Consider the following 276,198-nt stretch of genomic DNA (forward strand, 5'->3'; position numbering starts at 1 on the left):
TATGGCCTCTGTCATCACTATCAAGGTCTGCCAGGCTTCGGTGGTTAGTGACATGGCTCAAGAAGCAGAGAAGATAGCAATCAGGAGTGATGGTTGAGCCAGAAATTGTTTAGGAGCACTTTAGTTACACATGTCTCTGGGACTTGTGTGAGTGGACGCCCTTGTATTGCTACCCTCCATGAGCTCTGCAATGCTGTGGCGTTCAGGGGAGGTCCACAATAGCTGGAGAATGGTAAATGTCCCACCTGCCTTCAGAAACAAGGTAAAGCCAACGTGGGGAACCACAGCCCAGACAGCCTCCCTTCAGTCCCAGTTCAAGGAGCCCACGTGCACAGAAGGGAGCAGACAGCGACTGGGAACAATCAGCACAAGTTAACAAGAGTAAATCATACCTGTCCCACCTTACCGCCTTCTACAGTGAAATCCTGGGGATAAGAGGAGACCTCGAGATGCTTTTCTGCTGCTCCAGCCAGGAACCAGTCATGGCTCCCCAGAGCTTGTATCAGAGCTGGGACACTGCAGACTGTGGGGGAGGATACCTCCAAACTGGTAGGAGGGGAGAGGAGGTCCCGAGGCAGTGGGGCTGGAGGCTGTGCTGTGTGAGGTGAGGTTGCAGAGTGGGACCTGTTCATCTGGGAAATGGCTGCAGGTGTGGCCTTGGGGGCACCCAGCAACAGTCCCAGCATCATCAGGAGGGGATGGAGGAGAGGCAGTGAGCTCTGCATGTAGTGTGGGGTAGGAGGGTGAGAGGCAGCAGCCAGAGACATGAGACTCAAGCTAAACACAAAATTACCCTATCCCGAAAGAAAGACTTGTCTATTTTTTTCACAGTGCTTTCATATGACTTCTCTCTCACAATGCTTTCAGTTTGTTCAGTTTCAAATGATTAATAAAGCAGTTAAAAAATACCTGTAAAGAAACATGGATGTAGATGTTCAAGCAGGACCTTGCAAGTATCTGGTTAACTCCTGGATGTGGAATAACTACTGGAGGGGACTTGTTGGGATGTCCTTCTCTTAAGAGATGGTACAGGGTTGAGGAAAATTCCAGCATAGAGTATAGCGAGTGTGCAAAGAATCTGTTTTATGATGGTTCCCTAGGCAACACAACCTGCAGCCTTGGAGTTGGCAACACCAGAGTGTTACACCAATGTTACTGTGGTAACCTTGAAGGGATGGGAACTAGGTGGTACCACAAAACTGATAAACTGCGTAGTTTTACCCGAAGCCAATAATTTTCTTTCTTTCTTTCTTTCTTCCTTTTCTTTCTTTCTTTCTTTCTTTCTTTTCTTTCTTTCTTTCTTTCTTTCTTTCTTTCTTTCTTTCTTTCTTTCTTTCTTTCTTTCTTTCTTTCTTTCTTTCTTTCTTTCTTTCTTTCTTTCTTTCTTTCTTTCTTTCTTTCTTTCTTTCTTTCTTCCTTTCTTTCTTCCTTTCTTTCTTCCTCTCTTTCTTCCTTTCTTTCTTCCTTTCTTTCTTTCTTCCTTTCTTTCTTCCTTTCTTTCTTCCTTTCTTTCTTCCTTTCTTTCTTCCTTTCTTTCTTCCTTTCTTTCTTCCTTCCTTTCTTCCTTCCTTTCTTCCTTCCTTTCTTCCTTCCTTCTTTCTTCCTTTCTTTCTTCCTTCCTTTCTTCCTTCCTTTCTTCCTTCCTTTCTTCCTTCCTTTCTTTCTTCCTTTCTTTCTTCCTTTCTTTCTTCCTTTCTTTCTTCCTTTCTTCCTTTCTTTCTTCCTTTCTTTCTTTCTTCCTTTCTTTCTTTCTTCCTTTCTCCCTTTCTCCCTTTCTCCCTTTCTCCCTTTCTCCCTTTCTCCCTTTCTCCCTTTCTCTCTTTCTCTCTTTCTCCCTTTCTCCCTTTCTCTCTCTTCTCTCTCTCTCTCTCTCTCTCTCTCTCTCTCTCTCTTTCCTCTCTCTCTCTCTTTCTTTCCTTCTTTCTTTCTTTCTTTTCTTTCTTTCTTTCTTTCTTTCTTTCTTTCTTTCTCTTTCTTTCTTTCTTTCTTTCTTTCTTTCTTTCTTTCTCTTCTTTCTTTCTTTCTTTCTTTCTTTTCCTTTCTTTCTTTCTTTCTTTCTTTCTTTCTTTCTTTCTTTCTTTCTTTCTTTCTTTCTTTCTTTCTTTCTTTCTTTCTTTCTTCCTGTCTTCCTGTCTTCCTTTCTTTCCTTTTCTTTCCTTTCTTTCCTTTCCTTCCTTTCTTTCCTTTCTTTCTTTCTTCCTTTCTTTCTTCCTTTCTTTCTATTATCAGAAACATGTCCCTGGGTGAACTTTGCTCATTGTAACGTCATTATGATACCTCCATTCCAAAGGCTACCAACCTTCAAGGTGCAACCCTGCAACTTCCCCACACTGAGCACGTGCTCTGAACTTTGAAACTTAGGGTCTTTAAAAGCAAAGCAAGAAGATTTTACACCAAGGACAAAAAGTGCATGTATGACTAGAGTCACTCAAGTTCTGCCTGAAAGTAAGAAAATTGCATAAAGAATGCTTAAAAGAGGAGGCATTTTAGGGAAGATACCATTGCAGATGAGGGACACACCACTGGAATCACTTTATGGGTTGAGCCTCTCTTCTCTACTCCATAAGAATACCTACTGGATAAATTCTCACACTTCGTTACAATGAGTGCTTCCCTGGGAAAGTTAGAAAGCTCTATAGAGTTATTTCATAATTTAATATGTTTGTTGTTGAGTGCATATTCATATTCTTGGTACCTACACATGCAGTATATACATATATAGCACCAGCAATTCAGAAGAATCAGCTCTTCTAATAAGCAACACCATTTATTCATCTAGCTGTGAACCTTCTCATTGAACATGACCAAAGCCCTTGGGGATGTATGTTAGTTTAGTCAAATGTAACTAGGTCGAGGGTGCATTGCATTATTTGCAGGTCTGTAATTGGGATAGTTCAACTCATGGAACCAGACTTACTGCACCAAACTGAGTATCACTCAGAATTCCAGCCCAGTCACTCACAGTCTTCCTGATACCTGAAAATAAACAGGAACACAATGGGATTTATTTTCTGACAAACTTTTTTGCCATTTGAGACAACACTGCATCAAAATGAGCACTGACATGGGTCATCCAAAGCAGACAACAGTGCTAAAAGGCCTCACGTAGAATAATGCTGGCAGAATCATAAAGGCAGTACTGCAGGCTGAACTGGTTATTTCAGGAAAGGCTAGATTGCATGCTGGGCATTTACAAAACTAGGCTATCACTGGAGTGACAGCAGGGTCAGATTTTGACATTAAGCTGACACTGCAGATGGCTCACATTATGTATAATTGTTGTCCGGAATGTACAAGACTCCAACTGCTGTTGGAGTTGGAAATTCTGGTAGCTGGGGCATGATGGAAGTTTCCCCAGCAGAAGAAGCATGGAAGAAAACTGTCTGTACTGTTAACATGAGCACAGCCACTTAGAAATATTATTTCAATTCAATTCTGTCCATCATCTCCTTTCTCCACCCCTTTCCCAATTCTTCTCATTCAAGCAACCTATTAACGCAATCAATAAATAAGAAGAATAAGCCATGGAAAAGTTTGTCGTGAGCTGATAAGCACTGTTACATTTCATCAACAGAGCATTGCTGCTACGAACCTGAATGTCATGAAGTATCTGGCCAGATCTGGGTTTGAATTTTTGTACATATAGACAAATTAAATCTTTTGGGGACACCGTTACGTTTTCCGTAGATGGCTATTTAAATATGTCTTTATGAAAACAATTTATTTAAATCTGACTAGTTAACCTTTTTTTGTTTGTTGTTGTCATGGAAACTCACACTACTGACCAAACAAAATGGCTCTGAGTCCAGCTCCTATGTTTATTATGTTAGCAGTTGCAACTATTTATCCTTCTGGCAGTTAAACAAATAAAAAAAGGACCTGTTTCTGTCTCTTTGGCCTCTGCACGAGGCAGAAGATAAAACAGATGGAGAGCCTGACGCACGTCTGTAGCCACAGCACTGCAAGTCTGAGGGCAGCAGCACAAAACAGGATTAGTGCAGTCTCTGAAAGATGTGGTCAGCTAGTATGCATTTTCATGCTTATAGGCCTTATCCATTTTCATCTAGCCTCTGAGTGCTTTGGTATTAAGAAACTGGAAAAAAAAAAAAGGTGAAATGTTTTTCTTCACCTTCTTTCAAACAAACGGAAGTAATTTACTCCATAAAATTTGAAGATAATATGTATGGCCTACTAAAAAGTGTAAGATGAATAAAGGCATTGTAGATGTCATACACTGTACATACACACGATACCAAATTCATTCACAATTCACAAATGTGTTGTCTCTTGAGCAGTAGCAATGACAGCTTGCCTGCTCTGCCCTTTACCATAGCCTTTTGAATGCTGGCAGACTATCCCATCTCTAACAATGGAGACTGAGCACAAAAATTTCCATCCCACCCTCTGTCATGCTTCCTTCTGGAAGTATACATGCTGTTAGGAGCCTAGTACTGAGTTACAGAGGCCTTGCATCCAGACAAAATGTTTTGGGAACATTCAGATCTCTATTGATTGCCATTCTCCTTGTAGTAACTGAAGCAAATACAAGTGGGTGAGTATTGATGAAAAAAAGACAAAAACCTGGGACTGTTTAGCCTGAAAAAGAAAAAAGGTTCAAGCAGTATCTCATTAAAGTCTATAAATAACTGAAGTGAGGCTGTAGAAAAGACAAGGGCTCTTTCTAATAGTGCACAGTGCCAGGATGAGAGGCAGTGGGCACAAACAGGACATGGGCCTGGTCACCCCGCTCTGGACGACCCTGTTTGAGCAGAGAGATTGGATCAGATGACATTCAAAGATCCCTTCCAATCTCAACCATTGTGTGATTCTGTGTCTCCATGATTCTGTAAAAGGATAGTAGCTTTCACATACTGAGTCCTGGTAGTTTGAACATTTAGTAAAATATGACTAAGCTAGTCATGTAAACACACAGTATAGGTCAGCTGTAACTTTCAAAGGAGATCAGCAGTCAGACATGTCAAAAGCAGTCATGTAGAAACTTTGTGAAGAAATAAATAAGGTATTTTACTTAATTGAGCACATATTGAGCTATATAACCTTTATTTCTATTGTAATTTTTTTTTATTTCTTATACAAAGAGATTGGATGGCTGGAAATTACAAGAAAAAGCCAATTTCTTTTAACTCTCAAGACTAGATGGAAGACCAACTATTTTTTATTCAACAAAAAAAAGATTTTTTCAATTTATTTTTGCTGCTTATTCTTTTTTATAGAGACAGTGCTATATGGATTACTGAAATACTAGCATAAGTATGAATACTTAGGGTTTATATTATGCAGAATGTCTCTTTTGCTACTTCCTACTGAGATTTCCTGTATACAGTGGATGATCATGGAATGTAATAGTCAATATGTAACATCCCAGCAGCATTAATGACTCTGATTTTCATCTAGTTAAAGACAGTAAAAAAGCAAAGTGCTTTTCCATTCTCTTCATATTGAATAAGAAGAGCAAGTTCATGACTCAATAAAAAATATGGATTTGAGAAGGAAGGCAAGGTTCTAAATATATATATATATAATATATATATATATATATATAAAGATGTTTTAGATTCTTGAATATACATGCAACATTTAGTGTTTAATAAATCTTCAGGAGGACTGACTGGATATACAAGGCCTTGGTTTCAACTAGTGGCAGTCAGCTTGGCTCCATTAAACACCAACCTACAGAGTGAAATGGCCTGTGAGTGTCAGTATCTAGTACATATGCAATGTTGAGGGCCTCTTGAAGTTCAGCATAGCTTTTTTATGACCTGATGTAAGACATGAGGACTAACCTTCCCTATTACCAAGAGCTGAATTAAAATCCACTAATGCTTCTCAAACTGTTAGCTAAATTAAACAAACACAAAAACAAAACAAAACAAAACAAAAAAACCCAAAAAACACACTTAAAATGATGGTACTGTGAAATAGAAGAATGACTTGGAAACATACATTGTGCATTCAGTAATTAGAGGGTGATTTGTTACTGCAGAAAGCATTCCCTAACCTATCAAAGACTGTATTTCAAATATAAAATACTTCCTCAAATATCTTCGTCTTCCTATATAGATGTTAACTGGGGAAGAAAGAAGAAGCAGTTATATCTAGAGTTCTGAGGGAGAAAGAAAGTACATTAAGGAGGAAAACTTTCTTTCCATTTCTTCAAGGATGCAGGGTTGATTTTTTCAGAAAAAAAAAAAAAAATTGCAAGCTTGTTTATTTGGTCCTTCTTCATTGTACTATTCATACCATCCATAAATCCAATAATTTCAATCTTTTTCTGTGGTTGCTAAAGGTGCATAGCAGTTGAAAGAATTGCATTGCAAGAGCTGCATTCATTTTTAGAACTTCTAATAAGAAAAAGAGATTTTATTTCCCATGTGAAAGACATGGTTAGTTTTTTCTCTTCTTCCTTCTCCTCTTCTTTTCAAGTTAGTGAAAAAACTTCTATATCTTAATCTAAAGTTCATCTAACCACAGGCTGATGTAATGAGAGGCTTGAAATGGCTCAGGGAACAAACATGTGATTTGAAGCCAGATTCTGACAGGACAGAAATTGCTGTAGCTTTTGAGTCCAAGGCAACATATTGATCATAAAAGAACAACTTATTAACTGATGAAAGAGCTACTAATTCGAGAGACCACTCCATCATACAGGGCACAGTGACCTCAATTTTGTCTTAATACACAGTCCTTGAACCCCCCTAGTTGATGCAAAATGAAAACTTTCCAGTTTTTAGCCAGTACCTTCATAAATCACTTAAAATGCTCTACCGGTAGAAGCCATAGGGCTAGCATAGCTGTTTTAATTCTCCTTATAGGAACCTTCTCCATATAACTTCTACACATTTACCAGCAATCTGATAAGCAAATTTTATTAAAACTTTTTTTTTTTTTTTTTTTTTTTTTTTTTTTTTTTTTTTTTTTTTCCTACAGAGTTGCTGCTAAGAGAAACATGTAATTTTTGGAGTTCAAATCAGAAAACACAAAAAAGAACAGCTCAGAAAGCACTAATTAAGTGCAATGTGCAACCTTAGCTATGCCATTTGTGAAATTAGGTATTTTATTAGCAGGCAGACTTAAATTGTAAAAGTGTGTAACTCATTATCACTCTGAAAAAAAAATATCTCAAGACTATTTAAGCTGGTGCATCTGAGCATGATTTAAAGAAATGAGTTCTGAACAGAGCAGGTGGCTGCATGTGGGAAGTGAATGAAAGTTAGGGGGTTAGGAGTTACTTAGTGTATATCTGTGTGTGTTATTTTTGTTTAAGGCATGGGAACTGAAATTGCTGTTAAGTGTTAATACAATCTTCAGCTGGTCAGTTGTTTAACTTTCAGCCACTATCTGTATCTGCTCAATCTCAAAACTATTTCTAGTTGCCTAGAACATGAAATACGAGTTGGCTTTTCTGGTTATGTCTGGTTATGTCTGTCTATGTTCACAGTACAAACTTGTTTAACAATATAAATATTCTTTATGAGTCTTCTCCCTGGAGAAATAAATTGGTCTCTTTCAATAATAAAATAACCAATACACACAAAATCTTGTGTCTCTCTTCTCCTATCATCCTGCCCAAAGCACAGATGCCTGTAACTACCCGCAGTTTCATTTTGTGATTAAAAAATTTCTCACTTGACCATTTCCTCTACTGCTGGCATGGCAGTGTGAGGAGCTGAACCATCCTTGGCTCTGTGCAGCATTGCTTAGCCACAGCCAAAACACAGGTGTGTTATCAGTGTTATGCTCATCCATTACACAGCACCATAGCAGCTACTGGGAAGAAAACTAACTCTATCCAGTTGAAACCAGGACAGCAGTGACTGATGCTGGCCCTGTGGAAGTCAGCCTTCATTATAAAGCACTATTTTTGTTAAATATGCTTTTGCAGTTACAGCTGTGGGAAAGTCAGAAGATATAATAACCATAATTATTTCAAAGTCAGTGTGAATTAATTAGTTCAGTCATCTTCTGCATGCGTCTGTACTTTCAAATGTACACAGGATTTCTACTTTGCAGCAACTGGGCATGCTTTTAGGTTGGAGTTTGGAGAGGACCACCACTCACCCCATGTCGTTAGTAAAAGCACCTTGAAAGGCTCATGAACCTCTCACTCAGAAACTTTGCTTGGATGTTTTACTTGTCTGTACTGTTCTTTTGGTGTGATACTCCAGGTCTGTCTTTACTAGAATGTAGCAACTCCCCTGTTTAAACCCCTCTAATGTTGGCAAGCACATATCTCTGGAACTGCCCAGATCCCAGATAAGCAATCATTTGGTCAGTAATTACTTGAGATAGTTGTTTTCCACTGGATATCAGCAACCCAATTCCACATGCTGTAGTGGATAAACCACTGCTGCAGTGCTGGAGTCCAAGCATATTACAACTTGTAAATCTTTCATACTTTATCCTAGAGTCCATCCATCCAGGAACTCCACTGAAGGCTGAGGAATGTATGTGATGCTGGCCAAGCATTGAGGTCCTCTGGTTGGCACACGGCTGCTGTTAAAACAGCTACAAGCTACTTGCCTCACTCCAGCTTTTTAGCAAGTAAAAAGCTTTACTTAAATCTCTTGAAAATAGAACAGTCAAAAAGCAAAAGGCAAAAAAAAGTCCATGTTGAGAAGAAAAGTAGAAATAAGCACTGATGTGAGAGATAAAGAACTCCTCCTAGAAATGTAGGGGAGCTTCTTTTCTTCTCAACTCAGCAGGTGTTCTGCCTTGGGAGGTGAGGGATAGAGACACATTAAAAGTGATGTGGCTGTAGAGTCAAAGAAATGTCCTCCTCAAACAGCAGAGGTGGAGGAGACACAGTTCTTTTGCTTACTAGCTGCCTGTTACTCTAGTGATCCATTTCTCTTGCTCTGACAAGACAGCTGGTTAAATTCCTCCCCTGAGAAATGAAGCATTCACAGACAATCCACGTAGGTGACTGTGCTGTTTTTCTCCATTGCTGACTGCGTGGAGGACAGAGGAAAGCAGACCATTTGAAGGCTTAGATTTTTTTCTCTGTTACATCTAATCCAAAACCCACAAAAAATACAGCACTTTAGCACTTGCTGTGCGTGAACAACTAACCAGGAATCAAGATTCTCAAAGGAAACAAGCCACTTTGCCTGCTTTGCCTTTCTGTCACAGCTTACTATTTCAGGAGCCACACTTACATCTCAAAAGGGCCTATGAGTCACGAAAATCATTCTGAATCACAAAAAACAATCTTGCTTGTGCCATGTGTGAAAAAAACATCTTAGCTGTAAGTGCTGTCAGGCAGAATATAATCAAGTAGAAATGTGCATGTGAGATTTCCAAAGCTGAATTTCTGCACTTCCAATCAGAAGCCTGTTGTTTGCTAATTGCAGCTGGTAGAGAAGACATTTGTATATGTTGGTAACACCTAACCTACAATAAAAAATGTACCTACTGAATCCTTCCACTGGTAAAGAGACACACGAAAGTCCATTAAGAGTTTGGTCATATGTCCTCCCTCTTGCATACAGACCACTGAACCCTGGAAATGAGTGGCTGAGGATCCGGGATGAAGGAAACATCCTAGAAGTGGGGGAAGATCCTGGCGGTCAGAGAGCCTTGCAGAGGCAAGCCCCAGGCATGCCCTGCACCATTAGCCAGCAGCAATCGAGGTGGGCAGCTTCCAGTTGGTGTTGGCAAGAGACTCTGCCCAACCATCCTGGGTCAGTGGTGTTCTCCCAGCTGGAGCAATTTGGACTTTGGGAATGTAGTGCTGGGAAGTGAGGGAGTGAGTGTGTGAGAAGCCTTACTTCCACGGGGTTTGAAACTGGCACTCAGACTCACAAAGAGCTGTCACTTAACTTGCTTCTTCTGTAATAGCTTGGCACGTTACTCCATAGATATTTTGGTGGATACCAAAAGCATTTCTGAGCTGACATTTAATAGTATGTGCCAGCTGATGCACACAAATTCTCTGTAGTAGAGATCCCACTGCTCTTCTATACAAGATTCAAGAAGTGATGAAACAAAAACAGCAGCAGCATCAAACCCAACCAATAACCCCAATGTTTTTATTGCTTTTGTAATAAGAATTTTCTGCTGCAGTGAAACGACAAAATGCAAAAATAAAAAGAAAAATCTGTTTTCAGAATATTGAAAATTCAGAAAAAAATCCTGAGGTTGAATGTTTAGCAAATGCGCTTTATCAGATAAAACGCAGTATGGCATATCATACACAGCCTGCTGTTGAACACCAGCTCGTATTACAAACCAGACAGATATCTAAGCATTCTATAAATGCACAAGTACATTGTGGTTTGTGCCTCCTGCAATTCTTCAGATCCTTCTGGTTTGTTTAATGCTATTATTATCAGCCGTTTGGAAGAAAATGCAAAATCATCATTGATACAAATCGTAAAAGAGAGGAAGGATGGGAGTGTAGTAAATGACAGAGTACAGTTCTCTGATTTGAACAGCTTAACTACCTTGTCTCAAAGAAATAGGTTGTGCTTCAACATAAACAAACGCACAGTGTTTGCTAAGGAATAAGGAACACAGAGTGTACTTACTCACTTGCTAATCATACCATAGGCTTGACTGTGATCAATATTTGAGTGAATCTGACTTCCCAGTGCAGTAGCAGGAGCAAAATCACAAATATGCTAGTTTCAGATGTATAAATAGGAACATTACATAACCTCTGCATTTAGTATTAGCACGATCGCTTCTGGCATACTGTGTCCAGTTCTCAATGTCCATGAAAGACATTGAAATCAGAGATGATCCAGAAAAGAGCCATGAGAACTGGACTGGAAAACAAGCTAAAAGTAAAAAGACAACAAGTACTATTTGGCTTGTCAAGGGAAAGTAAATGGATCTGCTTGGTCAGAGTCTAAAAGCACAGCATTCATAGAGGATTCTTCTAATAAGCATAGAATTATTGCTTGTCTGGGAATCCAAGGTACAAAAACTCAAACTACAAATAACATGCTTTTATTTATTTATTTTTTACTTGAAATGTAATAATATTTGTAGTAATAATATTTTGGAATAACTTATTAAGGATCATAATGAATTCTCCATTATTGGCAAATCATATATCAAAATCTTCCTAGAGATATACACAAACATGCATAAGCTCATGGCACAGACTATGTAGGCTGCTCTGAAAGTAATGCCTCCTATTTATTTCCATGGAAATGACAAAACATACACTAACACTTTTTGATATATTAAATTCTGAGCTACAAAACACGATTTTTCAACCTTGTCACCACCATATGCATTTTTGCCAGCAATGAACAAGGGTTCACATGCTGTGCTCATAAAAATCAGCACAAGTGGAGGTGACACACTGTCACTGTTGTCACTGCTCAAACACACCCTGCTGCCTCACTGTGCTCACATCCACTGGTTGTCTCCATGAACGTTTAGCAAGTGTTGATGAATGTCAATGATTGTCATTTTTTATGCATGGAGGAATTCAGTGACACCTCTTTGCTTCATATGCACTTCCACATCAGACGCCATTGTGTCAAAGTGCCCCTCTGCTGCCATCTGTCACATGGCAACAGAATGCAATGGAATATTGTTGGGAAGGTTCAACCTCTATTGCCATTCCACCAACATCCACCCCTGGTGTTGTGGGCCAACATAATAAAATAGGATGCATTGTTTTAAGAGGAGCCTTTATGCACAGATGGTCAGAGAGCATTAGAATCATACCTTCTTTCTACAGTCCTATAAATTTAGCTGCACGTAATATATGTACAGTGTGAAAGTATATTATAATGCACAATACTGCAAGAACCTTAAGTTTAGTGTTTCATTTTAAGTTTCAACTTAAAATTTGAAATAAAAAAGGGAATCTCTTAGTATTGCTAACACTAAAAGCTAAAAACCATTCTTTTGAAGAAAAATCAGAATTTTACTTCATGTTTTAAGGAAGCCTAAGAAAATATTACATAAATCATACAAATCCTTTAATGCTGCATGCCAGCAAGCAACTCTGAAGACGAATCCCTAAGCAATAGAAAGACTCTATGGTAAAGAGATGTCATGGAAAAACAGTATTATAAAGATGTTTTTTACCATGCAGGTCTATAAAACACAATGAAAATATAAAGAATGGCAGGAGTAGCAGAACAATGTTTTGCTTAAAAGGAATACTGATGCAGTGGTTCTTATCGCAGAGACACGGCTGCCATGACAGGTCTCCACATCGTGTCATTCTGTTTTGCAGCAGTATGCTGTGTGCATCTTCATAATGCTGCAGTCAGTACGGCTCCTCCACAGCTTTTGTGTTTCTAGCAGTACTGTTTTGCCTTGGCACAGGTTTCAGGAGAAACCTTCTGATACTTCTGTGAATTCTGTCAGAATTCCTTTCTGGAGGTGTCAACAAGAGCGTGGGGCATGAGAGTGTGCTTCTCAGATAACAACTTGAGATTCGTGAGAAATGGCAATATAAAAATTTGAACACCACACTGAGTAGTGAAATAAATAAATAAATAAATAAATAAATAAATAAATAAATAAATAAAAATTATCTCCAGAAGTAGGCAGATTCTCAAAGTCTTTATGACCCCACCTGACAAGTGTGCCTTACAGGGACAGAAAATTCATGTGATGCTTTGTTGCATTCCCAGGATTGCAAGACCATATTCTGATTATCAGCTACACAGTTCATGCTATTTGCTACCCCTAGGTGCACGCAATGTGCCCACACCTAGCAGCTGATTGCCAGCTGAGTATGTCTATGCTGGATAAGTAAGATCAGATTTCTGCACTGCATATTTCCTGGTCATTAGTAACAGAATCCTGCTGGACATATTTAGAAATAAAGTGTCTGGAGGATCTTGCAGACACATTGCAAGTGAGGAACAATGGGTGCTTTTCCTCATAGAATGTTGTCATGGATTCTCTGACACCAAGAGGGAAACCACACTAACACACAAGCAGTGCACAGAATGGATACTGCGTGACTGCTAAGTTTAGACATAAGACAAATACGCATTAAAAAGACAGCCTTAAGAAATGTGCATTTTCAGTACAGTGAATAACTAATGTGAACAGACTGACTAAGTCCCAGTATGGCATACACTTATAGTAGTTCTGCTTCATACCACTGAGTCAGTGAGCATGGTAAAATAGGAGTACTTCACACCAGTGAAAACCCAGAAGAAAACATGGGCAAAATGCATACATGCAACACACACACAAAATAAAGGACTAGAAAAGTGGATACAGAAAAGATTAATGATCTATTGGCACCTGTTCTTTTGTAGCCTTTGTAAACCATGCTTTCTAACACATCATGATCCCAACAGATGCTCCTGACCACTACTTGAGGCTATAGGTCTTCTTGGTACACAGTATTCTGAAAAAGCCTACAAGGGAAGATGTGAGATTGTGAAACACTTGGCCGACAGTAATACATTTTGGCCAACCTCTAAGTGATGAAAATTCCATCTTTTCCTACTCACTGCATATAATTGCCTTTTGGGAGGCAAAAGGGATCTCATCAACTTCTCAGATTGAATGTGGATAAACAGCACAGACATACTCACCCATGTAATACTTATCATCAGTAAATTCCTTTCTTTCTCCTCCCTTCCTCCTTCCCTCCCTTCTCTCTCCCTCTGCCTCTCTAAGAGGAACTGTTAGGAAATTGGAGATGCAGTATAATTCAAATAAGAACATGTCACTTTAGAAATCCCCTTCTCTGGATGAACAAAAAAAAACCCAAAAACAATTTCAGACAACTGAACACAAAAGTAAAATCCCTTAATTTCCAAAGCTAGTAATCCATGAACCTATGCACCTGTGAGTGAATACATTTGTGTTTTCAGCTACCCACTCCACTATTACTACTGGAATTCAGTGACTGAAATTTTAGCTTTTATTTTTATATTCCCACAGCATATCTATGTTTGTTTTAATTTTGGGGGTAGACAAACTTATGAAATAAAAGCACGGCAGCATCATTTTCATATTTCCAGTAGACTTCCTCTAACTTGATCAGAAAATCTTTTTGGAGTGATTTTACTACTTAACTAGTACTCATGAGGAGATCTTTCGTACAGCTTAGGAATGCAACTGCTGGTCAACATATTGCAATAATTCAGCAATTTTACAGTATACTTGGATGCATATATTATTATTTATATTTCTAAGTCAGATTCGTCATTTTTGTTCACAGATCACAAAACACTTCAGAAGTAAATTACTTCCATCATTAACTGGAATTGGAGAACTAAGCTCCTCAGGATTATCAGTCACCATTCATTATCAGTCAGGCAAGGTTAGAGACAGAAGAAGTCATTTGCTCTTTTCTTGAGCAGGAGAGATGTTCTTGTGTGGGTAGCATAAAGAGAATGCCAGTAAGAATTGCTGATTTCAATTCCTTATGACAATTTATTTTTGTCTATGCCTTAAGGGTTTTATCTTTGCTAGTAATGTGAAGTCAGGTAAAAGTCGTATCACTGATATAACCTTGAAGTATATTATTCAGCTCTTTGGGTTTTGAGCATGAAAATGAGCCTAGCAAGTAAAACAGTTAACTATGGTGGTTTATAATGATGTCTATAAATTAACTGATTCTGTTCTCTCAATTATATTTGCTGCATTTACCAGATAATGGTATTCTAAGGCAGAATTTTCCAGGTGAAAGGCTCAGTCAACTGCACCTAGTCTTGGTCCAGTTTGTTCCCAATAAGCCTCCATTACAATAGCAGATATCCAAGTTCTGCTCAATTCCTTCTTAGCACAATCAGAAGTAAAGTCTAGCAAGGCTATTGATGCATGCTGTCCATGTTGTACAAATGGAAGGCATATTTGTCAACTAAATCTTTTGGCACAGTTCACTTACCGATGCTTTTAATTCTAGTACATGTTGATACTCTACTGATACACAAGAATTTTACTGACAGTCATGTAGTATTTCTGGCTTTCTCATTAATGCCTTTCACTTAATTATTACAAATCTTTGTAGGAACAAGCCCTGGTAAAAAATCAGAAAATCCTTACTAGTGTTAAGATAAATATAGTCAATCTGAACTTCACATAAATAGACATAGATAACTTCAAAAGTAATGCCTCCTATTTATTTCCATGGAAACTACAACAGACATAAAGAACACAACAATATTTGATAGAGCATACTCTCAGCCACAAAACATTGTATTTCACAGTCACCATATGCATTCCATAGCCAGCAATGAACAAGAGCCAGTATGCTGTGTTCATAAAAATCAGTGTGGCCGTACAAACAATATCTGCCTCTGATGTCAAGGGCCAGCATAATAAGATAGGAGACTTTACTTTCAGAGCAACCCTCGTGTATCAAAAGACAAGGCAAGACAAGTATGATCTTTAAATTCTAGTCATGGGATGCATTGTGGCAGCATTATGCCAGCACCGGACTCTTTTGGGGGTGTAAGACATCAGAAAGTAGATACAGCTTCCTTGCAGATGTCTGAGGACGGCCCTCCCAAGCCCATGCAGTCTTGAAGACATAAGGCTGAGAGCTCTGCCCAGGACTCACAAGAAGCAACATCCCTGTAGGTGGGCAATGGAAGGGACCTCATCCCTAAGATCACCTGTTCTTACCCTTCTTGAGTGATTTTCAGTTTTAGACAGGTTTGGAAAAGTAGAAGTATTGTAAATGGATGTTGATTATACAAATGTTTCAGGGAACACAAAGTGTTTGAGTTGGTCAATACTAGGTTAACCTCAGCTCCCATCTTTAATACTGCACATATCTGAGAGCAGATGTTTGTCATGCTTACTTTTTTCTTTTTCTGAACAGCTCTAAGTATTTGTTGCACACTCAGCACTTTAATTTTTGGAGAAAAATCAGTCAGTAGCAGATAAATCAATTATATTTTGTTTTGCCATTGACTTAGTTGCTATGTTACAAATTATACACGAGGTACATTTTGACAATCTATGAAAGAGAAAACTGTTTTTCCTTTTGTCTCAAAGCTTGCTTCGTGAGGCCTTTCTGGTGATTAGACTCGAAGTGACAACTGCAAATTATCCAGAGGGACAATGGTGGGTGTCACTGTGCCACAGTACCTCTGCTCACGGTTGTAAAGATAAGCGGAAGCGGGACAAGCAGTCTTTTTTCAAGGGTGCAGCTTGAAGGACTGACCTCTGCAAAAGGCAGTAATGCTTGTGCATGGCAACGAAGACACCACTTCCTGCTGGCTTATCTGTTGGGCCACGTATGTCACGCTAACAGAGAAAAAAGAAGAAAAAAAGACAGAGAAATGGGGGAAAAAAAGGCTCTCAGTAAACTAAGGACTTTGGAGAAGAACTCCCAAAGAAATCTTCGAGGAATGTTCCCAGAGGAGAAAACCTCTTTGGAAAATCTGCCCTCCAGGGCCAGCTTGCTGCAAAGCTTCCTGGCTTCCTCACATCCCCCCAGTAACCAGACGAGTTCCTGAGAACAACAGTCCTGCTATGAACCTCTCAGTAGTGACAATCTCTCTCTTGCTTTCTATAAAGACTCCTTGCTTTTTATTTCCTATCTCTTGTCTATCGCCCATCACTCCTTCCCCATATCCCTAAGCAACTAGGATTTGTAATAAACTGGTCGGGCTAACATTTGACCCATTTGTGTCTTAATCTCACCATCAGGAATACATATAGTAAAAGAACCTCTTCTCCCTCGTATAAATTGGAGTGAGACACAATCACATGAAATAAGAACAAGCATACCAGAACAATAATTATTATCTCCTTAATGCTCATGCTTTGCAAGCACTTATTGCAGCAGCAGAGTCCTGAAAACAGAAGCTTTTGTTTGGTGACACGTACCCAATTGATGATTTTCTGAAAGCAGAAAGAAAAACAACTTGCATTTGCTTGCATTTCTCAGATATTTAGGATCATTTTATGTGCCCCAAAACTTGGAAACAAGCTGCTGAAATCTAGTTTTGCACAGTTTACTAAGTGAAACAAAAGTTCAGAAAGTGTAAATGTTAGTGGGAATAAAGAATTTAATCCCTGAATGTACAAAAGGAATGAACTGTTTCCTGATATCTTCTCCTCATTAACCATAGGATGGATTAAATCTCTCTGAAGCTGCTTTGTGTACCCTTTGTGTCATGTAGCTGGGGGTAACCCTTGAGGTATTGAACAGGAGACCATGGCTGAAGCAGTCTCATACTCAGGAAGAGCACACATCCCCATCAGAGGCAAGTGAGGGCTTCCCAGGAGCACTGAGTACAGCTGAGTATTGCTTTGGACAGCAGCATGCCCATGTCTGCCAGCCTGAGAGCTCAGGTTGTGGAGCCAAGATCCATATATAGCTCAATGCAGGTCAAATAAAGCACATGAGTACCAAGGGCAGCATAAGGAGAGCGTGCAGCTTGGCCTCAATAGGCCTTGGCAAACAGGGCAAGCTGCTGCCACAAAAAAAGGCAGGTTGTATCAAGTAGTAGCCATTGCTGGTAAAAGTTTTCACTCACCTCTGCAGGGCTCAGTCTCTGTTTAACCCATTTATCAGCTCTTATCTCTTTGCCTTTTGGCATCCAGTGGCAAGAATAGTCTACTGCTCACTTACTGTCCTTCATTAAAAAAAAAAGGCAGTTTTTTCCACTTGGGGGCTCAGCTTGGAACACAGACAGGTTCAGCCACAGTCTCAATGGATCCAGGAGTATCATCCCAAGAAACACCTTTGCAAGACAGCTTTTGCAAGTTCTAATTTAAAAGAGTTCTCATGTTTTTCCTTTTTTCTTTTCTTTTCCATTTATTACTCCACTGCTAAAGGAAGCATGAAGTATTTATAGTCTTGAAAGCAAACAGAATTGCATGAAAGATTATCGTGACAATTTCCTTTGCAAACTAACTAGTCTTGTTCTGTTTTGCAAGCTTACTAGGTCAAAGAGCTTAGAAATACAGTGAAAAGCTGCCTTGTGTCTTAACAATCCATTTTCTCTCATTGGCATCTTCTGTAAATGCAAGACCCCTCACAAGAAATTAACAATGTCAGAATGTAAGTCCATTTTATTTAGGACAATTCTTGTGGCTTGCTGACAGTAAAGTCAAGGTATGATCTTCATCTGACTTCAGTATACTCAAGTGGTTTTTAACTTGCTCAACGGTAGGCTAAAATATTCTTGCTCAAAAGAAGGCAAGAAAAATGCTGATGATGTGCCCACAGCAGATCAAAATTAAATTAATCCTGGGCTTTTCCACTGTGGCTTTTTCTCCTTCCACCATTGATCTAGAAAGCTTGCAGAAAAGATAACCTTTGCATTGTCAGCAAAGAGGAAAGGGTAAAGGTCTTTAATGGCAAACTTAGCATTGCAGCTTTGACACGAGTTGTGCCAGCGCCTGGGTGCCAAGTTCATTCATCACCTGGATGCCTGACGGAGCTTCTGACAGGAGTGCAGAGAACACTCATTGCCTTAACGCTGCATGCAACAACCCGGCCCTGTGAAGCCTTATTCTAGTATTCTCACTAGTGATGCTCTTAGCAAATAGCATCATAGAATCATAACACCGAGGGAGGGGAAGGGACCCTTAAAGACTATCCAGTCCAACTGCCCCGCAACAAGCAGGAATACCTACAGTTCAATCAGGTCCCTCAGAGCCTTATTCAGCCTGACCTTCAAACTCCAGAGACAGGGCAGCCACCACACCTCTGAACAGTCTGTTCCAGTGCTTTACCATCCTTATTCTGAAAAACGTTATCGTTATATCCAGTTTAAATCTCCCCTCTTTTAGTTTGACATAAACATATGTTTGCATTGTTTTTCAACTTAAGTTATGGTCCTGAAAGTGCTGTTCTCTGGGTTCACAACATCAACTCATCTCTGACTTTTCCTTCTCTGTAGCCTTTTTCACACACCCTGAAGGCCACCTCCATTGAACAAGGCAGTTGGCTGCTGCTTGGCAGCTCAGGTACCTGGACTGGCAACTATTTCCTGCTCCTGTACCTATCGACAAGCAGCACAGGAGCTGAGGACACGAGATACAATCAGTGAGAGATTTACCTTTGATAACTGAGTACAGAATGAAGCGGTAAGCGCCGTTTAGTGATAGACAAGACACACATCTAACGACCGTCGCAGTTAAAATCAGTTCCTTCGAAAACGTCCAACAGATTTGCTAGCGCCCCGGGCTCAGTGCAACAGGTGCCAGCTGGACCGCGAGGCGCTGCCCATGAAATTTCGGGAAGCGACCGCCGCCTCCCCCGCACTCGCGGCGGCGGGGTCGGACGCGGGCTCGGCGCGGGGCGGGGGCCGCCGAAACCCCTCCCCGAGGGGCAAGTCACCAGGGGGTGGGGAGATGGTGACAGTACCAGGAAGCCGCGCTCGGCAGCGGCAGACGGTAGCGAGCAGCTGGCCGGAGCGGCAGTGGTACCAGTGTAGCCGTCCCCGCTATGGGCTCCCCGCAGCGCCCACCTCTCGCCCATGTCTTCAGGGGCACATTCGTGCACTCCCGCCCCGACGCGCCCATGGAGATCCTGCACGGCCGCCTGCTGGGGGTTGACGACGGCGGCACGGTGAGAGGCGCGGAGCCGCGGGGCGGTGCGGGCACCTCTCACCCGCCGTCCGGGAGCGGTCAGCAAACGGGAACCGGTCCGATCGGGGCGCGGGGAGGGGGACGGGACCTCGGGGAATGGAACGGTGTGTGGTGGGAGCCGGAGGGGACGGGGACGGAGCAGTGTGTCCGCGGGGAGCCCCAACGTGTTGCGGGGCGCCGTGTGTTCCCAGAGTACCCGCAGCGGAGCTGTGCTCGGCTGGTCTCCGTTTTCCTCCAGTCTTACAGGTAAGTTTGTCATTCTCTGTGACAGAACAGTAAGAGTGATTGTAAGTAATTGCCGAATCCCCCCCTGTACAGAGATGTCTTTTTCTTCTTGTTACAAGAAAAAAACATGGAACGTGCCCGTAAAAAGTTAGGGGAACGGTACCGCTAGGCACATTAACGGCACAAACTGCGTCTAAAACGAGTATAAACTTACTGAAAGCGCAGGGCCGGTCCCGGAAGGGAACTGTGTTGCCCTCAGCCGTGTCACCGGTGTGGCAGCTTCACGTTGCCTAGACAGAGCAGCAATTTCGCTTAGACGTAGCAGTGCATGTAGCAACCCTAGGTATAAGGAAAAAAGTCATTTTCTTTCCTTCTGATGACTGTACAGTTGCATCAGGCTTTGGTAACATTTGAAATACATTGAAAATACACACTGTTAGCTCATGCAGCTTTCCTTCACCATCCACACAGGTCCATGAAGACCTCTTTCAAGACAGTTCCCCTACAGCTATTCCGAGTCTGGCACAGGGTATAGCAAAGTCCCTGAGAAGCTGGATAGGAGGTGAATAAAAACACAGAAAACTTTGGGAGATGTCAACTAAAACCAATAGAGCTGAATGAATAAAGGTTTTGGTTTGTGTAAATTGGGTGCAGGAACCAGAAACTTGCTCTGTTAGTGCCAATTCTTGATAAAAGGTCACTATATCATGTGCTTAGCAAGTTACTGCTTTTAAAGGATTTTCTTGAAAAACACACATGGTATCAGTGTACCAGGCTCTATAGATTTCTGCCTCAAGAGAGTCGTTCTCCTTCTCTGAGATACTCAAGACCTGCCTGGACACCTACCTGTGCAGCTTGCTGTAGGGGGCTGCTTTGTAGGGGGTTGGACTTGATCTCTGGAGGTCCCTTCCAATCCCTACAGTTCTGTTCTGTACAGTTCTGTGATTCTGAGTCCCTCTCTCCCCTTCTCTTGGTGAACAAGGATGCACTGGATGTGTTTGCTGAGCATAAGTTGATGCATTCCCACACCGTTGTTTAAGAAAAAATCTAGTGAAACACTATTGTCCAAAAGGAAAACTTTCACCAGAATAGATTGATAAGGACTTTCATAGTCTTCTCTTTTTGACAACTCGTACATTTTACTATTCCAGGGTCTGACAGTGCAATTTGTTACCATTTAGCCTGTTATCATAATTCTGCCACATGCAGAACTTCCACTGTAATCACTGAAGATGTGGTTTATGACAAGAACACCGTGATTCAAAGTTTTTTACCTCTATTGTCCAGATACACATCAATACTATTTTGCTGTTGCTTCCAAAGAATTAAGTTTAACTAGGTTTAAATGAGCTTAACGTTTGCCTCATGTTGCTGATTCCATCATGCAGAAACTTTGCATGATCTCAGAAGAGGTGAACAGCTTTTGTGAACAGCCAGGTGCTGTTCTCACAGCAGCAGGAGTGCACTACAAGTGCACAGAGTGCTGCCTGGTCCCCTGCTGCGCACAGGGACACGGCTGTGGAGCCACAGGTGGGTGTCAGTTGTCTTTGCTTTGCCTGCAGATGAAAAGGGAGCTTTGGCAAAGAAAGCACTGCCGTCAGGATTGCACACCCAAGTTATCATAAGTTAACAAAATAAGCCTGTGTTTAGTTAAGTGGTTTGCGGAGCAGCACAATAGAAAGAGTAACATTCATCAAGGTAAGGAAAATAAAGCAGACTGAGTTATCATTGAAATGTTGGTGTGAATAACATAGCTGAGTAAAATATTAAGAAAGTAGAACAAGTGTCAAGATAAAAGCTCCCTTTGGATGCCTAGAAGGAGCAAATGTTGTGGAATAAGTGCTGCTATTGTCAAGTAATTACAATTTGGCTTACGGCATAGCAAATGTTGTGTGTTTGGCTGCCAGGGGAGGAAGGTATCAAGTCAAAAACATAGATTTGGAGTTCATTGCTTCATCCTTCTCGGCATTTTGGGCTGTTGAGTTTTTGAGTAGCAGGGTCTGATAAGTGCTGCTGTCTCTTATCTACCCTTGTATTTCAGTTTTGAGAACTAGATAAGCAATAGGCATCATATCTGTAATCATCAAACTGCTGAAGACGGTAGCCTCGTTAAACAGTGCTGGCAGCAGCTCAGTGAGGCCAAGAATAGGACAACAGGATGGTTGTAGGCAGGAAACAGCTGTGTGTTAGTGCCAGCAGCTGACCACAGAGAGAGATGTGAAGGATGTGGGAGGGAGAAAAGAAGGGACTTGTTGCCTGTTGCTCGTGTTCAACTCAGTGTCATAGTCAAAACAAATATAGATACTGCCGGATTAAAAAAAAAAAAAGTTTCCTAGGGCAGTTTAACTCAGTTTCCACTCTTTTGGTAGCAAACTTACTCACACTGTGACACTTGGAGGCACTCAGGGTTTTTTATATCGGGGTTAATACATATTTAACTGTGCCATCTATGTGCTGTTTTTGTGTGGGGCTTTGAACATCTCCTGAAATTAAGAGGACGGACTGAACTGGTTGCCAGGACGAGGACCGCTCAGCTCATCATCTTCCGATCTTTTAGATGCATCACAGGGATGGCACATCACAATTGATTAGCAGCTGTTGGCAGCTGTTGGCAGCTGTTGATCTATCTGATCTACCTGACTTTTTTTGGTGATAATACCTTTCCAAACTGCTGGTTACTGTGCTTGTCTTCCTTATTCACAAGAGGAAATTTATAGTCTTATCAGTGTACTTTTCTGATTCTGTAGTGATTTTGGCACAGAATTTCTTCTTGACTTTACAATGATAGGGTGTAGAACTAGTTAAAAGGTTTGGTTCCCAGTGAATCATAACAGCTGTATTGAATGTACAAGCAAATACTCAGGAGAATGTGCAAGTCTGGGATCTCAAAGACTTTAAGCAACTCACTGTTAGAAAAATGGCCAAAACAAAGGCCTCAGAAAGCAGTGGAGAATGTCTCATGAAAAAACTAAGCAGTTCTATTGGGAAGTTTGTTTAAAAGAGTACAGATGTCTTGGTTATCCATCCACAGCTGTATTTGGCAGTAATGGACTGACTGCCAGGTTTAGTGCTGATTTCACTCATCCAGTCCCTTGACATTTTTTTTTTTTCTTTCATAATTTGTGTGTTTTATGTATTTGCCCTTTAAAAGTATGTAATAGTCACTTTTCCATGGCAACACCCATTTCCAGCATTTGCCATTTCTTTTTTTTTCTTTCTTTTTTTTCTTCTTCTTCTTCTTTTTTTTTTTTTTGGTTTAGCAGCTCTATCATTAGTCATTCTGAATCCATTTTTACTTTGGCATCTGAGTGACATTTTCTTTATGGCTCATCGGAAATTTCAGTAGGTCTGTATTCTGATCCCTCAGCAGATAGAGCTGTTGAACTGGCTGAAGGGTCTGAACATCTTTTTTGGGAAGGAAAGAAACGCTGCTTCTTGTGAACCTGTAATGGACCACAGTCTTGCAATTATTTCTGGTGTGATATTTACTGATATGATACTCATAGCTTCATTTCTGACTAAAAGAGTAAAACCTGCTCTTCAGACGAAGTAAAAAAAAACACAAAAAACTTATATCTGTCCTAGATCAGTCTCGAGTTTCAAGAAAAAAGCTGTTACTTACACCATGGGACCCAGAAAACCATGTGTTATTTTTAGGCAGAAATTGTGGTTTGGCAAGAATTTATAGGCTCTGAAAGCCCAGAATATACTGTCTTTGGTTGGAGGAGGCAATGGGGTCCTCTGCTCATCCAGCACCATGGAAACCTGGATCCTGTTGGGAGCTTGTTGCAGCAATCCCAGTGCCTGGGCTCTTGATCCTTGTTTCTTGCAAAGTTGTTGAGCCTAGCGTTGTCATATGAGAGAACTGAAAAGCTGAGTATTCAGCCTGCAAGAATCATGTTTTAGATTAAAATACCATGGGATCTGAAAATAGAACTAAAGTGTGCTAAATCTCTTAGTTGGCAACAGAAATGCACCAGCAGTGGAGCTAATGTCCTCTGGGAGCAAAATGGGAATGAGTTACCTGAGACTGTAGGGTTGGTTTTTGGTGTGGTTATTTGTTTGTTTGTTTGTTTTAAAGAATAAAGACCCTAGGCATGTTTTTAATCTGTTCTGTACAATTAATAGATTATATGATTTTTTTTTCCTTTAGCTTTTTTCACCTTCCCCGCTCTTAAAAAATAAACAACCTTGAAGGTATGAGCAGAAAGTTAGGAAATACTTAACTCAGTGCTAGGCAGTCATGGACAAAGTAATTAAATACTACTGGCATCATGGTAGGTTGTAATACATGGAGTATTACATGGGAGCAATATGGATTACAGGTATAGGTGCAGTTCATGTATTGCTTCATTCTTCTCTTACACGTTAGAAACAACTGGAGAGGGTTGTTCGTTAGGCTGTGAGTAGGTAGCTGAAAATCATAACTGGCAGGCAAATATTTCAACACAAACATCACTTTGTATTAAATGTATAAAATCCATTGTAAGATACGACTTCCTTTACCATCGTTTAAAGATAATGTGGGATTTCTATTTATATGACTATTTTTGCCTTCCTTTCAGATTGTGTTTCTGGAGCAAGCGGATCAGCAGGAGAGACTGGCCAAGAAGTGGGGATTCAAAACGTCTGACATAAGAGAACTGACTCATTAGTATGTGTTTTGTTTAGATCAACTGCACCAAATACATTTCTCTCTCTGAGCAAAGTAGTGTGGGTTCATGTGAATAACGTTAGGCAAGGAACATGTTAAATCTTGTCTCAAGGGCAAAACTGCCTTTTAGTTCTGTAGAACTTTGTAGTTGAAGGGCTGCCTACATCCTGCATGAGGTCTGGAGTGCGAGCCTCTGTTTGTTTTTTGCATTTTCCAGTTCGAGACTGCAGCCATGGCTGAATTCTGCTGGCAAACTTGTACTGCACAGACCAAAATGCCATATTTAGTTCTGATGCATGGTCTCTTTGGCTCATACAGCACAATCAGACAACAATCATCCTTCAGCTGGTTGTCTTTTTTTTTTCACATCCATTTTCTGAGAAAGGGGCTGTGCCTCAGCTTGAAACTCTGAACTTAATAAATGTAGATAGCTGTGACATTTCAAATACAAAATTAAAGTGCTTGAGCTTTGACACACTTCCTTATAAAAACTAATAAAACTGGAGGATTAAAACCTTGTAAAAAGAGATCCTCATATTTCTCACTGTATTGCAGTGTGAGTTTTTTTGTTTTGTTCATCCAATAAAGTTCCTCTCCTTCCTGGTAAGTTTTGGATTGTAACCACCATGCTTTACAGTAGCATAGCTGTAAACAAGGCATGGTTTAGGACTAGAACGGCAGGGTAGCTTTAGAATTCAGTTGTTGAAAAATCTGTATGCTTTGTTGGAACGCTAATCATACAGAATATATGAGTCATCAGATGTTTTCTTCACTTGAAATAGCCTGGGGAAAATGGAAGGTGCTGGGAATATGGATCAGACTGAGAAAGATCTTTCAGCATTTCTAACATACAGTGAAACAGAAAGAAGGGAAATTATGAAGAGATGAAATCACAGATCATTCAGTAGCCAGGGAGAAGGAGGCAAGGCTGGGAGAAAATTTATCCTCTATGGAGTTCCAGCACAAAACAAAATTATAGCAACCTCCTACTTATATTGCTATACTCATCCGTGTTATCGTGTGAGTATTGCATGGCAACAAACTTTTTACACTTTCATTGTTAAAGATGCCTTTCCTGTCAAGATACTGAAGAGTGATTTTTTTCAGATACATCTGCATCTGTGTTTGTAGATACACTGTCTGTTCTTCAGTTGAACCTTGACATTTCTTGACTGAGTACATATATAGATTCATAGATACAGATACATATAGTGGAGGAAGACTGGGATGCATGCAGTTAACATGTTAGTAAATGAGTCTTTACAAATATATCCATGTTAGGAAGCAAGAGTGAATTTTTTTCAAGTGGAATAATGTTGGTTATCATGAAGCCAGTTAGGTTTTACTTCTTAATATTCAGTCTGAGTAAATATTAAACACAAATAGATTTGTCATGCTCTTACACTAATATCTAACCCCAGATTGCTTTCCTGTCAGGTAGCTGTCTGTTATTCTGCATAAAAGTCAGCTACTTTGTACAGAAAAAAGAGCTTGGATAGAGCTGTAGCAGGAGTGGATATGCTGATGCTGAAAGAGTAAGGTTAATTTCTACTTGTGTCTTGCTTCTGTGGCTTTTGATTAAACATGCTGCTTAAAGCAGAACTACTTACCTTGAAAAAAGAACTGTGACCCTTTTGTTACTATTACAGTTTTCTTTTCTATCCACAGTGAATTCTTCATGCCCGGATTGGTTGATACCCACATTCATGCCCCTCAGTACTTATTTGCTGGTACAAGAGTAGATCTACCTCTTTTGCAGTGGTTGACTACTTACACATTCCCAACAGAGGCAAAATACAAAGACAGTAATTTTGCAGAAGAAGTGTACACCAGAGTTGTTGTAAGTATTGCAAATTGTTGTATGTATTGACCACATTCATATTTTAAAATACAAGTAAGTGTCAGAAGGTCAGCAGACATAGGATAGCACTTCTTAATGTCATGAAAATGAGATAAAACTGACAACACACACACTGTTCTAATTGCCAGCCAAGGTTGTTTCCTACTACTTTCAGTTTTGTTCTGGCAGTTCATTTAGTCACACGATGGATTAACAAACATCTTTTCTCATATCTGAGTATAGTGACACTGATGAGTACTTTGAGTGTACTTTCAGAAATAGTCAAACATAGTAGAAGCAAAAAAAACAAACGAAAATTCAGAGATTATTTCTTTTTATGCATAAATCCTCTGTTTAATGAACATATCTTCTGCAAAGTCTTGGGAAGGAGGAGACAGTATTCATTGTCAGCAATACTGGGGTGATTTGGAGCAACTGGGGAAGAGAGTACTACAGCTTAAATCACTGCAGCAGGAACACCTTTTACTACTGATGAAATCTGTTGATGGTATTGTGGCACAAAGAAATAGACTGTGTTTGAGCTGTGCTCGTTCTCAGCAGTAAAGAAGCTTTCAGGTCAAATTCCACTCACTGAACAATAAACGGAAATGTCATATTGCAGAGTATTGATTCTCTGATATAACTGAAAAGTGTCCTTTAATATGTGGGCTGAAATATCTTCACAAGATTAAATGAGTTGACCGGTATAAGCTGCCTTGCCTTTATCTAATTGTATGAAACCGTGTTGTCAAAATAATAACACAGTGAATCTGAAATACACAGATTTCTAAAAACGACTTTGTGTCATCTTACCCTAATAAAAGCATGTTGATCATAAAATCTAGAAGCAAGCACAGATGCCTTCAGCAACATAAAACATAGAGGTGATCTCACCTTCCAGCTGTGTACATCAGCATAGTGTTACAGTCTGCATCAGTTCAGATGGAGTGATGTCAGTGTAGATCAAGTGCTTACTGTGCAGCATATTTAATAACCTTTTTTTTTTTTCCACATGGAAAAGAATTGCCAGTGAGTGCTCAAAGTTAGCTGAAGAGGCATTAACGCAACGCTTGGGCTTGTCTTTTTTGTATCAAGTAGGTAGGGCAGTGTCATAAAAGTGTTTTTGTGCCCAAATTCTGTAGAATACTTGCAGGTTTGCAGAGTGTCATGGGCAAGTGCGTCAGAAAGGTATCCAGCTATATATATAGCTAATATTTTCAGAATTGTATTTCGAGTTTCTTTGTTGCCGAAACAATCTGAGTTATGGAACCAATAGTTTCCTGTCCAAACTGGAGAGTATAAAAAGGCTCAAGGTATAAAGGTACTCTGAGAGCCATCTTCTGAGAGGTTCTCTGCAGTCTCAATCAAGTTGGAAGACAGAATGAATATACTACTTTGCACATAACTTTGACATAATTGCCACAGGTTAGTAAAACGCCCTCAGCTGTGGTCCTGGAAAAGACATGAATGAGTGAAGTTTTATTACAAATTGGTGGCACGGCATTATTTTGAGTTCTTCATGCGGGGCTCAAAGTGGCAGGAGGAGGGCAGAATACAATGAAGGTGGAAAAGCATGAAGGTCAGAGACGGGAAAATAGGAAGAGAGGCTAAAAATAGTTGGTCTGTTTAGCTTATAAAGGCAGCAAATAAAGAATAAGATAAAAGTACATAAAAAGTAACTGGCCTAAATAAGATATACCAGAAGTTGCACTGCCTGAGTGCTAAATTTAAAAATGCAAATTTTTTTTACAATTTGTAATGTTGTGGAACTTCCTCATGAGTTGAGATCAAAAGTTAACAAGAGTTAAGGGTGACTAAACTAATGAATAGGTTTGAAAATTATCCCTGCTTGTTATAGTGTAAAGATCGCGATCTTTTTCTAAAGGACTCTAATCATGCTGTGGGGATTAGAGTAATATTCAATTGCTAGAAATAGCCCTAAATCTGCAGGAATCAGATACGACTCTTTGTGCCTTTGGAGTTGTAGTTAAAACATAGTGAAAATTTTAAAAAACAATATTCTGTTTATAATAATCACTATACTCTGATGGATTATAGCTGGAACATCCTCTGATGCCTCAAATTTGGGAAAAGCCAATCTTCCTGCTGATATTTTCAGGAAAAAAAAAAAAAAAAAGGTTTTAGTCTTTACTTGACAATGATTTTAGGAATCCACAAACACAGGACTTTGGATTTCAAAAGCTGAGAAAGTAACTAATTAACTATAGCCATTCTTAAAATACACATTACACTGAGTGTCTCACCTTCTATCCTGTGAAAGAAAGAATTCTCAAATTACATTCTAGCCAGAATCCAATTTAATCCTTTACTGTGGATAGGAAGTCAATACACCATGCATTAGACCCCAAATCAAAAGACGTTATAAATGACCCCATGACTTAACGTAACTTTAAATGAGTCTTCATCTGCTATTATGTCTTCCAAAAGTAATATGAGCAGGAATACCCTCTACTTTCAAATCGTGTGATTACATAAATAATTAAATTCCTCTCTAAGCAGTTCTCAGCTTACTTTTACCCTGGAGTTTGTTACTTTGGATTCAGGGATAATGAGGGATTTGAGTAATTGACTATTTTTTCAAGCCATACAAAGTGCCAAAATAAAAACTGCTACTTTCTTCCCAGAATCTTGCTTTGCTAACCTTAGAAAATTTTTCCTTTACTTTAAGAAATGCAGAGCCTTTCCAAATGAGGAAATAGCACAGATAACTGGCTGTTTGTGTTACTCCATACAGTTCAAGCTAGACATAAATCAGAATTCAATTTTCTGTTTGAATGAAGAAAGACTGGTTTCTGTGGGTTTAGCAATTGTTGAAGACCTGCATCACTTTGGAAGAGGAGTTTTTCTATTTCTTAACGTTCAGACTCTAAAAATGTGATTATGGAATTAAAAAGCTATATTTTACCTTCCTTTTTTACTTGAGTGTAATTTCTGTGGAATTTCACAATAACCAAATGTTCTTGCAGTTTGAAATCAGACTGGCAGTTCTGCATTTTGACAGCTAGACTATTTTTTTCCAAATTGTTGAAACTGATTTCTTTTTATAGAGACGAACTCTGAAGAATGGCACCACTACAGCTTGCTACTTTGCAACAATTTACACAGATACTTCTCTTCTTCTGGCTGACATCATAGGTAAGACTGCAGGAGTGAATTTGGAAGGATTTGCTGACTGCTAAAGGAAACTGAACTTGGCAGTTTCAAACTAGCAAGGGATGTGTCCTTCAACAAAATTGATTTTTTTCATTTTTTTTCTGTCATCCTATGTCTCCAAATCCAGCCCAGTTACCTTTCACTTAATCATCTCTCTCCTACTGTTTGCTCCCTCTCTCTCTGCTTTTCATTCTGTTCTTCATTCCTAAATCAGCTGCTGACTGAGCATGAGTAATGTATGCTGGAGTTTTTCTTCAGCTGCAGTCCTCTGCTGTTTCCAGCCTTTTTGCTGTTTGAGGATTAAAGGGCTGAATGACAACAGGTGCAGTCAGTGCTTTAACTTTCCGATACGCGGAAGTTTCATTTAGAAATCAGCATCAAAAAACCCTACACACCCTTCATCTCTTCCCTCTTTGTGTTCACGGGCACAGATGGCTGCTGTTTCTGTGGAAGTTCTGTTTGTTGCAGGATTTCTCGAAGGACATCTCCTGTAGGAAAGTGATTTAATCAGAATCTCACCAAATATTTCCCAGTCTTCTTGATTTTGTAGGAAACCTAGGAATTTGAAGGAATTTGTACAATGCGTTCTACAGCTCAGACATTAAAGATAAGCAAGAGAAATCCAATTTAGAAATGTGTTTACAAGCTTATGCATTTTGGTTGTGTTACATCTGACTTCTCAATCCTAGTATTGATGAATCTCAATAAAGAGGCTAGAAGTAGCTCCAGCTGCAACTGGGAGGCATGTTAGGACCCTCAGTTCTTTTTCTTATGGAGAGAAGATTTGTTGAGCTTTTTGTGGCCTTTTCAGCTCAACGTGCTCATCTGCTGGAGCAGATGATCCATGAGTACCTTGATGCATGAGTTTCTCATCCTCTGCTTTGTGGCAGTCATCTTCTCTCACTGCTGTGAGGAATTCTGGTTGTGTTCCTCTGTTGCATTGCATTGCATGTCAGTTGCTGACAACATCCTCAATTATAACTCAAAGTGGGATATTAACATGAAAAGGGAGAACTCCTATTTATCTCATTTTGGGTTTAGCCCCACCTTATAGATAAGAAAATACCGTGAATTCTCTTCATTGAAAAGAAATTCCACACAAATGTGCGCAAGAACTTCTTTACAGTGAGGTGACGGAGCACTGGAACAGGCTGCCCAGGGAGGTTGTGGAGTCTCCTTCTCTGGAGATGTTCAAGACCTGCCTGGATGCCTACCTGTGCGACCCGCTGTAGGGAACCTGCTTTGGCAGGGGGGTTGGACTCGATGATCTCTAGAGGTCCCTTCCAACCCCTACAGTTCTGTGATTCTGTGAAATGAAGCTCTCAGGAGTAGAATTTACTGTTTTGATTTCAATGTGGACTTTGGTAGCAGTTTCTGTAGAGAAGCAGTAGTTTTGAATTTTATTTTCTTATGCATCTCAACAGATAAGTTTGGGCAAAGAGCATTTGTTGGCAAGGTCTGTATGGATATAAATGACGCTGTACCACATTACAAAGAGACTACAGCTGATTCTGTCCAAGAGATGGAAAGGTAAGATGATTAAATGGATGGCACAGCCTTTAGAAATAAGACTTTTTATACATCTGAGAAGTGAGCATGGAGCTGATCAGGGATTTACAGATGTAGGAACTGTTACTAGGAACTGATCTTCCTGCAGTATTGTTTTCTACAGTTCTGGTGATTCAATACTTACCCAGCTGCTGCACCGCGCATTCAGTTTCTCTGTGGCTCTTCCAAAGGGAGAAGCTGCAGCAGCATGGTTTGGAAAGGACATATTTATACTGTGGCTTGCCTTCTGCATCCTTTTCACAGCTCTGTGGAGAGAAGTTATGTGACCTGACAGGAGTGCTGGGTTAAGGAATTGGTTCCTTTGCCCCCATTAACTTCTAATATATCTACTTCTTTCATTTAGAATGAAGTTTGATTGCTAAAGTGGTAGGAATCAGCTTTCGTATACCAAATTTTAGATATTCTGCATTCCTCTTTTCTTATAGTGTGACACCATTGAAACCACCCTAACTTGCAGCTGAGTGAATGCAGGAGAATCAAGTCAAAACAGTGTGCATGGTGGATTTACTGTAGCTCAGAGGGGAATCCGAGGGGAGTCAGAGGACTGAAGCATGGGTGCCTGCTGACTCAGGTTTCCCCTGTGTTTTGTGTCCACCCTGTGAAAATGTTTAAATGTCTTTGCTGGACCTAGATTTATAACACTGAAATATGATTTTGCTCATGCTACTGTTTATGCACCCTTGTAAATGTTTCAAATACCATGCTGTATGAGAAAATACCAAACATTATTTTAAATCTCTTACAGCGCTTCAGTAAAATTGCTAGCTTGTTTTTGCAAATCATGTTAGAACAGTGTTATTAAAAGTTAGAAACAGTAATAGGTTTCTAATGGTGTTTATATTTGAAGACATTTTAAAATTTATAATATTAGTCATGTTTGCTTTTGTTTACCTAAATCCCTCTTTTTTTTTTTTTTTTTTTTTTAAATACTGTGAGTATTGATGAATGGGCCAAAGAGTGGCAGAACAATTTGTGCCATTTTTAAAGCTTCAGAATGAGCAGTACAGCTCTCCTTTAAGTACATGTCTCATGTCTCCGCTCCATTCTTGTGTGGTTTTGTTAATAACTCACGTCCTTCAGCGCTGGATGGGAGTGTGGCACAGGTACTCCACAGAGGTACTCTGGAGAAGAAGTCTGCCTGTTGGCATATGTCAGTACTCACCTAATCAGGCCTGAACCTAACCAGTGCAAGTTTAGAAGGAGGAGAAAGCTCTTTCCTGAAGAGGGAGAAATGTGATCTATCACACTGTCAGAAAACTTTCAGTTCTTTGCAGTTAACCTCTGGAAATATTTGTGTTGTATGCATGGAGGCAATGTGCAACTGCAAGTGTTTCATTTCACTCTGCCCTTCTGCTTTGAAGAGTTTGAATAAAAAAGTTGATGAAAGAAAGTGGCACTGCATGTCTATTTTGAAGAGGAGGACTCCTGTCCATACCCGTTTTACAGTAGATGCATGCTTATTATGTATGAGCTTATTTCTTTGTAGAAAAGTGTGTATACGAACAAAGTATAAATTACTTATGGCTGGGATTTTCATTTTCAAAATAATGCTGCTGACATTTAATGGATGTGAAGAAGAATGAAAATAACCATCCTGAGGTGATGGATGATGTTGCAGTTTCTGGTACAGGAATATTTAGGTGACATATCAGGTGAATCAATAAGAAGAAAGACAAGCATCCATTCATGTAGTGAAGTCTGGCAATGGTGTGAAAGCTCCTTTGCTCATTAGAGAAATTGAGCATAGGTCTCTCACTTCCATCTGGTGATATGACATCAGTATCAGTGTTGTGAATCTAGCCTCTTTCATCATTTTCTTTTCTATCTGAAGAGAAATGTGATCCAACGTTTGTTGTGACTAAATTGATGGGGTTTTTGGACTAAAATCTGTGATGTAAAAATTCACAGAGGCCCTGTCCACTTTGGGGATTTTTTTCTCTTCAAAACCAGGGAAGATTTCATTTGCCCCATATTGCTCCATGAAAAGCCTTAACTATCCTTACTGGCAGTTTGTAGCTTTCTGTAGATGTCCCTGAAGTGGCTTCTTTTATGTAATGAAGTAAATCTACAGTGTATTTTCTTTGATGTACAAACATTTCCAGAAAATCAAGGGTCCTGTAAGTGAATGAGTATATTTATAATTACTGTAAGCAACATATGAAATATGTCAGCATCTGTTAAAAAGGGTATTTGAAATCAGACCGTATTTAATTCTAGGATTGAAATTTGTGGATAGATAAGATTTCTTTTTCTTCAAATTTGCAGCAGCACTGTATAGATATGTTTACAATGCATGTATTGCAATGTATTTTGTTTCCAGTGAGAACTCAAAGTAATTACCACTTGTCTAATATTATTGTGAATGAAGAAGATTTTGCATATTCAGGATCAAATTCCCAACTAGAATACTGTCTTGTGACTGTCCTGACTTGGTTGTGCTGCACCTTTTTTTGTCATCTGAGATTCTGGTCCAAATGTTAATCTGTGTCTGAAGTGTTCAAAAGAACATTTAAGTAAATATTTCCTGTATTTTTTATAAATTATAATACAGATTACAGGTGATATTTATAACAGTTTTTTTTTTTTTCCAATCCTTTTTCAGGTTTGTTAGAGAACTACTGGAAAGGCAAGTAAGTATAGTTACCCTTCCTTTTCATTTCTGTATTCAGAAAATGTTGTGTGAGAACAGGAAATAGTTAATCCGTTGATGAATTCTGCTGACTTCATGACAAATCAATAAATATGCAGACATTTCTGAGTAGCAGAGAAGTCATCGCTCTGCAAAATGTTCTGCTAGTTGCGATGCTGTGAAATTGACTTACAGCAAGCACAGATTCAGGTTTGTATGGTCAGAGCACAAAAAAGTAATGTTCTGTGAATGTTCTTTATTCACTTTGAAGTGTTAAGCGTCTGGCAGAAAACAGTTTTCTGTTAAAGAAGGGTGAAAGTCAGTTCCCGAGTCTCTGTCAGATAACTAGATGAGTAATAGAAGTTTTCAGTAGCAGAAAGCAATGTCTTTTCAGCACAGTTACTAATCCATTATCAAATTAGTATTTTGTGTCACCACATGTCTTCCAGCGTGTGCATAGGAGATAGACGCAGGCTGATACTTCAGTATTACAAGCAGGAATACTACTTTTTTTATCAGTCTGTTGTTTTTGATGGTTTAATTTGTTGCCATTTATATTTGCACGTTTGAGGATAGATGTATCAGGCTTAATGCCTAGATCATTTGTATTGATGAGTAGACTGATGTTCAGATGCCTTGAGCTTCTTGTGTCTGAGAGATGTAATAAGAAACTGCAAGTCAAGTTACTACATGCTTTCCTCTGCTGGTTCCACGTGCACAAGAAGGGGAGGTACTGACAGTTTCTGAAGACAGAATTATAAAACCACTGTCTAACTCTTCATTAAAATTTTAATCCAGGAGAGCAAAGTAGTCCAGGTACCCACTATTTCCTACGCTACTAATCATCCTATCTGTTCAGCACAGGGACTTTAGGGGCAGTTTGGTCCACTGCAAGGTGAGAGGAGAGGACTAGGCAATAAAAGGCTTTGGCTTTACATAACTGCAGTTTTGCTTTACTACCTCTTTGGTGCTCACAAATGAAGGACTCAAAAACAGGTCTGGTTATTCATCTGGCTCATTTCTCATAACGAATACAGGATTGTAGACTGTGAGCAAATATGAAAAAACATCCAGTGTTTCTGCTGAAGCCTGGTAAAATCACATGAGGAGAGAATTCTAATGAAAAGAACTTCAGTTCATTAAAACTGTTTTCAGAGAAACCTTGATTCTCTTCCTGTGCTGAAGTTTCAGATAAAAATAAGAAAATGACTATAATTTTATTCATATTGGCAGGGATAAAGTAAGGAATGAGCAGCAGAATTGTCTTAATTACGGTTGCTGATATGTATGTAGGATCACAGTCATGTCTTTTTAATATTTTCAGTATCCAAGGGTACTGCCCATAGTAACCCCCCGCTTTGGCCCTTCCTGCACAGAAGATTTGCTGTGTGCACTTGGTGATTTAGCACAAACTCATGATCTCCATGTGCAGGTAAGTCGTGAACTCTGCTTACAGTATAAACATTGTGGGTAGAAACCATGAAGACCAGTCAGTTTTAAATGTTTCCACAAGACAATTGAATTACATCCTTAACTTGAAGTCCATCTTCTACATGCTTCTAAAATTAAAATTGTCATAGTACTGTACAAGAGCACTACGACCTTCACAACAAGTTAGAATGCTCATAGCTTGAAGGATGCACAGTTCATCCATCCCTCACAGTGTATTAACTGGCAGACTGACACGAAGTATTGTGAATTAGAGCAACCCTTGTGTTGGTAAAGGTCGCTGACTCTTGCCCACGGTTGCAATGTCTGCTTCTCTGCCATCTGCTGTTTCTGCACAGGGCAGATGTACAGAAGAGAATTGCTGATCTTTCTGTCTCAATAACTCATCTTTTTTACCTTAAGTTGTTAATGTTCCAGGATATCCTGTGTTAGCCTGATCCCAAGATCCAGTCTGTGGTACACTGCTATTCTTCTTTTACTTCATGGTCTTAACTATCATTTTATTTACTACTTTAACATCTGCCAAACACCTGATGGTTTGCTATGTTACCACTCTACCAGGATGGATTATCCAGCTATATGTTCTCAGATGGGTTTTAAAGGAACAAATGGAACTTGGATCTCTTCAATGAAAATAGAAACCTAAGAGCTATATCTAACAATAGGCTTTACAAAGATTATTTTCTATCTATAATGCGCTTAGCAGCAGCAGGTTTCTCAGAAATCTGAAATGTCAGGCTTAATGCTATTTAAAGAACTCACTGTTATTTATTTTCTTATTGCAGAGTCACATAAGCGAGACTGAAGAAGAACTCAAAGTTGTGGAGAACATGTTTCCTGCCTATCAGAATTACACTGATTTATATGATAAAAACAAGCTGCTTACCAGCAAGGTAGCTGCATATAAGCTTCCAGAACCTAGATTAGACTAATCCACGTAAAATGTATATGCAGGTTAATTGTGGTTACTGGAAAGTTTGTATTGTTCTGTCAAGATCAGTGGCATCTGGGAGAAAGTAAACTGTTTCTGTTTTCAGGGTTGCACAAGTGTTAATGAAGGTACTGAAAATTTAGGCAAACACACACTTTGTCTTAAATGAGGGGAGAGAAGCATCAATGTTTACTTATGCGAATTTCATGACTGTGAAGAGGAAAGGGACCTGGGGGTGTTGGTTGATGCTCAGCTGAACATGACCGATTGTGCCCAGGTGGCCAAGAGGGCCAACGGCATCCTGGCCTGCATTAGAAATAGTGTGGCCAGCAGGAGCAGGGAGGTGATCATCCCTCTGTAGTCAACTCTGGTGAGGCCGCACCTCGAGTATTGTGTTCAGTTTTGGGCCCCTCACTACAAGAAAGACACTGAGGCCCTGGAACGTGTCCAGAGAAGGGCAGCAAAACTGGTGAGGGATGTGGAGCACAAATCTTATGAGGAGCGGCTGAGGGAGCTGGGATTGTTCAGTCTGGAGAAGAGGAGGCTCAGGGGAGACCTCATTGCACTGTACAACTTCCTGAAGGGAGGCTGTGGTGAGGAGGGGTTTGGCCTTTTCTCTCAGGCAACAAACAGGACCTGAGGAAATGACCACAATTTGTACCAGAGGAGATTTAGATTAGACATAAGGAAGAACTATTTCTCTCAGAGAGTGGTCAGGCACTGGAATGGCTGCGCAAGGAGGTGGTGGAGTCGCCGTCCCTGGCAGTGTTCAAGAGGCGTCTGGATGACGTGCTGCATGATATGGTTTAGTGCTTGTGGTAGCAATGGTGATGGGAGGACGGTTGGATTAGATGATCTTGCAGATGCTTTCCAACCTTGTGATTCTATGATTCTATGCTCCCTGAGCCTGTTTTCAAGGATCTTAAGAGGACTGACAGCAGTAGGATTGGAAGGAGACTAGGAAGTATTGATAATACAGGACTGGTAGTTCTTTGGCAGTACTCTGTTTTCCTCATATTTAAAATTTAAAATTTTCAAAGGCTCAAAGGAAAGCTGGAAACTTGATAGGGATTAATTATTGAACTTCCCTTTACTGTCTTTGAAAATTTCCACAAGTAAATTAGGTATTTACTGTCTTTTTTACCTGAGAAATCAATACAAGCTACTTAAATACTAAACCAGTATTAATTTTGTTCTGTTGCAATGCACTGTCCACGATTTTTTTTTGTTTGTTTGTTTTTTCAGTGTAGTAGAGCCAATACTTGTGCCAGAAAAAAACAAGACTCAATTCTGTCAAATGTTTATATCTACAGCACTGACAGTGGATACTGAAATTTGGGGTTGCCAGTGCCTTTTGATGCTAGGCTCCTTGTTCTTTGAGGAAGCATCCTATTAAATATAAGCATAAAAAACAGCACTCACTTCTCCCCAGACATCAGTACTAAGATAGCAAATTATTATTATTTTTTAAATTATCTTTTTCAGGGCTGTGGCTCAAATATTTTGTGTAATCGTAGCATCATTTAGGTTAAAAAAGACCTTCTGGGTCATTAAGTTCAGCCATCAACCTGATCTACCAATTCCCATCACTAAAGCGTTAGTGTCATGTCCACATGTCTCTTAAATACTCTAGGGAGGGGGCCTTCACAACTTCCCTGGACAGCTTGTTCTAGTGCTTGACCATGCCCTCTGTGAAGAAATTCTTATCAGTGTTGAATCAAAACCTCCCCTGGTGCAATGTGTGGCTGTTTCCTTGCATCCTGTCATTTGTTATCAGGGGAAAGAGACCAGTATCTTCACTGCAGCCTCCTTTCAGATAGTTACAGAGGATGATGAGGTCTCTCTCACCTTCCTTTTCTCTAGACTATATATATATATATATATATATATATATATATATATATATATATATATATATATATATATATATATATATAAAAGTATATATATATATATATAAAAATTACCTCAATTAAATATATATATATAAATTAATATATATATATAAATTATATATTTATATATTAAAAATTAATTTATATATTAAATTTATATTTATATTTATATTTATATTAATTTATATATTAAAAATTAATTATATATATATATAAAAAATTAAATATATATATATATATATAAATTACCTCAATTAAAATAAAATGACAGCATTTTGACATAGCTACCAAATCTCTGTCCTTAACTTAAGATGTGACTATTCACCCTGCTATCTGAGTTTCATTTGAGCTTAATGAGTAAGGAAGGAAAAGATACAGTGCCATTAGGAGATGCTCAGTGAAAATAGCCCCAGTGCACTTGTCATTTGTATCATTAGATTGGAAGGCCCAACACCTCTTGCCATATTTTATTCTTTTCTTTGAGTGGGTTTTTGGCATTTGAGGTAATCTGAGGTAGGCTGATCTAGTCATTGTTTTATGTCCTGTTAAATGATACTGTCTCATATTTCTCTGTTCAACGTATACAAAATATACTTATTTCTAAAATCAGAAATGTAGGGCAAGAAAACTAACATAGACACGTAGCAAATGAGTTAGTTTGATTAAAAGAATATTTCAGATGTAGTCTACTTCTTCAAAACTTTACAGACAATGGGACACACATTAGGAGTTCAGCATACACAGTCTTCCACTTCTATCATTGCAATTCTGATCCCAATACTTCATCTCTCTGGTAGCTATGAATACAAATAATAAAGTTGCAACAGCGTTATGCTGAGTATGGTGTTCTTGTTTTTGTTTTATGCAGCTACTGTGTGACAATCACAGCTACCACAAAACACCTAGCATCTTATTTTTTTTGTGTAAGTAAATGAATAAAACCTGAGGAAGCAATATGTCATGCCTACTAGTGAAAATTGCTCCCCTCTTGATTTCAAGAGCTTCATACAAAATGTGCATTTATTTCCCTTGCTGGTAACAGATGGCCTATGGGCTACTGAAAGCAGTGCAGCAAAAACTTGTGGGCACTGAAGTAAATGCTTCTTTGAATAAAATTGGTGATTCTCTTTCTCTTTAGACAGTGATGGCTCATGCCTGTCATCTTTCTGAAGAAGAGCTGGGTCTTTTTAATCTTCGTGGAGCTGCAGTTGCACATTGCCCCAGTTCTAACTTTTCGTAAGTTAATAAAAGAAGATAATGGTTTACATTTAAATAGAGCTGATTTTCACATAGTATCCTCAATCCAACAGTAAGAAGTTTACTCTGGACTGACTTGTGATCTTTGAGTGTAATCACATACATATGAATATTTCTTGTTTAAAACTTTTTATTAATGGCAGATTCAGGCCAGCTCCCCTCTCTCCAAAAATATTTACATATTTTTGCAAAATGGGAAGGTGCTGCATAGTCTTAGTTATTTTAACAGAAATGAGATACTGAATAGTATATGACAGGGGAACTGTACTAATTGTTAAAATGTCATTTTGCTTTTAATATAATCAGTATTATCTTGTTTGCCATGACTTACTGGCACTTGTGAAAAGACCTCCCATCTTCTTGGGGTATATTTTACTCCATATTTGGACTTTCCACACAGATGTGCTGTGAGCTCATTTTCAGCAGATAACACTAAAACTATTTTATTTGGAAACTAAAACATTCTGTTAGGAAAATTTGCTTTTACTTTTAGTGGTTAAAATCTGTCATCCAGATTTATGAGTGTAAATGCTCTATCCCCATCTAGAAAACTTGATCTGTCACGTGTGCTCTGAGAAGCCTTTTCATGAAATTGCCCTAAATCTTACCCCTTACTAAATTGCAGAAACCAACTTTATAATGTATGTTTCTCACAGAAAACATTTCTTGTTCCAATCTAGGTTGCACAGTGGCATCCTAAATGTAAAAAATGTTTTGAAGCACAATGTGAAGGTTGGCCTTGGCACAGGTTGGTAGTTTGCTTTAAGAAGGATCTCTTGTAGAAATCATTTAAAACACAAAAAACAGAATCACAGAATCACAGAATGGCCCGAGTTAGAAGGGACATCAAGGATTCTGAATCTCCAACTGCCCTGCCATATGCAAGGCCACCAACCTCCCCATTTAATGCTAGGCTGGGCTGCCCAGGACCCCATTCAACTGGCCCTTGAACACCTTCAGGGATGGGGCATCCACAACCTCACCACTTCCATAGTAAAGGACTTCCCCCTGACATCCAAACTAAACTTCTCTCCCTCAACTTAAAACCATTTCCCCTTGTCCTGCTAAAACATACAAAAACATAAAAACATACCCTCATACTTATATTGAAAGCCAGCATGCCTCCAACTTGTGGACCTACTTTTTTATCACTATCTGGAAGTGGTTAAAAAAAAGAAATAAGAGACAAGTTTTGTTCCTTTCACAAGAGTGAGCAATGCCTGAGTAGCAGCTTTTCTGATTTTGGTTTCTGTTCTGCATTGTGCTTTATTTATTTGACCTTGTATGTAAGAGCACGTATTAGGAATCACACAATTAAAGACAGTGCATAGCATTACACTTTTTTCATTTAACACCTCCTACACTTCGTAGCACTTAAGTAAAACTCATAATAATTTACCAAAGTTATTCCCATAGCTTGTTTCTAAATTTCTGATCCTTTCTAGATGTTGCTGGTGGATATTCAGCTTCTATGCTTGATGCTATCAGAAAAACAGTGATAGCATCTAACACCCTTAAAATTAATAAAGTGAGTGAAGCAGGACTAACTCTTAAAGAAGCTTTTCGACTAGCAACTCTAGGAGGAAGCCAAGGTAAGAAGAAATTTCTTGATAATATGTACAGAAAACCACCCCTGTTTTCGATATGATGTCTCTGTGTATAAAAGATGGCTGAAACTCACAGATTCTCTAATTCCAGAGTGAAGTTCAAAACTATATTTGCTTTGAGATATTCTTCCATCTCATAACAATACCACCATCGTGACATAATGTGTTTCTGTTAATACCGACAGTTTAATAAAAGCATCTTAATGATTTTCAAGGGCAGTATATTTTCTTTGAAAGATCCTTAGCCCTTAATCATTGGTAACTTTGTCATGCCAATTAGAAAGAGTGACAGATGGCTTCCCCTCCTATTTACTCTCATATTTTTTTTTGTCTGGGTTCTTCAGATTACAAGAAAAATTGTTTTATTTATTGGTTTTGAACTATTCTGTCACTTGCAAGGGTAGAATATAAATTATTCATACAAGCTTCCAGTAGCATGGATAAGTACAATTTGGGGAAATTTAAATGAGATTTTTTTTCTTTATTACTGAAAGTCTAAATGCTTGTCACCCTCTTGTGTTTATTTGAAAAATTGCATTCCGCACACAAACATAAAGAGAATACATCACTACAGTAGAAACTACAGAATATTTCACCATTTTGAGGAGTTTAAACATTTTTGATATATTGTGAAGCTCTTGCATGCACTACTTATAACTGAATTTCCTCTGTCAGACAGGAGCTAGCTGAAAACAAGCGGACAAATTCTGTGCAGATATTACCCTTTTTTGATAACTTGGTTTAACTTCTGAATATTGGAAAAGTGGATTGAATATGCAGATGATTTAACATCTTCAGGCTATCCTGAATTATTTCCAAGAAGCCTCAAATGTCTATATTTGGGTACTCTGTACCCCCTTTCACTCTTGGTGAAACTGTAGATTTTCAGTGCTTGTGCAACCAAGAAGCAGAGGCTGCAGTGATGCTTGTATTAACAAAGCTGGATAACAGACTATAAGACAAGCCTGACAGCTGGGCACGGGACCAGCATATCTGGATGTGACATTTCTCTCACCATACTTGGTTACTAATTACCCATAGTCATCCTCTCAACACAACTTGTTTTTATCTACTGTTGTAACTATATGTCTGTACAACCTGCTAAAGATACTTAAGCTGTTTTGTAAACATAAACAATTAGATCTTAGGCTTCTTTAGCAAGTGAATGTTATTATGTATCATTATTTCTCTTACTTCCTCTCACTGCCTCTTTTAGAACTTTGATATTTTTGCATTGTTAGTAATTATTATTCTGCTTTTAACAGCTAGTGGTCTATATGTAGGATCTGCAATGACACAAAATCAGAGGAGAATATTCAAAAAAAACAAAAATTAAAAGAAAGGTTTCAGTTGTTTCCCAGATTTCTTTTACAGATACTTTTCACAGGTTCACCAAAATACATGCAATTTTAAGGAAAAGTTGCTTAAAAGCATTGCTGACCTGCTTATTTACTTACTTCCATGTTTTTCCATGCATTCATCTAAATTCTTATACTCTTTGTTTACTCACAAACACCTGAGATAAGTTCTCAGATGCTTTCATGTGACAGAAAGAGACTTGCACTGAGGATCTGTGTATAAGCGTGCTTTCCCTCTCAGCTCTAGGACTGGATGATGTGATTGGGAACTTTGAGGTTGGCAAAGAATTTGATGCACTGCTGATCAACACTAAGGCCTCAGACAGCCCTTTCGACTTGTTCTCTGCTGATACTTTCGAGGTAATCTGATCAAGATTAATGATCCAGAAAATAACCGGAAATAATATGACAAAGGTCTGTGATACAGCCAGTATGAAAGTCTCTTTGTGGCTGTTCCAGTAACAAGAATTGTGCGAACTGCCCTGCTGCTGTCTGTAGCTCAGCCCAAGAGGTGCAGAGGTGTTTTTAGAAGGTTACTGTCCTCAGTGGGAGGCATAGGTGTGTCAGTGGGAGAGGAAATGCATGTAGCATGTTGATGCACAGACTATTAGAGCTGGCTGATCATGAGAGCTCACTATTTGCAGTGCCAAAGCACTGCCATCAAGAAAAAGCAACTTAGTTAACGTTTTTAATTCACACTCAAGAAAGGCAGTCTGTTCCCAGATAAAGGCTGAATTACCATGGCTTCACTAGGACTGTATACTTAAGGAAGAGCTAAAGATAGCTAATCTGAGTTCAAAGCACAGCTTTTGTGCAACATGAGAACCTTTTGTTTTATGCAATGGGGACACTTTCTCAAACAAATTTTTTTATGATTAAAAAAATTCAGTGAACAGCAGAAACTTGCATTTACTGATGAGGCCAGAAGGCTATCACTGTCCCTGTTAACTTAGAAATGTGTGCATAAATGGATGAGGTAACTTTTTTTTAACTTTGTTTCAGCTACAAGAATTCAGATTAAATTCTGTAATTTGAAATCTTGTTCCTAATTCAAATAGGTCTAGAATGAGTGTTTTTTAATGTCAGCCTAAACCTTTTTAGCTATGTTATCAGTTCCTAGGACTATAAAAATGCTTAGAATTTTGCCTTATTTTTCAATAAATAAATGCATTGGAGAGCTCTAAAATATTGTTTTATTTATATTTTTGTCTATATTGTCAGAATTCTGCAATATTTTCTTCCTAACAAATACAGCTTCTTTAATGAAAATTATTTATGAGAAAACATGTAGACTAAGTTGTAATTTCATCAGCATATTTAGGAAAACTATTGTTATCAGCTGTTTCCAGTTTCAAATAATTTTGATTTGGGACTGTAAATATGGTTTGCTGAATGTTTTTCTCCTGTTCCTCACAGGACTATCTCCAGAAGTTCCTCTACCTAGGTATGTTCAAAATACTCCTGTGTTATTGCGTGTGTCTCTGATCTTCTGACACAGAGGTTGCTTTACATTCATTTATAACAGCTTAGTAAAAAATGAAATGGTATCATTTTTATTCTTTCTGACATAGCAAAGTATGCAATTTGGCATGGGCAGATACACAAGCTTAGCTGCCAGACTTGTAGCCACAGTTATCTTCATCTGTGGCATGAATTAAATTGTGACTCGCAGTAAAGTAGCCTTGGTTTTCTTTATGCACTGCCAATCACCAGTTCAGAACAAATAACTTATGCAAGCCACTTGCTCTTGTAGTAGGTGACTGGTACTGCCACCTGATATCTGTGTTAGTTGAGATAATCTGCAACAACTGTCTCTGTATGGATGTGCATTTGCAGGTTTTGTGTCTACTAAATTGCAGTAGAAAGGCCTGAACCTTAGACCTTGAATCAAAGGTTACCTCTGGATGAATCTCATAACACAGCATTTTATGCCATCCTTGTCTGATCATTAGCAAGACATTTATGATCATTAGCAAAGTATGTATCTTGAACAAAACATCTCCCTGCAAGTGATGTAGCTTAGATAAAGCATTGTGAGGATGTGTTAACTTTCCTTGTTTAGAAGCAGAGTGACAAGGCCTAATTGTACACAGACTTCTTTGGTTCATCTTTGAGCTCTGGCCAGGTTTGAGGTGGAATCCAGAGGGAGAATGAAACCAGATGTTTCCACCTAATCCTCATTGAACTTGGTTATTCAACTATCTAAAAGCTGGACCCTCTTGTAGCGAAGTTGGAGACCTCACCTATGCATGGATGCACTGCATAGGTGCTCCCAGTTGCTGGGAAAGGCTCTCCAAATCCTTGCTGCAACCGGGGCTCCCCAGCACCTGCAGATCTGGATGATGGTAAAGTATTAAGGCAATTGGTGATGTGTCTTAATCACTGTCGCTATCCTCATGTAGCAGTGGTTAGGTGCGTTTGTTTTTCTTGCTGTATCATTTCACTTATTATCTCATTGCTTTAAACTTAAGAAAAGATAAAGGCGTTTCTTTAACTTGTCTGTGACCTTTGTGCTGACCCTATCCTCTGGCAAAACATAAACACGTACAAAATACACGACAAAACTGCAGCAGCTGGATGCTATGTTTATGTTTTAAAAGAAACAATGGCAGTCCATTGATCTTTATGGTGTTTACGGTGAAATATCGTTAGGGAAATACAGTTTCTCAGTTTTAAGAAATGAATTTAGGTAACTGAAAATTATATATTCCAAAGCTGAACCTAGGGACTGCAGCATTTTAATTAATTAAATCAGTGCAGAGATTTATGTGCAAATCTCTCTTCTGACTGTTATTTCAGGTGATGACCGGAATATTTCTGAAGTGTACGTGGCTGGGAAGCAAGTGGTTCCTTTTTCAAGTTCAGTCTAAATCCATTTCCCTTCTGCAAAATGTTCTGCTGATTACTTGGTATCTGATTTCGAAAATATTTGTTTAAAACAGTGCCTGATCATTTGGAATGACACCTCATTTCTGTTTTAAATCTTGCAAATTTGAAAAATTCTGTTAGACCTTTCAGGAATTACGTGACAAACATTGTCACAGTTCTAAGAGGAAACAAACTTCTAAATTTACTTGCAAAAATAACATGTGCGTTGACTAAGAATTTGGTAAGTTTCTTAAATAAACAATTGGTGTTTCTTTCAGTAATACCATAGAAAGTGTTAAGAAGAGCAAGGAAGCTCTCACTGTTGTATGTTATTTCAGTTGAAAAAAAAATGGCCAGTAAATCATTTTTGCAAATAATGAATGTCACAGAAGGATGTAATTTCCTTTATATTATTGCTAAGTATGGAAAAAATAGTGGCATTTGGGGGCATTTAATGATGTTTTTCATTTTTGTTTATGTGGTTAATTTTAAAATACTCATTTATTTTAAAACATAACAAGTATCTGTCTATACATAATGGAGAGTTCTAATTATCATTAAACTCAGATTTGTCATTAGTAGTCAGACATAATAGAACTGGTGGAAGAAGCAAGTGAAAAATACACAACTGGTCGAAGAGTTGCGAGTGCAGAAAGACTGCACAGTTCTGTGATGCTGTAAGCTGGAGTAGCATTTCCTAAATGTTGCTCTGGCATCTGGAAGCAGTCAGCCCAATCTTCCACCACTTCTCTATCCACTTGACTGAATCTGCTTCAGGTAAGCAACCACTGAATGAAACATGTAATAACCCAAAAACAGGTACAGAGATGCCTGAGTGGGCTTCTCTGTGGCAGAAAATGAATAGGTTCTTCAGGACTGGAGGGGGTGCTTCCTCTGGTTCAGCCTCTTGTAGAACCTTACCAAATTCATTTCTTCCTGACTGTTGAGACTGTGGGTGATAACAATTTCTCTTCTCCTTTCTGTAGCAGAAGTGGGCAGGTTTAAAACAAAACCCGCCAGAAACAAGCTGTCTCTGGCTGTTACCGCCTTTCACTTGAGGTGTAATTCCTTACTGAAAAAAGCTGTTCAGCTTGAATGTGCTCTTTTTCTTTCAACACTGGAACAGTAACTACAGCCCTGTACAATGCTAGGTAAAAAAATGTACCCTTTTAATTTTGGTAGTCTGTGTTCTTAAAAAGTCTATTTTCCTACTTGTTATTACAGCCTTTTTTATTGCAAGATTAGTTTGAGAATGGGGATACTTCTTGTTTCTTTATTACAATTGTTTTTATTATTATTATTATTGTTATTATTTTATTTTGTTTTGTTTGTTCTGCAGTGCAAAGGATAAAAGCTTTAATTTTAGTGGATGCAGTATTGCACTACCTGCTATACATACTTGTTGAGTATGGCCTGCTTCAAACACCTTTGATTTTGCTGAGCTTTATTTCACACATTTATCTTCTAAAGATATAAAGGCACAGCCCTTCGCTGTGCTCTTAAAACGAGAGAGGTAACCGCATGAACATCTAAATTTCTGTCTGTTTAAGGGAACGTTTGGTCTGATATCTTTAACAACTTGCTCTGACTTAAAGCTTTGCCGGAGCTTACGCACTGTTCAGGTTATGACTACGTGAGACAGTACAGTGGAACCATAACCTGGATAAGGCACTTAAAGTACCTGGAATCTTTTTCAGTGTTTTGTGTTATTTGTTGGTTGTTGTTGTTGTTGTTGTTGTTTGGTTGTTTGTTTTTGCTGTCATGGAGTAGCCCTACTGCACAGCATGGTATTTTGGCTTGCATATGCCACCTGAAAGCAGCTGCACTGCTTGCTCATTTAGAGCTAGCTCAGGTAACTTCACACGGCATCACACTGTGCCATATATTACACGAGTTACACTCTTTGTTTCCATTGTGTTCAATCACTGCTAAGGCTTTTGGATTAGAGATTTAAGGATTGAGATTTCATATTCCATCAGGATGTCACAACAGTTTTGTTTTTTACATGTCCCTATAACCTACATAGTAGCACACCTTCTTTGCAAATACAGCCTGCAGTTCTTTAACTCGGATTCCTGATTCAGGGAACATTTTTCCTCATGAATTTTGACATGAATTTAATTAATTGACCAAATTTTACATTCCAAAACCAAAGATCTGTGAGAGACATGTTTTAATCCTTCAGTTACTGTCTGAAACTATTCTTAAGGAGTTGCACTGTTTGCAGCTTTGGCTTTCCTGAGGAATGTATTCTGGGACAGAGAAAGATGATGCAGGCTTGTGTACTATGTATGTTCATGCTATAGTAGTTTGCTTCCAGAGTTATGAATTATATCAACACTTTTATTTTAGTGATAGTCTAAGATGTGCCTGACTTTATTGCTATTTTGTGGTAGTGTTAAGAATGTGATTCAGTGTTTGTTTCAAAATTTGGAGAGAGGGAGGGGATGATTATTTGCAAATTAGGAGTACAGAAAAAAAGCTTTGTCTCACCAAACTGCTGGTGGCCCAATTACAAAGGGACTGTCTAGAATATCTGCTGGGAATAACTTTTGGATTTGAATATTGGCATGTCGTGAGAGTTTGGCTCTTGCTAAATTCCAGCACAAGTCAGGAATTCAGCTTCTTGATTGTAGCTTATCTGATGTCTGGTAGTCAGACACTACGCAGACTTAGAGAATTGATGTTCCAGAATTGCAGCTTGGGGAGGAGCTCTGCCCACAAGTAGCAGTGCCATGGGCTTTCTGCAGCACCATACATTGCTGGTGACAAACCTGAATTTGGTTAGAGGGACCAGTGGAAGAATTGATACAGCCATGTAACAAACAAACTGGAAAGTAGTTTCAAAAGTAGCATCTAAATAGAATTGAATGTAAAAATTCTGTAATGCCAGAAAAAAGTTCCTTTGAGATAGACCCAGAACGTTCCATGGGAGGTAGGTTACGGAAGAAGTCTGGTTTTAGGAGATACAGAGGATGCAGTAGTCAGACTTCTCTGAAGCAATTTTGGGGAAGGATCCTGCTGCAAAGTATTTATTAGCCTCCAGGATTCTTTGACTATGTGCAGATTGTAGAGATGCTTGGTGCAGTAGGAGAATATCAGTAGGTGACAGCAGTTACTGCTGAGACTTGTAGCTCTGAACAAATGCGTGCATATAGTCTGATTCCTTGTACTCCACTGCATACATGGAGACATGTATGGAGACAGCAGTCTCTCTGCTAGAGACTGTATTTGGTGTGTGTGACCGCACCTCCAGCATAGTTTACACCAAGGAAGAGAAACTTCCTTGTTGTACACCAAAACCATACTGCAAGCAGAAGCAGTGTTCAATTTGTGGTGTGTAAACATCACTACTGTCTTAAAAAAAACAAACCCTGATGGAAGATATGATTTACACTACTCCCCCTCCATACTCACTGGCATAGAAGACAAATCAAAGCAACTTCTTTTCTCCTCCTTCTTTCAAAAAAAAAAAAAAAATAAACAAATTAAATAAATAAAAATGAAAAATAAAAATAAGGCAACCACACACTATGGGGGCAAGACTAAGTAGAAGAAAACATCAGGATAATTTTCAGTCAGCATAAATTGACGTTGTGCTACTGACATAAGATAGAGCCTCTGGAAAAATGTACACACAGCTGTACCAGATGCCAGTCCCCATTAGTTCTCTCGACAGATTGTGGATGGGATCTTTATTTTTGATGTGTCTTTGTGTTCCATGTCAGCACACCATTCAGACAGAAAAAAATAAGGGTAATTTGTGAAAAGCTTGCTTGCTGGGGCAATATGCTTAACGTGTTCTATGTTCAGATGAGCACTAACTAATTATAAATGGAGTGTATTTGAACTACTCTTATATGTTGATCTCATTGTGTCACTAAAGGTTTCGATTATTAATGAAATGCGAGTAACTATCGCTTGTGCATTATGCAGTGTTATTTGAATTATTCATGTGTGGCAAGTGGAGTTGTGCACTTTAAAATGTTGGCTAGACCTAGTGTTTATATTTCTTCTGTGCTTTTATGCAGTCAGAAAGCTTTATGGGGAAAAAAGTATATTTGTTCTTTGTACTGAGCATTTCCATTATTGTAATTGCAGTTTATTTCAAAAGGAAATGTTAAAATGATGCTGTTTTGATTATACACTCATGAATGAAACAACTATAATGGTTTTATAAAATCAGACATGAATAATAATATTATGCTTAAAAAAAATATTCACAGAGAAATAATTTTTAATTCAAATTATGATTATGCAATGCAGATTAGCAAAAATTAATCAGTCTTGCTATATATCTGCAAGTCTACTGAGCAAAGACATTACTCTTCCTGATTATACATTTAAGAAGAGTATGCATGCTTTGAAAAACAAAATATCTAAATCCTTTCAGAGAATATCTCAGTTTTAATATGAAATTATATTAGCAGTAGTTCTCAGAGAAATCTTTAAATTTTTTCCAGCATTTCCATAAACAATCTGTAACAGATAATAGGTTGGGCAGCTTTTAAAATAATACTGGATTGATATAAATAAGTAGTCTTGCATTATGTGCAGTCCTGTGTTTAGCACTGAGCAATTTATCTCTAAGGAGATGGTGCACAAGTGGAAGGAATTCAGGAAAACTCAAGGCACATGAGAAATTTGAGAAGTGACCGGGAAAAAATGTAACTTGAAAAGGCAACAGAATGCAAAATAATGCAAAATAGAAAGAAGCTAGATCAGAGAAGACACAATGAGACACAATGACATGTTAACGAAGTTTTAGGTGGGAAGTGCTAAGGAAAGAAGAAAATTTTTCAGGCACAGTTCTGTTAAATCACAGAGTTCATTTCTTCAGAAAGTCATCAAGGCCCAGGAACAGATCAGATTTCCAAAGGGAGCCAGTTATTTATATGCTAAAATATTAAGAGCCCAAATTACCATGGCTAATTGTTACACTGTTCCTCTCTACTTCAAGATTTAAACTAAACCTACTTGCAACAACTCCAGAAGAAACCTAATACAATATTATGTTTATCTTCATGTTTCCTATGAAACATGAAGACATCTGGCATTCGGCAGGTCAGATACTAAAGCAGTCTGACCTTAAGGGGAGCACCTGTACTGCCTCATGCAGCATCCCGTCATGGTGCAGTGATGACAAGAGTTCAACATCACAGGAATACAAGCCTCTGTTATGACTGGAGTCCCTGCAAGTAAGCTGATTCAATTATCAGATTGTTTTGAAGTTCAGATCACACAGAGAGCGCAATGCATTTTAAACTGCACTATCAGCTTGAGGTGTTAGTTCACTACCTAACAGTGATCTCACATGTACTAGGAACTTTGTCCTAAAGTTTAGTCTTGAACCCTGTTAATATGTGTAAAACAACTCCTGCTTATTTCAACAGAGAAGCCAGCAAATGACATCTGCTGGACTCTCTTTACAAAATAAAAAACAGCAACAAAAACAATTCTTGGGGGACCAAAAGGGTATCAGCAACAATCTGTTGTGTAAGGTTAATAAAACAGTTACTTTTCCTTGAAAGTCTGAGAAGTTTTTTTGGAGGATATTTTCCAGGAAATTTCAATAAGAAACTTTATTTCTTGGAAAGTGTCCTAAGCTGGAGTGATGTGTTTCAATCCCTGTGACTTCTGCAGTGACAGTGATCTGTGCAGAAGTGAATGCAACAGTTATGCCTAGGCTTGTCCTTTCTTCCTGCTCAAGACTTAGACTTTCTATTTGGTCTGTGATTTCTCACAGACTTCATTTTAATTTGAAAATAGCTAGGATGAATGAGTGCAGTTGGGCTTGAAAAGCAATCCCATAGCCACCCACCTAATACTTAACTCAAAAGATCTGTCCCATAAGAAGAGTATTATTTATTGCTCTTACGCAATTTGTGGGCTCAGTGTTTGGCTTAATGACCTGAGTCAGCTGGTAACAAGCACAGCCAAGACCAGAATGTAAACTGTGAGCAGCTGACATAAACAGAAATATATTTTACCTTGGTCTGCACTTGAGCCACTGAAAGCCTTGCTTAGCCACAAGCCCCTAGGCACCTTCAAATACAAAACTGAGCCTTCCGTAGAAGGGACCAATGTTTCTGTTAACTAAACTTTCCATTTCTGTGTCTGGCTGATCTCTGGCTTTGGAGCTGGGCTGTGTGTCCATTAAAAGCTTTTGCTGATAGAGGTTTTAAAAAGTGGTTACATGTTCTGCTTAGCTGTTGAAGATAGCAGCACGGGGACTGTCAACCATTGCTTCAATATGAGCCTTCTTTCCTCAGAGGAGAGATGGGCATGTCAGCAGAGTAAGGTTTTCTGATTCTGGTTGTTGATTTGTCAGCTTGTCACCTGTTTGTAGGTCCTGGTTGGTTCTTTTCTGAAAAATGCCTATTTGGAGTTATGCTGTTGAATTCCTCCTACCTGTTGTGCTCACGCATAATTTCAAGAAAGAGCAGTGTGTTTGGAAAAATGGTGTACGTTATTTCCTTTGTTCTGCTTGTTTTTGATTGTGCTAAATGGGAATTTATGTACTGTTGAAACAAAATAAAGTGGCCTTGTGTTTACACCAGCCTTCATCTGTTTCTGAGTTTGACTTCGGAGGACAGAAAGGGAAGGTGACAAGGTAAAAATTTACAATGAAGACAGTAATACATGGCAAAGTGTAAGAGAAGCACAGAATGTACCTGCTTCCTGGGGAACTCAGACACACCCATTGTAGAGGTTTGTAAACACGTTTTGTATATGTGACATAATTTTAAGGGACTTTTTTCAGACTCAGAACTCTTCGAGCATTTATTGTAGTTTTATTACCACACTTTCTGGCTTGATACATCACAGCAAGTGCTTCTGCAACATTTTTATTATTTTGTGTACAAGCAGACTATACTGGAATACTTTCTTCTTGCGCTTACCAGCAAGCACAAGGTCACATCTACTTTCATGTATTTTTCCTCACTTCCCTACTTTTCAAGGCATAAAAATGTCTACAATAGAATAGTGTGTCTGAAACATACCAGGGGCATATTTCCTTAAAACAAAAATTCCCATAGGAAAACTACTAATTACACACTGAGGGATTGTATGCTACACTTTTGAAAATTATGTGCAAGTTATTATCAACAAAATGCAACATCATGTGCAAAAGAAATAAAGTCGTTCTCTATTTTCTTCAACCAACTTACCAGCACAAGTCATTCAAATTACAGAGGAAAGGCAAAATGAAACTGCTTTGTAGATTAGTGTTCTTAATAGAAGAGTCCATTTAGGCTTTCAGCATAGGAATTCTGGTTCTTAACATTTCAGTTTGGACAATAGCAGTTTTTTCTTAGAATACTCTGTTATGATTTTAGCTGACCCATCTATTTAAAGCAGTGTAAACTTCAGATGTGAGCACAGCACATGTAAACCTGCTTGAAAATGTGAGGTTTTGGGTATATTCGTAAATCTTAGGCCGCAATTACCTGTTTCACTTTAGTGACTGTGGTGTCAGACACAGTGTGTATTTGTGAACACAGAATTTGCAAGTTTAAAGAAATGGTCATTGAATAATCATGAACATATTACTAGTGTAATTTTCATGTCTGCTCCCATGGCTATCCTGTTTGGGATCTGGTACTGAATCATTTATAACCAAGCTCAATAGGTTTATAATTCATGAGCTAAGAGAATAGTTAAAGTGCAAAAAGAAGGTTGCTTTCCCTATGCTAATATCCCATAATTGGCTGTCATCCTTCCAAACTAATCAACTTGTGACTATATTCTTGCTTTGGTTCTGATTAAAACTGTTCATTAGGAATTAGCCTAAAAATATGTCCAGAATTGCCATGAAATGCAGATTAGAATTGAGCAATGCCTCTTCCTTCCCTATTTTGTTTTCAAGATACAATTGTGAAATAGCTATCTGGCTTCCAAGAACTTGGAAGTACTGCTACAATGCTCTAATCTCAGGCCAAAGTTAAATCACAACCTCCCACCACTGTAGGCTCCTCTGTTACTTCTTAAAGAACATCAATTGCAGCTAGCTGTGGGCAGTATTAACATTTACTATATTTATGGTGCTGGATAAACTGTTCCCTAAGCTTCTATTTTTGAGGAGAAGAGATGAAAGTAACTTGGGACAAAGGAGGATTATAAGGACAGAACTTTGCCAAGTTTTGGCTATTAGACTTCCTGTTGCTTGTTTACTACACGTTCCACTTAGTGATACTGTTCTTCTGGTCAGCATACGTGAACATTCGTGCATTCAAGTTTTGGCTAAATACACTTCAGCTTTATGCTGTACAACACCTTTAGATAAATGGCTATGTAAAAATGTAATGAGTTGCTTAGGTCCTCAAATTTATCACTTATTAAGAAAACACACAGGTATTTGCATGAGCAGGCTTGTGATGTACTGTGACATTATTCATGACTTTTCCTGTAGTTCACAAAAAAGATTAATACAGAACTCTCTAAACAGATCCATTTGTTTACATGTGGAACTGTCTTCGAAAGTCAGTGGGTGCATCTACATTAGCATTTTAGTTCAGAGAAGGAGTGAGCATTCGGAGTCTTTGTGCCATCTAGATTTCTGTGTTTGCTTTGCATCACTTTTAAAATAAGGAGAAGATGTATCTGGAAAAAGAGAAACATTACCCCCATTTTTTAAAAGACCAGACAGGAAGATCTAGGAAACTATGGACTGTTGGGGCAATCATGGAAGACATGTTAAGGCACATACAAGATGAGGAGGTGATCTGAAACAACCATCATGGCTTCACCAAGGGCAGATCATGCCTGACTAATTTGGTGGTGTTCTTCTGTGATGGAGGTGCAGCATCAGTGGACAAGGGAAAGTGTCAGCCTTCTTGTGACCGACCAATCTGGAATTCTGCAAGCCTTTTGACATAGTCACATATAACATCCTTATCTCTGAATTGGAGAGAAAGGAATTTGAACAATGTCTATTACATGGATAAGGAGTTGGTTGGATAGGCACAGCCAGAGGGTTATGGCCAACAACTCCTAAGTCCAGGTGGAGGCCAGTGACATGTGATATCTGTCATGACCCATTGGATCAAAGTCACTGAGGTTTCCAAATTCCTTTGGGCTCAATTAAGGTGAAATAACACTGAACAATTGGTTAACGGTTTATTTATATCCCAGTATGATACTTAGCACACCTACAGTATATTTACACATGTATAAATATACATATATAAAAATATACATATATATAATTATACATATATATAAATACAGATAAATAAATATACATATATGTGTATTTGTCTATCTATACATTCTTGGTGACAAACGATGGTAATATGCCTTGCATTACATTCTAAAATAACTGGAAAAGAGACAGAGCAAAAGAGAGAGTGAGCTTTAGGGAGAGAGAAAAGAGGGACTGAATAGACATGGAACAAAAATCCAGATCATTACCTTTGGTTCCAGCATAGTCTCTGGTTTGGTGATGTTCAAGCAACAGGTGCGCACCTGACCATTGATTTGTAGTGCTCTTATTTATTGTAAAAAATGGGATGTTTCAGTACTTGCATGCAAGATGGGAGTAAGTGAGATTCAGTATTTGTGTATGTATGGAAGGGGAAAGGGTAGTTTCAACCCTTCCCTTCAGTTGAGTCAGGAGGTCAGAGTCTGTTCCTTATCATGTTGGTCACATTGGCATCATCTTGCAAGAGTGGAACTTGCATAGAGAGCATCAGAACTTTCCATCCTCCGATGCATCATACATCCTTTTGAGGAAATACATTTTCCTTGTTCTGACTGCAAACTAAGCACATTATTTCCACTCATTCTTCATCACTATGCAATGCCTCAGTGGTTGACACATGGAAACCATTTTGGAAATTTTTCACAGGACTTTATACCACATTGTGGCTCAGACATTTGGTACATTGTTTATTCTCATGGGTATCTATGTCTTCTACACTGGTGATCCAGATGTAGTGAACAAAAGGAGAAAGGGAAAAAAGAATAAAAGACAATATACCTTTTACAATTAAAATCCTCATCATCAGAAACACAAATCCACACAGTTCAGCACCTGAGGAAACACAATAATATGCATGATGGTAATAGCAGCAGTAAATTAAAAAGAGATACATTCCAATGAATATGAATTAATTTTTTTTTTTCCCCCATGGCCATCATTTTCTACCCACACATAAGAACTAAGAACTAACAGGACTTTTAAGGGTTAGAGGGACCATTCCAGCAGTAGGTAATTCTACCAGAACTGGCTGTCCAGGGTACTGGAATTGATTTGTTGAGTGTTTATTCTCTCTATTTTCCCAGGAGTATCAACAGGAGGATTTAAGTAAAACAATGAGTTGTGGACAACCACGGATTCCCCAGTGGCTAGTCACTCTTCTGTCTGTGTCTGATACCCACTGTGCTCATCCTGGTTCATGGGGTTTCAGAGCTCATTTCAAGAGCCCATTAGTACATTCCACAATACCATTGACTTGGGGGGTAATACAGGGTGTGGAATACTAACTGAATCCATTTGCCTCAGGCCACTCTTGAACAACCTTATTAGTAAAAACCATTATCTGATTGTGATGTTTTGGATATGGGTAAACAGCTAAACCACATATCCAGACTTCTCCTGCTGTCACCTCCTGTGGTCCATGAGACTGTTGTGGCCTGGGTCAACCCTGACACTATCTTGACTCCTAATAATAAGGATTGCTTCTCTTCAGAAAACTGAAATGGAGTGATACAATCTACTTGCAAGTTTCCCACAGCCCTTTGTTATCTATCAAAGGCAGTGGTCAGTCCTTAAGAGGGTTGTATTCTCCCAGTCGGATGTGACATACAGCACATGCTGAAATAATGGCATCGCATAACTTTCTGGTTACAGACCATCCTCTACTGTCTGTATCTTTGAATAAATCCATAATTCCTGAGTTGCCTCATTTTACGTGCAATTATTCCAGTACATGCTCCCACTTTTCTTATTTGCTCTCCACTGATACCATTGCTAAGTGGGTTAGATAGTCTACCTGATTATTCAGAAAATGTGCTGGGTGGTCTCCTGGCTGGTATGCAGCAACTTATCCTATCAAAAGGGTATTTTCTTTCACAAAATGGAAAGTTTATTTATTTTCCTTCTCTCATAAGGTTCCCCATTAACTTCCCAGAAAAGTCTCCACTGAGAACACTCTTTAAACACAGTATACAAGTCAATGTAAATAAACACCAGTTCTTCAGTTTCAGCTTCCCTAATGACTACAGTCCATACAGATATTAATTCTCTTACTTAGTCACATCCTTCTTCTTCTGTTAATATGTCATCCCCTGTATCAACATGCGGGGTCACTGCTTGGTATTTCCATACTTTTTCTTCCCTTTTGGAGGATGCATCGGTAAATAACCAAATTTTAGGCGGGCCTCATGAGAAGGGGTAGGTTTCATAAAAGAGTGGGGGAAGTAGCTGTTCTGCTTGATCACTGGAGGCTCCTGTATTTTTAATATCTTGGGTGTTCCCGCCTCTATCTGGTGAGTGTGGCAGTAATAGTCCAATTGTGCACACCATTTCTTCATAGCCTCAGACTGCACTACTCCCAGTTGGGGGCTATGGCTCACACTGGCTTTAAGACCTTAAAGAACCGCATTAATTTGGTTGGCTGTTGCTGTACATTTTCAGCTTCCTGTATTGCTAGGTTAACCACAAAGAGGCCATTCTGCTAGACTGAACAGCGTTTCTCCACATCAGTAGGATGGGCTCGACCTTTAGGTCCATGTAGCCACATATGTACTGATGATCCATGGATTGCAAAATCACATTCAGTGTGAAGTGAACAAGTTGAGTGTGTTGTTCCCAAAGCCCACTACACTTTGGCTTCAAAAGTGAGCAGCTTCTAGGCTTTCTCATGAATCAGGGCCCATTCCCAGCTAGTTCTTTTGTGTGTTAAATCAGGCTATGATGGAGAAATTTGGGATGTGCTTCTTCTGAAATAGCAATAAGCCTAGAGCTTAACTGTAACTTTTTCTTCTTTTCAGGGATTGTCATCTGTTCATGTGTGGTTAGGGTTTTGGAGGGAATACACTCTGTTTTCCCCCTTCACCAGATACCTGGCATTTTTACTTCCAAAAACAGCTGTACTTTCTCTGCTGGAATGTGGAGCCCCAGCTTTTCTTAATGTATAATTATGTCTCCTTGGGTCTGTTACACCACTGCAATGTTAGAAACTCCAATCAACACATCATCAGTGTACTCGTATACTCTACTCCACACTTACGAGTGACACATGCAAGCTCTTGTGGGAATGCACAGTGGGCAATAGTCAGTGAACAGTGATGCATTTCCAAACATGTCTGTTACCCAGTTTCTTGTCAGCAGCTATACAGTTTTGTGTATGCTATCTATGCTCTGGTGTCTACTAAAAAGGTACCAAGAATTCTAAAAGATCCCAGGGGAAAGATAATTAACACATATCTACTATTTTCCTATGAGTCTTGTCAAGAATATCCACTGGCTGTCCCCTACTTACTTACTGGAAACAGCGAGACGGGTTTCCTGACTCAAGTGCACCCAGAATAATCAAGTCTGCCTCCTGAGAAGCACATTTCCGTGCTTATAAGATAGTGGAGGACAACCTTTAGGATTTGGGGGAAACTTAGTTTCTTCTGCTTTGCTTCTGACTTCTACCAGCTTCTCCAGTTTGGAGGTGAGTAAACTGTCCATAATCTCCCTGGGAATTCCTTTTGATATGCCATCCATCCATAATATGTACCTCTTGTTATAGGGAGGAGGGATTGGTTTCATCAGTCAGTGATGAGGAATCGCATGGGGGCCTAGTTCTCATGTCACTGCTCTTCTCCATTCTCCTAAGGTCTGCTTCAGGCTTTGTCTCTCCCTGGCTAGTGAATCCCATTTTCTCCTATAGTTAAAAAGTTCCTGTTCTACCTCCTCCCATGTAATATCAGGGGATCCTTCCCATCTCCATGGCTATGCTGTCCTCACATGATCTTGTAATTGCACCAGGAAAGATTTTAAAGTATTGAGTAATTCCCTTGTACAAAGATGCATTATCTACTATGTGTTGCATGGGAGAGGGCTACTGAGGAAACCCCAGACGATCACACATTAATTGGAGGCATGGGATTTTATTCTTACTCTCTAAAATATGACCAGCAGTAGGTGTTTTAATTGTGAATGGACCTCCTCTTTCCACCAGGACAAGGCCATCTGCTCAATATGTTGTTCTCTGAATCAGAAATCAGGGCTGCCTATTACTGTTTGTGGTTAGGAAATCTGTTCCAAATACTCTTTAGCTTTGTCTTCTCTCATCAGGATACAATATCCCCTGCTAAAAAATACTCTCCTTACAAACTCAGTTTCCAAAGAGTAAGGGGAGAAGCTCATCACTTTTAATCGGGAGCTGTAGAGAGCCTCTTCCTTATCATGTTGGTCACATAGGCATCTCTTGTGACAGGGGAACTTCCTCAGATTTGCACAGGAAGTTAGGGCAGCTCATTCTCAAACGTACTCCACATCCTTTTCAGCAAGCACTTGTGGATCTCTGTTCTCATCGCAAACTAAAGACAAAATTTCTGTTCATTCTTCACTAAGCAAGGCCCAGTAGTCGAGACACTGAAATAGTTTTGGACATTTTTCACTTTACAGAACTTTACAGTGTCCCTCAGGGATCTGTCTTGGGACTAGTGCTTTTCAATGTCTGTATCAATGACATGAACAGTGAGAGTAAGAACACTCAGCAAGTTTGAAGATGACACCAAGCTTCTTGGAACAGTTGGTAAAACAGGAAGAAAGGATGCCATCCAATGTGACCTGAACAGGCTTGAGAAGTGAGGCCACATAAACATGATGTGGTTCAACAAGACTAAGTGCAAAGTGCTGCACTTGGTTTGGGGCAATCCCAGACGTGTACGGACTCAGAAAACAACACACTGAGAGCAGCCCCACAGAGAATGAGTTGGGGGTCATTTAAAGTTGGACATGAGCCAGCAGTGTGTACTTGCAGCCTGGAAGACCAACTGTAATCCAAAGAGAGGCTGGCAGAGAGAGGCAGGTGATTGTCCCCTTCTACTCTGTCCTTTTAAGGCCCCATCTGGAGTACTGTATTCAGGCCTGGGGCCCTCAACACAGGTAGGATGTGGGTATGTTGCGGGTTCAGAGGAACCCTCCACAAAGAGGGCTGGAGTGCCTCTCCTACAATCAAAGGCTGAGGGACCTGAGCTTGTGCAGCCTGAAGAACAGAAGGCTCCAGAGAGACCTCATTGTAGACTTTCAGTATTTGAAGGGAACTTATAAGCAAGATGGAGACCATCTTTTTACATAAACAGTTAGTGATAGGACAAGAGGTAATGATTTGACACTAAAAAGAGGATAGGTTGAGATTAGATATTACAAAGAAAATTTTCACTCTACGGGCTGATAAGTACTGGAAGAGGTCGCCCAGAAAGGCTGTGGATAACCCATCCCTGGGGCTGGATAAGGCCGTGGGCAGCCCAATCTAGTGGTTAGCAACCCTGCCCATAGCAGATTGTGGAACTGGGTGATTTTCAAAGTCCCTTCCAACCCAAGTCATTCTATGATGCTATGTAAGAATTGCACCTATTATACTCGATGGACATTGAATCCACGAGGCTGGACCAAAGCTAGTCGATAATAAAATGCTCAAAATGCATAGTGCAGAAGTCAGCTCCCCAGCAATATCTGCTCTGCAGTACAGAGCTGCTGAAATAGCACAATATTTCTTGCTAGTTTCAGCATGGCTAATATTGACTTGAAGCAGACTGTAAAATAAACTTCTGTTACAAAATTTTAAGATAGAATAAATGCTGAGGTATAAAGCTCATCCCTTGAATCAATTCTGTTGTTAATTTATTGATACATATCAATTTATGTTATTTTCTATCTTAAAGATATGTTTGTTCTTCCCTCACATTATTCTAACCAGAATGTTCTTCACGATCTTAACAAGTGAGAAAATACTGGCAGAACATTATGAAAGACTGGAGTAAAATCATAACATAAATGGAAAGAAAAGGAATAGTAATGAGAATATATTTCCAATCATCACAGACTAAATATCTGAGCCCAGAATATATCATCATCCCATGAAGAGAAAAGAAGCCAATGTTGTTTACTGGTCCTTAGCACAGCATAGTTGTGCAAGACTCACAGACTCTTCACCTCATATGCTAATTAGACTAGATATCCCAGTAAATCTGAAATTAACTAATGCCAAAAAATGTTTAAAAACATAATTTATTCTCCTAAAAAGACATGGCTGTGCCTGCTCTTACTTCAGATTAGTTCATAGAGGAGATAGTGCTTTGCTTTCACATTCAGAGTCATGCAACTATCATGCTGGTGATGAAGTTGCATAGCAGAAATCACACAGTTGGAGTTTATTAAATTTACCTTAACAGACCTTTAGTTTGAATAGACTTTTTTTTTTTTTTTTTTTTTTTTTCCCCCATTGGCTGCTTTTCTTTCCAAACTTTCCAAACACTAGTTTGGAAATTTGGTGCTTTCCAAACTCTAGTGGTGCAATTACAGAGATGTACAGGCCTTGGTCTTTCCAATAAGCCTGCTGACTGTGTACAACCCTCTTGTCCCTCATTTTCCAGTCCTGTCGGGTAGACCTTTGGCACTCCCATCACCACATTCCTATGTCATTGCCTATTAACTTTTTACCATTAAATACACTAAGATTATGAAAGCAATATTATATTTTCATGGCTTTTCTTTGAAAGGGTGGAGAACAAGAAACAACTTTTTTAAAAATATATTATTTATTTATTTATTAATTTTTAGCTTAGGCAGATTGGCTTCTCTTACATATTTTCCTCTAGTGATCCTAGCAGTTCTTGATTATATGGGACCAACAAGGAGAGAAGTGGGAGTACTTCCTCTCAGGAAAATTTCCTGTTTGAGTCATAATCTAAGGCAGAGTAGAAAGTTTAGACAGTACCAACTTTTTGTGTTTCATTACGGTACATATCATGAGTATTTCATACGTTCAATGTAGGTTAACAGAGATTTTTAGAGAGCGAAAAAATATAAACCTTCCCATGAGCTCTGGTACAAAGTCTGTAGTTTTGTAAGGACAGCACTAAGTCCTTCTTCAATGTCATGTGAGGTTTCAGATTGTTTTCCCACATGAGCCAGGCACAGAGCTGCTGAATAAATCTGAGTTTTGCGCTTGAGTAAAAACTAGCAAACAGATGAAAATTTAATTTCAGTATTTCAGGTTTGCTCTGACATTTTGGGTGTTCCCCCCCCCTTTCGGATGTTTTTTTTTTTTTTTTTTTTTTTTTTTTTTTTTTTTTTTTTTTTTGTGCAGAGTAAACAGCGAGAAGTCCCTCCCCTTCAAAACGCAAGAAGGAAATGGCCGGTGGAGGCGAACTGAGCGAGATGCGCAGCAGAGGACGCTGCCCGGCAGAGGGCGAGGCAGCTCTGCGCCGGCAGCAGCGGGGAGCTGAAGGAGAGCCGGCAGGAGACGGGGCGAGGAAGGAAGGGGGATGCATGGTTCGGTGCCGTGTGTTTTGACCAAGCTGCTCCTCAGGACGCTGCTCAGCAGAGTCAGGTGCCGGTTTGCTTGGCGCTGGTGCTCATCGTGATTTCTTGTGTCTTGTGGACAGAGGGGCAGACAGTAAGGAGGGGGAGAAGCGGTGGTAAAGCCCTTCTGCCTTTCTGCCCCACTCTTTCCTCATCGTCACACATCACAAGCACAGTGCCAAGACATATATTATTTTTGCCTTGAAAGACTGCTTAATTGCAGCCTGTGAATGCAGGGAAGTTCTTTGCAGAGTCACAGCTGAGATAACTCACTCCCGAATTAGTCTCTGTCAGAAGAATTAATGCTGTGTATTTCTAAGAGGAAAAATTCTGACTTGAGCTACTAATACTGTGGAAATATGACGAGGTAAAAATCTCCTTTGAAGTGTTCTATGGATTAATGACTGCTGTAAATGAAGTCAAACAGTGGCTGGTGGCAGCAGATAATAAATCACAAGTGATTGGTGCCCACCAACAGGCAGGAGCTGTGCATGCAGGGCTGTGGCCGTGGGGCCTGGGGAAGCCCATGTCCTCTCCCACTTCACCCCTGGGTGCAGTGCCTGTAGGAGCTGATTGTATCCTTTCACCTCTGCCTTAGGGAGCATGGTGGACACCTTCTGTCACTGGAGTGACAGCAGCATTGCTGTCCCTTGCTGTATATGGACATCTACCTCTGTAATAGGGAAGTGTAAAATCCAAAACCTAATCCAGTAAAAGCATGAGTTTTCCACCAGGGAAAGTCAGCTATTGTAGTCCCCCTTATCTGGTGAGATTGTGTTCTTCAAGGAGGGATTTTTTTGATACTAATATTCTGCATTTAGACTTCAAAGAAGAAAGATGAAGTCCAACAGGAAGAATGGGTTACAATGGAATTTATTCTAAATATGCTTTTAGAAGCATTATTAATCCCTGCTTAACTAAAGAGCATCTGCTGTTAAAGCTGGCAGGGGCAGTCTTTGTTTCTACCCATGATAGTAAACAGCAATGGGAGATGCATGTATCCAGGCAAAGCTGAGGGAGAAAGGTGATGGGTCCAGTAAAAACTGAAACTTTGCAAAATTCAGGAATAAGAAAAGAAATGACACTGCCTCATTGTCACGTCCCCTCATTAGGCTAATGGGTGATTTCAGGCACAGGGGCTGTAAAGGCGGTATGCAAACTGTGGGGTGTGGAGCAGCCTGGCCTTCCAGGGTAATGGACTGGTGGAGGGGATTTGCGGAGGGAGAGGATGCCAGGGAAAGGCATAGACAAAATTGCTCAGCTCTCCATCACCACACAGTGCACATCTCCGGCTGCTGCAAGTACAAGCAGTGAAAGTGGGAAGTGATGCTGCCACACAACCAACATCAGCCACGCTTTTCTTTGAAGAAGGAGACAAGTGATTGCCCTGCTTGTGATATGTTGCATAGAGCTGCTTGTAGACTTCAATACGAAGCATTTGCTGGTGGAAAAATGTCTTCTGATAGACATGCTTTTTTCCAGCATTTCCTCCTCTGCAGTTCACAGAATCACAGAATCACAGAATCACCCGGGTTGGAAGGGACCCCAAGGATCATGTAGTTCCAACCCCCCTGCCTAGCAGGGCCACCAAACATACACATTCAGATCAGGTTGCCCAGGACCCCGTCCAGCCTGGCCTTAAACACGTCCAAGGACGGGGCATCCACAACCTCCCTGGGCAGCCCGTTCCAGGGCCTAACCACTCTCCTTGTAAAGAACTTCCCCCTAACATCCAACCTAAATCTTCCCTCCTTCAACTTAAAACCATTTCCCCTAGTCCTGCTGTCGTCAGCCCTTTTGAAGAGTTTACTCCCCTCCTGGGTGTAGGTTCCCTTCAGGTATTGATAGGCTGCAATGAGGTCACCCTGCAGCCTTCTTTGCTCCAGGCTGAACAAGCCCAGCTCCCTCAGCCTGTCCTCATAGGGGAGGTGCTCCAGCCCCCTGATCATCTTAGTCGCCCTCCTCTGGACCCTTTCCAAAATCTCAATGTCTTTCAGTTCTAGAAAAACAAGGAACTACTGGAAAGAGTTCAGCAGAGGGCTACAAAAATGGAGCATTTTCCTTATAAGGAAAGGCCAAGAGACCTGGGACTGTTTAGCCCAGCCATTCTATCACATAACATCTACCCAGTCACAGCATCACTTACAGTTGGCCCTGGTAGTGCCTGGAACATGGAAGCTCTTGGCATGCACCAAAGCCCGCCCCACACTGCTGCTGCTGCTGCTGAGCTCTACTTGTGGTGATGTAACAACAAAGCGAGTGAGGAAAAGCCAAAACAAGCTGTTAATGCAATTTATCCCAGTTAGATTCAAAATATATTTCATGCAATGTATTCAGTTCCCATCACTGGAACATGGATAGTCACTTCTGGGTATCCTATAAATCCAATTTATGTGCCAGCAGTGGGAGGTTACTGCATGCTATGGGTTATATAGTGCCCTCTACTGACAAAAATCATAGAATCATGACAGAATCATTAGATTGGAAAAGACCTCTAAGATATCTAGACCAACCATCAACCCATTCCTGCCTACTGTGTCCTCTGGTGCCGTTTCTTGGACACCTCCGGGGACGGTGACTCCACCACTTCCCTGGGCAGCCTGTTCCGTGCTTGACCACTCTTTCTGAGAAGAAGTATTTCCTAATATCCAATCCAAACCTCTGCTAGCACAACTTAAGGCCATTAACTCTCATCCTGAGTGCTCTGAATGCTTCTTCTCAGAGCACTCTGCTCTGCAAAGTGCCGGTGGCAGACCTGGGCTCCTCCGGCCTGCTCTCTCCCCCTTCAGGCCTTCTCTCTCCCCACTCAGAGTCACTCTGCATCCCCACACTCTCCCACTCCTGCCCAAGATTTCCCATCTCTCCCCACACCACACCACACCCCAGACATCGCCCCCCAGTGACACAGTGTGAACTCAGCCCCTCCTGCTTCTGGCCAGGAACTCAAAGAATTTTAAAGACAACACTGCAGCAGGAAGGTTTGATTTAGCTTCTCAGTTTGTTCCTGAAACCATTTATATTTTGATTTTCTGTCATATCCACTGACTATGAGTCACACCCATTGATTTTGTGCCTAGTGACATAATCATTTCTTCTCTTTGTCTTAAATCAGCTGCCTATAGATGACCCTGAGTGCTCCCGTGGTACCTGGACTGCGTTCTGTAGTGAATAATTGTCACCTTTACCTTGAGCATCACTGTTCTTGAGATTGGTTTAAAGAAAAATTAGAAAAGTTTTATACTTTTTTATCATTTTGTCTTGGATTTATCAAAACAATGTTTTCATTTATTGGTTTGCACTTTGGTTTGACGGAGTAAGCTTGAGCTGGACTGCGAACATGAAATGGACCAGAATGGTTTCATAGAACGCATGCAGTAATGGGCAGTTCTGCCTGCCCCAAACAGGATACAACATTAGTAGACCTGAGAACAGCAGAACATTTTGTACATATTGTGAAAGGGCTGAACTGCCTAGGGTTTGCCTGCTACCATGGAGACATTGGCTGTCAGCCAGCCATGGCTTGTACACAGCCTAATTAGACATCACTGAAGGATGGCGTCAGATGCAGAGCTGGCCAGACTTTAGAAAAAATAGTATGCAGCTAATGTCCTTATCCTGGTACAAGAAAAGATTAACAGAATCAGCTGTCCATAGTTTCATCCTCCACATGTGATGTCTGGGGAAAAAGCTGCATGGCAGATAAAGAGAAGGGAGAGGCAAGAGGATGATGTTCTGTCCTTCATCTCCACTGTCCTTTACATAGGTAAAATCAAATTCTCGAAAGAAATCCTTTCCAATAGAACAGGAATACAGGAAGAGCATGCTTATTTTATCCTCCAGGTGAAGACCAAAGAGAAAAAGAAGACATAACTGGCAGTGGTGTCATCATACGCACATCCTTCCAGATTTGTTTTGCCTGTAGACACTATGCAGGTTCTGTTTCTGGGCCAAGTTTCAAACCTTGCATCAAACCAAGTTTCAAACCTTGCATCAAACCACAACAAGGTTTGAGTTCTGACCTCAGCACACTCACAGAGCATTCTGATTACAAGTAGAAACACGAAGTGCAGAGTACCCCTCTAGATCATTATTCAAAATCGCTGTAATTGTTTGTACAGGCATTCAGAACAATAACATTTTGTTTTCTAAATTGCCTTCCCAAGTACAGTTAAACATTCTGATACCGGGTAAAAAATGTGGAATGAATGGATGAACAGCGTGATGTAGTATATAAGGGTAAGAGTTTGTAACATTTTCTAAATCTAAGATTACCCTGCAACCCTGACTTTCTCATGCACACAAAGACCATGAAAATTTCAGCTGATCTTGTGGAAAAACATTGCAGAACCCAAATCCAATAATTTATTTGCAACATTATGGCGGTTTTTACATAAGACTTACTCTTCATTTTATACTGGAAGGCAAGAAAATGAGAATCATCCCATTGCTTTTCCTCACTTCAGTACAGGTGAGATGTGCTGGATGGGGCATCTGCTCCCCTGGGAAGGGAATGATGTGCACCTCAAGGTCTCACCTGCCAGCTCTGTCTCTCTTTGTAGGAAAAACAGCTGCCATTGTCTGCTATAGTAAGTCTAAAAAACCTGCTCGGATAAGCAGTGAAACTGCATTTCTTGCTCACAAAACGAGGTTCGTGCTGTGTTGCAGGGGTTAAACATTTCTGCAAGCGTAAGTTCACCAACTACTTCCAGATTCAGCAGCATGGGAAAATGTTTGTAAAGAGGACTCCCATTCAGCAAAGAAAGCCACATTCTGCTTTCTAATATTCCCTTAGTGGCTGCATTGGATATTTCTGCTATTTCTTAAGGCTTCTGAAGTGCTGATTGTATAGCGATACCAATAGTAAATGCACTGAGCTGGCTTCTGCTTTTGCTGACTTCATGACTCGCAGAGTCCACTGTGTCTCTACATATGCTTAACTTTAAAATGTGGGGGCTGAGCTAATGGATTTCAAAAAGGTTTTTGATAAGCAGATTCTTCCACTGCCCACACATGCACAGGCTAAGAATTAGAAAAAAAAAAAAAAAAAAAAAAAGTACAAGCCTGATTTACATGGTATCTCTCAATGGCATAAATAGCTCTTACATTCACCTTTGTATTTCTCCATGCCCATTTACTTCACAAGGGATCATCACCTTTAGGGAATTGTGGTCTTTTCAATATTACAGTAACAACTGAACAAGACATCAGAGAGTTGCACACTGAACTTTGAGATTTTTATTAGCAGTATATCCTGTCATCATAAAAGTAGAGCAAATGCTATTATTAATTGCTGCTGCATGTTTGATCACCTAAACATGACATATAAATCCTGGCTGCAAACTTCTATAAAATCATAAAACAGACAATAAAAAGAAATTACCTCACTAATCTGCCAAGAAATCCCTTCCTCCTTAGCACTTTTGTTTATTTTCTTGCTGCTCCCCTTGCATTTTGCTTCAACTGCTCACAATTCACCATTGTACACAGGCTAAATTTGAGGATCTACAAGGAATAATTGTACAATACAGAAATTCCGTCTTCATTGTTTTGAAAAGCAGAACACTACCTTGGAAATCAAAGAAAGAGATGTTAGCTCATTGGAGTGAGCCTTATGGCAGTGTGTGCAGCTTTGTGGAGACCTTAGTGGCGCATATTTTTGCACAGTTAGAGGTGAGGCCACATCCCCTGGGTATTTTCAGTCTTCCCTGGCACTTGTGGTGAGCATGGGGGTGTGAAAGGGCTGGAGAAGTACTGGCAGAGATGATGCCCTCCTGCTCCCATCATGGCTGAGCCAGCTTCAAGTGTTTTCTCCAGCTTTTGGTTATTTATTGCAGTGTGGCAGGGCTGGCTGAGGCAGCACAATGAGAATAAGTGCTCAGCCCCTTCACCATGGCAGCTGCCGTTGTCACACACTGCCAGGTCACACGCTGCCCTCAGTGCAGCAGAAGGCATGGAGCACAGCCCTTGGTACCCTGGCAGGAGCGCAGCCCTTGCTGTGGCTGGAGAGGCCCTGTGGGACGGGACAGAGGTATGGGTGGGGAGCACAGCCTGAGACATGGGGCTCCTGTCGCCAGCCCTTCTTCTGCACTGAAACTGGGGATGTGCTAGGACTGACTCTAGGCAATCATCTTCAGATGTATCTGTGGGGAGGCCATGGCACAAGCAAGGCTTTGGTTAGCCACAGGTTATTTTAAAGCTGAATCAGACTCCTGAGGTCTTTTTCACTGCATTTGTGGGCTGCAAAAGGCTTTTTCCTTGTAATAGAAAAAAAAAGCCAAACAAAACAAACTTTATACACTATGCTTGTGGCTGTAACACTGTGTACACGAAGGATATTTAAAAGGCAAAAATGTGCATTTGGTCTCTGAAAAACATAGAGCTTTTATTCTCTACTCTTAGCTTTCAGATGAGATGGAAAAAAACAAGGAAGGGCAAGGGCACTCAGACCCAGCTCTCATACAGAGCAGAGCCACACACAGAAAAGGGCTGCTTGAATAGTAGGCATTAAAATGTGAGAGCTAATTTTTGGAAAAACGCAGGGAATTTCACATAGCCCTTTTTCCCTTGCTGCACCTAGACAAATGTTATTTGGTTAAAAATACAAAATGACAGATGAAGTGATGATCACAGAATCATAGAGTCATAGAATGGCTTAGGTTGGAGGGGACCGTAAAGATCATCCTAGCTCCAACCCCCTGCCATGGAGAACGTTGCTACCCAGTGGGATGGGACATGCACAGCTTCCCTGGTTAACGTGTTCCAGTACTTCACTCTCTAGATGAGTTTATTCCTACCATTTAAACTAAATCTCCCATCTTTTAGTTTAAAACCATTTCTCCTTGTCCTACCATTTTCAAACTTCATAAAAAGTCAGTTTCCCTTCTGCCTAGAAGCTCTACTGGAAGGCTGTAATGAGTTCTCCCCAGAGCCTTTTCTTCTGCTTTCTCTTCTCCAAGTTGAACAAGCCCAGCTCCCTCAGCCTTTGCTTTATTGGAGGGGTGCTTCCTCCCTCTGATCACCTTTGTGGCTCTTCTTTGGACCTGCTATCCTTGTTTGCATCTTTCCTGTGCGGGGGGCCTCAGGCCTGGACACAGTACTACAGATGGGGCCTTAAAAGGGCAGAGTAGAGGGGGACAGTCACCTTCCTCTCTCTGCTGGCCACCCCTCTTCTGATTACAGTTGGCCTTCCAGGTTGCAAGCACAGTGTTGGCTCATCATCAGGATGAATGATTTTGTCCTGTTCTTCTCTGCAGGGCTGTTCTCAGTGTAAATATCTGGGACTGCCTCAACCCAAGTGCAACACCTTGCACTTGGCCTTGTTGAACATCATCTGGGCCCACTTTTCAAGCTTGTCTTTGGCCTCTTCTCCCAGGCAATGAGGAAATGACTACAAGTTGTACCAGAGGAGATTTAGATTAGACATAAGGAAAAACTTTTTCTCTCAGAGAGTGGTCAGGCACCAGAATGGCTGCGCAAGGAGGTGGTGGAGTCGTCATCCATGGCAGTGATCAAGAGGCGTCTGGATGAGGAGCCACGAGATATGGTTTAGTTCTTGTGGTAGCAATGGTGGGAGGACAGTTGAATTTGATGATCTTGTAGGTCTTTTCCAACCTTGTGATCCTATGATTCTATGATTCTATGGTTCCAAGTCCCTTTGGATGGGATCCCTTCCTTCTATTGTACCAACTGTACCACTCAGGTTGGTGTCATCTGCAAACTTGCTGAGAGTACTCTCAATCCCACCATCTATGTAATAGATAACAACGTTAAAGAGTACCAGTCCCAAGACACATTCCTGGAGAGCACGACTCATGACCAGCCTCCACCTGATTGTAGAGCCACAACCCTCTGACTATGACAGTCCTACCTATTCTTTAACCGCTGGATAGTCTAACCTTCAAATCCCTATCTCTCCAATTTATAGATATAGTGTTAGGGCCACGTCAAAGGCCTTGCAGAAGTCCAGGTAGATTACACCAGTTGCCTTCCCTTTGTCTGATGATGCTGTCACTCCATTATAGAGGGCCACCAGATTGATCAGGCATGATCTGCCCTTGGTGAAGCCGTGCTGTCTTGGATCCTATGTACTGTAATATGTCTCCCCAGAGTATATGCTTTACAATCTTCCCAAGGACAGATGTGAGGCTGATCAGTCTATAGTTTCCTGGGTCTTCCTTTCCCCCTTTTTGAAAATTAAGTGATGTTTCCCTTTCACCAGTCTGTGGAAACTTAACCTGATAGCCATGACTTTTCAAATATGATGAAGAGTGGCTTGGCTGTGATATCAGTCAGTTTCCTCAGGACACTGGGATACACATTGTTCAGCCCCACGGACTCACATGCATTCAGCCGCATGAGGCATTCTCAGACTTACTCCACTGTTTCAGAGGGAGGAATTGTGCTCCCCTGATCCCCATCTAGAGGTTCAGGCACATGAGAGATGTGGGAAGCACAAGTGCTAGCGAAGACTTGAGGCAAGTAAGTTGCTGAATGCCTCAGCCTTCTCCATCTTTATTGAAGCCAGTTCTCCTGTCTCATTTATCAGAGGGAGTACTCTCCCATTTGCCTGTCTCTTCTGACTGATGTACCTAAAGAATCTGTTCTTGTTATTTTTAATATCCCTCACCAAGTTTAGTTCCATGCACACGTTGGTTTTCCTGATCCCATCTCTCCATGTCTAGACAACATTCCTATATTGTTCCCAGGCCACCAATCCCTGCTTCTGCTGCCTTTACTTTTCCTTCTCTTTCCTCAGCAAGTCCTTGCTCAGCCATGCCCATTTAATGCCTTTTCTACTTGATTTCTTATGTGGAGGGGTGGAGAGCTCTTGTGCTTGCAGAAAAGTGTCCTTAAAGAGCTGACAGCTCTGCTAGTTTCTTTGTCTCTAAGGACAGCTTCTGAAGGGATCCCATCCAATAATTCCTTAAACAGATGGAACTTTGTTCCCATGAGGTTCGGGGATTTGACTATGCTCTTTGTCAGGCTTATATTCCTTGAGATCACAAAACTCAACCAGGGCATGGTCACTACAATCCAGAGTGCCTCCTGACTTAACCTCTTTAATGATTTCCTCTGGGTTGGTGAGCTCTGGGTCTAGTGACACTTCATTCTGGTTGTTGTTAGTGAAACATGCCCCATAAAAAAGGTATAGTTAGCAGAAAAAAGTAGAAGTTACCCTGACTTCTTAGGCCTTGTAGTCAACAGTGATATTCTTGTGTCAGCTTTTTTAAAAAATAGCCTTCTATTTCCAACCCCAAACAGCACACTATTTATACTTAGAAGCTGGCTGTCATATATTTGCTTTCTTTTGCCAGTAACTATCAGCTCTGTGGAGACACATTCTTGCTATGATCATCAACCTCTGCTGTTTAAAAACCATCCCACTCAGTGGCTTCACAAATCATATGCACTGCTTTGAGGAAGTTGCAAGCAAGTAGGCTTTGGCAGGCACTGCTCAAGTGCTGTGGGAAGATGGGAGTGACGGCAGAGGGGAGCAGATGCCAGCAAACTTCCACGCTGCTGAATGCGCCAAGGCACAGTGCAGCAGGGATTCTGGCCTTCACAGAGGTGCCCTGCAGATATCTTGGTGAGGAGAGGGAGGGAGGCTGGGGCCACGGACAAGTCTGGCAGCTGGGGCAGCACTCAGTGACAGGACTTGGCAGGAATCAGGATGAAGGGCTGCATCCTGACTTACCCTGGAACTGTACCTCAGCCCTGCACTCCTGCAAGTGTCATCCAGTGACGTGCTATGGGAATTAAGCCAGGGGCTGTATAAGTGCTAGTATTGCTATTCACCACTGTGACCTTTGCTCTCCATCAGCTATTTGTGTAGGAAAGTTAAATGCCTCTGTTTACTGAGGGCTGGTGACTGTGCTGACCTGCGATTCACCCCCACCAGATGACAAATCGTTAAAACACAACAGCCTCTGCTTACATTAAATGCTGAGTAAATTAACACGGACCTCGAGGCTGTTTCCTCGCATCACATAATTTCCAAACTCAAGAGTATCTTGCTGAGGAGTTAGTGAACTCTTCCCGCTGCTGATCACTTATTTATTGTCCAGTACTTACATATAAGAGACCGAAATACCTACCAAAATACCATCACCAAGAATCCCACCTTAAATCAAACATAAACTCATTTCTGCAGCCTGCATTTTAAGAACTAGTCTCTCCTAGCAAACCCTGAAGTCATGTTGGCAAACAGCAACCTTCGCATCACTGCTACACACTAGAAGTTACCAGCCAATTCATCTTGGCACTGAAATGGAAACTGCAGTTCCACTGCAGGCTGTTGTGGTCATCTCAACTCTCGTTTGTCCCTTCCTTTTCCTCACACTAAATTTTCTTCTCCAAGAGCTGTACTGGTGATGTCCAGCCAGAAAATGATCCAAGTCCAGGGTCTTACAAGGTCAATCAGAAGATGGGCCTCTTGTGGAACTCACTCAGTCTCCTTCAGACAGTGAAGCTTGTAATTAAACTGAAAGGGATCAAAATTTTTCCAGGGCCATAAACCTACTTTCTCTTCATGTGAATTCCATGGTACTTAAAATACAACTCAGGAAAATCTACTTTAGTTTAATCCTGTTTAAACTTAGTCTGACCTGGTGTCCCAGAAGCATTACCAAAGTCAAATGATATGGTGCACAAACAACTTCACAGGCTCCTTTGGGGATCCCTGTTGTGTTCCTCACATGACCAAATTCTTGTTGATCTACTAAAGTAAACTTCAGATCTACAGTAAAAATGCTCTCTGTTCAAGGAAAATGATTTTCCTTGATATTCAGGAAAGTATCAAGTGTACTCAGAAGAGTCAGTTCTAGAAAGTGGAGGCAGGATGGGTGGATATAGCAGTTTTTTAACCAATGTAAATATAACTGGTCACTGTGGTAAAGAACAGATAAACAGGAACAATGAACAGTGAATTAAATTGCTTCTCATTTCCTCAGGTTTGCATTCCAATCTCAGTGACACTGCAAGTGAAGATTCATCCTGTAAGTCTTCATCTTGTCTCTCTATACTGTAAAATCAGCAACGAGGCAAAAACATTGGCATAGCACATTTCCAAAGATGAAACGTCTGACCTGTAACAAGCATCTTTCTACCTATGTTTTTGCCATGCAGTTGGGTCGGCTTTAGCTTCTAATACCACTTTTGCAAAAGAGTACACCAGGAAACTCATGAATGCCATCACCAGAACGCTCAGAGGAAATAAACTGTACAGGCCATTGCCAATGAAATCTGAAATCAACCATTAAAGAGGAATCCAAATACACATGTTTAAATACATCTGGCTGGCATTTTTATGGTTTTCAGAGTGGCCCTCTGCTGGATTCTTTCAAGCAGTTCCCTGTCCTTCCAGAACAGGAGAACCCAGAACCAGACACTGTGTACCAGATGTGGCACCACCAGGGCAGAATGGAGGGGGAGCACCACCTCCCTTCACCTACTAGCCAAGCTCTTCTGAACGCATCCCAGGATACCGTTGGCAACAAGGCAACACTGCTGGCTCATGGCCAACTTGTTGGCTACCAGAACACCCAGGTCCTTCTCAGAGCTCCTCTCCAGCAGGTCAGAATGGTACGTTATTAGCACAGAACAAAGCTCAGTTGATCTTACACTTTTTAAGTAGATGTTCATAGTCCACTTGTGGGACATTTACATATAATTCATGATCCTACAACGCATTTCATTCCATACTTTCATTCACAGATCTACTGAGATCAGTTATTTCAACAAGCCTTCCCAACTTAAAGCCTTTGTTCAGATGATAAAACAGTCAGCAATGCTGAGACTAACGGAGTAACTTCCAAGTGGTACTAGCATGGCTAGTCTTTGGCCAGCTTTCTTAAAATACTCAAGACATGACCACGATAGTATAGACATTGTTTTCAAACACCCAGTTATAAGGTACTTTGTAGCTTTAAATATATGTGTACACACACACACACACACACGAAGCTGCATCTGAAATATTTAATTTCCTACAGAAGGTAGAAAATGAATAATGCTTTAAAGCAATTCCCTGATTAAGTTGTAAAATTCTTCCCAGGAAATGGAGTCCCAGAACACGTTCCTGCTCACATATTGATGGCATATACTGTAGTATTAAGCTCCATGAGCGTTAACGTTAGCTGATTTTTAGGAGGCACATTCTTAAATTTTAACATAAGCAACTTTTATACATCATATACATCAGTGAAGACTTCTTTCAAGTTAACACATGCACTTTCTAAGAAGGATAAATCTGGCTTATTTAACAACTCCATTCAGATGCCAGCCCTGACAGTAACCCTGTCTGGGTCTGCTGAAGATTTTGACATGGTCATTATTGTGGTTCTATTACCTACCACAGATCCACAGGAAATACAATTTGTAGGAGGAAAAAAAAAAAAAAAAAAAAAAAAAAAAAAAAAAAAAAGAGTTTACAATCTTTGGAATCATCATTAACACTGCTTTCTCTCTGAGCACACCAGTTTGCTGGCATCTGTCCATCAAGTAGTTTATGACTTGCAGAAGTGAGAGAAGCATGTTAGAAAAAAAAAAAACAGCCTATCCAAATTAAAGTGAGATACAGTCAGGCTTAAACAAAAAGAGGACATCTAAGCAAACATATTACTAATTCCACATCCAATCTCAACAAGGTCACCTTTAGATTACAGCAGTAACTAAAGCCAATGAACAATCACAAAAGAAATTATTTCCTTCTGTACATTTTTTTATTATTTACATAATACAACAAAGCATAGCTGTTGGGTAGTGTGATTATATGCAATACATAAATATGAACTATCTGTACATGTCTGCATATCTAATAACTGAACAATGTTAAAGCAAAAACAGACTTTTTAATAGTGAAATAAAAACTAAGACTGAACATTGCAAAGAAAATCAGAAGTTCAAAAGTAGTATCTTGTGTACATATGTAACTATTTACAGATGAGAACAGGCATTATCACAACACTAGTCTAAACTGTACCTGCTTATATAAAAAACACAAATTTCATACATCACAAAGAAACCTTCCATTATAACACAGAAGTGATATTACCAGACAAGCATCAGTGAAGTATACTGCCTTTTCTAGAGTTGTTATTGTACAATGCTGTAGATAATGCAGCCCATGCAATACACCCAAGAACACTACAGTCCTACACCCAAGTACAATTAAAAATGATAAAGCAGCCCTTCGAGAGTGGTTCCAGCTACCACTTAAGTCTACAGTAGCTATGTCAGGTATGGTTTTCCATGCAAAGTGGTGCAACCGTCACGTTAAAACTAGGAAAAAAATGGTAGTATTATTATGAACTCAGAAGACACTGAATGTGAGTAGTATGTGATAAACCGCTCTAGTACTTCAGCAACTTATTCAGATACATGTTGCTTGATAGAGCTGTTCTGGTATGTCTAAAAACATATGTAACGTGTTTCGTAAACTAATCTTACAACATTGTGCTACACAACAGTTTTTGCTAAGCAAGAAAAAGCTGACAGTTCTGTTGCAGACTGTTCTGTTTTGTAAGACCCCAACAGGACACTTCCTTTGCATGAATAATTTTCACGATTCTGAACTTAACATAATTGATTCCAAAACAGTGTTCTCGCAAGTGTCTTCTTTTTCCTCAATGCAACTGCTAAGTTACATTCTTAAATATGGCACCAACACTCATCTTACTGAAAGGCAGATCTCTCTACATAGCTTAAATTCTGGTAGAAAACAATGGAGTATTGCAACTAAAACCAGAATGAGATATATAATGACAAAAGTAGGCTGCCAGCCTTTTTGATGTATCCTTCTCCAAAACAGGCACATAACACTAGCCAAAGATTATATACCTCAGACATTTCAAAAGGCAGATCTGCTGCAAACATGCAGATGGCATACATTTGTTTGGCACAAGTGAAATAATAGTCTGTCCTCTGTGCATGTGTATTCCTGCGCAGGTTTCTAATCATTCAGCTATATTCTAAGGAGGGCATACATATTTTCAAGGGCTGTACCTATCCAATCCTGCCTGTAACAAACTACCAAACATTCTGAAATATAATTAAGACAAACAAGACTAAAAAACAAAACAACTTTGGAGAACATCAAAGGAGAATGGCCATGCACCTGCTCTTCAATGTTTTCCTAGGATATATTATAAACAAAACCAAAAAGTCAGTCTTTTCATAAGCAATTCCATTTATATTCTCTGGATTTTTTCAGCCACTACCACGGGATTCTCTTTCCTTATTTTTGCTGCAGCTTCTGCTTTGTAGTCATAGGGGCAGTTATGCTTGTCAGAATAACGGTGAAGTCCACAAAATAAGTTTCCACAGCGGCAGTCAAATCCTGTCCAAAGAAAAATATACAGCATTATTAGAAAGCTTTGTATTTAAGAAAGCTGTAAGTTAATAGCTTAGTTGCTATAGAAGAAAATCATATATGTTTGACTCCTCTGACTTACAACAGCCTAGGAAAAAAAAAAAAAAGGAAAATACATCTCCAAAACATGTCATTTTTAAGTAATTAGGATTTCGTGATCAACTTCACTGTTAAGTTAAATCTTTTAAGAGGCAACTATATTAATATAGATCCGTTCAACATCTAAGTGTTCTCCTACCTGTAAGGCCAACCTTCTTTCTGCACATGAAACATCTGTTTTTCTTTGGTTTGGGAAGTTCAGGAGCTTTCTCTTCATTTTGTGAAGTACTAGGCTGAGAAACTGATGGGGTTGGTTGAGTAACAACTGTTAAAGCAAGCAAAGAATAGAAAGGTTACAATTTCTTACTTTTCATGACCATATCTAACTATACAGTAGCAAGCATACATTTCTGAAAGATTACTTTCCACTATTAAGACTCTAAATAGACTGTATGAAGTACTGCAGACTAGACTATGAAAAAGTAAATCACAAAGATTTTTTAAGTCCACTGCAAGTTCCCCTTTTGGGTCATATTTTCTCTACAGTTCTACTAGTCAGAAAATCTAAGGTATATTTAATGTTCACCCAAAGTTGCACGTGCTCTCAATACTAAGAACAACCACACAATCAAGTAAAATTTCTTTTAAAATAGTAAAAATATTATCACATGCAAAGTGTAGTTGAACAGAGATGATACCTACAGAGAATGTAATCAACTGGAACATACTTTGGATAAAAATGAATTTGTCAGTAACACGTCACTGTCATAGTACTGGTTATTCTGCCACTATATACCTCTGAAATCAAGAGAACCACAACCTGAAACAATTCACCAAGACAGCTCACAGCAAACTACTGATTTGGGGACAGATCCAGAACACCGCTATAAAACACATCATACAAAAGAATCTTATTATTCAGTAATTTGAAGAATGAAGTATGGATTTTTCACAATAAGTATCTGTATTCTTAAGCTGTATTTGGCTTTAAAGTGCAGGTGTAGCAAAAATTGAAGTCTGTTCATGACAGAAGCAAGTGAAAAAAAAAAGTCAGTGACATTTTACTCGTTACCAAAAAAATGTCATTCATAGAACTTGCATGAATCTGTTTATTTTCTTTTAAAAAATTATTCTCATCAAATTAAAGGGTATTTTTGTTGCTGCTTTAATATCCCCTTAATTTATATACAACTCTCATGGAAGATAGCTCAGGATATATATTTTAATGCTATCTCTGACACATATAATCAATGGACCCTATTCCTAGCACCGTTTTCCTGAGAACTCCCAGCTGTTTGATGATACAAATTATTTTAAAATACAAGGAGCAAACTACAAAATACAGAATAAGCAAAGTACGTAAGCCTTAAAAACATATTTGTAATGAAATTTATGCATACAAATAAGGTTTGAGTTCAGATTTTTTTACTTCCCGTCAGAATTTGGATTTTTCAGACACAAAGAGAGAGTTATGCTATTTTCCTATCTTTAAATTGTTATTTAATTTCATTTATATTATCATGTTTGTATGTGTTATGAAAAATAAAAGATCACTATTATCCCCAACACCTTGGAAGCCTCACGATTCACTGTGGAAGACAGGCCTTGAATTCCTGACCGGAGCCTAAGAAAGATTTAGAAGTGACAAGTTCTAATTCTCAGAAGTAACAAGAAGTATTCACCACTCAAACCTCCAAAATTTTATACAGTAAGACAATAGCTGCTAATATTTTCTTGAACATTTGTTTAATAGTCCTAATAAATTACAAAAGCCCTTTACTATATTTCTTGTCTGGTAGAGATCTTTTTCTAAAAAAATTGTGAAGTGTTTGGTCTGTTGCTTAGTCCACAAGAATAACAAAATGTTATAGGACTTGCATTACAGTCATTACTGTTGTCAGTACTTTTTGGAGTAACTGTTACTGTTTTTTAAGAAAACTTCTTCGTATTTGTGATTTATCAACATTTTCTAGAGCTCCAGTTATGATGCTTTGAGCTTATTTTTCAATTCCAAAGAAAGCAGTAATTGGTATCAGTCAATCCATGTAAGAGCTTCTGACCAAAACAAGTTAAAGGACATTGATATGACAAACAGCATACAACTCCTGGGTGCTATCAAGCCCCAGTTAAAGCATTAAAAAAAAACAACCAACCAAACAAGCAGCATCCAAAAGATGAAGTCAAGCTCCTTTTAGATTTGTTATGCTGTTAATTTGTTTAAAAATGCAACGATAAGTGTAAGCCATGACAGGAAAAAAAGAGGAACCAAAAATATTTCTGCACGCTGCAATTTGCTGTACAACTAGCCAGAGGGAAGCTTCATCTGCATGAGAAGGAATTCACAGTATGAGCCCTCACAGGCTACATGCTGTTTCAGTCAGATGCAAGAGAAAATGGATAAAAGAAGGGGCAAATCAAGAATGACCTAAATAATTGAAGTCACTCACACCATGCACTAAGATAAAATTAAAGCAAGGAAAATAAAAAACAACAACCTTTATCACTGCCTAACATGCTCACAAGGAAGCAAATGAGAACAAATCTATCTCAGTGAGAACATTAAAGTTACTGCGGGTACTCTTTCTCCTGTGCTCAAGGAACCTGCACCAAGTGTTCACAGCCACACATAGCAGCACAGGAACCAGGAAGTGAAGACAATAGTCCTAAGAAATGGGCTGCAGAGGCCCATTTCTCAAATAAGCTGCTGAACAGTATCTTTCCTGCACAACTAAAATGCGTTCAGTAAAGAAGGAAAAGTAGAACATGCAGAGAAAAGGCAGTAAAGACTTAATAAGTAAGATGGGGCAGAGCTCCCTGAATTCAAATTGAAACATAGAGTTTATTTCTTTAAAAGTAAGTACTTTCCCTCAGAAAAGGAGGACTCTTCCTATCATCCATCAGGCAAATGCTCTAGTATTATTTACCCAAAAATAATTAGTGCTTCAAATAATTGCAATACGATCAGGGATTAAATCACTGGACAAGAACTGCAAGTACAAAAAAAAAAAAAACATGGTTACTTTTACCTGCAGACCAGCTTCCTCAGTAACAATATCCCTGTTTGGATGAATTAAGCTCCATACTACTAAAAGATGTTTTTATCATTTTAGCTGAGTTCCTGCTGGCACAAAGCCATCTTCATCACTGTGATCATTTCCCTTACCAAGCTTTGGCTCCAAAAGCTAATTGATCAGGTTTACTCCACTTGAATTTTATCAGACCAATTGTTCTGTTACAAGGCTGAAAAAACTTAGGAATAACAGATGTTCAGAATTGGGTGAACCTTATTAATCATTTCAGACCAAAGTTATCTGTAGCTGTAATAAGCTGCATTACCATCATGCACAGAGAAGTCTACCACACATCTGCTAGGGTAATAAAGAGTAACATAAATCTCAGTATTAGAGGTATCCAAAAAAGCCCACCGATACAGGTATTGCATCATAACTCTGGGATAGCTTCTTTCATGTATAATCTGAAGATAAGACACATCTTCACAAAAGGCATGTGGGAACACTGATGCTGCTGACGAATGAAGTCAGCCACACGCCACAGCATGACAGCTACTCAACCAAACATGGACAGATCCTAAAGAGAACAAAGCTCTTACCTGACCAAGCTATTAAACCTTAGTGACTTTTTCAAAAACAACACTATGACAACTGCATTTTCAAAATGGACAGTAGGTTTGCTTATGCAAACATAGTTGCTGCAGAAAAGGATGCCTACTATGGTTATTTTTCAGATTTTTCACACAAAAAGTTATTTATTTGATGATTTTCAGTTGAAAAACAAATCTCTTTTTCCTCGATCCTCCCTATACTAAAAGTAACCAGAAAAAGGCCTCTCAACTAACACCAACTAGAAACTTATTTTCTGATTATGTATAAATTAACCACGGCACAGGATTCCAGCAGCTTGAACTGCACAACTATCATAGGATTACTAAGTAGATAACCTTACGTAGATGCTGGAAGTAGATAACCCTAGTATAGTAGATAACCCTAGATGCTGGAAGCACAAAGTCAGTCTTGAAAACATAAAAATACAAGCATCTTAACTTGACTTCATGAAACCAATTCCGTTGGCCAACACAAAACTAGCAAAACCAAAACAAGTAAGAATAGAGGTAAAGTCTGGAGTAATCCGAAAGACAGCAGACTAAACATCTGCAGTACCAGAGCAGAAACTGCAGATCACCAAATCCTCTTATTTTGTTTTAAATACAACAGACTAGTACATAAAATTGGAATTTGAAAAGATGAACAGTCCTTGTTAGGCTTTGTCAAGCTTCTTCGAAGTAAATGCTTTATTTTTCAGAAACCAGAACTGCTATGGCAATCTAGGAGCCAAAAATGAAAAGGCTGAAAATCAAACTTCACTTCTAATTTCACAGGCAAGAGAATGAATATATTCTGCAGCATGTAACTTACTTCCCATATGCCCAACTAACAAGCACATAAAATATTTTAAATATTAATGTAAAGACATCCTGGTTTACACATCTCACAAATACAGTTTAATTTGGTCACCATGAAGACAAGATCTACCATAAACATTTCAGGGAAGAAGTTAAAACAGCATTCTATCAGCAATGGGACCACTGGTTGGACCCTCAGTTCTATTTTCCAAGACTTCAAGCCAATCCAATTTCAGAATTATATAAAGCAGGGCTATCTACAGATATTACAGTAGACATGGGTAACATGAAGATAAACTATTTTGAATGCAAAATGCAAAAAGTTGTATCAGCTGACTTTAATAATGACTACAAACAAACTGTCTATCGTTACAACATGGTTAAATATTATAACATGCAAAGCCAAATCAGAATTAACCAAGCAATTATTACAGCATCAAAATCCAAGAAGTACCAGTTATAATCTCAAGCCTACCATATTTCATAAGCAATCTGTTCAGCATCTTGCACTATTACCAGCAACAAACACTGACGACATCTACAATTAAGTTAGAGCAACTCTCATAACATGGTCTGAACCTGGATGCAAGATAACATTAAAAAATCATATTGGCTTTGTAGAATCAGTAGACAAGTGAGTCAAACACCATTTTCCACTGCCTTCTGAAGCTCATTAAATATTACTTCAAAAAAAAAAAAAAAGAAACAACCTGCAGTATGGATGGAATTAGGCCGCAGTTTAGCAGTTATCTGAGTATTTTTAAAATATGTTACATGAGAACACAGACATTTCAATTTCGCATTCACTTTCATTACATGCCATACTACGCCTCAGCTATGGCATCATACCCTGCACTCTAAAATTAATTAGTAATTGCTAAATTAATTACTAAAGTTACTAATGCATTAAAAACAAAGCAAATCTAAGTCACTAACATGCATGCTGATACCAATCACGTCTGGTAACAGACACTTCACAGGAGACTCATAATTGAACCATGGAAAGACAGACAAAACCACAAGAAGTGCTAAAAACATACAGTAACTTGAAATAACATGATGTTTAAATATATGTGTTTTCAAAACATTTTTTTAAATGCCTAATATGCCAACTCATTTTTCTCTTTTGTAGGTATGTTTCACTAGTACTTGCATGCCTGCTAGAACAAAACAGGTTTCATAAGGAAGGGCTACACTATGCCTTACCAACTTGCTGAATTCCTGTATATTGCTCTGATAGTATAATACAAAGAAGGGAAAGAAGTCAAACTAGGTTTGGCATTGAATTCCTGTAATCCACAAAAGGAAAAAAACAAAATGAAAAAAACAAATAGCTGCGAATAATTTCTAGAATGCTTTGGGTAAATTCTGTACTGTAATTCATTTCTTAATAATAGTAAGTGTAAAAGCAGGTCAAAAGCTTATGAATATTATGCAAATAGAGCCCACTTAGCGGAGTTTAGACACAGAGGCCTTTAGATTTCTGACTTGTGAGTAGTTCATCATATAGGGAACTAGATAACATATGCCACTGTTCAAATATGAAATAATACGGCTGAACTACAAAATTACAGGTCAGAAGAAAATACAGCGTGCTACACATGTCATTTACAACCAACTGGGTCAGTTACATCCGACACACATTTTTTCCTTCAACTGTTAAGATATGACTACTTGAAAACTTGATTTGTCTGAATGAGAATCCAGTTTGCAACCTCAACCTGGGGAGAAAATAAAAATAAAAATAAAGCAAGATAAGCCTGTAAAGTTTTACCATTCCCAACCTCAACAGTTTCTTAATTTAAACTACACATTGTTAAAAATTATATCAATTGCCAGATGTAATTATTTATAGCTTTCTGGCTTGCAAAGGAAACACTGAAAATTTCTCTTCCTAATGAAGTTCTGGCAGAAAAGAATGCAACTTTATGTCAGTGATGATGTTAAAAGGAGAGATGTACTTAAAGGTCATGCTGTTCATGCTCTATACTACTACTTGTGTAACAGTTGTAAGTTCAGTTTCTAGGGTCACACTGTGCTCAGAACTAGACTTCAAGACTGTGGTATTATCTTAGAGAGTTACAACTAATAGAAAATATCAGCTTTGTTGTTATGAATCATTGTGCATTGCTGTGTCACCTCCGCCTCAGGAGGAGAGAACATCACACACTGAATGTCACTGGAAAAAGGAAGAAAAATGCAACCAGTCCAGACACAACAGGGATTCTGAAGCCTACGGCATATTTTCTCACACGTGAGATAGAACATCTTATGGGTATCATAAACATACAGAAAGGGTTGAAGGAGACTCCAAAGCCCACCATTCCCAACAATTATACCAAGGGCAGGGCTGCCAATTCAGGCTGCCCAGGGCCCATCCAACCTGGCCCTGAATGCCTACAAGGCATGAGACCTCCACGTCCTCTCTAGACAGCCTGTGCCAGTACCTTACCACACTCAAATTGAAGAATTCTTCCTAATGTCTAATCTCAACCTACTCTTTTTCAGTTTAAAATAATAATACCCAACTTTTTACAATGTCTCTTTCTATCTTTATAATAATCTTCTTACAGCTCTGAAAGGCTGCAAGACATACTAAGGGAGGCAGTTTTGTTCCAGAAGTTTCCCCAGAAACATTCAAGTGCTGTGGCAGTACATCAACTTGCAACAACTGTTACTGCTTTCAACCGGCAAGATTACTTACAAAAATACAACAGTATCTTGAGCTGCTATTGGATTTCCACCCTCCCCCCTTTTCTAATCAAGAGAAGCAGGTGACAGCTACCATATAGCTCACTTGTTAAGGAAAAAAACAGGTATTGGGCCTGAAATTGAAGGTTGTCTGTTACACACAGCAAAATGACAGGCTACTATTGGCAGTTTCAGTAAGAGTAAATTCACTTAGTACTTCACCATTGCTACCATTTTATGCATTTCTTCGGCTTGCTTGACACCATTTCAAGGCAGGAAATCTTAAAAGTTCTACAGGTTCATAAATATCACAGTTGAGCTTTTAAGCTATGTAAAGAAATACTCTTCTGATGACATTAGTTATAATAGTATTAGTAAAGAAATCTGCTCTGAACAGAACAAGAAGAAATACACTTTTGAAATGGACTTTAGCTCTTGTCACAGAATCTCAGCTCAGCAAGACTAGTTGCAAATGGTAAAACCCTCTGTAGAAAAAATGAGCAATTAAATATCAGTTGTTAGAGCAAAACCAGAACTAGTTAAAAACCACTTTTAATCCCGTGCTGAGTAGCGTCCTTTGCATTTTATACCTGACTTCATAAGTGAAAAACATTAATTTTATCTTCAGTTTAAATTTACCAATTATCAGCTTCTGTTTTAAGAATACTTCATAATTGTTACATTAAAAAATGGGGATATATATACGCACAGAATGAATACATTAAGGTATTCATTTAAGTAGATTAATAAATGAATTCAACCACTCAGTTGCAGTCCCTTTCCTGCCTCCCTCCAAGCAGTTTGCACTTTTAAGTTTGATCACTACAGCTACAACCTTCCAGTGCAAGAACAAAACATCTAAACTGAAGATTAATTCCCAGCTTTAAGTATCCTACATCCACAGAACAATGCTTTAATTATATCTACTGATATAATTATATATATCTACTGATTTCTCAACATCTTATTTAAAGAATCAACAATTTCTTATTTAAATCTCAACTGATTTCTTATTTAAAGAACCTGTAACCATTTTTGTCAGCATTTTTAAGTCCTTCCTCCACTTTCATTTCTCTGTAGAAAAGAATTTGTAAGAACTCCATTTTTTAAACCCAACAAGCCATGAGTCAGCAGAAGTTGTACTGCTAGATTATGCATAAAAATCTTTGGACTTCAAAATTGACCAATTTATCCTAGATGCAATTGTAGAGTGCCAAAAAAAGAAAAAAAAAAAGGATTGGGAGTCAAAACTATCTTTAGATGTGTCAGTTTGTTTTTAACCAATACTGAAAATGCAACTTAAAGCTATACTCTAGCACCAGTCATTTTTCCTTGACTCCAAGGGAAAACTATTTAAAACACATCATTAACTTTCTTAACAATTCCTGAAGACCAGCACCACAATGGGAGATGCCTCCTCTGTCAACTTCGGTTAAGTCACCAGCACAACCAGTGTTACGCCGCAAACATACCTGGCTCAGTCTCTGTTTTCGGTGTTACTTTTTCCTCTCTTGAAATGCTCATTTCTGTCATTTGCTGCGTTACAGGCAAAGCGGCAACAGGCACATTTCTGTTCATGTACAGTGAAACATGTAATTTTACATCAGTTTTAAGTACATAATAAAAATGTCCAAACCCGTCAATAGACTACTTGTTTAACTAGTCCTGATGCTCGTTCCTAACTCCTGCTTCTACTATCTTCAAAATATTTTTTGATTCTATTTTAGTTCCCCATAGTAGAAAATAGTCAAATCCGGAGCAAACACTTCTCCAGATAAACTGCAAATGCAGAAGTACAACACCAAACATTTTAATCACTAGTCATTTACAAAGATTTATAAAGCACTGTCAGGTGTGCCTTCTGCTCGTAAGAAATTGAGTGAAGTGGGTCAAAGTTACTGCCAATCATTAACTTGCTACATACTCACAGCTCATCTGAAACTCAAAATAATACTTTCATCTTACCTCGATTTTTCAGATGTGCTGCCAGCAACACCATCACAGTTGTTTAAGCTAGTAGTATCTGCTCTCTGAACAGATGTAGAGTCTGAGGTAGGATTGTTTGAACCAGTGGCTGGTCCTACAAAACAAGAATTTAAGTCATTATAAACAAGTTGTAGAATACATTAGTCAAATATTCTTGCATATAGTTATGAACTTGCATACATTATTCATTATACTGCACACTACCTCTTACTTAAAAGACAGACTATATTACTAACAACTGTAATATCATGTAAGAGATCATGTAAGAATATACTGACACTAGAAATAAGTGGAGAAGAAAATTAAGGGTGGATCACAACATATTACACAGAAAAACATTCCTATTTTTACTGTGTTTTGAATAAGTATACTCTTTGAAATTTGATTTCAGTATACAACATTCAGAAGTTCTCCCAAAACATGTTATGGGATTCCTCTTCATCAGTTTTATGTTTTAATTCAAAATAAAATAAAACCAAGAAAACAGAGATATTGTAAACTCTTACCCATTGGACTGATTCTGCCACTGTTCTGCTGCCGTTGAAGATGTTCTTTGTAGCAAACAGAACACATCCCGTTTGTCCTAGGATTTCCATAAAATCCACATCCTGTACTACACAGCATGGGCCCTGGGGTCTGGTTTGTCTCCTGAGTCATCTCGATGCTGTAAATAAAAGCAAGAACTGCATTAGGAGCAGACATGTCACCAAAATCAATTACAGGGTTACAGAATTAAAGCACGTCTGCTCATCCTGCTCCCATAAAATGATATCAGCATTCTTAAAAAGAGATTCATGGACATTAATGAGCCATTCAATACTGCAGTTGTATTGTTAAGTAACATCATTACATATCCTTAAGACAAGAAAAAAAGTTATCATGCTGATGATACTGAGAAGTAGCATGCTTGTCAAACATTGAGCTGCGTGTACAGGTTATGACCAAATTCAATTAATGGCAAAAAGCCCTTCATTATCAACCTCTGAGCATTAGCATGGATATGCAGAATAAGCAAAATCAACCTTGTATCTGCTGTACCATTTTGGCAATTAACAGCTTATTTTACCAAAATATACCAAAATTCCATTCAGAACCACTCCGCTTTTTCAATAATGTTGATTTTGCAACATTTTGACATTTATTCTATTACTAGCAGGATTAACTTCCACAGTCCATTTGTTAAAAAAAAAAAAAAAACAACAACAAGACCCCTGAAGTATTGGCAAGAGCCAGTTAAAACCTGTATTCGTATCTTTAGAAGTTTCCAAAACAAGGCCTCAAATACTCCTCAGGCTGTGTATGAAAGTTGATACTGAGCATTAACTGGCAACAACAAGTGCACAACAGTCTCTTCAACAGAATCTAAACAATATTTCTGAAATAAGATTAGACCTGACTTTGCTTTCCCAGGTACACCCCATCATGCTGCTGACACTTCTCAAAAGAGCCATTTAAATTATTTGTATTAATAAAGTTATAGCAAGACTTCCAAACCCTCCAACAGACAATGCCTAAGTCCGTAACGCAAACTGCAGTAGTTACAAATAACAATATTTCCCCTTCACTGCTGGTGAATCTCAGCAAAGTAAGGTGAGCAGAAAAACCGATACAGAAACAAAGCCTTTGATTTGCAAGGGCAACAAAACTTGAGCACTGAAATCAAGCAATGTAATACAAATTGAGGACGTGTAAGCATATTGCACTTGTCTCCACATGCCAAGTATAGTGTTTCTAAATCCTGAAGACATTTGCATATCTTCTTTAGATGACAGCCTTCCTACTCAGGAAAAGTCAAAAAAGAGATATTTCACAGCTGATACTTGTGAGAACTCAAGAATGCTGAAAGCACATTTATTATGCTGCACAGAAAAACACTTTTTATAATTAATTAAATGCTACACAGCAATTACTGTAAAGTCAGATTTCAATAGCTTAGTAATTGCAACTGACAGTAGCCTTTGTCCAATTCAACTAAGTTTCTAAGAGAAAAATAATTCAGAAACAGGAGATAATTTTTTTTTTTTTTTCCTGCAGGTGATTATGGAACCTGATTTTTTCCCCAGCTATAAATAGAGCTGCATTGGTACACGTAGTCATTTTAGTCATTTCCACTTCGATAAAACACTCAACAACACTGCATTTCTAGAGCCTTACACGTCAGACACGGAAGTCAGCGTAAATCATGACTAAACTACGCAAATCTAAAACCTCTCATCTACATTCTAGGTTTACACTTAGAGAAAAACAAAGAGCCCATTTCTGCCCTCTTGTTAAGTAGGTAAGCTTAAAACACTATCAAATATGCTGCCACCATCAATCTCAACTAACACGTTCCAGTTCAGATTAGATTCAAGCTGTGAATCTGATTCATACTGTGAATCATATTTTACCACCTAAAGCATCAAGCTTCAGGTGCTAACACTGTTTTTAAAATACTACAAACAGCAAGCCTTGACAGCTGCTTGGTCTGCAGCTTCTTCCATTGTTTGAAATATACATCCCTAACAGAAAAGATGGGCTGTTGTCCAGCCCTTCAGAAATGGTGTTTTTCAGGCTTCTGAAGAAGATCCAGGTCTAACCATTTATTTTTATTTATGGCACACACAGGTGAACAGTTATAAAAAAACTTACCAAGCGGAATCCACTATCCAGTACGCTAGGTTTTGCTGTATCAGGTTCTGAACCAGCAATGGCTGAAACAAGGTCTTCAGACCAGACGAATTACACACTTCTCCAATTCCTCCCTAGTGGAACACCTATGAATGTCAGCAGCTAGCTGAAGTGTTCCTACAGATATAGCTTCCCTCCTTTAAAAAGCCAGCTCCCAATGCCATCACATGTGTACTGCTTTCCTCAATATTTCTCAGAAGCACAGGTCACATGGGTGAGCGCATTAGCTTCCGCCTGTCACAAGGCTGCAATGTGACAGGCTGAGCTGGAGGCTCAGACACAAAACCCCGTCAATAGGGGCCTCTGAAATCAGCTTCTATTTATATCTCCAAGGGCTGACAGCTCCGTACAGCCCACAAGGCCGAGGCAGCCGCACATACACCCACCGCGAGAGCAAGATATGAAATCTGATTAACAGGACCGCGGCTTCCTTTCTAAAGGAAGAGAGAGCGAGAAGACCGAAATTCAATCAGGGAAGTGCAGCATCACCGGCTCGTCATCCCCAACAGCCATTTTCAGCCCCAGACACGGCGGGTGTTACAACGGGCCTCACAGCTCACTGTAAGGCCCCCGACCTCCCGGGGCAGGAGGCTACAACGGCCGGATCGCCTCCCTTTTGCGGAGAGGAAAAATAAAATTCACTCTGCCTCCCGGAAGGGGTAAAGCCTTGGCCCGAGGGATGCCACCACTTCACCCCGCGCCCTCGCAGCACGGAAGCGTTGCCCTGGGCAGTCCCTCAGGGCCGGGCAGCGAGGCGGGGAGGCTCGGCCCAGCTCTGAGGTCCCGCTGCGAGTCCCGACACCGCGCTTCGTCGGTTCGAATTTTAACGTTAGAGACCGGATAGCGACCCAAACAGACAGGTTTCAAACCGATCGCAAAACCTGGGGCCCAAAGGCCTACGTACCCCGCCGCCTGAGGGACCGCCGTTTACAAAGAAAAAGCCAAGTCCTGGCAGCGCAGCGCCGCGGAGGAGCACGGCGCGGGCCCAGCGCGGCGCCAGACAAAGAGGCCGGCGCTGCCAAGTGCCCGGAGTGCGCCACGCTCCCCCTGCCCGCTCTGCCCTCGCCCCGTGGGTACCGGCGCACAGGAGCCCCGGAGGCCGTCAGGCCCGGATGACAACCCCGGGGGCGGGCCCTTGACCGAGCCGCACGCAAAGCCCTGAGTCACGGCCCGGACGCCGCCGGCCCCGCGCCCCCCATTGTGCCGCCGCGGGCGGGCCCGAGCCTCGCAGTCCCCGGCGAGACGCCCTCGGAGCCGGCCCTGCCGCCCTCTCCGCGCCCACCTACCTGGTGCCGGCGGCCGGAAGCTGCGCGTCGGGTGTCGGAGAGGGCTGCGGGTCGCCGCCGGGATAGCGAGGGTCCGGGGACTGCGAGGCGTAGAGCCGCCGCCGCTTCCCTCCTCCTTTGTTTCTGCGGCCGTCGTGGCAGCGGCGGCGCCGGCGGGAGGCGAGCCGCACGCTGTACGCGGGGAGGGTGGAGGGCAGCGGCAGGCAGGAGTCGCGGATCGGAGAGGAGGAGGAGGAGGAAGAAGGAGAGGAGGCGGAGCCCACTCCCTCGCCTCGGCCCCGGCTCCTACTCCGGCTCCTCCCTCTTCCCCTCACCCTCCTTCTCCCTCTCGACTCCGCCTCACGCTGTTGAGGCATGCGTACTCCTGCGAGAAAGAGCGGATCGAAGAGAGCGGCGGGCAGGAGAGCGGTAGGGCGCCTGCGTTGGGCTTTGTGCGTCCGACGCGTGCGTTGGGCGCGTGGTGCCGCTGCGCGCGGAGTCCGGCCCTCCGGCGGGTGGAGGTGACGTCATGGGTTGAGGGACAGCGCCGCCGCCGCCGCGGGCGCGCGGGGGGGGGGGGGGCGGCCGTTGGGGACCCCGCGTGGGCTTCCCCCCTAGGAAAGGAGGAAGCTGCTGGCGCTCCCGTGTTACCTCCTGGCACCGAGGGATTGAAATTTATGTTCTGGCTGGTGAATTTGTGCCTGGTCGGACCTCGAGATAACGCATTTATTGTGCCGGATTGCGCGAAGCGCGTGTTTCCAGGGAGACGAGAGCAGAGGCGCGCCTGCTGGGTGCTGCTGCGCCTACTCGCACGGAGGAGGTGGCACCCAGCTGGGTGGGAGAGTGGCATCGCTGTGGGCAGTGTGGGGCTGGGACAAAAGTCAAAGGAAAGAGAATAAAAAGTCTGTGTGAGCAGAAGAGATGCTTGCTTACTGTGGGCGAGGGAGCTCTGGCGCGGGCTGCCCAGGGGCTGTGGAGTCTTCTCGGCGGTCTCCGGAAGCCTGGGCAGCCTGCTTTGTGTGTCCCTGCTGCAGCAGGGGCAGGAATCACGGATTGGCAGGTGGTCCCACGGGTCCTGCCGACCTCAACAACGCCGTGTTTCTGAGAATCCTATTTTTTTAGGCTTCCTGCTCTCATAGAGAGCAACATAGGGTAGTTGTGCCTTAAAAGCTCATATGGGAGGTTGTGCCGTTGTTTGCTCTATCATTGTAAACTAAGGCCAGAATTATTTTTTTTAAGGAAGTCTATGAAGGGGAAATTACTTCTGTTTATCCAGGCATTACATTCTTGAAAATAGATCTTCAGCTGTAAAACACAAGGTAGCTTTCGATAAATATTCTGAGCAATTCAGCTTTAAATGCAGCTTCCACCTGTATTGAGGATACTTGGAGATTAGTGTATTGGATATATTTATGGGCCTTTGCTTAACTTCTTAACCCCCCAAAAAAAGATTAGGTTTGAAATGCACGGCACTGTGTAAAACAGATTACTGAAATTACTCGAGTCTTTTTTTTTTTTTTTTGGCCTGACGCCTTTGGGAGCTGATCTTCCTATCTTCCTTGCTTGTGGGAAAGATGTCTCCTGAGGCCCAGAGGATTCTGAGGTACATATTGCTTTCAGTTAGGTGAAATTGTGCTGTGCTGCAGTATAGCACTCTGCAGAAGTAGCTCTGGCTATTGGCACTGTGTTTGCTGCAGGTCTTATTGCTACAGAACAGTGATGAGTATTTGGAGCATCTCCTCTGTTATCTGAAACATTTGGGCTGCCCTCAATGTCAGTAGTACAGAATAATTCCATCATTGTGAGGAAAAAATGTAAGTGCTGTTTGACTTCCAGTGCAGAAGAGAACTCTTTTGAAAGCAGCACTCTCAAGGGGTGAGTAACTTCATCACTTTGATGGGAAAAATGGGAAAGGAAGTTGAAGCATGTATTGCTTGTCCTTTGCAGAGATTTTGTGACCACAACTGAAGATTTTGGAGTCTCAATGTCAAATTAAAAGCTGACCTACTAGTAGCGATGGAGAGCAATCACCATCTCTCATAGTATGGCGGGGCAGAGGTTAGAACAGTTTCAAATGAAAACTGTCGACTTCTTTGGCTTGTTCCAGGAAAGGCTTCTTCTGAAATAGCAGAGTGGTTTTTCAGTAGATTTACCAGGAAAGTTTGTCCCAATGGCAAGGAACCACTCAGAGATAAGGAGCCTTAGAAGAATGGGAGAATTTGCTACTAAGGATCTTTGCAAGCAGGCTTGTCTTCCAATTATTAACTTTGGTATGTAAGTTGATTTAGAAATGTAGTAGGGATAGGAGATGGCATGGGCATTTGAGAGTATGACATCACTAGATACAGAGTTCTGCTGAAGCTGCAGGGGGGGGGGGCTGTCTATTTTTACAAGCCATGGAACAGTTGCCTCTGTGACTCTAAGCATTTTTATTTACTGGAGATTTTCTTCCTTCAAGGTTTGAACTTTCTAGGTCCATCTGTTTCCTTTAGTTGTTCGGGTCTGACTACCCTGCTCAGGGTGTGAAAAGAAATAGGTAGCCCTGATAATGTAATTTTTTTTCTTTATTATTATTATTTTTTAATCTATCAACAGGATTTGTATGTCTTATGAAACAGAAGGCAAAAATGCTGCAGCATTTCCCCAGTATGGAAGAGAACTTTCTATTTAAATTGCTGATTATATTAAGTGACTGAATCATACTCTCCTTCAAAGCAAACCACAGCATAACTGAAAAGAAAAAGAAAAAAAAAATGGAATAATGAAATAATAATGCATTTTACTTAACTCAAAGAGCCTAGCACATTAAGAATGCTGTAAGCTACTTCCTAACTCATCTGGAATGTTTGGGACCTTAAAAGGAGACCAGAGTAATTCCAGTACATTACCCAACAAAGAGCTGAGATGTCAAAAGAATATTTCCATCTTTAGAAGCCACAACTTTAGAAGGGAGTAGTTTTGAACTACTCAGTTTGTCTACTCAGTGTCATTGCAGGTAAGCTGTGCATCTGAGAAAGCAGGTGGATTTGCTTAGAGAATTTTAAACAAGTCCGCTCAGCCAAACATCCTCATTGTACGTTAGTAGCTAAAACGGAATGCTGTTTTCAACTGGGGCATTTGATTTTCATCATAGTGTCTGATATGATACTGTGTTTTGGTTTTAGGAGAAAAATCAGTGTTGATAACAGGTGGGCATTTTAGTTGCTACAGACGAGCGCTGCACAAAGCCAAGAGCATTTCACATTTTCAGCTTCTTGTACTGTCTTGCTAATGAAAGGGGCTGGGGAGCACAAGAAGCTGAAGAGGTTAGAACCACGAGAGCTGACCCAAACTGACATCCTGCCAGACAGTAAGACCAACAGGATTTGGGTGGGGTAGAGCCACTGCTGGGAGACTGGCTGGGCATTAGTAAGCAGGTAGCGAGCATTGTGCATCACTTACTTTGTAAACATGTTAGTATTTATTACCATTATTTCTGTCTTCCTCTTCTGCCTTAGTAAGTAGTTTTTCTCTCTACCTATGAGTTCTATTTATGTCTTTTTTTTTCCAGTTCTCTCCTCTAGCTGGGGGGAGAGTGACTGAAAGACTGTGTTATGCTTAGTTGCTTGCTGATGTAAACCATAAAAACAAACAAACAAACAAAAAAAACCCACACACCTTCTTCTGTCTTACAGCTCTTATGCCTTTTCCTATCTTCTTTTTCCTCCCTTGCTCCTCTCAGGAAGCTGAATCCAGTATTCCATGGTCACTACAGCATCACGGCTGTGTGTCCTTTCTGGGTGGCACACCTACTGCCTGTATGACAAGCAGTTACCTGTGACAGCCTTCAGACATCTCCTGGATCGGCTGTGTTTGAACATGTTAAAAGTTGGGGTGAGGATGTGGATGTGTGACAGAGACTTCCAAAAATCATTAATGATAGCTGCATCTTCTTTCTTAACTAGTGAGTGATCTGTAGCACATTTCAACCACAATGTCATACTTGGTGACCCTCCTCTGGCCTGACTAGAGAGCTCTTACTTTGGCCTGAGCCCCACGCATCTAAGCTACTCTTTCCCACAGGGGATGATCTGCATCTGCTCTGCCATTTTCTCAGGAAGGGCTCATTTCAATCTGTCCATCCATCACAGCACTCCAGTAAGGTGAGCTGTCCCACACAGAGTGCTTTCATGAAAATAGCTTGTTGCGTGCACTCTTGTTTGAGCATGTAAGTCTCCTGTCTTCATTAAACTCTGATCAGTGGAAGTTCTGCATGGCAAAAGCCATCACCTCTCAGCCGATCACGTCCCAGGTTTCTTTCAGGCTTTAATTATTAAATTGAACATCTGTTATCTGTGCTTGATAAGACACTTTGTTGAGCTATACAGCAGTGGTAATGATTTCCAGGAAAATCTTGCTATTTTATATTAATCTGAAATCCTGGGCAGCTCTAACATGGACATTGTTATGTTAATATAAATAAAATGAAGAAAGTTTATCATTTGGTATACCAAAACCTTGACGGTGACAAAAATGTCTTAGCTCTTTATTATGAGCAGAGCCTTGGTTTGAGGCATGCACAGTTGTGAGCTGCTGTGAGTGCCTCAGTTTGGCTTGCAATGCTGATCCTAAGCAGCATTTCTAGTTTCCCTCACTCACTGCAGTAATGGTGTCCCAGTCTTCTTTGGATTCATTTCAACTTTCAGAACCTTATGAGCTCCTTACGAGATGTATCAGTTCATGGGCTATTCTGAATAACCTGTCTGCTTTTTGGGTGAGCTCTCCCAAGGTGCCATTGTCTCTCATTTTTTCTCCTTAAGAAGTCTTGTGAGTCATTCGATACTTTAATAACCTTTTGAACTGCTTTCTGATGGAGCTTTAGGTAGCTTTGTTTCAATGGATGGCTCAGTGGCTCCTAATTTAATTTCCTTTAAAATCAAAATCATAAGGTGAAATCTGATCTGTAGAGCTTGATAGCCAGCATTTGTGATTGGCAAACTGAATCCAAGGACAGATATTAAAGAATTCTACACTGAAATAGTTTCTACAGCACAGCACTGAAGAAGCCTAGGTGTCTGTCATCCAGAGTACCTCTAGTGTTCATGTCACTCATATAATCCAAAAATAAGTGGTCTCCAAAGTGTGTTGTTAGGGTGCAGGAGGAAAATGCTAGAACTTCAGAAATATGTCTTTATAAATATACGTATATTGGATGTGTGTGCTCAAAAATCTTTTGCTAATAAGGATACATGACCAAAAATGTTTGGACACCACTGATTTGAACTATGTCAGTCAATCACATCAAGTCTTGTCCACTGCAAGAAAAGAATTTCATGGTGTTCATAGACTAAACTCTTAATGTGCCAAGAACCAACTCAGATCTCATATGGATCTAGTTATCTGAATGAATATATTATTCCATAAAGTAAACATTAGAGCTTTTTAAGCAGGACTCCCATGTGTTACAAACAGTGGTCACGTGTTACTGATTGTTCAGCCTTAAGCAGATCAGAATGGATGCTTGTCTGAACCTTTTCCGGATTCTTCTTTTGCTGGTCTATGTGGATAAGGTGTGCAGAAATATAGTATGCAGTATGAGCTGGGGATATGCTGTTTGTATTTCAGTCTGTTTAAAACCTACATGTTTTACATATAGAAAGTGTGCAGTTTCAAGAATGTAATATGAGAGAGATAGTTTTGCATTTTCATTAAAAATATAACTTTCCAGAAGTGTTCATCAGAAGCTATTGCCTTGCAAAAAAAAAAACAAAGGTTATGTAGTAATTTTTCTACTGCAGTTTCCAATCATTTGTCCTGACGTGCATATGTGAGTTGCTGGTAAAGGCTCTCCAAATCCTCACTGCAACTGGGGCTCCCCAGCAGCTGCAGATCCGGATGATGGTAAGGTATTAGGGCAATTGGTGATGTATCTTTCCTAATCACTGTTACTATCCTTATGTAGTAAGGTGCATTGCCTTGTTCTGTGTTATTTTTGCTGTATTATTTATTATCTCATTGCTTTAAACTTCAGTAAAAATAAAGGCACTTGTTTAACTAGTTGCCTGTGACTTTTGTGCTGATCTTGTCCACTAGCAAAACACCTAGTTGTTTCATGTTTTGTGTTTCAATTTTGGCTATCTATAACTTCTGTGTAAAAAGGAGCATATTACATTTTAAAATGTTCATCAACATACACGATGGACCTTTATCTCAGCTGGCTCGATAGATATAGAACCATTAAGTATTTCTTTTTCCATTTTTCGTAGTCTTGGACATAATTCTGGTCTTAGGTACCTCTGCAGATTTGTAATAGCTGCATGATGACTGGTAAAAAGTGATTAAAAAACATTAGCATTTGAAATGTAGTAAATCTCTCATTTTAATTCATATTACATCACACTTTAAGGTACTTTTATGTACTATTGCTGTAAGCTGGACTGAGAGGAGAATTATAGCAGTGCTGACACTCTTAGAGATATTGTGCTGAGGTGCTAGCAAATTGTAGCCAAAATTTTAGCTGCTGTTTTTTTGTTTACTTAGTAGGACAGAAAGACAAACTGTTTGTACTGTTCATTTGTGTCTTCCTTACAATTATTTTCCTGGAAATAAAAAAAACAACAACAACAACTACATTGCCTGTTGTACATCCATTTCTCTTGGTAATTTTAATTTCCTAGATTTTTTTTTTCTTAGGATTTCTGGTGTTGTATGCATCTTGACATAGAAAGCCATGAACATGACCAAGACTCAGCTGTAGTGAATCAGCACAAGTTTTCACTTATCAGAAAGAAGGATAGTGACAGATAAGAGATAGGATAAGAGACAGATAAGATGAGATAGGAGGCTTTAGTTGAGCGGAGAAACTGCATTATGAAAACAGGTTTATTTTCAGGTTTGTTTAGTACAGCATAATTCGTGTCCTAGTTCTCATAATGGTACCTTCTTTCAGCTGTGCCTGTGCAGTTGTACAGAACTTGCTAGTCTACCCAGCTCTGCTTGTGGAGAGTTTGCCTTGTAATACATTTCATTTAGTCTGATGTAGCAAAGTAGCCCTTCTTGAGCAATATGAGAATATATCTAATATGAAGTATCATTTCTTCAGGGCACAGAAATTACTCATTTCTGTATGAGATAATAAGATCCTTTTTATAAGGCAAGGCCTTCATTTGGGACAGGCCACCTTTCTATCTTTTCAGAAATTGATTTTTTTTTTTTAAAGCTAGTTTCTAAAGAGGGACTATAAGAAGGAAGGGAACAGACTCTTCAGCAGGTTCTGTTTTGATGGGACAAAGGGAAACCACGGAGGCGTTCAAGGCAAGGCTGGATGGGGCATTGAGCAGCCTGATCCAGTATGCGGTGTGCCTGCCTTTAGCAAGGCTTTGGAACTAGATCATCTTAAACATTCCAACCCGAACTGTTGTAGGATTCTATGATTCTATAAATGGTTTCAAATTAAAAGAGGGGAGATTTAATCTGGGTATAAGAAAGATGTTCTTTTTTTACAATAAGGATAGTGAAGCACTGGAGCAGGTTGCCCAGAGTTATGGTAGAAGTCTCATTCCTGGAAATGCTAAGGCCAGGCTGGATCAGGCTCTGATCAAACTGGTTTAGATGTGGGTGTCCCTGTTCATTGAAGGGGAGTTGGACTGGATGACCTTTAAAGCTCCCTTCCAACTCAAATGATTCTGATTCTGTGAGTTTGGATATGGGTTATAATTTGCTCGCCTCTGAGATATTTGGTAGGGATACCACTGGTAATGATCTATGGCTGTCTTAGAATCAAAGAATCATAGGACCCTCAGAAACTTTAAAAAACTTTAAATCTCTTCTCTTTTCAGGAACTTGGTATTTTTGTTTTCTCTGGTGCTGGAAAGAATTCAGGGATAATTCTGAATTTGCTCAGAACATAAACTGGTGTGATGTTCTGTGGGAACTTTATGAGTAACAAATTCAGCTATGGTACATTTCCACAGAGAAGGGAAGAGTATGGATTGGTAGAGGCATAAAATAAATGTACCCTTTTAAGCTTCTTAGATCCTTTACACAAAAAAGCCCTCGAACTTCTTATGCCTTGAAGCTATTACTGGGTCAATGAATGGGAAAGGAAAAAGCTTATACTGCCGTATGGAGACTCCTGCAATCTAGCAAAGTTGTAGTTAATGTATTTCCAAGGTTGTATGGATAGAAGCAAAATTTATTTTATGACTAAGATGGAGCATTTAAAAGCCTGTAAGGCATAACTCTTACATGTAAGAAGAAGTATGGTCTATGATAACTGAAAAGAGTCCTGATAACTTCAGAAGGCTGTACATCATACAACACATTATTCAGAATTACTGGTCTTTGAAAATGTACTTCTTACTGAAGCTTTCAAAGGATTTGAATTATGCTAACTTTCTGCTGAAATATATCTTCCTTCATTTTTTTTTAATCCTGGTATTTGTGCTATAGCTATCACTGAGGTTTAAACACAACTTCCAAGAGAAGCTACCTGGTTGATGTGTACCTTAACTGAGATAAGTAAATGGATAATGTGGCAAAGGTATTCTAAGCTACACCCTGAATATGAGTTTAATGTTTCCTTCAAGGCATCATGGGCATGACACCTAGCAGGCAATCTAGACAAAATTCATAAAAGCCTTCAGAAATCTTTACTTAAGTGTTTCTAATAGCTACGCACAGATAATTGAAACCAGAATGTGAATTAATCTATCTTCATGGATTCTGGTTTTTTGCAGTAGCCAGTTTGGACTTCTGCAAACAAATTCTTTGCATTCTTTTTCTATGCATGTAGCATTCTTCTTGCTAAAGAGCCTTAGAGGATGTTTACTTAAGTTGTGAATTTAAAACCATGCCTGATGATCTTTCTGTCACAAGCCGTTTGCCTCAAACTCCTTCCAGAAGTGTCAGTTTGCTTGTTTTGGCAAGTCTTTTAACTCCTTGCAACTTACTCTGCTTTGACAGACAAATGCAAGTAATTTTCATTAAGATATAAGTATGTCACTCATGTTTCATTTCTAGAGGTAAGGTATTTTTGGGGAAGACATGCAGCTGCTGCTGCAGAGGCAGATTGACACACAGTGAATATACACAATTGGCAAATCAGAGAAGGCATTTCTGTCATTACACTTCAAAGTACCATGAGCTTGCAGACTTCATTTATCAGTCATAGCATCATGAAATTTATTTGTCAAGTGTTCCTGACCCTTCCGAGGTCTTTGACAGCATCATTTTCTATTTATACCTTTCCCTTTGGTAGTCTTTGATACAGATACACACAAATATTCTAATATTCTATAAGAATAAGAATACTATTTAACTGGGTTTGTATATATGGCAATGACGATGTAGAAGGGAACACACACTACAGACAGAGCTGTCTACCCAGATTCATTTGCCAGATTATCCTTCCATTTTGGATAATCCTGTATGCTCCCTCATATTCTGATTTGGAATAATTAAAAAAAAAAGGGAAATGGAGTTTAAAAGCGGCAGAGGTAGGGAGAATTTCTGCTAAGGGATGGTATTCAGTCTGGGCATACTAATTTTTAAGCCATTTTTAAGACATTTTTAAGCCTGTACTGAGCATTGTTGATACCTTCCCAAGCAATTCGGTTTAGTATCAGTAATCTTGCATACTCTGTCATCTTGGGTCTGAAAATATCTGTGGGGTTTTTTTTGTAAAATAAGAATTTCAACAAAAAATAAAATTAATAAAACTAATAAACCTGTGTCATACCGATTTTTCCATCTAATAAAAATATTTTACTGTTTACCAGAACTCCAAGGAAGTATCCATTCTTCAAGTTATAATTATCTCTTGCTTCTTATTGCACAAAATCACAGAATCACAGAATCACAGAATTGTAGGGGTTGGAAGGGACCTCCAGAGATCATCGAGTCCAACCCCCCTGCCAAAGCAGGTTCCCTACACCAGGTAGCACAGGTAGGCATCCAGGCAGGTCTTGAACATCTCCAGAGAAGGAGACTCCATTGTCTTAGACTTTAAGTTCCTGGACACAGCTTACTTATTTCAAGCACTTATTATTTTATTTTTTAAATTTTTCCTTCTGTGAGGTTTCTACTTTGATAACTTTCCTGTTATCACTTGGTTTTAACATGACTTTTTTTTTTTTTTTTTTTAATTTTATTTTAGAACTTAAAGTTTCTAAATAAAGATTTTGAAGCTAGATGTCCATGGAGGAATTTACCAGTAATTTCACAGAACTTTCAGGACTGGGATTCTCAGCCCTGTGGGAACTGAGGTCATTAATTGTTCATCCAGTTCTGTGTCCACAGGTCACAATGACAGCATTTTTAGAACACTTGCAGTGCTCTTTCACAAGGCCTTCACTCTACCATAAGTATCTCATTGATAACTTGTGCAAGATTTTTTTTTTTTGCACACTGAAGAAAGCTCTCTTTTCCATGTATTCCAATAAGACGCATGTGAGATAAACTAACAGCACAGAAAGTGAGACAAGCAAAAGGGGAATATTTAAGTACAACTGCTTTTCAGTTGCCTCCTACCAAATTTGGGATTTTATACCTGTGGGGCAAATTTATGCTACAGATATGTCTTGGTGCTACTATCTGAGACTGACTGTGCTACAGACTCTCCAAGTGCCAGAACATTTATAATGACAATAACTGTGTTTTCATCAGCTTAGCTTCTTTTACTTGTAAGAGAAAAAGGGTAGATTTTATTATACTAGTGCCTGAGATACTTTTCTGGAATAAAAGTGATTTGGCAGTATAATATAGTAGGCTTTATGTAAGGGGAATCTTGCTCTGTTAGATGAAGGTGTTTTCACTTTAATGAGTTTGCAGATGTTAACGTTAATACTGACATTCTGCAGTTTCCTTAGTTTAACTTTGTAGTCTTAATCTTCTTTGACTACCTTGTGAGAACTGAGATACTATTTGAGATCAAAAGTACTTTCCTAATGTTTGTGGAATGGCATGGTCTTTCATCGAAACCAAAATTAAAAGTTGAAGTGCTGCCATTTGGGTTGGGCACACAAGGGGCACAAGAACTCAGACAGAAGATCCAGGCCCCTGTGTGCTGCTGAGGCAGGGCACTGCATGGAGGCAGACACTGGGACTTTTACCAGTAAACCCACTAATTAAACGTTTGCATTTGCCAGCTAACAGATCATATTTGGCTTGTTGTTTCTTCCCTGGGGCAACTTAATCAGGTACAAATGGGGACTATATGCTGATATCCAGAATTTAGTCTGAGGATGCACTTCACTGGAAACTCAGAAGTGCACAGCTCAGTTATCTGACCGGCATACTTACTAATATCAAAGCTGTAATGATGAAAGCAGTATTGAAGCCCCCTTAGTACAGCATGTAAACATTTATTGAATGCCTCCAGAGGCAATGACTGCGGGACCTGGCACTTGGTTTTGTTGTACTTCATCCCATTGACTTCAGTCCATTGATCCTGCCTGTCCGTATGGTCCTCCTACCTTCAGGCAGATCAATACTTCCTCCCAACTTGGTGTCGCCTGCAGACGTACTGAGGATGGACTCAATCCTCTCATCCACGTAATCAGTAACGATATCAGACAGGATGGGCCCCAATACAGACCTCTGTGAAAAACCGCTCATGATTGGATGCCAGTTGGATATAACTCCATTCAGCACCGCTCAGTGTGCCTGGCCCTCCAACCATTTCCTGTACCCAGTACAGAGTGCACCCATCCAAGCCATGGGTCTTGAAGAGTGCTGGGGAAGACAGTGTCAAAGGTTTTGCTGAAGTCTACATAGACATCACCTTTCCCTATCCATCAGACGGGTCACTCGATCATTGAATAAGATGAAGCTGGTTAAGCAGGACTTGCTTTTCATGAAGCCATACCAGCTGGGCCTGAGCCTTTGCTGTCCCACACGTGCTGTGTGATCTCATTAAAGATTATCTGTATGACGGCTGCAAAGCAGTTTGCAGTTGTATAACTGATGTTAAATAATAAAGATTACTCCAATAGAGGCATACAGTTGTGTGTGATATGGTATCACATATATAAGCAGGAATAGGAGTAAGTAGGGAAAAGTTTCAATTATCATACTATAAATATTTCTGTAAAGAAAATGTCTCAGGTCAAATGAAACCTCTGTATTCAGGATTGCAACCGAGGGTTTGATTTGTATTGATGCTATATGGAAGTTTCCTAAGATGGCTCTCCTGTACATCCTTACTGAAAATATGAACATGGGAAGGCAGAGATTTGGCTCTGGCATCTGCCTCCTCACATGGACCATGGCCTGCGAGGGAGTTTGCTTCCCTTGTGTAGGTAGCTGGAACATTTCTTACCCATTTTTTCTTTCTGTAGTGCAGTAGTTGGGAGTAGGTCTTGATGAATCCAGTCTGGTCTCCCTCCCACAGTACAGGTACCTCAAGTCTGCCACTTTACACAGATATTTAATGTCTGCTTTCATTTATGTTAGTATGAAGGATCTCTACTTGAACTTGACAGTGACTCTGCAGCCTTTAGCAGAAATACAGTGAAATTAAATATTAGCCATATCGCATGAAAATGTTACAGCTTATGGCTTGAAAACTTCTATGGAAAATCAACTACTGATTTACTTTACCATTCCCTCTGTGAAGACAAAGCCAGCCCATACTCAAGTGTACCACTGGTTTTCAGCTTTCTCTGACAGCCATAGCGCTGCACTTAAATGTCCAGGAATTAGCGTTATATGTCTGATGCCTGGTGGAGCAATCTTAATGTGCAAGTCCTTCTCCAGCTCGCAGGTGATGATGGTGTGTGCTGTGGGAACAAAAGCAGACGAGGGCTGTGCTTGTCTCTATGCCACTGCCTTTTCTCATGTTTGTCTTTGGGCAGAAGCGTGATGGAAGCCTTTCCATGCTTCAGGCTCCCATCACCCCTTTGTGCAAAGATTGTGGTTGTTTCAACTCTAAAATTAGTCATGCTTGTAAGTCGGGTGCCAAGTCAGTGGGCTGGTGACTTTGAAGAGGTTGTAGTCACAAACGATGGCCTTTGTTAAATGAGACTAGAAGTTTGCTGGCTGCTTGTAGGCTCAGAGCTGCTGAGAAGGGATATGCAGAGGGCACTTGGCTGTGTTTCTTTGCCTTTGGGCAACTTCTGGTTTGGTGCCACTGTCTGAACACTGTCCCTCCCCTAAAATTCAAATGAATTCTCACAGTGTGGACAGTAGATGTTGTATGATATGTTGCTTGATTTTACCTTTCTTTTACCTGCTGTGGTATTTTGGAAAAAAAGATACAACTTAGTACTCTCACATCTGTAATGCTTTTTGGGAACTTTTGTCATGCTACACTCTTTCCCTGCTTTCAGGTCTGGACATCAAGCTCCGCTCCTTTATCTAACTATTTCTTCTATTCACTACAGAGTGTAAAATGCCTCTCTTCTATTTTGAGCTCAGAAGTGTTCTGAACTACATCACGTTAACAAGGAATCAGAGTGTGCAGGTACAAAACAGGAGAAGCCAGTGTATTTCATGGTGATACAAGGATGACAAAAGGGCTGTTTGGGTTTTTGGTCACACACTGCATATGGAAGAAGTTATCTGACACCTCCCAGGAGCTGGTGCAGAGATAATCCCGTGGACCATCTTTCTAGAAATCATGATATGATTGAAATATGCATTTATCAAAATCTGTAAAGTGCTAAGAACAAATCAGCTGCAAAATTCATCTTTGATGTGCAGCCTATTTGCAAATAGTGTCTGTTTCTAAGTACATCAGTAATTACTGTGAGTCAGTGTGTGTTCAATGTGCAATGCAAATTTACTAACCCAGATTAAATTTTGGAGTATCTAAAACTGCAGATTTTAATGTTGTTGTTTTTCATCTATATCTCCAAAAAGGCCAACCCTTATTTTTAAAAGTATATTAGTATGTATATATACTTATTTGGAATGTTCAGCAAAGACTGCTATTTATATTACTGAAATGAAAAACTGTGATAAAACGGTACAGTTTATTCTAACTCTGGGGTCATGACATGATTAATCCACATGTAAATTCATTCTTACTTGGGGAGATGGACAGGAACTGTATATTTGCTAGTGCTTATCCCTCACTGGAGAATATTAGCATCCTTTCTTAACAAATTTTTATTTTTCTGAAAATGATCTGTGCACCATCTTCATCAGGGTTTCTCCTAGCTCAGCAATGCTGCTATTGCTTTCTCATTTTTGTGCTGTTTGTTTTCAGTTTCCAGTGTCCCTGATATTGTTATTATTATGCGGATCTACTAAATAAGTAGCAGAGTACCAGCAACTAGATTTCATTTTCAGTGTAAGAGCTGAGAGTACAGACACATGTTTCTAGGAAGAAGGTGGTGTTGTTTTATGAAATTCCAAACCAAGTGCTAATGAATGTGTCTTCTCATGGTCACTGTGATCACAGTATTTTGCTTGATTCTAGGAACAGGCAAACTTCATTAAATTTGAAGCATTTCAAATTAATGCACGTTTTTCAAATTGTCTTTTAAAACAGGCTTTTAAAGAAATGATGCTGTCCATTCAGCCTCAAGCAAACTCTAGAAACCTCTGAGAAAGAAACCTGAATGTAGTGAACATAGCATTTAAAAGACAAGGTTGCTGGGGCAGACTTAGTTCAGGCTCATTGAGGTTGTGCATTACACTACAGGCTTTAATTACTTGTCGCATCCGTTTCTTCTAAAAATCTTGCATTCCTTAACACTGACATTTGTGAACTTTTCAGCATCACACTTTGCATTGTTAACTTTTATCTAGCATCTGGCTTTTCTTGTGGTATGGAGGAAATATGGGGATATAATTTCCTGAAATTTCCTCTCATGAACTCTGCTGACCACCTTTCATATGAGTTCCAGGGAGCGATAAGGAGTTATAACACTGTTCTCACATATTTGAACTAAGAGAGTAACTGATAGGTGTAGCAGCTCAGATGACTTAAGTTTCCTAAAATGCTAAACAGTAAAACAAGAAATGTGTAAATCAGCCAGGGCCATAGACCTCTCTTCCTTCATGGTGTACAGTATAATGCTCTCTCCTATCCTATCCTCTTCCAGCTGGAGAGGTTGAATACAAATGTGAAGATGCTCCAAGTGGAGTCCAAGTTCCAGGCTCATAATTACTGGATTAGTGTCAGTTCACTCTGTCAGCTAATACAGCCTTTGTTCTCTGGGCAGCTATTCATCTGCTTTTCAGTTGAATGGAAATTGCATTCAGTCTTTTCCCAGTTCCCTGTCAGTGCTCCCCAAGGGATGCTTCCCCTGTGAGAAGCTAATCACTCCCACTTTTCAGGAGCTGCTGAACCTCTCAGAGGAAGAGACCATGCAATAAATGACAAACTATTTTTCTAATGAAAAAAATATGTTGGAGGAGAAAATAATATTTAAACAAAGCCCTGGAGACAGCCTAAGACTCTCTTCTTACAGAGGGCAGGCATATTAAAAGACTCAGAGGAACAATAAGAACATTTTTTTTTAAATCAAAATTTCATGAAAGAAAGATCTTTGGGGTTGAGTGGATGGAATACAGATTTCAGTTCTACCAGCTTTAATTAATACCATAAAGTTCTGTTGGGATCCTATTAAAAAAAATCCAGTAACCCTTATGGAAATTATTATTTGACCTCTTGGTGCACCACTGAAAGAAAAAAAAGACAGCCCCAGTGTCACAAACTGCTCCATGTGAGCAGATTTGTTTACGAGTTGCAAGCTCCATTGATTTTACTAATTAGTAGGGTAGCTTCCTGAAGGGAGAGACCTGGCAGTGTTGGGGAAGCTCAGGACTTGCCTAGATCTCTTCTTTATGGTTTTACCTAGTTCGACTGGGGGTTGTTTATGATACCAACATCACTAGTATGGGTGTAGCCGTGCAGGCCAGCAGGCAGTTCTGAGGTAAGAGGAGGAGCTGTGCCCAGCCTGATGCCCATGGTGCTGTGTCTGATCAGTGCACCCATCCACCTAACAACACATGCTGCACATGTAGTGGGGCCATGTTGGCTTTCTCATGTGGAAGTGAGGAGTGGGCCTGAACCAGGAGTCGAAGCCCAGAGGTCACCATGTGGCCAGAAGGACAGGCTTTGGGAATCACACTGGTTTCATCCGCCGTTCCAGGCCAGGGGAGTTCTGGAGCTGTGTGAGCATGGCCAACATCAGTAGTAGGACTCAGAGGCCTGGACAGCTGTCCTGTGCAGAGACTTGCAGTGTGAAGGCCTGCTACCATGTGTGAAGAGATGGAGTCAAATCTCTGCATTTACCTGCAGAAATTCTCTGGGACTTATAAATGAGTACCAGTCTACAGCTGATCTAGGTCTAGTCTTTTAATGCTGACATTATATAAATAAGGAAAAGAAACCAAGAGCAAAAAACATTCAGTGAAAGGCACTTCATTTTCTTCTCTTTATTTCCAAGAAAAAGTTCACTGTTTAACCTCCGCAGTTTGTTGCTGGCTGTGGAAAAAGGAGTAAATTACTGCACGCAGACAGAAGAGAAGAATGGTGTTGAACTGGGATGAACAGGAATTATCATCGCAGTGAGAACTAGACAGATAAGAAATCAATTGATTCATGTCAGAGAGTTGATGTTATAGTTTAATATCCCAGTAGTGACTGTGTTATCTCCGATGCCTTTTGGAACTGCTTGTACTTTGATTTAATCTTGAACAAGATTAAATGCTTTCAAACCGATTTTTGGTGAGCCCCTCAGGGGAAACAGTGACTTTTCAGCTGTGATTATATTTAATTAGTGTGAGTGGGAAATTTGCCATTTTCCCCCTTAGTTGTAGCTCACTGGTTTCTGTCAAGTCTTTTGAGGAGTTAAAAAACAACAACAAACTCTGTTTTGAATTTTGATTTTCTAGCTTCATTGTGCTACCATATGATTGATATGAAGTTTTATAGCAATTACTATTGACACAAGAAAGATATACTCCACCAGAGAATTTAAAAAAATGTCTGTTCTGCACTATCCAGAGAATACATGCATTTTCCTTTTCCTGTATACAAAAATGGAAGTGAAGATATGTGGCAAAACAAATCAAGGCGAATAAGTATTGTTTCTTGTAGCAGTTTTGATAGGACTTTCTAGATTAGAATTTATACCAGTAGAACTATATTGATCTAATTATAATGCAATAGTTAGTGCTTGACTAAATTCCCATCTGAGTAGTTAGGAAGAAGAGTATTTGTGTAAAGATCTATGCAGTTTTAACTCTCTGGAGATAATTATACCTGCATTGGTTGACCTATAAATTTCTAGATAAAACCCTTAGTACAAATGCCTAATTCAGTCACCCACAGCCAATACATAACAAGCCTTTGAACTATCTACAGTGAGGTGCTTGAGAGCAGCTCAACTACCCACCTTTTTGTTCCACTTCTGTATCAGTTCTGCAGAGCTTTAAACATTAAATCATCTCAGCATCATCCTGGAAAACTCTTCCTCAGTGAAGCATTAGAGATACTTCATGATGTTTAGCCAAATACCGTGTGTTTTTTCCTCCTTATATTTGGCATTCAATGAGCAAAAGCAAATTGGGAGGCATGTGCAGCTAATTTTGGTCTGGAGGAGAGGGGTTGAATTTTCAGGGACATTTGTCGAACAGGGACATTCACAGTGACATGACAATATGTATTTGATGTAACCTGGTTGAAAATCTGTGGGTGATGCTGCTGTAAGAAATATACTTACTGTGACAGTAGGCAAAAATAACCTGCTGACTGATTTATGTGCAATGTCGTGATTAGTTTTAATTGGGTTTGTAAGCTCACACTTAGGTTTGACTTCCTGTTCACTTCTCAGTGCATTTCTCAAATTTCACATGAAGTGTTTTCTGACAGAATTTGGTCCTCATTAACTCTAACAAATGCCTTTTGTTCATTTCAGTGTGGATCAGATATCCACCGCATGAACAACACAAGGAGAGATTAACTTTTTTGATTAATATTGATTATACCTGGTGACTTCTGTATATGTTGTATTTATTTGGTAGTAATTCAAGCTACATTGGTATAAAACGGTCATAGAATCATACAATCCCAGAATGGGTTGGAAGGGATCTTTAAGTTCCACACCCCTCTGCAGCAGGCAGGTACACCTCCCACTAGACCAGGTTCTCAAAGCCCCATCCACCCTGGCTTTGAATACTTACAGGGAGGGGGGGCATCCACAGCCTCCCTGGACAACCTGTTCCATTGTCTCACCACTCTCACAGTAAACAATTTCTTCCTAGGATCCAGTCTAAACCTACATTTTTCCATTTTGAAGCCATTTCTCCTTGTCCCATTGCTACATGTCCTTATAAAAAGTCCCTCCCCAGCTTTCCTGTATGCCCCTGCAGGTTCTGAAAGGCTGCTATAAGGTCTGGGACCTTGTCTTCTCCAGGCTGAAGAGCCCCAACTCTCTGAGCCAGTCCTCACTGTGGAGGTGCTCCAGCCCTCTTATTATTAGTCTTGTGGCCCTCCTCTGGACCACTCCAACAACTCCATGTCCGTTTTGTGTTGAGGGCCCCAGAATGGGACGCAGTGCTCCAGGTGGAATCTCAACAGAGAAGAATAGAGGGGCAAAATCACCTCTCTCAACCTGCTGGTCATGCTTCTCTTGGCGCAACCCAGGATATGCACACACCCAGGATAGAATCTGCATGAATGCACATTCTCTTAATTTAACCTAACTAGCAGTTACTGGGTTTTGTGTTTAGTTTTGCTATCATTATTATGACGTTATTTTTATCTGCTTGTAGAAAATCTATATTAAAAGGACCTTAAAGCCTTCTAGGAAGACTGCTGGTAAACACTGTGCAACATCTGCTAACAAATTTTTGGTAACCTATGTGAATACAGTGAAAAGAAGGAGAGAGGATTAGGCTAAGGGGACAATCTAAAAGCAGCAGGGCAACAAGGCAAAACCAAAGAATTGCTGAAGGAGAGTTGCTGTAATCACAGAACTGGAATGTAGTTACAGAAGAAGGTGTAAACAAACAAAGTGTGTAAACTAACAAAGTGTGCTTTCTTGTTGCTTTTTTTCTACCTCTTCATCTTTGGTGTCTGACTATCTATACTAGGTACTGTGTGGGACTGCCTGAAATTCCATCAGCAACAAACTCTGAAAAGCCCCTGTTTGAGGAACAGCTACCCAAAACCATCTATGCCAAATAAGTTCCAGTAATAGTTGGGAAAAAGAAGGAAGCTTTTTTTCCTGTCACTGTTTTGGTGGTTTTCTGTCTTTTTTTTTTCTTCTTTTTTTTTCACAGTGTATATTTTTCTTCTTATGTATTACATGTGACCCCGGAAGGGAACTGGTTCTGCATCAGTACACACAAACTCATAGTTGTATGTATAATGCACAATATTTATGAGAAGTGTCTTGAATATCCCATCTAGATACATACAGGGTGGACAGCCCGTGTGGACAGCGTACCATTCTGAGTTGAGTGTACAACACAGGAGGCAAGTGTAACTCAGATCATGTATTTATTGCAAAGCAAATGTTCTTGGGGTTTTACTTTCCAAATCCTTACTCTGTGATCTAGATGTTAGACTACTGCAATGGGGTTGGAACGGGATGGTCTTTAAGGCTCCTTCCATCCCACAGTTCTATGATTCGACAATTCTACAGTTCTATGAATGATTTTGTCTCCTCCAAGAGAAATACCTGGAAGTGTCTTAGCTGTTCAACTGGTGCTGGTGATTTCTTCCACAGTGAAATCAGTGACCCACAGAAGCTGAGTCGCTTTGATTCCTCTGAACATAAAGCTGATGCTGAACTACTTCAATCTCTGGGTTTCTCAAGAGGGCTGGAAGAGGCGATGAGTGACTATGAGTCTAACTTAAAATTTCCAGGCTGAGATGTCTCTGGTTCTGGAAGTCAATCCCCCGTTGTTTGCACAGCATGTTGCAGTTTAGGCAAGAGAGAGATATTGTTTAAATGGAGTTCGATTTTCTCCTTTTGATCACCAAACAAATGCTGTCAGCAAAAGACTCATCTCTCCTTACATTAAAAACAAAAAAACAAGCACATTTTTACAAAAAATTTGAGATGGTACTCCTTACAAGAACAGCCAATGTTAATTTACGATGGTGGGCCACAGTAGTTGTACGCTTACCACCTTCTGGTCAATAAGTGCATTTTTATACCATAGTGCTCTCAATAAGGCACAGTGCAGCTGCAGCAGAGAAGTGATCCCAGGAGTGCATGGGTCTTGGCTAATGCTGCCACATCCCATTACGTAGGACAGGTGGTCAAATACATTAATCAAAGCCTGCGTCCTACAGACAGGCCTCTTTCATGAAGGAGACATGCCTGATACTGTGTCCCTGGCAATTCTCCTGTAGGTGGGGGCATCTCTTAGTACTCTCAGACTGCCTGGAAAATTGATAGCTTTGTCTCTCTGCAATGCTTCCTATGCTGCTGTTTTTTTGTAAAATTGGATTCTGAGGTTGATACGGAACACCAGGGATCACTGTTTCCTAAAGCCGTGTTTTGCTTTTACTGTGCAACAGCTTTGGTGACAGACTGTGCCTGGTATATGCAAAAATCTTTGCTAGCTATGGTAAAAGAGAAAAGAGGAAGATTCAGAAGATTAAAAGAAAAAAAAAGATTAAAAAACAAACAAACGAAAAACCAGACTGTGATGTCCACACATCCAAGTAACCAGTGAAGACTGTGAGGGGTTAGTCACTGGCAATATCTGTATTTAGGAGTTGTGCCAACATTCATCACAGCAGCTCTGCTTGTGGGGCTGTCAGCACTGTGTTGGTTTGTGTTTGCAGGCAGCAACTCAGCATCATGAACTTCCAGGTACTCTGGGTACTTGCAGGAGGTCTCCTGTGCGTATGTTTCTGTTGCTGAAGTACATGGGTCTCCATTATGGCATAGCCATGACTTACTCTGATCCTGCAGCACCAAGTGCTTCTCACTGACAGTGCCTCTTTATCACTCGCATAACAACAATACACTAAAGAAAGCTATTCTAAGCATTGTTCTTGCTTCTGCTCTTTCTTGGCCTTTTTCTTGTTCTCCTTCCTGAGCAGCTGCATATGAGAGAGGAATGTGACTGGCCACTAAAACCACTCATAGATGTTGACTAGCACAGTGCTTGGCCTGCAGCCAGCTTGTAGGGATCAGCATCATATAAAAATACACAAATACACATGCCTTGTGTTTTGTGTGTCTGACTGAGTATCAGACTGAAACACAAGTTGCCTCTAGTGGTCATGGCTATTCACTGATGCTGGCTATTCCAAATAGTAAGATTATAAGATGACAGGAGAGCCGAGGATTTCTCAGTGTGATGCATGGTGGTGGTGAACTGCAGTCCTTGGTTGCTTCCTTACCCACATCTGTGGTCTGCCAGAAGAATGCCACAGTGAATGGTGATCAGCAGTGTTACAAACAAATGAAGCCATAAGAGGAAACCTTCCTTGTCTGAAAGCATTAACTCACTGTAAAATGAAAGCCATTGGGATTTTTGCTTGCTTAGGTGGTATACCTAAACATCTTCACACAACCTGACCGCAGACAGGCTCCAGATCTTTTTGTACATTGATCTGACTTCAGTTGATGTCACTGAAACATGTGCTTTAGACCACCTTTTAGAGAGGTGTTGACTTGATAGACATGATCCAAAAGCCAGAGTGACACTAGAACTAACTAACATTTAACAGTCTGGGAACCCTTTTTTTTTTTTTTTGCACTGACACCCCAGCTGTAAGCTGATAGTGAAGTCTAGCAACATTACCACAGAGGTAAGGAAAAAAATACTTTGAATCATCTACCATTCACAATCTAATTATGTCAAATAAAACTGCATTGTCTTTCTCGTTCTGTTCCAATTTATGCCTAACTATGGGCAAGCAAGATTTGTGTGCAGCCATTCAATGCTAAAGGCCAGAGTCACAAAGTTGTCAGGGCATGGAAGCCAGGCAGCACAGCCTGCTGAGCGCGGTCATGGGGCTGCTATTTCCTTCAACACCAATTCAGAAAGTTTGTTGGCAAATGGCTGGGTAATGAAGGACATTTATCTCACAGCTTCATTGTTGCTGTGCAAATGTCAGAATTCTTTTCCTGCAGCAGCTCTGATAATTTAAGTGCCTGAGAGTAAAACAAGGCTGCCATTCTGAACACTGGTAGAGCCAATGCTGAGGTCCTTTCCTAAACTGTATGAAAGACTATGTGTGTGCGCATGTATGTGTCTGTTAAAAATGTCTTTTCTTTGTTTGCAGTGAGAGAATGCCAAGCATATTGTTATCATTACCAGAATACAGATAGAAATATTAAAATGTAATGCAGATGTTACATGTGTGTAGGGTATGTGTGCAGACTGTAATGGCAAAGCTCGGAGGACAAAGCTATATAATAACTTCTCACTACAATGTCTTCACACAAAGCTATTTAGGCTGGGATATATGTTGTTGCCTTGTTATTAAGTTTTGCACAACATATAGACGGCATGTATCTTCCTTCTGTGGTTCCTTGGGGAAATGAGAGCACGTATAATAATTACGATCTTGCAGTAATGAGTAGCTCTGCTCAAGAAGGTAAGAGAAATACATCACCTAAAAATCAGACATATCTGACATATTTGATGTCAGCCCTAATCCTGAAAGTTTTTATTTATTTAACTCTGAACACATTTTCAAAGGTCCCGTCCTTTGACAGGGCTGTGAATGGAAGAGGGATGCTTATTCCATTCAGGGCTGTATCTGGCACTATCAGAAGGTGAAGAGCTAACATTCTGAGGCTCTCCTGAAGATTACCATGTAGTGTAGGAACTAGCTCCTGGAGTAATTAGGCTTGGTTTGTTTTTTCTTTTCTTACTTTCCTATGTGTCAGGTAGGACAGTTATTGTCAATATGGAGACATCCTAACATATCAGTTAAATCAAAGCTGAATCATCTCAGAGCAGATGATGACTGTCACAAATGTAATTTCTCTGGTACCTTTGTAATGGAAGAAATGGAGTGAAGGAAGGAATATAGTGAATACAAGCACACAACTTCTAAGTTCTAGTCATGTAACCCAGGCTTTTAGCATTTTAAGCAACTGTCATGCTCTGAAATGAGGTATTAATGCAGGACCTTCAAATTCAGTCTGAAGAATAAGTAGAAATAATAATAGAATGTGCCTTATACAGAAAGGCTATGTTTGGAACCTACTTATGATCTTGTAAACAGCATATACAAATGCCCAGTGATGAATATGACATGTTAAGAACTCATTAGAGTTGCCCAGTCAGAGAAGTCTTTCAGTTTTTATTACAGTTAGCTGCTGCTTAGCATTTCATTGTTCACTCAGCTGTGCCTCCACTAACAGGTCTGTTCACAGAATCACAGAATCACAGAATCACAGAATTGTAGGGGTTGGAAGGGACCTCCAGAGATCATCGAGTCCAACCCCCCTGCCAAAGCAGGTTCCCTACACCAGGTAGCACAGGTAGGCATCCAGGCAGGTCTTGAACGTCTCCAGAGAAGGAGACTCCACCACCTCCCTGGGCAGCCTGTTCCAGTGCTCCGTCACCTCACTGTAAAGAAGTTCTTGTGCATGTTTGTGCGGAACTTCCTATGCTGCAGTTTCTGGCCATTTCCCCTTGTCCTGTCTCCACTCACCACTGAAAAGAGTCCGGCCTCGCCATTCTGCCCCCCACACCTTAGATATTTATAGACCTGGATCAGGTCCCCTCTCAGTCTCCTTTTCTCAAGGCTGAACAGACCCAGTTCACTCAGCCTTTCCTCATAGGGGAGATGCTCCAGGCCCTTCACTATCTTCGTGGCCCTCCGCTGGACTCTTTCCAAGAGATCCCTGTCTTTTTTGTACTGGGGAGCCCAGAACTGGACGCAGTACTCCAGATGAGGTCTTACCAGGGCAGAGTAGAGGGGGAGGATCACCTCCTTTGACCTGCTGGCCACGCTCTTTTTAATGCACCCCAGTAAGCCATTGGCCTTTTTGGCCACAAGGGCACACTGCTGGCTCATGGCCAACCTGTCGTCCACCAGGACACCCAGGTCCCTTTCCGCAGAGCTCCCCTCCAGCAGCTCATCCCCCAACCTGTACTGGTGCATGCAATTATTCCTCCCCAGATGCAAGACTCTGCACTTGCTTTTGTTAAACCTCATCCGGTTTTTTTCTGCCCAGCTCTCCAGCCTGTCCAGGTCTCGCTGAATGGCAGCACAGCCCTCAGGCGTGTCAGCCAATCCTCCCAACTTCGTATCATCGGCAAACTTGCTGAGGGTGGCCATTGTCCCCTCATCAAGGTCATTGATGAAGATGTTGAACAAGACCGGACCCAGCACAGACCCCATATATACTGTTCCTATATATACTGTTATATATATACTGTATATATACATATATACTGTTCCTATACTTTAGTGGAATTCTGCCTTTCTTTCTAATAGCTGTTCTCCATTCACATCAGCAGCTAGAGTATTGTTCAGAGCTGCTTTGAAAATCGTTGATGCTAAAAACTGCCAGTTTTGCAAATGTGTTTTTTTGCTGTGGTACTTGACACAAGAATGATGTGGCAGGACTGAAAATGAGTGGAAAAAGACAAACATACTGAGAAGTTGCCAGGCATGCAGTGGAAGCAATGCCATGAAATTAGGCAAAAGTTATACACTAGCAAATGTTTTCTAATTTGATATCCATTACGTATGTTGAATGCCAAAGATATGGTGGGAGGCTGTGTGAAGATTTTACAAAAGAACTTGAAAGCACTGCCAAATATATTACAGAGAATAAGTCTGTCCTGGAAGGAGAAGAACAGATGAGAAAATAGATTTTTTCTGTCTTTAACATTTATGATTCATATTCTATCAGTCAGCACTCAGTATAGGGAGAGGAAACTTCTTGCCAGCCAGGTGCAGCTTTACAAATGGACTGTTTTCAGTAAATAGTTTTCAATTGCTAAGAACCACTTGCATGATGCTGTTAACTCATTAGATCACTGGCACCTTTCAACATGCAGGGCCTAATTGATACCAGGGAGAAAACAACTCACCTTTTTAAGAACTTGTTCTCCCTCCTGAAGGATGGCGATGCACTTTGTAAGCCAAGTGGCTGTACCAGCTCTGTTGTATTATTCTCATTAATTCAGAAATCTCTAAGCAGTTACAAAATTGTTTCGATTGTGTGAGCAGCTGTAAAACGTGTAAAAAATACCAAAGGTCCTCATACTAAATGCATACACTAGGAATTAAGATTTATTGTAAAATGAGGCATGATTCTGGATGTACATCTTGGGTACATCACAAACTGCACAAACTGTTACACAGAGGCCAAACTTGGTACAGATATAGGCACTTACGTGGTTCAGAAATTCAGAATAAAAGCTGTAATTTGGAGCATGGACTGCTCTACCAGTCCATATATTTTAAGACGTAATGACAGCAAGGAACAGCAATCTTTTGGATCACTGAAGCGATCCGGGAATAAGGAAGAAAGGATTAAGTCATGTCATGGGATAAGAATCTGTGAGAGTGTGCAGTTACTTGCCATTTGTACGGAAGGCACGGAGTTCAAAGAAGAGAAGTCATTGCCACCCAATGTTCATCTACAAGATACCTTGTTGGTCTGCAAGTCCATCCACAGTTCCCTAACCACCTGTTAGAAAAGCCCCTAAGGCTCAGTGTGGGATGTGATGCCATAGGTACTGTGCAGCATAACTCCAGTCATGTTTCCCTGGGTGGATACACTGAATCTGTGGACTGGCATCAACAGTACACTTCTTAGTCTGTTAACACGAGATACCAGATAGACGGGTAGTGTTGCATCGTTTGAGACAAAGGAAGACAAGGGTAAGTTTGATATAGTAATAATTCAGTATCTCCCATGTGATGCTTCTCTTTCATTTTCAGAAATTCTGGTCTGCTGATATTAAGAAAATGTGTATGCTTGAAGAGTGTTTTTGTAGTTCCAGGGTTTCTCTGCTGCTCATACAATTCTGCTATCATGTGGTGTTTGAGTAGATAAAGAGCAGGTAAGGAAGTAAAAGAAGCTAGCTGGGTCACCAAGGTGGAGGTGACTCCTGTCCTACCCTTCCATCAAGCTGCCAGCTTTTCTGGTTGGGAATGAAATTAGTTTAATGAGTGTTCTGTAAGCCCTAATATCCATAGATTCCTTGTTCTATTCATTTCACAACAGATACAAATGTCAAATTTCATGGGTTTTCTATGCTTACTGATTCCAAGCCTGAATAGTAAATACTACCTTCCAGGCATTTACAGTTAGTATCTCCATCAAATTCATCTGATGAGAAATGACTAAGCAAGCAATGATGAGAAATAACCAGGCAAAGAAACCTCCTATACAAGGGACAGAACATCAATAAATATTTAGCTAAGATCTGTGCTAAAACAATTAAATGTGATACCTCCCTTATTTTTGCAAGGAAGTATTTATTTTTCTTCTCTGACTATATTCCTTTGTGGATCTATGTGTGTCTCTCTACATACTGCAGACTTGGAAATGATTTACTTAAGCAAAGTGGAAGGCTACATCTTAAAACTCAGGTCATCTTGTGGAATACTGAAGGCATATTGAGGCTTTTTATATACTAATAATTTACTTCTGCCTTGATATTTTAACACAATCTCCCCAAAACATTTTTGAACGTAGGTCGTTGGAAATGAGTGCTGTTGTATTTTAATGGGATAACTTGTGAGAATAAAGTAGGCTCATGATAGAGACATTCACAGGCTGTTCTCTAGGGCACCGTTTTTGCAGATGTTCTGACTTAAGTCCTGCTCTGAGGAAGCTCTGGTTAGAATGCAGCAAAAGCCAATGCAATCTTAATAAAACTACAGTTATATTCTTTTGAGGTTTGAACAGAGTTTTATTGGTTTTGTTTTAATTTTTACTGGTCTTTATTAGTCCCTAATGCAATAGAGTACATGAGAACTAAAACATCAGGTAAGAAGACATTTTTGGCAGCATCTTGCTTGTATTGAAAAGCATTATGAAATTTACAAGAAAACCTCTTCAGTCATATATTTCCACTTCTATAATTGGAACACTTCTTTTACAATTCATCCACAACAGAACTGGGATTTATGAGGTCATTTTCAGCCAGTGTAAGTAGTCCTTCAGTCCTGAATATTCTGGAAGTCTGCTGAAATCCAGAGCTTTTCTGCTAAATATAAAAGCAAGGTCTTACCCTTAAAACACCCTTCTGAACCATCAACAGAGCTCACCCTTTGATAGAAATTACTTGCCATCTTCAATTAGCTATAGTAGCAGTTTAACTATTTAAAAAGATTTAGTGAAAGTGATGCTCTAGACTGCAATGTAAAGCTGTCCAGCTATGGACACTAAGCAGTCCTAATCCTTCATGCTTAGGAGAAATACTAGGTAAAATAGCCTAGCAAAAGAGCAAGAAAATACTGAGATAAAATTTAAAAATGCCTTTATCTTAGTCTTCAGTTAACCTTCATCTCTGCAGATTGTCAGGAAAATGGGGAGATAAACTGTTCAGGAAAACGCCTGAGAATATGAGCTTTGTTTAAAAAAAAAAACAAAACTCATTTTATTGAATCTCAAAACTGTTTCAGAAAACCATATGAATCCCATCAAGATCCATTGCAAAAATATCTAATAAATTTCAAACTATCATGAGAGGCTGCTGATAAACCTGTATGCAGGTGGCGCTGGGGCCAAGGACTCCATGGTGCTGGAATGCCTTCCCTTGGAATGCTGCTCCAGAACAGAGACATCTCAGCTTCTGGCCTTATCTTGCTTCAGCAAGAAGAAGGAAAGTGCTTTTTCTGAAGCCTAACTAATTTGTAGGATCTCTCCGCAAAAAAAGTGGAAGAGTAGCATTTCTAGCTGATGTCTCAAATTCTTTATCTGCAGGTATGATTTTGAGAGTCTTAAAACTTCAAGATTCTAATTCGCCCTCAGCTACCAGTCTTTGTAAGGACCCAATATTTTTTTAATCACATATGGCTGTTAGGAAGAAAATGAATACATCTGTTAGGATCTATAGGGTCCTGGCCTTGACTTTGTGTAGAATTATTCTATAAAAAATTTTTCTGTAGTTTTGAAACAGTATTATAGAAATGTGGGTTTTTTCCCTACCACAGGAAATAGAAACAAACGTTCTACTAATCTGATTCTGTGATGTTTCTCTATACTGTTAGTGGAAGTGAAAAGTATTCTTAAAATTGTCAGTGTTGTGATTTATCTCTGGTTGTAGAATAAGACTGACGATGATGTGAGGCAAGAGGTGTAGTTCTTGCCTTCTACCCTTCCAAGTGTGGTATGTAGCAAAGGGTTGCCAGCACTTCAGTTCAGTTCAGTGACTGCAGACTGATACGTAAAAAGCAGCATCCAGATGACAGTGCTTGACTTTTGTGGGATAAAAAACAGAAAATACTAATGAATGTGATGTTGTGGTCTCAGATTGCTGTCAAATCCATTTATTCTATGAATTGCACACAAAAAGCATTGGAGAGAATCTCAGAACTCCTGTGATTTAGATGCAGGGCTAACACTAGCCACATCATGCAAACAGTTTTCCAGCTCATGCTCCAGTTTCTTGAGAAGTTGAAGTTATTGTAACACAAGGGAACAGAAGATGACTAAAAAATAAATAAATCAGAATTCATTCACTGAACTGCAATATTTGAGTCACCAGCGCACTGTATGATAATGTTTTCTTCTTACTCCATTAGGGTGTGCTGACTAAATCGATGCATACACTTAACAGCAAGTACTTTCAGACTGTCTGCAAGCAGAGATGAATAATCACTACTGCAGATATGACGCATTCATAACACCTCATAAAGAGTAATATCCCCATCCAACGCACATACACACAGTATGTCATGTTAACTTAGTTAATCAGTAGTCAAAACCTGTTTGTGCCATATCATATTCCTTCTGGAGCAGCCCATTGAATTAGCCTGCTTTATGCAAATCAACCTGGTATTTTTCTAATACTGATACCATCCCTTGAAATTGCAATAACAAAGTTCCAGTCTTGTGATGAATGTTAATTTGTAATTGATGTTATTGAAGAGCCTGTTCGCTGTCCAAAATAGCATTTTTTTTTTCAGAGATGGCTTCATTGTTTTTCTAGGCTGGAAATCCTGTGAGTTGCTGTTCAGAAATGTTCAAATGAAATTTCATGACAAAACAGTAGTCCAAACAGAAAAATGTCATTTCATAATTTCTTATGGAAAAAAAGTCAGACATTGATACTTTCATTTGGAGAAAATGCCATTGTAAATGAATGCTTTGAGAATTTTTCAGCAGGAAATGTGGATCAGCTGTAAAAATATCAAATTTTGTATTCTCCTCTTTTTCTTCCAATAAGAAATGGGCATTAGTGAGCGTTTACTTCTTTTTACTGATACTTGTAAGTACAAGAGTCAAGCAAAGTAGTCACTACCGAAGTGATGAGTTTGTATGAAAAAGAGGTTTTGCATTGATCCTGCTGTACACTGAACTCAGAGAATTCTCACTTCAGCAGGCAATTATGTACAACCTTCATCCCCTTCCCATTAAAATTATGTCATGATATTTTCCTGCATGAATAAATATGCATCCTCTGTAGCAGAGGAATGTATCTTGAGATGTTCTGGCCTTAGCAAGCAGAGATATGCTTTAGGTAGCTGGAATGAAATTCATACAGCATTTAACTTGAATTCCTTCTTAGTTCAGTTGTGAAGTGAGTCAGAAAACAGTAGACTGGTCCTAGGTAACCTGTGCTACAGCAGAAGACAAAACTTATAACAGGAGTTTTGAATAATTTGATGTATCAGTTAGAGTTGACCCTTAGTACAAGGATGTGAGAGATGTATTAATGCTATGAAATACTTCTATGCTAGTGCCCAGTTCTAACGTTTATCTCCTTGCTGTTCATAATAGAGGCAAGTTAAAAGAAAGATAGTATCTGCAGAAGAATGAATTGCACTGATGAGACATTTGAACCCCCACCACCCAGTGGTATGCTGGTAAAAATACTGGTAAAGTAATTAGATAGTATGCTTCTAAAAACTGCTTAAAACATTCCTTCTAAGAAGTTTTAGAATTCTTCATATCTACACAAGGAAGTACTTATTTACATCGGTGAAGAAAATAGTGATGAGGCAATACAGAAATGTGAGGAAAGAAAGAAAATAGGAGTGCCACCTATGTGTTTCCCTGAAGTGAAGGGACAGGTCACTTGGCCATTGCTACACCAGCCCTGGTGGAAAATTGCAGGAGGACGTGTGGTAACTGGAGGATAACTGCTGTCACTTACACCTTCCTCCATCACCAAGACATTTGACTAGGAAGAACCCATACCGGGTTCTCAGGGTTCAAACAAACAGAGAAGTTTCAACTTATGCACTATATATTACTCAGCTGTCTTCAGGGAAGTTATTTATAGCTAGATCTGACTACCTCTTGGCCTCTCTAGGTTTCTGCCCCGCTCTCCCCAAATTCTTGATGTATTTCCAAGATATGACTAATCCATTTCTATAAATGCTTCATGCTTCACACCCAGGTTCTTTCACTTTGATGATTTGTTTCATCATGTTCCTGTTTACTGATGTTTCATTCAACAAGAGTTGTTTGCTGCCTAGGGGAATGCAAGAGTAACAATGGCTTAAATTATTCCTAATCAAGTTCTAACTTCTACCTGATGGGAAAGATGAGAGATTTATTATTGTTAACTTAATCCTTGTGAGACATCAGATGCTTTGGTGTTGAGCATCAAGATAAGAACTCAACTACATAAACAGTGAACAAGATTAAAGAATGGTGGTGGTAAGGTTTAAAGTGAAAGAACATAGGTTTATTTTTGCCAATGAATGCAAAAAGTAGTCGGAAGAGTTACAAACACTTTCTGTTGTTTCATTAAGACTTGTCTGGGCCAGTGTGTATCAAGAGATCTATCCCTGCTTCATTTCAGTGAGACTCTAACTTTAGAATGTAGGTGAAATAATGTTATTTAATCAAATCAATACTGGTTGAAATCCTGTTGGGCAAATTGAGTGATAGAAAGCATGGGAAAGCTGTCATAAAGAGACACAAACAGGAGGCCGCAAATGCTGGAGAGTGGTTATTTGTCTCTTCTGCTCCCAATAAAAAGATCATGTTGGGATCTGGCAGGGATAATCAGCTGACGGGAGATAGATGGGGAAATGAAGGATAGCCCCAAAGCCTTCTGTAATACTTAGAGAAGTTCCTGTGGTTATGGAGTGATGGGTATAACTCTGAGCATGATCCAAGTTGGAGTTCAGGGATTGGAAAGGTCACTGGGACACATCTTGTACTCCTATCTTGTACTGATTAAAGTGAGAATAATTCCCCAGTGCATCAGTATTTCTATTCCTTATGCATCCTGACACCCCAAAAGTCTTTGAGACCTTGCTCAGCTTTTTATAAAGATACTGCATGGCTGTCCAGAAGAACACGATCAAGATATTGCTGACAATGTGGTCAGACCAGAAATCTGTGGAAAAAGCTGCAATAGATTAGTAATGTTCTGATAGTTATTTAACCAGCTGAAAAAGCAGGTGGGCACTCTTACTGGATTGCACCTTGCTTCTCTTTAATACAGAGAGATACAGTATCATGCAAGAGCACTTTTTATAGTCTCATAATTTTTAATTTTTTGAAGACTAGAGTAATCTATGTAATTATCAAAAAGCACCTCCTTTCTCCTCCTGCTGAGAGCCAAAAGTCTGAAGACAATTACAAAACTATTTACCATTCTTCCTGCCCTATTGCAGCTGCTATTTTATCAGTTGTCATTTCCAGATATAAGCAGGTAAATTCATTCCATTTTTTTACATTGCAATTGAGAAGCACTTATAAGCTAAACATGGAAGTTGTTACTTTGCATAGAATTGATAAGTAAAAAATGCCGGTAATGGTAAGAATCAGCTACTTATTCAAAAAGAAACCATTTCAAAATCAAATACTATTCACAAAAAAAGGAATTATAGAAAAGTCTTTTGCCACACCTAACCTAGCTTGTACCTCAGATGACAACAGCAGTATTATAACACTTTTATTAAAAAACAAAACTAAATTAAGTTCTTTGCTTGGTATCAATTAAATGACATTTTGTAATCTAAAGCCACTACCCAGATATTTTCAGAGTTGTCTACTGCTTTTGATGCTCTTCTATTTCGATTTGGATGTAGTTTTTTCCTACTTTTTCCCTTGTCAGAGGAAAGACTTCTGCTGCCTGTTTGTGTGTTTCAACATTTGTTAAAATATTTCATTTTTTCCCATAAGACTTCCTAAATTTATATATTCCAATATTCATATATATTTTCTTTTACAAGATATTATATATATATACATATATATATTTAATATATAACATATTTATATATTATATATTTTATGTATTTTTAAGAGTCTTAATTATTTGTGTTGGCTTATTACATTTGTGACAGTAAGATCTGCCCACAGTGGATTGCATTTTTCATCTGCTAGAGTACTCATCTTTTTCCAGAACAATCTTCCCCTGATTAGCATACACTTGCACATGGAAAAAATGAACTTTTCTTCCTGCATTTAGTTCCCAGATAGCCTTACATATGATTACGGACAAGTCAGAATGTGTGAGATGAACTATTGTTGGGTTTCTTAAGAAGCTTGAATGGGTTTTAGAGAGTGTCGATATGGTGAAATAATGGTAAACTCTGGCAAGAGCATCTGGATTTGAACCACAGATCTCTCAAATTACAGTTAAATCCAGTTAAATCAACCTTTACTTGACCTTCCACTCCGGCTCATGCAAGGCCACTGTTAGGGTTTTAGATGAAAACAGACAAATGCAGTATTTCGGGTTTCACTTTTGTCTCTCCTCATTAAACTACTAAAGTTTTGACAGATCTGAGAGAATTCATGTCTGGTTTCATTCCCCAAAGGAAAAGTTTATTTCACAGGTGTGCCAGCTAATCAGACGTGATAATTAGCCAGAAATCCAAATTTAGAAAGTGGGAAAGTCTTTCCTAATCTTTCACGTTCTCTCTTGTAAGATTGAGAAGCTTGGACTTGGGAAGATTTACTTAGACACAAAAACTCTTGAAAAAACAGATGATTTTTGTAATGACTTTTTTCTTTAAAGAGCATCCATTTAAAGACTATTGAGGACTGAGGGAGTAGGGTGTGGGGATGTTACTGTTGGTAACAATAGGGGCTGTTCATACCAGATGTGATACATGACTATGACTGACAGGCATGTAATCCTGTTTCCGGTGAAGAAACAGTCACTCTTTCTTGGATCTTATTTGGATATAGACCTTTATTACATTAAAAATGAAAAATTAAGACATAACCCTGTAGAACTGTTGGTGTTTCTTTGTAGTCTTTCGATTAGACTTGATAGGGTTGCTAGAGTTAGTTCAGAAGTACTTCAGAAAAAGATGCTGGATTAACTGATTTCATTTATGACTCATGTTGTGATTTTTTGTCATGGATTCTGGTAAGAGAGTCAACATATTCTCTCAAATGTGTGCTAAATTGAACAGTTCTTTTTGGACAAATAATTGTGCAGTTGTTGGAGAGAGCAAAATGGAAAGAATAAAAATAAGATTGTTGCTAACCAATGCAACCCTAATAAGTCTCACACTTGAGTTAAATACTTAGTAGTCCGTTCTGTGCATTCCACTGTATCACTAAACTCTATACACTAATGACCAGCCACATTCTTTCATGACAGGAAGGGATTCCCAGTCAGCTCTTTATTGATTATGGTTAGCAAGATATGCATACTTTTAAGCTGTGTAAATCACAGTAGTGTTTTCCAGAATTAAGGAGTCTGCAGCCTCCTCAAGTTAGGGATTTTGTAACTTGTGCTATGCTTGCCTTGAGAAGCTTTAGGAAAGGATCCAGTTCACTTGTAGTGTTAAAATAATTATAAATTATCATCTCTTGATAACTGAATTAGCTTATAAATATAATCTATTCTGCTGATGTTTTTTTTTTCTTTCTGTAGTGGAATCAATCCTCAGGACTCACAGCCTTCATGATTGCATGAAGGCTCTTCTCTCGTGATAATGAGAGATACTTCAAAGGTACTTGATATGTTTGATATATAATGTTCAATTTATTTCAAGAATCTAAGGAATAGAATATGAAGAGCTGTCTCTAAAGAATAGTCACGAACAAGCTGAAAGCTGTGGGTGACAAAGATTGATGCAGCAAAGGGACCCTTGCGATCAGTGTCTACTACAGGCCACCCAACCAAGCAGAGCCTGTTGATGAGGTCCTACCTCCAGCTACAGCAGGCACTGTGATCACAAGCTCTTGTCCTCCTGGGGGACTTTAACTACCCCGACATCTGGAAAAATAGCATGGTGAGCTGCAGGCAATCCAGGAGTCTCCTGGAATGCATTGAGGATAACTCCCTAAGTCAAGTAATTGAACCAAGGGTAATGCAATACTGCACCTGTGGTTTGCTCACCAGTGCAAGTGAACTGATTGGTGACATCAGGATTGGAGGTTGCTTGAGCTGTAGTGAACAGGCAATGGCTGAGTTCATGCTCTGGAGGGACATGAGACAGGAAAAGAGTAGAAACAGGATGCTAAATTTCAAGAAATCTAAATTCCAGCTCTTCAGGAAGTTAGTAAACAGAACACCCAGGGAAACTGTTCTCATGGGTTAGGGTGCAGAGCAGAGCTGGCAGTCTTTAAGGAAGGTTTCTTCAGCATGCAGAGCTCTCCATCTCCAGGTACAGCAAGTCAGAAAAAGAAATGAAGAGAATGGTGTGGCTGAACCGGGACCTGCTGGTTGAACTGAACAGCAAGATGAAAACACACAGACAGGTGAAGATACTAAGGAAATGAGTGACATAGGCAAGCTGGTAAAAACAGAAGGCAATTTTTTTTGCCTCACTCTTTTAAGAGACTTTCAAGGTCTGAAGGAGCTGGCTGAGGTGGTTGCTGAGCCGCTCTCCCTCATATTTGAAAAGTCATGGCTGTCAGGTGAGGTCCCGGATAACTGGAGGAAGGTTCACATCACCCCATTTACAAGAAAGGGAACAAGGCGGACCTGGGGAACTACAGGCTGATCACATCTGTGCCTGGGAAGATCATGGAACAGATCCTCCTGGATGAAATGCTTGATCACATGAGGAATGAGTGCGTGATCTGAGACCTCCAGCATGGCTTCACCAGGGGAAGGCCATGCTTGACCAATCTGGTGCTCTTCTATGATGGAGTGATGGCATTGATGGACAAGGGAAAGGCTACTGATGTCATTTACCTGGACTTGAGCAAGGCCTTTGACATGGTCCCCCACCACATTCTTATCTCCAAATTAGAGGAATGTGGATCTGATGGGTGGGCCACTCGATGGATAAGAAACTGGTTGAAAGGCTGCAGACAGAGGGTGGTCATCAATGGCTCTATGTCCAGGTAGAGGCTGGTAATGAGCAGTGTCCCCCAGGGGTCTGTCCTGGGACCGGTGCTCTTCAACATCTTTATCAATGACATCGATGATGGAATCGAGTGCACCCTCAGCAAGTTTGCTGAGGACACCAAGCTGAGTGGCGCAGTTGACAGAGTGGAAGGAAGGGATGCCATTCAGAGGGACCTTGAGAGGCTGGAAAGGTGGGCCTGCATGAACCTGATGAGGTTCAACATGGCAAAGTGCAGAGTTTTGCACTTGGGCCAGAGGAATCCCAGGCATCCATACAGACTGGAAGGAGCGGTGCTTGAGAGCAGCCCTGCAGAGAAGGACCTGGGTGGGGGTCTTGATGGATGAAAAGCTTAACATGAGCCAGCAGTGTGCTCTTGCAACCCAGAAGGCAAATGGTATCCTGGGCTCCATCAGAAGAGGGGTGGCCAGCAGGGACAGGGAGGTGATTGTCCCCTTCTACTCTGCTCTTGCGAAGCCCCATCTGGAGAACTGTGTCCAGGTCTGGAGCCCCCAGTACAAGAAAGACAGGGAGCTGCTGGAGAGGGTCCAGGGGAGGGCTACAAAGATGATCAGGGGTCTGAAGCACCTCCCGTGTGAGGACAGGCTGAGGGAGCTGGGCTTGTTCAACCTGGAGAAAAGAAGGCTGCGGGGTGACCTCATTGCAATAAAGGGAGTCTACAAACAGGAAGGGAATCAACTCTTTGAAAGGGTGGATAACTGCAGGACAAAGGGAAATGATTTTAAGTTGAGGGAGGGAAGACTTAGGTTGGATGTCAGGGGAAATTCTTTACAGAGAGAGTGGTGAGGTTCTGGAACAGGTGCCCAGAGAGGTTGTGGATGCCCCGTCCCTAGAGGTGTTCAAGGCCAGATTGGATGGAGTCCTGGGCAGCCTGGTATAGTATTAAATGTGGAGCCTGGTGGCCCTGCATGTAGCAGGGGATTGGAGATTCGTGATCCTTTAGGTCCCTTCCAACCCTGACCATTCTGTGGTTCTGTAGACAGGTGAATGTGAAGCTGGACCAGGTATTGGGCTACTGATCTAGCTGATGTCTCAGTTCATTGCAGAGGAGGTTTAGGTTGGATATCAGGAAAAACCTCTTTATAGAAAAGGTTTTTAAGCACTGGAATAGGCTCCCCAGGGAGGCAATTGAGTCATCATCCCTGAATGTGTTTAAAAACTGTTTGGATGTGGTGCTCAGGGACATGATTTAGCAGTGGATTGTTAGGGTACTATGGTTTGGTTGCAGTTGGACTTGATGATCTTTAAGGTCTTTTCCAACCAAGCAATTCTGTGATTCTATGATTCAGAGAAGTGGGAATAGATGACCTTAAAAGGTCAGTTCCAACTCTAAGGGTTCTATGATTCTGTGATTCCATGATCTGTTTAAGAATGTGGCTAATCTATAAGCGTCTAAAGGAAATGAGCTGGTATGATCAGGGAGACTGTTTTTTCTCATGACATTCACATCCAGCAGCTTCCGGCTCCATCATTCTTTAGAAAACCTGAATAGAATAGCTCAGTTGGAGGGGACCTTCAAAGATCATGAAGTCCGACTGCCTGACCACTTCAAGAGATAAAGCATAATAATGAGGATGTTGATCAAATGCCTCTTAAACACTGAACTATAGGTCAGCTGTAATGGGGATTGACCACTTCTGAATGATAATCTGATGAGATTATCATTAGCAGCTTTTTTTTTTGCTATCATCTGCCCAGCAAAAGTTACCACCCCAGGGCTTGCTCCAGCAGAAGAGATCACATGAGCTGTGAAGTATCCATATCAGGAAAAGTTAGGTCACTCTGTTGGCTAAGCCAATTTTGAAATGAACTAGGGAATGCTCTTCAGGGAAGTCTCTTCAAAGAGAATATCAGTATTCTAGCCGAGAAGTCCACCGAACTCCAGAACATTTAATTTATGTAGGTTTTTATCTTTCTGTGAATCTGTGAGTCAGATAACCAAATAAGAACCTTCCATATGTATGTATTTATTTCCATATCATATAGAAACTTCCTTCTAGTGAGTAGCAACTCTGCCTGTGGTCAGGCAGGTCAACTAGATAACCTTTAAGGTCCCTTCTATCTATGATTCTATAATTTATAAACCATCTCCTTATGATATGAATTTCCTGCAGTCCTCATGCCATATTTAATTGTACTTGCTATAGTCAGCCAAGCTGAGAATGAAATGTGAGTGGCTCAAGTGGCTCATGCTAACACAACAGCTTATAAATTAAATGCAGGGTAATAACCAGGAGTTCAGTCTTGGGCCTCTTTCTATTAATACAGATTTTCTTGTCAGTATTTATAAGGAGATGCATTGTTCAGCAGACCTGGTAAGCCATCTGCAATCAAAAGGAGGTTATATTTGAAAGTATTTATAAAGACAAGGTGGATATAAATGATTTGTCTCAAATAGGAAGCGTAATGTGGTTGTTATAGCTATGGGCAGTGCATGGACTTTTTTTTGCTAGTATTAACCTTTTTCATTCTGTGTCAGCTTGACACTATGTTTTGTTTTGCTGCACAATTTTGTTGTTTGTTGTTTAAAATATTTCTTAAAATGTAAAAAACAAAACAAAACAAAACAAAAACCAGGACAGAACAGCCCTGCAGTTATGTCTGTTGCAATTCAGAACCACATCAAGATGTGTTAACTTGTATTATTGCTTCATGGAGGATGAAGAAGCTTTCTCTCAAATGTTTCTTCTTCTTTTTTTTTTTTCATGACCATTTTTCTTAAAAAGTTCTCTTTCCTGCAGAGTAAATAAATAACACCCTATCAGGAGGTTATGCTTCTCTCCCTGTCCTGTGTATATATTTAAAAGAGACCTACACTGCAAATAATTTAACACTTCAACTTAAAAAATATACATGTATGACATTTCAGACTATCACTTACTTGAAATTATTGAGGACACTCAGCTTTACCAATTGGAGAAACATGTACATGTTTTCAGCAAATGTGCTGACTAATGAGCAGGGTCAGAATAGGAGATCACAGCTCATTGTTACTGCAGCTGTCTTGTATATACTCATATTACATTTGAATTGTTGGATTGATTTTATATCACTCATTATAAAACTCAAGTAAACAACATAAAAAATAACGTAGTTCTTTAGCCAGTTGATCATCAATACATTTGCATACCAAATTTTTTTCATGAATAGATCTAGAGAATGAAGAAAGACGTATCAGTGAAAGCCATATTTATAAGGAAATTTATGCTGCAACCTGATGAGCATTTATTTTAGCACCAGTATTGTTGTTAGAGGCTCTTATTACATATATTCTTATCCCAGTATGCCTGAATGACTGCAACTGCCCATCACTATCAACTGAGAGTATCCAACTCAAATGTTTTGACATACATGGTTGTGTCATTTCCTTGCATGCTTTTTGTCTGTATGTATGGTGAAGGCAATAGATAATACAGACTTCACAAGACTGCAACAGACATATTCCAGTGTGAGCAGGAGTGAACAGGATTTTTCCAACACTGTGGTTGTGCGCCCCACTGTCTCTGTGCTGTCTTTGGAAGACTGGTGTCTTCACAGAGGCCAGAGCTCTCCATTATCTATGTGAGCAGAAAGAAAAAGGACAGAGTTCCACCTGCCTGGGAAATAATCTCTCTTCCCTCTCTTCAAGGGAGGCCTAGAAAAATGGTATTACATGCCACTGACACAAGCATGGGCAAATGCCAAATTAACACGATGCACTTCAATAAATATAATTAAATGTATCAATACATTCAATTTCTTATGTTTTATGATCACAGGAATGGAAGATCCTCAAGAAATATAGAGAAAATGTAGTAATCATGAAGACTATTGGTGCCGTGTAAAACTTAACAACCTGTAATTCATCTCTGTAACTACTTCTCCTTTTAAAGGAAAAATAAAGACAAAAAAAAAAAAAAAAAAAAAAAAAATTGCCGTCTCTGCAATATATTCTTAGCAAACTATAAAATGAGAACTGATCTGCTAGCAGTCATGTACCACATTAATTTTTTACCTGCTCTTCTTTGCTGGTTTGGTCCACCACAAAGCATGCTAAAGGAATGATTAACATAGCTGAGCAGTGCTTCTATTGTCTCTGACTTTTTCTCCCTTTCATGACTCAACACTGGGTTCTAACAATTTCTGAAGTAGCTTTGAAAGCTTGCCAAGAATTCTTCTGTTTCATGATTAATGTCTGTTTTGTCAGACATATGATGTCATAAAGCATTGCAATTAGACTTGTTTTATTCAGATTTGATCGTGTGATCGTTGCACATCATAAGACACAAGTCTTAGAGTAGTAGAAGTAGTACAAGTCCTAGAGAAAAGCTTTTACTCATTTTGCTGGAGAGAGGCACAAATCCATGCCTGTGTTTTTAATAAATGAGATTGCTTAATAATTCTGGCCATTATAATCAGAAATCATTCTGACTTCCAGAGAATGTCTGGAAGGGGTATGACAAGCTGTTTTGAACTGCTATCTGAGGGTCACACCATTTTGTCAGATGGTGACAAGTTGCTTGTATGAACACTGGAAACTTCCATGATTTCCAATATAAAAAGCCTTAACACTAGGTTGCATTTCTGGGGCAATTCCACCTGCATAACTGAGACTTGATAAAAACTATAACAGGAAGATACAGAATTGTGTGGTTCAATTTTTTTATAGGTAGAATGTTGATAGGACATTATACAGAAAAATGCAAAGTGTTTAGGACTAGTAGTTGTAAGGTCTTCTCAGGAGAATGATGTGAGTGAGTGAAAAGAAAGCAGAAACCTAACTCCACTTACTACTGGAAACTCTACTTATTTGACACTGCAAAGTAGTATGGTTTGCTGATTTCCACATTTTCTTGCATTTATTGAAAGGGAGGTTGGAAGACATTGTGAGATAAACCTCTTGATGTTCTTTTTCTGCACAGTCAGGAATGCCAACTACTTTACTCACTGTCAACTTTCTTGCATTGCTGATGAGAGACGGCTGGAACTGTCTGAAGGATAGGGTGGACTCCGAACTATGGAGTACTGTGGTACATATCTGTAAGTCCCTTACGTCTGTGCCTGAGCACCTTATGCCATTTTGCTGTATTTGTCAGCTTTATCTCAATGAAAGCAGGAAGTATTTTAAAAACATTATGAGAAGGCTTCTTCAGGCACATTTTTTCACTGAGATTTTCTGTTTTTCTTTATGGATCTTTCCAAACTACAGAGTTGCTTTTCATGCTGAAACCAAAAATCGTACTGTTACCTTGACTAAAGTCAGTGGAATGACAGAGGTGTAAAGCTGGTGTGGTGGAAAGGGGGCCCATTTTGTACAGCTGCTTTGCTAAGGAGCACTAGCATATTGCTTTTGCAGTTGCTCAGCTTTGGCTGAAACATGAAGTTAACAAGTTGTAGCAGAATGGAAAGCAGAAACTTTTTACTTCCACAACCACTCCCTGCACACACATACCCCACCCTCCACCCCCGCCTTGTTTACTTAATATGCAGCTAACTGGGAGCATCATCTGGTATCAGCTCTGGGGAAAGACGCTTTCTTGGCTCAAAAATAGGTCAGGAGGAAACCTGGCATTTCCTTGCCTACTTGCCTGCTATATTCACTAGTCCAGGCAGCCTTACTCAGAATACCTGCTGGGACTGAGAAATGAAATTCTGGCAAAGCAGCTGGGAGTCCCGACTCTGCTGAAGTCATTTACAGGTTTCTCCTCAGAATAAATGACTTTCAGGCTTTGCTGCTGCTGTGCTGTAAATGTCTGATTAATTTCTCAAGTAATAGGGAACAGTGTGAGGAAGCGTCTGGTGGGAGAGGGCTGTTTAGTGCTAGCTGGGAGATACTGCAAGGTGACTCAGCAGAAGCTCCTGTGGTCACCGGGTTTAAGAAGTCCTGCAAAAGCAGCTGGTGCTGCTTTTTCTATTTTCATTCTCTATACCCATCTGTGCCAGTGAAAAAAACCCTGCAATAACATGAATGAGTCATGTCACACATTGCTCACTATTTGTTTTGAAATTCTGAGGCAGACCTGAGAACTGGGCTACTCCTACTTCCACAATGACTTAGCTGTAAAAACAAATACAGATTGATTGAACACTTGTCTTGAGAAGTTTCACCAGGTAAATGGGTCTGTTTGAGCATAGACTTGATCTCTGTGACAGCTTGAAGATTTATATGTTCAGTGCACCAAGCTGGAGGAGGGCTCAGGCTATACTCTCAGAAGAGCTATGAGGCCTTGATGCATGCAGAGCTTCAAAATCAGTGCACACAAACAAATAGTCAGGAGACTTGTTTTTGTGCATAGCCTATTTGAGCTGTTGCAACAGATGCTTTCTTAAAATAGTTAAGTATCAGCAAGTGATTTTGGAAGCCTTGCAAAGTTTCAAATTCCAAATCCTCAGGGTAACCCACCTCCCTTTTGTGTAGCAGGAGAGGAGCAGGCTTCAACCAACTGTGCACAAAGACTGCGATAAAGGTGGAGCTGTGCTTAGCAAGAGGTGGTTTGGAGGTCTGCAGATCAGGACAGCTTTCTCTGTGCTCTGTATTGGATTACTTCCCTTCACTCTCCCCTGCTTGCACAATAAGCAGGTGACACTAGATGACGGATTCGAAATCACAGGAGATTGGCAGCTGACTTGTCCCACTCTGATCCTGCAGCTGCCTGGCACCTGACACGTGCTACCACGTGCTCCCAAAGAGGGGTCCAGCTGCCACCCTCGTGCTTTCAGTGCTCAGCAGCAAGTACCAGCAGCCCAGGAAAGGGGATTAAAGCGAAGACAGGTGTTTGTGACAGCTAAGAACACAACAGCACTTTGCTCTGTTGCTAAACATGCTGGGCTTACTTTGTCCTGCTGGACTGAGGCTGCTCCGGATGGATGAAGGAAACTGTGGTTGACAAAAGAGGATCCCTGAAGGGGATGAGGCTCATGCCCTAAGGCAGCCATGACCTACCCGCAACCGCATGCGGCCCAGCACTGCTCACAGTGCGGCCTGCAGCCTTACTACTGCATCATCATGGCAGCAACTCTGCCCACCAAGTGGCCCACCCTGGCCCTGGGACATGGGGAAGGAACAATGGAGGGCTGACAAATAATATGGCACTGTGCTTAATTTGTAAGGAAATTGTGTCAGTTTTCAAAGATTGCAATTTCAGAAGACGCTAAATACAGAAACATGCTGCCGAATTTGATGCATATAAAGGAATGCTTTCTAAAGACAACAGAACTGTAAAATAATCTGCCATTTCAACAAAACATTAAAAAAAAAACAAACTTAAATGGACTTTGTTATAAGGGCTAATTAGGTGATCTGATCACAAGAAGAATCAAAACTGTTTCCTGATGGTGAATTTGTTAAACAGTATATAGAAACCATGACAAATATGCTGTGTCCTGGTTAAAAAAAAAAAAAAAAAAAAGATTTTTCTGGAATCAGTCTGCCTCATGAGACTATAACCAGGTGAACTGAAGAAATAGGAAAATCTATCAAAAAAAATTTGGTGAAATTTCAAATTTTATGTTTTGGCGATAGACAAAAGCACTCATGCTACAGATACAGCTCAACTTGCCATTTTCAGTAGAGGTATTGATAATGAATAGAATATCACTGAAGAAACAGCTTCTGTGGTGCCACTGAAAGGCACAACTAAACTCTTGATCTGTATGTGTCACTAGAAATTACATTAAAGCAATTTTCTTTAACCATTGTCAACAAATCTGGTATAGCTACTTTTGGTGCCCTGGTGCATGGTAGAAAAAAAAGGGACTTATAAAATTAATAGGAGATGATACCATTTCTGCAGGTAATTCCCATTTGATGAAATTTCACTGCATCAGACATCAAGAAAATTTATGTGCAAAAGCTTTAAATATGGATAAGTTCATGCAAATTGTTTTCAAAGCTGTGAATTTCACAAGGTCCAGAGGACCAAAATCATCACCAATTCTAGGAGTTCCTTAGAAGTATGGATGCTGATTATGGGGTCATCACTTGCTTTTCTGAAGGAAGGTGTCTATGTCTGGGTAAAATTCTAAAAAGGCTTTATGATTTGAAAAGTGAAATCAAGGCAATAATGGAGTCAAAAGGAAAATTTGTGCCAGATCGTGAAGATATTTTTAATAAAATATTTCTCTTTTGGTAACTCTTCTCCTCACTTATTGGTCATCTGTTGAAACATCTACAAAGTAAAAGTCTGTTGAGCTGTCCAGCTATGCTGGTTGCAGCTGCAGATGTAGAACAAGCATGGCTCTATCCAGTGTTATATAGTTGCAGTCCAATTCTGGCTGAGTGAGACAAATCACAAAAATCACAAAGGGAACAAAAAACTGAGGAGGAAAGTGGAGCAGACTTTCCAAAGTGTTAGCCTGTAGACAATGAATAATAACATTGCTGGTGGGACTATTGTCAGTTTGGTACTGGCCTTTGTAATGTAAAATTATTTTAACTCAGAAATTCTGCATAGACCTTTGGCATAGAGTTTCAAATGGTTAGTAGTATATATATATATGTATTTGGAATTCTATGGAATTAGAGGAAATTAAAATAAAAAATGTAGGTGGAATGGTTTCCAGAGGCAGTCTCTGCCTTTGCAGCAAGCTTTCCCACACACATTTCAGCAGCTGTGACTCATTGTGGAGGCTGATATTAATTGCTGGTGCCAATGCTTTCATAAGTACACACTGATTTAAAGTGGCTCAGTGTTTGGGTGCTCAAAGAAAGATGTCATCGGAAACTGCCTCTAACTGACTAAGATCCTCTAACTTCAGTGAGGATTAAGTGCCTAAACACATAAACATCCTTTCTGAAACTCACCAGCTATTCTTCTGCATTTTAGGAAATATCTTCCTTTATGCTGTATGCCCTCTCCAAAAGACTAAAAACGGTGTCTAGAGGACTTTTTTTTTTGCCCTTATATATGCTGTTTCTCTGGAAACTGTTCTTACATGGCCCTTGGTCACCAAAAATGGATTAATCTAAAATGTTTGGGAGGGCACTGATGGTCTATTGCAATCTTTTCTTAGATCATGAGGCAGTGAATAACCTAGGTAGACTTGGCATTCTCTACAAGAATAGCACAACTCTCATAGGACAGAGCAGTGAGGTTAAAAACAGGAAGGACAGCTTCAATTCTTAAATCACTGGGTGTTGTGTAAACAATAGCACATGTTAATTTTTATAACTAGCACTGATCAATGCAGTTAATTACTGTAACTGGCATATTGTCCCAAGTTGATAATTGGTCTGAAGTACATTTTACAGTGGTAGTGCTCTTTATGTTGGCTTACGATAAAAGCACACAAATAATGGGAGATGTGAAGTTTTAACAAACCTCACGTATTAGATTGTTCACTCCATAAGAAACTGGAGGCATAGCACAATGTAAATCCTGGTTATAATTTCTTTTAGGAGAGGTGCTCCAGCCATCTTCTTGGCCTCATGGACTCACTCCAACAGTTCCAAGTTTGTCTTGTGCTGGATGTTGTCTTGCAAGAATAGAGGGGAGAATCAGAATCCAGCTCATCACATTTCTGATACAGCACACTGCCGATTCACGTTGAGCTTTTCAACCACAGATACACTGAATCAGTATTTCTGTGCTGTCAGTCAGTCTTTCTCTGTTGTCAGTCAGTTGATGGCCCATACTAAACTGATACTGGGGATTGCGCCAGGTCAGGTGCCAGTGTTTTGCTCTTGGCCTTCTTGAACCTCATTAGGTGATCATCAGCCCACTTCTCCAGCTTGTCCAGATCCCTCTGGATGACATCTCTTCCTGCTGTTTTATCACCTGCACCACTCAGTTTGATGTCATCTGCATCACTCAGCTTGGAGTCACCTACAAATTTGCTAAGAGTGCACTTGGCTCATCTTCATCAACAAAATGCTCCTGAAGGGCTCACCACTCACTACTAGTTTCCATTTGGACAGTAAGCCATTGATTGCAGTTCTTTGTATATGGATAACTTTAGATATATCCGCCCATTTCTTTATCCACTGAGTAGTCCATCCATCAGATACATGTATCTGCATTCTACAGGCAAGAACGTTGTGTGGGAAGGTATTAAAAGCCTTACAGAAGTCCATCACTGGCAATATTACACTGTGTATCTTGCACCCATTTGAATTTACTGACAATAGCAATTTAATTTCCCTGGGAGCCTCGCACATGGTATTTTATAAGAATGAGTTGCCTTTTGATGGTAAGCGCAAAACAAAATAACACAATTCCCAATAATAATACTAAATCTGACCAAGTCAAAATACACTGATTAATATTGTGTTTATGGAGAACCATTTCATTCAGAAAAAAAGCTAGAGAGATTAATGATTATGTAACATAATATAGCTAGTAAAAATTTAATCAGAAATATACCTACAGCACATAGTAGGTGATTTTCCATATATTTTCTTTTTTTTTTTTTTTTTTTTTTGCATTACATACAAAGTATGTGAATGACATTTGACTTTACAAATTAAATTAAATAAAAAGAAAAAACAGATTAATTCAAAAGTAACTTTTCGGAAGAGAACTAGTCTACCTTAGTTTAAAATTCTAGCTGTGAAAATCAGCTGATATACTTTTTTCTTGGTTATTTGTCTGTTCAAACCCATCTTTCTACCTGAGCAACTGCACTAGGCCTTACACGTAAAATATAACAATTAAAATTTGCAAGGTTCCTTTGAAGGTGCAATTTATGATTGAACAGGCCCTATTAATTAAGCAACTTCTTCAGATCTTTCAATAATGAAATCTGTTAATATTCGACCTTATCAAAATATATTGTTGAGAACATATAATCCATTTGTTTTATTTTGTTTTTAATTAGATTATCAGGGCAAGAAATAGGAGAGAAAAAAAAAACAAAAGGAAAAAAAACTATTACAAGAGAATAATCTGAAGAGATAAATTTATGTTAGGTTTATTATTGATTTTAACCAAGTACAATGTTAAGATAAAAAAAACTCACAGAAGAGATGAAATTTGCTCAATGCTGCATTACTTTTATAGGTGTGAAAACAGTTTTCAGGGGAGTTACATATGTGAAGCCAGAGTAGTGAAATAGTGAATTGCAACAACTGTGCCTGATCATCTGTGGGAAGGCTCCCATGAAACTCCAGTGTCTGAACTGGGGACTGGAGCATTTGGTTGGGCTTGACATGATCTGTTTTTCATGAGAGGTTTAGCTTTACCTTTGCTGAAAATGAAACACCTCATGTTTATGCCGTTTGTTAAGCGGGAGTAAGATTAGTCATTTAGGCATCTAAGTGTTTTGATGGATAAGGCTGCTTCCGTGCTTAAGAGCAAGCATGTGCTTTGATAATCACCTGATCCAGGGCTTCTGTTGGTCATCTGGGCAGACTGCTGCAGTTTTCTGGCTCTGTTCATCAGTGTCTCTTTGTAGCCCACAGGAAGTGACTATAATTTCTGAAGGCTTAATTCAGCACACAAAGAAGCTCATAAAAAAGAGAACAACACATAAAACTGCTAACAGTAAGTAACCCCTGCAATATGACTGTATTGGATGCTTCAATGAATTCCTAAAACCCAATAGGAGGTAGCAATAGAATTCACAAGTAGAAATAGAAGAAACAAAAGGACTATAAAATTCTCATGCTTAGTCTGCACCAGCATAACAAGGCTGCTAATTTTTTGAAGGAGAAATGCTTGCTGTAGCACATGTGCTACAACCCAGCTTGCTTCTATGTAGTTTTCTATCAATAGGTCTCAGGGCAGTGGTAATTCCGTGTGAGTAGTGAGGAAGCAAGAGCACAGAGAGTTGAGATGTACAACCTAAAATCACCCAGTACACTGATAGTAGTAGTCTCAAGTCTCATATGCAATAGAAGCTCCTTCTCCGTGAAGAAGTCCAGCATACTCTCAGATCATTCAGGGGACTGTAAAAGATCAGTAGATAAAAACTAGCAGGATTTTTCAAAAGACTGAAACACTTGAGGTCACTTCAGTTTTTCTGTCTATTCCTATGAATCGTTCCTATGAATCTGACTTCTTCTTTGTGATTTTTTTCACTTCAGCTTGTCTTTGAACTTCTTTTTCTGACTGAAGGTGAAGGCAAAAAACACATTAATTGCAGCCATTTCCTAGGCAGAGCCCAATCTTGCCGTGCTAATTCTGAATTAAGAAAGGTAAGAAGCAGCAATTCATATATAGAATTTGGAATAAATAAATTAAAAAAAAAAAAAAAAAAACAGAAACCAAACCAAAACAAAAAACCAAGAACAACAAAAAAGCCTCCTTCATCATTTCATTAATATGTTCTAGCCACAATTGCTCAGAAATGCTGAGTCTAAATTCCAAAATACAAAATGCTTTTATATGCTTTTTAGCATTTAAAGTTTAAAGAATGTCTTTATAAGTACTGATGAGGACTATCTAAGATAATGTTCGAATGATTGTAGATAAACTATTTTAAGAGTATGGGTATGGCAAAACTTCAAAATAAGTTTCTAGAGTAGCAGTGTTATTGTTGGCTACTAACAAAAAGTGGGGGTGGAAGAAGTATGAGCAATGCAAAAATTTTTGCAATGTCTATATCCAAATTGAAAAAAGCTTGTATACTGAAAATACATCACTGCTATTTGGTTTTATTTGCATTCCTTACCTGGTCTGATCAGAATATTAGTATAGTAGAAGTAAGACCACAGTTTTTCTGCCCTGACTTGTAGAACTGGAGATCCCATAAATTAATCTGCTCTTACGATAGCTAAGGTTTCTTTGCTGATGTCAGGGTTTTGTATAGCTCAAAAAAAAAATCACTATTTCAAGATTTTTGTCCTATATTTTATTGCTGAATTTGAATAGAGAGTTTGAATACTGTTGAGGCAGAGCCTTGGTTTTTAGCTCTGCTCAGTTTCCTGTACTGTTCTACAAAAGAGACAAGTGAAACTTGTATCTTTCAAAAGTTTCATAATAACTTCTGAAAAGACTGACAGTTATCTATCAGAAACAGAGATGTGCTGAAATCCTGCAATGGAAAGATCATTTGTGACTTACCAGGAAAATCTGATACATAGTAAGCACTAAGTGAGTTTGAAGTGCCTAAAATGAACAGCTGGCAGAAGCTGCATGATCACTAGTCCTTGTTCTCACGGGGAACTTCAACTTTCCTGTTGGAAAAACAGTGCAGCACAGAATTAGTCTAGAAGGTTTCTAGAGTGTATGCCTGACTCAGCTGGTAAGAGAGCCTACCAAGGGAGGCACCCCGCTAGACCTGCTGTTCGCAGACACAGAAGGACTGGTGGGAGATGTGGTGTCAGGATCTATCTTGGACAGAGTGATCCTGAAATGGTAGAATTCTCAATTCTTGATGAAGTCAGTAGGGGAGGCAGCAAAACCACTGTCTTGGACTTCCAGAGGGTGGATTAGAACTGTTCAGAACTCTGGTAGGGAGAGTCCCTTGGGATTCAGTCCTGAGGGGTAAAGGGGTCCAGGAAGGCAGGGTGCTCCTCAAGAAGGAAGTCATAAAGGCACAGGAACAGGCTGTACACCTGTGCTGTAAGATGGACCAGTGAGGAAGAAGACTGGCGTAGATGAACACGGAGCTTTTCCTGAGGTTTCAGGAGAAAAAGAGAATTTACCTCCAGTGGAAGAAGGGAAGGACAAGTTGAGTACAAGGAATTTGTTAGGATGTGCAGGGAGAGAATTAGAAAGGCAAAAGCCCATCTTGAACTCAACTTGGCCATTGGGATAAAAGAGAATAAAAAGCATTTTGTGAATATACTGACAGTAAGAGGAGGACTAAGGAGAATCTCCATCCTTTATGGGATGCATAGGGGACCATGAACACTGAGGAAGAGGCTGAGGTTCTCAATGACTTCTTCATGACTGTCTTTAAAAGTCAGACCAATTATCCTCAGGGTTCTCTAGCCTCTAATTTGGAAGTCTTGGATGGGGAGCAGAATTAACCCCCCAAGTTCAGGTGGAAACTCTCAGAGCCCTACAACTTCACCTGAACCGTCACCCATGGGACCAGATGGGATTTACCTGAGGATGCTGAGGGAGCTGGCAGAGTGGTAACCCAGCCACTTTCCATCATCCATCAGCATTCCTGGTCAACTGGAGAGGTCCCAGAGGATTGGAAACTTGCCAGTGTGACTCCCATCGACAAGAAGGGTCATAAGGAGGATCTGGGAAGCTTGTCAGCTTGAGTTCTGTGCCAGGGAAGGTTATGGAGCAGATCATTTTGAGGGATGATTCCCTGGTTTGTGAAATAACCAGGAAATCAGGCCTAGCCAGCATGGATTCATGAAAGGCAGGACCTGCTTGTTCATCCTGATCTTCTTCTATGGTTAAGTGACCCATCTGGTGGATGAGAGAAAGGCTGTTGATGTAGTCTACCTAGACTTCAGCAAAGCCTTTGACGCTGTCTCTCACAGTATTCTCCTGTAGAAGCTGGCAGCCCATGGCTTGGACAAGCTTTGTTGGGTAAAGAACTGGCTGGATGGCCGGACCCAGCGATCGGTGGTGAATGGAGCTAAATCCAGCTGGTGACTGGTCACGAGTGGTGCTCCTCAGGGGCTGGTGCTCGGGCCTGTCCTCTTCAATATCTTTATTGATGATCCAGATGATGGGATTGAGTCCGTAAATATGAATACAAGGCAGACTTAATTGAAAGTCCTGAATATCATGAAAATGTTACTAGAGGCTTGGAGGCTCTTGAACTTCATTCTTTCCTTCCCATGACAGAAGTCTGATCTCATTTGCCTAATTTGGTGGAATATGTTCTTTAAGGCACTGGTTTACACCAGTGAAAGTGCAGTTAAGTTCCCTTCATCAAATACCTTGTATCTCTGAAAGTGATGTTTCAAATAGTGACTAATGTAAACAACTTTTATTCCACTCTGTGCTAGAAGAATAGTTTAATCATACCTTATTTGCAGAACTTTTCTGAAAGGCTCCAGATAAATGCTTCTTCTCCATACCTCTGCTGTGCTTCTTAAATTCATGTACTGTATTTACATACATTGAAGACAATGAAAACTATTCTTCATAATTAGAAGAACATGAAAATTTTAAGTTCTAAAAAAACCTCATCATTACAAGACAAATGTCCCTCTCCCTTCAAACAAAACAAAACAAAACAAACACAAAAAAAACAAAAACCAACCCCAAAATCCCACCAAAAAAATCCCCATCAAAACAAAAAAAAAAGGCTGAGATGCAAAATAATTTTATAAAATAGTCTATGGTCAAACATGATTGAAAAAGTCATCCCTCAAGTTTAGGATTTAGCCACTATGTGAGTCGTAACATTAAGGAAATATTTGGATTTCATGAATTTTTCGGTGCTCATTTCTTCAGTGAAGAAGTTCACTGGTTCACTGGAAAGTTTTACTGCATCTTCTGACTTTTCCAGTGCTGTCTCCCCACCTCCAGGTTTGTACAATGGCCAGGCACTGCAAGTTGCATCCTTATTGCATCACTGCCCCTTGAACCATTTTGATACATCTCAACCCATGGGAAACAAAATCAAAAACATGGTCAGCTGTAGTTTTAAATCCACAGAATTGGTAAAATAACTCCTTAATGAAGAAATCTTAGAAAAGTTGAATCCTGTCAGAAGACCAGTAAGGGTCTGTGTATTCAGACAACAGCTATCATCTGCTGATTGTTTTTGTAAACCACTTTCCTGTATTAGCACCTGAATGGCCTGCATGACTTCCCTGTTGACTGACTGACTTTTGCAGCTTCCCCAGGGCGTTAAGAATAAAGGCAATAAGGTTCTTCCAGTGCCTGTGGGAGGAAGCTGACCTCCAGGAATGGTAAGTCCTGGGGGCTACCTGTGCAGATTAGACATCTCTGGGCTCCTGATATGTACTGGTATGGAGATGCTCAGTTCCTTCACTTGCATTTGCAACATCCCTAAAGATTCAGACTTCTCCTGTGCATAAAGAGCAGTGCACAACTCTCAGTAGATATGTACAGTTGCAAGTTTTAGCTGTCCTTGAAAACTTCAGGAAGATGTATTGATGCTATGTACTCTGGAGTGCCACTTATTGACACTTCTCATATATCATACTTACAGCTGTACCACATAATTAATTAATTAATTGTCTCACATATGCTTTCACATCAGCTTCTTCTCAACAACTTTCAGTTTGGCGGTGCAGATCCCTTTATCCAAGACTGCAGGGTAGATTCTTCACTGTACTCTCCATGGAGGATCCCCTTATCTCCCACTATACCTAGAACAGAAGCCCACACCCAGCTCATTGCTCTACAAAGCCATCAAACCAGGCTTCAAACACCAAACCTGTCTCTTCATCCATCTTCCTTGCTTGTTATAATCATTTTATCTCTGCTCTTCTGCTGCCTTTTGCAGGTATCTTGGGATAGAAGTTCAGGTGTCTCTACTGAAGCACATAAACAATGTACACATAGCTACTGGAAAACAGCTAATACCTCTATATACTCAAATAGAAATTTTCAAAGATGATGGTGATGATTAGAGTAATAGTCATAGATATTGAAGGACGATTCAGTTAAGTAATTTAATATGACTGATTCCAAAGGAAAACTGGACTTTGTCATTCAAAATCTGCTTTTTTTCTTTGATGGAAGAATAGTTGATCCCCGCTGTATGCATCTTTCTTGCTTATGTTTCTAGTTTACGTCTGCAAGTAGTGTACTTTCTACTCATTGGTGACCGTTTAGTCTTAGAAACACCTACCAAAGAAATGCAATTTGCAAGAAACACCAGAATTTGACTATCTTCAGAGTCTGCACTTAACTGCAGTCTGGGTGTTGTTCTGATATTTGTTTCATTTTAAGCATACAAACATACTGAAAACGGTGAGGATGTTATTAATACCACTGTCATGTCAGCTAAGAATCACATTTAATCTCAGCCTTCCAAATGACAGATCAGTTGAAATCTGAACAAGTCATGAAAAGACATGGCACAAGACTAACATGGTTTAATTTCATGCTACCTCTTTTCACAGAATTGTGGAATGTTTTTTCCTCTCTGCAACCTATGCCAATGCTCTGTCACTTGCCCACTAAACAAATGCTTGTGGATGTTTAGACTTGTCCTCCTGTGTTCCAGTTTATGTCCATTACATCTTATCATGTCAGTGGTCACTGCTGGAAGGAGTCTGATTCCAGCCTAATTCTTCCTTCAGGTATTTATGGACATTTGGTGAAATCTTCTCTGAGACTTCTCTTTTCCAGGCTAAGGAGTCCCAGACTTTTCAGCCTATTCCCATGAAGAAGTGCTTTAGTTCTTCATCATCTCAGTGGTCCTGAGTCACACTCTCTCTGGTATTGCAATATCTGTCTTCTACTGGAGACCTCAGAATTGAACACAGAACTCCGGGTATGGCCTGACTAATATGATTAGGGTGGAAGAATCACCTCTCCTGATCTGCCTGCAATAGTTTGCCTCATGCAGCCTAGGATACGATTAGCCTTCATAGTGGTAAGGTCAAATTGCTTACTCATGCTCAACTTGATAACTCTCAGGGCCACCAGGTACCCTTCTGCAATGCTGCCTTTGAATTGGGTATCCCTGAGCATGTCCTGGTGGCTGGGGTTGTTCCTCTTCAAAAGCAGGACTCTAGGCTACTTGTTGACCTTCATGAAGCTCTTGTCAACCCATCTCTCCAGCCAGCAGAGGTCCCTCATGCTAATGTGAACTTCTGGTGAATCTGCCACTCTCCATGGTTTTTGAGTAATCAAAAACTGCTTGAGTAATCAGCTTTCTGAAGTAGTGAGACCATAATATTTCGCAGGTTTCGTGGTGAATGGGTCTCTTGCGTTAACATATGACTAAATCAAATGTATTGCCATCTGCTGGTAGGAGCTAAAACTGCAGCTATTTAAGGGACTTCACTTTCTGGAGTTTCTGACAGTACTGTCTCTGAGTAAATTTTGTCTGTTGTAGGATGCTCGTTGTAGTTTGAGTGGGTGTAGTATTTAGCAGGTCTTGATCTGTCATTTGAACATGGCATTGAGGATTGCAGAGTCATGAAGTCTGAGGATTTTAATGCCCCTGAACGCATCCTGTCTAAAGCAATCTGTGCAGGCTGGAAATTCTGTTCTCCCTTTTTAGACTGCTCCAGCTGTGCTTAGGATACTAATAATAAGTACTTCAAGACATGTAACAATTAGGTAAGAAGCAGTGGTTCCAAATCTCATAACAAATAAGCAGTAAATAGTTGCACCAAGGTGTAAATCTACAGTGAATTATTCCATCCTCCTCTTATTGAAGCCAAAGCTAAGCAGCAAAAACAATTATCTGAGCAATGTGCCTTTTCATCAGTGTAGCAGGTGCTATGAGCAGAGTAGCAGTGTGTCATATCAGATGTTATTATTGAAGAAAGCAGCTGTATTCATGACTGTGCAGCCAGACATGTATTTTGGTTAGGATAAGAACAAGAGTAGAATTTGAAGTAAAAAGAAGCATTATCACTGGAGGAAACTTATGTACACATTTTCATACAAAATACTAAAAAACAGAACATGGATACGTGGAAACTTTAATAAATATTTTTCTTTGTAAAAACAAATTCATTTAGCATTTTTTTCCTCCTGATTTTAAAGCTGTTTTCGATTCTAATTAACTGATAGTGGTGACACAGATTTAGTGATCAATAGCAGTTTGGATGAATTCTTTTAAACCATGCATTCCACCCTCATTTCTTGTGATCCACTTAGAAAATCTTAAAAATGTGTTGTTTCTTTTTTTCATAAGACTTCTGGGGCTTGCAGAATATGCCCTACGAGGAGAGACTGAAGGAACTGAGACGGTTCAGTCTAGGGAAAAGGGGGCTGAGGGGAGACTTAGTGCTCTCTTCCAGTATCTGAAAGGAGCTTACAGTGTGAGTGGGGTTTGTCTCTTCTCACTGGTGACAGGTGACAGGATGAGGGGAAATGGCCTCAAGTTGCGCCAGGGTAAGTTTAGGTTGGATATCAGGAAAAACTTCTTTACAGAAAAGCTGCTTAAGCACTGGAATAGGCTCCCCAGGAAGGTGGTTGAGTCACCATCCTTGGATGTGTTTAAAATCCATTTGGATGTGGTGGTCAGGGACATGATTTAGCAAAGAGTCGTTAGGATAATATGGTTAGGTCGTGGTTGGACTCGATGATCTTTAAGGTCTTTTCCAACCTGAGTGATTCTATGATTCTAATGCTTTTCCCTTGAACCCAATTTTTGTGTCTACAAGTAGAGATAGAGTACCTAAATACAATTAAAAATATAGCTGCTTTTCTTTTGGTTCAGCTTCCAGATTTTCAAAGATATTTGTAATACATTGTTTCAGAAATGTTAGAGAAGCCTCAATTGGTTCCAGAAACAATACATGCTAAACTTGATTTAAATTTCATATAGACATCTGGCTTGGGTGTTAGATTTGCCTTTTCATTTGATGTTCAGAGACCTCTACCCACACAAATTTTGTTTGCATGTCAATTTATGAAGTAGCTGTGTATTTTGCTTTTTCTATGAATGACAGTGTGGCTTCAGAGCAAGGTTACCAGTGTTTCTGTTACACAATAGTGCCTGATCAGTGTTCAGGAGCTGAAAAGCTAATCTGGGAGTCAGTATTGATGCAAGCCAGCTTTTATGTTTCTTCCATGAAATTAATTAATGGGATTTGTAATTAATGGGATTTGTCACCTGATACGGTGTCTGCTCAGCCTCGACGGGGACTCCTGGTGCTTCCACCACTACCCTGCTTTTGACATACGGCAGGGTTGTGTCCCTTGAGTATGTTTTGACCCTCCTGGGGTCACCAGCATCCTGCCCTGGCCCTCCCATTGTAGCCTCCTTTTGCTCCCAGACATGATCTGTGTAACCATCCACTGAGCTGTGAAACGATGTGGGATAATGAGGATGTTAGGTGCAGACTTACCATTAATGCTGTTCAGGCTTGTCTGACTCATTTGGATGCAGTAGGTTAGGGAAGGATCAATGCAGGTATTACCTTACATAGTAAAAAAAGGCCTTTTCAATAGCAGTGCAGTGACTTCTGCTTTCATATCCACATCTAGAACTGCCTGATTTTACCATCTGATTCAACAGATCAGAATATGCATTTTGTGCACCCAAAGCAAAACAGCATTTTAAAATTCCATCCTGAAAAGCAATCTCGGTAGAAAAGGTCTAGAAAATTATTTATTGCCTTAGGTTTAACAATGTATATGGAAACCAATGGAAAATACATCTTGAATCGCAGAAAGTCAACAAGCAGAATGTTTCATCTTACTAGAAGGACACCATGACAGTTATTTTACTGTTAGTAGGTTATGTCACTATAACTTAAATGCTGACTACAAGCAAAATTGAGCCTGAGAAATTTACTGGAACTCAAATATTTGTACCAACCACAGTTGTGTTGTCATTATTTGATGTCAACTTTATCTCCTTTGGCTATCAAACTAGTTATCATTTAATGACATTAGGAAGAATATGTGAACAAATAGTTTACTCTTCCTTCATTGCAGGGTGTTTTATCAGTTTTGGTTATGGTAAAGGGGTAATTATTTGTTTTGATCTTCAGCCTTTGTGTATTGTGCATACTTCTGAATTTTTATTGTGTAGAAATTGTCTCTGATGAGGAGGTACAGATTTGAACAAATAAAAGTGTGACATATTTGCTAAAAGAAAAAAAATGTTGTTCAATGAAGTCATTAAGGAATGAGCCCAGGTTCTCTTGACCTGTCTCCATTTTTTATTTTTTTTCTATCATTTGTTATGGAATTCAGTAACTCCATGTTGTTCTGATTGCCGTCACGTAGAGATAAATTAAATGTAGGGTCTTTATTTATTTATTTTTCTGCACAACTGATGTGCTGCAAAGAGGATGAAAGCTGATCATGCCTGCTAAACTATGTCCCTAATGGCGACATCTGCACCTTTCTTGAACACCTCCAGGTATGGTGACTCAACCACCTCCCTGAATATCCAATGCCTTACCACTTTCAGAGATGAATTTGTTCCTAATATCGAACATGAATCTTCCTAGCACAACTTGAAACCATTACCTCTTATTGCTAGTTATGTGGGAGAAGAAACTGACAGCCACCTCACCATAACCTCCTGTCAGGGAGTTAAAGAAGGTGATAATGTCTCCCCTGAGCCTCCTCTTCTCGAGACTAGGCAATCCCAATTCCCTCAGCTGCTCCTTTTAAGACCTGTGCTCCAGAGTGCTCACCAGCTTCATTGCTTTCCTCTGAACATGCTCCAGGGCCACACTGTCTTTCTTGTACTGAACACAGTACTTGAGGTGTAGTCTCAAATGCTAGTACAGGGGGACAATCACTTCCCTGACTCTGCTGTTTTTGATGCAAGCCAGGATGCTTGGCCTTCTTGGCTACCTAGACACACTGCTGGCTCATGTTCAGCTGGCTGCTGACCCACGTCCTGAGATCCTTCCTTCTGTGCAGCTTTCCACCCACTCTGCCCTAAGCCTGTAGCATTTCCTGGGGTTCCTGTGGCCAAAGTGCAGGATCTGGGGCTTAGTCTTATTGACCTTCATCCCACTGGTCTCAGCCCATCTATCTAGCCTGTCCAGATTGCTCTATAGGGCCTTCCTTCTCCCAAACAGATTGACACTTCCTCCCAGCTTGGCGTCACTTACATTCTTACTGAGGATGCACTCAATACTCTCATCCAGATCAATAAAGCCCTAGTACTGACCCCTACAGAACATATGACTATGATTCTGTGATTCTTTGATTATTCCCCATCTGGATTTAAATCCATTTATCACCACTCTCTGGGCCCTGCTCCTCAGCCATTTTTTTACCCAGAAAAGACAACACCTGTCTACAGAATCACAGAATGGCCAGTTGGAAGGGCCCTCAAGGATCATGAATCTCCAACACCCCTGCCACATGCAGGGCCACTAACCTCCACATTTAATGCTAGACCAGGCTGCCCAGGGCCTCATTCAATCTGGCCTTGAACACCTCCAGCAACGAGGCATCCACAACCTCTCTGGGCACCTGTTCCAGAACCTCAGAGTTGCAAGAGCACACTGCTGGCTCATGTTAAGCTTTTCATCCATCAAGACCCCCACCCAGGTCCTTCTCTGCAGGGCTGCTCTCAAGGACCGCTCCTTCCAGTCTGTATGGATGCCTGGGATTCCTCTGGCCCAAGTGCAAAACTCTGCACTTTGCTGTGTTGAATCTCATCAGGTTCAGCCGGGCCCACCTTTCAAGCCTGTTGAGGTCCCTCTGAATGGCATCCCTTCCTTTCACTGTGTCAACTGCAACACTCATCTTGGTGTCCTCAGCAAACTTGCTGAGGGTGCACTCGATTCCGTCATCAATGTCATTAATAAAGATGTTGAAGAGCACCGGTCCCAGGACAGACCCCTGGGGGATGCTGCTCATTACCAGCCTCCACCTGGACATAGAGCCATTGATGACCACCCTCTGTCTGCGGCCTTTCAACCAGTTTCTTATCCAATTTGGAGATAAGGATGTGGGGGGGGACCATGTCAAAGGCCTTGCTCAAGTCCAGGTAAATGACATCGGTTGCCTTTCTCATGTCCACTGTTGGCGTCACTCCATCATAGAAGAGCACCAGATTGGTCAAGCATGACCTTCCCCTGGTGAAGCCGTGCTGGCGGTTTCGGATCACACGCCCTATCCTCATGTGATTAAGCATGTTATGCAGGATGATCTGTTCCACGATCTAAGCCATGAGCTGCCAGTTTCTCCAGGAGAGTACTGTGGGAGACAGTGCCAGAGTCTTTGCTGAAGCTGAGGCAGAGAATGTCCACAGCCTTTCCCTTATCTGCCAGGCAGGTCTTGTGGTCAAAGAAGGAGAGGAGGTTTGTCAAGCAGGACCTACCTTTCATGAGTCCATGCTGGCTAGACCTGATGCCCTGATTGTCCCACAGTGCTATGTGATTGCACTCAAAATGATCTACTCCATAACATTCCCTAATACTGAGGTCAGGCTGATGGGCCTGTCATTTCTTGCATCATCCTTCTTGTACACAGGTGTCACACTAGCGAGTCTCCAGTCCTCTGCGACCTTCTCAGTTGACGAGGACTGCTGATAAATGATGGAAAGTGACTTGGCGAGCACTTCTGCTTGCTCCATATGTACTCGTGAGTAGATTTAATTGAGTCCCAGATGCTTGCGATAGGTGGAATAGCAGGTCACTGTTTCCTCCTGAATTATGGAGGTTTATTCTGCTCCCCATCTCTGTCTTCCATGTCAGGGATCTGAGTACTCTGAGGGTAACTGATCTGACTATTAAAGGCAGAAGCAAAAAAACAGCATTGAGTACCTCAGCCTTTTCCTCATCCTTTGTGGTAATGTTCTCTGCCACATGCAATAAAGAATGGAGATTCTTCTTGGCCTTCTTTTGTTGTTTATGTGTGTAGGTTGCTCCAAAAGTAATTCCTCCCATTTATTTCTGTGGAAACTACACGGCAACAAAATGTAAGAAAATATTGGTCGGAAGGTTCAGCCTCTACTGCCATACACCAATATTTACCTCTGACATTGTTGATCAACATAATAGAATAGTAGGCATTACTTTCAGAGCAGCCTTCATATTTGTGAAAACATTTTTTGTTATTTTTCACAACAGTAGCCAGATTATGTTCTAGCTGGGTTTTTGCCTTCTAATTTCCTCTTTGCAACACCTTTGTACTATCTCGAAGTTGCCTGTCCTTTCTTCCAAAGATGATACTTGTAATACATTATTTCTAATTTTTATTTCCAAGCCTGACTTGTGTCTCATTAATAAAATGTTTGCTTTGTCTAATCATAAAAGCTGCCTAGTGTTGTAAGTCCATGGTGACTCAGGGTAAATCTGTTACTGCATACTTGATATGGTATATGCATACTGAGAGAAGCAAAAAATCTTAAGGGAATTTCTGCATCCAGTGATGCAAACATAAACCAACAGATATATCAGTGTCAAGTTCCATTTGCTGTATTTTAAATGTGTTTTAGGATGCTTTTTTTTTTTTTTTTTTTTTTTTTTTGTAAAGATATGCAATCTAAATATGTATCTATGACAAAGGTTGTTTTTCATAAGAAATAACCATTCATATGCAGTGTTCCATATGCAACACTGTTAAAGTGTAGACCTGCATACAGTGTCAGAGTTTCTCCATGTGGACACCACGCAACATCTGTGTCTACCAGTGCACTTTAACATTTAAACATTGCTGTTAGTCATAGATGAGTACATTGCAGGATTTTTAATTTTTTTTTTTCCTGTAATAAGAAGATGAACAATTTCTTCCATTCTTTTGACCCTAGCATGCAAAACCTAAGTAGTAAACTAAACATTCATGAAAGATTAATTACTTAGGAAATTAGTATCTTCTTATATTTCAGTCGGTGAAACTTCAGCACCAACTGTGCAGTGACAGACGGGACAAAGTTGATGTGGATAACACTTTATAACAGACCGCTCAACCTTCAGACAATCTCCTGTACTGGTGGCATCTGGAGCAGCCCAGTGAAATACAGTCACAATGCCTAAAAATGAAAAGCCAGCCACCAATGAAGGAAATGGTAATTACAACTATAATTATATATATGAAGTGTATACTCTTTTTTCTGCATGTAGCTCAACAATGTGAAAATTTTGTTTTCTTCTTGTTTCTTTTGATGCAAATTTGCTTTTATCATAATTCTTCATCTTTTGTTCAAATGTGTGCTTTACTTCCCCTTTGAAGACAGTTTTGCAAGTTGGTTAGCTGTGGGAAGGCAGTCGCTCTCCACTAGTTAGTAAATGAAAAGATTCAACCACAGTCCAGTTACTTGTTATACATTTATATGCAGTTGGATGGAAAGATTGAGGAAATTAGGGTATAGTGTGGCTTCTGTAAGATACATAAGTGCAATGGCCCTTTCGTTCATTCCTTTCAACATTTAGTGTTAAAATCAAGCACTTACTTTATAGTAAGATAAAACATTAATTCTGTACTGATACTGGAATGATCTGGATACAAGAAACATTTTTGTACGATTACAATGGTGCGATTTTTTTCTGACAAATTGCAAAGCATCTTGTTAATGTGGGAAGTGTTTTAATTTTCATGGACAATAACATTCGTTTAAAGAAAGGATCAAGAATATTGATCTTTTTTAAATATAAGGTTGGCATGACCTTCAGAATGGCAGAACATGAATGAATTCATTCTTGCTAAGTCTTGCTAAATACCAGGGCTGACGCTATGTAAAAGTGCTTTTTTTTTTTCTTCTTTTTAATCTACACTCATAATATGAAACAGTAGTAAAATAAGATATGCTTCTGTAGAAAATTCAGAAAGGACTTAGAATTTTATCAGAATATAACCCATAGTACAGTTAGTGGTGATAATATTATTTTTCCTCCTATATGAGCATCTTCATTTTTTTTTCCCTTTTTTTTTTCACAAATACTGATACTGACATTTTCTAAGCAGTACTTGCTAACTGAGCTTCTTTTAACAAGGAAGAAAAACAGAATTTAGTGTAATATAGGCAAAATATTTATCAGCCTAAGTAAAATTTTTCTTCTTGCTTGAACATAGGCTGTATTTTTCATATAAATTCATGTTTTATATAGACTCGTGATAACAATGCAATTAATAAGTAAATCACATTTCAGAACCTAAAGAGTTCAGATCAGTATCATTTACTGTCATTTCACATGTACGAGGCACTGTACATTTAATATTCTTATCCCAGTACTTGAAGTAAAGTCTTCAGTGAAAATAATGAAAACTTGCCCAGAGTCAATCCAAGGAGGGAAACGGAAGTGAATCCGCAGAGATGGTGGCTTGGAAAACTTTATCTATGCTCTCATGAAGGGGGTGATTTTCTGAGGAGTTCTTTGAATTATCTACTTCCCCTGCCTTCTGCGAGAAACAATTCTAACACTTTGAAGTACTTAAGTACAGCTCAAAAAGAAAATGGAAAAGCAGACCATAGTCAGATGGACTATCTACTGCCAGCCTTCCATTCCCATTTAATCTATGCTACCTCATTCTGTTGTTTTAGAAGAACATTTAGAAGGCAGTCATCATTTTTCCTTACCAGTGGAAAATCAACAAGCAATGCATGGATGTAAATCAAAATAAAATGATTTGTTTCCTATAGTTCCCATCTGTAATTTTCAAATGTTGACTGGGCTAAAACTAGTTGTAGCCAGCTTTACCAGACTACTGGTGTCTTCCTCACTTGGTACTACAAATATTCTGTCTACTTTATATCTATATATATATCTATATGTATATTTATATCTGCCATTCTGATCTATATCATTGGTAGTTTTGATGCAGAAAAATAAACAGTATATTTGCTTGTGTGACTGAATATGAATTATTGTTTTACTTAATAAATTCAGAGCTACTGCCAACAGGATATTTTTTCAGACAGTAACTTTTATTTTAATCCATAGGAAGAAAATACATAACTCTATATGTGAAAAGCATAAAAATTTAGGCATGGTCTCAAGTATTAAGTGTTCTAGTAATTCTAGAATTGCAATTCTTATTCGTAAGGTCTGTGTTTCAATTCATATTTTAGTTTTAAAAAAATCTGGGATACCTTCAAAGGCAGTGTTCTATGAAGGTTTGCTTTTCATTGCTATGACTATGAAATTATCTTTCCTTCTTAAACAGAGTTGCTGGAAAGCTAAGAGGCAAATGAATTCTGAAACACTAAAGGTCAGAAAAAATTTCAACAATTGGTTTTGGCTTCTGCTTATATAGGACACTTCATACAAGATGTAAAGCTGGCTTGCTATTAGTGGAGTTCAGAATAGGATTCTCTCTCCTGTGTTTCTGAAGCCATTCTCAGATTTTAAACTTAGCACTTACCAATATGTGGCGTATATTTATTACCTCATTTGCCTCCAAGAATTAAAATATAAATGGAAGTCTTTGAGCTTTGGCAAAGATGTTTGAATCTCTAAATAATTTTGCATCTTCTAGTGGCAACTCTGTTGATTCTGTTATTTAATGAAATGTAATGAAGAAGACAAGAGGAATATGAATATATGCAACCTATCAAGTTCCAAGCAGATTCTTTATGTTTGCTTTTTGTAATTTGTTTAGCTCATGAGAATTCCTCATAATAACATTCTGAATCTAGATAATACAAAAATGCTTTTAGTTATAAAACATGGAAGTTATCTTGTTGGGGATAGAGATTGGAGAGAGAAACATTGTTTCATCTAGTTGTCAGAATCTAATTGCAGGAAATAGGAAGTCGTTAAAAAGGCCTAAGGTTAAGCCATTTTGGAAAGATGCAAACAAGGTACTTGGCTGTCTCTACAGTGCATTTATTTGCTGTAGGACTGAGCAGAGAGCAATTCTGAACTATCTATCAGGTTCAAAGAAGCCATAAGTCTGGAAATAAGACTGCGATGTTAACTGTACATCAGATTCATGGTACAAATCTGAAAATAAAGTAGAAGAAGCATGATATTCATGATATTTGTTACACAAGAAATAAATAATCTGATGTATGCTTTTGGGCTTTGACATGTACTCTTTTGTTCCTCATGGCTTCTATTTCTGCTTTTTGGTCACCCAGTTTATTAGCTGTCTATCTTTCTGTCACTGGAAAAAATCCAGCTTGGTTTTGCTGAGAGGAAGATACAATAATAATTGCTTGCTAGACACTATCTGCATATGATCCATTTAATTGGCTTAACAATTAATTAATAAATATACACCTATTTTATGACTTAAAAAATAGGCAAAGAATCTGATAGCATTTTTAGGTTCATATGCAGGTCTCCACTGATGTTTTTTCAAGGCATGGATACTCAGAATTGCTTAGCAGCAGCTGGTTTTACACAGTACCATGTTAAGCAGTAATATTACAATAGCAGGCAGTGTTTTATGGAGTAGTTCCAAGAATCATTATCACTTCCATAATGAGAAATTAAGGCAACCTTGTGGCATAAAAAAAAGGTTAATAGAAAAGCATGAAATCTGGCAGATGTCCTCTGGTAATGAAATGCAAAGGATTTGAGAAGATAAGAATAAAACATTTCCTCACTATGCTAGTTGGCCACTTCACAACAAAGACTCCTATGGTTTTATAGATTATATTCTGCCCTTAATTTCCTTGCCAGCCAGCACTCTATGCTATCTCCTAAACTCTCTTCTGAGATTAACGTTCTGTCTCTGACATGTATATTATTTTGAATTGAGATTCAGTACACTCTCTAGCTGTCTGATATCCAGCTATTGTTCAAAACATAAATAAGACTTGAAGAGATGTGATAACTTACTCAAATCAGACTTCTGTTGCCCTTAGTCTAGAATAAAGACAAACTTTCCCTCAGACTAGTAAGTAAAAGAAATCCGTAAGCAATTGGCTTTCCTTGAGCATAGGAAGTTATGGAATATAAATTCAAATATGCCTGTTATTAAACCCATTTAATCAGGGTTGGATGCAGTATCCTAGAAGATTTGACAGCTGAGCAATAGTTTGCTCTGATTTCTTATAAATTCAAGTTATCTGACTCAAACCGCAATTACCTGAAATGAGCTTTATGAGAGCTACAACTGTGAAGAAATGAGGTCCACTTTTCTGGAACCTCGTGTAATTCTAGATATCGCTGTAGCATGTAGGCAGCTTGCTGTCTGTCAACACTTTGATGAACTTTTGATAAGTAAGATGCCATGTGGATACGTTTAAAAAAGTAGAAGACAAGCTGTACACCTAGAAGGATCCTACACAGTGATGATTTTGTTTCTGCATCTAAGACTCTACATTCCTACTTTAATTAGAGCATTTTTGATGCTCTTTGTTTTTCCTACAGAATGGTAATACTATACTGAATTGCAGGTTTTCAGAGATTGCTGCAATATGAGTGCAGGGTTGGATAGCTATGCAGCTTATATGAATGCGTGCATACATGCTATTCAAGACAGACCTGGGGGATAGCAAAGAATCTTTGCCCCTTTCCTTTATGAGTTTTGTTCTCTTGAACTTCTAGTTCTACTCTGAGCTTCAGCTTTTCTTGTCACACAGTTCATGATGTACAGTGCAATACAAAGTTTTGTTTGAATTCTGCCTTTTAAAAATAAATTCTGTGCAATGCTTCAGGCATCACACCCTACAACCTGGAAGAGAGCTCTCCTTCTGTATATACAGCAGAAAGAGAGTGATATCTGAACATTTCACCAAAATCTTTGTAGCTGAGTGCAGCACAGGGAACATTTAAGTGCTTTCTGTGTGAATCATAGCAATGTGCATACTATTGAGTCTCAGGAGAACTGACAATAGTTGTCTGCTTATCATAAAAGGAATAAGAGGCTCTTTTGTTTTGTTTTGTTTTCAGTGTAAGCTCAGAAACAAATTGAGTATGTTTTGTATCTGTAGGTGAGCATGGATCTGTGGAGACAGGAATGTTCTGAAGTTTGGAGATAAAATAATTTTTTGCAGAAATCATTTTTTAAAATGGACTTTGGATGCTTCTTTGGATGCCTGTAGCACTCTCTACTCTTTTAGCCACATGATTCTCTATTATCACTGATTGTTTTTTTGTAGACTCATTTTGTGGAAACAGCTACTCTCATTAGATTTCATGTTTTGTTCGTTTTTCTTTCTTTTTTTTTTTTCATAATTCTGTGAAAACTTGTTATTATTTGTGTGTCTGTGAACTTTTATGAAAAAAAGATTTAAGCACACAGGCCTCACTATTCACATACACTCCCTTCCAACAGCATGCTTGGTACTTTCTTCAAGAATCGATTAGTTTCACATTTAATTTTTCCTGAAATACTTGATTCAGACTATCACATTTTTTACCCTTATGATAAAATTAATTGAAGAAAATTAATTAAAGATTTAAAAATTAATTGAAGTTCAACATCTATACTGGGCTGTATTTAATCCTGTATTACATAGTTCATAGTTAATTTCAATATTATGTTAATTGCAGCCTGACACACTTTCACCGGTAATGCACGTTTCAGTGTGCACGATAAATCTCCATCTGACTGCTTGTTGTATGTACTCTGGGGAATCTCCAGTGAGGCCAGTCTTGTATCTTTAAGTGCTTCCCTGGGAATCTCTTTTTGGCTAGTGAAGATCAGTGAAAGCATTAGCTGCAAATAAAAAACCATGCCCTATTGTGGCATGCAGAGTATATCTTTAGAAGTGCCTGTTGTCATCTTTGCAGACTTTCAATAGCAATGTAATGATCTTTGTCTAATGGAGATCTAGTTACTGTCAGCAACAGAAGGCATATGTCCAGAGAGAACAAAGGAGCACTTATTTTCACATTCCACTGATGATATTATGATAACATTTTTTGCATTGTCTTAAAAAAAATATTGTGCAGGTGCTGTTGCCTTGGTAGCAATTGTAATTACAATAAAATGTTCTGTGAAGGGAACTTAAGGTCTCTTCATCAGTCCTAGTTTTAAAATGCCAGTCAAATTCTGTGTGGTAATACTTTGCATGTTACTGTACAGAGTAAAACAATACCCTGGATTCTTTCTTGTTTTCAGTCTTGCATATTTTAATATTGTCTTTGATACTAGATAGAACTAAGAAGTTGATCCTGACAGTTAGCTGTAACAATTCCTAGATAAATGTTTGTTCATAATTTTTCAGTTAGTCTCTGTGGCTTCATAAAATCTATGAAAGTAACTAGAGAATGGGTGGAGAAAGACAGAATGTAAAGAAGAGTCCAAAAGATTTATGCATGAGTGAAGAAGGAAAATAATTGTACTTTGCTCTGGTCTGAAAACTGTAACGCAGAGATCACAACACGCCACACATCCTGTCTGTAGGAGGGATGGCATACTTGTATATATCAAGCATATACATCTGAACATTCATGCTGTGTTGGAGCCTAATGACAGCTGTCTACTTCCATTCAAGGCACTATTTCTTAGTCATTGATCTCTCACTGCCATGTACCTCTACATATTCCACTGACATGTTGTTCCACATCTACAAACTCAAACAAGGATGCCTGAAGAAAACCTTTCAGCCCCTGTTTTTTCAGGTATTAGTTAGACTGTTTCTGAAGGTACATTGCCAGTGAACTACCAGTTTTAGTAGTGACATGATATGTAATATGTAGTGTTATGATATGAATATGCAGTATAATGATGGATATAATGGACATGATAGAGAATAGTCTTTTTCTTCTCTGTAAATATACGATCCTGGTCTCAGAATGTAGAATAAAGATGAACTGGATACTGTCTTGGATACTGATAAACAGCAGAAGCAACCTCTCTTGTTGAACTTACTGAGACCAACAAACATAAACAATGGATCCACTCCGAAACAAGGATGTCTCTAGGCAGAAATACTACTGGCTTCTGTAAATGGGCTCTCCCTCCAAAGTCTGCAAGGTTTCTGTCATCTCCTGAGGGACAGAAGAGGACCATTGTACAGAATACAACAGAGCTGTGTCAACTTTTATCATGTGCTTAGAGATGTGGTTGCTGAAACTGAAGATCTGAGAGCAACTTTCTTCTTTCCTCTGGGATTGTGTTCTTCAGCAGTGCTACAGCTATAAAATTTCATGCTCTCCCATCTGTCAAATCATTTAATGACTCTTTTAATCTTTAATCTCAGCCAGTGCTTATCTTTCACACATCTAAGAAAATCTGAGAATTGCTTGAGAATCATCTTCATCTTCCTTTATTTATTCCTTCAGTTACAGGGTGCTGCTGCTTACAGTGTTCCTTTTTTAGGGTCCTTCTGTCCTATGTATTTGCTCTGTAAGATTAAGATCTCTGTGCCATCACTTTCAATTTTACTTACTTTAGTGCTCAAAGAAGATAAAACTTTTTTTATTTCTGTTTTAATCTGATTTCTTGAAAGCTGTTCTCCTTGTTCAAAAAGCTGGATTTGTGGAATGATGTAAGGAGCACAATGTGGTAAATTTCTTAAACACCCTGCGTTCCTATTGACTAATCCACACTTCACATGCACTGGCTTTTGTTTTCTAATTACAGATGCCAATGAGGTCGACAATGAAGAAGACAGTGCAGCCGAGAATCAAGAAAATGACAGAGGAGCAGGTCAGTAGGTGTGGATAACTTTGAGGCCACGTTCAGTTACGTAAATGAAACAAAGAAGGAAGGTCTCTCTCTAACATACTGCCTTCTCTCATATCTTCATTTCTGTCACAGGTAAAGAGAGGAAGAGAGCAAAACCAAGAACCAGAAGAGGACATGGAAGAGGAAGAGCCAGGCATGGTGGTGAGGAGGATGGAGATGATGAAGATGGAACAAGGAGAGCTGGGCAACGCAGGCAAAGAAACCGGAGAGGACGGAGCCGAGCAGGTGGAAATGAGGGCAGTGATTCTGAGGGGGATCCTACAAAAGCCAGGAAGAACCAGGCAAATCAAAAATCAAAGGAAGATGGTGAAGAAGAGGAAGATGAAAAAGGGGGTAAGAGTGGGAAAGGCAAAAATGACAAGAAACAGGACAAAAAGGCTGATAAGAAAGGGAAGAAAGAAAAGGCCAACAAGAAGAAAAAGGACAAAAAGAAGTCAGGATCTGGGTAATTTTATATACACACATATATATATATAAATATAAAACAATTGTTGCCTTATGTAAAACCTGTTTTCATTTATAGCTGTGAAATGCCAAGAGTTGGCATGGCTCCTTGCCAAAGCTGAACAGGAGGTTTTATTTTCTTTTATTTTCTTCTGGAATGAGGAGATTCTGAGTGAAGTGGAAACTGTCCATAGAGCAAAATCCACTACAGTGAAATGTGGTCAAGGGATGTCATGTGTCCAGGGTGGAACTTTTGAAAATGACCGTACAAACATTTCTGACACCACCAATATTCTGACATTAGAGACAAATCTCATAAATCTGAACAGAAACTTCAGCTGGGGTCTCCCTTACTGTAGTTAAGTTCTCACATTCTTGAGCTGTTCTCTGGAGTGACAGAGGAAGGAACAAGTGACAGAATGACAGTGAGTGAGGTCTCCTACTTTTTTCCTAAGCAGCCAAACAACCAAAACCAAATAAAAAGCCAGAACCAATTGCTGTCCAGAATCCCAGGATCTAGTTCTGTTTCCAGTGCAGAATCAAATTCTTGACACTTTCCAAAAGTTCAAGTTCTTATTTCCTATCCAGCCTTGAGCCAGTTTTTTTTGTAACAGATTAAAACTTTAAGAGTTCAGAATCAAGCACGGAGACAAAATTTTCCAAAGTTTGTCTATCACTTAACTCCCACTGAAAATTTCCTTTTCCAGAGGATTTAGTGCAACCTGGGGTCTTTGGAAAATTGCTCTGACGTAGAACACTTCTGAAAACTCTTTTTATTCTTCTTCTGTCATCCTGGTTTTCCCTGGCAGCATACCTGTTTTCATGATATTTTAAGGAAACAGTCCCTGAGAACAGTGTACGAAAGAGCTAATGGAGCTGAGCATGCTCATCTCGGTGGAGAGGAACAGGAATCTTCTTTCCTCCATTCAGCACTTGCTACAGCTGTTTATGTTCCCAAAGGCAGCACTGCGCAGCACAGCAGGAGTCAGAAGGAAAAGAAAATACAATGAGATATGCTGCTGCATTAATTTGTTCATGATCCCATTTCAGTACACTTCTAGTTCACTTCCTTTCCCTACAAGAATATCTAAAATCTTCCTTTGTGTTGGCTTATTTCTGTGGTGCCAATTGTTCCCCACTGTGCAATTTCCTATACTCATATAAGCAACAGGCCTGAATCTGCCAACCCTTGTTCCTTTGCTTATTGCTGTTGTCATCCCTTGCAAGCATTTGAGTGTTAATTTTTTAAAAAAGCCACTTAAAATATAAATTTAAATGAAGGCATAATGTTTTTAATTGTATTACAAAACTCTGAACATTAAAATACACATGTTTAGTCTGAAGAAATTCAGTTTCTATCCAGATCAGCATGTTGTTTCTGAAAGTTGACAGCGCATTTGAAGAAAATCTGATGATGCTCTGGAAGATACTTGAAGAACATTATATTCTTAGACATTTAGAGCACCATCCAACAAGATTATGTGATAGTAAATACAAGAATATTTAAAAGGATTTTCAACAGGAAAAAAAAAACAGCAAAGGGAAAAATGATGGTGATCTGTTCAACTATTGTTTATGTGAATGATTTGCATATCTTAGAACAGGAGAGAGTGATGTGAGCACAGAAGTGTAGCCCATCTAACAAGTCTGTGAGGACCTACCGTAGTAAAAGCTAAATATTCTTTGAAAGTATCTCATAGGCTCATATAAATTTGAGTTGGAAGGGACCTTTAAAGGTCAGCTAGTTCAACTATCTTGCAATGAACAAAATCTGAAGAGTGCTCAGAGCTCTGTCCAGCCTGACCTTGAATTTCTCCATTATATGGCAGCCACCACCTCTCTGAGCAAACTATTTCAGTGCCTCACCACTCTTACTGATGTACCTTTTTTAATAGCCAAAAGTAGAGACAAAACAAAACAAATAAAAAGTAAAATGAATATAGAGAATAGAGAAGATGTGGTATAATCCCACAGGGGAATATTGTATTTGTTAATGTTTCTGTGGATTTTGTTGTCCACAAACAATTAACAGTTACTTTTTGGCTAGATATCAGAAGTCAGTAGATTCTGCTTTGCTTACTATTTTCCTACATCCTGCTTTTCACCTTAACTAGAAATAACTCTTTATAAACTAATCATTCTGCTTAAAGAAATTCTAGATGAACTTTGTGCTCATACATATTCTAAATCTTTTTTTCTTTTTTTTCAACCTGCTTGAAGTTTTGATCGTCCTATAGTGAGTTTCATAAGGTAATTCTATGGCAATTCTATGGAAGCTGTTTCTTGATCACTTTAGTGATTGGTATCTCTTAATGGGGTGTGAGAAGGACCTCTCTATATCATCCCCAAAATATTTTGACAAATTACTCCATATGAGGATTACTCCTTGTGAGGACCTGTGATATTTCTTGATTTCTGTCATACACCTTGGTTCAAAAGCTAGATTTTTGTTCCTTACTGACTTGTTTAATTGTCTACAATAGCTAGTGCACCTGGTAGTAACCATCTGTTGAAGCTACAAGTAGAAAAGGAATATTATATTCTCCTTAGTCTGTGCATTTCTTTTTTTACTCTGAGCAAATCAATCACAGTTCAGTTGAATTATTGGAAGATACAGAGCTTTTTCAGGAGTCCAGAGGTACATAGAATTTTAAGGCAGTACTGGCACGGCATCTTCTTTATGCTAGGAAGTGCCAGGGGGTGTTATGGGGATTATCATTGAGCAGTAGAATTTTCTCACACACACAGAAAGAAAAAAGTAGTCAAATTTATTCAGTTACCACTCCAGAGTCCTACTGCTCTTTTCCCTGAAAATACCCAAGCTCCTAGAAGATATTTTCACTTCTATAAAATAGCGTTTACAGAAAGCATAATAAATATAATTTAAATCCGTATAAAAGAGATAAGACTAAAACCAGAACACAGATGAATATTACTGACAGGTTCATCAAGTATATAATTTAAGTCAGTGTCATTGATTTCAAGAGCTTTAAAGACTTAAGAAAAGATGCACTGTGTATATTGAATTGAAGTCAAGGAAAACAAAGATTATTTTGGAATTATTGAGCAATCCTTTCTGCTCTGTGTTAGCTTGAAGGTCATGGTGATCTCTTCTACCCTTTAAATGTATGAAACACTGTCTTTCTTGAAAGACTGAGACTTTTGCTTGCTGAAGGCATAATTCTGATTTCCTGGGTTGAATCTTACAGTGTTCAACCACTGAATGAGTTGCAATTGCACAAAGTTTGGTTGTGTTTTGTAAAGACTCTTGAAAAACCCAAGTAAATAAAACCAATTAGATTTCTTAAAGATGGGTTAAAAAAAATTGAATTTTGAATGTTTTTCTGGCTCTAAAGGAAAGTTAAAAATGGAAAACAAATAAAGCAGTAGTGAGCAATTGGCAAAAGAACCATTAATAACTATGCTTGTGTTCTGCACGGCTTTCTCTCTTCAGTAAGGTAACTATATTAACACCTGCCCACCGTATTTCCCTCTACTCTCACTGCAGCCTTGTACATCTGTATATTTCAGTTTTGCATAATTCTACTATCTTCTTCTGTCAAAAGAAGTTCTCAGTACTGAGCATTGTATAATGCTAAACAGCTGATTGTAAAAAATAAGGATTTAAAACTTTTCCTAAAGGAGCCTTTTTTTCTTTATTTTTTCTCAAATCACTTGTTTTTTCTTTTCTTTTTTTTTCTTTAAAATGCACTAGAATTGTATAATTGTATGTATGTATACTTTTACTGACTTTATCCATTTGGCCTATTCACTTTTTCATCACATCGTTAGAACAGCCATATATATGTCTGTTCTCAAAATTCTTCAGAAGCATCTTGATATCTCCAGATTTATATTTTCTGTTGAGCTGTTTTTCATACCATGAATCCTGAAATTTGAAGGCCAATTAATTCAACTTCTTAATGTTCGGTAAATGACATTTGAGTCATTAATGTTGCTTCATCTGATTACTCTGAGAGTCTCTCACCTCCGTTGATTTACTTTTGTATGCCTGCAGTTTTTAAATTATCTCCCTGCAGATTTTGATGTAATGTTGTCTATTTCATAATACCCTAAGGTAGATGAATAATGAGAAATTCACGTGTACACATTACCAAATATTTTTGCTTTTGTTTTGAAACTCCATAAATATTCTTGCTACCAAACACTGCTAACGAGAGAGAATGCATTCAGATACTTTCTTTAAATCACATGAAGTTTGACTATGTCTTTGTCATCAGTGTGAACAGAAGAAAAAGATCTTCAGGTTTCCAGAGGACTTAAAACTATTCTGTTATTTGGCTTACATAGTGAGTCAGCTCTGACACTGGATTTTGAATGTCACAGAAGATTGACTCTGAGACTTGATAAAGTTTGAATTACTGCTAACAAGACAAAACAGAAAACTTCTTTTTTAAAGTACTATATTTCAAAATGTTCAAAACATTAAAGAAAAGCAAAGACAACAGAAAATAGAAACATATCAATTTTTTTTCTAAGAGCTCAGTTTATGGTAGTCATCACAGTGGGCAGGAAATCAAATTCTGGTGATTTCTTACTTATTAATTTCCTGTTTGATGACATAAGAAGTCACATTTGTTGCTAGAGATGTGCTGTACGCCACCGCATGTGATAAGATTGCTCACAGAAAAGCAGACCCATGTGGATTTCTGAATTTTTCCCATCTCTGAAAAATTACTGCTTTGATTAGTGGATGGGCTGTCAACTGGTGTTTAAACCTGCCTTCTCTCTTCTGAGGCACACAGAAGTGTGGTGAGGAAGTTCATTTTTTATGGCACCAGTCCTTATTTGCAGAGTTGGTTTGGACTCCCAGAAAGGCTGGTTACTCCTGCAGGACGCATCCCCAGAGTGACTGCTGCTTTTCATGTGTAGTGTGACTGCTTGGGGTGTAATGCTGGTGAAGCACAATGCAGCCTTTGCATTGATGCTAAACAGTGAGTCTATTTTCTCTTCAGTGCAACAGAGAAAGCATTGTTCTAGGTCTTAGAATTTCTATGAATTTATACCATGTATATGCTCCATGAAAACTTATGTCCGTCCTAATTTTTTGTGATGTTTTTTGTTCCCATTTTTGGCTGAAGCTCTGATTCTGACTCTGAGGAGGAGCCGATTACTGAGGAGGAATTGGCCAAACTGAAAGAAGAGGTAGAAGAAAAAAAGAAGCTAATCGCCACATTACGAAACAAGCCATGGAAGATGAAAAAGAAGTTGTCAGTTCTAAAGTATGGTTTGAATTTCATAATATCTATCTGTCATCCTTCTTTGTATTATCTTTTGTTCTCTACAGTTGCTAAGTTTATGTTAGCAATTGCTTCAAATGATAAGTTTAAGCTCTTCTCAAGGAAAAATGATGCAACTTAAGAAATAACACAGGGTAATTGCAGTGAGGAGAGAGGAATTTCCTTTTTATTCTCACTTTCTCTAGAGAAGAATACGTTTTTTGGAGTTACAGAAAAGGAAACATGAATGAAAATTGAACTTGATTTCTCATGCATTTTCAAGTTTGCCACTTATAAGTTTGCCAGCAAGTATATCATTACATTTTCATCAGTGCAAAAATGTCAGTTAAATTTCAGTTAAATAATCAGTTATATTTTCACCAAACACAAGAAACTGGGTTAACAAATAGAACTTTATTCTCTTGCCAAAGCTGCTGTACTCCTCTGTTTTCAATAACTCATTCACTGCAGTACTCTCCAAACATCAGCAAAATGCATGGTTGTGTTGAATTAGGCACAAGTAACAGAATACCAGAATATTCTTCTCCAGGCAGTTTTTGAGATGGTGAGAAAACATGAATCGGATGAGAGAGCATATGAGATGGGGTGTGGAAGGTCTGTGACTTTTTCTTTCTATAAAGTAAAATTATTCTGGGGGGAGACATTAACAGATGAACATAATGAAGGCATATTGTGAAAAAAGGATACATGGAACAAAGAAAAAGAACCGAGTGCCTTGGAGATGTAAAGTAGAAGCATTATGAAAGTCAGGGAATTTCAGGAGAATTAGGTGACCTGATTATATAATCAGACAACAGATACTATATTTTGCATAGTCTTACTATGAAATGTTTTTAGTTGGAGGAGTAATTCTAGTCACCCTCAGTGACTGAAAATTGACATAGCTTAAGAGTATTATGAGGTGGATTTTCCCCGTTACGCCAATAGCAAGTTTTCAACATCTTGTTGTCTGCCCATGTAATGAGAATTATTTCTTTATTAATATTCAGTGTAAATTTGGCTTTGTACATTCAACATGTTCAGTAATTCTACCTAAATGTCAACCATTTTAATCAACTTTTATATTATTATATTCATGAAATCTAGACTGGGAGACAAGGTCCGCATTCAGTTTTATTTGTCACCATCAGAAGGATTATTTTAATAAAAATTATTCATCAACAAACTTCTACAGGAGCTGTAAAACAATGTTTTTATTCTTCTGGATTTTGCTATAGCCCTCTCTGGTGTAGGCTTAGAAATTATTGGCACTTTATTTTGTTTGCCCCAGAAGAGAATGTTTTGCAAGAGAAAATGTCAGTTGTTCAGATTAGCTTCTTTCAGTCTACTCTTATTATCTTATTAATTATGAGCACATGTAATAACATATTTTAGTATATTGATACATTTGTTTCAGATTTGTAGTTCCATCATCAATACCCTGATATATTGACGTTATTCTTATATGTATGGAAAATGGACAAAAACTGACTCTCTAAGTACCTTAAATGAGTTTTGTATACTCCTATTCTATCAGTAGAAACTTTCGATAAAGAAATACTTTTAGCTAGCATTTGGGACTGTCACCTTGTTCTCTCCCTGTGTAGATTTTTGAGTACTATGGGATGCACAGGAAAAAAAATGTCCTATCTACGTAATGGTAGAAGAACAGAATTCCTGATTCTTTGTCTTTCAGCTTCCACAGTAAAGAAACTCAGGTTTCTTCTCAACATTAAGGGAAAAGTCCTTATTGTCAGCGAAAAAATACTTCCTGCTTGCATTTTTTTAGTAGCCATTGTTTTCAAAGAATGAAAAAACAATGCTTGCTTAGAATGATATTTACGAGAATATAAAACAAGAAAATACTTTTCGAAGTATTTTGAAAGAATTATGAAGGTTACATATGAATTTTTGTTCTTTAAATATATATATATATTTAAGAAAAGTTAATTTAAAAAAAAAAAACAACTTTTGGGGGGAATGGTTCAATTTCTACTAATTTGCCTCCTTTTAAAAAGTGATAGAAAATAAAAATTGTCAAAACATTTTGTTTAAGTATTTCCAAGACTGAAGACTGAACAACTTGCTCAGTTTTCTGATTGAAATCCCAGCTTATTTTTCAAATGTAAAAAAGAAAAAAAAAAGTTATTTGTTTTTTTTTAAAGAAATAAGCACTGGAATTAAATGTTCAGTGTTTTCCATAAGGGTGACACACATGAAGGCTACATTAATTTTTTTCTTCACTCTTTTTTCTAGAATTGTGTGAGTGGGGAATTAATTTTAGAACACAGAAACAAAACTGTTAGCTTTGTTGCCTTCAGTCAAAACCTGACTGTTACGCTCACTATTGAAATGGCATTCGTAATTGGGATGCAGTACACAATTAGACAGCTCTAATTTCTAATTTGTATCCCTCAGCCTGGAAAGACGAATTTCAGTGGCCCCTGTCTGTTCTCTGAAGAAATGTGACTGATGATAGCTCTCTACAGAAAAGTGTCCCTCTAAGGTTTGGAGTTGAGTTGTACCAGCACATTCTGACTCTAGCTGGATCTTCAAATATCATGTTTAGGTCTCAGTAAGTCTGATGACGAGAATAGAAGAGAGAAGATATGGAGAGGAATGAAAGGATGCTATGTGGCAAATAGCATTGCTTCTCTTGACTAACCAGTAGGCATGGCTGAGAGCAGATGATGTAGTAGTCCTTGCTGTTGACAGCCTTCATGCAGCTGGAGCCCAAGCTTTTTTCTTATTTTATAGACAGATTTTGTCTTTCAAAAGAGTCTTTCTCATCTTCCTTTGTTTAGATTGACTATGAACTACGCTGCTATTGAGCCTTTTCTATAGGAGATTCATGAATCCATAAATCATTCCTCTCAACATTGGCTATTCAGGACAGAAGAAAATTAGCTGAAGAGCAATTAGATTTTAACAACCATCAGCTGTTATTTATGATGCTGAGATTTAGACAGAGGGTGTTAAACTATTAGAAAGATTTTGAATTAGTAAAAGGTACAAAAGATAAAACCAATGGGCCATAGCTCCTACTGTTGCAATGAGTAAGGGAAGGCTATCCCAATTTACAGCTGAGGTTTTGATTTTGGGAACTTAATCATCTATCTATGCATTCTCCATGTTGGTTATTGTTTGGCCTGGAAGAAATGGAATGTTCAAAAGCTGAACTACTATGTTAGGAACTGGAGTACTCACTCCCCTCCTTAAAGCACATTGCACTTTGTGTAGACAAATGTTTGTGATGTAAATAGTAAACATTATTAATAGTTAAGCAGCTTATGTATAGAAGTTTATTAAGATGCTTATAATATGGACAGAGAATTGCACACAAGAATCCAGAAATGTGCGATCAGTGACACCAGTTTAGAACTATACCAAAAAACAATTAACAAAACAACAAAATAAGAAAAATTACAACCAGCTTTCGAAAGGTTTTGGCCTCTCAAAGAAATTCCAGTTAAATACAGACTGTACAGAGAACTATGAGAACTTAGTTTTTTAAAATGAAAAGCATTCTTATTTTTATATACTGGGGACAGGTTATACTATGATGATAATTTTTCCTTCCTTCCTTCCTTCCTTCCTTCCTTCCTTCCTTCCTTCCTTCCTTCCTTCCTTCCTTCCTTCCTTCCTTCCTTCCTTCCTTCCTTCCTTCCTTCCTTCCTTCCTTCCTTCCTCCCTTCCTTCCTTCCTTCCTTCCTCCCTTCCTCCCTTCCTCCCTTCCTCCCTTCCTCCCTTCCTCCCTTCCTCCCTTCCTCCCTTCCTCCCTTCCTCCCTTCCTCCCTTCCTCCCTTCCTCCCTTCCTCCCTTCCTCCCTTCCTCCCTTCCTCCCTTCCTCCCTTCCTCCCTTCCTCCCTTCCTCCCTTCCTCCCTTCCTCCCTTCCTCCCTTCCTCCCTTCCTCCCTTCCTCCCTTCCTCCCTTCCTCCCTTCCTCCCTTCCTCCCTTCCTCCCTTCCTCCCTTCCTTCCTTCCTTCCTTCCTTCCTTCCTTCCTTCCTTCCTTCCTTCCTTCCTTCCTTCCTTCCTTCCTTCCTTCCTTCCTTCCTTCCTTCCTTCCTTCCTTCCTTCCTTCCTTCCTTCCTTCCTTCCTTCCTTCCTTCTTTTTAAAGCATTGTTTATTTTATCCTAGAAGAACACATCAACACAAATAAAGTGAAAATAGAATATTTTTTAAGCATAGAAAACCCAAGGATATACATATGTATATCCATGCACCTCCTTATATATGTGTATCTATATATACAAAATTATACATAAAGTTGCACTATATGTATCTTTGGATGGGCTATTTGCAGTCCAATGAATCTGTATTTCACGTCTCTTACTATGAGCATGTTGGCAGTCTTGGAGGACAGCCTGGCTGTCCTGAAGGCCAGCTGGGTATTGAATAACACTATAATTTGCTCATTATTACTGCTGAACTGTTTTCAAGTGAGATGGACCCAGCAACAGCTGTTTGGCATTCAGTTTTAACCCAGTCTTTTTAGACTTGGAAAAGTCCTGGGTGATCAATATTTATACAACATTTGTTTTTAATGAGTTTTTAGACCTTCCTGAACTGTTACTGAAAAATGTGAGCAATCTGCTTGAATCCTGTTCATTACCAGCAACCTCTGAGTGCTGTAATTTATCCTCTCTATGCAACACTGAAGTGCTCGAAGTACCGTACACCTAGCACTTTGGGAGCCGTAACTCCACACCTCTTATTAATAATTAGCTCAGGCTTCTCCGGGACAATAATGCTGGACTCCATACAACATTTATAAGTTCCTTGTGTCTGTAATTCAATTAATAAGGTTGCTCTCAAGCTTCTTTAAATTCACAGTTAGCAAACAGGGCACACTTTGGCCTATCTTGTGATATAGATAATTTACCTATAACACATGATACCAGCTATTACAAAGCTCAGTTTTGTTGCCCTGTGTTGCTTTTGACACGTCCTCATGTTAGTAAAGTTGCACTACTTCCAAGGGGGTGTGCGTGCATATGTGTGTGTTTTTGGTAATTGTTGAGGTTTCTAAAAGAATTCTGTGAGATTAAGACTAATTTATACTGCTTGATCATTCCATATTTCTTCACATTCTACTCTTAGAATAAAAGAAAAAATGAAAAGGACAAAGTGTGGCAAAAGTCTCCTAGGGTGTATATAAATGGAGGCCTTTTAAGTGAGGAGGATTAAATATCAAGGTAGAAAGCTGAATTAAATAACATATTGGCTTATACTTAACAAAAAAAACATGTAGCACAGACATGGAAAATACACTGAAAGTCTGTTCCCTGACTGAATGTTGTCGTGTTGTTGCTGAGCTTTCAAAGCTAGGAAGATTTTTAAGGAAGAATTTCATTTATTTCAGTTGCATAATGACAGAATCACAGAAGGGTTTGGAAGGTATCTCCAGAGGTCATCAAGACCAACGCCATTCTAAAGTAGGTTCTTTTCAGCAGGCAGCACAGGTGGGCATCCAGATGGGTCTTGAGTATCACCACAGAATGAGACTTCGCAACCTATCTCGGCAACTTGTTTCGGCACTCTGCTAGTTCAACAGTAAATACATTTTTCCTTGTGTTCTATGAAACTTCCTGTGTTTCAGTTTGTTACTATTTTGTTACTACTGCCCCTTGTTCTGTCTTTGCACACAACTGAAAAGAGCCTGATCTCACACACTTGGCTCCTGCACTTCAGATACTTATAAAAGGTGATGAGGTACCCTCTCAGTCTTCTCCAGGGTGAAGAGTTCCAGGTGTTCCTTCAACCAGACTCTGCACTACTGATGCCAACCCTAGTTCTTAACCCACCTCACTGTCCATTCATCTATCTCAACTTCATTGTAGAATGTTGTGGGACATGTTGTTAAATGCCTTGTGTTTAAAACACAAACGTCAAGAAACATATAATCCACTGCTCTCCCTCCATGTACCCAGCCAGTGATGACATCACAGAAGCTACTAGGTTGGTCAAGCATGATTTTTCCTTGGTGAGTCCATATTGATTACTCGTGATAACCATCTTCTCTTCCAATTGCTTGGAGATGACATCCAGAAAAAGTTATTCCAATCATCTTTCATAGAATCATAGAATGACGTGGGTTGAAAAAGATCTCAGAGATCATCGAGTTTCAACCCCCTGCTATGTGCAGGGTCACCAACCAGCAGACCAGGCTGCCCAGAGCCACATCCAGCCTGGCCTTGAATGCCTCCAGGGATGGGGCATCCACAACCTCCTTGGGCAACCTGTTCCAGTGCCTCACCACCCTCTGTGTGAAAAATTTCCTCCTGACACCTAACCTAAACCTCCCCTGTCTCAGTTTAAAGCCATTTCCCCTTGTCCTATCACTATCCACCATCGTAAATGGCTGCTCCCCCTCTTGTTTATACACTCCCCTCAAGTACTGGAAGGCCACAGTAAGGTCTCCATGGAGGCTTCTCTTCTCCAAGCTAAACAAGACCAGTTCCCTCAACCTTTTTTCATAAAAGAAGTGCTCCAGCCCTCTGATCATCTTATTGGCCTTCCTCTGGATCTGCTCCGAGAGCTCTGTGTCTTTCCTGTGCTGGAGGCCCCAGGCCTGGATGCAGCAATCCTGATGGGGCCTCACAAGTGCTGAGTAGAGGGGGACAATCACCTCTCTCTGCCTGCTGTCCACTCCTCTTTTAATGCACGCAGAACACACTTGGCCTTCCAGGCTGCAAGGGCACTCTGCTGTCTCATGTCCAGTTTCTCTTCCACCAGGACCTCCAACTCCTTCTCTGCAGGATTGCTCTCAAGCAGTTCTTCACCCAGTCTCTATAAACACCTGGGATTACCACAGCCCAAGTGCAGCATCTTCCACTTGGCCTTGCTGGACCTCTTTTTGTTCAAATGGGCATAGGGCAGTGTTAGAGAAGGGAGAGATCTCAGCCAACAGCAAAGTGAAATCAAAGAATATGCTCAGGGATGTCAGCAATGTCAGCCCTGAAGATTTGGATCATCATGTCAAAAATTAGTTTTGGTTTGTTGTAGAAAGTCAGAAATTGAGTAAAAGCTTAAATAATATCAAAGCTCTTGAAAAATTGCTTGATAGAAAGTCCAGGAAGCAGAGACAGCTTCTTTTTGATGTTTTTTTTTTTTGTTGTTGTTGTTTGTTTGTTTGTTTTAATCTTAAAGAAAAATTTCAATAAGACATATAAAACAAGCAAACACAAGGCGTAGATTGAGATTAAAGTAAATATTTATATGATTTACACTGTGTAAAATTCATTCTTGTTCTGGCTTAATTTCATTGTAGAATTTTTTTTTTTGTGGAGTACCTTTTCCAGATACAGATACAAACTGTCCAATATGGAGGATTTTCAAAGTGTTAGTGGTTGTTCTCCCCTTTAAATTTCTAATTTAATGCTTCATTAAAAAAAAACAAAACTACAACAACGACACAAAACAAACAAATAAAATGTTCCCCAATGCCTATGTTTTGAAATCTTTTAGTTCTGCATCATAACTCCATGTAGTTTTTGACCAAAAGCATAGGCTTTCTACAGTTTCTGTAGGCTTCAATTTCAGCAATTTTTCATGAAATAGCCCACTGTTTGGGTTATTTGATGACAGAAGCGATGGTAAAAGGTATTTCTCTTAAGTGAGAGATATGGTATGGTGACTTAGGGGATCGGTAGGTATGTGTCCAAATTGATTCTGCAAGTGCAGCATTTGTGAGGATGCTGCCACCTGTCGTTAACAGTGGCTTATATCTTTCCAGACAGTTCAGTAAGATTTTAAATCCTGAACATGTGTGTTTAAATGAGACTCTTGTCCACTTTTCCTGAAGATGAGAAACCTGTTTTCTCTCATTTGTTTGAGATAGGTCGTAGTAGTAAGGGCATAACTCTTTTGAGAGTCAAAAGGAAAGAATGAGATGTGAGCCAGAATACCTGAAAAGAACTTGGGTGATTTAGAAAATGCAAAGGGCTCAATTTGATGTCAAAATCAGCTAAAGTAAAAAAAAAGTCAGATGCCAAGATTCAGAATATAAATGTGATGCAGCAGCCCAGAGTAAGAGATCTCTAGAGTCTTAAAAGGATCCTGAGGAACACTTTGAAGTGGTGAAGAGATGGCATGTGTGGCTGTTTATCTGAGGTGGTGGTTGGCTATTTTATTTTATTTTTCTCTGAGTCTGTCTATGTGTTTTGCCTCAGGGACAAAAAAGTTGGGGTAGGGAGGAAAAGTTACTGTCTTGGGGTTCATGTCTAAATGTATAACAGTTTTTCCTTCTACCAACCCAAATCTTTGAAGGAAAAAAAAAAAAAAAAAAAGGGAAAATTGCTAGGAAAAAGCCTGCTGTAATCCTGAGGATATCGGAAGAATTGGCACTAGTCCTGATACCTCATCAGCTGGATTTAGGCGTGAGCATTTGGAAAGAGAGTGCTCAGATGGGACTCAAAGAGGGAAAGCTGAATTCAGTAGTTTGCATAATCTTGGGAAGCACAGAAACAAAAGAATGTAATCATCTGTGCCTTTCTTTTGCCCTTATTTTCCAGAGAAGCGCAGCTTTTTGTTGAAAAATTTGAAGGTGCTCTTGGAAAAGGAAAGGGAAAAAAGTTCTATGCGTACAAAGTGATGATGACCAAGGTAATTGTATTACTTTACTAACTTCATGTCACACAAAAGTGGAGTCTTGGGTTGCTATATGTACTCATTTTCCAAAACAAATTTTCTTGTCTTTATCTGGTTATTAATGCTTTTGTTTCCTCTGTTTGCACATGAAACAATTTCTAATTAAGCTCACAGTTTGATTGGGACTTATCATCTGCTTATCACGTGTTTGATTGAGACTCTATCAATAGAAAAATTAACTGTTTTGCTAGAGTTGTAAAGATTCATATCTGAACACATCCCTTGAAAAAATTTCTATTGGTGTAGATGTTTCTCTACAGTCTGGATCTTAGCCTAGTCTTTCCGTTGATCCTGAGAATCAGAAAGTGCCTTTTTGCCCACTGTAAAGATACCAGAGGCACCTCTATTGAGTCAAAACATAAGCAATATCTCAGATATATTCTAGGAAACTACATGTTGCTCTAAGAGTGTGATTGAGAGGCTGAAAAGTTGTTGCTGAGTACTCCATGTCCACATTATATGTGTTCTGGTCAGTTTTACTTTGATCCAAGTCCTGAGTGATTCCATGAACTAAATACACAGCAGTGGATATGGATTAGTACACTTCTAAAGTATGTTTTTCGTATGAGTTTTATACTTTGGTAGATCTTTAAAGTGAATGTGGTAAATTGGCTGGTTTGGGAGATTCATGTCAAAAGTACACTCCTACTCAAAATAAAATGCTGTTGTGGAATGATACTACAAATGTTTGACAGGACTACTTATTCTATCCAGGTTTATCCTTAGGTAAATTGGCTTTTCTGCAGGCAGCTGTGTAGTCACACCTTATTAACATTAATATTCACAAAAAAGGTATTAGGCTTTAAAACTGAGCTGTGCACAAGAAGCTCAATTATGGAAGTTCCACTTATCCAATAGATAAAGTAGTAAGTAGAGTAATTGCAATTAAATGACGCAGCTTGAGCTCCAAATCTGAATTATGTATAGCAAAGGAAAGAACAAATTAAATTCTCAGAAACAATTCCAAAAACTGAATGTCATGAAAGGAAGGGATTATTTGATCACTTTTCTTGTGGAAGAAATGGGAACTTCACATAAAGGCAGTGGGAGACATATTCAGAACAAACGAAAAAGAGATGACTCTTCATAAGCTAGTGCTTCTGCCGCAGTGTGTTCTGCCAAAGAACTGTGTGTATGACTACGGGGTTATATTAGTTAGCTCAAAGAGAAATTGAACATCGGGTGTCAGAAATGATTTTTTTAAACTCCATGAATGTTTCAGAAATGGATGAAATTCCAAAGAGATTTTGAGAATTTTAAGACAGCCTGCATACCCTGGGAAATGAAAATTAAAGAGATTGAAAGTAAGTACTTGTGAATGATAATAAAGAGTACTATCTAGTATTGTATCTCTAATGCATGCCAAAATTCTAAATTACACTACTTTAGAAGTACCTCCTTGTTCATACATACAGGTATAAAACACATGAATATTTCTTCTTCCATTAATATTAAAATTGATTTTGTAACCTGTTCAAAATGTCCTTGAGAGAATGTTAGGCACCTTACAGATAATAAGACAATATCAGAGTTAAACTTGGAAAAGAGATGTTGGGATTTAGTTGTTGTCTACCTCCACTTTATTTTGTCTGTATATCATAATTATTGCTATGACGTTTTTTTCATAATCTTTAGACTTATTTAAGAGATGTTGCAAAGTTAGCAGAGCTAGTATGAGATCACTTTTAAAAAACCTTATTTTATTATCAAACTCTGGTCAAAACCTCCAGATTTAATTAGAAATCAAATACAGAATATATTCCACACAGCTTCAAGCTGGTATGTGTGAACTCCACAAAATTAAATTTTCTTAATTGTTGATGTCTGCAGCAGTGCAGTTGTGTTAAAGACGCAGCAGAAGCAACTTTGCAGGAGGAAATGGGCTTATAGATGGCTACAAACTGAACAAAGACTTGATTGCCCTTTGACTCCTATGTCACAATGCCAGTGGCTTTCTCTTTCCAGACTAAGTTTAATTACTTGTGTAACAACAGTAACACTACTGACTTAAGCACATAATAGGTCTTGCTAAAGGAAACACATTGAACAATTCAGAGAATCCTGTTGGCAGAAGTTACCTCGCACTTGAACACTGGATCCCTCAGAATGCACAGAAGCATGAGGAGAGGTGAAAGAAAGCTGTCAAACACTAGGATTGTACTCCAGGATCAATACTTAGCATACAGATATCATCATCAGACACCACTGTGTCTGTGATGGGTTGTAGTTTTGCGGCAAAATGTAGTTGCATTGAAGAAATCAACCACCACTCAACTGCTCATTTCTGAAGGAGACAGTACAGTAAAATATGCAGCAAATATCAGATTGTGACAGGCAAAGATTGCTTGAACCAGTCTTAGAAACCTGATGCACTATATAAAATGAATATAAAATGCACTGACACAGTTCATTTCTTTAGAACTGTGTCTGTACAATTGCTTTCCATATTACTACACAGTAGTGCAAGTTCACACTAGAATTTATTTTGTGATTATTTTTTACCATCAGAAGAAATATACCATCTGGTGTATTTTATTCACTAGATCAACATACCTGAAAATGAATGTTTCTAAGTAGCATCTGCTCTATGCAACAGAAGGACCAAGGGATTATAAATAGACAAACAGCTTCTTATTCCAAAGAAACCAGAGGCAACATTTTAAAGTAATACTCTAGTAATACTCTAGGGTAAATGCTAATATTATGCTAGGAGCTATTTTCTTTGAACACAAAAGTGGCCATTAAGCACAGAGGTATAAATACCAACAAATGCAGTAGGTGATGTCAGCAGCAGCTGAAAGAGTTAAAATTTATGAAACTTCAAATTCTATTTGAGTGTTGATCCTAACTAATAGAAAGTGTAAGTAGAAAGCTTATGAATGAAATAAAAGCCTGTCATCTATGTGCAGAATACTCTTTATAGGAGACTTCCTTATCTGTCTGAATACATTTGTGTGAGGAAGTGGTTAATACTCAGCAAACCTCCTTAGCTGTTAGCTTCTAACCAGTTATTTTTAAGCATAAGTCATTTCTGTACTCTTACATGAAGATGATTTTCATTTTCTGGTCTCAAAATGAGTTGTTTATAGAAGAATTCCAAGCAGGTGAGGCTGTAAGTGTTAACAGTAGGCAGTAAGTAGAATATTCTTACCACTGGGAAACACTCATCTTTATTCCTCAGTCCTTCACTTGCAGCTGAATAAGAAAGTATGACTTGTCTCAAATCAATCTTTGCCTTATAGATTAGAATTAATGCAGGAATATAATGATTGTTCTGAAAGTAAAGCCTCCTACAAGGCATACAGGGAGCACAATAACAGAACACTGTTTTTCAACATAGCCACCACCATTAACTACACATGTTCTCCCATGATGATCAGGAGTCTGCATACTGCACTCATATATAGGCCCTGATTAACTTGCATAAAATATTCTTTCTGTTCTTGTTTGTTAAGGGACGTGAAAAACAATAAGAAAACCTTCTACAGGTACATTGCCCAGAAGAGACAGGCCAAAACGGGCGTACCTACTTTGGTAAATTTAAAAGGAGAACTGGCTTCAACAGATGAAGAGAAAGCTGAGGTGCTGAATGAGTTCTTCACCTCGGTCTTCACTGGTGGCCAGGATTCTAGTCTTTTTCACGTCCCTGAACCCTGCATCCCCAAACCTCTATGTGGGGACCAAGGAGGTAAATCCCTCCCCACTATAAGGGCAGAGCAAGTCCGAGAGTGCCTCCTTAGACTGAATGAATACAAGTCTATGGGGCCGGATGGCGTGCATCCCAGGGTCCTGAAGGAGCTGGCTGAGGTGGTTGCCGAGCCGCTCTCCATCATATTTGAGAAGTCGTGGCTGTCAGGTGAGGTCCCGGACGACTGGAGGAAGGGTCACGTCACTCCCAAGAAGGGGAGCAGGGAGGACCCGGGGAACTACAGGCCGGTGAGTCTCACCTCCGTGCCTGGGAAGATCATGGAACAGATCCTCCTGGACAACATGCTCGGTCACATAAAGAATGAGCATGTGATCCGAGACAGCCAGCACGGCTTCACCAAAGGAAGGCCATGCCTAACTAATCTTGTGGCCTTCTATGATGGAGTGACGGCATTGGTGGACGAAGGGAAGGCGACCGATGTCATTTACCTGGACCTGAGCAAGGCCTTTGACATGGTCCCCCACCACATCCTCATCTCCAAATTGGAGGGAAGTGGATTTGATGGGTGGACGACCCGATGGATAAGCAATTGGTTGAAAGGCCGCAGACAGAGGGTGGTGGTCAATGGCTCTATGTCCAGGTGGAGGCCGGTAACAAGCGGTGTCCCCCAAGGGTCTGTCTTGGGACCGGTGCTCTTTAACATCTTTATTAATGACATCGATGAGGGAATTGAGTGCACCCTCAGCAAGTTTGCTGACGACACCAAGCTGAGTGGTGCGGTTGATACGGTGGAAGGAAGGGATGCCATTCAGAGGGACCTCGACAGGCTGGAGGGCTGGGCTCGGGTGAACCCGATGAGGTTCAACACGGCAAAGTGCAAGGTTTTGCATTTGGGCCGGAAGAACCCCAGGCACCTGTACAGGCTGGGAGGAGTGGTCCTTGAGAGCAGCTCGGCAGAGAAGGACCTGGGGGTCCTGATGGACGAGAGACTGAATATGAGCCAGCAGTGCGCTCTGGCAGCTCGAAAGGCAAATGGGATCCTGGACTCCATCAGGAGAGGGGTGGTCAGCAGGGACAGGGAGGTGATTGTCCCTCTCTACTCTGCTCTTGTGAGGCCCCATCTGGAGTACTGTGTCCAGGTGTGGAGCCCTCAGTACAAGAAAGACATTGAGATTTTGGAAAGGGTCCAGAGGAGGGCGACTAAGATGATCAGGGGGCTGGAGCACCTCCCCTATGAGGACAGGCTGAGGGAGTTGGGCTTGTTCAGCCTGGAGAAGAGAAGGCTGCGGGGTGACCTCATTGCAGCCTATCAATACCTGAAGGGAACCTACACCCAGGAGGGGAGTAAACTCTTCAAAAGGGCTGACAACAGCAGGACTAGGGGAAATGGTTTTAAGTTGAAGGAGGGAAGATTTAGGTTGGATGTTAGGGGGAAGTTCTTTACTAGGAGAGTGGTTAGGCCCTGGAACGGGCTGCCCAGGGAGGTTGTGGATGCCCCGTCCTTGGACGTGTTTAAGGCCAGGTTGGACGGGGTCCTGGGCAACCTGATCTGAATATGTATGTTTGGTGGCCCTGCTAGGCAGGGGGGTTGGAACTACATGATCCTTGGGGTCCCTTCCAACCCGGGTGATTCTGTGATTCTGTGATCTGTAGGACCCACCTGATGTACCAACATTGCCACAATTGTTTTCAGTACACTGAAGGTGATATTGAACTCCGTACAGTTCCCTGGTCTTAATCTGCTGATTTGCATGGATTAACTTATTGAGACACTTTTCATTTTGTGGTGTGACATCTGTGCATGGTCATCTAGACTGTGGCTTGCCTGTCACATCACTGTCACTACTGCTGAAACGCACCACCCACTGCCTCACCATGCTCACATCCGCTATTTGGTCTCCATAAGTGTTCATCAAGCATCAGTGAATGTCAGTAGGCGTCATTCAGTGAAAAACCTTTGCTTCATATTCACTTCCATGTCAGACACTGTTTTGTTACTGTCCCTCTGCTGCCATCTGTCTCATGGCAACAAAAAGTAACAGGGTATTGATGGAAATCATGGAATCATAGAGTCATAGAATTACCAAAGTTGGAAAAGACTTCCAAGATCATCCAGTCCAACTGTCCACCTACCACCAATATTTTCTCACTGAACTATGTCCTTTAGTGGAACATCTAAACATTTCTTGAACACCTCCAGGGACGGTGATTCAACCACTTTCCTGAGCAGCCCATTCCAGCACTTGATGACTGTTCTGGAGAAGAAATTTTTCCTACTATGCAACTTGAACCTCCCCTGGTTCAACCTCTACTTCCATACCACCATTGTTTGTCTCTGACATTGTTGGCCAGCATAATAAAATAGGAGGCATTACTTTCAGAGCAGCACTCATATGAATGCAGACTGGCATTAACTACACATTTAAAAGTTATAGAGACCTTTCTTCTTCTCGCTCTGTGGACCAGCAATAGGTGGACCACCATTGTTCAGACACAAAAATTCTTGAAAGAGTCCTTTCTATGATAATCACCAATATCATTCAGTATTAAGAAATGAATAATAAGGGAACAGAGTAAGGAAGAGGAAGAAAAAGGTAATTGCAGTTTATAAGCCCTAGAAAATAAAACTTCATTTTAAACTCTGCTTAGTTTTATGCTGTCCACAGTAGTGAATAAAAACCTTGTTCTCACCATTTTTCATGTTGCTTTCTGCTTCCTGAAATCATTCCCAAAAGAATGAGGTTATTAAGACTGATCCAAAAGAACTCATGAAACAGGCAGAGCTCTAGACCATGAGAGTCCAACATTTTAGCTTGTCTGGGCCACAGGATCATATAAACACTAACTGATACTCCCTTTTTTTTACATCTTACGTTTTCATAGGTCACTTTGGGTCATCGGTAGCATCTTATTTCATATTCTTACGCTGGATGTATGGAATAAATATGATTCTCTTTGGGCTGACGTTTGGACTTGTAATGGTGCCTGAGGTGTGATTTTTTTAAATTTTCATTAAAGATTGGTGTGTGAATTTCTGTCTTTGCTGTGACATTTCATAGGACCTGACCTTCAAATTTTATAATCTCTTTATGTGCCATTAAAAACTCTTAAGATGTACAAAAGTCATAAAGGCATATTTTCTTCATTGAAGGCTGTCTTTAGAGAGTTATCTTGAATTAGTCTTATCAGAAAAATGTATGTTAAGATTCTGTCCCCAAAATGGTCTTGCATGGCCTAAAATAGTGCTAAACTTTTCAAAAAAGAGGGCTTGTATGAAATTGAAATTGTTCTTTCATCTACTCTCTTTCAGTCTTTCTCAATCTCTCACTTTATTCTCTAGTGACCAAATCAGAAATTGTAAATTGGGAATTTCCAATTGTTTCTTAGTATAACATTTCAATTGTGTGATCCATTTCCACAAGAGAGTATGCCCAGCTATTCATAGGGAAAGGCCTGGGAAGTATCCCATGAGGATGTATACTCATGGCATCTTGCCAGAACACTGGGATTGAGAATCCAAAAATGGTATCCCTTGTATCTTCCCACGTGTTTCAGTTAAATAACCAGTGAAATCCCATTTTACAAGAGAAACTAATCTTTTGGTTTTGTCTTTAAAACAAGCTCTTCTGATGAATTTGAGCTTTATTGCCTTTGACTGTGACATGATAACACACTGATGCTAGTGAAATGTCACTTTAAATGTAGAAAATATCATTAATGCATACTTTAGGCATAGTTTCAAATATTAATGTGAGAAGGTGGGGAAGTAGGTCATTCTCATTAAGGCGCTAAGGAGCACAAGGAGAGTCTTCCTAAGAACTGACAGATCACTATCCCTTCCCTTTGTTGGTATTTTGCTTTAAAATGTAAATTGCTATCATTTCTTGTTTCTAGGCATTGATGGGAAAGCCATATGGCTCTTTACCTAGAAAAACTGTTCCAAGAGCTGAAGAAGCTACAGCTATGAACTTTGCTACCCTTTGGGATTTTAGTGTAAGTGCATAATCTTGCAATGATGCATTTTCACATGACTTTTTGATTGTTAAGAACTTTGGATTCATTATTTAATATTTGAAGATTTAATGTGGAATATTTCAGGAGAAAATTGAAGTAGAAGTAATTTATTTCATTTTTACCCAAATTCTGAGCATAGATTTTTCACAGAGGTAAAATTTATGACAAATCTCAGAGTCCACATATACATTTCAGTATTTTAAGCAATACAAAGACTCACTGGAAAAATTTTCTGTACTGGATCCACGTCTCTATATATTGAGGGTCTATTAAGGATGAATTTGATCATCTGTATTTAGCAGGTTAGCAGTTTATTCCGAAACGTGTCATTCTCCTTTTTCATCCTGAAAACAGCTAGTCTAATTTTGCATGTGACATGTTTCTGCTGTTCTCCTCTTTGTATAAAGATGATCCAACTTGGTATAAAGTCAGCTGGGGATAAATTTTGTATTGCAGCACATTAGTTAGAAGGTTGTTAGAGTTCTTTATAGACAGTGGTCAAAAAAAGGTATTTTTCATCTGTGAAATGGTGTGAGTCTAGTTAAGATTTTCCTTCATATTGATAGAAGCAGCATCTATTGAGATAATAGTGAGTAATCTACCTCTCAGTCTGCTGCACTCCTTTTCTCTAAGGAGCACCAATACTGTAAAGATGTATCTTCTAGCACTTGAGTTTTTGCAGCAGTAGAAAACACAAATATGATTGTTGCAACCAAACTAATTTCTTTGGGAAATAAACTCAAGTGCAAATTCCTCCAACTTAGAGCTCAGTGCATCCAATCATTAGCATACTGACTTATGTTTAGAAACAGCCTCTCTGTGTGGTTTTGGTGTCTTTGAGATCCTGCTCCACCTGTGCTGGTGGCATGGAACAGTGCTGAATGCTAAGCTCTGCTTGACCATTTTCATCAGGGCACAGGAAAACTTTTGTATGTATCCAGCATTAAACCCATCTGTAATCTTCCCTAAAAAAGATATAGTAATGTAGAATGATTATGCCTCTCCTTAATATTAGTATTTTTGACTCTCGTTCGGGTGTATAGAGATTCTTAATCTTCTAATATCTAGATCTCAGGGTTCTTTGTAGCTCAGTACTCTTATGTACTGCCTGAAATGCCTTCACATTTTGGCTCCTTTTTGTCTTTATTTTAAATATTCAGCCAACAGTGCAAGAAGAATCTGGTAATCAGACCACTGAACACAGGAAAATACTTAACTTCATAAATTCATTTTCTCATTTATGAGCAAAGTCTTTCAGGCTTGTTAATTGCAAAACGCTGTATGTTAAACTAATGTAGTAATATGTAGAAAACACATTGATTGTCTCTCTTTTGACTGTAAATATATATAAAGTGGTCAGATGACTTCTGCTTTACTAATTCCACAATTCATGGTCCCTTCTTGTATAGATATGGATAGAAGTGAACATTACTTTTCTAAGAAAACATCTGTATAATATTTTCCAAGGACTGCTGCATAAAATGTTTAGCTCATCAGGAGTTACATACTTGAATGACAGGAAGAATATGTCTAGACATGTAGCTGGGAATTTAGATAATGATGACATTTTAAACAGATATTAAAGCGTCAGGGAGCTATTGGAGGAATATGAATTGTGTAGTGAATTGAAGCCTTTATAAAGAGAATACAGACTAAAAGAGGCTTATGCAGCAAATAGGAATAAAGTTTTTAAAATAAATAGAGCTGAGAAATGAAGAATGTAGTCAGAAGGTAGAAGGAGGAGGAAGTTATAACAACAGAGAAACAGCATTTGACAGCTATGTAGAAAGTTTAGTAAATAAAAGCAGCAGTTAATACAGGGAGCAGATGCAATGAAAATTAAAACAGAAGAGGGCAATGAAAGGAATGAATCCTCTAAAATATTGAGGGTAAAAAAGAATTTTCTTGAGGAATGTCAGATTGAAAAATATTGCCTGAAAACAGTGATATCTTCAATTAAGCAGTCTTTTATTTGGTAGCAGTTATGGAATGCTACAAAGTAAGTTAAGATTATTTATTTATTTATTTTATATAATTTATTTATTTAATAATTATTTATGGCATATACTTCATTTTCAGCTAATAATTGCTAAATCTATTTTCTTTTAGTTTATACTATGATTCATTTCAGTTGTAGTGACAGCTACTATAGACAAAGTGCATGTTGCAATGAGAAATGTCTTTTAAATAATACGAGATACTGAACACCAGAAGGGAAGTAAATGCCTCTTTTCAACTAACAGAAACCTCATATTACTGTATCAGTGTCAAAATGATCTATCCACCAATTGCATTTTGACAGAACACTGTATCTGACTTGAATTCATTGCATCCAACTGGAGCTGTAGCCATGGTGAGCTGCTGTCAGAAAGTTTCTGCATACAGTCTTCTAGCTGTAACCTGGGGATTATCAGAAAGCCTCATTTATTTGGATCATTTTAGACACCAGCAATTGTTTATTGTTAACCATGTACTAGTAAATTACCCTGAAAAATCGTCAAACTGATCTGTAGAAGAGAAGGGGATTCTTGTTGCTTTTAGAAAAATTAAAAAAAATGTCCAAACTGCTGAAAAGAAACATATGCCTACCTCACACTCTGTATAGCCTTGGAGTCTAAATGTTTTTAAAACACCTACATAGTGAATAATCATCCAAAAAAATGTAGTTATGTAATGACTAACATATTAAATGATCAGCCAGTGAACAGAAAAGGGCTACTAGACAAAAAAGTTACATGAGAATTTTATGTCAAATAAGTTATGCCAGAATGTGGAAATGAAGCAAAAAATATTTCATTTCTGTTGCAAGTAATTTATAAAACAAAATATGAAGATGATTTTGTTGTTGTTGTAGATAGAGTTGCCATAAAAAGTTTCAAAGGTAAAAGATTTGAAAATTTACATTAAGTATTCTATTTTTTTAATATTACAAAAATGATTTTCCTCCTTCCTGTGAGCTTTATTACCGTAATGCTTATGACCATTTTGAACACACTTGAAAATAACGCTTCATCATGTTGAAACTGGTAGGATTCTCATTCTGTGCATTTCTAACAGATTTGTGATGTTACATCTTCTTGTTAAATTTTCAGGGCTTTGCACAGTATTCTGTGCTTTTTTACGGTTATTACAATAATCAGAGGACAATTGGATGGCTCAAGTTCAGGATGCCTCTTTCCTATTTCCTTGTTGGCGTTGGGACTATTGGCTACAGCTTTATGATTGTCATTAGAACGTAAGTTCACACTTATAAAAACAAGTAATATCAATGTTAGTCACTCGGATTTTCTTTCAGAAAACACACTTTGGAATATAGCAATCTTAAGAGCAGGACAAATGCAACATCAGTGGAGTGAAAATGCAAGGAAAAGCTGAATTCTGTTAAAGTTGTATATAATTCCTTGGGCCTATTCTTATTTACTTTTGCAGCATCTGTCTTTCAGTGTTTTGTCGCTGGGAAAAATCCTTACAGAAATACCAGTACTTCCCTCCTGCAACTTCAAACTGTGAAATGAATGCATGAAGTAAGGAACGGAACCGTCAGACCATATTTTCATAATGCTCTGCATCTAGCATAATGGCAGTTAACATTCTGGAAATTCAACTGTTCTTCTTTCAGTGATACCTTATGTGAATTGAATTAAGAAGAAAGAAGGCAAAAAAGAAAGAAACATATGGCAAATAATTCTCTATGTAATTCATAGCCAGCAGTAAATGACTGTCCACAAGTCTATAGTGGTTAAGTCATGTTTACACGGTAGTATCAAAGAATAATGTTGATCACAGTGAAGATTTAATGTCCCGAAAATAATTATCTCTGGCAGTGTTTCATCCAGGAAAACGGTGCTTAATAAAATGTAGTAAACATAAAGTTAAATCAGTAGGAAACATAGGTGTAAGTGAAACTGGGCCTAGGCAGTACAATTAGTGAGGTTTTAGGCTTTTGGCTCTCAAATTCTGGATTTGAATTTTGTCTTACTAGCAGAATTAGATGAATATTCATTCACTATTATTTTATATTATTTGTATAAACAATGATGATTCTAATAGTTTTAGAGGAGATATACTGCTAGTGAATATTGTGTTTAATAACCTTGATTCAAGTACAATGATCGCCTACCTCAACAAATGCCCTTAGCTAGAAATACAGGTTTAGAAGTTTCGTAGTTTGGAATAATTGGAACATTGTAGGTCAGGATGCAAGGACATTTGTGAATTTGAAGAAAATCACAGTTAAAATATTCCAGTATTTTGTGATGTAGCCAACATTTTCCACTTTCAAAAGCACTAGATTAAATCATATTCAGTTTTTCAACTGTTACATGGTTTCCTGCATAGGAATAAAGCATTCCAGAAGGGGAAAAAACAAAACAAAAAACCTTCAATTACACATTTGTATTTTGGAGAACAAAACACTCATTCAATAATAAAAGTCATTAATTTAGGTTGAATACATCCTTTATAATAGTTATTTATGTATTTGTGAAGATTAAAAAGAGAGTAATATTTGATAGTCACACAGACAAATAAAAACTAAAACTAAAAATTATTCTAACAGAATTCCTGAGTGCAAAACAGAGGGAAATCATGCTGTATGTAGTATCTTCCTTCTCACCTGGCCATGTGACATTACTGCTGGTCTGTTACTAGGTGATCTTAAGAGCAGCTCTTGCAGTCTACTGATTATTGCTGTTTTTCCAGAAAGTAGTGCAACACATCCTGTTAATTTTCATCTGGAAAGAGAATGCATGCATGCATGAAAGAGTTGGTGAAGAGTATCAGTAGTATTATTGTATTTAGGGAAAATAACTAGAATTACAGCTTCACTCTACAACTCATCCTATGGAAACAATATGGAAACATTTCTGGTCTCAAATAAATGACATTCTGAGCACAGGATTGTTCTCTATTTTGTTAGGAACACTTTAGAATTTTAGGCTCTTACCTTAGTCTAAAATTACCTTAGTCTAAAATCAGCAGCAGGGCAGATCCTATCAAGAGTGTTTCATAATATGCCCTTCTGTAAATAAACAGTAACAACAACAACAACAAACTGGCATTAGATTATGCCAGTTCCGAAGCGTTTGCTGTGTCCCTGACTTATAATTCTGCTTCTCTGTTTGAGTGTATGAATTTCACTGGACAGTTAGAAATATGTTATATACCACGTATTGATATTAATAAAATGAATCTACAGCTTCAAAAAAAAAAAAAAAGGATTGCATTTTCCTGACCAAAAAAAAATCAATGCAATGTCCAAGATTAAATGAGTAAATTTAGTAGTCAAGATGAGATCAAAACAATTAAGAAGGAATTTGATATTTGTGGGTACTGTTACAAATCTCACTTAAAAATACATGTGTGATGGGAGGCAAGCCTGAGAGCTTTATTTAGTGATTTTTTATTTTGTTTTGGCTGGTTATTTTAGAATCATTCTCTTCTTCTTAATGAAGTCTCTAATCAAAATCTAGTGCAACTTCTTTGAGAGATCTACCTAACATTGTGTTTGAGTTTCTTATTCAGCAGAATTCCTCTGAGATGTTCACGAGATACACTGATTTTTTTCTCATGAAAATGAGTATTATTATCTGATAAATTCTCTAAAAATATCAAAATCTCCATTGTTTTCCCTTACTTGAAGTAGATTTTTTTCATGAGTGATTATAATAAAATATATGTATTTCAGAATAGAGTTAGAACTTTAAGTAGAATTTTAAAAACATTCAGAGCAAAACTAGCTCTAATTGAGCCTTTCTGCATCTTTTCAATTTTTGTAGAATGGCAAGGAATGCAAATGATGATGGTGGTGGGGATGATACTAGCTTTAATTTCAGCTGGAAAATGTTCACAAGCTGGGACTACCTGATTGGCAATCCTGAGACAGCAGATAATAAGTTTGCTTCCATCACTACCAGCTTTAAGGTAAAACAAAGATCACTAGAGAGATGTAATTTGATTTATCTTTCACATTATTCTGAATCAGATGGAACTAAAGCCAAGTATAAACTGTCTGGAACCTAGATGCTTAACCAACTGGATTTGCAGTCATGATGTTAAACAGCAATAGGAACTGGAGGACCAAGCATTAGCTATACTGTCTTATCATGCACCACACTGTTTTTTTCTGCACTAGTGATATAACCAGTTTGTTTCTACATACTGCCCACCTTTCCAACTATAGGCCTAAAATTTATCTGCATGTAAGATAAATGGAAAGAAAAGGTCTTAGGAAAACAGACACAAAATACTAAGCATTGATTGTCTTTGAAACTTCCATGCCTGCCTGTGAAAGTCAGCTATTGAATGACATTTGGAGAAGAACATAAATCAGTTGAGATGGAGACTTATTTTTGAGAAATACACTCATGAACATTTACTGTAATTTTTGCCAACAAGGAAAGTGTGAAGCCTTAGCTTGGCTGATGTTTTCGAGGTTTTGCTTAAAAGCTGCTGCAGTCTCCTTTCCTTTACATAATGAACACATGCAGTAGGAAAAGTGAAATCAAGATTAAAAAATAAACAAATAAATAAAATTACAATTCAGGAATCCAGCTTCCCTTCTGCACAACTGATGTCTATATCAAAACAAGAAGCTGTAAACAAACTTCTTTTTCATGAAGACATTACAGAGAGAAAAGTCTTTCTGCTGGCAAAAGCAGGAAGCTTGAGACTTCATTTACAGCAGAGTCATGGCCAAGGGTAAATACTAGGCAAACATTTCATATTACAGTCTGAAGCTGTGTTCTGTTTGTTTGTTTTCCTGTAATTCTAAGTGTAAACAGTTTTTTCATCCCCCCTCAATTTCTGATTCTCAATATGTATTGCTGTTTTATCACAAATGTGCATTTTTTTTAGTGTGACAGTTCCTTTTCTGGCAGTGAACTATGTGTGTATTGCTGGTGACTCAATCTCACAGCACCTCATAAGCAGGCAGTGCTGATTTCATACTGAAACACGAGAGAAGGTGTAATGAGAATTAGTGGGGATACACTAAATCAAAGCAAAGTGAATTCTGGGGATCCCAAACCCCAGAGTCCATAAAGGTCCAAAACGGATTTTCTGATACAATATGTGTTTGCCTGAAAACATGATGCCCAGGTGTGCATTTGCTTTGTCACAACTTATTTAACTGAATTCTAACAGGATAAGCAATGTAGAGTCTTGACCATTAAAGTACTGATAATCTTTTGTTTCTAACAAGCGCAGGAAGCTATCGTGGAGGAGCAGGAGAGCCGAAAGGAGGAAAATATTCACTTGACTCGGTTCCTGAGGGTGCTTGCTAACTTCTTAGCCATGTGCACACTTGCTGGGAGTGGCTACCTCATATTTTTTGTTGTGAGAAGATCCCAGAAATTTGCCCTGGAAGGTCTGGAGAACTACGGGTGGTGGGAAAGAAATGAAGTTCGTGCTAGCACATTTCTGAAATAGATGTGGTTTGAAACTGTTCCTTTACTCTGCATGTTGCTTTTTTTTTTTTCTTTTCTTTCCCCTCTTGATAACTTAAGTACTTGTAATAGGGGTGCTAAATGTGTAACAAAAGAACTCTTCTAGTCATAGAATCATAGAATCACAAGGATGGAAACGACCTATAACATCATCCAGTCCAACCGTCTCCTCACCACCATTGCCACCACTAGCACTAAACCATATCATGCAGCACGTCATCCAGACACCTCTTGAACACTGCCAGGGACTCCACCACCTCTCTGGGCAGCCATTCCAGTGCCTGACTACTCTCTGAGTGGTCTTGAAGAGCGTCTCTCTGCTTCCCAATTCATTAAAAAGAATATTCTTTGGTTTGCTCTTTCAAGTGCTCTTTCATGTTTAGTTTTCCTTTATGGGCTTAATCTTTATTTCTGGGGGGGCTCTTAAAACTGTTTTTCTTGCCACTCTATGGTCTCACAGTATCTCTTCAAGAAGCATGCTCTCCTGGTGCTTTTCTCTTGAGACTGGTCCAAGGAAAGTGACTTGTATGTGACCATGTCCAAAGTTAGCTGAGGCTTCTAAGATACGAGTATGCAGTGTAACAAAACATGCCTTCTAGCTTCACCTGCCAGTCTAGGAGTCCACTGTCTTTCTTTTCTTCTGTTCAATCCACTTTCCTCTTGAGCAAATGGAGCTTTGCTTGTTAGAGAAATAATGAAAATGATTGTGTTTGCAATCAGAACACAGTAAGCACCTAAAGTCAGCAGTGCTGTATAAAAGCCTGGTTAGACTTTGCTTTCTTAACAAACATATTATTCTGTATGTTGTAAAACTAGATGTTTGTTATTTAAAGCTCTGAGCAAGAGTGTGAAGTTGAATTCTGATTTACAGCAAAGCAAAAAAATGCCATCCTCACAAAGCAGATGGGAATGGATAATGATGTTATGAAGAATGTCGTTCCCTAACTTAGAGCACCAAAACTTCACACAGAAATTGACATACAAACTTCAGCAATCTGCCTTTAGAATGTAGAGAAATGGGCCTGCTTAAATTGGATTTAGTCAGTTGACAAAAAAATTACTTTATTTTACTCTTTTTGGAAAAGTCATGTACAAAACTGTGTTCCTTAAAGAAATACGCCACATCTGGGTCTCTAATGCGTAAGTTAAACAATACTGGATCCTGTATTGACCTCTGGTGGACACAGCCAGATACTTGACACTGTGTCACTGATCACAGCCCTCAGAGTCCTGCAGTTCACCCAGTTCTCAATCCACCTCACCATTCACTCATCCGGCTTGTGGTTTCCAGATCACAGAAAACAGCATTCACAGTGGAACTGTCAATGATATGAACAGTGGAAGAAAATCTGCTCCAGCACTTCAACTTGAAGTTGACAAGAAGTTCAGAACATAAGTCCATTGCCTTCTGAAATCAAACTAAAGTGATAAAATTCAATGAATGACATGTTTCCTTCTACTCAGAAAAATTCTACAAGTAACTGCAAAATATAATAATAACACTCTGTGAAACTAAATTAGGAATTTTTAAACTTTTACATTGTGGAATCCATTAGTTTTTATAGTTTTTATTTTATATTTATGAATATATTTATATAGATGGTAGGTAAAAGTCTAGTATTTGACTTTTTTTCTGAGATTGAAGGAAAATATAAAAATAAAAAAAAAAACAAAACACTTCCATATATCTGTCTACAGTAGATCATAAGTTTTCACTTTGTTCTTTGCAAAAGCATCTTGTAACTCTCAGTGTGTATTCTGCTCTTCACTCATTTCAACTAAATACCAAATGAAAAGTAGCACTGAAAATGCATTCACCGCTACAATTAGTAATAATAATAGATCCTGCCTCTAACATTTCACTGTAAACTGTTTCTCTTTTCTTCTCCCACCTCCCTAGGTAAACATGGTCATGTCACTTTTGGGAATGTTCTGTCCAACCTTATTTGATGTAATCAGTTCTCTGGAAAACTACCACCCTCGAATAGCTCTAAGATGGCAGCTTGGACGCATATTTGCTCTTTTTCTGGGCAATCTCTACACTTTCATTATTGCCCTAATGGATGAAATCAATCTCAAGGCAAGCTATTTAACTCTCTTCACTATTTTTAATATACACCAGGTCAAAGATATCTGTTTAAGACTGTCACAGATGTATCAGTGAAAGATGAGGGAGTCTTGGATTAGAAAGGATTTTGGTAGTATAACCTTATAATCTATTTTTTTTCCTCATTAATTTAAATATTTAGTTGGAAGAAGAAAAGATAGTCAAGTATAACATGACAATATGGGAAGCCAGTCTGTACAATGGCACTATTCCAGAAAATTCAACTGCTCCTCCAATACAGGTGGACCCTGCAGACGTTCCTAGAGGACCATGTTGGGAAACAATGGTAGGCCAGGTAATGTAACTTTTTGAGTTCATATTTGAAAATAAAACATAGTCTGTTACAAGAAATCATATTAAATTTCTGTTTATTCCTGCTGACAAGTTAAATTAAGTTGCGAAAACATGAGGAAATGAAGATGTAAGACTTATTTTTTTCCCAAGCTGCAAAGCTCAGAAACAGCTATTTTAATTTATTTGAATTTTATCTGGTAGGGAGATCCCTCTGCATAGTTAACAGCATAAAAGGATTTCTATTTTTTCTTCTTCTTTTTTTTCCATCTTCTTTGTCTCACCTCTGTCTTGCAAAGCCTGCAACTATGAAAAGTTGGATCAGTGATAACAATTAATGTAGTAATTCTGATCAAAGTTTGTATGGAACAAAATCAGATTCTGAAGACAACAGACTTAGAACAGACTGATGAATATCTCAACAAGGAAATATGTGAGATTAGCTCTTGTTAGCAGTGTATATTTGAGAAGCCAAGTAATACCATGTAAAATAAAGAACATCAGTTTAGTAAATCTACTCATTTTATTTGATTCAGTTAAGCATTCATAATTATTTGTATTATATGATATGATGCTTACAAAGAATTTCCCAACATGTTTCTTTTCTCTGATTGATCATCTCTCTCTCTTTTTTTTTTTTTTTTTTTCCTGCCCATGAGACTGAATTCACCACTGAATCACAACTTGTGCTATTGCTCCCTCACTGTGACAGTCTCCTCACTTATTATCAATACTCTCAAGTGGCAGCAGGGAACAGAAAGGCAGGAAGAAAACAAACACTGAACTCTTTTCACTGATATGGAATGATTAGCTAAGAACTCCCAGGTCTCATTACTCTGCTGATTTTCTCTGTATTTTCAGATCAGAGAGAACAATAATAGGTTTTTTTTGGCAATTAGGGTAAGCCCTGATACAGTAGAGTTTAGTGGAACTTACTGAAATAAGAGGAATAAGTATTGTAGAGTTTTCTTCTTTTTTTGAATCTCCCCAGAGTTGTAGTAATCATAAGGGGTTTTAGAGTTTTTCTATAGCAGCAGTATTGTCTGCAAACATTTTTCAGACTAATCATGTAATTTGTTATGAGCATAAGAAGAAGTGGAGGATATCTGTAGCAAATGTAGGGCAGTCTTTCTCCTGGATTTCTCAGTTGTTGAACTGGGAGAAGACAGTCTTTACCAAATTGTAGCACAGGAAGCACATTTAGTCACACACTGGTCCAGTGTTTTATCTTTATTGTAATTATTATTGCATACATGTATTCTTAAAAGAAAATATTGCTTTAACAGGAGTTTGTACGGCTGACAGTCTCTGACACGATGACAACATACATCACAATTCTAATTGGTGATTTCTTGAGAGCTGTCTTTGTTAGGTTTTTCAATTACTGCTGGTGCTGGGACTTGGAATATGGATTTGTAAGTATCTGATTTGCTATTTTAACTGTCCTTGTCAGATCGTCACTCACATGCATAAATACTGATAAGTGTGTACTTAATTTGTTGCTCATATTCAGTGTACTCAGTGCTTGCAGCTAGAAAATATTCATGAATTAAAAAGAGACTGGTAAATGGGGTGAGTGAAGACATGGAAATGTCACTGAAATCTGTGAATGACACTTGCTAATATGAATAACAAGTTAGGAAGCCAACATTACATTTTCGCTGTATTGGGTCCATGGTGAATCACTGCTCCTAGTATGCACACTCCAGTGCTAAAACACATAGATTTTATACATTTTAGCACGTGAATATTCACACTATTTCTGTGAAGTACCCTCCTATTCCTAAAATTGCTATGCATATTAAAATACAGTACTATGAGCGTATTTTGTTGAATTCTCACAAGGCATTTAATTAATTAATTAATTCTTCAACAGTGCAATTTCTAAATTTAAAATATAAATATAGTTCTATCATTTGAAAAGGAATTAAATCTGAGCAGCCCCTTTTTTGGGGTGGGGGGCGGGAGAGGGCAGGGGATGGATAGGGGACTACCAAATCTTGATTTCACTCCAGTGGATAAAATAGGGATTATTGTTTTAAAATTTATCCAGTACCCAGAGATCTAATTTTCCATTAGCATCTTCTAAGCAAAGAAAGAAAAACAAACATCAATAAAATTCTGCAACCAGTATTAAAATCTGTCTGTTGGCCTTCAGCCATCCTCATTTGTCTCATTATTCACTGATAATATGCGATGAACATCTTTACAACACAATGCAAGTATTACACTGCTGTTGGAAGTGACAGTTTTAATCTAGATAAACCATTTCAGAAGCTTCTGCGCAAATTTGATGAAAGCATTTGTTATTTCTTTCAGCCATCATATTCAGAATTTGATATAAGTGGGAATGTGCTCGGACTGATATTTAATCAAGGCATGATCTGGTAAGTGTGGCAATGTGTGCTATGTCTGTAATGTGCCTCTGTGCATTAGCACTCGCTGCAGTACTGCAGGAATTAGCAGCATGTGTGAAATGCCAATTTGTCTCATTGATTCAATTTGATGCCAGTGTAATGCAGTACTCCAGTACAGGGAAATAAGTGGGTGTATTTCTAAAGTAGTTCTGTGCTGATATTCTGAGTCTAGATGAATCAGACTTTGGTAGAGTTTTGCAGTAAAAGGCTGGGTGAAATCCTGTCTTGCTGTTGATTGTTTTCCAGTCATTTGAATGCTTTGAAACTGAAATATCCTCCAGTTTAGGCTGGTTCCAGCATGGATGTGGTGGCAGAGGAAGGGCTGAGTACAGCTGTGCAGCTGAAGGCAGCTCTCTGGGCTGACCTGGACCTGGAGCATTACAATGGCTCTGTCCTTACTTTCAGTAGAATGGGGACTTCACAGAATCTGTGACTTGTGTGTTTCTGATGTCATTTTGATATAGAATCTTTCTTCCTGTGTACTGATTCTTGCAGATTGACGAATTGAATACATCAAAACATCAAAAAAATTTGACCAAACAGTAATGAACATTCACTGCCAAAATCATATTTACCATTAATACATACATAGGATACATTCATTTCTGTTTTTTCCTGGTGTCACAAATTCAGTTTTCACAAATTCATGCTCATCTGAAGCATAATAAAAAAAGCCTCAGGTGCAGTTATAACTGCCACTAAAATAGAAGGGATGAGAGATGTATGTGTGCATTATTTCTGTAGATGAGATAGACCATGAAAAGCTCCTTTATTCTCTTTCTCTGTGTATTCACAAAGTGATTGGGATGCAAAACGTTTGCAAGTCTTCTCTATATCAAAAAGCTACTGGCAAGCTTTTGTCTACCTATAAGAAGTGTCATACCTAAAAACTAAAACTATATATTACTAAAAATGTAGATTACTGAGAATCTTGTTGATATTGAAGAGTGTATTGCAATTGATTTCCATGTGGGTAAGGAGTAGGGCAGGCCATGAGGTACTCTCTGTCTTCAATCATAGCTGTAAAGCCTTTATCTTTCCTTTTCACTGAATATACATGAAAGAAAAGGGAAATGTTAGTATCATGTATTCTGAAATGACATCTCTGTAGTCTAGACGTAGTCAATGTAGCAAAAATAATTCTGTCCTAAAGTGGTGCCAGTATATTAAGAAATATCTAAGGAACAAACTAGATCATTAATATGGTAATACTTAGCTTTTGTGCTGTGCATGTTTATATAATACAACCTGTATTATATAAACTGACCTAATACTACCTAAACTAACCGTACAAGGTAAGTGAGTAACGTTTCATTAAGTGATCTCATTTGCAGAGAAAGATGATTTTGGAATTTTGAAACAAAAACTGCATATGGAGAATTCTGTCCGTGTGCCTCCGGTATTTCTTAAAGCAAGGAGAGACAAGACCATTACAAAAAAAAAAAAAAAAAAAAAAAAAAGTGTCAACAAGGTTGTATGAAATAATGCAGTGTACATGAATGCAAAGCAGAATGAAGTAGGGAACAAACAGGCGGTATATCCTGGCAGAAGTTCTAGCAGAAAATGTTCTAAGATTGTGGGTTTTTTTGTGGGTTTTTTGCTTTTTTTTTCTAGGATGGGATCTTTTTATGCTCCATGTCTCCCAGCAATCAATGTGTTCCGACTCCATACTTCAATGTACCTGCAATGCTGGGCAGTGATGTGCTGCAATGTTCCCCAGGAGAGAGTCTTCAAAGCCTCCAGATCAAACAACTTCTACATGGCCATGTTGCTTTTCATTCTCTTCCTTTCTACACTGCCTGCTGTGTACACCATTGTCTCCATTCCACCATCTTTTGACTGTGGCCCTTTCAGGTCTTTTGCATTTCATATACGTCTTTTGCTAATGATATGATGTACTGCCTCATCAGTGAATGATCCAGTAATTAAAATAAGCTTCCTTAATAAGTGTTAGCACCTGATATGCTGAATTTTTATTGTGTGGCATTTCTTAGTGTAATGATTCTTGAAGCTGGAATCCAAGAAAACTGGTTAATGATTTAAAAGAATTTTTTTTTTTTTGAGTGTAGAACAGAAAATCTTTTCTTTTAGTTAGCTGTAATGTAAATATTTGTTGTTCTTGCTCTAATTAAGCCAGAAATTATTCTTGAGGAGTAGAGCAGTTGCCAGTTACGCCACTGTGGTCTTCTGGCTTGAGCATGGTGATTTTCAGTAAATGTCTATGTATCCCTTGTAATAGTGACATGATAGAATGTATACTGGTGCTGCAGCTCAAGGTGGTGGTACAATATTTGAGTGCTATGACATCTCTAGCTGACACTATATTTCATGCTCCTTTATTTCCACTGGGGTCCTGAATATGCTCTCTGAGTTCTCAAGACTTCTGTATTCACTAGTCTTTTCTAAATAGTTAGGTCTGCTTCATGAGTGCAAACGTGTGCTTTCTATTCAAGCTAGTTTAAATATAGCCATACTTTCAATTGGAAAGTTCAGGACCATTTTCAGCATCGTTAATTGGTACTTAGCATGACATATGATTTTAATGAGCACACAATGTGTGAAATTCTGATTTTGGTTTATTTTGGTATATTCATTTAGCCACTTGCATTTGTCACAGTGACCTAAAGGGATAATAGTGTGACATTCTGAAGATTTATTGAGGCATAATCTTGCTTAAATTTTACAGAAGTGATGATAACAAAGCAAATGGTGCAAAGTGAGGTTTCTTATTATTTGAGTCACAGCGTAGAGCCTGGCAGCATTCATCCAAGTACTGAAGCAGTTAGTGGATGTTTTTATCAATGATTTAGCAATGATCTTGGAAGATTAGAGAGGTGCCTGCCTGCTGGAAGCTGAACAGTGTTATACACATGAAGTATATGAGAGAAAACCCAGGAAAATATGGACCTGCTACTTCAACTGCATTATATGGGAAAGTTATGGAGATTATTATGGGTTCTAGTGTGAAAGATGCTTACAGAATTTTAAGTTTTAAATAGTGCCAAATACAATTTTTTTTTGTCCTTTTGCCCAGATTTGGCGTGATATGTTTTATTTATATATGCGTGCTCCTGTATTAACATTGCCAAAATATTTTTATTTTTCACATATTTTCACATTTTCTGTTTAATAGTGGGAAAACAAGAATGTTTGAAGTCATATCAGAAACTCTGGAGCATGACTTCCCTTCTTGGTTTGGGAAGGTATTTGGTTATGCCTCTAACCCTGGACTCATCCTACCTTTTATATTACTGATGGTGTACGTATAGAATATTAACTGACATCTTGCTTAATACTTAATGAAAAGTCTGTTCATTTTCTTTTACTCTGAGTTTTTATTGCTTAAGCAGAAGAATTCAAGTCTTCTATTTGGTCATAATTAATGTACTTTTCCACAGACGATGATCTCTTCAGCTTCAGCTTTCTTCTTTTTTTTTTTTTTTTTAACGGAAAAAATCCTAATCAAAATGCAAAGGGCTATGGAATTTGAAGTGTTGTGACCTTGATCAGCTTGTCCAGGAGGTAGAACTACATCTCATAAATCCTTAACAAGTTCAGTACAAAGTTATTAGAATGCTGGTTACCAAGAAGCTGAACTATTTCTCATTAACATTGTGTGTCTGATCTTGAGTGCCAGAGCCCTTCCTTGATAAAAATTGTACTCTTTGAGATGGAATTGAAGGGAGAGAGAGAGTTAGAGAGATATACAATAGAGATGTTCCAGTCACAAGTATATTTCTAAAATTCTCTTATGTTCAATTTCTTGTTATGGATTTTTAATAGGTCTGTATCAGATAAAGAATAATGAACCTGAATAGTGTTTCTCAAAGACTGTATTGAGTCCTTGATAAAGTTATTTTAAACTAATGCACATGTATAAAAATTTTTTTAGCATACTGAACTAAAAGCAAATTCTAGGTACAAATGGACAGGGGCTTACCCTACACTGTGGAACTGCCAGGAACACAATGAGACTACAGAATGGAACAGAAATTGCACAAGGCTTTTACATGAAACAAATGAGATTATGAGATGAAAGTTTAGGAAGATTCACTTAGTGCTTCAACCTGTTTAACTCTTAGCTAGAAAAGCAAAGGGACTAAATTGTCCTCTGAACTATACTGTTTGTTCCCATTGAATTATTCTGAGTGCAATTCCTATCTTGCTATGGGACAAGGTGAAAATAAAAATAAAATTTAGGGGGTTGGGGGAAAGAAGGGGAGTGAATAAATAATATATTAAGCAAAATCAGGAAAAGTGGTGAAAATAAGACATGAAGATTATTTGCTTCTTACTTCAATAAAAGATTTCCTATCAGAAATCCGTTAATTAAGATAGTAAAAAATAATAATCTCATAGAGTCATTATGAAAGGAATACAATTCATTAAAAAGTGAAAATTCACTATGTAGTGGTATTATTGTTTAATAGAATGAGGTTGTGATTTAGATCAAAAATTAAAAGTTGTGATTTTGGCTATTTTTCTGCCAGTACTTGAGCTTGTCTGTTGTATTAGTTTAAAGACTCTTCTAAATATGGTTTACTCGTTTTTAGAGTATGTCATATAAGGTAATTAAATTTCATTGAATAACTTATTTAACTTTAGTCACTGGAACATGCCTCATAGTGAGGCATAGCCTGATGCAGAATTTACCTTAGCTGCCATATTTATTTCTGTTTTTTAAAACATTATTATTGTTATTATTTCCCTTGAGATAAGTATGCCTTCTTCATATTCCATTGTTCAATGTCAAAATACTTGTTCTGATTAGGCCTAATAAATGAGGAAAAATACAATTTTGGTATTAGCACAACTACAGTTATTGGTACAGCAATTTTGCAAGAATCTTTCTATTTAAACTATTATCTAACAAGATATATTCTTTTTCTTTAAATTTAGCCTGAGTATTTATTATCTTAACGCTACATCCAAGTCCTACAAGGAAGCTAACCTGGAACTTAAAAAGAAACTACAAAGTGTAAGGAATTGGGAATTGTTATTTCTTTTTATTACAGTTGTTAGAGAATACATTCAGGTTACTGAAAGATGCCCTCTCTATCTCTCCATCATTAGCAAGCAGAAGAAAATAAAAGAAGAAATAAACAAAAGGCGCAAAAATCAAATGAACAAGAGGAAAATCCATTTGAGACAGAGCCACCACAGTCAAAACAAAAAGAAGGCAAGCAAGATGAATCTGCTGCAAATCAAGGTAAATACAGATTTAAATTTCTCAAGATGAGGAATACTTGCACACTGGATCATAGGCTTCTTCTCTACCTTAACTACTCCTTTGCCATAATATCTATAAAAAATGTTCACCATACTGAATGACAAGTGTTAGCCAATCCATTTTTCTTTCTTTGGATCATTTAAGAAATACCATAATATCAAGTTCAGTTGCAGTGGGAGAGATTCTGCTTTTTCAGTCCCCTCCTGCCAAACCAAAAGTTTGAGTCCCCCAGGAGGACAAGAGCTTGTGATCACAGTGCCTGCTGTAGCTGGAGGTAGGACCTCATCAACAGGCTCTGCTTGGTTGGGTGGCCTGTAGTAGACACTGATCACAAGGGTCCCTTTGTTGCATCAGTCTCTGTCACCCATAGCTTTCAATTTGCTTGTGACTATTCTTTAGAGACAGCTCTTCACATTCTATTCCTTTGATTCTTGAAATAAATTGAACATTATATATCAAGCACATCAAGTATCTCAGACCTGTGGTAAAGAGGCACCGGTGGGGGTGGAGCAGGCAAGGATGATTTTAATTTGCAACTTTGATAGCAGATTTGCTTCCATCCTCTCCTTTCATTTGTATTCTTGCCCCCAGCCTTTCAATTATTTTCCACAGCCTGATGTGATACAGGCTGCCTTGGGTTTTGTGTTTTTTCCTTCAAATAACCTGTCTGTGCATGGGTAAATAGTGGTTTCCCTGTTCCTTCTGTTTGTCCCCCATGACACCTTTTAAACTATATGTTTCATCTTGCAGCCTGGGCACAAGGCAGAGCAGATCTACTTATAGCTCACGCAGCTGTTGGAGCTTTGGGCCCTAGACTTTCCATCATATTCTGGAATAGATAATGTGCTACAGATTTTCCCTCAGAGAGATTTTCTGCTCTATATTTTCATTCCTTAACTCTGTTCTCCTAACACATTTCAGATAACAAGAAAGAACAGAGTGGCAATGAAGCAAAAAAAACAGGTCAGCAACAGGAAGGAAGTTCCTCTCAGGCACCACAGCATCCAGGCACTGCCCCGAATGGCCACAATCCACCACAGGGCAGAGGAAACTTTCTCCCCCCACCCATTGCTGTGACTCGGCCACCAGGGCCACGAGGGTATGCAGCACCAGGCTATCTACCTGGGCACCCACGCTTTCCAGGGGTACAGCCAGGAATGCCCAGGGGACCTCCCCACTACAGATAAGGAGGCTGTCTGTCCTTTTCTGGTATGTTATAAGATACAGGACACCAAGGGAGACAGGAGTGATCTTGACTTGCAAAAATACTCCTTGAAGTCCAGAACTCTGTTCTGTTTATTATAAATCTTCATCTGCATATTCATGTGCTTCATTTTTTGTGGGATGGAACTTTCCAGCAGAAAAAAAAATGCATCTGTCTACTTGCTTTTAAAGATATTGCAAAAAATGTGTTAGCTGTGTCAAAATGTCACAAAACTTAAGGTATGTATTGGAAAATATTATTGGGAAAATAAAAAATATTTTGTATTTTGTTGGTTGTTTTCTTAAAAGCTTGCAAGAGCGTCTCTGATACCATTTTCTTTTCCTCAAACATGTTTGCTGAGAACATAACTTCTTAATGTATTGGAGTCAGCTATATTTAAAAACTGCATATGGCTTGACCTCTGCAATTGAGTTATGCTTACTCAAAGAGTTCTGATTTTGCATGATGAAACTCTGATCGTTTGAGAAGTTTGGTTATTATCTCTAAAGACTTTGGGAAATTATTCCAGAGGTAAAAGAAAAGCAATATTTTGCTATGAATAAAATTTAACTCCTATTGCAGTACCACTTTTAGCTAATACAGCAATAATGAGTTTTATCATATTCTGAAAGACTAAATATGAATTAAAATAATAAAGTGGTGAAGAAGTATTTCCTATGCACATATATGCAAATATGAATTTGAGGAATATAGGTAAGACTCCATATTTTTCTCCTGATACTTACCAGGATTTTGTTATTGCACAGAGACATTTATTACTGTATAAGAATATATGCTATCAATCTGATCAGTGAATTTATTAGTGTAAATGTGTATTGACATCTAGATCCTTAGTGTGACGGGGTGGTAGAAACACAGGATAGATGCATGTTCATTTGTAAACTGTTGTTACTTATTCCAAAGAGACAGTCGTGTTTTTATGTTCTGATTTTATTAAGCTGTCCAGACTTTGGGCTTTAATACTTATTTTAATACTCAGAAGATAAATAACAACTCTACAGTCAATAGACTGTCTTCTGAAAAATAAATGCAATTTTACTGGGGATTTTCTGTATAAAATGGGTCCATTTTGTACCATAGAAAAAAGTTTATCAGAATACCGCAAGTCTGTGGTATCCACCCCCCTCATCTCCCCCCACCCCAAAAGTAAAAGAAAAAGAAAAAAAAAAAAAAAGTCAATTTAATCAGGTTGTGGAACCTATCAAAAAAAGATTTACATAAAACTATAGGGTCTGCATATCACCGTAAAACATGGTCAGCCAAATGCACATTCCAGCTCAAGCAGTCTATAAATCAATTGCCAGAAGCTAGAAGGATAAACTAAAAAAAAGTTCATTCTATACTTAATTCTTGCACTGATTCTGTAAGCATCTGCTTATCAGCTAGTGATAGGACATTTGATCAATCAGATCTTTAGCCAGCGTCAGCATGGCTGCCTTGTGTACAAACACAAAACAGTGCTAATTGAATCAAGAGATAACTGCATTGCAATAAGCACATGAGAAGGTCTTTCCTAGAAGACAAACTGGAATTGCATTGCTACTAACTGAGTGGATAAATGGGTTAAGAGTGGATCCTAAGGAAGGTATGCATCTGGGCTACAGTGATTCTGGTAATTTAAATTACATAAAGTACAGCATTTCATTTCATTTCATCTCATCTTTGAAAGACAAGATTTTTAATCTATTTTCAGAAAGTATAGAAATTCAAAGTTTTAAAAATGTGAAATATTCAAATATTAAATCTGAACACACTTTCAGTACAGAAATACATTACATTGTAAGCTAAAAATAAGCCTCAGTACTCTAGGGTTTTGTCTCATCCATGGGTTTAAAACAAGCTTTTTCAAAAAACAAGAAAATGTTTGTCATGAGATGTTAGTTTGAGAATTTTACACCTGCCACAGACATTCATATAAGAAAACACTGAGTTTTCCCTACAAAAAAGAAGATGCTATCTGCAATCAAGGCCATGCATTACATCCTTGTTTTAGAAAAGGTGGAGAATTTTAAATATTCTTTGTGACATGGTGATCCATACAAAGGAGAAAAGATAGAATAGGTTTTCAAGGTTGCTGAAATAAGTTAGAGTAATAAACTTGTTATGAAGCAGGCTGGTTCCATGAAACACACAGGCCTTAATAAGGATGTCTAGTTCCTTCCGGAGCGAAAAATTTCTGCATGTCTTTTGCTTAGTCTTTAAGTCTGTGGAATTGTTTTGCAACATGAATGGAAAAAAGAGAGTCCACATGCTAAAATTATTCTGTTTCAGTAATACATATTTTCAACAGTATTTTCAACAACAAATGTCTTCTCAGTGTGCATCTGAAAAGGCAGGGATTACCGTGAAATAGCTAACATGAATAACAGTAACAAGGATGGATGTTTCTTATGTCTTGTGATCAGCATCAAGATGCAGTGACTGTAAATAAAATCTTTATTCTTGTTCCTTAATGTACCTAAGTGAAGACCTTTACTCACTGTTTTATGAAGCTTTGCTTTCAGTGTTTTCTAGCTTAGTTCTATTTAGTTGATTGACGTCTTATTAATAAAATAAGATGGATTTAACAGACAAGATCTGATATTATACCTTTCAATATTCAATATTAAATCCACATTTAGGAAAAGATGTTGGTTATTTTTTAAAAGTAACCTGAAAGTGTTTTAAAGTTCATTTCCTTTCTGTAAATCCTTTCTCCAACCCTTGTATATTTTGAGTCTTTGATTCAATTACTTCACCTCCACTTTTTTTTTTTTTTTTTTTTTTTTTTTTTTAAGCTGAGCATGTTCAGCTTGGAGATAATAAAGTTTCTGGAAGGCTTTGTTGCAGCCTTTCAGCAGCTAAGGGGAACTTATAAACAAGATGGAGATCAACTTATTACATGCTCTAATAATAATAGAACAGGGGATAATAATAATAATAGAACAGGGGATAATGATTGTAAATTAAAACAGGAGAGACATATGCCTAAATTGCAATGATACACAGGAAAATCATGCATCTTGGTTAACAAAACTATGAAAAAGATATTTTTTGTATGACAACAAGTTTTTTTCTTATTACCTAAAGGCTGACTGATAAGACTGTATCATAGATTACATAGATTCTGATGGCAACTTGTATCATATTTGAGTAAAAGCATTTGCTGTTGAGTATTTACTTGTATTTACATTATTAGATTTTAAGTTCATTTAGAGAGCCAAAAGATATCTGGCTTTAGCAGTAATGATTCAAGGAAAAAATAAATATCAGATCCCTAAATGCCCAGGGAGCATCTGAATATCTCTGTCTTGTAGTTCAGTGATCTGAATAATTTATCGTGTTTAGCATTAGATTTGAAAAAGAGTATTTCAGCTGCAATGCAGAGTCACAGAAAGCTGTGAGTCACATCTTGCTGAAATGTTAGCGACAACAACAACAGCAAAAAATAAATTGTACATTGAACATAACAGCTTATCTGAAGCTTTTTTGTTGTTCTTGGCTGTTGGAAGATATTTCACGTCTTTGGTTGGATAATATCACAAGTACGCACACTAAAAAAAATATTGGCTATTTTATTTGGAAGTTGTACAGGCAAGAATTTCCAAACCTTGTTGTTAATTTTAATAAATAAAAGACCTTTAGGTCTTTATTATCATGAGTACATTTATATCATGCAGTAACTAATGATATTTGCAATAAATTCTATTTATCACTTACCTTTTGTCTTTTTTGTCCGCCCGTTTCTAACTCTTCATGGCTGCAGGCAGAACTTTCAATACTTCAAAATTTAAAATCATTGTGAGTAACCATAGCATTCTCTCCCTCTCTTGCCTGGAATTAGATTAGAAAAAATAATCCAATATGTAATCTGTAGTCAATAATCTCATATCACTAGAACAGGAATAGAAATATTTTAATTGGACAAATTTAAATTACTAAATCTTAGACCAAACAGTTTGCAGTCAATGTAAACTCTCTTCACTAAAGCTGTTAATCAATTTTTTTTTTTCTCACTACAAAATTGCACCTGTGCCCCTTAGAAGTGATCATCTCTGCAAACATAAAGCTATTCTTTTGCAATGAGTTAACCAAAAGAGAGTTAGACGTGTAACAAAACACCAAACCATATTTTAAATCTCAAATAAGGAATGAGTCTCTTGGTTGTTTTTTTGTTTGTTTGTTTGTTTGTTTTTGTTTACTAAATAAAGCCTTTTTAAAAATCTAGATAAATCTTGACTTTCAGAGATTCTCAAGGCATGGGGGCTAAACCTTCAATAAAACAGTGTAACCCACTGTGAGGATGCTATCAAGCTAATATCACAGAATCATGGAACTATTGCAATTGGAAGGGACCTCTAGAGATTATTGAGCCCAACTCCCCTGCAAAGCAGGCTCCCTACAGCAGGTTGCATAGGTAGGCAGGGTCTTGAACATCTCAGAGGAGGAGAATTCACAACCTTTCTGGACAGCCTGTTCCAGTGCTCCATCACATTCACTGTGAAGAAGATTTCATCACATTTGTACACTTCCTATGCTTCAGTTTGTGGCTATTTCCACTTGTCCTATTGCCACGCAACAATGAAAAGAGTCTGGCCATGTCTCTGCCTCCCACACCTTAGATATTTATGACCATTGATCAGATCCCTTCTCAGTTTTCCTATCTCAAGGGTGAACAGACACAGGTCGCTCAGCCTTTCCTGATGAGGGAGATGCTCCAGACCCTTGATCTCCTTCGTGTATTTTCACTGGACTCTTTCCAGGAGATCCCTGTCTTTTTTGTACTGGGAAGCCCAGCACTGGTGAGGCATGGTGAGGGCAGAATAGATTGGAGGATCTCCTCCCTTGATCTGTTGGCAACACTCCTTTTAATGCACCCATCGACCTCCTTGCCAACCATTGGCTCATGGCCAATCTGTTGTCCACCAGGAAGCCTAGGTCCACCTCCACAGAGCTCATCTCCAGCAGGTCATCCCTCAATCCATACTGGTGCATGCAGTTATTCCTCCCCAGGTGCAAGACTCTACGCTTGCTCTTGTTAAACCTCATCTGGTTCCTCTCTGTCCAACTCTCCAGCCTATTCAGAACTCACTGAATGGCAACACAGCCTTCTGATTTGTTGGCCATTCCTTTCAGCTTTGTATCATGTCTCGCTCCAATTTATAGGAGGGAGAGGAGGTTCTTTTAATATAACATACCTGGTGTGAGATTAAGAAACAACAGCTCAGATGTTGGTCCAACCAGTTTATTATAAATCCTAATCAGGGAGATGGAGAAGGGAAGGAGAGCGATAGAAAAGATGGGAAAGAAGCAAGAATTGCATAAATCCGGGATAGTCACCACCAGGATCCAGCAGCGGTCCCGTTGCATGACGTTTCAAAGGTCCAAGGCAAAAGCAGCAGGGGGAGAGCAGCAGCAGCATGGCCGGCCTTGGGCAGCAAGGTCTTCTTCATGAGGAATCTGTTGCCAGAAAACCAATCTCATGATTGTAGGTCCCCTTTTTATCCTTCTTCTTCTGCCATCATGGCATTCCTGGGCACTTGGGTAAAAGTCGTGTGCAGCACCTCCTGAGATGACCATCTTCCTTGAGATAAGCCCACACGAAAGACAGTTTCCTGGCCATTAATCTGTGGCTTATCTCTCTTTTGTGATGCGCCTGGCCTTGTCCATCTGTGTCCCTCAGAAAAAGGATTTCTCAACCCTTGGCCAGGACTTGCTTGGACTTGTTCATCTGTGTTCCTAGCAAGCTTTGAGGCAATGATTAAAATTGTCTCAAAAAGAGACAAAAAGAATAATAATCTCTAACATATCATCAACTTGTTGAGGACGGACACATCAAGGTCACTGATGAAACTGAACAAGACCGGAGCCAGCACTGACCCCCAAGGAACACCGCTAAATACAGGCCTCAAACATCTGCTTTATAAAACTTAGCACTTCAGTGCTTATTCTCTTAGAATACGCAGAGTAGTTTTGTAATAATCAGCAAGAGATTATTTTCCTATTAGCTGAAAGTAAATGAGGTATTTCAAAACCTTTACCTTTCCTTCTGCCTTCCCTTTTGCCCAATGGATGAAGCAAATATATTTTTGGTGTTCTCTTTTTGTGAAAAACACTAATTTCTGGTTTCTTTAAAAAACAAATCACTGAACAAGTGTTCTACAGAGTCTGAATTCAGATACAGTCAGTAAATGATGTGTTTAGAAAATCTGCACGCTACATTTGTTTAAAGGAATCATATTTAAAACATTCAGGAAAATTTTTAAAACGCCTTGTAAGTCTTGTTTTTCCTTGCAGACAGCTAGTACAAAAAAAACTATACAGATTCTTAAATGATCTTAAGCTTCAGCTTTAACTAGATTAAAACTACGTAAAGAGTTTTGGGGTTTTTTGTTTGTTTGTTTTTAAATAAGAAGTGTGCTTTTGTCAAAATAAGCCTCAGTCCAGGCTAAAACAACAAAGGAGACTGACAGCTTTGTCTGGGCTGCTGCTGCTCTCATGTGCTGGATTAATCTCATGTGGATAGATATCCTCAGATCATAAGCTGTGCTCTCAATAATTTTGCCTTCTAAGTACTCCTTAGTACTTACTGTTTACTGTTCCCAAGGGACATCTGCTGCACAGCGGAAAGCAAGTATTCTCTTTCATACACATGGGAAAGTGATGGAGCATTTAGGAAGTGAGATACTCTGGGCTTGTAAATCACAGTTTTCAGAGAAAATGAATGCTTGAATAGGGTTACTGTAATCAAAAGACAATATAAAAAATAAAATTCCTTGCCCACCCCCCCGGCTTCCTTTTAACAATCTTATAGAGTTCTGTGATGGCTTAGAAAATTGAATTCTTCAAAACTTTTGTTACGGTCCCACATCACATTCTCATCTCTAAATTGAAGAGATGTGAGCTGGCTATTCAGCAGATAAAGACCTGGCTGGATAATAAGTTGTTGTCTAATCTCAGCAAGCCTTTTGACACTGTCTACTATAACATCCTCATAGGTAAAATTAGTGTGTGACAGATAAACGGACTGTGAGTTGGACTGAGAATTCTGACTGGCTGAGCTCAGAGGGTTATGATCATTGGTGCAGAGTCTGTTTAGAGGCCTGTAACTAGCGTTATTCCCCAGAGGTTGACACTGGGTCCAATCTTGTTCAGCATCCTCATCAGTGATTTGGATGAAGCATAGAATGCACTCACAGCCTGTTTGTTGATTATACAAAGCTGGGAGAAGTGGCTGACACACCAGAAGGTGGTGCTGCCATTCAGTAAGAACTGGACAGGCTGAAAAGCTGAGTGAGAGAAAGAAGATTCAACAAGATCAGTTGTGGAGTTCTACTTCTGGAAAGGGATAACCTCACATCACTACAGGTTAGGGTTTGACCTGCTGGAAAGGAGCACTGCAGAGAGGGTGTCCTGGTGGGCAACAGGTAGGCCATGAGCCAACAGTGTGCCTTGTGGCCAAGAAGGACAATGATATGCTGGAGTGCGTTGAAGAGAGCATGGCCAGCAGGTCAAGGGAGGTGATCCTCCCCCTCCACTCTGCCCTGGTCAGGCCACATATGGAATACTGAGTTCAGCTCTGGGTTCCCTACTTCAAGAAAGACAGGGAACTTCCAGAGAGAGATAAGTATGTCACATTTTTATTGTCAATATCTGAACTTAATGAATTTGTAACATGGAATGATTCCTTGTCTTACTGTCAACCCTCTCCTGAAATCTTGCTCTTTCCTGTTCCTTCTTGCTAGCTGTGGACTCACTTGAAGTTTAGTTTCTGTACTATTCTCTCTGTTGCTACAGTATGTGACTGCATAAATCATAATCTATCCCATAGGTATGAATTTATTAAATACTTTCAATAACTGCAGAAAGATGTCTTAGCATTTTTTACTAACTTTAATAATTGCAGAATTGAAGTTAATGTTAACTTATTAAAAAAAAAAAAAAAGGCAATTTTATTACTATCTGTTGTATTTGCCTCTCTGTTCCCTTCTGAGCGATTTGTACAACTCCCACAGGAGAGACACTGCAAAGCATACTGGGATATTTGAATCCTATTAAGGCAGACATCTTAGATGTGGGAGTATGTAGACATTTGTTCTCCTTATAAAAATTTCTGTAGGATCCTTTGACTTGCCTTTTAATTTACAGTTGCCTATAAACAAAATGAAACAAAATCTTATGTAACTTGATCTTTCTCCAGCAGAGGTCAGAACAGTATAACATATTGCTCTACATCCATGTGAGCTCCTGTCTTAGGAAAAGATTTGCCTACCATTTGTACCTGTAGGAGCTGACAGAAATAAGGATGCTGGTGGAGATTCAGGTCAATTGTAAATTCGTGGGAAGGCCAGAAATTTGCTGGTGAAATATTTGGACTAATGCCAATAGCATAATCTTTTCTGTGCTGGAGTTTGTTTGAAAGAAACTGAAACAAATAATTTAATTGGCAATCCGAAATAGGTAAAAAAATCCAATATTTGCAGATACTGGTTGTATTATTGCTTTCAAATAATTGTATCAATTTCTGGTTTTAAAAAAACACTATTGAATCATATACTCTGAACTATACGTTCACAGGCCAAAATATTCTGTCATGACAACATGTAATGCTCAGCCAGGGGGACAGCTACAGGTACTGTTTATAGATATGTATAGAAGTCAAACTTCCTCTGATCTTTCAAGTCAGAAAGCTCTTACTGGAAAAGAAAAATAATACCCTCTGACTTACATGTTATGTGAAAAATAACTGACCAGCAATTTCATGTTTTGCTTATATAATGTGTAAATAATTTTCAGTTTTTCAGATTTTATAATTGCAATTTTCAGTTAACAATTTCTTATCCCAAATAATTTTCAAAATACTTTTTCAGAGTGAAGATTCAAACTGCAAACTGTTGTTACTCCCCCAGTGAAGATAGCAAATGTGAAGAGTTCAGCATTATTCTGTCTTATGGACCAGGTGTAATAGACAAAATATCACAATAAAGTGAGATCACAGGCAGATATGTAACAGAAGAGAAAGCCATTGTTTTTTAAACTATTAAAAGAATGCAGTGGAGGAAAGGGTGATTGAGCTTCACACAAGTTCCCAGTGAATGCAGGTCAAACACAGCTCTCAGGCTGAGAAATCTGTTGCAGGTATCTACTCCTTTCCTATATCACGAGTGAACAGGAGTTAGGAATACATTTCTGTTCTCCAGTGTCCTTCCCTCTTCAAACACAAAATGTGAGAGGAAATGTCTTACTTCCAGTACCTAGCAAGGCAGAAGTGCAGCTATGTTTCATGCAGAGTAGTGACATATCTAATCCTTACTTTGTATTTCGCTTAACCACAAAAAAACGCATTGACAAATAATATTTCCCATACACAACGTTTATCTTTGCACTAGGAAATGATCTGATGACTGGAGCACCCTATGTATAAAGAAAGATTAAGTCAGTTGGGGTTGTTAAGCTTGGAGGAGAGAAGTCTCCATGGAAACGTTACTGTGGCCTTTTAATATATAAAAACAGCTTATAAGAAAAATTGAAGAAGACTTTTTACTAGGACATTTAAATGGGCAAGAGGCAACAATTCTAAACTGCAAGAGAGTAAAGTTAGAATGGATATAAGGAAGAAATTCTTTGCCATGATATATCACTGTCATAGGCTGCCAAAGAAGCAGTGGGTGCCCCATTCCTGGAGGCATTCAAGGCCAGGTAGGATGGGACTCTGGGCAACAGGACCTAGTGGCAATGGCAGATAGATTGAATGAGATCATGTACGTCACAACTTTTGGCTTTCCTGGGCTATACTTAGTGAATAGAAATTGTCCTGCTCTGCATATATGTAGGTCACTCCAAAAGTAATGCCTGCTATATATTCCCATGGAAATGGCAATAGTTACATAGGTCACAACAAAACTATTTGATAGAGCAAATTCTCAAGTACAAAACACTATTTTTCAACCTAGTCACCACCACTACTTTTGTATTTTCACCAGTGGTGAACAAAAGTATGCATGCCACACTCATAACAATCTTACCCACTGGCATCACTGCTGAAACACACCACCCATCACCTCTCTGTGCTTGTATTCACTACAATACAAATCTCAATAACAACTAAGAAAGCATCAGTGAATGTCAATGGCTGCAGCTTTTTCCACGTGGAGGAATTCAACATCACACCTTTGCTTCATGAGCACTTCATATCAGATGCCATTTTGTCAGAGTGCCCCTCTGCTGCCATTTGTTACACAGCAACAGAATTTTACAAAGTATTGGCAGGAAGGTTCAACCTCTACTGCCATGCCATCATCTGATTCTGATGCTATGGGTCAGCACAATAAAGTAGAAGGAATTACTTCCAGAACAGCCTTTTCAAAGTGCACAATATCATTATTATATAAGTAATAATATATAACAAAATATTTTAATTTTAAATATTTTTCTCTAAATATTAAAGAGAGAAAAAAAAAAAAAGGGACAGAAATGAAAACATAAAACTAGTGGAATATTTTACCTTGCTTTTGTGAAACTGACAAACCAGTTTTGATAGCAGTGACTGTAGTTCTTAATGAGGTCTCAAGATGTTCATCAGAGACTTTTTGATGAAATTTTACTCTTCCTGTATTTCATCCTTGACAATAACTATCCAAAATTTGTGTACTGCCAAAAAGTGATGACATGAATAAGGTGTGATTGGAAGCTAAGGATATTTTTCTCTGGGAAGTTAGAGATTATGAAAGTTTGGCAAAGGGACATGATCAGATTTTTAAGTTAAATATCTTATCTGTACATTCCATTTGAAAATGTGCAGGTCGTGTGTTTATATCAACTGAAAATAGTTGCACAAATGTAAACTGTTGATTTTTTGGGAGGGCAATCTTGAAATCCCAAGCTGAGGGGTGCAGTTGACAAACCCAAGAGACACGGTGCTACCCAGAGGGACCTAGACAAGCTTGAGTAGTGAGCTCAGAAGAATGTCACAAGGTTCAACATACTGAAGAGCAAGGTCTTGCACTTGGCTTGAGACAGCTCCCACTACCAATACAATCCAGGGGATGAAAGGATTGAGCACAGCCCCAGTGAAAAGGACTTGTGGATACTAGTGAACGGCAGATGAACATGAGCCAGCAATGTGCCCTAAAGAGACCAGAAAGCCAACTGTATCCAGGACTGCATCCAAAGCAGTGCAACTGGCAGGTCGAGGAAGGTGATTCTGCCCATCTACTCTGCATTGGTGAGGCCATGTCTGTCCAGATGTAGAGTCCTCAGTACAAAAGAGACATGGACCTGTTGGAGTGCATCCAGAGGAAGATCATAAAAAAGATCCAAAGGATGGAACACCTCTTCTATGAGGACAGACTGAGGGAGCTGGGGCTATTCAGTCTGGAGAAGAAAAGACTCTCAGTTGACCTGATAATAGCCTTTCAGTATCTAAAGGAGGTCTATAAGAAAGAACTGGACAAACTTTCGTTCAGGATTTGTTGTGAAAGGACAAGGAGAATTAGTTTCTAACTTAAAGTTGGGCTCTGAGCAGTCTGATCTAGCAATAGATGTCCCTGTTCATTGAAGGAGAGTTCGACTAGTCATTCTTTAAAGGTCTCTTTCAACTCTTTCTAAGATTCTGCGATTCTGTTTTGAAATTCCTACCTCAAAATGGAACACAGGACTATGTATTCTTAGCTGGTCAAAGCCCTGTGTTTAGCCAGCGTATCAAAATGCATACAATATTTGCCACTTCAGTCAGCACTGCCCAGCACTGCCCTCCCTGTGCCCTGCTTTCAGTTGACACAGCATTAATAGTGCACTGATGGTTCAGCTATTGCTGAGCAGTGGGCACATGCCAAGGGAGAGAGTGGGCTGCATTGCCTGAACTAGTCAATCTTTACAGTTCCTTCTAACTCAAAGATCTCTGTGCTTTTGTGATTTTATAAAAGACAAATATTACCTTAATTCCAGCTACCACAGCACAGTGTGGAATAAGTTCTCTGGTCTTCTAAGAATCACAGAAAACTGAAATAGTGTGGGAATCCAGTAATCCAAAAGCAGGGAAAAAAAGTAAAGCCAACTCCAGTGAAATATGAAAGAGCATTGTCAGAGTAATTTTCTTCACTGTATCCATTGCTGCAAATATTTATTTTATTCATGTGGGGCTATTTCTCTGTGGTGTTTTATGATATGTCAAAGAAATATGGTAGAATCCTCCATTTTACATGTGAAGTGATGGCACTGTCCCTGCACATGAGGTGAACTTTACTTATACTCCAACCAAAATTCAGAAGACTGCTGTGTGAAATCGTCATTGTAGTCTGGTTTCTCTTTTTTGGGTTCACCCAAATGAATATATGACCAATCAAAATGCTTCAGTTGAGATCTCTCTGCAGCACAGCCAAGGAATAAGCGATACTTCTATATCACACCTAGAGGAGAAATACAAGTTAGGGATCTGTATTCACAGAGGCAGAAATTTCACTTCTATTTTCACTGATTGTAGAAAGAATCTCAGAATAAAAAAAAATCTTTTTCTTCTTGCCTCCTCAGGAGTATCTGAAGTTTCTGTGAAAGCATCTTTTCACTAGGAAGTTACTCTGGTATATGTGCAGACCTGACTCAGATATGATTGAGATGAGTGACAAATATTTAGTACCAGATTCTTCCCAGTGTTTTCCTCTCTGCAAGAAACGCTGATATAGCGGTTTGCTCAGTAGATGGCACTTTTCCCATTTCTCTAGTTCTTCTACTGTAATAGAACTGTCCTTGTGTCATGTGTGAGAGAGGATGACTCCAGATCCCAGTGGCTATAGGGCCTTCTCCCTGTAACTGTGGGAAGCTGATCCCAAGTCTATGCCAGGTTTAATTGCAATACTGCTCCTGACTATTCTGTAATTGTTGCCTAGGTGCTTGATTTTTATTAATTTTTCATGTCTAGATTCATTTTCAGTGTTCTTATGCCTTATGGGATACTCAGATCTCAGGCTACCTTCTGAAAGTGTTCACATGCAGAATTGCATCTTTCAGTCAAGAGCAGCAGCTCTGATTAGGATGACTTCTATGCTATTTTGCCAGTCTCCTGGGATTTCACGGTTGTGTTTGTGGAGAAATTACAGTGAAGAGTAAATGAAAAAAATATACTGTTTACTTTTTAAATTCAATTTACACGTAATTTCTATGATATTGTGGCATAAAAATAATGATTTTCTGTCAGGCAAATGAGTAAATTAAAGAAAGTCCTGTATTAAAAACAAACAAACAAACAAAAAACGATCCTTCACAGTTCTAGAATAACGATATCATTGTTCCATCATACGTTTCTTACTTCTCTGGCAGGTGAGGCAAGTTAAAGCAAAATTTTGCCCACACCTCCTTAGGGCTATGAACATTTCCCTTACATAAATCCTTCTGCAGATATCCTTTTGACTTTGATTTTTCTTCATATATGCATACATATATATTTGTTGAGGAAGTGTTTGTATTGCATTGTAGCAATGGAAATATATATATTTACTGTGAAAACTGTTATGACAAATGTCATAACAATAGAGTCAGATTCCATATGTAAGCAATTGTTCAATGCTTTCCTGAAATTCTCATTAATACCTACATCAAAGATTCACCTAGATGGCACACTACTGATAAGCAGGGTATCTGTGAATGACTGCTTTTCTACAGAACTGTTCCTTAATTAACAAAAAGGAAGAAAATACAAGATTCTGAAAAATAATTTAAGTGACAATAAATTAACTGCTCTAGCCAGGCTATAGAAGTTCTCAAATACTTCATTCTTCTTTGCTTAGTAGAGAAGACTGCTGTAAATATTACAGAAGTTTAAGAATCATACTCTGTCTTTTCTGCACTACGTACTTGCATTTCTCTTAAACTAAGAGTTAACTATGAATTATCTGTCCATTTTGCTGAGTTTGTTCTAAGCAATTTTTATTCTGAATTTTAAATTACTGTGTATGCAGGTCTCTAGCATTTTGGTACTATATTCCTTAAGTAAACATATAAAGAGGAGCTGTAGAATTTAGGAATTGGGCATAATATTCTAAATTAATTTATTTCCCAGTATTTTGCACAATTTGGGTTATTTTTTTTCTACCTCTTTAAAAAGTTCAGTATATTTTCCTGCCTCAAATCTATTACCTTTCATGTATTTTCTGCTAACATATATTTTCCTTTTCATAAAATATATTTTATATCATTGTTTCCTTCAAATTCACCTCTTAGGCCCTTAAATATTTTGGGAAATAAAATCTTTACCACCTTACTTACTCACAAAATCCCTTTCTTTGATTACTACAAACAAGATTTGATCTTGATGTGTATTTGCTAGGTAATTGTAGTCTACGTGCAAATATGCACTGACATACACACTTGCAGATTTGTGCATCAGTACTTCAGAGAAGCAAGCTTTCTCATAGAGAACACAATGACTAAAAAGTAAACAGATATTTTCTGTTTAATCATTTAATGTCTTATTTATACAATAAGAATTTCAGTTTTAAATATTTAACTTGTTTCTGGATTCTCTCAACTGGTGTGCTCTTTTTTCTGTCCTCAGATTTGTTATACATTTCCCTGGCTGAATGTCATTATTAAAACTCTCACCTTCAAAATAATTTATTCTATGCAGCATTCAAGAGAAAGATTATTATTGAAGTTGTCCATTTGATTTGCTTAAAAATTAAAGAGATAAAATGCACCTTACAGATAGAACATACTTTTGGAAGTCAAAGCAGTAGTGTCATGCAAACAGTCCTGGGGCAGTAAAGCAACAGACTACAAGGAATAACTCATTCTTCTGTTCAGAGGATAGTGATATTCACAGAAGATGTTTACCTGAATTATATGGATATTTTCCATGTATTTATGTGGAAAACAAGAAGGAAACAAAGTAAAACAGGTACTGAAAGTGTCAATGAATAAACCTTATAAAAAGATGTAATTTGACTAAATAAGGTTAAAAAATTGAACTCAATGAACTTACATATGTAAGTGAATAAAACTTGCCACGAATAAACCAGTAGAAGTTAACAATTCAGACTGTACAGACGTAAAGGGGGATAAAAGTGACAGATAATATACTAAAGTTTTTGCAAGATCTCTTTCTTTAGTGAAGGTTTGTACGTCACGTATGGTAAAAAAAGCACTAAAAAGCGATTCCTGAAATAGAGGCTTATACTCTGTGATCTACTTTACAAAAGTGAACAGACTAATGTATAGGCATTTTACATTTTGTTAAAGTAATTGAGAATTCTCTGAAGTGGAGTACAATGAAACACAATGCAAACTGAGAGAACATAGTGTGACACACAACCTGAGGACACCTTACTTTGTTGATCATAAGGTTTAGATTTCTCGGATGCTTCCTTCTGATTAACTCTCCTTATGGCTAATGTCACCAGTTGTTTGCTTATGATTGTTTGCTGAGGTCTAGATAAAAACATAAGATACCTTAAGTTTCCCATCTATATATATCAGCAAAATGCAAGATATAAGTGCTGTATGTTACACTCTGACGTTTCTTTATGTCTATAGAGAGGACTGGTTGTTCTGCTCATTTGTATAACACCACACAAATTATCCACATAAATAACTCTAGTACTGCATTTCTCAATCTTATTAAAGTTATTTCTCACGGCATTCAATTTGGAAAGCTAATTTCATTTCACATCTCCTTTACAGTGGTGTTAACAGAGAAAGTAGTCATGCTGCATGGGAGAAGAGTTGCATTAAGAAAAGGAGGTTGAAGTAGGAGAAATCTAAGTGCTTTTCCCTCTGCACTTTTGGTGAGAGACTAATGAAGAAGCTATATGTGTTTTTCTGAAGGGATGTAATTCAGGTATGTGAGCTCACAGTGCTTCTCTCTCTACCCTCCTACTGCTGTTTGAACTTTATTGGCTCTCATGATTTGTAGTCATCTGAGAACAGGCAGCAGAAGCTGACATATAGAAGAGACTTTGCACTCGAAAGTTCTTTGTAGTTCTTTGTTGTTCAGTTGTTTAACTTGGTCTTTTGAAACATTTTCTCTCTTCCTACTCTTTTTTTTTTTTTCTTTTTTTTTTCTTCCCCCTGTAGATACCTACAAACACATCAGCATTAATAGCAAGTGACTGTATCTTCTTTCTCTTTCAAACTGAATCCCAACCCCAAAACACAAAATGTTTATTGGTCAGAACATTCAGAAATAAATACTTAATTTTATTTTAGACAATTTTGACTTAATACATAGAAAGAAATATTTACTCTTGAAATTCCCCACGTAGAGAAAACAACAGGTAAAGAATGTTGAATACTGAGTATATTAATATTGAGTAACTTGTGTTGAGTGTTTATTCATCATTATCATCTGGTAAAGAAATCTCTGTAGACAGATTCTGATTTTCTTGTGTTCCTTTAATACCCAAATGCAAACACTGGCAATTTTTTCTTGTAGTTAAGCCTTGACCAGGGTACTAAGTGAAAGCCCAAAAACTGTGCAAAAAATAAGTGCTCTGTGGATTACCAGTGAAGATTTATGTGAGATAACTTGTGTTAATTCTCTTCTCTGAGGATTTCTGGAGACAGTGGAGTTCATAAGATCTTATTTGTTTTAAAAAGCATCGAGACTGCAGATAAGCAGTGTCGATGATGCTTTGTGTTACAAACTTCTCTCTACTAAGGATGCATTTTAGTACTGTGAATTGTCTGTTCATAGTCAGTGTCTGATAGTTTTTGTCTATCTATCTGTACACTAGATCTAATTATAATCCAAAGACAATATTCACTAACACATTTCTTCTTTCACATTCTTTTGAAGACTTTTATGTTTTTTGTTTTTTTTTTAATAGAGGTGGTTATGGATAACATTGTTCTCACTTGATTCACTGCCTGTCAGACATTCTTAATTTCCAATGGCAATAAATCTCTAATCTTGCTCAAATTTTTCCAGTCTCATTCTACTGTTACCACAAGTTCAGCTCAGTCCTCAGCATATTCACTATATCTAATAACGAGCTTTATTCAGAAAGAGTGTAGCATCTGGAATCACCAGCAATCTTCTAGCAGCTAATACTTAAACCGTTGATATTTTGCACTGTCTGGCAGGTATGATAACATCAGCATGCCATTTAGGTTGCTAAAGCTAGATGTCAGCTATATGGTTCATACTATGTCATCAAAATTTCTTAATATTCTATGACAGAAGTACTTATAGTTAAAGAATTTTTCTGCAGTGATAGTGAGAGAATGGTGCTCTGTTACAGTGGTTTAATTGAAAAGTTAACCAGAAGATGTCAAATTGACAAGGAGCATATTAAGCTTGACATTACTTAGTCATAGCGTTATACTCCACATAGAACAATAAGAAATGTGAGGTATATAAAATAATGTATTCAGAAACAAACAGCAAAGAACTATCCTTTTCCATTTGCTCTCCCTTCTTCTCCCTTCTCCATTATTTGATTCTCAATACCTCTTACACTAATAATTTTTTTCTTGAAAGAGTTTGCTACTTCTATTCTGCTCCCATCCAGGGCAACCTTCATGTATTTTGGTTAATACTTACTTACCAAACACCTTGGCTAACTCAAATCTTTCTTCACTGTCTACTAGCAATGCAGAAGTGGCTGTGGCCACTTTATTATACTGTTTATTAATCATCTTTGTTACTGCCCTTGGACCAAATTTCACAAGTCAGAGTTTCAACAGTCAAATCATTTGATAACAATTATGTTTAGTGGGTCCTCATACCCATCCAATTTTTTTCATGCAACAGTTGATTTATGTCCTTCCTGCAAGACTACAGAGCATTTTATTTGACTGAGTCAGTTTATGTTTTGCTTCCAGATCTTTAACTTCTGTTTCCAGAGCAGTATATTTGTCAAGCCACTGTTTTTCTCTCAGTGTAGCAGAGGTTATAATTCAGCCCTTGAGAAGAGTCTAAAATCTCAGGGAGGCCTCCCACAAAGTTAACAAGGAACTATTATTCCCAAATTTTTGGAGACTCTTCTGTGCTTCTTTAAGTGGAACCTTTCCTAATAAGGATTTTTTTAAATATGAGTTTTCAGTAGAAGGATAAATGAAAGGCAATTTTAACACCAAGAAAACTCGGATGAGGAGAACAGAAGAATCAGGCAGTGAAAACATGATCAGACAGTAAACATGGTGGTAGTGGGAGCAGGGTGAGTGGGGGCTCTTATTCTGTTAAAGATCTTCACATTAACTTTTACAGAATTACAGTGAGATCTTACAGAACCTCAAGGTAACCCTCAGCTTTGCTCTAACTCTTTCTTGCACTCCTAATTCTACTATTGTTTCATTCCTTTCTTCTTATTTTTCTTGCACTTGACTTTTCTGCACTCATTTTTTGTGTTCAGACAGAATATCCTACTCTTTTCCCCTCAAATCCTTTTGCTTGCCAAGATCTCACATCTTTCAAATTCCTCCCTAAGACCTCCTTCATCAAGGAATTTTAATTCCTTATCCAAGCCAGATGCCTTTCTTGCTCTGAATACTTTTTCCATATCTTTTCTTGTGTGTCTTAAAAGACATGGATATCTGGCAGTCAGGGATTATCAGTAATTTTCTTCCTTGAGACAGAATGAGAATTTCTTATTGTTTCATTGTTTTGACTGATCAATCTAAGAGTCCTTCTATCTCATGGTTGCCATTCAGTAGTTTTCCTCTTTAAAAATTACTGCAAATATGGGGATGCTTCTGCCATAGCAAGACTTAAAGGACCTCAGATTTCTAGGACTTGTTTTTTTCATACTGCAAGAATGAGACAACTTACCAATAAGTATGCAAAAGCTAGTCCCTTTTCAACCTTTTCGGAAAACTTAAGGACTGCATTCAATAGTGTTAAAATTTAGAAATTTTTATCCATGAATGAAATCATCCCATTCAGTTCACTTGGGATTTTATTATAGATTTTTTTTTTTTTTTTTTTTTTTTTTTTGCTTAGGCATCCACTGATACATTAAAAAAAAAATCACTATTTCAATCCAAATAAAAACTATATATTTAGTAACTGCTACTGACTATAAAAGTCAGCTTTCAGGATATTTAAAAGGAAGTACAACAAGTTCACTCCTCTTTTTAAATTTCATTCTCTGTGAAATGCTGAGCAGAACTTTACTAGCACTATGAGCAGTGTTTGCATACAGATCAACTATTGCTTTTCTCATGTTTCATCCTAGTAAATTTTAATGGTGTAATGTGATAATAATTTAAGCCCAGAAAAAAAGGGCCTCAATGATTACTGTGTAATATTTGCAGAGTTTTAGTCATCATTTATCCCTGCCCAGACTGGGTGATCATAATTTACTGTACGTATATGCATATATAATGCAAAGACTGGAGTATTTAATTATGCAAGCATAGTTATGAATACTCTCAGTTGTGAAAGGACTCACTGGTAAAAAAAATTTATGCTTTGCATGTGTGTATGTTCGTTCACAGACAGATTGTACCAGTATTAACAGTGAGTACATTACAGAGAGAAATCCACTCCTGATCTTGATTCTGCATTAGAAACGAAGTGGTTGTGAAACAAATGGGTCTGTATTTTTGAAATTCCAGGTACATTTTTGTGATGCACCGTGAACTGCTTTTCTCCTGTTGGGTAAACTGGCCTTAGTGTGTCTTTCTCAATCATATCCTATGTACTGTAGACAAACACAGATATTCTGAATTCTTCAAACTTACCAGATGCCAAAAGGTGTACTTCTTTACACTAGCAGCTCTTTGGAACAACTTCAGTGTATCATCAGATTAACCAAAAGATATACTTGGTTCTGATGAAAATGTTGGGTGTTTCACCTCAGTTGAATGGCAGTCTTTGGTTTTTTTTGCTCTCTTTATTCTCTCTCTCTCACACACACACACACGCAACACACATTAACACACTTCCCTGACACAGGATTTTTACAAAAATGACCAAATAATGTTATTACTGGATGTTACATTTTGACCACATTGGATTATTTCAGTTGGCGAAGCAAAGGAAACTCTTATCTTCCCTTCTCTCATTATTTCCCGTTTGTCATCTGTTAAGAATTTTTGATGTATTTATCACTTCAGAGCCAAATGCTGTCTCTCAGCAAAGGGCCAGTGTTTCATATCTTTCCATTTATGACACTCAAAGAATGAGGGAGTTTAGTCTCTATAAAGACAAGATGATGTATTTCCAATGACCTCAACACATCATTGAAACAGTAGTGCATCATAAAGGATGTAAAATATGTCCCATGTAATGCCCAGTATTAAGACAGTGCAATATAAAAGACTAAAGAAAAAGTGCGTTTCACTTTTGAAGTATGATTTTATCATTCTTTAATAGTATCCAGATTACAGTTGTGTAGTACTCACGATGATGAAAGAATTCAGCAGTTGTAGAAAGTTATACAGAAGAAGTCCATTATTTTGAAAGACACAAAATAGTATTCACCTGCTAGTTACTCATAAGTGCTTTTGGTAAGGCCACAAAGAAAAAACAGCTTGCCATCTAACATTTACAAGACCACATAAATTCCAATAGTACATGCAAGATATAAGTGAAAGGATCATTTCCATAGCACTATGGAGAGCTTCCACTGAAAATAAAAATAAATCTTAAGGAGTTAGTCATTTTCCAAACATTAAATCTTCCCTTTCTCAGTTAATTACATTAAATTTTCTACTTTATTATTTATATTGTTAATGTAAGCAAGCTTTTCTTTTACAATCAGGAAGCAAAAAGGTTAATGAATAATGCAGGACATAAAGCATTTCAGAATTCAAATAGCTTTTTCAGGTTCATTTGAAGAAGCTAAATTCTGCACATCAAGAAGAATTACGAGTTCTTCTGTGGAATCTTGATTGTGACAGTCTTAACTTCAGTGTATTCTTGAAGGCCGTATTCTCCCCTAGACAAAAGAAAACCAAGGGAAATACCGAAGTTAATAAGTTAATGCTTTTTATACTAATTATGTCCTTATATTTTCCGTGGCACTGTTCAATTGCGCAGATGGGTAACAGGGTTAATAGACATATCTGTAAGACATCTGTGCAGTTAAACTGCTTTTGGATGCCTTTCGAAAAGCTGTAATAATTGTTTCCTGGGAAAAGTGGGAAAGATAGTGGTTTCATTTCTGTGCAAAAGAATGGCATTCAGTCAGTGTAGTGCATTTCTAAACTTAGTTTGTGTGCAACAAATCAGGCATGCATTAGGTCTTTGCAGGCATACACAACACGTCTTTTGCCAAAGCTTTCCTCTGCTGTCAAGAGTCTTTTCCAGAGTGTAAGAAATAGAAGCTTAATCTCAAGTAAACTGGAGCAATAATTAATCCTCTGTGAAATCTCTGAGACTGTGAAAATACTTAATCTTAGTGTGATGTTCTTAACATGATTCCACCTTTAAGTTTTACATGACAAGATGAAGTTTATTTATGTGTCTAGCTGGTTGGCATTTGATGCAGGAAAGGCATTTAGACATAACTTGACCGGTTTTTCAGAACCAAAGTTTCTGTGATGCAACGCTACTCAGTTCCCAGAAAAATCTAGATACTCATGTACGCAAAACAGAAATCTGTACTCCGGACTCCGCTGTGGGAAAATGAATCCCAATTTTCTTACTGTTTTGATGATGTATTTTGTTATTACGTGGCATTTAGTAGTTTACTTCATAATGGTGTTAAAATTCCAAGAACTATATAGGGATTTTTTTTCTGGGATTCCAGGAAACTGATGGTTTGACACACTGACTTAATTCAGTGCAATTTTTTCACACATATTTCTGCCACTTCTACAACTGATTCCCACCTGCTTACAAAGCTTTTGTTTTTTTTATTTTTATTTTTATTTCATTTTCCATGGCAGATCTTTATCTGGTGCTTATTCCTTTCCTCACTATTCCTTGCTCTTCAGTGGCAATATATTTTTTATTAGAGTACTAGTTGCGATTTTGGACCAAGCATTAGGAAAAACTTCATTTGCACAGATCTGAACTGCTACAAAATGCACAGTAGTGCATTTCTGTGATATTATTGATTTCCCATTTTTTTCTTTTTTTTTTTTTTTTTCCCACAGCAAGTAAATCTTCAAAATAATTCTACAAATGTCTATAATTCAGAAGTGAAGATTTCCCAATTTTCTGCGATCAAGTGCATAACAGTCTGTGTTAGCAATGGTCCAGATGTGGTGAGGTTTTTTTTTTTTGTTTTTGTTTTTGTTTTTAATTTTGTTTGTTTTCATTTCATTTTCTGATTCTCTCAGCATTTGTATAAATCTCTTCCCTTTGAAGCCATTGGCACATCACTTGCTATCAGGAGCATATTGAATTCAATAATAAGAAATCATGAAAATCCTAGCTTTTATTTCTTTTAAATAATAAAAAAAATCTGATGTCTTTCCCTTGCATTTCTTAACAAAAGTCTGCTGTGATTTATGTTGCAAGAAGCCCAAAAGCAAAATGCTATAATGTAGGAAAAGTGTAGGATATCGTATCTTTAACAGCATAGCACATGATATGAATCTAATGCTACTATGAATATCAGAATGAATGTGGATGAAAGAAGACGTGATTCAAACTGAAACTGTAGTAAATCTTAAGTCTGAAACAATTTGAATAGCTTTTCATTTCTATAAACTGTGTTCCATTTCTTTTCCCACTTCTCTGGGAAAAGACAAGAGTATTGCAACTATACAGTTATATTTTACAATGCATTTAATCAAGTTGGATAGTAAATTCAAGGATTTTAAAATGTCTTGTAATCTTAAAAAAGGGACACTTACAGGGGATTCCACAAACTATGCATGATTTCTGTGTACATATATGCATGTCAATGACACTTTCTTTTTATATGCAAAAACCGTACACCATAAACACAATGATTAGTTTTTCATATTAACAGTCTGCAAACTACTTCGCAGTTATTGTGAAAATTGTCTTTATAATGGAATTCTTTGCTTGACATTATGTCTGACAACATGATATTTCTGAATATTACACAGAGTAGTTTGTCAAAATCTCAAGTTGGTCATCCTAACTGTGAATATTAATAGCTGGAATTTGGAATTTCATCTTCTATTTCCTATGAATCTACAGTATTAAAGTTGTTTACTTACATTTCTCTTCCATTTCCTGACATCTTAAATCCTCCGAAAGGACACTGAGCTGACAATGCACTATAACAATTAACCCTGGAAGAATTATAAAAAAAAGACTTTAGAAAGTATGAAACAACCTTTCTCAGTTCTGACAAGTCCGTGTTGTGCCATCAGCTATAATATATTTGTGGTGATAAATCTGTGGTAAAATACATATGAGTAATGCATTTGCAAGAAATATGCTACTGTGATGAAGTAGCATATTGATCAAAAGTCTTCAAGCTGAGTGAAAGTCACATCTTTCTTCTGATAGTAACAACGAATCTCCTTCCTAATCAATGAATCAGCTCTCAACCCAAATCTAAGCAGAGATAGTTCTGCTGTATGTCTACTTTCAATAGGCAAATTCAGGTCACTTAAATATTTGTTTAGGAAACTTTTTTTTGGTTCTTCTCACTGTTAAGCCATTCTGTACTGTGGCTGAAAACAAAATACAAGGATACAGTGAATAAGGATGGAATGGGAATTTGTACTAACAAGAGTTTGGGCAGAATACGCATTGTACTCCATAGCTGAGCAGCAATTTCTATTTTTCAACACTGTCAAATCAGATGTTCTCTATTTTCACATCTTACATTTTTTCCACTGCCAGTTTAACGGTTTATTAGGAAAAGGACTGGATATTAGGAAAAGGTTCTTTACCAAGAGGGTGGTTGGGCATTGGAGCAGACTCACAGGGGCAGTAGCCAAAACTGCTGGAGTTCAAATGGCATTTGGATAATGCCCTCAGACATCCAGCCTAGTTTTGAGTAGACCTGTGGAAAGCCCAGATTTGGGCTCTATGATCCTGGTGGGTTCCTTCCTACTCAGCATATTTTGTAACTCAGTAAAAAGGTTTTTTTTCATTGTTAAGGATTCCTAGACAGATCAACAATTGCAGAAGAGTGAATAACGAAGATTTTACTTTTGTTTTAACCTTTCATCCTTTTGAAAGAATATTATCTCTTAGGTCAAACTTGTTAACTTTTATAAAACATATGTTTTTAAGTCACAAGACATCAGCACAAATTTGTACTCATGGCATGTCCTTAAATAAAAAAAATAGTAAGTACACGTGCTTTGAGTGCCAGTGAAATTAATTGTTCACTTTCTGATAGGAAAATGTGCGACTCTTTGTCAGAAATTATATAGTCTGATGTTCCTTCAGGTTTCCACTTTTGCTTCTCCCAGCCTTTGCCTTTTAGTTCCGTATAGGTTGCCTTTTTCTTTTCCACTTCTACATGACAGTTTTTTTGCAAGTTTTTTCTGCCTTATGGTTCCCCATAGCATCTTTTCCTCCCTACTTATAACTGTTCTTAGAATTATAGAATCATAGAATCCATAGAGTTGGAAGGGATCTTTAAAGGCCATCTAGTCCAGCAGCACTGCAATAAACGGGGACATCCACAGCTAGATCAGATTGCCCAGGACCTGATTCAAGCTTGTCTTGAAAGTCTTCAGGGACAGGGCATCAGCCACGTCTCTAGGCAAGCTGTTCCAGTGCCTCACCACCCTCTCTGTAAAAGACTTTTTCCTTCTATCCAACATAAATCTACCCTCTTTAAGCTTGAAGCCATTTCCCCTTGTTCTATCACCACAATCCTGCTTCTTCGATCCGTACTGATTCTTACACTTTTTTGAATCACGTTATATCAATCTTTTCATTCACAGGAAAATTTTCTGCACAGATTAATGGTCAAGCAACTTCAAATAATGGATTTATTTGCACATTACAGAAAATGATCCCTGCAAATTGAATATGTATTGGGTTACCCCCAGATCCTGAACAGAAAAGAAACCAGTGTCTTTACTGTCTTTCCTTTTGTTTTCTTTCACTTTTAGTAAGCACATGTAATTTTTTTCAGACTTAGTTTACAGGGCAAATGTGTGAAGAAGAGAAGTATTTGTAATATCTCAGTAGGTATGGACAAATGAGGGTTGAAATACAATAGTGTACCAGCAAAAGCAGTTTTCTGGTTTTCTGCATTTCTGAGGGAAGATTTAAATGAGTCATGACTTACCACACTGTCCCAGCCTGAAGAGCAGCTGCAAACGTCAGTGCTTTATCAATGTCTTTGGTAAAAACTGCTGCTGCTAAGCCATAGGTAGTGTTATTTGCCCTCTTGATAACTTCATCTATAGTTTTAAACTTCATGATTTGTTGAACAGGTCCAAATATCTGTTTTAGGCACATACAAATACATGAAGTGGACTATCGTATCTCATTATCACAATTTATAAACAATAAAAAATGTTTCTTTCAGACAGTCTTGTTCCTAAATTCAATCAGTCAAGGTTATCCATGTTAGAGTTCTAAAATGGATTATAAATTAACATGGAGGTAATATTTTTATAGTATGGAGCAAATCAAGTTGGCCTCTTGTAAAAAGAAAAAAGAAAAAAATGAATAAAGCAATAGATAAGAAACAATACACAATGAAAATAAATAAATAAATAAGATGAAGAGATGCCTAGCATAACAGGTATGTAGCATGGAGTTATGGTATGTTACAGATCTATACTGGTGACTAGCCAACTGATATTTCTTCAGGAAACTCCAAGTTGAAAAAGGTATTCAACATATCTCTCTCCTAAACTTTTAATTAGTCCTTCATTTCTGCAGATATCAGCACAATTAAACATTCGCACCAGTCATATATGTTCTGCTCTCTTTCTGGGTTCAATATGAGAAAATATTCTATTAAACTTCTCTTTCTCACTGCTATCTCTGTGTTTGCAGCTATATATGAACACTACCTACTACTTCATGCTAACACTGTGTAGGGCAGGGGGGCATTATTGCATCTAATTGCTTCAGTTCCCATCATTTATGAGACTTCCACTTGATTCTATTGGAAAATACTGACTCCTAGTTTCTAATTGGTGTTGCGAGGAATTATTAACACTGATTACAAAAAACAGTGAACATTTCTTCAGTGTGCAAGCCTGAGATTAAAAATCCAAGCATTCTTTAAATTGCCTTTGCTCTCTGTGGTTTTGTTACTCAATAGATTCAAAATATTGTGAGAAGGTCAGTTCTTACAGTTCTGTTGAGCTAAAGGAAAGAAATAAACCTGTGAGGAAATGTATCTGTGATGTCTCCTACCTGTTTTACAGATCAGAAGAAACACTTCAAGTTACTTTTTGAGCAACTTTATCTGATTTTTCTTGTCTTTGCAATTAGCACTCAGTGCTCTGGTGTTCATTTTAACTTAGCCTTTTTAATTTTGCTAAACATATGAAGTATGAGCAGCAGCATGCATTAGCAGTCTTGCTGGCAAAAAGAAGTAACTCCTAGATGCCTTACAATTTTGAAGGAGCTTTCTAGCATGAAGAAATATAACAGACAATAATTGCACTAGTATTAATCCAGACAAATGAAAGCCAAACAACACAGAGAATGAAGAGATCATAACTTTACTTTGAGACTGTGCTCACAGAAAAGCTCTGCGCTCATAACCCTTTTCCTTCCAGCTTGTCATTGCTAACCTAGCACTGCCCCCTTAGTTGGTTCAGTACAAGCCCTTCAACACTGCGTGGGTGCTTCTGCAAAGGAATTTAGATTAAGCAACCCTGCAGAGGCAACACTTTTCTGTAATTGTCACCAAGCAAAACGCCCGTGGAAGCACAACTCATTGCAAAATAGCTGTTTGGTGCCTATTGTGTCAAAACTGCAACTTGAGCTGCTCCTTAGGGACTGCAGAGTTCACAAGTTATGTTTTCAACATTTGTTTCTCTGTTACAGTTACCATAGCTGATATGTGAGACATGGGCAGTATGAGGTGACGTAATTAACAGACCCAGCCTTAACATTTCTTATCTCTTATCAGCTTAAGGTGGTGCCTTTGCTGGCAGGCCAGCCTCATACTCCTCTCCATTGACCTCTAATGGACTGGTGAAAGAGGCCTAAGAAACCAAGAAAAGGACTTCAAACACCAGGCCGGAACAACAGATTAATTTGGAACATTTTTATATAGTCACTTGACCTTCTGAATGGATATTTTGTACACACATTTAAACTGAAAATCTCCAGTATTGATTGCCAAGAATTTATTTACCTCTTCTTTGGCGATGCGCATATCATCCGTAACATTAGAAAAAACTGTGGGCTGGATGAAGTAACCCTTGTTTCCCCATGCACCTCCTCCACATTCCAGTTTGGCTCCTTCTTTTTTTCCACTCTCAATTAGATCCAGGATTTTTTGAAACTGCTCCTTATCAATCTAAGTGAAAAGATACACAGGGATTAAAACAGTGTCAAGCTCACAACTTAAAAGTGTTCCAGCTTTGTTCAACAGCATGTGTTGAAGAAGGACATCTGGAAAGCCCAGCAAACATTCTTGTCAATAACTTCTAAAAACTATTCAGGTAAATCAGTAATGAGAAATTTTCACTCAGAAAAATCAGCTGTACAAGGACTGATAGCATGCATATCTTCAATATAAATGAAAGAAAATCTATAAAATAAACATATATGGTACTTTTTCCAGAAGTGTTCTCAGCTGCACATGATTCATACAAATAAGAATTGATGAGCTTGTTTCTGAAGTTATAACAGGGGGATTGATCTAGCCTGCAAGATTCTCTTGTACTTCACTGGGGCTGGTAGACTGGCCCTGCTGTTTTTCTAAATCATTAAAGAATGTTAAAAAGAAATGGTACAATATAACTGAAATTCACTGCTGTTTTTAAGTTCTGAGACTCTTAGCTTTTGTGGTTTGGGAAACATAGATTGCAGATTTTGTTGTTTTTTTTTTTATTGGACGAAGACAACTTCTGTCCTTCTTCCCCAAGTTCACCAAGAAAGACAGCATGGAAAGGGAAGGGAAAGGGAGTTTATGATGGTGGTACAGTAAAGGTTTATATTTCTCTAACCTCTTCCAGTTTTTTAAGCTACAAAAGAGATAAAAGCAAATATTGTGAACAGGACAAGGAAGAGCTTACATTTACCTCTCTCTTCTTCCCTCTTCAAATCTACTAATCAGCCCTTCATGCATTAGAGAAATTATATACAAAGTAACATTTATTTCAAGAAAAATTCAATGGTAATTCATGCTCTTTGGTGGAGGCATACAATACAACACCTTTTTTTTTTTTTTTTTAACTTAAATTTTTAGAGTCATAGAATCCTTAAGAGTTGGAAAGCACTTTTAAGGGTCACACAGTATAGCTCCCCTGGAATGAATAGGGACATGCACAGTAAGATCAGGTTGCTCAGAGCTTGGTCCAGCCTGGCCTTGAGCGTCTCCAGGGACAGGGTTTCCACTATCTCTCTGGGCAACCAGAGAAAAAGATTCTTTTCAACAATTTCATGAATCTTCAATCTGTCAGAGTTCAACTTTTCAATCTCTAGCTAATGAAGACACTAAAATTACTTCTGGGGGGGCTCTTGCACAGAAATTCTTTTCTGTGTTCATAGTCATCACTCAGTGAAGTAGACATATATTTTATTCTCTTACTCATGCAATAAAAAGGTGTCATTTCACTTAAACAACAAATATTACTATTTCAGTCATAGAACAACACAGCATTGTAAAAGGTTTGGGAGATTCCTGGATGTATATTAGACTAAACAGTTATTCAACTAAAGCCGTGATAAAAGCTTATAATTTTAGGGGTATTTATTTCTGGGGATATTTATAAGGAGGTGATTTTTAGTTCCATGTGCTCCCCTTGTCATTATCCTTTCAAACAATTGCCTTAGTGCACACTGAAGATATAAAGTTTCTGCTACCCTGGTGGCCAAATATCTCTTGTGCATAAACATCATGAAGAGAAAATGTTTAGATGATACAGCTCAAGTTTTTTTCAGTCATTTCTTTGTTATTGTTATCATCATAATTTTTCTTAATAATCTGTGAATTATCATATATATGTTATTTTACATTTCAGCAGGGCTTTTGTATTTTCTTTCATGCCTGCTGTGCAAAACACTACCCAAACTTGTGGCCTGAGGGAGGTGCTCTCCCAGAGAGCCTACGAACTGGTGGGAAAAATTTGGTTTTCAATGAAGCTATATGACACAGGAACACAGTGAATCAGTTCACATTTAATAGGGAATCTGTTGGCATAATCTTTTGACACCAAAAGAAAAAATACAAAATTTTGATTTTTAATTGTGTGGTATTCTAAAACTGAGATCAGTATAACAAAGACCTAGCATCTTGAAAAATGCTCTCAGCTTTAATTTCCTGAAGTTACTCACTTACTGAGGCACCAATTGAATATAATGCTAGCACTCTAATATGGGTGGTATGGGCAACTTGCACTTTTACAGCTGTTGCACTGGAACTTTCTCAAAGCATTGAAGTTCTGTGTAATGGTCCCCTTTTCCGTACCAAATGGATCTGGAAAAGAGAATGAAATCGTACTCCTGTCTTACTAATTCTCTGATGGTAATGCAAACAACCCTCACTCCAGTTTTTCTTCCTAATTCTCGGTCTAGTTACTAGTCAACGGTTCTCAGCGTTAACACTAAAACAAGAGCAGATTTAGGAGTACATTAAAGTGGGATGTTCCGCCAAAATTAAATGAGAGACATATATTACTCACTTGAGGGCCTTGCTGTACACCAGGTGACAGAGGATCCCCAAGAATGTATTTCTTTGCTCGTTCAATGCTCCGACGAACAAACTCGTCATAAATAGGCTCCTCCACAAAAATTCTGGATCCTGCTACACAACACTGTCCTTGGTGGTAGAACAGACCAATGTGTGCAAATTCCACAGCTTCATCCACTGCAAAGAAATGCAGACTTCATCAGTCATGAATTTCAGTGGTCACCTCATGAATTATTTCTAGATTTGCCATGTCATCTTATTTCTCTTTTTCCCGCATTTTATTTCCGTGATCATTTAAAATATAAGAATTCACTCATTTTATCAATGTCCAAAGCTACTCTTATACACAGCAGCACTGTATTCTGAAAAAAACACATTCAACTGTTTTATGTCAAATATTGATTCAGCATTACCATGAGAAGTCCACTAGGAAGATAATAAACCATCTGTTGGGTTTTGATTCTGAATTCTTTTTGCATTAGAATCATAGTTATACTAAGTGTTAGCAGACTGTCAGATATCTCAGTCCAGCCAAATGGCCAGCAACTGCTAGTGACAATCTACAAATAGACAGCATTACCAGAAACAAACAAACACAAAACACCAGAAAGAAAAGCACACAGAAATTCTTCTATAAGCAGATATGAGTCATTTTTTTTACAAAATGAGAAGTGACCAGGTTAAGTAATGAAAGTTTTACTTACAGTCTGCATCTGCAAATATAATGTTAGGACTTTTTCCTCCAAGTTCCAGTGTAACTCTCTTCAGATTGGACTTCCCTGCTGCTTCCTTGATCAATTTGCCAACCTAAAAGTTAGAAAAAGGATGTTGTTTTAAAATAATATGATCCAGCAACATTCAGAAATCGTAATCACAGTTTGTAATTGCACACTCAGTAGCTGCATACATAATTAACTGCAGAAATAAAACTAAGAAGAAAAAATGAGAAACTAGTATTGGAACTGGAGAGTCAATATGGAGATGACTTTCAGTCTAGAAACCAATAGTAGGCTAGTTTTGTAGAAACTATTTTCCCTGGAAATGTTAATGTTAGCTGTCAAAGATAAATTTTTTTTTGGTACCAACACCCCAATGGCTTGCACCTATAATCTGAAGTAGGTTCTATTTTGTACTTTGCCAGGCTCTCACTAAAATGAGTTTCTCCCTTTTCATTTATGGGAAAGCCTTTTGATGGATAACTTGTATGAGAAAAGATGTAGATATCCACAGTGCCAAATCTTACTCATATTTGTTTCTCCTTTATCAGTAATAAGGAGACCAGAAATGGGAAATGGGCACGGATAGACAGAGACTCTGTGCTGTTTCTTTCAATTGAAGGCATAAATAAAGGAAATTCTGTAATATGAAAAAATAGCAGGGAAAATTGAAATGTGAAATGTACTTGTAGAACTTGCAGCTTTGGCCTATATCTCTTAGTGTGTAGCAGCTACCAAATAACATCCCTGCTGTGACATTCTTCCTGACTTTGGGAATAACATTTCTTCCTGCTGAATTACGCTGTCAGAAGTAATTGACAGGAATGAAAGTCTGGAAACACGTTCCACTGTCCACTTTACTTTGGAGGTATACTGGGCATTACGAATTGTAGCTGTTACAACGGGGAACATCTGTGGAACATTTCTAAAATCTCTTTGCTTTGGGGTTCTTCTTGTTTCCCATAGCTCTTTCAGTCAAGGTTTCTGAGTTTTCTCAGTATGTACTGATTGCTGATATGAGGCAGTGCTATTTATCTTTGGAATGTACATCCAAGAAGTTAAAAGACCAATTGGCAATACTTCCATGAAGTATGTATACAGATAGATAATGTAACGTACTCAAGTAAGGATAAAGTTTTATAGTGACAGCAAGGACAAATCTTCAGTCACATCAATAACTATTCTTGGAGTAAAGAGTAGGGAAAATTAACAGTGACTTCCTTATCAACTGTTGAACTGGTACACATTCAAATAAACTTCTAAGACCACCCCAGTGATCATCCATACAAACACAAAAATGATATTACCTCACCTAAGTGTGTGTAGGACTGGGTATGGTATGAGATTTCTGAAGTAAAAACCTACCATCATGTTGCCATTAAAGACAATACAGGACAGCGTCTTTCAGTTTTTTGCATTTTTTGAACTTATTTTTATTAAGAACTAAAAAAGAAAAAATCTATAAAAATGTTTTGTCTTTAAAGGACAAGCCTTAAAATAGCATTAATATACTAGAACCTATTGTATGTCATGAGGTGCCTTTGTTTGAATGGTTTTCCTGCCATACATTGTTTAAATACGTTTAAAGTTAATAGTAACCAACAAATCATTAAACAGACTTTGTTTAACAAACCAACAGCCAAAAGAAAGAAAAAAAGTTAAAACAGTTACATAGAAAAAAGTTAGACATTAAATCATTGCTTGGAATCAGTGAGGCACAGTTCGTGCTTATATTTTCTTGCATTCGTTATAATACCTCAGTAGAGCCTGTGAAGGCCACTTTGTCTATGTCCATGTGGTGAGAAATTGCTGCTCCAGCAGTGGGTCCAAAGCCGGGCACAATATTCACAACTCCAGGTGGAAATCCTGCCTGAATTGGAAGAGAGAACCCCATAAAATCAGGGAAGTGATAATGTCTAGGAGACTGTCTCCTATAGTCTGACAGCCATTTTCAGTTCTCAACTCACCTTTTCCTAGTTGTACAGTTGTTTTCAGCCTTAGTACCCTAGATACAGTTATTTCTTGCATGGCTTACCCACCCAAACCACAGCAACTTGAGGCCATTTCCTCTTGTCCTGTCAACTGTCACCAGTAAGAAGAGATCAACCCTGCTCTTGCTATAAGCACCTTTCAGATACAGAAAGAGAGCAATAAAGTCTTCCCTCAGCCTCCTTTTCCCTAGACTGAACAGCCCCAGTTCCTTCAGTCTCTCCTCATAGGGCATATTCTCCAAGCCCTTCACAAGACTTGTTGCCCTTCTTTGGACCTGCTCCAGTATTTTTATATATGTACTTACTTAGGCTCAGGGCATACCTGAGTTATATTCCACATAAATGAACTTTCTAATATTTATTGCTAAACAATAATAGAAAGGGCATACTAGATCTTTCTTTTTAAGTTATCCCCCTACCCCACTATAAGAGCATTTTCCATGAGATACAGTAATGGCAGGATTTAGTTTACTCTTAATACTCATTGAGTTTGCATGAAGTAACAAACCACAGCCTGTGTGCTTTGCTGAATCATAGTTTTGGAGCAGAATAATAAAATGTGCTAAGTCATTGCCAACATGCTGCAAGGTCACTGAGCTAGCAATTACTGAAGTCCATGCCAACTCTTCAAACATTTTAGATTACATTTGTTGATCTTATTGGGAAACAAGATAGCTGAACTATTTAACTATTTTTCATTGGGTGTTTACTTTTTTACTTTTTCTTTACACTGGGTGTTTATTGGGCTGAGTACAATTGCCAATGTTACTTTGGAGCCACTGGATAAACTACAACATTCCTTGTGTTCAGGAGCACAAAGTATATTCTGTCATTTTCAGTGTGAAGAGAGTTCACAAATTTGGCATCAGTCAAGCAACACAGGTTTACAGCTCTCTGTTAATTATAAACCCAGGTGGGTGAAAGGTTTGTTCAGTTAAAAAATAATAATAATCAGCTGTAGAAACAGGCTCTTTTCTGTGATAACTATGCTAATAAAGTCCTTGCCACTCACTTCTAAATACCCTGCTCCTGACTTAATGTTTACTTTTGACTTTGAAAGGCACTGTGCAAATATGTTTGCCAAAGAATGGAATGCAGTTTACTAAATTAGTATTGTATTGTGTTTTTTTTTTTTTTTTTAAACTCTGTTTGTAGGTGTGTATAAAGCTGTGTGTATGCATGCTTTTGCCCTGGATTTACTGAACTGGTTCACAGTAGGGTAAGTTCCATAGTACAAGGCTAGACATGTAATAAGAAGTACTTGCAGAGGACAGCCTAGCTTACATTACCTCTGTGGCATTTCAGCTGCAGTGTTCTCTTACATTTCTGAGAAGGGCAAAAAGCAATGCTGTTACCAACTTACCTCTTTAATTAAGGATCCCATGTAAAGGGCACTCAGAGGTGTTTGTTCTGCTGGTTTGACAACCACCGTGTTTCCACAACAAAGTGCAGGGGCGATCTTCCAGATAAACATAACCAGTGGGAAGTTCCACTAAAATACAGATGAGAATGTGTATCAGATTACTAATATGTAACCAAAACCTCTTTGCTTTTTTCTATGATTATAGTGAGAATTGGCAACTGAATAGCTGAACTTTTTATTGAACGCTTTTCAGTGTGAAGATATTTTGAGAAAGCAACTAGCAAATCATGTTGTACAAAGATCAGTGATTTTGGTATATATGAGTCCAGGGGACAGGAAACAACAAGAGTACACCTCTAACAAAGCCTGACAGAAAGCTGCTGGATTAGTGGTAAGTTGGCAGTTTTGTTATCTTGTTTCTTGAATGATCTGTCATCAATTCAGTTTTCAAAGAGAGACAAAGTAATAAAGCATAATACTGCCCCTATACTCTTTCATGGTGGTTTTACTGTCATCTCTCTATTGTTCTCAGCTCAGCTGCAGTGCAGAGCAGCTGACTCCTCTGGACCCCATATCAGCAGTGTGAGGGACAAAAAAGATGGGTGAAAGAGCTCTGCCCCTTTGAAAATAATTCTAGTGGCTTAGGAAGCATTGAGCCTGTGAGAATCAGCAGAAAAGACACAGGAGAAAGTGGAGGAAAAGGCAGTTAACAGTTACCTATTATCTCGGAAATGCTTGGAGAAGTATAAATACATCTGTTCTCTATCTCTCTGGTTATCTCCTTTAATCTCACCTCACCCCCAGAAATAACAGGAGCACAAATAACTCAAAGAAAGGGATTACAAAGCTTTCTGAATCTTCCTTATTGAAGCAGAACTGAGTGAGTGGAAGAGAAATGCTGAGCAGACAAAAGTATTTTGCAGTGTTCACATAATCCTCAAAGGTTGGTTTATGTACAGACTTTGAACTTGGCTTTAAATTTCAATTCAGAGAAAACAAAGATACACTTAGAAGTCCTTGAACATTTTGCATAGGAAGCTAGCATACGTACAAACTGCCCATAGTTCTAGACTGCAATTTTACATAGAAATTTGTCTAGTCTTGTCTGTCTTGAGTTTGCTTTACATGAAATATCTCGTGCCTGACCTACAAAATGAACTAGAACAATAATTCTTTGAGCTCTGCAAGAAGTTGGATCCAAATTATGTTTTCCAGAGATGCTCTCTAGATCAATGTAGTGGTCTAGAGGTACAGCAGATCTGCCAGGTCAACAGAAAGATATCAGGAACAAGAATGGACTCACATGTCCAAACAAGACTGGCAGACAACCCAACTATTTTAGAACCTAGTAAGCTGTCAAGCAGGTCAGAGCAGAATTCCAAACCCAATGTGTGGGAAAAGAGATGGGTGGATCAGAAGTGCCTAGTGCATGTAATCACTGTCACAGCTACCCCTCTAAATTATGTAAACCTCAACAAAGAGTTTGATTTTCTCAGTGTTTTGGATGCTCAGACTCAGGTAGGTCTTCTGAAACTTCTCTTAGAATAAATAAATCCAAAAAACACTGAAAAAGAGCTTGGGAACTTTGGCTTGGCACTCATTAAACATACTCTTTGTGCTGTTGCTTGCAGTGTCATGAAGGTAACCCAGTCATAACCAAAGATTGGAGTAGTCCAGATGCTATACTAAACAGAATAGATATTCCAGGTCCCAAAGAGCTTATTTCTTTTAGGCTATAAATGTTACTCTCTCCACCTAGTTTACTTTGATTCTTTCTGTTCCAACAGAACACAATTCTGTTTTTCAAACAAATTCAATTTTTTGACATTGATCTGTGCTCCATAATACAGGGAGGAGAGAGCCAAGGCTTAATTAGACTGACTCTTTAAAACTCCGCCTTAAAGAGTCCGATGAATACTCAAGATAGTCTCTACTTTTGGGAACAGAAAGTTTCTCACTGGTGATGTATCCACAACTTACAAAAGTTTAAAAACATGCTCATTTGCAACAGGAACATCTGTGGTTTTTTTTAAGTGACTCCAACTTACAGGAATAATTTGTCCACACACACCAACAGGCTCATGTCTTGTAAATGTGAAAAAGTTTCCATCTGAAGGAAGATTAGAATAGATTAGACACATTTGTGAGAAACAGTTAAATCAAAAGAAGTTACATGTAATTTTACTTATAAATGATATTTTCAAAACCTTAACTGTGCAACAACAACCATGAAGTACATCTGGATTCAATCTCTGCTTTCTTCATAGCTCCAACATTTGACTCCGACATTATGACTGACTTTTTGCAGTGATAACTCTTCTTCTCAAAGTGGTATGCACAGCATACCAATGAATATTATTTGTTTCTTTTTTCTCTTTTCACCTTTTTCTTTTTTTGGAAAATACTTTTCTAAAAGCTATTTGCAATCCTAGGTACGTATCAGACTTTTTTTTTCTTTTTAATATTAGATCTTATCTTAAATGAAATCCATTAAGTAAAATAAATTCTCTTTGATTGAAATAAGCATGTGTTCCATTAAGTCTGGTATAGGGATCTATGTCGTGCCAAAATTTGGTAGTTATCACTACAGTTTTCCTTAATTCTTTCTTTATTACCATTCCTTGTCCTTCTGAGAGAAGTCAGCTAGAAACAATGTTATTGTAGAGCTGCTCAGTGGGAGAGGAAACAGAAGGAAAATTCAGGAAAACAAAGGAAAGTTTCCTCATTCTTATCTCTTAGTACTGTTCCTAATAAACTATCTGATAACTGAAACAAATATTATTGCTTTTGCTAATCTTAGCTTTAATAAGCAAATACCTGAGTTACAGTACCATTGCATAAACAACCCAATGCTATGCAAAAGTACCCAATGAGGCTTTTCTAGATGTATATATAGGCTAAAATATTCCTAGACATTAAAATGTACTTTGTAGTTGTATATAGAAAAGAATATAACAATGCTAACAACTACAATGAATGCTCATAATTAGCATTATGATAGAAGTTAAATAAGGCATATTAAAAACAATCTAAAATATATTCCATTAATAATTTTTACTGATACTGCACAGCTTCTAGAAAAATATAGATTTTTACAGGTTACATTGCTTCAGTTCTGTGCTTCTGTTATCTCAAAGCTACTCACCCACTGGAACAGTTCGACCATGGATTTTATCAGCCCAGCCTGCACAGTAGCGTATTGTTTTAATACCGGCACCTAAATCCATTAGGTAGGCAGTAGAAAAGAGTTTACCACCATCAATAGATTCCAATGTCTGTAGACAACAGGAATTACAAAGTTAATATCAAATGTTGATAAGCTTTCCAATATATGTACTTTGTCATTTAGTGTTTGTTAGCATTTAGTGGTTGTTCAGTTCAGAGGTTTTTAGCATGTACTAGTACACAAAAGATTAATTTCCATCTAGAAGAAAAAAGCTCAAAGTTTAATCTACAAACAAGGAAATTTAATGATACTTTATTCTCAGTGATCTATTCAGTTAGCAGGATCATTCTACATTTAAATGGTGACATGTTCTGAAAAAGAATAACATTTTTTCCTATCTGAAATCAGATAAAACATTATAGCTCATACTAAGTATTCTCAAAGTGTAGATGGAAAAATCTACAGCTTGGAGTCTATGAATGCGTAATGGATGCATAACTGGCAACTTATCTAGATTATCTCCTATTTTATTTCCACGGAAAATTCAACAGATATGAAGAGCACAGTAACACTGTTTGATAGAGCAAATTGTCAGCTATGATACACAGTCAGCATAGTCACCAACATTAGCTGTGAATTTTCACCAGAAATGGAAAACAGCCTGCATGCCACCAGTAAATGTGAACCACTGTCACTGTCACCACTGATGAAATGCACCACGTCCAGTCTCATTGTGCTCACGTCCACTGTTTGGTCTCCACAAATGTTTAGCAGATGTCAATAAAACTCATCAGATGCAATTTTTTTGCTGCACGGAGGAATTCATTTCCACACCTTTGCTTCACACACATTTCCATGCCAGATGTCAATCTGACAAATTGCCCCTCAGCCATCCATTGCAGGGCAACAAAATTGCCAGAATATTGGTGGAAGGTTAATCTTTACTGTGCCACCAAAATTCACCTCTAATGTTGTGGGATGTAATACAATAGGAGGCATTACTTTCAGAGCAGGCCTTTTTTATGAAAAATTATATTCAAAGCATGGAATACAAGCCCCAAATAAAAACTTATCTTCCTCATGTGCAGAGGAAAGTTTTGAGACATTAGGAACTCAAGAGACAACATTTCAATATGAAAAATAAATATAGAGAAGACACTACTTTTTTTATGTTTGTTTGTTTCTAGCTAACAATTGTGTGAAAAAAAACTTGTCTTATTTGAAGGCTGGCCAATTGTCCATCCCATGGCTCTCCATGCTAGGAAAATATACGTCCTAAACCTTTAAAATAATAGTCATTCAACATCTTTTATTTTTCAGTTGATTAATTTTGTGATTTGATGATCCCTCAGGGACTAAATATAGCTGATATAAAATCTAGGGAGTATGCCATTTTAACAGCCCTAAATTTTACAGTATTTTACTAAAGACCATGTCCTTAAATAATGACAACATGCTGATACTGATACAATTTTTTTTCTCAGGTTTCCTAGTAGAAAGATGGAGGGAACCTTCAGCTTTGAGAACAATCTTATTAGGATGCTCAGGATAAAATATTCAAACAATAGTTTCAAGAGTTAATCATATCTTAGAAATATTATTTTATTTCTAAATTTATTATTTAACTGGCCCAGAGTTCCTTAGCTATTTTACTCTTCATTTTGATAGTTTGGAAAGCACTTCACTCAAGTACACCTTATCTAAAAGGGAAACGTAGATATTAATGTGAGAAATATGTGGAAAATAAAAACTAAGTCAGCAAAATAGAAGCTGAGGGAGAGAGAAAAGTTATGCTTTCATACTACAAAAAAGGCTGGTGGGAACAAAAACTAAATGCTCTGGCTTTCCTGTGGAAAAAAGATTATTTCTCTATCCTCTTTGCATGTGTAATGCCTTAGGCTATACAACAAAGAAGTAAATGCCACTTTATCTGGTACTGAACTGGCAAGGGGCCATACCATTCCTATTAAAAAAATATAGTTCCTTAAAATTTATTCTCTCTCAGCTACAATAAATTTAGCACTATTGAGGACACAAATTCTAGTTACTCAAGTTTTCTGAAGGTTATCACTCCACATCAAGATGACAGGATTAGTTTAAAGAAAGAGAGTTGCTGAAGAGAAGTGTAAGCCTGAGAGCTGTAATCTTGAGAGTTCAAGGAAATAGCCACAGCTCTTATGAATTTTTCACTCGTCTTTTAAAAATCTGCTAGGACACATGCAAGTGTGTCCTAGAAACAATAGATGGAACAAAGGAACAATAAGATGCTACAATGGCCAACAGATATTTTTATGTTTTGGAGGTTTGAATTTTATTAACTTGTTCTAGTTTGTAGCTAATGCTTAAATACTTAAAATTGTGATTAGATCAGTCTGAGTAATGATCCTGGGTGCTGGATGTGGGGTGCTGAGTTCCTGATGCTCTTTTACACTCTTTGACACTGCAGGCACCAAAGCAATGCTCATCTTCTGGACAATACTTAACGTGCTTAGTCTTTCAGCCCAAACTGTGTTTAAAGTTGGAGAGAGCATCTTGATGGTAACATCAAACATAAGGTGTAAAACAAGTGTAGGATACAACACTTATCAAATAATTGGTACACCTCTATTTTAAAAGATCTTTCTTGCATTAGTACAGAGCTAGTAGACAATGATAATGCTTAAGTATCTGCAGATGAGCAGAAATCTGGACAACAAGCAGAAGCAACGAAACACAGGAAATCATCAACCACCACCCATGCTCTTCCTAATATCACATAACTTACTGTTTTCTTTGGTTCTGTTTAAAGTTTTCCACTGATTGCTAGTTGCAAACTACAGTTAATGATAACAAAATACATACCCACAAAATTTAAAATTTCTTCAAGTTCTAACCTACCCTACTTGCAAACTTCAACCTGGCTTTGAGGTTAGGCCTTGATTTAGGCTTTGGTTTAGAAAAGTGTTGGGCATGGGGTCTATGTCAATTCCTTAAGAATCAACTACTGAAACTGCATAGATTGTGGGTTTAAATATTACCTTGAAGCTAATTAAATATTGAAGAACTCCATGGATGTATCAGTAGACCTGAATACAATCCAGTTTATATGGGCCATTCAGAACACAGAGAAAAAAATTACTGGGACAGCCCAAATTCCCAAAGGTTTAGTGTGTTACTTCTGTTTGTATCTTCCTTTAAAATTTCACTAAGCCAATTAACATTGGCTTTTTTACCCTTTTTGTTCACGTATTATACTCACAGCTAAAATCAGTCGATCCCTTTCAACTAAATCAGCTAGTTTATTCAAGAGCCTTCCTCGTTCTGAAGCATCCATGGTACGCCAGGGTGATCCGAGCTCAAAAGCTTTTCTAGCTGCTTTAACAGCAATGTCTATATCTGCCTGTAAGGAAAACAGAAAAACTTTTTAACTGTCATAATGCTGGTTTCTGAACATGCAAGGTGGTTTGCATCCCAATCTTATCAGAGTTAGTACATTAATTTTAGACATGTTATTTCCTTTTAAACACTTTTATTATTGTTTCAGCAATGTGAATTTCAGTGAGAACAGATGCATTTTCAAAGATTCTAAATTAAAGAAAACAAAAAACAACAACAAAAAAAAAACCATACTAAGGAACTCTATTTACAAGCATTCAGACTTGTAGTATCTCTGATTATTCATACAGAAATACAGAAATTACAATACTAATGAAATTTTATCTTTTTATGTAGAAAGAGATGCAAAAATCTCTAAGTTAAATTTTTAGATACTCAACACTATCTAAAAATATCTGGGGGTGTTCTGAATACAAGGTTGGAAAAATTTGTTCCTTAAAATGTTTTGTAAGATGAACACAAATTTTCTATAGAGGAAAATAAATAAATGTGTTTGTTTATGAAAGTTTTAAGGGACATTTTTACTTAATATTATAATAACAAAGGACTAATTCACCAGGTTTAGAATGCTAAGCTTAAGTGCTCGGTATTCTAGGCAGTATCTCAGCATTAAGCAAGCTAATTTGTCAGTTCATTAATGTTTTTTATGAGGTAAGGTATTGTTTATCACTTGTCTTTCACTGCTGTGAGAAAATACACCACAAATTTTATGAAACTCTTTTGTGTGCAAATGTGTTTCAGAATATATATGTAATAAAATAATAAAAAAGAAATATCTTGAGAAATAGCTTTCATTACTTGGAATATGTCCACAGTTTATAAATCTTGTAATACTTTTCCCAAGGAAAATAACAACCAAAACGAAGACTTACTATAGGAATCATATATGACACGTTTTCCCAATCAATTGCTTTCATATACTGTTCGAAGGATTACTTTCCCCCCTTCTCATTGCTAGAACATCATCTGGGTAAATCACTTAAGATTGACTAAGCCAATAAAATTGAGTAAATCAGTACCCATACCAATTGTTCTAAGTGTGGACCAGATTTAGAAATTTTAACCAATGTCAAAACCCAATAACCAGTTCTCCATTAAAAGGGAAAAAGTAAAACCAAAATATCATCTGCCTTGGAAAGCCTAGCGTAGGTCTACTAGACTTGAGACCCACAGTACTTCCTGGATAGAAATTTGTGAAAATGATAGATGGGAAGGAGCTTTAATGTAATTTAGTAATGACCAAAATCATTACTATAGGGTAGTAATGACCCATCATCTACATGAGGTAGCTGAAATCTACAAGATAAAACAGATTGATTTCTTTCAGAATTGGTCAGAACAGTAACACACAGATATGCACTGTGTGACTATTTAATTCTTTTTCTTATTTCTTCTTATCATAAAAATTCCTCAGCTTCTCTGTATGATTTGGGATGTATACCTTGGCCTATGTCAGAAAAGAACATAGGGAAACTATGAGCTGCACTTGTATGAATTGTGCAAATTAAAATAAATGCAGTACAAAATGTTTTTTTCTACTAAAAGGGCCAGAATACCTAAAATCAGGAAAATAATATATAAATACGATTAAGGTCTGTGAATGTAAGTGCTTGCAGGATACAATCTGGAAGTTAATGGCATGCTTAGAGAATTCCTTGGTTGAGGACAAAATGAACTCTAAAAAATCTCAGTGACATAGAGCACTATATGCATGTAGGATGGAAGAAAAGCAAGAACAAGGCACCTCAAGAGCACTTGATCAGAAAAATGCAATCACCAAAGGCCAGGTTCATGAAGATTTTTCAAGATCTCTTTATTAAAAAAAAAAAAAGAAAGTTTGAAATGTATCTTTGGTATAGCTCTCCTCTAAGATCACTAATATTATGTAATGCCTGTACTGGACAGGCAGCACCTGAACATAGGAAGCTGCATGAATTAATTTCCTATACATTTCTCGAGAATATTTCATCTCTGTACAATTAAGTAAATATAGCTAGAGAGATTTTACTTATATTGATAAATTGTTAGTGAACCTCCAGCACAAATAAGCTGCTTTAAAGTATCCTAATATCTGTCATGGATAAAATGATGTTCAATGAATACTTTAATGCATTTTCATGTAGTTGTCAGCTGGAAATAGAACATTCACTTCTCATACCGACTTTCTCGGAGTTTATCCAAAAATGTCCCTGGTTGTCAGTTTTAAAACTGTTTTATTAAATTGTCTTCTATATAAACAAATAACTAGTCTACTTGGTAACATACATTAAAGCTCTATGGTAAAACTAAGCACATCCTTTTTAGCTGAAAATACTTAGTACAATGAGATATAAAGCTGCATGTATAAGGATATAGATGTTCATTTTATCTTCGATTAGATAGCATTTATCTGTAATATTTCTAGGAATAAATAGCAATTAATAATTTTTCAGAGTCTGCATGGAAAAATATCAACATTTTTCCACTTCATGGTATCTCTAATGAAAAGCTTTCAATAAACATGTAATGAACAGATTACATCATTGTATAAGGAAGATATGGGGAAAGAAGAACAAAATAACAGTAATTGGATACCACTGTTCGAAGACAGTAAAAAGAATTAGTATTGTTAACAAGAAAATTACCAAAAAATGTTTCTATAGATCTTTCTTCATATCAACAAATTCATAAGGGTTAAGCAGAAGAAAGCATATAGGATAAATCTTTGAGGTACTATTTTACCTCAACAGAAATGGATGTTCATCTTCTTACTTTTAATATAAAATTGAATTTAAAGCTAAGGATAAAAGAATGAAAGTAAATCCTACCTTGTCACCTTCTGCAACCTCACAGATTTTCTCTTCATTCGCAGGGTTAAAGACATCAAATTTTTTACCGCTGACTGAATCATGCCATTCATTGTTTATAAATATCTGAAAATGAAAAAAGTGCGGAACTATTAATAATATTTATACCTATTGACTCTTCTCTATGTTTAAGAATAAATCTAGAGCTCTCTGATTAATTGCAGTTGGACTTGACCTCCTTAAGGTCTTTCCCAAGCCCTAGCAATCCTATGATTCTATGATTTTATGATAAGTACCAGAAAAAAAGTAGAATGGATATTACCACAAAACTTAGATGAGAACAGTGATGAAGTAAACCACCTTTTCAAAACTATCTTCCTTTAGAGAGAAACCATTTTCTTTCTCCATGTGATATTTTTTGCAATGTTTCATATTATAAGAGATATCATTACATAGAAGTCTCTCCTCCTTCAAACCAAACTCTGTGATGAACAGCAGAAGTATGTTACTAAACAATCTGCCCCAAACTGCTTTTCTTTCTTGATCTCACAGGATTGGTAAATACATATTATATAAAATATATATATATATATATATATATATATGTATTAAGTAGTCCATGCAGTTTATTCCGGAGCAGCACCATTTCATTTGGCTTTTCTTTGATTTCTCTTCACCTCTTCCTGCCATAGAAGGTAATCCCACAAAAAATAAAAATCCAGTAACACTTTTGTCTGAAAGTCTAGGCTAAAATAGTTCCACTGTCAACTGAATGAAAAACAGAAATAACCTGTTAAGCAGAGTAAAAATTAAGCATGTGTATTTATCTATTTCCACGCTATGGGAGAAAAATAATCAGACATAAGCTTTCTTTTATTATTCATAAAAACTGTGGCTTTGTGGACTGGTTCCTCACTGAATGTGTTTCTGATCAAGACTTGAATGCAGAGATGCAATTATCTCAGTATTCTACAGAAACTCAACATTTATTCCATTAAACAAATGTAGAAAACAAAAATCAAGAGGAATTATTTGCAATGAGTAATTGTACTCACCATAAGTTTACTGCTAGCAGCCATAGAAGAAACCTACACTGTTCTTTCTCTTAGCAGTTAATACATTTCACAGCGACACTCTCTTAAAAAAAAACAGTAGTACATACTGGAAGAAGAGCCCTGATCCTGTGAGCATAATGTAGCATTCAATACATTAATATAATCATAATAAACTCTTGGCAAATTTCCTGCTGACAGTGCAAGTGACCACACTGATTGACGGGATTACGGCTGAAGGTTGTGAATGCAAGGGGTTCTTCTGTCTTTCCTCCCTACCTGAATGCCATTCAAGCCTTTCTGGTTTCAGTACTGAGCATGTGTTGCAATTCCTGCTCTTGAGTAGAAAAGCTACTTTGTACAACTTCAGGCTTTGATGAGATGGTCCTTTGGTAAAAATTTAGTCATCATTTCTTTACAATCAGTATGACTATCTTCTGTTTAAAATGATTCCAATTAGTTGGTGCCATTTATTATTTATTCAGCAATTTCTATCAATATCCTAAAATTTCCAGTTTAAAGGTCTCAGCCTCCCAGTCTTTTGTTATCCTGATGTTAATGCCAATTCTCCTTCTCTGTAGGTAACAGACATAAAATGCAAATGCTCCAGTTACTCAGACTATTGTCAGCAATATGTCTATCTTTATTTGAGCTGAGAGGGGCATTACAGCAAATAAATTCTTCTTGTCCAGCTTGGTAGTCTTCCAACCTTCATTCCAACCCAAAGGAGCTCTGTAATGCCTCTACACTGTTACCCCTCAGCAGACACCACCTCTCTTGATTTACCACCAGGAAAAACAATTAAACAAGTTTTGCTTGCTTAGCTATTTTTACCCTAACAGTGATTTGAATATGTCTAATAACTAATAAAATAACTTTTCCTCACTCTTCCTATGTTATTCTGCCTTTGTATTTAATATCTATTTCATCCTCTTTATAAAAGTACAAAATGTACAGTTAGCAGCTAGGAATCATGTAAGAGTGAAAACTACATAACAGCTACATCAAAGTTAATCACAACAGATTACTCAACAGAAGTGAAGATGATATCCAAAGTTCATTTAACAAATGACAGTAACTGTGTCCCTACTCTAAGATTAAGCTTTTATAAAGGCTGAATGAAATTAATGCACAAAATTCATGCAATAAATAACTTAGTTTCCACTCAAAGATTAAGCTTTTATACAGGCTGAAAAGCACAGTGTGCACTAAATTTACTTTCTTTGTCTGGAACAAACACTATCACATTTGATTGTAACATTTCTGACACATGCAGAACAAGAAGTAAACAAGGCAAGATGGGTGTTGATTTCTACCCAATAGAACTTTTATGAACATTTGTGATATAGCACTAGCAATTCAAGAGTGGACATCTTTATGTAAAAAAGTAATATTAGCAAATACATCATTACAACTGAAGGAAAAATTAAAGGAATTCCGAGTTTTCTCTTCTGTTATGTTAAAAATGATACCAGGAGGTATCTCAGGAGGGTTAAGTATGGAAGGGAGCTCTGGAGGCCATTTCATTCTGCTCACAGGGCATCAGGCAAGTTGGCCAGGGCAATGTCAAAGTGACTTTTGAAGATCTCTAGGGAGAAGACTTCATATCTCTGGGCAACCTTTCTCCCACGCAATAAAGAAGTGTTGCCTGACATTTAGGCAGAGCCTTGTTCCATTTTATGCCCACTGCTTTTTGTTCTGAGCTCATTCAGTAATTGCTGAATGGCAGACAATAAAATGATCTACTAAAAATGTGCACTAATATGCAGTCATTGAGGGGTTATATAATATTACACAGTTGCAAAAATTTATCAGACAGCTGAATTAAGATCCATGGAAGGAATGTGAGGTATTCCTCTCCATTTGTATAAGCAAAATAGAACCTGAGTCTGATCTGTAGGCCAGGTTGGTGCTGCCCCAGAGCCAAACATCTTTGAATCTACACAGGTGAAATTGTCGAAGAGAGTTATCTTTTACTTTCTGATTCTGTAAGATGGTCTTTGAAGAGAAAGGAAATGTCACTGAGAAGGCTTTATATACCACACAGAGTATGAAAAGAGAAAGATATGTTGCTGCTCAGTGTGTGATGGAGTTTTCTCTAGATCTATATGAGTCTGCGACAGGGGGACAGCAGGCTCACAGGCCCACAGGCCCAGAAAAGAGAGGTGGGGAGAGAGGGAGTGCCAATGGTCTATGGGCCAGTTTGGGGAAATACACTCAATGCCATGTTACCTTAGGACTTGTTTATTGAGACCTGATATGGTGTTTTAGGCCGTGGACCAAAGGCACAAAAGAGATCCTGCTTATGCTCATCATTAAAAAAGTTGCAGATTCTGAGTATACAGGGAATTTTATGTTCAGCCTTTGCCAATTTTGAGGATCCTGGCTGACAGAAGCACCTTGCCCCACATCCATTCACTGATCATAACCATGCAGGCAGAAGCTTGAGGACCTGAGTTTAATTCTACCATCTAATGAACTAGTGGAAAATATGTGATTTCTAATTTTCTTTCCATCACTGTGAAGCACCCACAACTGCTTCTCATAGCATCAGAAGTTTCTACATTTAAATAGAAAAACAGGACATAATTTGGGGCAGGCAAATCAAAGGAAATGATGGTTGATGCAGGGCAGGACAGAGGTAAGGTGCCATAACTGCTGTATAAATGCTTTTTGTCTCACAGAACTGATATAAATTCTATAAACACATATGCTATCAATACATGACAGATTTCAAGTAATGCATTTTTGGCATACTACTGACATTACTTGCATTTATTTTCTGGGTGATTCTTAATAATTTATGAGTAGTATGGTAATATTTTCATGACTAATTAAAAGGTTAAGCATATATGGTAACAATTACCTATTACTATATTCTTATTGCTATATTCTTGGTTTCTGATTGATTATATGTTGGCATCTTATATGCAGTGTCATCATCTCCTCTAGCCATCGGGACAGATCAGCAAACTCATGATTTTAACAAAAGCTGTCTAAAGGGAAACTAAAATGCAAGTTCCAGGAAATTTCAAGTATGCGATGAAGCTGACCAGAAGAGTGTCTGCACAAAATGCTGTCTATCATGAAAGGGCAAAGACAGCAGTTAAGTAGTTAATATGAACAAGACATCTTTAGTTACATTGCCAAGAAAAGAGACAAAGTAAAAGGTAAATATTAACATAACACTGCTATGATGTTACAGCATGCCAAATTCATATCTGTCTGTGAAAGGAATAATAGTAAAACATACCATTTTTGGAAGTTCTGAAAGTATTTGTTTAAAAATTGTATTTATTGCACCAACTAGTATCATCCATGATATTACTTTAGAATATTTTTCTTATTAATGTCTCTAATACCATTTCCATTTCAAACATAACTTCATTACTTTAGATATGTACATAACACTGTATCAGGATTGTATAAATCTATAAACTATGCACATGTCTTTTTCAAATCAGACAACAGTCTTGTCTTATGCAGGTATGACAGACAGAACAGAGGAGGAAAAAGTCAAAACTCTCCATGTATGCTATGTTGCATACATTGTAAGCAACTGTGCTGAAACATGCATGCAGATGTTTCCATACGGTCGGAAAAAAAACAACCAACCAATCAACCAAGTTCAGCAGACACCAACCACCCCAAGCAGGCTGTGGCTCTCTAAATGCAGACAACACTCATGGACCATCCAAAAGTATTCTGTCAACTTTCCCATCTTACTAAAAAATGAATCCCCCAAAATTGGGATAATCTTGCAACCAGTCACACTGTTTTTTCTTTCAGGTAGAACTCCTCCAGCAGCTTACATTCTTTTTTTGTTGTTTATCAGGTGAAAACATGAAAGACCTAATATTTTACTGCACATGCAATGTAAAGAGAGTTGTCTGTAATGACTGGACACTGACATGAAGTTAGAGGCTGGAAAATTATTTTGCATAGATTGATGTTATAAAGGTATTGTTGCTGTCAATTTGTTATTTCACTGGTATTTTTAAGAGGGAAATGAGCTTTTATTTCAACAAACTGAAAAACTGATGACCTCCACACGTTGCACTAGACCTGGAAATACATATTACACAACAGACACTATAATACACCTTCTCATTTAAACTAAACCTATTGCAGTCAAAAGCCTTTGATTGGCTTTATTTCCCATTGTCAGAGTGCAATAAAATCTTGATTCTCTGAAAGGACTGATTTCAGTTCAGAGAATCAGATGCTGCTCTAATAGCAGTTGAAGTCACACAGGTTTTCTATTTTGGTTTATACAGTTGATTTGACCACTGAAGTGATCTGAGCAGAGAACTGGGAGAAAGGACCTGCTCTTTGCCTTTTTTTTTTTTTTTTTCTCATGTTGTTTTTGGCTTGTTTGTTTTATTTCCACCCTTCAGTATTTTGAAATGATAGCAAGTTCATCTTATAACATAACTGCTAGATAGGAAATGTCATATTAGTGTCTGTACTCCATGAAGAATTAACTTGATTCAGGACTTTGTCTTAAATGGACTGACCATACAATGGCTCTGCTGAAACAGCTATTAAGGCTGTATGCTAGAAGCAACCACCTTATGAAATACAGCTTTGCATGCATCTTCCTTGGAACGAGAATCACCTTTTAATGGGCTCTTTACTGTAGAGCCTACAGCTCTTCCTATGATAAAACTTTTCTTGACAATGCTCTTCAAATGAGCACGGTTACCTGGTATACAGTGCTAACAGCAATCACTCAGTTTTGATAACTGTTCAGCTGACCATTCACTGCCTCTCTAGTGCAGACAGTAACCCATTAAGTGATACTGCTAGCATTTTGGGGTGGCCAGCAGTAAAGAAGAGCTGTTGCTAGGTTCCTGCCGCTTGCTGGAGGATTAAATTCAGCATCGCTAAGGAGAGTGAAGTAGTGCTGAAAAACTGTTGTCCCCTGCTCACACATGCTCTTGTAGAACATGCGTGCCATTCACATGAATTCAACATTGGCAGTCTGTCTTACGTTCCAATCCAAGCCTGGCAGAAATCTGCGTCTGAGAGCATTTAATATATATATTTTTTTCTCATTAGAATTTTGTGTTAAAAAATGAATGTATAAAGGAGTTTTATCTTCCTGCTGTACTGAAGTAATGATTAAAGAACATACCCATTCTATTCATTGTTTATTTAAACTTTCGGATGCATCAGTTAGTGCCTTGGTATTTACAGAGTCATTCAAGCTTAAACAAAGTAGGTTTCTATAGTTGCTTTATTCCCAGTGGCCTCCTCCCAGGTACTCTGATTCAATTTTTGTATTTTTATCCCTCAACTGTGTGAAAGCAGTAATTATAACATACAGGATGCTTACCTATAATTTTTCTTCAGTCAGGGTGGTTTAGTCTTCCACAACATTTCACACACAGTTTAGCAAAATAATTTGTTTTTTATCCCCCTCTTGTAATTCAACAATCTAACAATCAACTAATCTGAATTTCTCTGATTAAAGCAACATCATTAGTATATTTGAAAATACTTGAAAAAATTAATGGAAGAAATCATTTCTTCAAACAATCAGTGTCTAAATCCCCAGTGTTAACTAAGTAAACTATTTACCAATACATTTGCAGCTATCTACCAACACTCATTCAGCACAATTTACTGCTAAAGTGAACAGTATAATCTGAAATGCCAACATATATATCCATAGAATAGAATAGAACAGAACAAATTAGAATAAGCAAATTCTTGAGGGCATTATCAGATGCTTCTTGAATACAAGGCATAAGCCACCTTTGCAGGCAGCCTATTCCAGTGTTTGGCCACACCCATGGAAATGCTTTCTAGTTAAATAATCTGTATAAAAATCCTAAACTGATCCTTCTTGTAGAAAACAAAACAGTGTGCATTAAGTTTAGAGCAAAGCCCTTGGAATAACTCCTGTACATTTTTTCTCCAGAAGCTTGTGTGATGGCAGTTTTTTTCCTGTCATTATAGATAAAGAGAACCAAGAATTTTTGAAGAGAGGAATCTTCTGATGTCCATGGTATGTCAGGCAGAAAGTTAAAGACTACAGTCATAATTAATGCTTCTCTCATTCTGACTCCTTCAAGGTACACAGTCACAGCAGCCTCACACTCCATGTGCTAATTTGAGGATGGATAGTAGAGGGTGAGTAAGAAGACAAGAGTACATTGTATTAAATTGTAGGAGGACAGCTGGATATGGGATAAATTTATATTATGCCAGTTCCCTGCCCCTCAGTTCACTCTTATGGCTTTCAGACAGTCATTTGTGATATTTGCAGAGAGGTGGAATGCATAACAAAAAGAAAGCATGTATTGGACTTCATCACTTGTATGCACACAGTTTTGCAAGTAAGTGTATTGAACTTCTGCAGAGATACACTGCATACTGTTTTTAAGAAAATAAAATCTGTATTCTGGGCAAAAAAAAAACAAAAAACAAAAAAACAACCAAAAACCAAAAAATCAAAACCAGAAAAACTTAAACACATGAATTTATTATGTTCCACTGTACTTAATTAGATACTGTAGACACTTTAAACATACTATCTTGTTATTCCATTCTGTGTAGAGTAGGTTTTTGCACACTGATAGAAAACTACCTTTTTTTTTTTTTTTTTTAAAAAAAAACAGAAATTTCTTGATATTCATTTACATAGGATTTCTGAGCTGGCATTTTGCTGGCGTTTTGATCATACATTTTTTTTCTATTTTCCATTGGAGAAAAAAAAACAACAAAGAAAAAGAAGATGTTATAGTGTTATAGAGGTTTCTGAAACACCTCTGCTCTCTATGTACTGATATATTATCCCTATATTAAGATTTCTTTTTTCTTTTTTTTTTTTTCTTTGGGACAGGAAGAGCTATCACATGGCAGAGCTAGCTACATAGCTTTTCTATCCTGTTAAATATTTACAAAGTAAGGTCCTGCATGATTTATTCAAGAAAGATATGCATTGAAATCTGGGTAGGTTTTCCTTGAAAAAACAAGATAGAATAGAATTCAAAAGGACTCATCTAGATAATGGCAGAACATCCTTCTGTTACAAAATAAGTAGCATTTCTAGGAAAGTAAAAATTATTTATATCACAGTGGTAATGAGAAAAAACCACCATGTGACAGGATTCTCCTAAGAGAAGAAGTCCTTTCTGCTCAATTGCTCTACCTGAACATTTCAGGGGGCAGAGGTTCAGTACACTTCTGTGAATGGTGTGTGCAAAATTCTTGCAGATGTCTGTATACTTTGACAAAAAACAGCCAGAGGATCCTTCTAGCTGTGAACACAAATCTGGAGTCAGACCTTCTTTGCTGGTGTGTTTCTAGTTGCATACACAAATAATTTGCTACTACAAAAATGTTTCTAAAAGTATGATCACTAACCGTATGGTAAGCAATATCTCTTTTATGATAGTTACTTGCTTAATCTGAACAACTGATTCATTATATCTAATAAAAATAGGTGGTGAGCAGAGTGAACTTTACTTTCATTTTTACATGTCCATTTCCACAAAAACGTATTTGTCATAATCATGTAAATCTGCTTATAATAATAGAATGTGGCACTAAAACTTTAACTTGTTCTTCTTCTGAAAAATACTATAGCAACAGGAACCTTTCCTTATTTCTTACAGTTATAATTTTTTTTTTTAGGAACTTATCACTGCAAAATCTTAGTTTTAGGAGGAAAACAACACCCACCTCTCGTGAAATATGAAGTGAGTCTCTGACTCTTGAACACTTCCTGAAAAACTTATGGTAAAAACTATAACTGAACAGTAATTACAAATATGCACAATATCAGAAAAGGGACAGGGTAAACATTTTGAGTACTGATTCAAAGCTTCTTCCACAGTACAAATAAGTTGAAATGAGCAGTCTGAGCTAAATGCATAAGAAAAGCTAACATACACAAACACTACTAACCTTAGTGTACTTAATTTTCAGATCTCTGAGTGGTTCCGGCAGTGCTGGCAAAACTGGAGCAGCATTGCTGTGTGAGCCTTGCTTCTTCATGTTGTCAGGAGAGAAGTTTGAGCAGGTTCCTGAAACACAGGTGAAATGAGGTATCAGGAAAGCTCAGAGATTTTAGCCCTGCCTGAGCCCTTAGCTTTATTTGTGCCCTTTTTTTATCTGTACCAGCCACGGAATATTTGCATACGAGAACATGATTGGATGAAAGAATTCCTTGCAAAGGGAAAACGACGCTGCTTATTTTTAAGACCAAAAGTCAGAATCTTTTTGTTCAGCTTGATACAGCATTTCTGCTGAAGCAATCTGCTAGCCAGGCGCTCCGCGTTTCGTGCTGAAGAATATTTTTAAAGCCTTCTTTTCTTACCTGTAAAATTACTTTCTGTCAGAAGGCAGGTCCCCAGATTTAATTGAGGTTCTTCACTTACTGGAAGGCAGCTGTGAAGATAAACACACACTTATTAGCTCTGGAAACAAACTGAGCACTTCTCTCTGGTCAGCTAATAACTGCCAGATCGGGACAGCGTTCATTAGGAAACAAGCCACTCCAGGTTGTGCTTTAATATGTTTAGTGTAAATTCTTGTAATTAATACCTGCTTATCACATAGGTAAGGGATGACTGTTTTGATAGACTGCCCCTAACATGCTTTTCAAAAAATGTGAAAGGGAAAAAAAGTCTTATCCAGAAAAATAAACAAAAAAAACTACATCTCTCTGGGTACAACCAATCAAAATAATATTATTTTTCCATTTGTGTGGTGGCACAAATTGTAAGGACAAAATTTTTATTGCAGTGCCTATCAGAAAATCAAATTTGAGTTTTTGCCTTTATAAAATCATTATTTAATAGTCAGAAAATTCTTACCAAGGATGGAAAATACCAGCATACATATGTTTCAAACTGTTTATTCAGTGAGAGTCATATCTCTGGTACAAAGACACAAGACAAGAGTCCAAGGAATATGTACATAGTTGACATTTCTCAGGAAAGTCTTCTCCCGAGAAAGACCAGTGTGGACATGAAGAGGTCTCAGCACCCACTCTCTCTTATGATTAAGGTAGTCTAGTTCTCACTGCTATAATGCTATGATGGCTAAGATTAACAGTTAGGTTACTTTGTATTGGATGCATCATTCATCTTTTTGGTCTCAGAAGTCAGACTCAAAACATCCCAGTGTAGAATACGATATTTGAAAGCACTTTCTGACTAATAGTTTGAATTACAATGTCTTCTTGCATTAGAGAATATCACTGAGTCTCCCGAATAAAGAAAATATCTAAGAAAGTTTCAGTCAACATGTTCATAATTTGATTCTATCTGCTTACAATATAACTTCTTGAGAGCAACGTTCAACATGCTTTCTCTTTTTTTCTTTATTCTTTTTTTTCTTTTTCCTTTTTTTTCTTTCTTTTTCCCTTTACTTTTCTGTTATCTTTTTTTCCTTTTTGTCTTTTTTTCTTCTCTTTTTATTTCTTTATTCCTTTTTCTTTTTTCTTTTCTCTTTTTTATTCCCACCCCCCCTTTTTTTTTTACTTTTCCTTCTTTCCTTCTTTCCCTTTCATTTATTTCCTTCCTTACTTTTCTTTCTTTCTTACTTCTTTCTTTCCTTTTTAAAGTTTTCATGAAAATTAACAATTTTAATCTGCTTTAGTAATCTTCCTGTCACTTTTTCCCCACTGCCAACTTAATTCACCTCACAATTGTTCAGATTTAAATACCTTAAACAGAATTTAGCTGCAGTTGTAACAAAAGCCTGCTTTAGGCCAAAAACATCTTTTCTCCCAAGTGGGAATGTCCTGAATTTGATCTTATATTTAGGTACCATTGTATTCCTGATTTGTTTATTTTGATCAGTTTACAAATCCATTATCATAAATTCTTTGAAAGAGTGGTTTGTTCTTCTTCCCAAATCTCTCTATTGCCTGCAATCTGCTTAAATAGACTTCACAGACACTACCCTATCTGAAAAGTTTTGAGTTTTCCAAACATGTCAGTCAAAATTGCTGTATATTTTCAACAGCACTCATTCATTTAACACAAATTTTACTATTTTTTCATCCTTTATGTTTCCCTCTTTCCCTCTTTTACTCCTGGATTGCATGAATCACATTCACTACCACAGCTTTTGAGATTCCTTTTTTTTTCTCTTAAAACCTTGTGTGCTGTTGAAAATATCTCATCTCTTAAAAAGATTATTTGCTATCTTGAGCTCTTTGCTTGTCCTATCATCTGGTTTTATCTACCGAATGACATTTGCCACAAATTTCCTATTCTCTTCCAACCTAAGATTCCTACTAAGATAGTAAAGAAATTAATTCTTTTTCTTCACTTCACATGCTCTTGTTTATTACACTTTCTTACTCTATGTGCTCTCACTTTTTATTTTCCTGATATTACATCATTATTTTGACACATTTCACCTAAATAAAGATAATGAAAACGTGTACTTTAAGCACTGTATCTTTAGTGGACTGCTTTACTATTTAACAAACAAACAAACAAACAAAAAAAGTTAAACAACACTCAGATATAGTTTTATAGTTTTATTACCATTTTCCTTCTAACAAGGCAAAAATCAGATTTTATCTAGTTGTTTATTTCGTTTTCTTTTAGTCACTGCCTTGATTGTCACTTACTGTCATCATCTTCACATCTTTGCTACTATAAATATTGAAGAAATTAATGGAGCACTATATTGCTGTGTGGATAGTGAGTTCTACATTTTAATGTATAACTTTTCTATTGATTAAAAACTACTAAGTTTCCCTATGCAATAAAAGATCAAAGAGGATCAAAGGTAAGTTAGTGGTTCATCATATAAGTTGTAATTAAGCTATGAAATACTTTGCTGAATGATATCCCTGGTAATAAAGCACAGGACTTAGGGCGACATGGACTTTAGCTCAGTCTTAAGTGATACCATCATATCATTATGTATGCTGCTTAGCTGAAAGAAGCTGTAAATCATTTGTACATGTGTTTCAAAAGTCATGAAGTTTTAAAAAATGAGTAACTAACCAAACAAAATGTTCCATAGTAAAAATTACCTTTCTCCTCAGATGCAGTCATACAGTGAGATATCACCAACATTGTTCTTCCAATTAGGCTCATTGCAACTTAGGTGGGCAAACTCCTTGTTCTATGCTGTTAAGATTCTTTATACTTGAGTATTCTTTATGTGAGCTGGAGTTTTTAGTTGAGTTAGTTGTCAATCTGACCAGTGAAATCAGTGTATGAAAAGAAGCAGCTGAGTAACCTGTGACTGGATTTAGTAAACACAATACTAGTATAATCTGAAATGCTCTGGAGTATACCAGTTTCCCTGAGATGACAGTCCAGAAGAGTGCTATAGATTTTATGTTACCTTACCAATCTGTATCATTGTCATCTATATCCTCATACAGATCAAACACAGTAGATGTCTATTTCTAAGAAAATGGCTTCACGAGAAGTGATGACTAAAGGGTTATGATTGTATTTACTATTTGTATATTAGCTTATGCCAGGCTACTACAGCCTGTAAAATGTAAGTTTGCTAAAGAAATTCCCCTCTCATTTTTTTTTTTCCTTTGTGTTTTCATTATAATTATAGCATAGAATATTATTCTGAGAGTAGAGATATCTGTTGACTAGAAATTACTTTGATTTTTAAAGGGCCACAACCTATTATGCTGGTTTTTCTGTCTCGCTCTCTCACCATCTTAGATGATCTTCATTAAGAAAGTATTATGGGAAAAAAAAAAAAGTGCATTTTTTCTTTTTTTGAATCTTTGCCAAACTGTCTTCCTAATTCTCACTGTCTCAGTGTCTCCATTCTCAAGAAATAGGGGACAGATGACTTAGTTTTTGTGTTAAAACAGAAATTACAATCAGAGCAGTAAGAAATTTTGGCCTGTACTTTTTTATAGAGGGACACTTTGTCTTTCAAAATACTCAAACTTTATCATTAAAGAAATTTGACAATTGTCTTGGACTAGAAAAAACTCAAAGTTCAATACACAATACTGAATATATTTAGCTTGCCTACCTCTAATGTAGAACAGTGAAAGGATTCTATTGAAGCTAAACAGTCAGTAGAAGTTTTCTACTTTCAAAGTTCTGGGAATGTTCCAAATTGAATATCTTTGTCATTTGATCTATCAAAGTTACTCCTTTGACCACATCACAATTATGTCTTCAAAAAAGTTTGATAATGATCTAAGTAAAGAGAAAAAATTAGTTACTAAAATTCAAAACAAGCTGAGTAATTTTTTGTAGTGATACAGGATTGCTGTCGAAAATACCCTGGAATAGAAAATGAAAAAAATCATATGCTCTATCCACAATTTGGTTGTGGTATTCTAATGTTTGTACTGACTGAAGTCAGAGTTGTTAATGATTAAACACGTTCACATTTTGTAATGTAAATTTTTATAAAACCTTGTCTTAAAAAATCACTTGAAAAATCTCTGTTGAAACAAAATGTCTGTGATAGCAAATCCTGAGTAGATTAACCACTTCCAAACCCAAATAACACATGGAGCTAAGGAATTCACATGAAAATACTACTGGTATTAGTACAGAATCTGCTATTAATTTAGGAGTGGAAAGTGAGTTTCAAGAATACCAAAACAGGTTAAGGGTGAAGTCACCACGATTATTAAAGTAACTGGACCTTCAATCAGAAATTGATTCTGATTTATTCTGATTTATTCACTTTGTTAATCTTTCTTATGACATCTCATTAATGGCTTCACAGAAGAAACAGAGGTCATCATTTAGCATGATATGGAAAGACAGCCATCAGAAAGAACTGATCAGAATTTTGTACAATCTTCCTACTCTGAACTGGGACTCTAGAGATGGGTAATATGAAGACCTGAAAATTCTAATAATGGAAAATGAATTATTCAAGTAAAAATATGACATGGTATTCAAGACTGCTGAGAAAATTCTTTTGATTTTAGACTATCACAGATTTCTGAAAATAAAAACATCCTTTTTATTTAAATAGAAGTATTTTTGAGTACAATTAAATATTCTCAAGTCATTATAACATTTATGTGAAGTATAAGCTCATGGAGTGAAGCAGCTGACAGATGCATATGTCCTTAATTGAGTTTGAAATTTCAATCCAGAGAAAAACATTTCACTTTTGCTACATGGACAGTAACAGTGTATGAAGAAAAGTCCCAGAAGATATTTCTCCACAATGACTCCACAAACAAGTCTGAACACATAGCTTAATACTGTTTGGCTGATTCATGCAAACATCTTTGCTCCACTAATAGCCAGGTTTAACTAGCTTTAGTTCAGCACAATAAGTACAGAGGCAGAACAAGAAGTAGAAAAACTAGTGCTACCCATTTTGTCATCATGTTACAAAAAGATTTTAAATTATTTCTTGATATATGTACGTGGGTTGCTCAAGTGGATGCTGGCATGGGGTCTATTTTCTGTTAAATCCATAATGACACTTTTGGCGCAAGACACTTTCTGCAGGGATGGAAGAAATTAAGTGTGTGCTCTGCTCCTACACAAAACCAACAGCTTTGGAGTATCTTTTGTTGTTGTTATAATTTTTTTTTCTTTTTCATTCAAATAAAGCCCCACTTAATACTAATAATTAATAATGGTAATGGAGCATTACCATTTCTTCTGATTTCATGCACCTATCAGAAACTCTGAATTGTATGCAAAAAGAGCTTTGAACAAATTTAATGAAAATTTTCATCTCTTCATCTTAAGTACTTTCACAACAGGCAACAAAGTATGACAAGAGAGCATGACAGAGCAGAGTATCTAGAAACCAAAGTTGAAACGTGGAAGGAAAAATCCACAGCCAGTGTATAAAGCATGAGCAACCATGAGATATCCCATAAATCCCGAGCAGATGGGGATCAAGGCTGCCTTGTAGAGCAGTGAGTCTGCAAATCTTCCAATTTGCTGTTGAAAACCAGTGAAAATCTACATTTAGGAAAACAGTTTTATTTCCATTCTCTCAGGCTTTGCTGGGTGAAGATGATATGATTTAGTCCTTGATTAAGGACTTCTTGATTAGCCCAATGACATAGGACATTCTTCAACAAATTTATATCACTCCTGTACAGCTATTTGCTTGTAAGCTAATTGTAGAACAACTATTTGTAATCAGTGGTGAGAGACAGGATATTTTACAGCACAGATCTCACAACAAAGCAGGTATATAACATACATCAACTGAGTAGCATCCCACAGGTGAATAGCTGATATTGGTGATTGCACAGGAGGTACCTCTGATGCAGAAACTTGCCTATAGCCAGGTAAGACAGGTTTCCTTTAATTTCTTTTTTCTATTTTTTTAATCTGAATTCTAGTCTATCATTTATGAAAAATTGTATTACTTTTTTTGGACAGCAAATAAAGCTTAACTATATCCTTTCTTGAATAGCAGGCCCTCAGGAGAAGATAAACATATCTTCTCTGTTGAAGAGCCTTCGCTCTTTGAAAGATTGACTGGGAGCCCAGGAATATTTATTTAAAATTTTGTTGTGTTTATCCAGAGCAAAATGTTTTATTAGAAGCATGTACATCAGTCTAAACACATTTTCAGAATCCTCATCCCTCTTCCCTTGACATCTCTTCGTGGCCTCTAGTTACTATACAACATATTTCTCACTGTGTATTGCTTTTATGGGCAGATGGTCTATCTTTTGTGAATGGCAATTTGATTATTTCAATATAGTCATAAAAACAACGTCAAATAAATAAATAAACATATTTAGGGAAATAGGTATGTTTTGGCACAATGAGAGTGAGCAGTGCTTCGTAATTATTAACACATTTTAAAATGTTTAGCTACAGAATCTATTCCAGCCAGAGGAAGCAATTTTCTCTGCTGCGAATAGTAAAGGTTTGTGTGTATTTTTCCTAAAATTCAGGACATCAACAATTATATTTTATTTACATGTATGGATTTTTTTTTTCCAGCAATTCCAATTCTTCCTTAGTATTCAATAATGTCATCAAATATGAGCAAAAATAAGGTCAGAGAATAAGTCTACTCATTAATTAACAACTGCCAAAAATATGTGTTTTTCACTCAGGCTAAATAAATTTTCATGTCAAGAGGATATTATTTAATTAAAACATTAATAATGAGCTATTGCTTTTTTAACTATCCTTTGTGAAAAGAATATTGTATCTGAGCTGTAACAAATGAGAACTGATATAATAATAGTATCACCACAACAACATATTATCAAGCAAATAAATAGAGAATAGAGCAACAAACTTCAGAAGTTTATAACAGGATTAAAAAAAATAATGATTTTAAATATTCAGAATTTTTTGTGATGATTTTATATTTATTCCTAACTAAACTGAAGAAATATAATAGAGGTCATTTTGGAGGTGTCAGAATGACAAAGCAACTCCTACTGAACATTAAATACTTTTTTTCCTTTTCCTTTTCCTTTTCCTTTTCCTTTTCCTTTTCCTTTTCCTTTTCCTTTTCCTTTTAATATCCAGGTCAGATGAAAGCAATAAATAAATAATTAAATAACTTACAGTTTCCTCAAGTAATTATTCATGAATAAATGTGGCAGATTTTATGCAATAGGTCACAGATAAAAGCACTTACCAGTGAACAAAATGAATGTGATGCAAATCAATGGCATTCAAGTAAATGCAAAACTAGTTACATCAGAATCAAGCCCAACACTAGTTATTAACCTGCTTTGTTAGCAACAGTTGCTGCCAAGCAGTTTTCAGTATTTTCTTCATAAATCTTTGTTTTGAGGCCAAGATTCAGACAGCTTCAATTGGTTTTGCATAATTGCTATGTGTGCTTTATAAGCTTGTATATAGTGAATGTGTTCTTCAGAAATGAAAGTCTTATATGTGGAAATAACTCTTTCTACTTTTGAAGAGCTTCTTAAAAACAGCTAATGTACAGCTAAAAAAGAAGAAAATGAGTGTATCTAATGTAACCTTTACATTTCATTAAAGATAATTTTTCAAACGTATACCCCCTTATTTCCTTCAATTACTTTTATTTTTCCTAATGTTTTATATTCATTACCAGTGTGACTATAATTTGCAGTGCTTCTGAAAGATTTCCTGTTTCAAATCTGTTCATGCAGAATATAATGGGCTCTGGGGTTTGCTTAGTGGAAATGAGAAAATCCTTCTCACTCATAAGCTAGTGCATATTTTCCATACAAGTCATAGTAAACAGGTAGGTTGTGACATGAAAATTCCTATTCACAGATGAAGTCAAAAGGAGGTATACTGATGCTTCAACAAAACTGATTTTAAACTGATACAGAATCAGTAACGACCTGTTTGTGTAACACTTCCCTCACCCCAAAATTACTATTATTGTAATTGTTCCCAGAAAAGTCCTTCAGATTTGCCTAACCACCTGTGTCAGTAAGAAATCTTGGGATCAGAACTCAGGTTTATACTGTTTGAATTAGAAAAAGGAATGCCAGGAGATGCCTTTGCATTAGGAATATGAGTTATAAGAAATAAAAGTTAACTTGATATAGCAATTAATCATACAGTGTTTATGAATAACACTAACAGAGGATTTCCAGCTCTTCTGTTTCCTAACTGTTCAGTTTAGCTTAAACAAACAAACAACTAAATGAAGCAAGACCTCTCCTTGTTTACAGAGCTCAGGGAGGTTTCTGTGGATGCTGTCAGAGGGCAGTGTTTCTACTGAAAACTGGACTTTAACCAGATTGCAGATCTGTGCATGCATGTGCTCTGGGTGACTTACAATCCCATTATAGAATAAAACTTTTGCAGCACTTCATAGTTGCCTTTGTTTTCCTGTTATGGCCTACTCTCCTTTTAAGGTAACTAATAAGATTGACATTACCCCTTGTCCTGTAGTTTACATCTTAATTTCCAGTTTAGGTATAGTGAGTTGACTGCATTAGATCGGCATTTGTAATTCCCATTTTTCCATACGTTGTCATGATTATGATCCAGTTATAATGTGTTAAAGAAAGACTTCCCAAATGTACACATGCTACTTATTACCATCACTAGTAAATGAGAATTAACGGTTAAAATCATCAAGGCTGTGATTAGTCTTGCTCACTTTGAATGCTGTGGAGCACTTTCTCATTGCCCTTCCAAGTAATGTTGTTAAATCTTGTATACAGTTTAATACATATTAAATATTTAATAAAAAGGATTGCAGAGTATTTGAAAATGTCCACAGGAAATTAACAAAGCTGTTAAAAGGACTGGAATGCATGTACTGTTAGGAGACACTGAGGATGCTTGGGTTGGCTAATCTGGAGAAAAGCAGGAAGAGAGCAAATATCTCTGATCTTTACAATTTTCTGAACAGGGAAAGCATGGAGAGAAGTGATGTCTTCTCCTTGTCACTGAGGACAGGACATGTGGGATTAGCACAGAGCTATATCAGTGGAGGTTCAGATTGGGTTTTAGGAAAATTTATTTACCATGAGGGTAGTCAAACACCAAAAAAGGCTTTCTAGAGAAGTGATTGATGCTTCAGGCCAGTCAGCGCGTACGAAAAAATTTAGATAATGTTCTCAATAATATATTTCAATTTTTGGTTAGTCCTCAAGTGGTCAGGCAGTTGAACTCAGTGATCTAACTGAACCATTCCATTCTAAATTATTGCATTTAAGGAGGAGTTTTATTTTGTGGCAAATTTGAAGAATGTCATTATGCAAGATTCCTTCAACTCACAAATAAAAATGATGATAACAACCTTGGGCAAGAATCAGATGATATATTGTTTGGGAGCTATTTTCCTGGTTTGTTATAGAAAACGTTGTTACAGAAGCACTTTAGCCAGCTGATTTGCAAATGCAAGTTCAATTGCACTGTATTTTAAGCTTACATCAATAACCATGTAAGTGCTTCTGTTTTGTGACATTATCCTCTTTACATCTAAAATCAGAAATATGTTTTTGTTTTTTAAACATACGTGCAGGATATTGCAGATACAAAAAAAAAAAAAAAAGGAATCCACTTTTTCTGACTGATTCAATAAATGTATCATGTTCCTTTTGAGAAAATAACAGGAGAAAAAAAAGGAAACAAGAAACAAACACAAATGATAACATCTGACCCATGACCAACATGGTCCAACAAAATGTACTGGTACATAGTTATTTTACTGTAATTATGAGGAAAAAAAATACAGCTGTTGAATATATTCAAATCATTAAGTGGTTTATAAGCAAACTAGGAGGAAAAAAAAAAATCTCTTTAGCTTTTCTTTTTTATTATTCCTTTCTGGTTTTCTTTCCATATTCACATTTAATAGTGAACCATAACTTTTAATCTCACAGTGTGCATTTTATCTTGTTTGATTTCATGTAACTTAGGTTACTGTCCCAAAGCTGGCTTAGATCATCTGTGGATCCAGGTCACTAGGAATCTGTATAATTAAGAATGTAAATAAGTTCTTTTTTTAACACCATTTTTGTGTACCATCTGGCTGATGATGCCGAAGTGTCTTAAGAAAAGAAGCAAACTCAAACAAATCTGTGAGAAATGTACTATCTTAATTTTTTTTTTAAATAAAATGAAGTCTGTTGTGGTTTTTGACTGCATCTTTTTATAGCTTAATAGAATAGTTTGAAAAAATTCTTGGTTCTTTCACTTTGGGTAAAAGATTACGAATGCTGAGAACACTGAGGCTTCTTGCTCTCAAGTAAAATCCATGTATTTATAATATTTCAGTGCACTTTTCAACATGCTGTTGAGGCTTCTCAAACACATGTACTTTGACTTTCTGCTTTGTAAAACAGTGTGAATATTAAGCATTATGCACAATAATTATGCTTATATTCAGCAAAAAGTTCTAAGAACTGTGCATTACCTGGATGACAACTCAGTTTTATTCTGGGTTGTGATAATCATAGTAATAAGCTGCAATTTACCTTAGCAATCAGCAGATTCTGGAGAGGCAAAAATGTGTTAAAGGTCTTAGGCTGTGACCAAAAACTGAGTCACAATTTAGCCCTTCCAGTTTTTCCTTGAAAAACAAATTGCTTACAGTTAAATATGTAAACTGGGCTTAAAATTCAAATATTGTCATCTTTTCTTGACAATTTGCCAGACTGCATGGATACAGAAGTTTTACAGTCTGTCAGAGACACAATCTAATATTTCACAACTAACATAAATTCACAGCATAAAGATCACATGAAAAGACTCCTTTCTCATCATTGCCAAGAAAGATTTGTAATTTCTGCTCAAACCTAAACAAAATTCTGTTACTTTGAAATTTCATCTTGACTTCTGTATTAGTTCAGTATATTGAACTACAAAAAATTTTATCAAGCCAGAAATTAAAAAGGAGACAGACAGTCATGGGAGTAAAAGATGAAAAATGAGAGATTATCAAACTGCATGCAAGCTAAAACGTAGAACACTGAAACAGATAGTTTGATAAGGTAAAGTCTGAGCTACTGTGAACTGAGATATTCATTAGATTAAAAAGAATTGTATATATGAAAGTTTTAAAGTAAACTAAAGAATATAAGCAAAATTGGTTAGAAAAGACTAATGGCGTAGTTTAGTTTCATTTACTCTCATATTTTCCCCTTATACTTTAAGGATGCAAGAGCAGTGAGAACACACAGAGATAATTAATTTTCTCTTTTAGCATGTGTCAGTACCTTTGCAAAAGGTATAAAACGGGTCAGTTGCTAGGAGCTGAGGCACAAACTGTAGCAAGCATTATTCTTCCAGTTTCTTCTTAACTGTTAAGAGTCATGGTGGTACAGTTTTACCACCATGTGGTGGTACACTGTAGTAGTACACTCCTTTCTAACAGTGAAATTTCTCATTATCTCTTTAATGAATCTTTAATAAATCTCCTTTTGCCTCTGGCTTGTTTTTCAAGACTTCTTTGACCATGATTCAAATGCAATAAAGATGACCGACAGAATATGCCTTCTCTCTCGAGTCATTCTATGTACCAGTGTAAGTAAACAATCAGGCTGTAGTTGGCTGTCTGTGCAACTTTACACTCTGTGGTTCATTTTTCACAAGGCACTCTTCCCTTTTTCACTGTTGCATCACTTTGGACTTTTTTGGACTTCAGTTCACCAACAAAACAGTAGCGATAATTGAAAGAAAAAGTAAAAAAAATGGTATTGGTAAATTTTTTGTGGTATCAGTTCAATACCTATTTAATAGCTTGCTAACATTTCAAGTTCTCAGAAGCCTTTTTGCCCATTCATTTCTTTGTAAATTGTTCTTTGCCAAGAATACTTAACAAACAGTGAAACAGAACAATGCCATATTTCTGAAAACAAAAACACAACAACAACAACAACAAAAACACCCAACACAAAAAAAAAAAAAAAACAAAAAAAAAAAAAACCAGACAAAAGAGATATCTGCTACTCAAGGTCAGTCTTAGAAAATCTGCAGAATATCTGTTCTCTTGGAGAAAATTAGGTAAGATTCAAGTGCGGTAATTTGCAGTGAAGAGAAAAATGAGAACAGGGTTATGTAATGCAAGTTCATATTAAGTCAAGCAGGACTATTAGGTCATCATTTAGTATCCAAATAAATTTATCAGTATAGAAGGATAAGCAGTGTAAGAAGCTCTGAAAGGCAAAGTACATGAGTTATTTTGACTATATTAGGCTTAAGATTTGTTCTCCCATTTCTCCTCTTCGTGATGGCACATAAAATAACAGCATAAGAACTTTTCATTACAGTGTGCTATAGTGCAATTTCTCTGTTTTTAAAGTAAGTACAGCTGTAAAAGTAACACATTTACATTAGGTGAACAACAAATCTATTAACTTTTTAATGTTTGTTTATAAGGGTAGAGCAATAGCTGCCTCACCACGCTACCTCTGCGGAAACTGCAACACTGAACTCAAAAGCAATGATGTTTTGATAAAACATTTCAAAACCATTCTATCTGCGTGATATCCATTCCATAAATTTTCCTTGAACAGAAGTGTAGATATAGTCAAATAATACATACTGAAAGCACATTCTTAAGGCTATGTATTTTTTGCATGACATTTCTCTGTTTGGTTTATAGAAACACCACAAAGAATGAATCTTTGAATAAGTCAAAGCAATTTGTTTTGGAAACAGCTTTAAAATTCCAAACATGTGAGAATGCCATAACGTCACAAAAATCTCCAAATAAAAGTTCTCAGAGTTCTTTTCTATTTTTCCCCAGATCTGACCACAAAAGAAGAAAAGTTACTTGCTTGATTTGGTCAAAGGTCTCTAAACTTTCTTTACTAGTTGTAGAATAATGATTAATGCTTGCGTAATTTAGGAGAAAGGAAAAAACAAACACAATTTATATACTCAAATTCAGGCTTAAGTAATATGCTAACAATCAAAATAAGATACTAACCTGAGTATTACGCATAGACATTTTGTCAAATACGTTCGTGCCTACAGCCAATACAGAAAAATCGGTATGAATATTCACAGCAGAAAGTGCTTTATCTGAAAGGGAGCGCTTGCTGTGGCAGAGACTCTGTGTAACGACATGCAGTGGATTAAAAGGGAGTGTTTGCATAAGGGGATGTTTGGGTTACAAAAAAGGAATGGATATTTCAGAGGGAGCATTCCTTTACAGGAGTAATCTTTCTCCATTTTGTCCTAATGATTTCAGATATCTCTCTGCATGATTGAAATTTAAAAGTAATCACATTCCTATTGATAAAAGATGAAGATATTTTCTTAGAAGATTTTTCTGCTGCTCTATCAAGAAGGAAAAGAAAATACTGTCAGCTGAGACATAGACACCATCCAAAACTTAATGACTTAACTACATCTAGAAACACGTTTTTTTTTCTGTCGAAAGATATAAGGAAAAACAGATTAAAAAAAAAAAAAAAAAAAACCACAAAAAAAAACCACAAAAAAGAAATTTCATTTAACAGTAAAAAAAAAAAAAAAAGCATCATGTAAGTGTTTACAGAAGCAAAACACCATTCAGGGGACAGGACCATGCGTTGGTCCTGTCAGTGAGAGTAAGGTAAAAGTTACAGTGACAGTCACTGTAGATGAGTGCAACTTTCTTGGTGTTTTCTGTTTTGTTTGAGTTGTTTATCTCTCAGAGATTCTGAAAATAATCTGTTCAGATTTAAATCTTGAGAAAGGCAATAATAAGAGAGTTGGAATAACCAGTACTGAAGGAGTGTATCCTACAACTGTTGCGTATTTCTGCATACAACAAGCTGTCCTGAATGTCTACACCCTTAGCCAGTGCCCCTGTTAATATCTTAGTTTTCTGCTGTGTCTCTGGCCTCTGAGGAAATTAACCACCAGATTAACATTCTGCATATTCCTCAGCACATATGAAGTCTCTGATCATAGTTAAAATTCTGTGGCTAACCTAAGGAAATTCATTGAGATCATTAATTACAACACTACAGCTTGAACTCCATGAGCTTTTATGCTTTCAGCAGATTTTTCTTTTTCTGTTTTTTTTTTTTTTTTTTTTTTTTTGCTGGTTTTCTTTAGGCAGAAGTGTTAGGCTTTTAAATACTTTTTAGTAAATTGCCTAGGTATATGCAGTGTATCTATAAATATTTCTTAATCTGAATTTTGGTTCTGGGGTGAATTTGAGTGTTTTATCAACTGCAAAAATAACATTGTTTCAACTATTGAATTATCACTGTTTTCACCCTATCTGTGCAGTTTGCTTTCTAATATCTAAATATCTCCATAAATAGGTAAAATCAACTGCAATACAAGCATAAACATTGCTGCCAGGATGTCAGAATATAAAAGTAATATGCAGTTTTCAGTACCAAAGTTATTAATCTGCTTGAAGCAGTATCCTAAAGGGCAATTTCTAAAATTGTTGCCTTTATGCATTTGTAACGTTTTCAGTTAGATAAACGTGCATAAATTGCTATGTGCCACTGACTGCTACAGGACACAAGAAAACATGAGGTACTTTGCATGTTCTTGATTTACTTTGCATGACCTTGAATTTTTTCTGCAGCTATTTATTTGATGCTTACTGTCAGTTCCTGCATTCTATCTTTGACAAAATTTCATACCCTGCGCATGTGGAGCTCAACTTGATGTGAAATCTCTATCTAGATTAAATTTCACGACTGACAGTGAACAAAAAGCATTCAGCAAAATGGATTCTTCTTTATATTACGCAATCTTATAATTCCATTTATGTCATTCAGTATTCCTTCCCTGGTTTGTTACATATTGAAGCGGTTCATCCATGACTGCAGCACTTTCTTCTACCCTTGCCATTCTCACATAGCTTGCTGGAAGCCAAGGGTTTTGTGTGCAATACGCTGAAATGTGCACTGTTACAGGCATTTTCAGGTCTTAGTTTAACATTGGAAAAGCAATGAGGAATGACAGAAAATATGGTTCTAATCTGTTCCTTTCAGGCAGATAACTATGTTTATTCTCATAAACCATCAGCATACTGATTATACATCATTAAAATGGTAATTATTTTCTACCTTTCTAATAGCTTTTACTGCTAGATATCTGTTAGAAAGATGGTAGCTCAATTGATTTTTATTATTTTTTCTACAATTTTGATTTCTGACTGGTTTTACGTGTGAGTGTATACTTTTCTGATGACTTCTTAATGACACATCTTTATGTGTCTCCATACTTGCATAATTAGTACTGATATAACCTCAAATGTCACAAATTAAATTATTCATATCACGTACCTGTTAAAAATGCCCTGAATTTTGCTTAAATCATGAATTGATACCTCTGTCTTACAGAACTCTCACATTGTGATCACATTGTAGTTGTGGTTATATAAAAATAAACAGTCTTAATTATTCACATAAAATTGGAGGTGTTACAGTAAATTCTTTTAATTCCATGGAGACAGAAACAGTCTTTATTTGTGGTATAAAATAGACTGATGTTCTTCACTGCATTTTTGTGTTCTTTTATAAAGCAAAAATCCAACTGAGGATCATTATAAGGACCTTTTTTTTTTTCCTTACTGAATTTAATATAGCTTGCTCATAATCGCTGCATTATTTTGCAAAGTATATAGCAAACTTATCGTAACAGTATAAAATGCAAATTTAATGCAGCATCTCCTTATTTGGTCTTATGTGGATTGTGTTCAGCTAGAAAATCCCTCACAAATCCTGAAAAGAAACTGTAAGGATGTCTTTCTGAACAGATATCTTCTCTAATGCTCAAATATTCTTGTGTCTTCTGTTAATCAAGCATATACTTCATCCTTCATTGCATGTTCTTTTCATGTCCCCTTAAGTCTTTAGTAGTTTTCTCCAAAATAAAGAGATGTCTTTGTAGACAGGCTATTTATTTTTTTTTAACACATATAACAATATTGTATTTGAAGTACTTTCAAACTGTCCCTTTCTTTGCTTTTTTAAAAATAGAATTTTATTTTGTTTTCTGGATATCAGAATTCAAAAAACCATTGGAATTCTTTTGTTTCAAAGTGTATTTGCATTAACACAGCTAATCAATGGTAAGATTTTTAACAACAATTACTATCACATATCTTCATGTTTATGCAGAAACTTGGATACAAAATTAGCAACATGATCTTAACACTGCCCTATATTTGTCTTTTGTTTGTTCATCAGTGCTGTTTCAGTGTCTTTGAAAACAAATTTTATGCATTTATGTCTTACATAGATGTGAATATATACACAAGTACACTGGGACAGATACATGTTTTACACAGGCATGTATATTTGTATTAGGTGCACAATTCTAACTCTTTCCTGAGAATGCATTTCAACCAAACAGTACCATTTGTAGTCAATCAAAAAGGCCTTACCTTTACAATCAGGGCTGGATCTCCTAGGTCTGTAATATTTCACTTCCACTGCACACTCTGCCCTAAGGTCTGCGATCAGCACTACAGTCAGAGTACCAGTCATGACCTCTATATATACATGATTCAGGAACAGCAACAAATGAATACTTGGATTCTTACTTCAGATCCATGTTTATGAAGTGATATTACTCACAGAAAGAGATCCTTCAAGCAAACACTTAATCGGTATTGAATTGAGAGTGATCTTGATGATATACTTGGAAAAAAAAAGAGCTTATTGTACAACGCAGCAGATGAAAATACCCACAACCATTGCACGTACCACTCATTCTGTTAACCATGTAATATACATTGTCATTTTGACGTGTAGGCTGTTTCTCTTCCTCTATCACCTCCATGTCAATCCAATTCACTCATTCTTGCCAATGATGAAATGAAAAAAAAAAAAAAGAAAGAAAAGAAAAAGGAAACATGACAGAAAGATTGTTATCCTAGATCTGCATTTGTGGAACATTTTAAAGACAGTTAGATTAACCACTGGGGAGATGTTTGCCTTGATAAGGGAATCCCCACTGGTTTTCTGTCTCCTTTAGACAATGAAATCACATAGTTGTGTCTGTGTCTCTCTGTTTCGGATTGTTCTATTTTAACACATAACAGATTGAGGGCTGCCTACTATTCCTAATTAACTCAAGTTAAACTAATGAGAGAGAGAGAGGGTGGAGGGAGTGCCAAAAAGAGAAGAGTGATCATGAGTTGGAAGAGATTGAATTACAACTTAAAGGGGATGGAGAAAGGAAAAGAAAAATGGGGGTGGGAGAGGAAGTGTGGACACTGCTAGGCTACAGAGTGGGTGAGGAGAGCCCTTGTGAATGAATTTGCCTTTCATTTCCAAGAAAAGACAAATATTCCCCGCAGAAAACATCAGAGAAATATACTCAATCCAATGTTGTACTGAATTCAGGCTTTTGCTTTTTGTTGGGAAATACTTCAGCACCCAGTGGAGAACAGCTCAGATTGCAAAATCTAACTATTGCAATGCTATCAACAGCTTTTTCCAAAATTTATTGATGTAGTTATTTCTGTCAGCAAAATACCACATGAACTACTCATGGAAGACAGTGGTTTGGTTTTTTTTTTTCCTTCTTCCTTAGCTTTAAAAAAAAAAAAAAAAAAAAAAAAAAGAGGGAAACATCAGGTTTTGTTAGACTGTATTAAACAAAATTAAATGTAATTTTCCTTGTGCTAGGAATTAGAAACACATAAAGTAGGTAGAAGAGAATGATCCCAGTGTACAAGCAATGTACTATGTTCTAAATCTTGAATAATCTCTAGATTTTATGCTTGTGCACAAAGATTGTTACATCTGAATTTTCTTATAATTTATTTTGTGCATAGACATGTTTATGTTGAATTTATTATAACAGCTTTTTAATAATTTTTGACAGAAAAAAATATATAATCTTCTTTGAAAGATTCCTATGCAAAAACATGAACTTGAATATCTAGTGATCTTAAAAACATTCAGGGCTGAGCTGACTCTGACCTCACTTCAAAACTACCTTTAGATTTTTTGTTGGGTTACGTAATACACTGCTTAACAAAACAGCAGCAACCAAATCTAACTGACCAAGGATGAAGTAAAAGCCAGGTTTCAGGTGTGTGAACAGCACAGGTAATGTAGAGTTTAGCCTCTAGTGCCAGGAGAAAACCTAGCAAACAATCCCACATTTCTGAGGTTTGGGGTCTCCTCTCTCCACACCCAGGGATGAGAAGCATATGAAGATGGGTGTGTAGCTGGGTTGTAGGACAGGACCCACCACAAGCAAGACCTCAGCTCTTCCATACAGGTCCCCCACTCCATACTCAGACTAGAGGGTAGAGGGTGGCAGTAAGTGCTGGGGAAGTGATGGGAGAAGTGGTGGCAGAACTTCCTTTGGCTAAAGCAGGAAGGAGAGAAGGCTGGGTGTCACAGGGATTTGGGCCAGGGAAGGAGCGTGGTAAAGAAAATGTACTGTCAGATGGGATGAGGGCAGGAGGAAGAAGGAACCAGACTGAGTCAGACCTGCACATTGTAGAAATGTGGGAAGTAACGTGGAGAGATGGGAGAGGCTGAACACAGAGCAGGGCTGAATGAGGAGGAGCAAGCAGGGATAACAGAGGCTGAGGCAGGGGTGCAGCCTGGCCCCAGCCACCTGCACTTTCTGGCTCAACTGTGAGCCCATTTGCCTGCATGCACAGGCTTGTGCGTGCCTGTGTCTCTACTGAGGCCTGGCTTCAGATTAATGAAGGCAGTGGCTGGTTTAAGAAAAGCCAAGGGGATGTGACAGGTAAGCAATAAGGAAATTGCTGGCTCCTTTTGGCTGGCTGAAGTTTCCATCTAACAAGGCCAGCTTGTTGCCAGGCTCTGCACAAATGAAATGAAGCAATGGGTTGCAGCAGGGCAAAGGAGGCGCCGCGTCCTGACAGGGCGAGGTGTGACCTGACGAATCCTAACCATTGCAGACGTCCTTGGGAGCGTGAGGGGAGGGCCGGTGGGAACGTGGGGTGCAAGGGAAACCAGGTCTGGGAGGGAGGGCGGGAAAGGGGAGCTCTGCAGCACCTCATTCCAGAGTAGGGCAGAAAAGGGGGCTTTAATGAGGAGCCCAGCTGCTGGGATGCATATTTTCATAAGGAGAAGGTTTGCTTGGTTCGAATTCCCAAACACATTTTCCAGACCGTAAGGCTTTCAAAATTCTCACATCTTCATACTGTATTCAACAGAGATTTTTCTTTTTCTTTTTCTTCTTTTTTTTTTTTTTTTCAGATAAGAAGGGTGCATGCTGCATGAGGAAGTGGAAGCAATTTCCTTTGAAATGTATTTAGAGACATGACCAAGTGCTAATCAACCTGCTAGGCCCTAAGTATACAAGCACTTGTATCTTGGTACTTACTTTCTAACGTTGAGCATCCAAATTATTAAACATACAGCACTAACAGGCAAGGCTACTATAAGATAGTCATATTTTGCTTCTCTGTGTATTGTAATTTCCCCCCAAAATCAAACGGTAAGAAGATGTCTGATAAAAAAAAATATATACTACATTTACTATTCCTGGTAATGCAAAATCAATAGAACATATTTTTGTTTGAGTAGGCTTAATTTTACACTCACCTCATGGTGACGTTTCAAAAGAGAAGGCTATCTAGCAACATTGGATAGGTTTAATGTACTGTTAAACCTGAATTTTACTGTTCAAACTTGGACTAGGAATTAGTATGTTAAAGAAGCCATATTATGATTAGCATATAGTGCTGCTTGGAGGAAAAGACAGCTGGGTGCAGGATGCCAGAAAGGCATTTTACCACTTTTATACTGGATTATTGAGAAAATAACACATCTTTGTTCTTGCCAACATTCTGTTTCTGCACTAGAAAACACAAAAATTATAGTGCATTCTTTGCCAATAAATCTTAGGAAACACTGAACTTTTTAAACACACACATATGAAAAAATCAGCCTTTCTTTTTACTGATTTCAATAGAAGGACCCTATTATTTTGCACCTGTTAGTACACAGAGCTAAATGTGAAAGATCAAATTTGAAAAGTCAGAAATTAGCTTCTCTCCAAATTCTGCAGAATATATTCAGATATTTTTCCTGTTGTACATGGAGACCTTTGCATATTGCATATGACATGAATTTTTTTTTCCAGGGAAGACAGAAGGAAAATGGAAAAGTGATAATAATTTGGCTTCAGTCCTAGCAGAAAAAGGCAAAACACTTAAGACCTGACTTATATCTGTTATATACATGCACTGCATTACATATTTACATATGTAAATATGCATTACAAAAGTAATGCAGAAGTCTTTTCTCACATAAAGGTAGGCTGAGTATCACTCCTCTTTGATACAAACAGGCTGTGATGCAGTTCTCAGACCACAAATACCACAGCACACTGAGATGCCAGAAACGTGGATACTTAAGTCCCATGAGACTTTGGAACATTGAGTGCAATGGAATTAGGCACTGAATGTTTGATCTCTCCAGTTCTAAGGCAGTCTGTAGGTCTGGTAGAACCTGTGTCATGGACAGGGAGGAAAGAAGGCTGAGAAAGAAGGGAAGAAGGGAAAAAAAAACCTCAGGTTGCCATTTTCCTTTCTAGAATAGCTTGCTTGATTAGATTTGCCTGTGCCTTCCCAAAATGGCAAAATAACACGAATTACTGCAGAAAAAAAATCATATTGGAGAAAGAAATATTTTCCAAAATATGTAGAAGCAATAGTCCAAATATCAATTCAAACAAATCAATGTCACTTCAAACAAAACAAAAGAGAAAGATCTGCACTTTTGGAAACTTGTCCAGAAGAAAAAATAAAAACAAAAATGCAGTGTAAATAACATGAAATTATATTCACATACTGGTAGATGTGGGAATCAATGCAGTTATTCTAGCTAAACCTTTCTGTCATAGTTAATATCATCACGTCTACTTCTAGCAGTCTTTCACTGCAGCTTGAATTAGAATTATAGTTTCATTTGGAATGGACCCTAGAGACCACATTGTTCCAAGCCCCGCAGTGGGCAGGGCTGCTCCCCACCAACTCAGGCTTCCCATGGCCCCATCCAACCTGGCCTGGCACACCTTCAGGGATGGGGCACCATAGCTTCTCTGGGCAGCCTGTGACAGTGCCTCACTGCCCTCCAGTAAATGTTTCTTCTAAATATTCAATCTAAATCTACTTTATTTAGTTCACAGTATTAATTCCATTGGATAGATAGAATTCCTCATCTCTCTATGTTAAATCAAGATGATTTTTAAAAAATGGTGTAACTGTCTTCACATTGTTCAAGACTATGTTTTGAGAAAGGTGCAGAAACATTAGTATTAGTTTCTGAATAATACTAGTCACAGACTTCTTGTGAAAATCATTAAAGAGTTAGATTTTGCATTCAAAAGACAATAAATATTCTTACTTATGGTTTTTCTGGAAATATATTATTATTTTAAAAAAAATCCCACAAACATCGTGACATCACCAAAATTCACTTTCAATTTGTTTACTAAAGCTGGGTAAGCAAAATGCTACAGATTTTGTCACCACTCAGCAAATAAATCTATGTTTTATTTAACATTTTACCTTTTGCTTAAAAAAGCTTCATTTGGAAAACCCTGGATCAAGAATCCTAATGAGTCTCCATGAATGCGTCATTGCAAGCAACTTCAGAAAGCATGAAAAGAAATCACTGTAAGAATTGTTCACTGTCTAATATGGTGTTTTATAATTATTGAGGCGATGTGAATAACAAACCTAATATTTTTAAAATGAAGATAGTATAGAATTAAATGTCTTTAATTTGAATTATTTATCAGATTGCAAAGAATTCCATTTTATAGCAGCAGGTCATATTTTATTTTCTACCACTATGTGCTAGCAAGAATTTTCTAGAACTGTTGCTTTAAGAAGCGTAGGGATTCCCAAAGATTTTCATGTGAGAAGAACTGAATTGCCATACTCACAGAAAAAAGGCTTTGGAACCATTAATCCATGCAGCTCAATAGCAGCCAGCACACTGGGAGCAGACTCAAGGTAATGGGCATATGTGACTTGCATGAACATGAAAACACTCTATCCTGACTATTTTGATGAATGTTTATGGCCAGAGTGACCAGCCATCCTAGCAGGGCACTTCTAGTTATTGTTAAACCCTGTCCTATAAATTATGTTCCAGCTGTCCTATAAATTATGCCTGTACTTGCCTGCACACTGCTACAAACACTGCTATGCTTCTGAATGTCCCTTGATTACCTGCATGATGCTGCTTTGCAATGCAGAACATTTGGCAACCCAGCACCATGCTTTAAATATATTTGTTGCACATAAGCCCTTTCTTTATCTTTGTTTTCTTTCTAGCCTTGGAGCCTGGAAAGCACTAAAATAGTTATCAGCACTCAGTGTAGACTGGTGCCTGAAGCTAATATCACACCGGCTTTACATAATTCAATGCATTTAGTCAAGTTACTGTTGAATTGCTCCAGCAGTGGAACAAGGTCAGATCTTCATAACAACAGATGATTTACATTTTAGGCATGCTTTTTTTTTAATTTGGTTTGCACATACTTTCACAGTTTGCAAATATTTTAACACCTTTTGTGTTTTCATTCGTTCTACTGTGGATTCCTGAGAAACATAAATGTGGTGTAATATTATACTCACAAAAGCTGAATATCTCCCAGACAGTAATACATTCTGAAGAAGGGAAGCAGTAAGTTATATGTGGAGGAATTGCCATATTACTCATCACCTTTTGACTCAATCACTTGCAGACCAGTGGAGGATGGAGGACTGTTGAGCACTTGTCCATCAATTTTGATTTTCATTCTGATGTGAAATGTGCTATCAGTCAAAAAATCAAGCTTGCAGGAACTTAAGGAATTCAGACAAGTCCATCTGCTAAATGATGTCAGGCATGGCTGAAGCAACTTTTGTGTCATTTATCATGGTTTTATGTCAGGCATAATTACGCCCATGGCAGTGAAGCGCTGTATTTTATTTTGGAGGGGATGAAACAATGGTGCTATATAGTATAATATTGCTGTTACACTTTTACAGGGCTAAGCAACCTCTTGAACTGAGCTCTATTTTTGTTACACATTTTAGTCTCACATTTCATGAGATGAAACATACATTTTATCATGCAACATAAAAATTAATGTTTATTTTTAATTTATATTTCCTGGCAGTTATGGAAATAGCAAGCATTGCTCAGTTATTTCTCTGTGTTTCTGTGCTGCTCTGAAGGATACATTTGGCACGCTTACTAAAAAGTCAGGTTAATATTTGTTTAACACGTGTCCCTTTTTGTAATGAGTGCCATTGAAGATGAAAAGAACAGTGCAAGATCAGTAAAAAAAATAACAAAATTCTTTGAATGTCAGATATTGAAGAAATTCAGGGTGAAGCTCCTGGAATGCAGCAGTGTTCAGACTGTAGCTGTATTTGAGCAGAAAAGTAGATTCTGGAGTGCTTTTTTCCTAAGATGCACAGATTTGCTCAGGACAGATGAAATCTGTTAATTTTTCTGTGGAAGAATTCCTGTCTTAAAGATGTTTTGAAGTTTGTTGGTTTTTTAGGGTTTTCTTTTTCTTTTTCTTTCCAGTTATTTATTGTTAAGGAAACATGAGTTAATTGTGAAGATAGCTTTCCACATTATGCCTAGTTGAACTGGAGCTAAGTGAGCTTTAAAGAACCTGTCATTTAAAGATTTATTTTCTCTTTCTTTCACATGAATGAACTCTTGATTTTTTGAAGGGCTAACTTTTTACTATCTGCTATCTTTAAAGACAGTAGTAAAGACAAAAAAAAAAAAATATCAGCCCTCTTCCTCTATTTTTTCCCCCCTGTGGATGACTACCTGAAAGTCATAAAATCATAGAATCAAATACCAAAGCTAAAAAAGAGCTTTTACTGAGCAAAATGTTTCCTGTATTTGTCTGTTTAGTTACTCTTTATGGTGGTTTTTTTTTTTACCTTTTACTTTGAAGTTTGACTGGGTTGGAGACTTTTCTGAAGATAGCTGCTTTACTAGAAAAGCACTGTTTGCTTTTGATCATTCAAATCAGCTGATTTCTATATTAGAACAACTTCCACACTGACAGTTTTGCTGTGCCAAGGGGAGATCTATTTTGCAGCATGTTTTTAATGTCAATATATTTATTCACTAATATCTGGAAAAGGAACATAGCATTTGCTATAAATTTTACATAACAGACTATTAAAATATTTAGTAAACATTCAAGTCTTTTGCTTATCTACTTAGTCTTTCCACTGACAAAAACAAAACAAAACAAAAACAAAACAGAACAAAACAACCCTTAAATTCAAGATTTGACATTATGACAGCTCATACAAATCTACTAATGTTATTCGAATGAGTTCATTAATAAATAGTTGTACAGTGTCATTTAATTACTATTCATATTGTTTGACTGCTCGAAACATTATGCAGGTGCCAGGCAGTATTCATAAACAACCTCTCTTAGTATAATGGAAAACAAAGTGTGAGGGCTGCGCTGCAAGTATTATATTCTATTCTGTTATGCTGGTCCGCAACATCAAAGGCAGATGTTGGCGGTATGGCAGTAGGGGATGAAGCTTCCATCAATATTCTGTTAGCTTTTTTGGTAGTGAAAACAGTTTTTGGAATTCTGTGCTACATTATCAGAAGTGTTTTGATTGGATTCCCAATTTTTAATGATCAACTATGTTTTTTTCTTTTATACAAGAAACCTCTTGCAGTTTAACATTGTATTAGTAGTTATTGGTATGACTTTTCAAATTATATCTGAAAATCTATCTCAATCCCATGGATATAGTCACAATTTATTTTGTAGATATTTTTTAATCAATGTTTTATAAATAATTGGTCAATAGTTGCAATTGTTCCTCTTCTGATATTACATCTGTCATAAAATTTGTGTTTTCCTCCTCCAGGTATTGTTGCTCTCACTAATGATCTATATCTTCCAATAGCAACTCAAGCAAAGAAAACTCATAAAATATTCCTATTGTTTTCTTTTGCTTTCTACATCAGGAAAAAGCACAATGGCAGACATGGCAGAAAAGAAAGTGCCCTTACAACCTCTACTACCATTACATCGTTCAATTTCAATGTTGTAAACAGATAAATAAGCTGCAAATAACCCATAATCGAGAAGAGGGTTCGTGTGAAAATGAGTGAAAGTTGCAGTTTCTCTGCAAGTTATTGCAGTTGAGAAAGAATTTATATTTACCAGATGGAAGATCAGAATTAAATTCTAGTTTTGCTTTTGATGCCCTTACAAAACACAGTAAAGACCTGTTAGCCTGTGAACAATTTTGGTAGTGGTCAGAAAATTTAAGCTCGTCTCTAGGCATTAAAAAAAAGAAAATTAAAATTGCAAGGGAATAAATTGTGACCTTTGTTTTAGAATTGTAAATGTGAAATAAAAAACATGATAAAATATTAAATCATAATTCAGCAAATAAGTTAGCATTTACAAATGTATACAGATGAGTTTTTCTTTAAATCCAATATCAGGAGTGACAGACCAGTTAAAAATTTTGTAGGATATAGTTTTGAATGAAGATTTATTGCAGAAAAATTAAAAATGCTTGATATGCTATGGGGATTAATACTATTTCCAATTAATTTACAGTGAATATTGCTTAAGCAAAACTCACACATGCCTACTTTTACTTGGAAGAGACTGGTGAAAGCTTGATAAGAGCTGACCAATGTTTAACTACAAAAAATAACCTTTCTTCATTTGGATTTTTATTTTTTAGTCATAGTCAAGGCCTTAACAAAAACATGTGCCTTAGGTGATTTTGCTTGCATGTTTTCTATGCACAATGAATCAGGAACAGTTGAAATTAGTTTTTAGAAAGAACACATTTCTCAAACTTTTTATATAACCTGAAATTATTTATTACTTTACTATGGAACTTATGCCACTGGAGTTTTGTTGTTTATTTTCTCCCCACTGTAACACTCTCATCTGGTAAGCAATTTCAGAATTTTACTGCTTCAGCTGAAAGATTTCCCCCTTTTTTTTCATATGCTACAATAATATCTTGTGCCTTTTTTTCCATCATTATTTCTTTTTGCACACATTTGGGACTATTTTTATATACATAAAAGAAATATTTATTACAATTTTTCTTTCATTCTATCAAATTCATACATGTGAATGAAGTTTTAAGCTATGGTGTTTTCTTCTGAAATCAATGAGTTTTGTGTATGCCGATATTTTTGTCTGTTGTTTCCTTGAGACCTGCTGTTTTAATAGAGAATTCATTTTAAAAGTGCCTTCCTACAGAAACGTTCTACATCCTTATAGAAAACATTTAAACAGTGGAAGATTTAGAATTAAAGACTGTTCCCTGGATTGTTAAATCTTCAAAAAACTGTGAAGTAAGAAATTTATTAAAATTACTCTCTGTACATGTCCACCTCTATTCCAAACTGTTTTGAACTCTTTGCAAGAATGAATTAAAATAATTTTTTTTTTTTTTTTTTTTTTTCTCCACAGTAAATCTGAATAGCATTTAATTGTTGTTGATGAGTTGTGGAATACAGCAAATAGAATTTTATTTATTCTGTACTATTTAACTTAATTCAGCTGTAATGTATATTAAAACTGATCATCTGTATTTTGCTTTAAAGACTCTATTTCTTTATGTCATTGGATTTTTTCATCAGTTTGTCCCTTCCTCTGACTTAGTTTTCTGAATTTTCATTTTTTTGGTTATTGTTAAACTTAATTCTCACCAATGTAACCAGATTAGTACAGCAAATGGACATGTGAACTTTTCTAACATGAACAAACAAATTTCTGTAATTTTATTCCTTCATTTCCATGAGA

General features: G+C 38.0%; 4 protein-coding genes across 9 annotated transcripts; 2 read left to right on the forward strand and 2 right to left on the reverse strand.

Moving 5' to 3' along the window:
- Positions 1-19,275: 19,275 nt before the first annotated feature.
- Positions 19,276-51,527, forward strand: GDA (guanine deaminase). The gene is made up of 14 exons (XM_048932514.1): positions 19,276-19,492; positions 24,303-24,391; positions 26,060-26,231; positions 29,300-29,387; positions 30,830-30,935; positions 33,577-33,604; positions 34,928-35,035; positions 35,838-35,945; positions 39,017-39,114; positions 39,816-39,883; positions 40,581-40,727; positions 42,342-42,460; positions 43,517-43,544; positions 44,900-51,527. The coding sequence occupies exons 1-14, from the start codon at positions 19,370-19,372 to the stop codon at positions 44,968-44,970; spliced, it is 1,353 nt and encodes a 450-aa protein (XP_048788471.1). The 5' UTR covers positions 19,276-19,369; the 3' UTR covers positions 44,971-51,527.
- Positions 51,528-74,103: 22,576 nt separating this feature from the next.
- ZFAND5 (zinc finger AN1-type containing 5) lies at positions 74,104-89,364 on the reverse strand. Of its 2 annotated transcripts, none has more exons than XM_048931956.1 (6): positions 87,632-87,845; positions 85,507-85,664; positions 84,980-85,094; positions 84,487-84,584; positions 76,103-76,228; positions 74,104-75,831 (listed from the first exon to the last, which is right to left on the reverse strand). In XM_048931956.1, exons 2-6 carry the CDS (start codon positions 85,655-85,657, stop codon positions 75,683-75,685), a joined length of 639 nt encoding a protein of 212 aa, XP_048787913.1. In that variant the 5' UTR covers positions 85,658-85,664; positions 87,632-87,845; the 3' UTR covers positions 74,104-75,682. The 2 variants fall into 2 exon arrangements, with proteins under 2 accessions (XP_048787913.1, XP_048787911.1); XM_048931954.1 differs by lacking the exon at positions 87,632-87,845 and adding an exon at positions 88,957-89,364 and having other exon boundaries at positions 74,106-75,831.
- Positions 89,291-199,735, forward strand: TMC1 (transmembrane channel like 1). 5 transcript variants are annotated; one of them, XM_048931943.1, is made up of 21 exons: positions 89,291-89,364; positions 148,583-148,762; positions 156,178-156,243; positions 156,355-156,727; positions 161,829-161,969; positions 170,483-170,573; positions 171,841-171,922; positions 177,151-177,257; positions 178,162-178,260; positions 181,374-181,516; positions 184,059-184,203; positions 185,488-185,682; positions 187,627-187,806; positions 187,976-188,128; positions 189,411-189,539; positions 190,444-190,511; positions 192,156-192,395; positions 193,675-193,800; positions 195,441-195,519; positions 195,615-195,750; positions 196,693-199,735. In XM_048931943.1, exons 2-21 carry the CDS (start codon positions 148,723-148,725, stop codon positions 196,956-196,958), a joined length of 2,859 nt encoding a protein of 952 aa, XP_048787900.1. In that variant the 5' UTR covers positions 89,291-89,364; positions 148,583-148,722; the 3' UTR covers positions 196,959-199,735. The 5 variants fall into 5 exon arrangements, with proteins under 5 accessions (XP_048787900.1, XP_048787898.1, XP_048787903.1 ...); XM_048931941.1 differs by having other exon boundaries at positions 89,355-89,456; XM_048931945.1 differs by lacking the exon at positions 89,291-89,364 and adding an exon at positions 135,284-135,744.
- Positions 199,736-217,259: 17,524 nt separating this feature from the next.
- Positions 217,260-249,187, reverse strand: ALDH1A1 (aldehyde dehydrogenase 1 family member A1). The gene is made up of 13 exons (XM_048931947.1): positions 248,996-249,187; positions 240,048-240,152; positions 237,104-237,244; positions 233,845-233,974; positions 232,748-232,809; positions 230,700-230,828; positions 229,102-229,215; positions 227,334-227,436; positions 226,622-226,806; positions 224,128-224,292; positions 222,091-222,248; positions 220,049-220,123; positions 217,260-217,848 (listed from the first exon to the last, which is right to left on the reverse strand). The coding sequence occupies exons 1-13, from the start codon at positions 249,083-249,085 to the stop codon at positions 217,776-217,778; spliced, it is 1,530 nt and encodes a 509-aa protein (XP_048787904.1). The 5' UTR covers positions 249,086-249,187; the 3' UTR covers positions 217,260-217,775.
- Between the last annotated feature and the right edge of the window lie 27,011 nt (positions 249,188-276,198).

The sequence above is a fragment of the Lagopus muta genome, chromosome Z, assembly GCF_023343835.1.
Source record: "Lagopus muta isolate bLagMut1 chromosome Z, bLagMut1 primary, whole genome shotgun sequence".
Lineage (NCBI taxonomy): Eukaryota > Metazoa > Chordata > Aves > Galliformes > Phasianidae > Lagopus > Lagopus muta.

Excerpts from the sequence above, each read along its gene's own strand:
- TMC1 (XM_048931943.1), top strand. The coding sequence starts at position 148,723 with ATGCCTAAAAATGAAAAGCCAGCCACCAATGAAGGAAATG. Across the intron at positions 156,244-156,354 it reads AGAAAATGACAGAGGAGCAG|GTAAAGAGAGGAAGAGAGCA; the intron begins GTCAGTAGGTGT and ends TTTCTGTCACAG. Across the intron at positions 156,728-161,828 it reads AAAAAGAAGTCAGGATCTGG|CTCTGATTCTGACTCTGAGG; the intron begins GTAATTTTATAT and ends TTTTGGCTGAAG.
- ALDH1A1 (XM_048931947.1), bottom strand. The coding sequence starts at position 249,085 with ATGAAGAAGCAAGGCTCACACAGCAATGCTGCTCCAGTTTTGCCAGCA. Across the intron at positions 233,975-237,103 it reads GGGATCGACTGATTTTAGCT|ACATTGGAATCTATTGATGG; the intron begins GTGAGTATAATA and ends TGTTGTCTACAG. Across the intron at positions 230,829-232,747 it reads TGTGTGGACAAATTATTCCT|TGGAACTTCCCACTGGTTAT; the intron begins GTAAGTTGGAGT and ends TCTGTATTTTAG.
- ZFAND5 (XM_048931954.1), bottom strand. The coding sequence starts at position 89,312 with ATGCCTCAACAGCGTGAGGCGGAGTCGAGAGGGAGAAGGAGGGTGAGG. Across the intron at positions 85,665-88,956 it reads CTTCCGGCCGCCGGCACCAG|CATCGAGATGACTCAGGAGA; the intron begins GTAGGTGGGCGC and ends TTTTATTTACAG. Across the intron at positions 75,832-76,102 it reads AAAGAAGGTTGGCCTTACAG|GATTTGACTGCCGCTGTGGA; the intron begins GTAGGAGAACAC and ends TTCTTTGGACAG.
- GDA (XM_048932514.1), top strand. The coding sequence starts at position 19,370 with ATGGGCTCCCCGCAGCGCCCACCTCTCGCCCATGTCTTCAGGGGCACA. Across the intron at positions 24,392-26,059 it reads ATAAGAGAACTGACTCATTA|TGAATTCTTCATGCCCGGAT; the intron begins GTATGTGTTTTG and ends TTCTATCCACAG. Across the intron at positions 35,036-35,837 it reads CTCATGATCTCCATGTGCAG|AGTCACATAAGCGAGACTGA; the intron begins GTAAGTCGTGAA and ends TTCTTATTGCAG.